The 288,358-nt window shown below is 43.3% G+C and overlaps 9 protein-coding genes, 1 long non-coding RNA gene and 1 pseudogene across 25 annotated transcripts; 7 read left to right on the plus strand and 4 right to left on the minus strand.

Annotated features, from left to right (window-relative positions):
- The first annotated feature begins 22,432 nt into the window (after nt 1-22,432).
- LOC123723902 (potassium voltage-gated channel subfamily H member 2) lies at nt 22,433-48,077 on the plus strand. Its single transcript, XM_045716028.1, has 6 exons — nt 22,433-22,436; nt 22,870-23,031; nt 23,179-23,400; nt 23,727-23,978; nt 24,360-24,580; nt 47,952-48,077. Exons 1-6 carry the CDS (start codon nt 22,433-22,435, stop codon nt 48,075-48,077), a joined length of 987 nt encoding a protein of 328 aa, XP_045571984.1.
- Nucleotides 47,503-74,436, plus strand: LOC106599276 (potassium voltage-gated channel subfamily H member 2). 3 transcript variants are annotated; one of them, XM_045714694.1, is made up of 12 exons: nt 57,150-57,472; nt 58,269-58,418; nt 66,719-67,141; nt 67,350-67,746; nt 68,893-69,092; nt 69,278-69,530; nt 69,982-70,175; nt 70,331-70,430; nt 71,188-71,469; nt 71,762-71,963; nt 72,301-72,502; nt 73,032-74,436. In XM_045714694.1, the coding sequence occupies exons 3-12, from the start codon at nt 66,911-66,913 to the stop codon at nt 73,380-73,382; spliced, it is 2,412 nt and encodes an 803-aa protein (XP_045570650.1). In that variant the 5' UTR covers nt 57,150-57,472; nt 58,269-58,418; nt 66,719-66,910; the 3' UTR covers nt 73,383-74,436. The 3 variants fall into 3 exon arrangements, 2 of the variants coding, with proteins under 2 accessions (XP_045570649.1, XP_045570650.1); XM_045714693.1 differs by lacking the exons at nt 57,150-57,472; nt 58,269-58,418 and adding an exon at nt 47,503-48,242; XR_001327398.2 differs by lacking the exons at nt 66,719-67,141; nt 67,350-67,746; nt 68,893-69,092; ... (5 more) ...; nt 72,301-72,502; nt 73,032-74,436 and adding an exon at nt 58,866-61,373 and having other exon boundaries at nt 57,174-57,472.
- A 3,845-nt stretch (nt 74,437-78,281) lies between these two features.
- Nucleotides 78,282-125,324, plus strand: LOC106599272 (microtubule-associated protein 4). 9 transcript variants are annotated; one of them, XM_014190418.2, is made up of 17 exons: nt 84,570-85,228; nt 85,377-85,642; nt 85,998-86,176; nt 93,904-94,023; nt 94,596-94,682; nt 98,193-99,461; nt 112,146-112,528; nt 112,836-113,045; nt 113,410-113,542; nt 113,719-113,781; nt 114,426-114,670; nt 115,657-115,701; nt 118,688-118,780; nt 119,756-119,837; nt 120,043-120,158; nt 121,283-121,448; nt 121,718-125,324. In XM_014190418.2, exons 3-17 carry the CDS (start codon nt 86,002-86,004, stop codon nt 121,720-121,722), a joined length of 3,192 nt encoding a protein of 1,063 aa, XP_014045893.2. In that variant the 5' UTR covers nt 84,570-85,228; nt 85,377-85,642; nt 85,998-86,001; the 3' UTR covers nt 121,723-125,324. The 9 variants fall into 9 exon arrangements, with proteins under 9 accessions (XP_014045892.2, XP_045570658.1, XP_045570656.1 ...); XM_045714699.1 differs by lacking the exon at nt 84,570-85,228 and having other exon boundaries at nt 85,418-85,433; nt 85,582-85,642; XM_014190417.2 differs by lacking the exons at nt 84,570-85,228; nt 85,377-85,642 and adding an exon at nt 78,282-78,578.
- A 24,742-nt stretch (nt 125,325-150,066) lies between these two features.
- On the minus strand, nt 150,067-153,884 carry myh7 (myosin, heavy chain 7, cardiac muscle, beta). The gene is given in 7 exon segments (NM_001141238.1): nt 150,067-150,323; nt 150,579-150,606; nt 150,735-150,891; nt 152,780-152,923; nt 153,181-153,393; nt 153,719-153,759; nt 153,861-153,884. Coding segments are annotated over 5 exon segments (612 nt in total). The 5' UTR covers nt 153,382-153,393; nt 153,719-153,759; nt 153,861-153,884; the 3' UTR covers nt 150,067-150,241.
- Nucleotides 153,885-175,423: 21,539 nt separating this feature from the next.
- On the minus strand, nt 175,424-178,945 carry LOC123741835 (myosin-7-like; annotated as a pseudogene).
- Nucleotides 178,946-182,004: 3,059 nt separating this feature from the next.
- LOC106599631 (uncharacterized) lies at nt 182,005-184,333 on the plus strand. Its single transcript, XR_001327520.2, has 3 exons — nt 182,005-182,618; nt 182,729-182,898; nt 183,175-184,333. It is a non-coding gene; the product is annotated as an uncharacterized lncRNA (long non-coding RNA).
- Nucleotides 184,334-185,806: 1,473 nt separating this feature from the next.
- Nucleotides 185,807-195,454, plus strand: fitm1l (fat storage inducing transmembrane protein 1, like). 2 transcript variants are annotated; one of them, XM_014190416.2, is made up of 2 exons: nt 185,807-185,889; nt 194,565-195,454. In XM_014190416.2, exons 1-2 carry the CDS (start codon nt 185,867-185,869, stop codon nt 195,214-195,216), a joined length of 675 nt encoding a protein of 224 aa, XP_014045891.1. In that variant the 5' UTR covers nt 185,807-185,866; the 3' UTR covers nt 195,217-195,454. The 2 variants fall into 2 exon arrangements, with proteins under 2 accessions (XP_014045891.1, XP_014045890.1); XM_014190415.2 differs by lacking the exon at nt 185,807-185,889 and adding an exon at nt 192,752-193,685.
- A 1,892-nt stretch (nt 195,455-197,346) lies between these two features.
- Nucleotides 197,347-201,906, minus strand: LOC106599269 (tRNA selenocysteine 1-associated protein 1-like). The gene is made up of 9 exons (XM_014190413.2): nt 201,620-201,906; nt 200,781-200,878; nt 200,297-200,396; nt 199,786-199,838; nt 199,452-199,583; nt 198,865-198,984; nt 198,458-198,704; nt 198,266-198,311; nt 197,347-198,088 (listed from the first exon to the last, which is right to left on the minus strand). Exons 1-9 carry the CDS (start codon nt 201,653-201,655, stop codon nt 197,946-197,948), a joined length of 975 nt encoding a protein of 324 aa, XP_014045888.1. The 5' UTR covers nt 201,656-201,906; the 3' UTR covers nt 197,347-197,945.
- A 45-nt stretch (nt 201,907-201,951) lies between these two features.
- On the plus strand, nt 201,952-207,238 carry cdc20 (cell division cycle 20 homolog). 3 transcript variants are annotated; one of them, XM_014190335.2, is made up of 11 exons: nt 201,952-202,204; nt 202,481-202,703; nt 202,864-203,012; nt 203,096-203,192; nt 203,277-203,402; nt 204,210-204,406; nt 204,552-204,646; nt 205,543-205,777; nt 205,953-206,078; nt 206,291-206,408; nt 206,954-207,238. In XM_014190335.2, exons 2-11 carry the CDS (start codon nt 202,505-202,507, stop codon nt 207,130-207,132), a joined length of 1,521 nt encoding a protein of 506 aa, XP_014045810.1. In that variant the 5' UTR covers nt 201,952-202,204; nt 202,481-202,504; the 3' UTR covers nt 207,133-207,238. The 3 variants fall into 3 exon arrangements, with proteins under 3 accessions (XP_014045810.1, XP_014045811.1, NP_001133251.1); XM_014190336.2 differs by having other exon boundaries at nt 202,077-202,268; NM_001139779.1 differs by lacking the exon at nt 201,952-202,204 and having other exon boundaries at nt 202,242-202,703.
- Nucleotides 207,239-212,281: 5,043 nt separating this feature from the next.
- LOC106599266 (elongation of very long chain fatty acids protein 1) lies at nt 212,282-229,081 on the minus strand. Of its 3 annotated transcripts, none has more exons than XM_014190411.2 (9): nt 228,981-229,081; nt 228,320-228,382; nt 214,963-215,066; nt 214,629-214,819; nt 214,450-214,530; nt 214,218-214,274; nt 213,952-214,057; nt 213,301-213,440; nt 212,282-213,143 (listed from the first exon to the last, which is right to left on the minus strand). In XM_014190411.2, the coding sequence occupies exons 3-9, from the start codon at nt 215,021-215,023 to the stop codon at nt 212,799-212,801; spliced, it is 981 nt and encodes a 326-aa protein (XP_014045886.1). In that variant the 5' UTR covers nt 215,024-215,066; nt 228,320-228,382; nt 228,981-229,081; the 3' UTR covers nt 212,282-212,798. The 3 variants fall into 3 exon arrangements, with proteins under 3 accessions (XP_014045886.1, XP_014045884.1, XP_014045883.1); XM_014190409.2 differs by lacking the exons at nt 228,320-228,382; nt 228,981-229,081 and adding exons at nt 216,180-216,257; nt 216,381-216,504; XM_014190408.2 differs by lacking the exons at nt 228,320-228,382; nt 228,981-229,081 and adding an exon at nt 216,180-216,505.
- Nucleotides 229,082-250,112: 21,031 nt separating this feature from the next.
- Nucleotides 250,113-255,573, plus strand: LOC106599265 (transmembrane protein 275). Its single transcript, XM_014190406.2, has 2 exons — nt 250,113-250,855; nt 251,932-255,573. The coding sequence occupies exon 2, from the start codon at nt 252,080-252,082 to the stop codon at nt 252,557-252,559; it is 480 nt and encodes a 159-aa protein (XP_014045881.2). The 5' UTR covers nt 250,113-250,855; nt 251,932-252,079; the 3' UTR covers nt 252,560-255,573.
- Nucleotides 255,574-288,358: the final 32,785 nt, after the last annotated feature.

A 288,358-nucleotide genomic window follows, 5' to 3' on the forward strand; every position in this document is an offset into this window, starting at 1 on the left:
TTTTAAGTGTTCAAGTTTCCTTCTAAATAAATGAAGGTGAGTATACACATTCCTGCTGCATTTTGGTCTAATCCATACGACGAACGTTACACTTGGCTGGCTATGAAGTCCCTGCTCTTGATATACTGGATCTAACGAGTGACTGTATCCAATCCGTAGGCCTAGGCTAAGCATGCTGTGAACCCTGCACTGTTCTTAAATCTACATCAGAGTACTTTGATATAGACTTATGCAAAATGTATTTATTAATCTCTCATACAAATTTACAACATATTTACGGTATCAGTCTCCAGCAAACAAAAAGTAAAATCTGCCTTTTACATGATTCTATACAATTTCATCTCCGTTCCCAGTCTGGTCTCATAGACTAGATGTAACATAGTAAATGTAAATCCAGGACAGTCAAATTAGTATGCTATGTTACGCTTGGTAATGTTAGCCGCCTAGCTAGAATTCGTAACATATCATACGTTTTGCCTTTTTGTAACATATTGTACGTTTTGCAAATTCATAACATATAATACAAATTGTAATTCGTAACATATCATAAGAAATGGGTGATGGCCATCCACAAATTAATACATACCATACGAAACATGACCTATCATACTAAATGGAGTGTCTCGGATTTACAATCTGAATAATACGAAAAGCACTGAGACCAAGTTGCAGCAATAGAATACTGCCCAGCTGGAATACCCTCATCGCTACGGATATAACAGTTGTGTCCACTGCATCCTCAGTTTAATCCTAGTTAACCCACTGAGTGTATGCTCCGTAAATGATAGATGTACAGTTTTGGTTTGTTTTAAATTAGGTCTTGGCGGTAGGCTCTGCAACTTCAGGGTAGCTCAGGGCCATAGCAAAGCTGAATCATTACCATAATAATAAGCTACAGGCAGTGAGTGTAAAGGACATCACGCTGCTTGCTTAGGGAGTACCACTTCCTCCTTCCGAACCCAGGACCCCGTGACTCCCCGCCCGAAGCGTCTAATCAGTTGCACCATGCAAAAAGCCACCTATTCACTGGCGCTAGTGGGGACACTTCAGACTGAGGAGTAAGTTTCACACATCCTCATGTGCTACATTCACCCCTCAAACTTACTTAACAGCAACCCGTGTTGAGCTGAGCGCAACTGTAGATCCAAGTCACTAGGTACCACTGTAAAGGACATCACGTTGCTTGCTTAGCAAGTATCGCATCCTCCTGATTCGGCTCACACCGAGTCTTGAACCCAGGACCTCTGCCTTGCTTGCACACGTGACTGCCTTCTTGAAGCATCTTACTAGTCTTGAACCATCTTACCACCACACAAAAAGCTAGCCATTCACTGGCGCAAGTGGGGACACTTCAGGCTGAGGAGTAAGTTTCAAACATCCCCATGTGTGGTACAGCTACTGTATACCAATCCCCCCAACTGAAACAAAGCAGAGCCCAAACAGGTGAAGGGTGGGTGGTGGGAAAGCGATCAGCTGATGAACTATATGTAGTTTACAGCAGCACATTGTTCTAAAATAGCTTGATAGATAGACTGCAGGTCATTCTATAGCATGAAGATTATCTATGAGTAGGATACGGCAGGCACACACCATACTGAGATAGCTTCTCAGAAACAATGGGCTTATTTCTCATGTAACCCACCATCCATTGTCATTGCTGAGGCAAGATGATCCTGCCATCTTGGTATACGAGAAATAATCCACCCATCTAACTGCACCGTAAATACACTGTACTGAGAGAGCTTCTCAGTAACAATGGTCTTTTTTCTCATGTGGCGTTCCCCCTGGTGCCATTGCTGAGGCAAGATGAACCTGCCATCTTGGTAGAATCTGAAATAATCCACCCATCTAACATGGCACCGTAAATCAGTATGAACCCAGCCAACCACCTGCTGATTTATATGGGTACCTCTACAGATGTGGTGTAAATTGCTGTCCCACCCCAATTTTTTAAATGGTATACTTCCCCAGAGTTAGATGAACTCGTGGATACAATTTGTATGTCTCTGTGTGCAGTTTTAAGGAAATTGCTAACTAGCACTAGCGCAATTGCACACTAGTGTCTGCTAGCAGATACCCATAGACTTCCAGTCATTGCGTAAACGCTAGTTAGCATTGGCTCACAAAACTACCTCTATCTTCCATCATACTGGACACTGAGACATAACAATGGTATCCACAAGTTTATCTGAATTAGATAAAGGGCTGTCCAAATGAAAGATAGCCAGACGTCCACCATGATTTTTGTAACTTTTACTGTTGAAAAGCGATATCCCAAGTATACATACAGTAAAGTACACACACTAAACAGTAAAAAAATATGTTTTGAGCAAAATAGTGTTTAGACACAACTGGAGGAGTAGGGCATTCAAGGAGTTGGTCTGATGGGAACCCCTGATGTCATCGGCCTCCTCCTTGCTTGGGAACTCCCCGAATTGTGCTATGTCATGACTTACCTGGACCACCTATTGGGATGTACCTTTTGTTAAGTAAATACGGTGTTAAATGAGGTGAAAAGGAGACAGGAGTGCCAGTTTAAGCCCAAAATAAGTATAAACTGTCCAAACTGAAACGGTCACAACCTAAACAATTGACACCATAGAGATATATAGAGGTCTCATCTTTGTATCTGTGTAATTATGGAGTCTGTGACAGCATGGTCAGCGCCATTGAGGCTACAGTGCATTCGGAAAGTATTCTGAGCCCTTGACTTTTCCCACATTTTCTTATGTTACAGCCTTATTCTAAAAAGTATGAAATATTTTTTCCCCCTCATTAATCTACACACAATACCCCATAATGACAAAGCAAAAACAGGTATTTTGATAATTTTGCAAATGTACATATTACATTTATATAAGTATTCAGACCCTTTACTCAGTACTTTGCTGAAGCACCTTAGGCAACGATTACAGCCTCAAGTCTTCTTGGGTATGATGCTACAAGCTTGGCACACCTGTATTTGGGGAGTTTCTCTCATTCTTCTCTGCAGATCCTCTCAAGCTCTGTAAGGTTGGATGGGGAGCGTCGCTGTACAGCTATTTTCAGGCCTCTCCAGAGATGTTTGATTTGGTTCAATTCCGTGATCTGGCTGGGTCACTCAAGTAAATTCAGAGACTTGTCCCGAAGCCTCTCCTGCGTTGTCTTGGCTATGTGGTTAGGGTAGTTGTCCTGTTGGAAGGTGAACCTTCGCCCCAGTCTGAGGTCCTGAGCACTCTGGAACAGGTTTTCATCAAAGATCTTTTTGTACTTTGCTCCGTTTATCTTTCCCTTGATCCTGACTAGTCTCCCACTCCCTGCCGCTGAAATACATCCCCACAGCATGATGCTGCCACCACCATGCTTCACCGTTGGGATGGTGCCAGGTTTCCTCCAGACGTGATGCTTGGCATTCAGGCCAAAGAGTTCAATCTTGGTTTCATCAGACCAGAGAATCTTGTTTCTCATGGTCTGAGAGTCCTTTAGGTGCCTTTTGGCAAAAACCAAGAGGGCTGTCATGTGCCTTTTACTGAGGAGTAGCTTCCGTCTGGCCACTCTACCATAAAGGCCTGATTGGTGGAGTGCTGCAGAGATGGTTGTCCTTCTGGAAGGTTCTCCCATCTCCACAGAGGAACTCTAGAGCTCTGTCAGAGTGACCATCGGGTTCTTAGTCACCTCCCTGACCAAGGCCCTTCTCCCCCGACTGCTCAGTTTAGTATCCATGCCAGGTTCTTCCATTTAACAATGATGGAGGCCACTGTGTTCTTAGGGATGTTCAATGCTGCATACGTTTTTTGGTACCCTTCCCCAGATCTGTGCCTCGACACAATCCTGTCTCGGAGCTCTATGCACAATTCCTTCGACTTCATGGCTTTGGTTTTTGCTCTGACATGCAATGTAAAATGTGGGACCTTATATAGACAGGTGTGTGCCTTTCCAAATCATGTCCAGTCAATTGAATTTACCACAGGTAGACACCAATCAAGTTGTAGAAACATCTCAAGGATGAACAATAGAAACAGGATGCACCTGAGCTCAATTGAGTCTTATAGGAAAGGGTCTGAAAACTTTACATAATACTTTACCTAACCTCAGTACTTTACATAAGTATTCAGACCCTTTCCTATAAGACTCAATTGAGCTCAGGTGCATCCTGTTTCTATTGATCATCCTTGAGATGTTTCTACAACTTGATTGGTGTCCACCTGTGGTAAATTCAATTGATTGGACTATTCTGTTTTTTTAAAATACATTTGCAAAATTGTCTAAAAACCTGTTTTCGCTTTGTCATTATGGTGTATTGTGTGTAGATTGCAGAGTTTAAAAAAAATGTTGTACATTTTGGAATAAGGCTGTAACGTAACAAAATGTGGAAAAGGTATAGTTTCTGAATACTTTCCGAATGCACTGTACATACAATACACTAACAAACTCCCGAAACAGCAACCAAACAGTAGCTACGTGTAACCACCTGTACTATCTAAATAGCCCAATGTCACAACTGGTACAGCTCAGCAGTAGTTGATGCATCTACAGTATGCACAATGAGAGTGAAAATTATAATCTAAAACCTAGGCATATACTGTAATATAGAGTCTACCTGAGCTCTAGGCTCAATGTCTAACCGTATATGCCAGTAAGCCATGAGGGAAGAATAGATGACCTGATAACTAGAAGAAATAGACCCTATAGATTACTAGAATAGGCCTGCAGATTAGAGAGTAGTCTGGAATAAACTGTCTCTAACAGAATGTTTCATTAAAGGTGATCGCCAACAGCTGATTGCCATATGGGTTTTAAACAAACCCTCAGCATGCTAGGTAATGCTAGTACAACAGCCAACCTACTGGGCACAGACGTCAATTCAACGTCTATTCCACAGCGGTTCAATGTCATTTAATTGAAATGGCATGCAAACGACGTTGATTCAACCAGTGTATTCCCAGTGGGAATCCAACACGGCTGGAAGCTATAGCGATCCTTGATTGGTCATTGCACCGCAATATAACGTCAGCAACCCCAGTAATCCAAGGTGATTACTTGAAATCTGAGGAAAAAAGGTTAGGGTTAGAAGTAGTAATTATTTAAACAATGTATTGTGAATATATGCTTAGTGATGGAAACGAACCAGTAACAATGTTTACCCGCTGACAGACTACTGACACCATCCACGTAGCACAAGAAATCACCCTGCTCGGTTGCTGAATAGCGCCGCTGAAGACTCCGGGCTGCAGGCCGCCGCTGAAGACTCCGGGCTGCGGACCGCCGCTGAAGACTCCGGGCTGCGGACCGCCGCTGAAGACTCCGGGCTGCGGACCGCCGCTGAAGACTCCGGGCTGGGGAGCGTCGCTGGAGGCTCCGGACTGGAGGGCGTCGCTGTAAGGTTCCGGACAGGGGACCGTCGCTGCAGGCTCCGTGCCATGGATCATCACTACAGGTTACGCGCCATGGATCATCACTGGAGGCTTTGTGCCATGGATTATCCCTACAGGCTCCGGGCCATGGATCATCACTGGAGGCTTCGTGCCATGGATCATCACTGGAGGCTTCGGACCATAGATCATCACTGGAGGCTTCCTACTTGGAGCTAGAACCAGTCTCACCGGACTGGGGAGACGCACAGGAGACTGGGTGCGCAGAGCAGGCACAGGGTATACTGGGCCGTGAAGGCGCACTGGAGGTCTGGAGCTTAGGGCTGGCACAACCCGTCTTTGCTGGATGCTCAACCCAGCTCGACAAAGCGAAAACAGGTTTTTAGACAATTTTGCAAATGTATTTAAAAAAAACAGAATAGTCCAATCAATATAATTTACCACAGGTAGACACCAATCAAGTTGTAGAAACATCTCAAGGATGAACAATAGAAACAGGATGCACCTGAGCTCAATTGAGTCTTATAGGAAAGGGTTAGTGATGGAAACGAACCAGTAACAATGTTTACCCGCTGACAGACTACTGACACCATCCACGTAGCACAAGAAATCACCCTGCTCGGTTGCTGAATAGCGCCGCTGAAGACTCCGGGCTGCAGGCCGCCGCTGAAGACTCCGGGCTGCGGACCGCCGCTGAAGACTCCGGGCTGCGGACCGCCGCTGAAGACTCCGGGCTGCGGACCGCCGCTGAAGACTCCGGGCTGGGGAGCGTCGCTGGAGGCTCCGGACTGGAGGGCGTCGCTGTAAGGTTCCGGACAGGGGACCGTCGCTGCAGGCTCCGTGCCATGGATCATCACTACAGGTTACGCGCCATGGATCATCACTGGAGGCTTTGTGCCATGGATTATCCCTACAGGCTCCGGGCCATGGATCATCACTGGAGGCTTCGTGCGATGGATCATCACTGGAGGCTTCGGACCATAGATCATCACTGGAGGCTTCCTACTTGGAGCTAGAACCAGTCTCACCGGACTGGGGAGACGCACAGGAGACTGGGTGCGCAGAGCAGGCACAGGGTATACTGGGCCGTGAAGGCGCACTGGAGGTCTGGAGCTTAGGGCTGGCACAACCCGTCTTTGCTGGATGCTCAACCCAGCTCGACAACTGCAGGGTGCGGGCACAGATCGCACCGGCCTGTGAGTGCGCACTGGCAACACAGTGCGCATCACCGCATAACACAGTGCTTGCCCGTCACTCGCACTCCACCCTGACTCTGCCAAACTCCCCGTGTGCCTCTTGTGCTTCCCTTGATGTTGGTTCTCCCCGGTCCAGCTCGTCTTCCCAGCAAGCGCACGCTGATTGGCTTTCTTGTGGTGGGATCTTCTGTCACGTAATTCCACATCCTTTATTTAGAAGTGAAACCTGAACAAAACAATAAACAGGATAAACAGAAAGAAACGTGATGTTCTGGGGCTGCTCAAAGGCAGCTGCACAAAAACAAGATCCCACAACTCAAGGAGGGAAAAAGGGCTGCCTAAGTATGGTTCCCAATCAGAGACAACGATAGACAGCTGCCTCTGATTGGAAACCATACCTGGCCAAAACATAGAAATAAAATACATAGAATGCCCACCCCATATCACACCCTGACCTAACTAAACAGAGAAAAACGTCTCTCTCAGGTCAGGGCGTGACAGTTATAGAGATACCTTGCATATGCACAATGTACAAGCGTGCATGATGGATTTACTGGTCTCTTAATAAATAGAACACACCTAGATATTGCCTAACCTCATTGGCTTCATGAGCATAACAACTTGAATGAATGGACATAACTAACCAATAGACTGACTACAAAGCATGTGCCCAGAGCATCCATGTTTTCGAGCCAGTGCATGATGCAGTAGTAATGAAACTATGATAATGCAGTGGAGAATGTAGCGCCACGACCACACTGTGTGCTCCCGCCTATGCAATATTAGTATCCATGGCATAACACAATACTATTGTGCAGATGATGCAAGGAAATGGCAGCTGACACTGTCACGTCCTGACCAGTAGAGGGTGTAGCAGAAGGGAGTGTGTGGCAGAAGGGAGTGTGTGTTTTTTATTGTTTTGTTGATTTTGGCCGTGTGACTTCCAATCAGGCACAGCTGTAGAGGGTTGTGGTTACGTTTCCTTTGTGTTTCATGGGTAATTGTTCTTGTCATTGTGGTTGCACCTGACAGGACTGTGTTGGCTGTCAGTTTTCTTGTTTTGTGTAGTTGTACAGTGTTCGTTTAATTAAATCATGTGGAACACTAACTCCGCCGCGTTTTGGTCCACTTCTTCCGAAGACAGCTGTTACAGAATTACCCACCAAACCAGGACCAAGAGGCGGAGGAGGAAGGAGCTGCAGGAGTACAGCGTGATGGACCAATGGACTTGGGAACAAATCCTGGACGGAGATGGACCGCAACGAGCGCGAGAGGCAGCCCCAAAAAGTTTTTTGGGGGGGGCACACGGGACAGTCGGCGGAGCCGAGGTCGGAACCAGAGCCAGTCGGGCTGACATGGGAGGTGAGCAAGGGGTACGAGGCAGAGACTGTGACAGAGTTAATGGGTAAATTAAAGGAGAGAGAGATGAGAGAGCTGCTAGTGTGGTGCATAAATTACGGCATTCGCCCTAATGAGCGTGTCGTGGGAATGATGTCACCTGAGGCAGCTCTCCATACTCGTCCTGAGGTGCGTGCTGGTTGTCTGGTAAAGACTGTGACTGCGCCCAGAAACAGGCCTCCTGCATGTCTTCCCAGCGCTGCACATCCTGTGCCTACGCCCAGAACCAGGCCCCCTGCATGTCTTCCCATCCTGGTCAAGCCCGTGCCTCCTCCACGGACCAGTCCTCCAGTGGGTCTCCCTATCCTGGTCAAGCCCGTGTCTCCTCCACGGACCAGTCCTCCAGTGGGTCTCCCTATCCTGGTCAAGCCCGTGCCTCCTCCACGGACCAGTCCTCCAGTGGGTCTCCCCATCCTGGTTAAACCCGTGCCTCCTCCACGGACCAGTCCTCCAGTGGGTCTCTCCACCCTGGTCTCTCCTGTGCCACCTCCTCAAACCAGGCCTCCAGCGGGTCTTCCCAGACTGGTGAGTCCAGGGCCTGCGCCCAGAGCCAGGCCTCCTTCATGTCTCCCCAGCCTGATGAATCCTGAGCCGGATCTGCCAGAGTGGCCCGTCGTGCCGGATCTGCCAGAGTGGCCCGTCGTGCCGGATCTGCCCGAGTGGCCCGTCGTGCCGGATCTGCCCGAGTGGCCCGTCGTGCCGGATCTGCCCGAGTGGCCCGTCGTGCCGGATCTGCCCGAGTGGCCCGTCGTGCCGGGTCTGCCCGAGTGGCCCGTCGTGCCGGATCTGCCCGAGTGGCCCGTCCTGCCGGGTCTGCCCGAGTGGCCCGTCGTGCCGGATCTGCCCGAGTGGCCCTTCGTGCCGGATCTGCCCGAGTGGCCCTTCGTGCCGGATCTGCCCGAGTGGCCTGTCGTGCCGGATCTGCCCGAATAGCCCGTCGTGCCGGATCTGCCCGAGTGGCCCGCCTGTCCTCCGGCCCAGCCCGAGTGGCCCGCCTGTCCTCCGGCCCAGCCCGAGTGGCCCGCCTGTCCTCCGGCCCAGCCCGAGTGGCCCGCCTGTCCTCCGGCCCAGCCCGAGTGGTCCGTCTGCCAGGGTCAGCCCGAGTGGCCCGTCTGCCCGGCGCAGCTATCGGCGCCACCAAAGTGGACGACGCCGAAGGTGGAGCGAGGTTTACGTCCCGCACCTGAGCCACCTCCAGGATAGGTGGGTTGGGGGAGGGAGGGTGTAGCACTGTGCCGTCGTTGACGGCAGCCACCCTCCCTTCCCTCCCATTTTGTTTAGGGGATTTTTTTTGTTTGTTGTCGTTTTTTTTTTTTTTCTTCTGTGTTTTATGTAGGTGCATTTCGGGTATGCACCTTTGAGGGGGGGGTACTGTCACGTCCTGACCAGTAGAGGGTGTAGTTGGGTCAGGACGTGGCAGAAGGGAGTGTGTATTTTTTATTGTTTCGTTGATTTTGGCCGTGTGACTTCCAATCAGGCACAGCTGTAGAGGGTTGTGGTTGATTGGGAGTCACACATAAGTTGCCTACGTTTCCTTTGTGTTTCGTGGGTATTTGTTCTTGTCATTGTGGTAGCACCTGACAGGACTGTGTTGGCTGTCAGTTTTCTTGTTTTGTGTAGTTGTACAGTGTTCGTTTAATTAAATCATGTGGAACTCTGCCGCGTTTTGGTCCACTTCTTCCGAAGACAGCTGTTACAGACACATTATATAGCATGAGCAGAGCATAAAACACATGCTGCCAATAAAATACCCAGTACTCCTACACTCCCATGTAAAATAGATGAATAATATACAAAATATAAAATATGTGTAAAGTAGTCTCAACAATAATGTGTCCCTGAACAAAGGGAGGGGGGGGGGGGGTCAAAATCAAAAGTAACAGTCAGTATCTGGTGTGGCCACCAGCTGCATTAAGTACTGCAGTGCATCTCCTCCTCATGGACTGCACCAGATTTGTCAGTTCTTGCTGTGAGATGTTACCCGACTTTTCCACCAAGGCACCTGCAAGTTCCCCGACATTTCTGGGGGGAAAGGCCCTAGCCCTCACCCTCCGATCCAACAGGTCCCAGACGTGCTCAATGGGATTGAGATCTGGGCACAGAACGAGTAGTTTGGCTGGCACAGAATGGGCAGTATGACTGGTGGCGTTGTCATGCTGGAGGGTCATGTCAGAATGAGCCTGCAGGAAGAGTACCACATGAGAGAGGAGGATGTCTTCCCTGTAACGCACAGCATTGTGATTGCCTGCAATGACAACAAGCTCAGTCCGACACACCGCCCCAGACCATGACGGACCCTCCACCTCCAAATCGATCCCGCTCCAGAGTACAGGCCTCGGTGTAACCCTCATTCCTTCGACGATAAACACAAATCCGACTATCACCCCTGGTGAGACAAAACCCGACTCGTCAATGAAGAGCACTTATTGCCAGTCCTGTCTGGTCCAGCGACAGTGGGTTTGTGCCCATAGGCGACGTTGTTGCCGGTGATGTCTGGTGAGGGCCTGCCTTACAACAGGCTTACAAGCCCTCAGTCCAGCCTCTCTCAGCCTATTGAGAACAGTTTGAGCACTGATGGAGGGATTGTGCGTTCCTGGTGTAACTCGGACAGTTGTTGTTGCTATCCTGTACCTGTTCCGCAGGTGTGATGTTCGGATGTACCGATCCTGTTGTTAGACGTGGTCTGCCACTGCGAGGACAATCAGCTGTCTGTCCTGTCTCCCTGTAGCGCTGTCTTAGGCGTCTCACAGTACGGACATTGCAATTGATTGCCCTGGACACATCTGCAGTCCTCATGCCTCCTTGCAGCATGTCTAAGGCACGTTCACACAGATGAGCAGAGACCCTGGGCATCTTTCTTTTGGTGTTTTTCAGAGTCAGTAGAAAGGCCTCTTTTGTGTCCTAAGTTTTCATAACTGTGACCTTAATTGCCTACTGTCTGTAAGCTGTTAGTGTCTTAACGACCGTTCCACTGGTGCATATTCATTAATTGTTTATTGTTCATTGAACAAGCGTGGGGAACAGTGTAAACCCTTTACAAGGAAGATCTGTGAAGTTATTTAGATTTTTACAAATTATCTTTGAAAGACATGGTCCTGAAAAAGGGACGTTTCTGTTTTTGATGAGTTTATGAATCAGTACATTGGACAAAATGATGACAAAAGCAGGTGCAGGCATGAATGCAATAATGTGGTTATGTAAATTGCCTTTATCATAAGCCAACATGTGGTGCTGTAGGCCTAGTTAGTATATTACCTCTGCCCTAGGACTGGACTGAGGATAGAGCAGCCAAGAGATCTCTGCCTGTTATAACGTATTGCCTTGCTTCCTCCATTGCATAACTAGTTCAAAATCATAGTGCAGTACACTTTTAAAGGCACTCAGATGATAACGAGTCATTGGCTCGCTTACAGTCAATTGACAAGCTATCTAACTAGCTGTTAAGCTTGCTACTACTAGCACGCACAAACACATTTTTTTAACCAGCTAGCAGGCATATTATCTTGATAAACTGCTGAATGAGTAGCAAGCTATGAGTTATGCCAAATAACAGACATTACCGTCACTGCATTGCAACATTTGAGATGGACACATTTTTTGGCACCATGCCCGCCCTCTCCCGTAAGATTTCATACCACACCCTCCCGCCCACAGGTTTTTTCCTGACATCCCACCGCTAGATCTCATCCAGTTTCTGCCCGCAGTCTCGCAATGTTAAGATTACACATATTTAAAACCACCATTCTATTGTGCAATGAATGTATGATTTAATAAGTAATTTGCTGTTTGGAATAAAGTCATTTTATTAAAACGAAGTCCAGTGTAAACAAACTCATTTGAAGCAGACTAGAAAAAGTCAGTGCAAGACAGAATAGAAAAATATTTGGAACGAGTTAATCTCAACGCGAACTGTCAATAAGAGAAAGGAAAGGCAACACTGGCTATTGATAGGCTGACTAGTGCTCAGTCATATTAGCCATTATTTCATTACCTTTTGAAAATGATTAACATACTTTCCAATGCGAACTGCAAGCTGTTAATTAAGCAATAAGGCCAGAGGAGGTGTGGTATATGTCCAATATATCACGGCTAAGGGCTGTTCTAACGTATGACGCAACATGGAGTGCCTGGCCACAGCCCTTAGCCGTGGTATATTGGCAATATACTACAAACCCTGAGGTGCCTTATTGCTAATATAAACTGGTAAGGTGTGTCGTCGTAATGAAACCAAGGTGCAGCGGAGGACGTGTGTTCATCTTGAAATTTAATTAGAAAAAAGAGAACACTACAAAAATGAACTAAAGACGACAGCAAAACAGTCCTGTTAGGAAATACTCTAAACAGAAACAATCACCCACAAAAACCCAAAGGAAAACCAGGCTACTTATGTGTGACTCCCAATCAGCAACAACGAACTACAGCTGTGCCTGATTGGGAGCCACACACGGCCCAAAACAAAGAAATACAAAAACATAGAAAAATTAACATCGAACGCCCACCCAATGTAACACCCTGGCCTAACCAAAATAAAGAACAAAAACCCCTCTCTATGGCCAGGGCGTTACAGTACCCCCCCAAAGGTGCGGACTCCGGCCGCAAAACCTGACTCTGAAGGGGAGGGTCCGGGTGGGCCTTCCTACGGCGGCGGCTCAGGTGCGGGACGTGGCCTCCGCTCCACCCTCGGCGTCGCCCACTTAGGCGGCGCCCCTGACCGCGCCGGAGGACTGGTGGACGACCCTGACTGCACCCGCCTGGTGGGCGATTCTGGCTGCGCCCGGCTGGCGGGCAACCCTGGCTGCGCCCGGCTGGCGGGCGACCCTGGCGGCTCTGGTGGCTCCGGGCTGGCGGGCGGCTCCGGTGGCTCCGGGCTGGCGTGCGGCCCTGGCGGCTCCGGGCTGGTGGATGGCCCTGGCGGCTCCGGGCTGGCGGGCGGCTCTGACGGCTCCGGGCTGGTGGGCGGCTCTGGCGGCTCTGGCCCAGGATTCACCAGGCTGGGGAGACATGAAGGAGGCCTGGCCCTGGACGCAGGCACAGGACTCACCAGGCTGGGGAGACATGAAGGAGGCCTTGCCCTGGGCGCAGGCACAGGACTCACCAGGCTGGCGGGCGGCTCTGGCTGCTCCGGACAGGCGGGCGGCTCCGGACAGGTGGGCGGCTCTGGCGGCTCTGGACAGGCGGGCGGCTCTGGCGGCTCCGGACAGGCGGGCGGCTCTGGCGGCTCCGGACTGGCGGGCGGCTCTGGCGGCTCTGGCCCTGGACTCACCAGGCTGGGGAGACCCACTGGAGGCCTGGTCCGTGGAGGAGGCACAGGACTGACCAGGATGGGGAGACCCACTGGAGGCCTGGTCTGTGGAGGAGGCACAGGCTTGACCAGGATAGGGAGACCCACTGGAGGCCTGGTCCGTGGAGGAGGCACAGGACTGACCAGGATGGGGAGACCCACTGGAGGCCTGGTCCGAGGAGGAGGCACAGGATAAACCGGGCTGTGGGGGAGCACTGGAGTTCTGGTACGTAGGCTCTTTACCCACACTCCAGGCTGAATGCCCACTTTGGCCCAGCACGGGCAGAGCGCAGCATTGGGCGAACTGGGCCCTCCCAGCGCCCTGGAGACACAGTGCGCAGAGCCGGTGCAGGATAACCTGGACCGAAAAGGCGCACTGGAGACCAGACGCGCTGAGCTGGCACAATCCGTCCTGGCTCGATGCCTGCACTCGCATGGCACTTGCGGGGGGCTGGCCTATAGCGCACCGGGCTATGAACGCGCACTGGAGACACCGTGCGCTTCACAGCATAACACGGTGCCTTACCAGTACCACGCTGCTTCCGGTAAGCACGGGGAGTTGGCTCAGGTCTACCGCCTGACTCCGCCAATCTCCCCGTGTGCCCCCCCCCAAGGGGCTGCCTCTCGTGTCTGTTGCGCTCCCTCACTTCATACCAGCGCCTTTCAGCTATCGCCGCCTCGATCTCCCACTGCGGGCGGCGATACTCCCCAGCTTGAGCCAATGGTCCTTTACCGTCCAGCAATTCCTCCCAATTCCACGACTCCCGATAGCTCCTCTCCTGGTTCTTCTCCTTGCGCTGCTCCTTCCTCCGCCTCTTGGTCTGTTTTTTGGTGGGTGATTCTGTAAGATGTGTCGTCGTAATGAAACCAAGGTGCAGCGGAGGACGTGTGTTCATCTTGAAATTTAATTAGAAAAAAGAGAACATTACAAAAATGAACTAAAGACGACAGCAAAACAGTCCTGTTAGGAAATACTCTAAACAGAAACAATCACCCACAAAAACCCAAAGGAAAACCAGGCTACTTATGTGTGACTCCCAATCAGTAACAACGAACTACAGCTGTGCCTGATTGGGAGCCACACACGGCCCAAAACAAAGAAATACAAAAACATAGAAAGATGAACATAGAACGCCCACCCAATGTAACACCCTGGCCTAACCAAAATAAAGAACAAAAACCCCTCTCTATGGTCAGGGCGTTACACCAATGTATTTAAAGCAGTAAAAATAAATGTTTTGTCATACCCGTGGTATAAAGTCTGATATACCACGTCTGTCAGCCAATCAGCATTCAGGGCTTGAACCACCCAGTTTATAATTGCTTTTATAATTCATCACAAGTGGCCACATAAACTCAGTCACATCTGAGAATTGTTTTTGCCACCACTGTTTGAAGCAGGCGCGCAAGACGGTTATGTAATGTGATATTGCAACATGCAGATTGCAAGTGGAGTGTTGAAAACTAACAAAACTCTTGTGGTGATTTTCTCTGAACTGATCAAGGACACCTATGTTAAATGTAGCTCTGCTACGCTAAATTCTAATAGTTGATACACAAGTAATACATCGTTTGGAAGCTTAGAATCTCCTCTTTTCAACAATATATAGATCTCAAATGTTTTGCAAGGGGCCAATGCGACTGATAAAGATGGAACAAGTCACATATATAGTGTGCACTAACATAAGACCAACCAAGCTAACTAGCTTCATACATAGGGTCGGAAATACTGTCAGATTACTGTCAGAGATAACACAATTCATTTCATTAGTTAAATGTACTAATTTGATCATAGAAGCTACTTGTTTAGTGAGGATGAGTTTATCCTTGATTGATTTGTGTGCTCAGATTAGTTCAGGGGTGCGCTTCCTGGACCTTGTCAGAGCAGCATGGGGAATTTAAGAAAAACAGTGTAGGCTACAAAACTCCCGAAACGAATTATATTTTAGCTAGGTCGTTTGCAGCCAGATAATTAGGCCTAGTGACTGACAAGGCAGTAAGCAACATGCAAGAAATTATCTTCACAATCAAATCCATCGATTTACAAACCCCCAACTGGTAGCCAACAGCAGAAGTAGCCATAAGCTGGTTAACATGGCTAATGCCCTGCAGTTCCTGAAGGCTGTGGGCAGAAAACAGACAGCAAAATGTTACAGCAATAGCATGTCACCAAGAAACACCAGCGCATAGCTTGCGCGCGTCAGCCATCAGAGGATGTGTGGGCAGAACTGGTCAACTAAAGATGGTGTTATGTGAATATGTGTAGAAACTGCTTGCAGGTGATGTCATGGCGATGTTGGTAAACTGGTGCATGAACACTTCAGCGGGTTTAACGGTCGTCTCACACCAAACTGAGAATGTGCATGCCGTCAAATCAAAGGCACTCCCATATATATAGTTGTTTTTGACGAAAATGAAAACGTGTCAGTTTGTCTCTTTCACGAGGTTGGAGTAATAACAAGTTCAGCTACTTAAGACATTGACTGAAATGTAGGTTTTGCCTTTAGATTTTGAGAAATTAACAACTAAAGAAGAATTGTTCACTTCTTATTGAAATCTCAACCCCCTGTCTGGGAGCCTAGACTAACCCTTCAGCTGAAGCACATTAGTTAATATGGTGGTAATCCCTATCTAGTCGTTCTCTGTGCAAGGCACCACATGAAGCACAAGGACACACTGGGGCATTACACTGTGGACTATCTCTCCTGGGGTTTGTGTGTAATTGGCTTTCAATTTGTGAGCAGCATGTTTTCATGGCCTGTCTTTTGGTTGCCTTCCATCCACAAGACAGAGATTTGTGACAGGAACTCCTGAAAGATTTAATCCTCTCATTATCAGCATTAGAGCAGAAGCCTTGGAAGACAGGAGGGATTTCTATTTGGATCATTATTATGGCACATTAATCTGGGTTAGGAGTGGAGGATGAATGCAAAATCCTGTTAAAGGGGGATAGAGCCAAGCCAAGTTGGTCATTACGTCAATGAGTCAATAAGCCATATATAAAAGGGAGCTTGCTCAGTAAGAAATGCTCGCGGCCATGACTGAAGCCAAACGAGAGTTGTCTTGGGTGTGTGGTTTGATATGGGTGGTTCTCGTGTGTGTCTTTACCAGGTTTTGAAACCAAAATTATTTGCCAATCCTTTCGTTCTGAACAGAACCATTTGTTTTTTCATTCCATTCCACTGTTCCAACCAGCAAAATAAAGTTCTGAACCGGTTTGAATGATTTATATCAATCCTTTCTGTTCATTTTTTACATTTAGCTCAACATTAAATTACTTCACCAATCAGTGTGGGTAGAGCAGCTTGCTATGGAGCGGGCAAGCTATTTACATGCATTGGACAGACGAGTGTAGGGCATGAAATGCGACAGAAATATTTCCCTTGGGCGCCAGGCTGACCTTCATTATGCACACCTATCACCATCATTACCGCAGCAACACTCATTGGACTCACCTGGACTACTTCCCTTTGTTGATTGCCCTGTCTATAACTCTCCTCCCCTATGTGTTCCCTGTGTCAGCATGAACGTTATGTATTCATGTCCAGACGCTCTCCTCTCTTGTTCCATGTCCATTGCCATTAAATGTTCACTCCCTGTACCTGCTTCTTGTCTCTACCAGCGTTGATCCTTACAGAATGCCGACACCACTAAAAGCAGCATCGGGGAGTTTTGGTTGGTGACGTCGGTTCCAGGTGCCTTCGCCAAGGGAACCGGGGGTGCCTCAGCTAGCTCGTCGGGCTTCCACGCCTTAGCTGGCTTGAGGGGTCGTCTTGCCTCGGTGGGCTTGGCAAGCGCCCACCCCATGTCATGCTTCAGCCGGCCCATCAGGCTCCCACGCCTCAGTGGGATCATCAGGCTCCCATGCCTCGGCGGGATTGCCGGGCTCCCACGCCTCAGCCGGTTCGTTGGGCTTCTACGCCCCAGCCGGCTTGTCCAGCGCCCATGCCTCGGCCGGCCCGTCAGCTCACCCAGGTGGGACGCCGGGTGGGGCCCCCGGGGGGGTTTACTGTCACACCTACCTGGTGCTTTCTCTTCATTACGCACACCTGTCACCATCATTACGCGCAGCAGCGCTCATTGAACTCACCTGGACTCCTTCCCTTTATTGATTGCCCCGTCTATATCTGTCTGCTTCCCCGTTTGTTCCCCGTGTCAGCATTAATGTCGTTATGTGTTCATGTCCAGATGCTGTCCTGTCCTGTTCCATGTCCGTTGCGATTAAACGTTCACTCACTCCCTGTACCTGCTTCTCATCTCTACCAGCGTCGATCCTTACAGCGTTGTGTAATTTGAATGCTGAGTGCAAGGTTTAGACTCTAGGCATGGCAGCGTAGATCAGCTCCAGGCCCCTCTCGTCACAGATACTGGTGATGAGGGAGCCTGACTTACAGATTCAACCCAGCTCCTATCACAGAGAGAGAGAGAGAGAGAGAGAGAGAGACTGTCATCATACAGTCATGGAAGCCAACAGTAACCACAAGCTTGAACATAGCCAATCAGAGATTATGATTCACAGCTAATTCACAAGGGACATGTGCCAGCACGGCACTGACTGGTTGGCATTACTCACCCTGGCCCAGGAGTAGTCCATTGCGGGACCGTGGATGGGGGCATGCACCTATTTACAATATGCAAGACACATACAAAGACACACAGCACTGATTACATTTTCAGTGGTGGTTATGATAGGTGAATTCCAGGACAAGTGGTAATATTTTGACATTTGACCAGATCAAATATGACCAACCAAAGATGATATATTATAGTGACAAGATGATCAACTGACCGCTCTAACAATGGAAATACATGTCCGCAAAAGTGAAAGGCAGGCGCGAGGAGGCAAGATGTGGGAACATTCTAGCCAATGGTCTTTTGTAGAAAACATATCAATACACTCATAACGACTTAAGCATTATGAAACTTCTATTCGATCAAATAAGCCTCACCTATTTTAGCTTCTCTACATTGGATATCAGTCACTTTTAGAATAAATAAAATTGTATGAATCAATTAATTAAGGCTAGGCTTGGTTTAGCCCCATCCTATATCTCAGTTATTTTATCTATCTATAGAGAGCAGCATACCACCCTGCATCCCACTGCTAGCTTGCTTCTGAAGCTAAGCAGAGTTGGTCCCAGGATGGGAGACCAGATGCTGCTGGAAGTGGTGTTGGAGGGCCAGTAGGAGGCACCCTTTCCTCTGGGTAATGATTGTGGACATTGCCCTGTGTAGGGTGCTGTCTTTCGGATGGGATGTTAAACAGCTGACTCTGTGGTCACTAAAGAGCTTGTGGCACTGACTGTAAGACTAGGGGTGTTAACCCTGGTGTCCTGGCTAAATTCCCAATCTGGCCCACCTACCATCATGGACCCTTAATCAACCCCAGCTTCCAAATGACTCATTCATCCCTCTCCTCCCCCCTGTAACTATTCCCCAGGTCGTTGCTGTAAATGAGAATGTGTTCTCAGTCAACCTACCTGGTTAAATAGAGTGAGAGACAGCACTGTCTATATATACATAATTTGAAATGTTTACTGTTAATTTTGTATTGTTTATTTAACTTTTGTTTATTATCTATTTCATTGCTTTGGCAATGTAAACATATGTTTCCAATGCCAATAAAGCCCTTAAATTGAAATTGAGAGTGAGCAAGACCTGAGACCCTTCTGTAATTTAGGTCTGATGATGATCTGATCAGTCCCCAGTCTAACCCCATGGGTCTCCATTATTGCCTCTCTCCCCTTTATGACTCTCTTTGGTTCACTTGACCATTTTGACATTCAGCTTTATAATAAACACACACAGAACGCTCAATGGTTATGCCTGAATTGATATTGTGTGTGTTGAGACATATGGTATACTGTATGCAGATCATGATAAGCATACAATAACATCAGAGATAATCACACACCTGCCACAGTAGGCTCAGTATGATGTTGGTTACATACTGTAGAAGAGGAGGCTCATGAGTGGCGCAGCGGTCTAAGGCACTGCATCTTAGTGCTTGAGGTGTCACTACAGACATCCTGGTTTGAATCCAGGCTGTATCACAACTGGCCGTGATTGGGAGTTCCATAGGGTGGCGCACAATTAGCCACAACGTCATCCGGGTTTGGCTGGTGAAGGCTGTCATTATAAATAAGAATTTGTTATTAACTGACTTGCCTAGTTAAATAAAGTTTCCATTAAAAAAAAAAAGTGTTAGACACACATCAAGCATATTAATATTCTATGGTTAAGGGCTGACTCCACTGTACATCTCACTGATCTATTATTGGCTGACTTCTAAGGTTATTATTAGTGATGATGACTTACAGGGCATTATGAATGGCTATTATGAGTGTACATTACTCATGTCTGACTTTTCATAGATGTGTTCACACGTATAGCTGACTTCCGATGGTGGGACTGTTTTTTTTGCTATAAAATAACTATACATTTCTGAATTAAGGATTGGTACAGTGGTCATTGCTGCTATATTTTTGTAAAAGGTATTCTCATAATCCAAACTGAATCATGCTATGTTTGACTATTGTTCAAGTGAAACAGTGATTCTGTGGGATTTTGTTGCTAGGCCAAAGGTGGATTAGCTTTCAAATCTGTTTTAGAGTTAATTGTATAGAGATTAGTTTTCCTTTCCTCTTATGTAATCAATAGGGGACCTCACACCAAGTAATTGTTGTTTTAGGTACTTCTCATTGCGTGGGACTTGTTATTTCCTTTCGGGCCACAGTCCTAGCCTCTCGGCTAATTCTTCTCTGTGAGAACAATGATGACTTCCACAGATCAATAAGGTGATTCTCCTCTGAGAGCAGAACCAGTCTTTTATTAACATTCATTGTTCAATTATCCCCAAGACTCATTTCCTCTCTAGTAGATACTACCCACTGGGCACAGACGTCAATTCAACATTTATTCCACAGTGGTTCAACATAATTTCATAGACATGACGTGAAAACAACGTTGATTCAACCAGTGTGTGCCCAGTGGGTAGGGCTACATCCCAAATGGCACCCCATTCCCTATATAGTGCACCACTTTTGGCCAGGACTCGTAAGGGGGTATATAATACCTCCCAAATACTAGCTCTGTTCTGCCAAACCCTTCAGGGTCATCTTCATAAACAGTATCCACACCTAGTATCAATCCTTAGCACTCACTCAATGATCTACTGCAGTATCTACACTTGTGATGAATTTAGATTTGTGAATATATACTGTATCAGACAGACTCAATCTCAACTCCTTATCTGCGTTGGGAAGTGCTGGAATGCGATCTGTCTGTCATTGACTTGTCATTCTTCCGCCATCACTTAATGATACGTATTCATGCAGGCTGGATGAGCAGTTTTATTGGCAGTGGTGTAAAGTACTTAAGCAAAAATACTTTAAAGTACTACTTAAGTAGTTTTTTAGGTACCTGTACTTTACTATTTATATTTTTGACTACTTTTACTTTTACTTCACTATATTCCTTAAGAAAATATTGTACTTTGTACTCCATACATTTTCATTGACACCCAAAAGTACTTGTTACATTTTGAATGCTTAGCAGGACAGGAAAATAGTCCAATTCACACCCATGTCAACCGAATATCTCTGGTCATCCCTACGGACTCCGATCTGGGGGACTCACTAAACACACATGCTTCATTTGTAAATGATGTCTGAATGTTGGAGTGTGCCTGTGGCTTTCCCTAAATTAAAAAAACTAGAAAATGGTGCCATCTGGTTTGCTTAAAAGGATTTTGAAAGCATGTATACTTTTACTTTTAATACTTAAGTATATTTTAAACCAAATACTTTCAGACTTTTACACAAGTAGAATTATACTGGGTGACTTTTACTTGAGTCATTTTCTAATAGGGTATCTTTACTTTTACTTAAGTATGACAGTTGGGTACTTTTTCCACAACTGATTACTGGATGAGTCTAACAGGTATGCCCATCATTCTGTCAGGCATCTCTGGTCCTGTTCCGATTTTAACAGTCTGAACAGCTCAACTGTCCCCTGGCTGTGTTATTGCAGACTGAGATAAGATAGTAGCGGCACAAACAGACCAATAGTTCAGCTCTCTCCTCAAGCTAATATGTAAATACTTTAAGAAGAGAAAGAGACATCTCCAATGAGTAATTCACCGTTTGTGATGATGAGGGAGGGAGGGTGGAAGGATGGAAGAGAAGGGGGGAGAGAATGACTGAGAAGGAGAGAAAGACAGAGGGAGAGAAAGACAGGGAGAGAGAGAGATGGTGGGGGGGTAATCTTTTCCGGGATATAATCCTATAATTTATTTTGGTTTATATGGTGCTTATGTTCTTCATGTAAACTATGATCTTGTTTCCTTATTGCCCCAGATTAAGAACCAAGGACAAGGCAGTTGTAATATCTCCTGCGGGAACAAAAAAATATGTTATACATTATACTAACGTATGTTTACATTTTTTGTACCGGTTTATTTGGGTCAGTTTTTCCACTTGGACTCTTATAATTCCAGCCAATGATTTCAGTCAAATCCTTTGTGTAGCTTCACTCAGTTTTTGATAGGGTCACCATGGTTATGATCTAGCAGTTAATGGTGTTCTCAGGTGTGCTCCACATGTCAAAGGTGATTTAGCCAATCCAATATGCCTGTAAATCTGTGTGGATTATAGATGTGGTGTGCCCAGAACAAAGGGTTCAGTAGCAGATGGTTTTGCAGTACGGTAGATGACTGTGTGATATCACTGAGATGAATTAAGGTAGAATAAGGGGCCATGTTAGAGCTCTAATCCAGGAGGGGTGATAATTCAGAATGTTCTTCCTGTCCTCAGTACTGTCCCTGTCAGGCCTGTCCTGTGTCCTTCATGCTACAGCGTTTTCTGACTACCTCCTCCCCATACCTCCACAGTCAGTCAGTGCCCTCCATGCCCCCCCCCTCTCTCTCTCCCTCTTGCTCTCCCTAATCCCCTCGCTCTCCCTACTACCCTCTCCCTCTCTCGCTCAATCTCTCTCCCCCTCTCTCTCCCTCTCTCTAATCCCCTCCATCTCCATAACCCCCTCGCTCTCCCTAACCCACTCTCTCTCTCTCTTTCACTTTATCTTGCTCTCCTATCCCTCCTCTCCCGTTCTCCCATGGGAAGCCAGATTCGTTTGGCTCCTGGTAAAGCTTTAGCTCTCTACAAGGTTGGTATCACTGTCACCCGACACAGTTGGACTGAGACGGGATGGGTAGGAGTTACTCACCTAGCTACATCACAAGACATGCTTACAATATTATGCAGTCTATAGTTCTATCCTGAATATTGAATGATAACAATAAATACTTTATTTCTTTCACTGCAACATTATTTTAATCTAAGATGTACTCTGTGACAACTCACTGATAAACAGCACTGACTGACATTCATTCACTCATAGAGATAGAGAAAGATTGAGAAGATACTCATATTCATAGGACGGACAATTTACAGGATTGATATATTTCCTTAATGTAAATATTGTATCCTTGAGGAAACCCACTCCATGGCAGATCAATGCAGCTCTCATCTGATGTTGTGTGTCTCCCTCTAGAGGAGAACTTTGGTATGCACGGTTAAAATACAATCATGCTTGCTAACTGGTGGTGATGTGTGTGTGTGTGTGTGTGTGTGTGTGTGTCCAGGTGTGTGTTTCTCCTGTAAAATCGATGTGGTGCCAGTGAAAAATGAGGATGGCTTGGTGATCATTTTCATCCTCAACTTCGAGCTTCCCACTGATCCACATATTCCCAGGTCCCCAACTAGAGAGCTCAACCACAAGTTGCCCATCCCCTGGCTGACCCTAAGTAAGCAAAGCACATCCTCTGTGTGTAAATGAGTAGGGTCCAAAGATTTTCCTGTAAAATCTTAGAGATGAAAGTATTTTAATGACATTGTTATGGTGTAGTGTATTCAGAAACTGTGCTCGCCCACCTTTCCCCTTTGACGTGCAGAACGTCGGAATAGGTTTCGCCTGCCCTCCATCTTGGTCCGCCCCCTCAGCAGGAGTAAACAGTCCCTGGAGAACGACAGCGAGCTGGGCCACCAGCGGGACCTCCTTGCTCTGGGTCATGAGTCTGTGGCGCTGAAAAAGCTGCTGTCCTTGCCAGAGCGCCAGCGTCTGGGTGGCACCGGGGTACTACTCCGGGATGAGGACCAGAGTGCCCTGCTGGGAGGTGAGTGGTCCTTTGTGGCTCAGTTGGTCAGAGCATGGTGGGAGCAACACCAGGGTGTGGGTTTGTTTCCCACTGTGGTCACATGTACTAAAACGTATGCATTCACTGTACTTTAAGTCACTTTAGATGAGAGTGTTTGCTAAATGGCCTTCAGTCTTGTGGCCTCCTACATCGCTGGAGGAGTGCAGTTAGTCCCTGACAATGCAGAGGCGATCATATGTTAATTTGATTTTGATTTATTTTACCCTTATTTTACCAGGTAAGTTGACTGAGAACACATTCTCATTTACTTATTTAATGCTTACTTATTTCATATGTGTTTATAGGTGAGTCCATCTTGCCCTCCACAGACACATCCGATGCTCCCCCAGCCCTGTCCCTGGGCTTCTCCCAGTCCTCCCCCAGGCTGCACTGCCTCCGGATGGATGAGGAATGTGGCTCCAACTGCATCGTGACGTCCAGCCACTCCTGTGAGAGCCTCTGCAGCCTGCGGCACGCCTCCTCCGTGGATGGCATCAAGACCCTGAGGGGACGGGCTAGCTGGCACGGGAAGCTCCAGACGCGGCCCAGCAGCACAGGTAGAGGAGGAGACAGAGACGACAACAGGGGATAGGGGTCATGGGCAGAGGACAGAGGACAGAGATAAGGATGGGGGGCAGGGGCACGGGCACGGGCAAGGGCAGGTGAAGGGACAGGACAGGTTGAAGACATGTATGGGACACATAAAAAAGGCGGGGCTGTCAGGAGCTGTATGGAGACATTTGAGGATGAAAGAGGAGCTCATAAATCATGTAATTGATTAATCCTTGTCTTACATTACTGTTCCATCTGTTCAACATCACTATGTATTGTATCATGCACAAATTGCCTTCAACTCTATGTCGCTGGCAATGAAATAAACAGGGAGTAAGCCTAGACTTCTAAGTCTAACATTATCATCAACATTTATTCCTTCTCAGGCGGAATGACCTGTATGAAGTCCAGCCTGCGTAATGTTACATCTGACACCACGTCTGACCCGAACCTTATCCGCTTCCGAACCTTTAGTCACGTGACACAGGTCAACCCACTTGAATACAGGCTGGACCCCCTGGTGGCCCTCCCGTCCGCAGAGATGGACATAATCACCCCGTGTAAACTGATGGACCGCACACACGGGGTCACTGAGAAATTCACTCAGGTGAGTCGCTGCTCTTCTCCTACCAGTGGATGTATATGGATAGGAAGACACTATTTCATGACGAACTGCACTATCTAGCGCAGGAGTCTCAAACTCCTGGAGAGTTACCCTCCTGTAGGTTTTCGCTCAAACCCCAGTTGTAATTGACCTGGTGCTTATCAACCAGCTAATTATTAAAATCAGGTGTGGTAGATTAGGGTTGGAGTGAAAACCTACAGGATGGTACATAGCTGCTCTCCAGGAACAGGGTTGGAGAACCCTGATCTAGAGGCTTTCACAGACACCTTGTCCCTTCTGTAGTCTGCCATTGCAGTATCTTTCCTGAGAGTGGCAGTACTATCCAGAGAGTTTTGCTCTAAATTCAGTCGCTGTTGGTAAACTTCAAATCAAATCAAATGTGATTGGTTGCATACACATATTTAAAGGGAAAGGGAGATACCTAGTCAGTTGTACAACTGAATAACCTTCAACTGATTAGCAGATGTTATTGCGGGTGTAGCAAAATGCTTGTTTTCCTAGCTCCATAGTGCAGTAATATCTAACAATACACACAAATCTAAAAAGTTCAAGAATCGAATTAAGAAATATAGAAAAATTAGGACGAGCAATGTCGGAGTCCGGAGTATAAATATATATATATATATATATATATATATATATTTGATGGAATATATAGACAATATGATAGAATATGTAGTATATCTGAAGAATAGTATCTGTACAAGTTAAATAGAATAGGCCTTGACTAGAATACAGTATTTACATATGAAGTGGGTATAACAGTATGTGAACATTATTAAAGTGACCAGTGTTCATTGATTATGTACATAGGTTAGCAGCCTCTAAGGTGCATGGTAGAGTAACCGGGTGGTAGCCCGGCTAGTGACTAAAGTTCAGGGCAGGGTACTGGGCGGAGGCCAGCTAGTGGTGACCAATGTTCCCTAAAAAAATTATTGACACATCAAATTTCAGGTCTGCTGAGCTCAAACTGGAACCTTGTGAAAGTTCCGTGAACACTGAGGCTGTACCTGCTTTAAGTTACAGTTATAACAGTGGCCAAGTAGGCTACTGTGGCTATTTGATCATAATGTAGGCCTACCAGACTGGCCTACCATCAAAAACAATGGAGAAAATGCATCCCATTTTTTAAATGGAAATAGCTGTTCTATCATTCAGCCTACAGTAGCAGTTCAATGTAAGCCTACGCTCCATGAGACTTTTGAAAGAAAAGATGCAGGGCTTGACATTAACCTGTTAATCCACTTGTCCTTCAGACAAGGTGACTGAACTTGTTGTTGTGATGTTTGATGCAAGAAACCACTTTACAAAATAAAATGCATTATTATTCCCATCCCATTATTACAGAGAATCAGACAAATTATGCTACACTCTGTCTATTGGCTACAGAATTTATTCAAGCCTGTCTCAAAATACAACACTGCTCCTTTAAGACAAAAAAAAGCTCTTTATATGACTTGCTTTTCAAATAGGTCTAGAAATTTACACGTTTTGTGCTCTTGCAGGAAGCAATCACTCCCCTATTGCTGACTACACATCATCTATAACTGGGCTAATAAGTTACTAACTAACAAAGGATATGAACAGAGTGTGCACAAGTGGCTACATGCAGCTCTTGCTTTTATCTCAAAACATGCTCATTGACTCACGTCCACAGCTGTAAACCTTTCAGTTCAAAGTAAATAGCACATATCCATATATGGCAATGGTCTATTTTCGTATGGGCCTACTGGTTATGCAGCACCAGTCTGTGTAGAGTACCGGCTGAGTCGTGCACAATAGAATCCTACTCTGATGTGTTGTGCCTACAACACAATCTCTTCTGTAGTTCGTTTTGTTTCAGGAATGTTGCATTGAAAGTGACTAATATTGCATTGATTCGATCACATTTGCCACAGTAAAGGAACATGTTGATAGTGTTAACTAAAAGGGAAAACTCTAGTAAATTGTGTGAAGTTCAATCTACTGCTTCTCTCCCTGGGCTGATATTTATTCTACGTTCTGCGGGGCAGTCTCAGGGTTACTGCGCACCCGTGCGCAGTTTAGAGGGAACATTGGTGGTGACTATGAAATAGCTTGATGGCCTTGAGATAAAATCTGTTTTTCAGCATTCCTGTCCAAGCTTTGATGCACCAATATTGACCTCGCCTTCTGGATGGTAGCAGGGTGAACAGGCCGTGGCTCGGGTGGCTGAGGTCCTTGATGATCTTCTTGGCCTTCCTGTGGCACCAGGTGCTGTAGATGTCCTGGGAGGCAGACAGTGTACCCCCTGCGATGCGTTGGGCAGACTGAGTCACCCTCTGGAGAACCCTGTGATTGTGGACGGTGCAGTTGCCGTACCAGGTGGTAATACAGCCCGACAGGATGCTCTCAATGATGCATCCGTAAAAGTTTTCTCATATGTATTTTCATAGACCAAAGTATCAGCTATCACACCATGTAAAGGACCAGCCTCTTAATTAAAAAATCATCATAATCATAAAATGAAACTTACTAGATTTATGTCAACTCCATAAGACACCATAAAGGCATTTCATTTTTACAATTATTATCCAACAAGTGTTCAAAGGCCTTGATTGTTTAATTGTAACATTAGAATATTCATATATGTAATACAAATCTCCAAACTTCTTTTTGTTTTGTTTTTAAATCACTATTAAATGAATCAGGGCAAATTTATTTTGCATGTTTTTCTAGATTTAGAACATAAAACATTTATAAAGCAAACATTATCCCTAGCACAGCAAATACAGTGCATTCGAAAAGTATTCAGACCCTTGGACATTTTCCACATTTTGTTACATTACAGCTTTATTCTAAAAGGGATTAAATTGTTTTTCACCCTCATCAATCGACACACAATACAACATAATGACAAAGCAAAAACGGGGTTTTCAAAATTTTTGCAAATGTATTAAAAATAAATAATGGAAATATCACATTTACATAAGTATTCAGACCCTTTACTCACTACTTTTTTGAAGCACCTTTAGCAGCGATTACAGACTCAAGTCTTGTTAAGTATGACTCTACAAGCTTGGCACCCCTGTATTAGGGGAGTTTCTCCCATTCTTCTCTGCAGATCCTCTTAAGCTTTGTAAGGTTGGATGGGGATCGTCGCTGCACAGATATTTTCAGGTCTCTTCAGAGATGTTAGATCGGGTTTAAGTCTGGGCTCTGTCTGGATCACTCAAGGACATTCAGAGACTTGTCCCGAAGCCAATCCTGCGTTGGCTGTGTGCTTAGGGCCGTTGTCCTGTTGGAGGATGAACCTTCGCCCCAGTCTGAGGTCCTGAGCGCTCTGGAGCAGGTTTTCGTCAAGGATCTCTCTGTACTTTGCCCCGTTCATCTTTCCCTTGATCCTGACTATTCTCCCAATCCTGCTGCTGAAAAACATCCCCACAGCATGATGCTGCTACCACCATGCTTCACCGTAGGGATGGTGCCAGGTTTCTTCCAGAAGTGACACTTGGCATTCAGGCCAAAGAGTTCAATCTTGGTTTCATCAGACCAGAGACTCCTGCTTCTCATGGTCTGATTCCAATAGGTGCTTTTTGGCAAACTCCAAGCGGGCTGTCATGTGCCTTTTACTGAGGAGTGGCTTCCTTCTGGCCACTCTACCATAAAAGCCTGATTGGTGGACTGCTGCAGAGATAGTTGTCCTTCTGGAAGGTTCTCAAAAGTAGAGAACTTTACAGACCATGAGTGGTCTTGCTACACTACATGTAATGAGGACATGAATAAGGGGTCCTTATGGTATAGCTGACCCTGCTCATTCCTGATGAATTCAGGATTTTAGACAAATCTGACGAAGTTGACCAAATCGCTGGATTCATCTTTTACGAATCACAGTTGAGAGAACTATTCTATAAAAGTCACAAAGTGTCACGTCCTGACCATAGTGAGTGTTATTTTCTATGGTAGAAATTTACATTTACATTTACATTTAAGTTATTTAGCAGACGCTCTTATCCAGAGCGACTTACAAATTGGTGCATTCACCTTATGATATCCAGTGGAACAACCACTTTACAATAGTGCATCTAAATCTTTTAAGGGGGGGGGGGGGGGTTAGAAGGATTACTTTATCCTATCCTAGGTATTCCTTAAAGAGGTGGGGTTTCAGGTGTCTCCGGAAGGTGGTGATTGAAATGGTCAGGGCGTGACAGGGGGTGTTTGTCTGTTTTTTTATGTCTATATTTTGGTTCTAGGTTTGCATTTCTATGTTGGTGGTGTTTGGCGTGACCTTCAATTTGAGGTAGCAGTTTGTCATTGTCTCTAATTGGAGGTCCTATTTAAGTTAGGTTTGTTCCACAGTGTTTGTGGGTGATTGTTCTTCGTGAGGTTATTGTTCCTCCAGCGTCACGGTTTGTTGTTTTGTATATACTTGTAGTGTTTAATGGTTGCATTCGGTTTCACTGATTTAATAAAACATGTGGAACTACGAAAACGCTGCATCTTGGTCCGCTCTTTCAAACAGCCGTGACACAAAGGGTTATTTCAATAAACTACATAATATATTTTTTCAGTTAATATCCATTATTGGCAGTTTTTAAACACTTTATTGGAGAGTTTGAAATTAAGATCCTCTGTTCCAGACAAGGGCATTTCCAGTCATAGAGCTGACATGAAAATTCCCAAAACATATATTTTCCTCATAAAATTCCACAAATTGTAAATCTTGAGCTTAAAAATCAAGTTTCTCTGGACAAGGATTTCCCCAATATTCTAGAATCCCTGAGCTAATTTCCTGCTCTTCTAAACATTTTGCCATGAGGCTGAGAGAAATGTTTTATTTTTTTAAGCAAATTTCTGTAACGATTGTCTGGAAGAGGGGACCAAGATGCAGCGTGGTAAGTGGTCATAATGATTTTTAATGAGACACTTCAAAAACAAACAGGGAAAACGAAAGCAAACAGTTCTGCCAGGTGAACACACACAAGACAGAAAACAACTACCCACAAAAACCCAAAGGAAAACAGGCTGCCTAAGTATGATTCCTAATCAGAGACAACGATAGACAGCTGCCTCTGATTAGGAACCCTACTCGGCCCAAAACAAAGAAATACAAAAACATAGAAAAAAGAACATAGAACGCCCACCCAATGTAACACCCTGGCCTAACCAAAATAAAGAACAAAAACCCCTCTCTATGGCCAGGGCGTTACAGTACCCCCGCCCCAAAGCTGCGGACTCCGGCCGCAAAACCTGACTCTGAAGGGGAGGACTGGTAGGCGACCCTGGCTGCGCCCGGCAGGCGGGCATCCCTGGCTGCGCCTGGCTGGCGGGCGTCCCTGGCTGCGCCCGGCTGGCGGGCGGCTCTGGCTGCGCCCTGCTGGTGGGCGGCTCTGGCGGCTCCGGACTGGCGGGCGGCTCTGGCGGCTCCGGACAGGCGGGCGGCTCTGGCGGCTCCGGACTGGCGGGCGGCTCTGGCGGCTCCGGACTGGCGGGCAGCTCTGGCGGCTCCGGACTGGCGGGCGGCTCTGACGGCTCCGGACTGGCGGGCGGCTCTGGCGGCTCCGGACTGGCGGGCGGCTCTGGCGGCTCCGGACTGGCGGGCGGCTCTGGCGGCTCTGGCCCAGGATTCACCAGGCTGGGGAGACATGAAGGAGGCCTGTCTCTGGGCGCAGGCACAGGACTCACCAGGCTGGGGAGACCCACAGGAGGCCTGGTCCTGGGAGGAGGCACAGGACAGACCAGGCTGGAGAGACTCACTGGAGGCCTGGTCCTGGGAGGAGGCACAGGATAGACCAGGCTGGAGAGACCCACTGGAGGCTCCGGGCTGAGGAGCGTCTCTGTTGGCTCCGGACTGTCGGCCGTCTCTGTCGGCTCTGGACTGTCGGCCGTCTCTGTCGGCTCCGGACTGTCGGCCGTCTCTGGCTGCTCCGGACAGGCGGGCGGCTCTGGGAGCTCTGGCCCAGGATTCACCAGGCTGGGGAGACATGAAGGAGGCCTGGCTCTGGGCGCAGGCACAGGACTCACCAGGCTGGCGGGTGGCTCTGGCGGTTCCGGACAGGCGGGCGGCACTGGCGGCTCCGGATAGGCGGGTGGCTCTGGCGGCTCCGGACAGGCGGGCGGCTCTGGCGGCTCCGGACTGGCGGGCGGCTCTGGCGGCTCCGGACTGGCGGGCGGCTCTGGCGGCTCCGGACTGGCGGGCGGCTCTGGCGGCTCCGGACTGGCGGGCGGCTCTGGCGGCTCCGGACTGGCGGGCGGCTCTGGCGGCTCTGGCCCAGGATTCACCAGGCTGGGGAGACATGAAGGAGGCCTGTCTCTGGGCGCAGGCACAGGACTCACCAGGCTGGGGAGACCCACAGGAGGCCTGGTCCTGGGAGGAGGCACAGGACAGACCAGGCTGGAGAGACTCAGTGGAGGCCTGGTCCTGGGAGGAGGCACAGGATAGACCAGGCTGGAGAGACCCACTGGAGGCTCCGGGCTGAGGAGCGTCTCTGTTGGCTCCGGACTGTCGGCCGTCTCTGTCGGCTCTGGACTGTCGGCCGTCTCTGTCGGCTCCGGACTGTCGGCCGTCTCTGTCGGCTCCGGACTGTAAACTGTCGCCAGAAGCTCAGGACGGGGAACTGTCGCCGGAAGCTCAGGATGGGGAACTGTCGCCAGAAGCTCAGGATGGGGAACTGTCGTCGGAAGCTCTGGACGGGGAATGCGCACTGTAGGCCTGATGCGTGGGACTGGCTTTGGAGACGCCAGACTAGTAACACACACCTTCAGGCTAGTGCGGGGAGCAGGAACAGGACGTACTGGAGAGAGAGTGCGAGAGGCAGGCACCTGAAAAGCATGGGTAGTTGACTCAGGCCTCACCCCTGGTCCAGCCGAACTACCCGTGTGCCCCCCCCAAAAATGTTTTGGGGCTGCCTCTCGTTCTTCCTGGGTAGGCTCCGATATCTTTCGATCACCTGGCCCCATGTCCAGTCTTTCCTCCCCAGCCACTCCTGACGAGACCAGGTGTCCATCTCCTCCCGAGCACGCTGCTTGATCCAGTTGTGGTGGGTAGTTCTGTAACGATCGTCTGGAAGAGGGGACCAAGATGCAGCGTGGTAAGTGGTCATAATGATTTTTAATGAGACACTTCAAAAACAAACAGGGAAAACGTAAGCCAACAGTTCTGCCAGGTGAACACACACAAGACAGAAAACAACTACCCACAAAACCCCAAAGGAAAACAGGCTGCCTAAGTATGATTCCTAATCAGAGACAACGACAGACAGCTGCCTCTGATTAGGAACCCTACTCGGCCCAAAACAAAGAAATACAAAAACATAGAAAAAGGAACATAGAACGCCCACCCAATGTAACACCCTGGCCTAACCAAAATAAAGAACAAAAAACCCTTCTCTATGGCCAGAGCGTTAAAATTTCCTGTAATATTTTTTTTTATTACTTATGACGTTTTTTTTCCTCACCTTAATTTAACCAGGTAGGCCAGTTGAGAACAAGTTCTCATTTACAACTGCGACCTGGCCAAGATAAAGCAAAGCAGTGCGACACAAACAACAACACAGAGTTACACATGGAATAAACAAATGTACAGTCAATAACACAATATAAACAGTCTATATACTGTACAGTACAGTGCGTGCAAATGGCGTGAGGAGGTAAGACGATAAATAGGCCATACTAGCGAAGTAATTACAATTTATCAAATTAACACTGGAGTGATAGATGTGCAGATGATGATGTGCAAGTAGAAATATTGGTGTGCAAAAGAGCAAAAAAGTAAATAAAAACAATATGGGGATGGGGTAGGTAGATTGGATGGGCTATTTACAGATGGGCTGTGTACATCTGCAGCGATCGGTAAGCTGCTCAAATAGCTGATGCTTAAAATTAGTGAAGGAGATATAAGTCTCCAACTTCAGCGATTTTTGCAATTCATTCCAGTCATTGGCAGCAGAGAACTGGAAGGAAAGGCGGCCAAAGGAGGTGTTGGCTTTGGGGATGACCAGTGAGATATACCCGCTGGAGCGCGTGCTACGGGTGGGTGTTGTTATGGTGACCAGTGAGCAGAGATAAGGCGGAGCTTACCTAGCAAAGACTTATAGATGACCTGGAGCCAGTGGGTCTGGCGACAAATATGTAGCGAGGGCCAGCCGACGAGAGCATACAGGTCGCAGTGGTGGGTGGTATATGGGGATTTGGTGACAAAACGGATGGCACTGTGATAGACTACATCCAGTTTGCTGAGTAGAGGGTTGGAGGTTATTTTGTAAATGACATCGCCGAAGTCGAGGATCGGTAGGATAGTCAGTTTTACGAGGGTATGTTTGGCAGCGTGAGTGAAGGAGGCTTTGTTGCGAAATAGGAAGCTGACTCTAGATTTGATTTTTGGATATGAGATGTTTAATATGAGTCTGGAAGGAGAATTTACAGTCTAGCCAGACACCTAGGTATTTGTAGTTGCCCACATATTCTAAGTCAGAACCGTCCAGAGTAGTTATACTAGTCAGGCGGGATGGGTGCGGGCGGGTTGAAAAGCATGCATTTAGTTTTACTAGCGTTTAAGAGCAGTTGGAGGCCATGGAAGGAGTGTTGTATGGCATTGAAGCTTGTTTGGAGGTTTGTTAACACAGTGTCCAAAGAAGGGCCAGATGTATACAGAATGGTGTCGTCTGCGTAGAGGTGGATCAGGGAATCACCCGCAGCAAGAGCGATATTGTTGATAAATACAGAGAAAAGAGTCGGCCCGAGAATTGAACCCTGTGGCACCCCCATAGAGACTGCCAGAGGTTCGGACAACAGACCCTCCGATTTGACACACTGAACTCTATCTGAGAAGTAGTTGGTGAACCAGGCGAGGCAGTCATTTGAGAAACCAAGGCTGTTGAGTCTGCCGATAAAAATACGGTGATTGACAGAGTCGAAAGCCTTGGCCAGGTCGATGAAGACGGCTGCACAGTACTGTCTTTTATCGATGGCGGTTATGATATCATTTACTAACTTGAGCATGGCTGAGGTGACCAGCTCGAAAACCGAATTGCACAGCGGAGAAGGTACGGTGGGATTCGAAATGGTCAGTGATCTGTTTGTTAACCTCAACAGCCAGTGGAATCCCGTGGCACGATATTCAAATACCTTAGAAATGCTATTACTTAAATTTCTCAAACATATGACTATTTTACACCATTTTAAAGACAAGACTCTCGTTAATCTAACCACATTGTCCGATTTCAAAAAGGCTTTACAATGAAAGCAAAACATTAGATTATGTCAGCAGAGTACCCAGCCAGAAATAATCAGACACCCATTTTTCAAGCTAGCATATAATGTCACAAAAACCAAAACCACAGCTAAATGCAGCACTAACCTTTGATGATCTTCATCAGATGACACTCCTAGGACATTATGTTATACAATACATGCATGTTTTGTTCAATCAAGTTCATATTTATATCAAAAACCAGCTTTTTACGTTAGCATGTGACTAGCATGTGACTAGCATTCCCACCGAACACTTCCGGTGAATTTACGAAATTACTCACGATAAACGTTCACAAAAAACATAACAATTGTTTTAAGAATTATAGATACAGAACTCCTTTATGCAATCGCGGTGTCCGATTTTAAAATAGCCACCAAGTGTGGTACTCACCAAACTCAGATTTACTATAAGAAAAATTGGATTACCTTTGCTGTTCTTCGTCAGAATGCACTCCCAGGACTTCTACTTCAATAACAAATGTTGGTTTGGTTCCAAATAATCCATAGTTATATCCAAATAGCGGCGTTTTGTTCGTGCGTTCAAGACACTATCCGAATGGTAAAGAAGAGTGACGCACCCGGCGCGTTTCGTGACAAAAAAATTCAAAATATTCCATTACCGTACTTCGAAGCATGTCCAACGCTGTTTAAAATAAATTTTTATGCGATTTTTCTCGTAAAAAAAGCGATAATATTCCGACCGGGAAACCCTGTTTTCGTTCAAAGACGAAAAAATAAAAACATGGAGTCGTCTCGTGCACGCGCCCCCAGTCTCATTGTTCTCAGATCGACCACTATCCAAATGCGCTACTGTTTTTCAGCCATGGCCTGCAAAGTCATCATTCAACGTTCTGGCGCCTTCTGAGAGCCTATGGGAGCGTTAGAAAATGTCACGTTATGCCAGAGATCCCCTGTTTTGGGTAGAGATGATCAAGAAGGCCAAGAAATAGTCTGAGAGAGCGCTTCCTGTTTGGAATCTTCTCAGGTTTTGGCCTGCCAAATGAGTTCTGTTATACTCACAGACACCATTCAAACAGTTTTAGAAACTTTAGGGTGTTTTCTATCCAAATCAAACAATTATATGCATATTCTAGTTACTGGGCAGGAGTAGTAACCAGATTAAATCGGGTACGTTTTTTATCCGGCCGTGCAAATACTGCCCCCTATCCCCAACAGGTTAACTTGGCTTTCGAAGACTAGAAAGGCAGGGCAGGATGGATATGCAGTAGGTCTATAACAGTTTGGGTCTAGAGTGTCACCCCCTTTGAAGAGGGGAATGACCGCGGCAGCTTTCCAATCTTTAGGGATCTCGGACGATACGAAAGAGAGGTTAAACAGACTGGTAAAAGGGGTTGCAACAATGGCGGCGGATAATTTTAGAAAGAGAGGGTCCAGATTGTCTAGCCCAGCTGATTTGTACGGGTCCAGGTTTTGCAGCTCTTTCAGAACATCTGCTATCTGGATTTGGGTGAAGGAGAAGCTGGGGAGGCTTGGGCAAGTAGCTGCGGGGGGTGCGGAGCTGTTGGCCGGGTTGGGGTAGCCAGGAGGAAGGCATGGCCAGCCGTAGAGAAATGCTTATTGAAATTCTTGATTATCATGGATTTATCGGTGGTGACAGTGTTTCCTAGCCTCAGATCAGTGGGCAGCTGGGAGGAGGTGCTCTTATTCTCCATGGACCTTACAGTGTCCCAAAACGTTTTGGCGTTAGAGCTACAGGATGCAAATTTTTGGTTGAAAAAGCAAGCCTTTGCTTTCCTAACTGACTGTGTGTATTGGTTCCTGACTTCCGTGAAAAGTTACATATCACGGGGACTATTCGATGCTAGTGCAGTCTGCATATCTGGGGGGCCCGACCTCCAGGGGGCTGTGGGGGTATGTGCTACACCAGTGACTTCTATGCCTGTGCACTTCTAAAAATGAAGTTTTCAGCACCACTTCACTCACAGTGCACACAGCGCCCCAGGCACTGGATATATGGGAAAAATAGGACTCTACATAATTATTTGTTTGATTATATAGCAGCTATGAAACAAAACAGGAGAAATACTTTGAAAATAGTTACGGCAGCATTTCTTTGTTGTTGCTTTAAAATCAGAACTCGCACATGTGCTCATACTTGATCTTTTCAGTTTGTACACATCTATTTTTAGGCGCAAATGTGAGTAAAATGGTTGTACTGTAGAGCCCTGAGACGTTAACCGGGATATGAGCTATTTTCCGGAATACTGTGTACATGTAAACGTGGTCAGTGTAGCAGCCCAGTAACACACTGCAGCAGTCTATTAGTCCACCACGCCCCCTGGGAGGAGTTTCAAAAATTCTGCCCAGGGGAGAACAGCTGCCCCTCTCATTGAAACCACAGAAGTTCAAGGCCGACCGTGGTACTGCAGGCATTGTTAGCCGAAAACAGGATCCCCATTATAGTGAATGGAAAAATTGCAATCTTCATGGTCAATCTGCATGAAAATAAAACATTTTTTAGAAGACAACCATGGTACCATTAACTGCTTCTAAAACACCAAATGTATGTCCTTGAACCAATATTTTTTTAATCGCACACAGAAGAAGTTATCAGGATAATTTAGCTGCTAATGGTACCCCAGTCGGCCTTCAACTTGATTTACTCAATGAGAGAGGACAGCACTGAGCTAGCCTGCAACATCACGTCCTTGAGGAGCTCAAACTGCGCATGTTGTGTCTCCATGAGATGCCATCTTAACCGACTTAATTTTATTTCAATGCCCACATGAAAAAATACTACAGTTACTATAGAATACTACAGTACTTACTATAGAATTCTGTAGTAAAATGTAGAATACTATACTAAACACTGTAGTATACCTCAATCATGTGTACTGTAGTACTTATTATAGAATGTTGTAGTATACTGTAGAATACTATAGTAAATACTACAGTATACTACAGACCACAAAAACACTACTGTAAATACTGCAGTAATGTATGCAAAAACACTACAGTCCGTAAAAACACTACAGTAATTACTATAGTATATACTGCCGTATTCAATTTACCTATACCCTGCCCATTCCCCTCCCTGATATCCCAATTTATGCCGGCCATAAGTGAGACACCTACATGCCAAGTATTGACCATATACAGTACAATGTCTTCAGAAAGTATTCATACCCCTTGACTTATTCCACATTTTGTTGTGTTACAGCTTGAATTCAAAATTCTACACACAATACCAGATAATGAAAAAGTGAAAACATGTTTGTAGAAAGTTTAGCAAATATATTAAAAATAAGTATTCACACCCCTGAGTCAATAGTTTGTAGAAGCACCTTTGGCAGCGATTAAAGCTACGAGTTTTTCTGGGTAAGTCTCTAAGAGCTTTCCACACCTGGATTTTGCGACATTTGCCCATAATTATTTTCAAAATTCTTCAAGCTCTGTCAAATTGGTTGTTGATTATTGCTAGACAACCATTTTCAGGTCTTACTATAGATTTTCAAGCAGATTTCAGTCAAAACTGTAACTCGGACGCTCAGGAACATTCACTGTCTTCTTGGTAAGCAACTTAAGTGTAGATGTGGCTTTGTGTTTTAGGTTATTGCCCTGCTGAAAGGTGAATTCCTCTCCCAGTGTATGGTGGAAAGCAGACTAAACCAGGTTTTCCTCTAGGATTTTGCCTGTGGTTAGCTCCATTCTGGGTTTTTTTCTACCCTGAAAAACTCCCCAGTCCTTAACGATTACTAACATACCTATAACATGACGCAGCCACCACTATGCTTGAAAATATGGAGGGTGGTACTCAGTAATATGTTGTACTGGATTTGCCCCAAACATAACACTTTTTATATTCAGGACAATAATGTGATTTCTTTGCCACATTTTTTGCAGTATTACTTTAGTGCCTTGCAGGATGCATGTTTTGGAATATTTTTTATTCTGGACAGGCTTTCTTCTTTTCACTCTGTCAATAAACTGTTTTAAAGTCACTATTTACTTCATGGTAAAATCCCTAAGCGGTTGGATTCCTTCCTCTCCAGCAACTGAGTTAGGAAGGATGCTTGTATCCTTGCAGTGACTGGGTGTATTGATGCACCATCCAAAGTGTAATTAATGACTTCACAATGCTCAAAGCACCTTTAGTCAAACTGCTTTCTCTGTGAGAGCTTCCCATGTCTGGAACACACTGCCATCAGACACACATAACTGTACCACCTATCACACCTTCACAAAAAAATATAAAGACATGGCTAAAGGACAATCAGACTTGTGAACATAATTCCTAGCGGTGTATTGTCACTTTCCATGTTATCTGTTGTCTGTAGCTTGTGAGGTGTGTAAACACTGTTTATGTGTTGTTTTGTTGCTGTTTGTGCTATTGCTCTTTCTGCATGCTACGTGTTGCTTGTGCTATGTTTCTCTGCATGTCCTCACTGCTCATTGTTTGTCTGTATTGATATTGTAATTGTTTTTAATAACCTGCCAAGGGACTGCGCTTGTATGTGCATAGCCCCTGTAAAAATTAAAATAATCTCAAAAGGGATATTCAATGTCTGTTTTCTTTGTATCTACCAATAGAATCCCTTTGCGAGGCATTGGAAAACCTCCCTGGTCTTTGTGGTTGAATCTGTGTTTGAAATTCACTGCTTGACTGAGGGAACTTACAGATAATTGTATGTGTGGGGTACAGAGATAAGGCAGCCATTCAAAAATCCTGTTTTTATTGCACAGAGTGAAGGCAATTTATTGTGTTCCCTACAGGTTATAAAAAATAGCAGAAGCTCTGAACTGTTCATTCAAACCTTAGTCCTACCTACCTACAGGTTATGGAAAATTTGCACTTTAAGTAATTTGTCTAGTAGTTTTCCTCAAGGACAAAGCCTTCACTGCTATGTCAAAGATATTAAAACAAAACACTATAGTATATACTACAGTAATGTCAGTAAAAACACTACAGTAAATACTACAGTCCGCAAAAACACTAAGTAATTACTATAGTATATACTACCATATATACCCAAAGGTATGCGTGTTCGAATCTCTTCACGGACAAATTTAGCATTTCAGCTAATTAGCAACTTTGTAGCTACTTACTACTTTTAGCTACTTTTCAACTACTTAGCAGGTTAGCTAACCCTTCCCATAAACCTAACCTTAACCATTTTAGCTAACCCTAACTCTAACCTTGACCTTTTAACCTATCTCCTAACCTTAACCCAAACCCCTAGCCTAGCTAATGTTAGCCAGCTAGCTAATGTTAGCCAGCTAGCTAATGTTAGCATTAGCCACCTAGCTAACATTAGCAACAACAAATTGAAATCCGTAACTTAACATACATTTAGCAAATTCGTAACATATTGTACGAATTGCAATTCATAACATATTGTATGAATTGCAATTCGTAACATATCATACAAATTGTAATTCGTAACATATAATACAAATTGTAATTTGTAACATATCATGCGAAATGTAATTTGTAACATATCATACGAAATGGATGATGGACATCCACAAATTAATACATACCATACGAAATGTAGCACATAATTTCCTAACATATTGTACGAATTGCAATTGGTAACATATCATACGATTGTAATTCGTAACCTATCATACAAAATGGATGATGGACATCCACAAATGAATACATACCATACCAAACGTAACATATCATACTAAATGGGGTGTCTCAGATTTATATACAGAATAATAAAAAATGCTCTGAGACCAGATTGCTAGGAATGCTCCACTCACTGCTTTCAGCCTACACTCTGCAACACAGCAATACAAATCTCCAACAACTAATAATCATACAGAGTAGAGGAAGATGAGGGTGTAGTGCACTGCACAGTTTGTGTATTATGCTGGCCGGTGAGGTTGTTGTTTATTACTGTACTGTTTTACACCTGTGCGCGTGACAAACAAACTTTGAAACTTGTTGTTTGTGAGGACAATAAAGATAATGCATGAGCATTGGGACGAACAGGGATTGACGACAGGTCCTGTTAGTAGGTCAGGAGAGGCGTACTGTATAGGCAGATTTGATAAATAAATGCCTGTTCTCATGTTTCGCCTCTGGCTGCTCTGACACCTGCCCCCTAACCCCCTATCTCTACTGTATAGCAGAGCGGCTGACGTATACTCAAAAGACCCCCCAGTTCAATCGGACATTACTGTATGTGGTCGCATACCCTCTCGAAGCCTTACAGCCTTTTCTGCCTTCCTCTATTCTGCTGATGGAAGCTCATTCATTCTGCTATCAAACAGATGGAGGGACATGGAGATGGCTCCTGTATAGAAGCCTGGGTTTCTCATGACAACCCATGTAGGAAGTTATTGTCCCTTTTCAAAATGGCCGACACATGGCACTGTGTTTGACTCACTGGGGTGCTGGAACAGGCACTTCATTCTGTACTCACGTGGCAGTAGGTACTTTAGTCGTTCTTATGAAGGATAAACACTGCACAAGGTTGTTTTGTCATTCTGTAGTAACTTTGGAGATTAGAGATGTTAAACAGAGGATCCCAATGGACAGCCTCTCCTGCTTCCAACTTACACCTCCCCCTCGCCTGACTCAAGTTGTCCCACTTTACAGCAGTGAAGAAAGCACAAACATGGAACCTGCAATACTAATAATGACTGATGTTGTTCGTTGTATTTTTTACTCTGTAGTTTTCCGTGGGGCTGGGGATACAGTGTATGTAGAAAGCACGACGCACAGAAATATATTGTATTCAATTCTGTAGGTCTTTACACAGCAAAATTAAGGGTGTACATGAACACTTTTGAAAGTATTAAAGATTTAACTCTGTTGCAGTGTTCCGCATTTAACTCTGAAAGTTTCAAATGAACACTATTTTCAGTGAACATATGAGTCGCACTGAACTTGTGTTAAAATAACACTTTTAAAAGTGTTAAAGATTGAACTATTTTGCAGTGTTCTCCATTCAACTCTTAACGTGTTCAAATGAACTTGATTGTGGTGTTTGCATAGCTCTACTGTAGAGTAATACCCAACACCTAAAGTGTAAAACATAACACTTGATTTAGATAAGCTGGACGCACTTTGCTTAGTGCTGATGCTGTTATAGTTTCTCAGTGGAAGAAATTAAGACCTGTAGTGTTACAGTAAATCATTTTGGGGTGTTGTTTTAACACTGTATGGTGTAAAGCCTAATTCGCATATTTCCCAGAGTGCCTTTTCTTTGAGTGAATCTTAGAGTTAAACACCCATGACTGTATTTGTTTGTGACATGGTTATTCAATTCTTTAATTTTAAAGGCCTGTGGCTTTCACTAAGTGAGTACTTTACAGGCCACATCACACCGCAAATAGGCCAGTGTTGATTTTTCAGTGTAACATTTCCAGTGTTGATTCAGGAAAGGGAAAGGGGGATACCTAGTCAGTTGTACAACTGAATGCCTTCAACTGAAATGTGTCTTCCACATTTAACCCAACCCCCTTTGAATCAGAGAGGTGCGAGTAGCTGCCTTAATCAACATCCATGTCTTCGGCGCCCCGGGAACAGTGCCCCTGCCTTGCTCAGGGGCAGAACAACAGATTTTTACCCTGTCAGCTCGGGGATTTGATCCAGCAACCTTTCAGTTACTGGCCCAATGCTCTAACCACTAGATTACCAGTTTAATTTACTCTGTAAGAGTGCAATTAACACTCAGTGGTGTATAAGAACCCCTAGTGTTGGTGTTAATAATCAGAGTTATTGTTTTACACTGTGGAGAGTAAAACAGTTCCATCAAAACCACGGCCATCACTTTCATATTTCCCAGCATGCTTTACTGCAGGTACATTTTTTAGGATAGTTTTTAATATCTGTGTTTTTGCATGTACATTGATTGAATAATCTTAAGCTACAAAAAGATACATAACATACATTTTTCGAAACTAATCCAACCAGTTAGTTAGCTTTATTGCACCTGCTACAAAAATGGTTGTTCCAGTTTGAATGGTTTAGGTAGTCTTCTTATCAACTTTCCTAACCCTGACAGTCATTCTGAATGCAGGCTGTAGGTGATTAAAAAGTCCAACTGCTGAATATCCTAACTCTGGCTGGATTCCAATAGGAATTACACTTTGCAAACCAACATAATGTGACTTGCAGGCATGCACAGCGCTCCATTCAGAGTTACTGTGAGTCACCTATCTGTCTGGTGTTCACTGATTGTTCTGCCAACTTCAGTAAGCCTTAAGTACAGAGCTCCTCTATGGTTGAAGAAACTTATACAAGGACTTAGTAAACTAAAATGGAAACCTCCAGGTTTTCAGAGATGTTGAGCAGGGCTTTAGCAGGAAAGTAGTTCACATTTACCTCACGCTCATTAATCATATGTTTTACTGTACAAGATATAAGACACAAATAGAATGACTGGAGTAGAATACACTTAGTCTCAAAATATAGTACATCTATTATAGCCAGTAAAACTATGCCGGTGACAGTGTTGCATAGACTCAAAAACACAAGGAATCCCTCCTTATGGCCTCAGTTTCACTTACTATAACAGTGCTTCCATCGACAGTGAGATAGATCTAGCTTACCTACCGTACTCAATGAATTGTTAGCATAATTTGCTAACCAAGCACTTCTCTCCCATATACATATATTCAGAGTGGGGCTTATTATCCCAGTGAGGCAGAACAGAACAGCCTGGCTGGAGTTACAAGTCAGTGAGACAGTCCAGTGTCATACAGATAAGTAATACTGTACTGCAGGAAGGGCCGGAGCAGAAAAATCAATCTGTGTGCTGAGGGCTTGTTTACTACTACAAAGCTTAAATAGGTCTAGGGACATCTGGTGTATGCACGCATAGTATTTATTTACAACCTGTACAGCGCACAGCAATTCTCTGGTGTGTTACTGTGGATGGGGATAGATTTACTGGTTAAGAGACACCATAACGATGAAAATATTAGCTTTGCTTGATGAAAACTCAATGCAATACTCAAATAATCAAAATAATATCAAAAAAGCCTTGTGACTTTTGCTGATTGGCTTGTTTGTGTGTGGGGGTACTATGTCATGTACAGTAACGGACAACCTTGCCTTCTCTTCCAGTGCCCCCCAAAGATGGAATATTTTACTCAGGGCAAATGGTCAGATGTATATGAATGCAGGTAGTGGATGGAGGGTACACATACTGTATATATGACATGTAGTTAATTCTCTTTTGGAGCATTTTAATAACATCATCGGTTTCCTGGGACGGGTCATTATACTATCAACAAATAATACATAGCATAGGTAGTACTGTACCAAACAACAACCCCTCAGATTATTTATATTACATGAATTCTCTTTTAATGCCACCTCAGTACTGTAGGTGTATTCTGAGAAAATCCAATATTGAATGTTATGTACAGTACAGTATCCTACACCATCGTATGTTATGTCCCTGACATATGTACAGTGTTGACAGGAAGATTGAGTCACAGATAATAATGATGTTGTTGTTATGGAAAATTCATCTGAAGTGATTGCCTCTGCTATTCTGGGGTTTAATTAAAGCTACAAATGGAAGCTCAATGCTTCACTGTCCTGGACTAAGTCCAAAAAGGTAATATACATGATGTACATAAAGACCTTTAATATAAAGTAGCATGTCATTATGCCACTTCCGCATAAGCCAGATAAAAATAAAACACTTTTATTGAGATTACCTTTGAACAGCCAGAAAACCACTGAATAGAATACCTCACATGCCTATTGGAAACAGCTGCCACTGTTATGACATCCTCTGTGATGCTGCCTAGCCTTAGCTTGGTCTGTCCCTAGAGCCTTGGCTTTCTCTGAAAAATAGAGAAGCTGTAACATGTGTTTACTATAACGTCATACATGCATGGCTTGTAAATATTGTATGTATTTATATATACACACAGGAATTTATGTAAAGCCTATCTGATTGAGGAAATCCTTGCAGAGAATCACAACGGCAACATAGATTCAGAACTCATCATAAAATTAACTATTTGGCCACCACCACCACTCACTCTGTCATGTGGACTGTTGTTCCCTTAGCTACAAGCCTGAGCACAAGATGAGAGATAGATAATGGCCCTTCTGGGAAAACCCTGTGTGCCTGTGAAGTTATAGAACAATGGGTCACCTTCACACCCAGTATGCCCACTGAGTTGGAGGGACTGAGTGTGTTTCAGTGACATTGTTAACTCTGCAGATATAGCTGATGCAGAAAAACCCTAGAACCTGAGATGAGATTGTAGATGGTTGTAACTCCAGGGTGTCCCTGATAAAGCATATCCTAGAGGAGAATTGCCATCAAGGAGAGGAATATACCCTGCTGAGATGCAAGTGAACTGTTATTTCTGTGCACTGAGCCATTGCATAGCAGCTGGATGCCTATTGCTGTTGAAAAAAGAATTGGAGGGAAATTTGTCATTCTTTCCATTGCAATAACTTTGGTTCTTTTTATGGACTGTGTCAAACATGCAGACTCTCACATACTTATGGGAAACTCCTTAATTTTTACAAGCTCTATCAAGCATCAAATGACACATCTGTCACGTCCTGACCAGTAAAAGTGGTCATTTGTCATTGTAGTATGGTCAGGGCGTGGCAGGGGGTGTTGTTTTTGTGTGTTTTGGGGTTGGTTTGTTTCATGGGGATTTGTTCTAGTTTTCATTTTCTATGTGTGGCCGAGTATGGTTTCCAATCAGAGGCAGGTGTCTTTCGTTGTCTCTGATTGGAAGCCATACTTAGGCAGCCTGTTTTTTTCCTGTGGGTTGTGGGTGGTTGTTTTTTCGTATAGTCTATGTTACCTTAGGGAACTGTCGTGTGTCGTTTTGTTATTTTTTTGTTTAAGTGTTCACGTTACTCTAATAAAAGAAGATGAGCACTCAACACGCTGCGCTTTGGTCTGTCCCTTTTGACGCATATGACAACATCAGTATAAGCCCTATACTCACCACCCACATACACAAAATCAGAATGTGTAGACAGTTATATCATCCATGCGACAACCCATAGGCTTTACAAACAAACCCTGCTAGAGGGAAAACACCCACCCAGACAGCCCACATAGCTAACGGCTTTCTTTTTTATGGAAAATATCTCCCCACACACATTTTATTTCTAAACCCAGGTCAATTTGATCATGTTAGATTATGTATCTACTCGAGTGAGTCACTCAGGTAATAGTTAGTTTTAGCAAGCAGAAGCAGAATTCAGAGTATTGTGTACTGCAGACTCACTGCTGAACATCTGATATTTTACTGTAACACATTTAGCATGTAGGATACAGCTTTTCTTATCTCCCAGTATTCTTTGTCTCTGTGAAAGTAAAGTTCTGATCTGGCAAACAGTTCAGCTATGTGATGTGTGTGTCTTTTGTGGGCTTTTATTGTGATACATAGACAATAGTCGGTTTAATCATCAGCATTTTGTTTCATTTCAATTTCCTGACAGTACTACTCAGCACAATAGTTGACCATTAGTTCAAAAGTCCAATACTTATGAGTAAAAGTTGGGTAATTTTTTTAAGACCCAGTGAATTTAGAGCTTACACCACTGTTGAAATACTGGCATAGTAGTTTAAACCATTCTCTCAAAAGCTTTGCCTTTGATTGAGAGGCTCAGCGCAAACCTTTCCATGTGTTTCATACCGTTCCATTCACTCCGTTCCAGCCATTATTATTCTCAGTCCTCCCCTCAGCTGCCTCTTGTGGCAGTGTCTAGTGAAAGTCTACCCACCCCTCGCACAGTCTTCACATTTTGCTGCCTTCAAATTTTATTTAAACATTTATTAAATTTGATTTTTTTCTTACCGATGTACACAACCTAATCCACATTATCAGAGTGAAAGAAAAGTTATAGAACATTTTCCAAATGAATTAATTGATTGTGTATGTATTCACACCCCAGAGTAAAAACTTGGTGGAAGCACCATAGGCAGCCATTACAGCTGGGTATCATTTTGAATAAGATTCTACCAACTTGGCCAACTCTTAGAGCGACATATACCCATTGTTTTTATCAAAATTGCTCGAGCTCAGCAAATTTGGTTGGGAGTCACTGATGGAAAGCAAAATTCAAACCTTGTCTCTGATTTTCATTTAGGATTGAGACTGGACCATTCAGGAACACTCAACACCTATTGGAAAACCATTCTGGTGTGTCTTTGGCATTAACATTTGTGTAATTGTCCAGCTGAAAAATAAACTCTATCCCAGAGTTAGGTATTCAGAACACTGAACCAGGGTTTCCTCTAACTTTTATTGGGGTTTGGTAATTTCATATTGATTTTGATCATGACAAACTCCCCAGTCACTGCCGGTAACATGATGCTGCCACCACAATATTTGAAAAATAAAGAGGGTTTCACTCACCTGGGCAAGGTCGCAAATAACAAAGCCCCCAGTCACACTATCTGGAAGACAGTAGAGGCTGGATTGACGGGTGGTGACGCTGATGCAAGGTGAGCCCCTGGTTTATGGAAGGTCACACATGGTATGGGAGTGTAATGAAGCATGGGCTCGCCCCACTGGATCTTCTGTCACTTTATCAACTGGATTGATTGTTTAATCCCAGCACTATACTTTCCAGCTAAGATTAAGCTTAAATAAATGCCCCACAGACTGATTGCCATCTCAATACTTTGGAAAGCTGCTGTTTTTAACACTAGTGAGTCAGAAAATCTATGTGAATTGGAGGGAAAAGATGTTGCAAAGTTATGTTGATTGATTATCTATTTGTTGATTATATATATATTCCTATTCATGGAATACCAGCTGGCTGGAGTGTTTACGGACATATTCAATCTCTCCCTATCCCAGTCTCTCAGCCCAAGAAGGAAGACTTAAGGCGTCAGCATGCTTCAGTTCAGCTGGCGCCTCGCCGAACTCGGCTAGCCGAACCAAACGAATGTGCTGCGTACTCCCTTAAAAGACCTTCTCTTGAACAGCCGAAAAAACCCTCACCGAAGTCCAAAACTCACAAAAAATTCACAAAATGTCATCATAACATATGCACGAACTCTACCAAACTGTTTCGGCTGGGAAGCATACGGACGCCTTTAGTGGTATGTAAAGGAGAGGTTCGGTTTTGTCAGCGTCAATAAAAGATTAGATTGGTAGAGTAACTATGTGTGCCCAAGGTCATGCCTAAGTTAGCCAAGATGTTGCAAATAATATTGGTTTAGATACTGTTGAGAAGGTGAATCAATCTCTACTCTACAGTCTCTGGCGTCTCTGAGGCAAAAATATATTATTTTATTTAACATACAACATCCTATGCAAATCAGCTTAGAGACTGTTAACCACATGTTAGCAGCTGGAGGGTTAATGGGCCAGTGCAGTGAAAGGCTAGCTACTAGGTATCAGATGCAGAAGTATCACCGCTGCTGTTTTGGGTTCAACCACAAGGCGATGCAAAATATCTTCAATTTTAAAACCTTAACACTGTTTCCATTCATTTCTTTTAAGCGCATTAACAAATGTAATTCAATATGTAGCTTGTGTGTGACTGAGGGGGAGAGGGAGGGAAAGAAGGTTTATGGAGGTCTGTTGGTGTTTATTTGGGGAAAGGGGAAATCAATCAAGTCCTGCAGCTGGCCTGGTGATGGACTGAAGAGGTGGAAATTAGGAGAGGGGAGGAGGAGGAGGAGACAGAGCCAGCTGCAATTACAGCTGATCCTGAGTGGTACAGCGCTTTTACAGAGGCGAGAAAAAGAGGAGGGGAAAGAGAGAGCGAGAGGGAGAGAGAGAGAGAAAAAGACAAGAGGCTGGGGAGAGAGATGGAGGGAAGGGCGAGTGGCACCTCAAAACTAAAAAGTAGAGCGAAGACTACTCCGAGAGTGAGAGAGAAAGAGAGAGCAAGGGAGAGCGAGGGAGAGAAAGAAAGAGGGAGAGCTCTCTGTCTCTGGACATGACATAATTGATACTCATACTGAACAAGGGAGAATAGGAGGCGGTAGAGTGAAAAAAGAATGGGAGAAGACCATGAAGATGAACTGACAACAATTCTCATTAGGTGGAACCGCACCGGAGCACCTCTTCTCCTGGGGACACGTCAGATCATTAAGACGAGGAACGTTAGCAGGAGAAAAAAAGGGGACTTTGGTTCAAGACCTAAAGTGAAGTTGATGACAGGACGAATAACACAGATGGAGCATTCATTTTGTTTAGCTCTCTTTGGACTCAGTTTGACGGAACCCTAAACAGCCCTGTGTGGATTCACAGCACAGAGAAGCACAAAGCCTGTGAGTGTGAGCTCACCCAGGGGCGGACACGGGGTTGTGAGATTGGGGAGATGAGTCTGGGAGGATAACAAGCAGCTGTGTGGAGGAAAGAGCGGGCAGAGGAGGGCAGATCCACCATGTCCCTCAGTGGAAGGGGCAGTATATCCCAGGACGGGGGGCCAGTGGCCAGCAACGAGCGCCGGAACACACGAGTGAAGAGGGCTGTCCGCATCTCCAGCATCGTTGCTCAGGAGGTGAGTAGTCGGACTCTGACCTGGCTGTGAGACTGCATGGGACCACGGGCACTATTGGGAGAGAACAAGGGCATTCAAATACATCCTAACTTTCAGGGGCTTTTCTATTTTAGCATTTGGTCTGTCAGGGATTAGTGTTCAGTTAAACAGAGGCACATTAATTGCTGTTGAAGGGGTATCACAACTATTATTTTGCTATGTGCATCAGCCTACTTTATCTTTGTATTACCTCAATAGTGTATACTGTAGAGCGTATTATGTTATTTGTAAGAATTGTTTTGGTAATTTGCTCTTTTACTCTACTGTACAGGGTGCTTGAACAGTTTATGTCAGAAAATGAATATGGTTCCAGACAGTGTACATCAGTATAAAGCCTATTCAGTGTGCTTCAGTCTGTGGAGGTTAGATTCAATCCAGACAGGTTGTGGCGTTCCTTGGTGTGTTTTACTGGAATTTAAAACATTTTGTGTTAGGGTCTCCCGAGTGGCACAGTGGTCGAAGAGTCCAGGCTCTGTCGTAGCCGGCCGTGACCGGGAGACCCATGGGGCGGCACACATTTGGCCCAGCGTCGTTCGGGTTAGGGGAGGGTTTGGCCGGTAGAAAAAACGTTTTGTGTTTATGTGATCCATGAGTATCTCTACTTGTGATAGGATTATTGGTCATAAGCTGTATTTACCTGTACAAATGCCAACAAACAGTTACCCAGGGCTATACTACAGTGTGTGTGTGTGTGTGTGTGTGTGTGTGTGTGTGTGTGTGTGTGTGTGTGTGTGTGTGTGTGTGTGTGTGTGTGTGTGTGTGTGTGTGTGTGTGTGTGTGTACGCATGCATTCATGTGTTTATGTGTTTGAGCAGGTGCATACGTACATTATTTGCTTGTTTGCATGCCTGTTTTATGTAATATTATATTGTAATGTCATCGGTACATTAATATAGTAAGCTACATGGTCTGTTATTCTAACCACAGTCTGTTATTCTAACCCCAGTCTGTTATTCTAACCCCAGTCTGTTATTCTAACTCCAGTCTGTTACGCTAACATCAGTTCGTGTTATGTTACATCCTGTTGTGACTACCATTCTCAACGGTTATTTTTGGATAAAAGCCACTCAACAAACAATGACAATCAACTTAAGGGGCTTGTTCTAAACGAGTAAGCATTTCAGTGTTAGTCTACACCAGTGGAGGCTGGTGAGAGGAGCTATAGGAGGACAGTCTCATTGTAAACAATAAAGGCCTTTAAAAAAGGCTGTTAAACAATTATTGAACAATTATTGTAAAAATGAAATGCATTTTATGGTGTCTGACGGAGTTGACATATAGTGCATTCAGAAAGTATTCAGACCCCTTGACTTTTTCTAAATGTTGTTACATTTCAGCCTTATTCGAAAACTGACTAAATTCGTTTTTTTCCCCTCAATCTACATAAAATACCCCATAATGACAGAGCAAAAACAGGTTTTTAGAAATTTTTTTCACATTTATAAAACAACATTAACTGAAATATCAGATTTACATAAGTATTCAGACCCTTTAACAGCAACTTGGCAGCGATTACAGCCTCGAGTCTTCTTGGGTATGACCCTACAAGCTTGGCACAACTGTATTTGGGTACTTTCTCCCATTCTTCTCTGCAGATCCTCTCAAGCTCTGTCAAGTTGGATGGGGAGTGTCCTTGCACAGCAGGTTTCTCCAGGGATCTTTGAACGGGTTCAAGTCCAGGCTCTGGCTTGACCACTCAAGGACATTCTTGTCCCGAAGCCACTCCTGCATTGTCTTGGCTGTGTGCTTAAGGTTGTTGTCCTGTTGGAGGGTGAACCTTCACCCCAGTCTGATGTCCTGAGCGCTCTGGAGCAGGTTTTCATCAAGGATCTCTCTGTACTTTGCTCTGACACGCACTGTCAACTGTGGGACCTTATTTAGTGTTGTGACTTTACTTTCATTAATCCATGCACAGCGCTACACCGGGGCTAGGGGGGGCTTTAGTCCCGTCACAAATCTGCGTAGCCCCAGTTAAGCCCCCTCAAGCATTTTAGTATTTTGAACATTTTTTAATAAAGAAATATGTAAAAGTTAATAACCAGCCATTCTGTTCCCAATCAGATCCCTGGCTGCGTGTGCATGTACTCTATGATGTGTGTGTGTGTGTGTGTGTGTGTGTGTGTGTGTGTGTGTGTGTGTGTGTGTGTGGGTGTGTGTGTGTGTGTGTGTGGGGGGGGGGGGTGTGTGCTCGGGCACATTAGGCTACCTTATGTGAGCTAACTTTTAGCTAGCTAGTCGCCATCTCACCCCGTTGCAATGGACCGTTTTCTGATCAAGAGAAGAGTGCGGATAGAAATGTAAAATCCAGACACTGTCTCCGAGGGGGCCAAAGAAGAAGAGGGAGATAAGAAAGATGAGTTGGAGAGAGAAACTTGTGAGCCATGACGTGAGGGAGCACCAGAGCAGTTCACCACTGCTAGCTGCTCCACAGCCACCGTTAGCTGCACTGTTAGCACAGCCACCACTCCCTCTGATTTAAGCCAGTCACCCGTTGAAGAACCAAGGCGCCCTCTTCTTCGGCATTATCCAGCCACAAAAGTTGGACAGCAGGATCGCTACTTCAATCGTAGATGGTATGAGGATTACAAATGGCTGGAATATTCTACTTCAAAGGCCCGTGATTTCTGCTTTGCATTCCGCCCCTTTCAATGTCCAGGAAACCATGGTGGAGAGACGGCGGCATTTACCCATGATGGCTACCAGAACTGGAAGAAAGCGACAAGTTCGTTCAAGACACAATGCTAGTGTGGAGCATAAATATGCAATGACAGCGTGGAATGAGTGGACTATTCAGAAAGAGTCTGGCTCAACAATATGCAATGCTCTAAGTGATGGACATTCGAAAATAGTCCTAGAGAACAGAGGGTATATGAGAGCAGTTGTGGAGTCATTGTGTTACACTGAATACCAGGGACTTTCACAGAGAGGAGACATTGTCACGGTTGTCATCGGTGAAGGAGGACCAAAACGCAGCAGGTATGTGTATGCTCATCTTGCTTTTTAATAAATACAAAATGAACACCAAAAAAACAAAGAACTAGAACGAACGAACAAACAAACAACAAACAGTCTGGCAAAGCATAAAGCTCAACACAGAACAATCACCCACAAATAACAAACACAAACACACCCTCATATATGGGACTCTCAATCAAAGGCAGATAGACAACACCTGCCTTCAACTGAGAGTCCCAACCCCAATTAACCAAACATAGAAACAGACATACTAGACAAATCATAGAATACCTGAAAACCAAACAGTGCCCAAAAACCCCGGAATACTTAAACCAAATGCCCCTTCAACAAAACACACCACCCCGAACCACATAAAACGAATACCCTCTGCCACATCCTGACCAAACTACAATACCAATTAACCTTATACTGGTCAGGACGTGACAGACATAGAAAACCACATGGCTGTCAACTAGGGAAACTTCCTTGAACTTTTACAGGTCATAGGAAAATTCGACAAAACAATTGCACAGAAAATCTCATATAATACTAGAGATGCTAAGTACACGCATCATGATATACAGAATGAAATACTGGGCAAGCACTCGACTCAGAAACCTTTCCTGCCTGTCCATACACGCAGAAAGAACCAAGGCCCTGGATGTCCAGAAGATTATAGACTCATTTGCACTGAACCACAACAGACGCATCGTCCTTCTATAAAACAACACTTGGTGAGTAACTGAAAGGTCTTTTATTTATTGACAGAGTGCGCCTGTCTGGTGGTGGGAACATGATTCAATCGCGCTCATCTGGATCTGGATGGAACAAGAAGACGCATGCATATTGTCAGCCAGTCGGCCTACAACTATTTTTGCAATAGGAATATAAATCGCTAAGATTGTGATGATAGCCTGCGCGTTTTACACCATTTGTGCACAGTGGACAGGCATAGGGTAAATGCACTTCTCTCTTAACAAAAACACTTCCATAATTTTTCATATACAACGCAGAGGATGGAAACTTCATTCATATACTTTTCAAGTTACAGTATTTCCTTTATAACAACCTAAATATATATTTCCTTTATAACAACCACAAAATAACAACCAAAATGACATTATTATTCTTTAGATCGCCTCTAACCATTCCCCAAGTTCTATGTTAGAAATATTGTTCCAGTATTCACTTTAGAATGTGTTAGAGTTTCGGCAGGAAAATGTCTGTGTAGACAAAGAACATTCCTGTGTGAACATTGGAGAGGGATGTTCTCTCCTTGATTTACAACAGGGAGTGAACCTCCCACCAGCTCCCCTCTCCCCCCTCTCTGGGTGAATTTTTTTTAAAATGTGGTTTGTCATTATGGAGTATTGTGTGAAGATTGATAAGAAAAACAAATATTTAATACATTTTAGAGTAAGGCTGTAACGTAATAAAATGTGGAAAAAGTCAAGGGGTCTGAATACTTTCTGAATGCACTGTAAATAGGAGGTTGTTCCTTTGCATGGTGTGATAGCTGATACTTTGGCCTATCAAAATATTGATTTTACATTTTGTTAATAAGACAAATATTTGTGGGAAAAAAGTTGAGATTGTCCCTTTTTCAAGAATCCCTGAGCTCTAAAACAGCAACAGCAACATCTCTCAGCCTTATGGCAAAATGTACAAAATAGCATGAGATTAGCTATAATACTGCATATGTGACTCGTTTCAGGAAACTTTTGAAATCAGTGTAATTAGAGTATGATAGCTAAGGAGATGGAGAAAACACCTGTCACCGGATTACATCTTCAAATTAAGGGCAATCATGGCATCCATGACAGAGAGGGAGAAGCGTCCATCCATGTATACGGGTAAGATAGTCTAGCTAGCTACATTTTCTGATATTACACTTTTCTAATTTTGTCAAAAAGTAGCTAGCTTGCTAACTTTAGCTGGCTGGCTCACTAGCTAATGTTACGTGTATAATATGTGTAGTAAAATTATTTGTATCTCAGAGCCATTTGCTTTGTTAGTTATAGCCTAATGTTAGCTAGCTAACATTGGAAATGGTTGGTTAGCTACCTGCAGATTCATGCAGGCTAGTAACATCATGAGTTGCGATTAAGGTTCATTGTTTAGCTAGCTAGCTACATGTCTTAACAAAAGACTCCACTATGCAAGTATTAATTTCGATAAAATGTTCATGATGTCACTGCGACAGCTGTTGATAGACGTAGTTCATAAATTCTCTCTGGCTATCTACTCCGATTTCAGAACACTCTCGTCTGAGTGTGCCATAGCGCAGAATAACTGACAAATTTACGAACGCTCAACACCCATTGAATATGGCCGATGTCAGTAAACGTTGGCAAAAAAAGTAATTGTTGCCATCAGCACAATTGCAGTCACCGACGCCCTAGATTACATAAAAACAGCCTAACCAGCTTTGCTATGGCGAGTAAAATGGTCAGAGTAAGCTATTCTCTCATTTGTGTCTGGAAGAAGCTAGCAAGCTAGCCAACGTTAGCCAGTTAGCTTCGGTGCTTGACTGCTGCTGTTAGGACAGAACGCTCGGATCAACCCTTAAAGAGATGGGTGGGGCTAAAGCTTAAGAGGGTGTGACCGATGCTGAATGGGTGTAGACAAAGAAGAGCTCTCCAATTGGTGTACCAAAACAATCAAAGGCCTTTTTCTTAAAAGTGAGGTTACAAGTTTATCAATTTTCAAAGCAGAATTACTTTCCCATTGTTCCTCAACTGTAGTGTATGATATACCATTTTCTAGCTCTGAGTCTCTACTTTTATCCAATGTAAAAAACACCATTTAAAATGTTGCTACATAAGACCGAATCAAACCGGTAGGTCACATATTGTTCTCTCTGCCCCATTAAAAAATAAAACAATTAAACAAGTAGTGGCCTTGGACCTTGCGGTGGGCCCCGCGAAACTGTGTGACCATCCGATGATTAGGGGAAAGTTGCCCCTATATGCTTTTCTAGGGTAATTATTGCCTTTTCCCACTAAATGGTTAAGGTTTGGATTGGGGGAGGGGAAGCTGATCCCAGATCTGTATCTAAGAGAAACTTCACCCTGGAGCGGCCATTAGACACGGGGAGGAATCTGATGTTGTAAACAGATAACTCCTAGCACTACATCATGCTGGAATTGAGTCATGAGTCGGCGAGAGACAGTGTTTAGTTTTGTCCTCGGCAAGTCATTAATCCATCCATAGTGTTAACAGAAACAAGACAAGCATTTCGCTGTAAAGCTTGGTGAATTGAAAATAAATCCAGTATTGGCTCACACAGGTGAATATGTACACCTACTGTCCAAAAAAAGAGAGAAATGGTTCTTATGAGACACAGATGAGTTATAGTGTGGATAACCAAAGACTGCTACATAACCAAGTATATGTAGCACAGAGTGCACAGTAGGGGACTTTCTCCGGTCAAGGAACCAACATACATCTTGGCAAAACAGTGCCCTTGAACACCATACTCAATCAGTAAAGCACAACGCACCTCATGTCCAGGCAGCCAGGCAAATGGAATCCCATGTCCCAGGGGCCCTTGTGCAGGAAGATTCATTGCATCCTGGATAAGTGGGCTTCCCCTGTGCTGTGCAGTGCAAAGCAGAGGTGCTCACTTGTTACTGTGACTAGAAGTTTCTACCACAAAAGGACATGTCCTACAATCTTAGAAAAAAGGTATGTTTCCAAAAGGGTTATTCGGCTGTACCCACAGGAGAACCCTTTTTGGTTCCAGGTATAACTATGTTGGGTTCAATGTAGAACCCTCTGTGGAAAGGGTTCTACATGCAACTCAAAAGGGTTCTTCAAAGAGTTATCCTATGAAGACAGCCGAAGAGCCCTTTTAGGTTCTAGATATCACCTTTTTATTTTAAGAGTGTATTTAAGAGAAATAGAGGTTTGGATGTTGGAAGTATTCTCTCATTTACAATACCCTGTTCATTGTCTACTGTATGTCAGTGATACACTGCAAAAATATGTCAATCCCCTGACACAGGAAATAATATAATTTTGTAATTATATTGTCTTACATACTGTAGGGGAGAACCGGGATGAAAGTAAAGTAACACTTCGTTTTTTTCCTAATTACTCAGAGATCAATAGAGCTGGAGACACCATATTTTTTTATATACAGTACCAGTCAAAAGTTTGGACACACCTACTCATTCAAGAGTTTTTTCTTTATTTTTACTATTTTCTACATTGTAGAATAATAGGGAAGACATCAAAACTATAGTAACCAAAAAATTGTTAAACAAATCAAAATATATTTTAGATTCTTCAAAGTAGCCACCCTTTCCCTTGATGACAGTTTTGCACACTCTTGGCATTCTCTCAACCAGCTTCACCTGGAATACTTTTCCAACAGTCATAGAGTTCCCACATATGCTGAGCACTTGTTGGCTGCTTTTCCTTCACTCTGCGGTCCAACTCATCACAAATCATCTCAATTGGGTTGATGTCGGGTGATTGTGGAGGCCAGGTCATCTGATGCAGCACTCCGTCACTCTCCTTATTGGTCAAACAGCCCTTACACAGCATGGAGGTGTGTTGGTTCATTGTCCTGATGAAAAACAAATTATAATTATAGTCCCACTAAGCGCAAACCATATGAGATGGCGAATTGATGCAGATTGCTGTGGTAGCCATGCTGGTTAAGTGTGCCTTGAACTCAGTGTCACCACACCATCACACCTCCCCCTCCATGCTTCATGGTAGGAACCACACATGCAGGGATCATCTGTTCACCAACACTCTCACAAAGACACAGCGGTTGGAACCAAAAATCTCAAATTTGGACTTCGACCAGTCTAATGTCCATTGTTTGTATTTCTTGGCCCAAGCAAATAGTGGTTTCTTTGCAGCAATCTGACCATGAAGGCCTGATTCACACAGTCTCCTCTGAACAGTTGATGTTGAAATGTGTCTGTTAGTTGAACTCTGTGAAGTATTTATTTGGGCTGCAATCTGAGGTGCAGTTAACTCTAATGAACGTATCCTCTGCAGCAGAGGTAACGCTCTGTCTTCCTTTCCTGTGGGGGTCCTCATGAGAGCCAGTTTCATCATAGCGCTTGATGGTTTTTGTGACGCACTTGAAGAAACTTTCAAAGTTCTTGAAATGTTCCGTATTGACTGACCTTTATGTCTTAAAGTAAGGATGGACTGTAATTTCTCTTTGCTTATTTGAGCTGTTCCTGCCATAATATGGACTTGGTCTTTTACCAAATAGGGCTATCTTCTGTGTACCACCCCTACCTTGTTACAGCACAACTGATTGGTTCAAACGCATTAAGAAGGAAAGAAATTCCACAAATTAACTTTTAACAAGGCACACCTGTTAATTGAAATGCATTCCAGGTGACTTCCTCCTGAAGCTGGTGGAGAGAATGCCAAGAGTGTGCAAAGCTGTCATCTTTGCCTACTTTGAAGAATCTCAAATATTAAGTATATATATGTATATTTATTTAACACGTCTTTGGTTACTACATGATTCCATATGTGTTATTTCATAGTTTTGATGTATTCACTATAATTCTACAATGTAGGTGTGTCCAAACTTTTGACTGGTACTGTATATATGTCCTTTACCATTTTATAGGGTAAATTAGTTGAAATTAAAGTGGAATTTCACCCTGGCTCTGCCACGGCATATAATTATTACTATATTAGCATTACTTTTTTGTCATAAACATAACAATTATCCAAACCGCAAGCTAGAATCGGGAAGTTTTCGACTTTCTGTGTATTCCTCTGCTCATAGTGAACCACAAAGTCCGACATTCATAGCGAATGCAGATACGGTCCGCTCAGGTAGATAGCACTGGTAGATGGCAACGTTGATGATGGCATTGTGTACTTTGAGCGAACAACACACAGCAATTTCAGAACTCCTGAAGGCAAGTATTTTTGTTGTTGTTCACAATGTGTGTTTTTCACGAAACTTTTGTCATCATGCCTGTGAGGTGTTCTGTGCCTGGCTGTGCTAATTACAAACAAGTGTGGAAATGTGTTATCTTTCACTATTCTGCCTACCAGAGATTTACCCTGATTCTGCCAGTGGCTTGCAGATATCAAGAATGATGCCCCTTACGATGACCAAAGATTATCATAGGGATTCTCAGGCTGAACTGATGTGATGGGGAATCCATTTCGACTACAGCTGAGAAGTGATGCGATACCATCCATTTTTTCCCCTTCACAACAAAACGGAAGATTCTCGATTATAGGTAACCTAACTGGATTTTATGATTTCTCATGGCTTTGAGTTCAATACAGGACTATAACATTAGCTAACTTACCTAGCTAGTCCAGCTAGACTAGCTAGCTAACGTTACAGTCCTGTATTGAACTCTGAAAGCCATCAGTTAAATCATATAGCTATATTTTTTGGTATACACACTGTCAATCAATTTCACTTATGCCATGGTAGTCACTGCTAGACTGGTAGCTAGCTACCTTCAGCAGCGGAGTAAACATGTTGGTTCATTATATCTTTGACTGACGTTAACACAAGCTAGCTAACGTTAGTAAATAAAAGTAACTCAATCTGGTAGGCATCTATTACACCCTTGCCTGGAAAACACTCCGTTACTAAAAAGGGAATTGTCGATATAGCTAACAAACTGTGTTTTTGTGTTGGTAGCAATGATGAATGTGTATAAATCACCTATGATTAGTTAGTTGGTTCTCAGTCAGTTTCAGCTGGCTAGAAATCTTCCTGCCAATTTGGTGAAGCTAGTTAGCTAAATGTTAGCTGACAATATTGAAATGTCTATGTTAGGTGTGCTATGCTAGCCAGTTTAATAGAGATCAATACAGTTAGTGGGGTGGTTAAATTGTGTATTTTGTTAGTACCAAGATGTCCTTCCAAGCTGACAGCTAATATTTACAGTAAGCATGGCATAAACATGAATTAGGTAGTGTTTATGGTTTGTGTTATGGTGTTAGAGGTAGCCACAGAGTACCTTCCTTCCAGACCATATAATCAATTTAGTCTACCCTTCTTCTCTTTGTAAAACTCAGGTTATCTGGAGTCATTCCAGTGACAGTGCCTTGCTGAAAAATACCCCAAAGCGGGTGCATTTTGGGTACACGAGCATGAGAGAGGGGAAGCCTTGTGGTTATGAAGCACAACAAGATTCTGGGACAGAAACCAGCAAGGGACACTGAAAGGTATACAATCAAGACTACAACAGTAATGACACAATCACCTCATTCCTCTCTCTGTAGATCCTCAAAACACAGTACAAAGACCTGTCTACAAAAAGTCCCCTGCAAAGGGCTACTATTGACAAGAATGATCTGTCAGTCAATGGGCTGGGGGAGGTTTACAGACAGTACTTTGAGATGAGGAAGGGGATTTTGGTAGTGCAGGGTTGTGCTTAGACAGTAAATGTATTGTTGTGTATGACAACAATTGAGAGATGCCATTTCTCCTCATTCTATCATACACGACAATTCATACTGTGTAAAAACTGCCCTCCTAACTTTATTGACTGATCTTTCCTCTCAAAATCAGCACCCATTGTCCCTAAACAATACGCTAGCCGGTCCCATTCGGTTGACACCTTTACCAACAAAGGCGTGTAAAATGCTAACACCACAACCATGTCTTTCCAGGAGATGTGCAGAACCAGCAAATCTTCTGCAAGAGGACCAAACAGTTGGTGGTTAAGAAGCCATGCACCACTTTCTGCAGAATCTTACCCAGCTGGCCGTTCAGACAGGAGAAGAAGCACAGAGTCTCAGCTTCCCCAGCCCACCATGCCAAACACCATTGCCAGTATACTGAAGCCGGATAAAGCCCAATTCTGATCTTTTTTTCACTAATTGGTCCTTTGACCAATCAGATCAGTTCTGAAAAGTTCTGATGTGATTAAGACCAATTAGTGCAATAAAGATCAGAATTGGTCTGCCTGTGTAAACGCAGCCAGTGTGGCTCAGCATAAGACCATGTTGCACAGGGGTCTCCAACCCTGTTCCTGTAGAGCTACCCTCCTGTATGTTTATTGTCTCTGTATTTTTCTGATGTTTCAGTTGGTTTCCAACATTGGTCCATATCAGAAACTTAGAGTGAAGATATTTAACTTTAATAGAACAGAATAGAATAACACCTCAGTCTGCCACATCTGTCACTCAAAAATCTGCCGACGCCAGAGTGGCTAAATATGACTTGTTATATTACTCACTTTGGTCATAACGATATGGCACATCATAAAGGAGAATGGGAGAAGATGTTTTCACAAGGGTAGGACAGTTCATGAGAACCCAAGTCAGGTGTTTGTTGAAATAGAATGTTGAAGTAGAATATCAGTGGTCATCTGTATTCGGGTGCATCCCAAATGTCAACCTACTCATTTAGGACACTAATGTGCACCCAGGGCCCATAAGGCTGTGGTCAAAAGCAGTGCACTATATAGGGAATAGGATTGCCATTTGGGACACAGCCTTTGGATGCACATTAGGTCATGCATTGTTACAGCTGGGTGGACAAATCTAGAGTGTTGATTAGGTTGGAGGCTGATGAAGGCCCCACCCCTCTTGCTCTTGGACGGCTTCTAAGGACTCTGACCTACTTCAAGGGGAGAGTCAGGGTTTGAGTCAGGAGATGCTGAAGGACTCAGGGTGGATTCAGAACAGAGAGTGGAGGTGTCAGGGATCCGATTGGCTGGTGGTTCCATTCTCGGAAGCATCAGTCCGAATGACAAATCTCTGTAGAGATACTGATTGAATCTCCCAAACCCCCCAAAGTACGCAAATCACTTAATTTCAATTTGGGCGAAATAAACAGAGCAAAAATACTTCATCCAAATCTAGAAAGAGCACTGGAGAGGTATAGCAAGATGCGGTCTGAACTGAAGAACTTCATTTTCAGTTTGCCATTGAGGAGAGGCCACCAGATACTGAAAACCTATCTACTTGTTACTCAGTTGTGAAGTGAGCAAACAAACATGAGAAGAGGAGACTCAAGTTTCAAGTTTTATTAGTCATAGAGTATGCATGGGATACACATGGTATACAGTACATTCAGAAAGTATTTTATTACATTACAGCCTTATTCTAAAATAGAATACCCCATAATGACAAAGCAAAAACAGGTTTTAAGATATGTTAGCAAAATTATTAAAAATTAAAAACAGAAATATTATATTTACATAAATATTCAGATCCTTTACTCAATACTTTGTTGAAGCACCTTTGGCTGCGATTACAGCCTCGAGTCTTCTTTGGTATAACGCTACAAGCCTGGCACACCTGTATTTGGGGAGTTTCTTCTATTCTTCTCTGCAGATCCTCTCAAGCTCTGTCAGGTTGGATGGGGAGTGTCGCTGCACAGCTATTTTCAGGTCTCCAGAGATGTTTGATCGGGTCTAGGCTCTGGCTGGGCCACTCAAGGACATTCAGAAACTTGTCCTGAAGCCACTCCTTCGTTGTCTTGGCTGTGTGCTTAAGGTCATTGTCCTGTTGGAAGGTGAACCTTCGCCCCAGTCTGATGTCCTGAGTGCTCTGGAACAGGTTTTCATCAAGGATCTCTCTTTACTTTGCTTCGTTCATCTTTCCCTCGATCCTGACTGGTCTCCCAGTCCCTGCCGCTGAAAAACATCTCCACAGCATGATGCTGCCAGCACCATGCTTCACCGCAGGGGTGGTATTGGCCAGGAGATGAGTGGTGCCTGGTTTCCTCCAGATGTGTCGCTAGGCATTCAGGCCAAAGAGTTCAATCTTGGTTTCATCAAATCAAATTTTATTAGTCACATCTGCCGAATACAACAGGTGTAGACCTTACAGTGCTTACTTACGAGCACCTAACCAACAATGCAGTTTTAAAAAATACAGATACTTTTATATCTTAATCTTAAGTAATTAGAGAGCAGCAGTGAAATAACAACAGCGAGACTATATACAGGGGGGTACCGATACAGAGTCAATGTGTGGGGGCACCGGTTATTTGAGGTAGTATGTACATGTAGGTAGAGACCAGAGAATTGTGTTTCTCATGGTCTGAGAGTCCTTTAGGTGCCTTTTGGAAACTCCAAGCGGGCTGTCATGTACCTTCTACTGAGGAGTGGCTACCGTCTGGCTACTCTACCATAAAGGCCTGATTGGTGGAGTGCTGCAGAGATAGTTGTCCTTCTGGAAGGTTCTCCCATCTCCACAGAGGAACTCTGGAGCTCTGTCAGAGTGACCACCTGGTTCTTTGTCATCTCCCTGACCAAGGCCCTTCTCCCCCGATTTCTCAGTTTGCCTGGGCTGCCAGCTCTAGGCAGAGTTGTGGTTCCAAACTTCTTCCATTTAAGAATGATGGAGGCCACTGTATTCTTGGGGACCTTCAATGCTGCAGAAATGTTTTGGTACCATTCCCCAGATCTGTGCCTCGACACCATTTTGTATTCGAGCTCTACGGACAATTCCTTCAACCTCATGGCTTGGTTTTCGCTCTGACATATTTATGTAAATAAGGTATTTCAGTTTTTATAAATGTGCAAACATTTCTAAAAAACTGTTTTTGCTCTGTGTGTAGATTGATGAGGAAAACATTTGATTTAAACCAATTTAGAATAAGGCTGTAATGTAACAATGTGGAAAAACTTGGCATCTTTTTAGATAGCGACCCCCGTGTGCTCTTTATTTCTCTCTCTTTCTCTCGGAGGCAGAAGCAGTCATAGCATTGCCGTTCTGCTTCAAACCACAACGTAACCTAAAGTTAGAAACACATATGTGCACTTACTTGACATCCTGTAGCCTAATAAGGAATCGATTGTCCCAGTTCCAATGCATTTAGCACATTTCCCAGTTGCAAAGTTCCCTGGAGGATCCCAGGAGCTTTTGTCCTCCTTAGAATACACTGTAGAATATATTTGAAAAGATGCAAGAGGAGAGAGAGCTGAGTTCACCTGTGATGGAGGTCGTGTGATGAGGGCGACAGGGATAGCCCTACGGACGAGGCTAGGGGGACACTGGAGTGAAAATATAACTGATCAAATAAGACGTGTTTTATGGAGAATCTGTGGTTGAAGCTTTTTCTCGCACTAAAAATTCACATTGATATGGAGATGTGTCAATAGATGTCAATGCGCATCATGTTGGTGACCTAGAAAGTTCAATATGTTCCAGTAATTCACAGTACCAGTCATGAAAGGATATGATTGAAGTGCCAGTTGTGTGAAGTTGTTTATGGTAATCATAGCATAGATACAGGAATAGAAACATAAATTAAACATGGTCTTACTTGTCAACTGGGACGTCGATAGCAAGACATTTAGTGCTGCGGTTATGTGTATTACGTAGGTGAGGAAAATTGTATGTTCTGTGTTCAGCCCAAAATGTAATTTTGTTTGCTAGCTACCAGTTTTGCTGCCTTTTCCGGATCTGCTGTCATTTCTCATTCTGACTGGTATGTAATGAGCAGGGTAAATATTCAAATATAACATAAGTTAATCATGTTTTCATGTTTCTGGCTTTTAGAGTCTTTATGTGTATGTACATTGTGTGAAGCAGTCTATAGGGCTACAGTGGATGTTAAAGCCCCCATGCAGTCTTTTTAATTGTATTTTTAAAATCATCACTGTATGCCTAATTCAGTAAATCACTCTGTGTTAATTTCATGAAAATAATACATTTATAATAATTTAATTCCCTGCGCCTCCTTTTCATTGGTATACTCTGTGTGTATACTGTATATATATACTACATGACCAAAAGTATGTGGACACCTGCTCTTCGAACATCTCATTCCAAAATCATGGGCATGAATAGAGTTGGTCCCCCCCCTTTGCTGCTATAATAGCCTCCACTCATCCCAAAGGTGTTCAATGGGGTTGAGGTCTGGGCTTTGTGCGGTCAAGTCAAGTTCTTACACACCGATCTTGACAAACCATTTCTGTATGGACCTGGCTTTGTGCACAGGGTAATTGTCATGTTGAAACAGGAAAGAGCCTTCCTCAAACTGTTGCCACAAAGTTGGAAGCAAATAATCGTCTAGAATGTCATTGTATGCTGTAGCATTAAGATTTCCCTTCACTGGAACTAAGGGGCCTAGCCCGACCTATGAAAAACAGCCCCAGACCATTATTCCTCCACCACCAAACTTTACAGTTGGCACAATGCATTGGGGCATGTAGCGTTCTCCTGGCATCCGAAACCCAGATTCGTCCGTCAGACTGTCAGTTGGTGAAGTGTGATTCAACACTCCAGACAACGCATTTCCACTGCTCCAGAGTCCAATGGCGGTGAGCTTTACCCCACTCCAGCCGACGCTTGGCATTGCACATGGTTACCTTAGGCTTGTGTGCGGCTGCTCGGCCATATAAACCCATTTCATGAAGTTCCCGACGAACAGTTCTTGTGCTGACGTTGCTTCCAGAGGCCTTTTGGAACTCTGTAGTGATGCTGAAATGTGTCTTCCGCATGTAACCCAACCCCTCTGAATCAGGACAGACGATTTGTATGCGCTACGCCCTTAAGCACTCGGCGGTCCTGTTCTGTGAGCTTGTGTGGCCTATCACTTCGCTGCTGAGCATTTGTTGCTCCTAGACATTTCCACTTCACAATAACAGCATCTATAATTGACTGGGGCAGCTTTAGCAGGGCAGAAATTTGACAACCTGGAAAGGTGGCATCCTACGATGGTGCCACATTTAAAGTCACAGAGCTCTTTAGTAAGGCCATTCTACTACCAATGTTTGTCTATGGAGATTTCATGGCTGTGTGCTCGATTTCATACACCTGTCAGCAACGGGTTTGACTGAAATAACCGAATCCACTCATTTGAAGGGATGTCCACATACAGTGCATTCGGGAAGTATTCAGACCCCTTCTCTTTTTTCACATTTTGTTACGTTACAGCCTTATTCTAAAATCAATCTACACACAATACCACATAATGACACAGCGAAAAGTTTATTTTTATTTTTGCAAATGTATATAATAAAACAAGCATAAATACCTTTACATAAGTATTCAGACCCTTTGCTATGAGACTCGAAATTGGCGAAGGTTCCCCTTCCAACAGGACAAGACCCTAAGCACACAGCCAAGACAACGCAGAAGTGGCTTCGGGACCAATCTCTGAATGTCCTTGAGTGGCCCAGCCAGAGCCAGGACTTGAACCCGATCAATCATCTCTGGAGAGACCTGAAAATAGCTGTGCAGCGACCCTCCCCATCCAACTTGACAGAGCTTGAGAGGATCTGCAGAGAAGAATGAGAGAAACTTCCCAAATACAGCTGTGCCAAGCTTGTAGCGTCATACCCAAGAAACTCGAGGCTATAATCGCAGCCAAAGTTGCTTCAACAAAGTACTGAGTAAAGGGTCTGAAAACTTATGTAAATGTGATATTTCCGTTTTTTATTTTTTTTTATTACATTTGCAAAAAAAAATATCTAAAAACAGGTTTTTGATTTGGCATTATAGGGTATTGTGTGTGGATTGATGAGGGGAAAAAAATATTTAATCCATTTTAGAATAAGTCTGTAACGTAACAAAATGTGGAAAAAGTCAAGGGTCTAAGTACTTTCTGAATGCACTGTATACTATTCTTTTCTGGAATTGGGCAATAATACACATTTATTTATTTACAATTCTGTCATTTACAGTGGAGGCATGAGCCTGACCAGCAGTTCCCCAGAGAGTGTCAGACAGCCCATACTCGAGTGAGTTCTGATTGGGTTTTGGTGAGTGATTGAGAGGCTGGGGAGAGTTTGGTCGGTGAGATAAACATTAGAACGGCTAGGGCTTGATTGGAAGTCCTCAGTACTCTGACTGTCACACTGTTTCAGTTTACCTTATGTACACTGTTTTGTTGTGTAGATGTTCTGTAACTGGCTTTGATATCATACAAAGAAACAATAACCACAGGGCTTAGGGCTAATGCCGGTCATGTGATTCAAGGTGCTTTAGTTGAAGATGCATGGTACACAGAAGGCTCATATCTTTGTAATTTATTTCCATTCGTATTTGGTCTTCACTTTGGAACTACAGTTTGCAAAGATGTTATGGGGACATTATAGGGATGTTATGGTGTCATCCAGGTGTCATGCACGAAGGGATGATATTTCTAAGAAGTTGTCAACATACCATCACATAAGTGTGTACAGTTCTTTAACTTCATCTGTCATATTTTCTTTGCAGAAGCCTGAAGGCTGGAGCCACCTGCTCCTCAACTCCAGTCTCTTGTTAAATCAAATCAAAATAATACACAATGAGTAACATTAACTTGGCAATATACACCGGGTACCAGTACTGAGTCGATGTGCAGGGGTACGAGGTAATTGAGGTAAATATGTACATATACTGTAGGTAGGGATAAAGTCACTACGGGATAGAAGGGATAGATAATAAACAGTAACAGCAGCATACAGTACGTGATAAGTCAAAAGAGATTAGTGCAAAAAGGGTCAATGCAGATATTCCAGGTAGCTATTAGTTAACTATTTAACTAACTATTTAGCAGTCTTTTGGCTTGGGGGTAGATGCTGTTCAGGGTCCTGTTGGTTCCAGACTTGGTACATCGGTACTGCTTGCCATACGGTAGCAGAGAGAACAGTCAATGAGTTGGGTGGCTGGAGTAATTTCCGGCCAAAGGTGGTCCATTTAAAAATCATTCCTTCCTCCCTCCCTCGCCCCTTGCCCTGCAAGTGTATACTCATCAGATGTCATGATACGTCATCAGAAGTGTCCACTTAATTTGAGGGCTGAGGGGATAGGGTGTGTCTTTTAAGTGTTTGGACCGCAATCACTGACTAGGGCCAACTCAGGGCTGACGCTGTCATCTTGATTTCAATATGTACAGATATAGGATCTTAATTTGATCACTCTTTGGTTGCTGAGAATTTTTCTGCACCACAGGAAATGCAGATGAGCTTCGTGATTTACATAAATTCACTGAACGCCCACACTAACACACGGTTATATTAACAGTATTTCACTTTTCATGTAGCCTACTTTTGGCCAGCTAAAAGCCTAAGCACTGATCAAGCAACATTATGGTCTCTAAGCGTTCAAATCCTGTTGTAGGATCTTCATTTGATCTATATTGTCACAGCAACATTTTAACATTTAGCCTGTAATGTTGCTTGATTTGTGGTTAGGCTATTAGCTGGCCAAAAGTTGGCTACATGAAAAGGGCAATACTGTTTCATTTGCTCCTTAGCTTTTTTTTTGCACTATAATAAATCAAGTAGTTGTGTTGAAGCCTAATGGCTACGCTCAATTACCCACTGTTTGTGTGCTCCCATCCTATTCATTGGTACAACTTGAATTTTAAGTGGCTTTTAAGTAGAAAAAAAGGTAAAATCCTCCAAAATGTAAATGATGACACCGGCCTACATTAAAAAGCATATTTCCAATCTGTTGGACCATATCGTTTTTAGAGGACAGGTTTCCTTCATGGTCATCAAATTCAACACCCATCCATCTTTTGATTTCAGTCTCATCAGCAAAGTCAGTCACATTTCCTTTCTCTCCTTCCCCAGGTCCTCTCACTAGGTGCAGATGTCCTACCAGAGTACAAGCTCCAGACCCCTCGCATCCATAAATGGACCATCCTGCACTACAGCCCCTTCAAAGCGGTGTGGGACTGGGTCATCCTTCTCCTGGTCATCTACACTGCCATCTTCACCCCCTACTCCGCGGCCTTTCTCCTTAGTGACCAGGAGGGGGCGGCCATGCAGACCTGTGGTTACTCCTGCTCTCCCCTCAACGTGGTGGACCTCATCGTGGACGTCATGTTCATTATTGATATCATCATCAACTTCAGGACGACGTACGTCAACAACAATGACGAGGTGGTCAGCCAGTCACAGCGGATCGCTGTGCACTACTTCAAAGGCTGGTTCCTCATAGACATGGTGGCAGCTATCCCCTTTGACCTGCTCATATACCGCTCTGGAGAAGAGGTGAGGAGATCAGGGTGGAGTGGTCTTATTGTACCTATCCGAATGCTGTTGTGAGCGTCTGTTATAAGAATCTGTGCAAATATTTATTTTTTCTTTCTTAAGTAAAGTGACACGGTGATAATAATTAAACAAGTTTGGTTTTATGGCTATGTGTTCTGCATGTGTGAATGACCTGTGTTTGACCTCTTTCTGACTCATACCGTTTTAGACAACAACCCTGATTGGTCTGTTGAAGACTGCTCGGCTGCTGCGATTGGTGCGCGTAGCTCGGAAGCTGGACCGATACTCTGAATACGGAGCGGCCGTCCTATTCCTCCTCATGTGTACCTTTGCCCTCATAGCTCATTGGCTGGCCTGCATCTGGTACGCCATTGGTAATGTGGAGCGTGCAGGAGCAGCCCGGATTGGCTGGCTGGACTCTCTGGGTGACCAGCTCGGAAAACCCTACAATCAGACTATACCAGGGTCAGGCCCTTCCATAAGGGACAAGTATGTGACAGCGCTCTACTTTACCTTCAGTAGCCTGACCAGCGTGGGCTTTGGAAATGTCTCACCCAACACCAACTCTGAGAAGATCTTCTCCATCTGCGTCATGCTCATCGGCTGTAAGTCACAATTATAAACCGTCAATACACAAATAAGTCTTGCTTAATACACACGCTATGTACACACGCTATGCCTCTATTAACCCATGATTTGAAATTTGACAACACATGAATGGACAATGTGTAATTATGGATTATGTTTGTGGGATCTGTTCAACCTATTGGACAGCCACATCTCGTGCCCACTGCCCAAGGCAATTCTCCCCCAGGGATGTTCATTTTACTGTATCGTATCTAATAATATAAACAGCTGTACATTTTGATTAAATCAAATCAAATGTTATTTGTCACATGCGCTGAATACAACAGGTGTAGACCTTACAGTGAAATGCTTACTAACAAGCCATAACCAACAATGCAGTTAAAAAATAAAATGTAAATAAAACCCTTAAAAAAAAACAAGAACAAGAAATAAAAGTAACAAATAATTCACGAGCAGTAGTAAAATAACAATAGCGAGGCTATATACAGGGAGTACCGGTATATACCTACATGTACAGTATGTACATGTAGGTAGAGTTATTAAAGTGACTATGCATAGATAATAACAGAGAGTAGAAGCAGTGTAAAATGAGGGGGGGGGTCAATGCAAATAGTTTGGGTAGCCATTTGATTAGATGTCCGGTACCGCTTGCCATGTGGTAGCAAAGAGAACAGTCTATGACTAGGGTGGCTGGAATCTTTGACAATTTTTAGGGCCTTCCTCTGACTCCACCTGGTGTAGAGGTCCTGGATGGCAGGAAGCTTGGCCCCAGTGATGTACTGGGCCGTACGCACTACCCTCTGTAGTGCCTTGCGGTCGGAGGCCGAGCAGTTGCCATACCAGGCAGTGATGCAACCAGTCAGGATGCTCTCGATGGTGCAGCTGTAGAACCTTTTGAGGATCTGTGGACCCATGCCAAATCTTTTCAGTCTCCTGAGGGGGAATAGGTTTTGTCGTGCCCTCTTCACGACTGTCTTGGTGTGCTTGGACCATGTTAGTTTGTTGGTGATGTGGACACCAAGGAACTTGAAGCTCTCAACTTGCTCCACTACAGCCCCGTACATGTACAAAATCATCATGTTTTCCTAGGATTGGAATGTTACATGTTTCTTTTTTGGAAATATGCCAAGACCTCTATCTCTGTTCTCTCTGTCTATCAACAGCTCTGATGTATGCTAGCATCTTTGGTAACGTGTCAGCCATCATCCAGCGGCTCTACTCCGGCACGGCTCGCTACCACACCCAGATGCTGCGGGTTCGGGAATTCATCCGGTTCCACCAGATCCCCAACCCACTGAGGCAGCGGCTGGAGGAGTACTTCCAACATGCCTGGTCCTACACTAACGGCATTGATATGAATGCTGTGAGTCATACACACACACACACACACACACACACACACACACACACACACACACACACACACTTGTTCTGGTCATTTAAGTGTGGCGAAATGGACACAAAGTAGTACTTGTAAAAAGGCAACACACAGTGGTCGACACAAAAGACAAACCAACTGATGTCTGTCCACTCCTCTATGTTGTCCAGGTGCTGAAGGGCTTCCCAGAGTGCTTGCAGGCTGATATCTGCCTGCACCTCAACCGCACCCTGCTGGAGAACTGTAAGGCCTTCAAGGGCTCCACTAAGGGCTGCCTGCGGGCCCTGGCCATGAGGTTTAAGACCACCCACGCACCGCCAAGCGACACCCTGGTTCACGCCGGTGACATCATCTCAGCCCTTTACTTCATCTCCCGTGGCTCCATAGAGATCCTGAGAGGGGATGTGGTGGTGGCCATCCTGGGTAGGATATCATCTAAACTGCATTTCCATATGGCACAATAAAGATTTACTTGATTTGAATTGACTTGACTTGGTAATATCAGCCCTATCCTAAAGCAGTGGCTTTTAACCTGTATATTGTTGCAGAGGCTTTCAACCCAGTCTCTCTCATCTCCTCCACTCCTTGATATGCCTCATAGCCTTCCACAATGTTTAGCGTAACATCCTCATCTAGTGGTTACTATGGGTTAGTCACAAGAATATGAGCCATCACATCCATTTGGAAACCTTGTAAATCACTATAAATGAATAGAAAGAAAAAGTGAATTACTTATTAACTAATAACACATTGTCTCTGAATATCCACAATATCTGAAGCATATCATATATCCATTTGGATCATATTTGAAATAGATATGGTATCATCTACTGTAGCTACATCCAGTAAACAATCTCTAATTTCCTTCCTGCAGGTAAGAATGACATCTTCGGTGAGCCCATTAACATGTATGCCCGTCCAGGGAAGTCCAATGCAGACGTGAGGGCTCTGACCTACTGTGACCTCCATAAGATCCACAGGGAGGACATGCTGGAGGTGCTGGACATGTATCCCGAGTTCTCTGACTACTTCTGGGGGAACCTGGAGATCACATTCAACCTCCGGGATGTGAGTGGGATTTTTTGTTAAAGAATTCGGTCACTAATTCCTTGCTAGAAAGTGAGATTCAGAGGAATATGCTGTCTCTTATCTTTATATTTGATTGTTGGAATTGAAATGTTTTGACTAAAGAAATCACTCTATTTCTTCTCACTGTTTTTCAGACTGCCACAGTTGCTGGCTCAATGAGCAGTAAGGACTCTGACCATGGTGGAGTCAACCATCGCATTCCCAGACATAAACTGTCTCTCAGCTTGGACAGAGGTGTGGTACCCTGTTAGTCAAGTACTCTGACTAGCACACAGCTAGATCAGATTGTTTTGTGTAATTCAGTTTGATTTGGTTAAACCCATTCAATTTGCATTAATCACACTTGCTTCAATTTAGACTGTTCTAAGTTTGTTCTATCCACACTGAGTACACAAACAATAAGAACACCTGCTCTTTACATGACATAGACTGACCAAGTGAAATCTATGATCCCTTATTGATGTCACTTGTTAAATCCACTTCAATCAGTGTAGATGAAGGGGTGGAGACAGGTTAAAGAAGGATTTTTAAGCCTTGAGACAATTGAGAGATGGATTGTGTAGGTGTGCCATTCAGAGGGTGAATGGGCAAGACAAAAGATTTAAGTGCCCTTGAACAGGGTATGGTAGTAGATGCCAGGTGCACCGGTTTGTGTCAAGAACTGCAATGCTGTTGGGTTTTTCACGCTCAACAGTTTCTTGTGTGTATCAAGAATGGAGTCAACATGGGCCAGTATCCCTTTGGAACGCTTTCGACACCTTGTGGAGTCCATGCCCCGACGAATTGAGGCTGTTCTGAGGGCAAAAGGGGGTGCAACTCAATATTAGGAAGGTGTTCCTAGTGTTTGGTATACTCAGTGATTAGTTGCCTCCCAAGATGCACGCTATTCCCTATGCACTACCCTATAGGCCCTAGTCAGAAGTAGTGCACTAAATGGGGAATAGGATACCATTTGGGACAAACTTTCTGCGTTCTCTGCCTTGCCTCACAGATGCAGGGGAGACCAATCCATCCCAGAGACCTGTCCGCAGGGCCAGAGGCCAGAGCTCCAGAGACCAGGGAGATGGGCAGAACACAGAGTTTGAGGGGCTGAGGAACTCAGTTTATTCTCCTTCCCACTCCAGCGGAGATGAGGAGTCAGTGTTAACCAGCCCTGTACAACCAACTTCACTAATGGGGATGCCCTATAGTGAAACCACCATCCTCAACATCAGCAGTGCATCAGAAGATGAGATGAACCAGAAAACTGGCAACACCTGCAACGCTATCTCAGGTAGACAATCAAATCAAATCAAATGTATTTATATAGCCCTTCGTACATCAGCTGATATCTCAAAGTGATGTACAGAAACCCAGCCTAAACATACAATCCATTCATGAGCACTACTTTTATACAGAACTTTTGCCTTTGTGTTATATCTCAGTGGTGTTATTTTTCTCCATTGATTCACCAATATAATAGCCACACATGCTGCTATTCATGTCAGTACAGTATACTGTATTCGTCTGATGTAGATATTGGATGAGCTGGACTAGCTGTCAGTCTAACCTCCACTCTCTATCAGGGGCTATCTCAGGTGTCTCCAACATCTTCAGTTTCTGGGGGGAGAGCCGCGAGCAGCAGCAGTATCAGGAGGTACCCTGCCACAGCCTGCCCTCCCCTCCCCCTCATCCTCCCACTCGCAACGTTGCCCTGAGCAGCAACAACCGACGGCAGCGCAGCGAGCTAGAGAACAGGCTGGACTTGCTGCAGAGACAGCTCTACAGGTCTGCTAATTCCATATTTAGTGCACTACTTTTGACCAGGGCCCAGGGTATAGGGTGCCATTTGGGACGCAGTCGATGACATACCAAACCTTTGCTGTTGGGAGGCTGTCTCCCTTTAACTGAGCGATAATAAGATGACACAAATACTGTTTACAATAACTATTTACAATAGTGACATTGGGTACTTTAAGGATGGAAGGCTTGAGGTTTAAATGTGGTTGTAGCTGTGGTTGTAGCTGTGGTTGTAGCTGTGGTTGTAGCTGTGGTTGTAGCTGTGGTTGTATCTGTGGTTGAAGATGTGGTTGTAGATTCTGACTACTCTACTGGGATCCCTCAGATTGGAGTCACGGATGTCAACAGACATCGGGGCCATCATGCAGCTGCTCCAGAGACAGATGGTGCTGGTGCCCCCGGCCTACAGCACAGTGTCCTCCTACCCTGAACCGTCTGTCACCCCCACCCTCACCCCTAGGCCTGCAGAAAGGCTGGTGCAGCCTGCCTCACCACTGGACTCAGAGACCCTAGCCTCCTTCTCGCAGGTACTGTATACCACAATTTGCAACTGAGCACAATGATGTGGGACCATCAAAGCATTTTGGCTGATGAAAGACATCTTCCAAGTGATTGTTTTTAGATTGAACCTGGTTATCAATTTAGTGCAGTTGATTTACTGACATACTGACATTCTTTGTCGATATTAAGGTCACGCAGTTGCGGTTGTGTCATCAGTGTGATAGCAGCACATTGGTTTGAGAGCGTTTGTTTTTGTGCAAAAACATTGGGTTAAAGACATCATTAACATTAGGATGTTGGGTGGAAATCCGCTAAGCCCACCAGGTGGTCTGGTCTAACCCCCTCTGGATGTAGGTCATCAGCTGGTTGGGACTATCATCACTAGTCTGGATCCATAGCAAACAACTGATCAGTCTGTCTTATCTAGCTTACTGTATATCAACCAATTATCCCACTTGTATGTTTCCATGTTCACTCTGAGAGGGTATTCTGTAGTTGTGTACTGTAGATCATCTTATGATTCTTCTCACCTCTCACTCTTGTTCTTTACCTCAGTTCTTGGTCGACACAGACTTTGACGACAGCCCTTCCAAGTCCTGTGAGTCTCTGCACAGTATGGAGCCAACCCCAGTCCTGAACACTCTCCCCCAGACTCAGCCTCTTCGCATTAGCATCCACCCAGAGCATCAACCCCTGGGCTTGACCAGCCATCCAGATACTGTGCCCTTAAGCCTGGTCAAACATGGGAGCTTCTCAGCGTCAGTGCCGGGGTCAGGGACAGGATTGGCCCAGTCAGAGCCCTCGGATGGCCGGCGGCGGCTCTCCCTGCCTGGGAAACACACAGCTCTGGACCTGGAGAGCCCCTGGACAACTGCACACAGATACAGCTCTGACCCTGGGAGTTAGGGGCCATCCATGGCACTGTATGTGTAACACTAACAGTCTCACTGTTTATGGACATGGAGTCAGAAGAGGATGTAGTCAAACAGAAACATATCCAAACTGCTTCCCTCTCTGCTCCTGAAATACAATATCCTGGGCTTCGGATAAGAAGAGTTTTTGGTTATTATGGTCCTCAAAGCATTACTTTTCACAGATGTATACTACCATTTGCAGTATTGTATATGGAAACATATTTGTTGTTGTTAGTCAATATCTGTCTCTATATGTCCTTGTTGTCTCAAGTCCTTGAATTTCTGAAAGATATTAGCCTGCAATATGCAAACTGTACAATTTTTCTGTTCTCTTATCATGGTGTAAATTATATGGTTTCTTCTCTCCTTTGTCCTTGAGTTAGCCTAGATGTTAAATGAGATGGCGGGCGCGCTGAATGATGACATAATATCCAATCCCAGGCCAGCAGAGGATTACAGAATGATGATATAGTCTACTGAATGAAGTATCTATCAGAACACATTAATATTCCATGATGCAGGCTGGCCAACTGGGACCATTCACCTCCCTTCTCTCTCTGACTGCAGAAGACAGACTACTCAGTTACTGTAACAAGCAAAGCCAAGTGTAATGCCACTGCTAAAATGCCACTGTTTACACATTTAAGGGCAGGACCTGCATGTGTTACAACCTAAACTAAAATATTCTGTCACTTCTTTTATAAAATATTTAGATTGAATGATTTATTGAAAATGCATTTGTATATATTTAAAGAATCTATCGTTATGGTTTATTGATTCATTGTCAGTCTAAGTAGTACCCTTACTTATCCTATTGTTATAGTTGTGTTACTGTCCAGTTCTGGGAAATAGATTACTGCAGGGAAAGTAGCTTGTAATGTAGGGATATAATGTAAATATCACATACAGTTATTGCTGGTTGCAGGTTTTGGCCAGGGTACAGTATTTATTGTATCAATTGAATAGAGTTACTGTGTAGTTTGATTTAACTTTGATAATGAACATTTGAATGCTACTCTTGAATAAAAAGATTAACAAGAAATGTATTGTTTTGTGTATGGGTCATACCTTGAAGCTATTCAAACAAATGGCCAATTAAACAGGCCAATGCACATGTTTTATCACATGTTTATTCATATGGGTTTTACTAAACATGAACAATATGACTTTCTGTGGAAAGATATTAAATACGAATTCATGACTATGTGTATACGCTTCAGACAAAAGCCCTACACTGATCTGGAAATAAGGCCTATGCAAATCTACAGTAACTCATAAAATGGCCGGTCACTATCACGTCCTGAGATACCCTTTTGAAATTACAGAGGTCATATATATATATATATATATATATATACAGCGCATTCGGAAAGTATTCAGACCCCTTTACTTTTTCCATATTTTGTTACGTTTCAGCCTTATTCTAAAATGGATTAAATATTTTTTTAAATCCTGATCAATCTACAAACAATACCCCATAATGACAAAGCAAAAACAGGTTTTTATACATTTTTGCAAATGTATTCAAAATAAAAACAGAAATACCTTATTTACATAAGTATTCAGACCCCTTTGAGGTCAAAGGAATTGTCCATAGAGCTCCGAGACAGGATTATGTCAAGGCACAAATCTGCGGAGCATTGAAGGTCCCCAAGAACACAGTTGCCTCCATCATTCTTAAGTGGAAGAAGTTTGGAACCACCAAGACCCTTCCTAGAGCTGGCCGCCCGGCCAAACTGAGCAATCGGGGGAGAATGGCCTTGGTCAGGGAGGTGACCAAGAACCTGATGGTCACTCTGATAGAGATCCAGAGTTTCTCTGTGGAGATGGGAGAACCTTCCAGAAGGACAACCATATCTTCAGTTCTCCACCAATCAGGCCTTTATGGTAGAGTTGCCAGACAGAAGCCACTCCTCAGTAAAGGGCACAGGACATCCAGCTTGGAGTTTTCCAAAATGCATCTAAAGGACTCTCAGAACATGAGAAACAAGATTCTCTGCTCTGATGAAACCAAGATTGAACTCTTGGGCCTGAATGCCATGCGTCACATCTGGAGGAAACCTGGCACCATCCCTACAGTGAAGCAGGGTGCTGGCAGCATCATGCTGTGGGGATGCTTTTCAGCGGCAGGGACTGGGAGACTAGTCAGGGTTGAGGGAAAGATGAACGGAGCAAAGTACAGAGAGATCCTTGATGAAAACCTGCTCCAGAGCGCTCAGGACATCAGACTGGGGCAAAGGTTCACCTTCCAACAGAACAAAGCAGTCAAGATAACGCAGGAGTGGCTTCGGGACAAGTCTCTGAATGTCATGTCTCTGACCCGATCGAACACCTCTGGAAAGACCTGAAAATAGCTGTGCAAGGACGCTCCACATCCAACCTGACAGAGCTTGAGAGGATCTGCAGAAAAGAATGGGAGAAACTCCCCAAATACAGGTGTGCCAAGCTTGTAGCGTCATACCAAAGAAGACTCGAGGCTGTAATCGCTGCCAAAGGTGCTTCAACAAAGTATTGAGTAAAGGGTCTGAATACTTATGTAAATGTAATATTTCTGTTTTTAATTTTTAATACATTTGCTAACATATCTTAAAACCTGTTTTTGCTTCGTCATTATGGGGTATTCTATTTTAGAATAAGGCTGTAATATAATAAAATGTGGAAAAAGTCAAGGGATCTGAATACTTTCTGAATGTACTGTATACCATGTGTATCCCATGCATACTGTATGACTAATAAAACTTGAAACTTGAGTCTCCTCTTCTCATATGTTTGTTTACTCACTTCACAACTGAGTAACAAGTAGATAGGTTTTCAGTATCTGGTGGCCTCTCCTCTATGGCAAACTGAAAATGAACTTCTTCAGTTCAGACTGCATCTTGCTATACGTCTCCAGCATCCTACCCCAGAACACTTGAGGCTGTAATCGCTGCCAAAGGTGCTTCAACAAAGTACTGAGTAAAGGTTCTGATCACTTATGTAAATGTGATATTTAAGTTTTTTATTTTTAATACATTTGTGAAAAATGTTAAAATCCTGGTTTTGCTTTGTCATAAAGATTGATGAGGGGAAAAAACTATTTAATCAATTTTAGAATAAGGCTGTAATGTAACAAGTCAAGGGGTCTGTTTGATACCGTTCCATTCATTCTGTTCAGCCATTACAATGATCCTTTTCTCCTATATCTATACTCACCAGCCTCCTCTGATGAAGCGATTTAAAGACATAGCAATATTACAGTGCATTTGGTCTTTCATGCTCAAGTGTCGCCACTCTACAATGACTTATTTTATTTAAGAATGATGGAGGCCACTGTGTTCTTGGGGACCTTTAATGCTGCAGAAATGTTTTGGTACCCTTCCCCAGATCTGTGCCTCGACACAATCCTGTCTCGGAGCTCTACAGACAATTCCTTCGACCTCATTGGTTTTTGCTCTGACATGCACTGTCAACTGTGGGACCTTATGTAGACACGTGTGTACTTTTCCAAAACATGTCCAATCAATTGAATTTACTGCAGGTGGACTCCAATCAGGTAACTGATGCAAGCAGTAGAATCAGATTTAAAAACAGGTAAAAATACACCTTATAGAACAACGGGGACTGTGAAGAGACACACACAAAGGTACAGACACATGCATGCGCACACATTGTGATATTGTTGTATGTTGATATTGAATATTTTGAGTTGTGGATATATGGTGGTGTAGGGATGTTATATGATGTACTATTTTATCTTTAGCTCATTCAGTGCAAACGTAGTTCACTGTTTTATATTTAGTTGTATATGTAATGTGGGTGCTTTGGTGTGTTTGGACCCCAGGAAGCGTAGCTGCTGCCTTGGCAGCAGCTAATGGGGATCCCTAATAAATACAAATAAAGACAAATACAATCAAGTCGTAGAAACATCTCAAGGATGATCAATGGAAACAGGATGCACCTGAGCTCACTTTCGAGTCTAATAGCGAAGGGTCAGAATAATTACTTATATAAGGTATTTAATTTTTTTTAAATAAATTTGCTAAAATTTCTAACAACCTGTTTTCACTTTTTCATTATATGGTATTGTGTGTAGATTGGTGAGGAATATTTTTTATTTAATCAATTTTACAATAAGGCTGTAACGTAACAAACTGTGGAAAAAGTCAAGGGGTCGGAATACTTTCTGAAGGAACTGTATATCATGCATAGTCCATGATGGATGGACAAGACCAAAGTCAGAGGGGAACAGGTGTAGGCCTATATATAAACAGCAACAGCATAACTATAGATGAAAGGCACTTTAGATTTGGCTGGTCCAACAATGGCCAGGGATTATATTCCAAATCAAATGAGACCAGTAACCTCTTATTCTTATAGGAAGCACTGCATTACAGCACAGCAAGTGAATCTGTTTGGATGGCAGCAGTGGGATGGGATCGGAGGTCTCTTCTTGGGTCATGGTCTTCAATGTTTTAAAGCCTGGCTGGTCTGACTTTGTTTACCTCATTAACCGAGAGAGACAGGTTTTTCTTTGTGTCACTGAGGTCAGGGCAACATGCCCAACGATAAAGCAACACAGCTGCAGACCATTAATCCGGGAGAGTAGGCTAATGTTACACATGAGCCTGTAACACTAATTAGATTTCATAATAATGAGCTGAGAGAGACAGGCTATGTTTCCATTGTGATGACAAACAGAGAGACTACGGAATGTTGGCTATCCTTGCATATATTTGAGTAAGACTAGCGGCAAAATACGCAACTGCCATTGAGAGCTGCCTCCATATTGCCATTCAGTAGGTTACGTATCGTGCCCATACAGTGTAAACATAACTGTTATGAACTGTTAACGATGATTGGTCAAATTTCGTCACTTGGGTGGAGGGATGGAGACGATTGTTCATTCTGCACAATCACAACAGCTGTCCTTCAACAGATGTGGGCGGCATCTATGCAGGACCGGTGCGCGGCGCCGAATCCTGAGCGTGGATGCAATCATGTGCACCGCTGACAATCTCTGCGTCAAACATAGAGAATCAAACGAAACACGGCAGCATTTCTCGACTGTGATAGGCTGAGTGGGGCGAAGGAGGTGGGCTGTTTTCCTGCGGTCAGTGAGTGAAGCGCACTGTATGAGAAGGTGGAACAGACTTCAACCAACGACATCCACGACAACCATTGAGAACTGATCAAAAAGAGACAACATAGGGTGAGTAAAATTATGAATAATGACAATTGACGGAAATACTACAGGTCTGGTGATTGTCTGGGTTGCAATATTTGCGTGTTTTGCTAGATTGTTCCATGCCCCAGAGATGTAGTAATTATTGATGAATGGTTACACGTTTATTACGTAGCAAGAAGCGTACAATATGCACAATATACACAGTTCCAGTTTGGTTGACTGATGCTAATGCGCCCTATTCATTGTTGATACAATATCACGTTATGTACACAAATGAATGTTTACCTGTCCACAGTGGGCGTCTTTGATTCACTCCCACCACGACCAATGCAGAACATTCTCTTTGTTGTGGTGCCGCAGTTGAGTTAAGGCCAAAGGATGCTGATTGTAGACAGGTGTCCAACGCATCGCATATAGGTCCACGCCAACAGAGCTGACATTGATCGTCGTTGCGTAAATGTGATATTATGCAGCTTCGACAATATAATTCATCAAGATAACAATAATAGATGCTTAAAGAGTGCACTGCCAGAAGGCTCATCCCTGCGGAAACGACGAATACCACACAATGTCTCCTCTCCATGCTGTATCTGTGCTGTGGATTAGGACACATTGTTCTCTGTCAATGTGTATTGTGTAGCGCCCCTCTCTCTTGACTGCAGCCGTACCATGCATGTAGGTAGGCCTGTTGTGTGTTGTGCAATCATGGTTCTGTATGCATGTGAACTATGCCCTCTGTACTGTCCTGCAGTCGTCTTAGACCATGCACTTTGCTTTGTTTAGATTTGTATTCTCAGGTGTATTGCTCCTTGTCACACAACACCGATTATGTAGTCAGACAGACAGACAAAGACACACTATAGATAAATGGACCGGGTAGACAGACAACAGACATGATCACCAATGACTGTTTATGGCACAGACAGACAAGTAGACAGGCATGCTTGGATTAGTAGAGATGGCCTAACGCATGCCATGAAATGTATCTCTCTCAGTCCTCTGGAATGATGGGATTAAAGTGCAATCCTCAACAGATTATGAGAGACAGAGCGAGATGGACTGGGACAGCACAGCACAGCAGCGTGTCTGTCCATCAAGGTTCACAAAGCAAAGCAGAGGCCGATCCCAAAGACTTGCCGGACAGTCATACCATACAGATTGCAATGGTACTATGAGTAGAGGTGTGTGGTACAGTGAAAAGCACTCCAGTGATGTATTGAAGTCTGCTTTGCTTTGCTTTGTACGAAATACCAATATAGAACCAAACTTTCAGTCTCAAATGTCTGCATGGGTCCAGTGATCTAACAGCCTCTGCAGGAGTATGAGATTCCATGATCTCATTGTGGAGTAGAGATGCCTGAACATGAAAGACAACATCTCTAAGGCTGTGTTTACACAGGCAGCCCAATTCTGATGTTTTTCACTGATTTTGACCAATCGCATCAGATCTTTTCACATCAGATATTTTTCAGAGCTGATCTGATTGGTCAAAATACAAATGAGTGAAAACATCAGAATTGGGCTGCCTGTGTAAACACAGCCTTAGAGACCTGTATATTATCATTATTATTTAATGACGCTGTCAGTCACAGAAGAGCAGTGAAATATTAAAGTTGTCATTCAGACTGTTTGAAGTGAAGAAAGCCATAACAGTTTGCTGGATATTATTAGTAATTCTACATATTAATATCTATTCCTGTTCCATCTAGTCCATCATTCCATTGCTCCTCCTCAGTCACCAAAGGATATTGAAACGAAAACCCCTCAGTGGGAAATGAAAACGGGCTTTTTTTACGTAAAAAACGATCCCCCACTTTGAGAGCAAAGTGAGGTAAATCCAAAGTGACAACATATGTTTGTTGAAGGGGGAAGCTCAGTATGCCTTGGTGTGCGGCTTCCTCGTCCGCTGTGTGGTCTTGGTGTCAGGTCAAGGTCTGCTGGTCTGTGGTGATGTCTAGCTTTCCTGTCATAAACCATCTTCATCATCTCCACCATGAGATGCTGTCCACTGACTGTGATCTATGAGGACACCAGCCCTCCTCTTTTTTTTCCACAGTAGCCTTGGCTTCCCATCACCAGAGAACTTAACAATAGAGGCAATGTGAAGGTGCTATATGAGGAGGGCAAGGAGCCAGGGCCTTTGAGAAGAATCCAAGGGAGTAGAAAAAGGGAGAGTGAATGATGTCATCCCCATTAGATGCCACTATGGCTCAGTTTGAAAATGGATTCTTTGGAGAAATATTTCCTAGATGACTAATGTCAAGGAGCCGTGTAGTTAGGTGGTTTCTACACTTGTTACTCATTGCTAGTGTCACAGTAAATAATAGAGGAGTTATTTACTGTGACAATCTCTTAGAGAATCATGTTGGATTCATGAACAAGAAGGTATCTGAAAACATTGCTATATATTTTGAGATACCTTCTTGTTCATGAATCCAACATGATTCTCTAAGAGATTGTACATTTGTAATTTGAAAGCTAGACTTTGTTAAGGAAGGATACGTGTGTGTATTTCCAAGAGGAGCAAAAATACGAGTTTAAATGAGAGAGTAGAACTGATTACAATGAGTGGAGGACCAGCAGGTCAGTAACTCCAGGGTCTGGAGCCATTGTAATGGACTGGACTGTGTCAGGTGCACATCCCATCTTCAGCTCAGCATACTTAAACAGGGATTTACAATTCCTGGCAGTTTACATAGCAACACAAATGCCAGAATCCCTGAAAGTTCAACTAAGAGCAAAGAGTCAATAGCCTACCACTTGTATCACTGTCTTCTGTGTTCGAACTGAGACCCTGTATTCCCATGCAGCCTTTATAGTTTACACACGCACATGAGCACGCACGCACATACACACACACACACACACACACACACACACACACACACACACACACACACACACACACACACACACACACACACACACACACACACACACACACACACACACACACACACACACACACACACACACACACACACACACACACACACACACACACACACACACACACACACACACACACACACACACACACACACACCTCACAGCTAGTCCTCAAGTCAGTTGATTTAGGTGAGTGTCCACACTGGGGGTAAATACCGATCACACAGCTGTGCTCTGACTAAGGCCTGACTGAATGACTGAGTGACTGACTGGTTGACTGTTTTCAGGGACTGTGTGTGTCTCCCCTGAGAGGATGAGACAGGGCGACAAAGCATTATGTCAGCAGTAACCAGAGATGGTGCCCATCATGCATGTGAGAGATATAAAAACGCTGACTCATGACAAACTCTAGGAGACCTGGCAACACATTAACACATTAAGGGATATCTGAGACCAGTACACACTCGTGTTGAAGAAAAGGTTGATCACTGTAACCATAAACAAACTACTATTTATTCCCTGACATTACAGTAAATTCCTGTTGGGTCGTGGAACCAGCCCCCTCACTTAACGTAATAACACCACATTACAGAGAGTATCTGCTTTACATAAATCACACGAATGAAATCAAGATAAAGACTTTAAAAGGAAACGGTCATTTCTGATTTGAGATCCAGAGTGGTGCCAGCTTCGCATCAAACATTTCTTTACCACAGACCAAGACCATCGAATAGATCTGATCCCTGCTGAATAAAATGAGAATTACTTCATGCACGCCACAGCCTATCTTTAGAAATAGCTCAAATGTTGCCGACTGATAATCTGATATACGATCAAATAAATAGATTGTATCAGCATTGGGCTCCCGAGTGGCACAGCGTTCTAAGGCACTGCATCTCAGTGCTATTCTTATTTATTTTTTAATTAAACCTTTATTAAACTAGGCAAGTCAGTTAAGAACAAATTCTTATTTACAATGATGGCCTACCCCGGCCAAACCCTCCCCTAACCCGGACGACACTGGGCCAATTGTGCGCCGCCCTATGGGTGATACAGCCTGCATTCAAACCAGGTACTGTAGTGACGCCTCTTGCTCTGAGATGCAGTGCCTTAGACCGCTGCACCACTCGGGAGCCCAGTGCTAGAGGCGTCACTACAGACACCCTGGTTCAAATCCAGGCTGTATCACAACGGGCCGTGATTGGGAGTCCCATAGGGCGGAGCAGAATTGGCCCATTGTCGTCTGGGTTTGGCCGGGGTAGGCCATCATTGTAAATAAGAGTTTGTTCTTAACTGACTTGTCTAGTTAAATAAAGGTTAAGTTAAAAAAAAGATTATAATAATTGTCACTTGTTGAATTATATTCTACGGAATTATATTATTTTGAGCTTTTTTGATGAAAGAGACTATAAAGAATGAGATATGTTGAATATTGTGCTTGAACTGCGAGTTTGCACCTGTTTTCCAAATGAAATAACCCACAAGCTAAAACAAAACGTGTAATAGTAGAAAAGGCCCTTTGACCTTTTGAGTTAGTGACTAGTTAACCTGTGCTTATCTTTCAAACTGTGCTCTGGCACTGATATTATCACTGTTATGGTCCACTGAGTCGAAGACCCATAATGCTCAGCTCTTGCAGCACTGCCTGCACTTTAACATATACAGATCTAGAGCTGAATGGCCAATAGTACTGTAATCTGGTGACTCATACTACTAATAACTCAGTTCTAATCAGTTGGACAAAACCTGTCATCAACCCTAGTGCAACAGATCAACAGTCTGTAGGTAGGTGTTGCTGTGTTAGTCAGTCACCTGGTGTTGGCAGTCAGAGGTTAGATACATATCTGCCAATAAAGTGGGGGAGTACACAGTACAGTATTTTGCTTGGTGACCATAACTATTGGATTACTAGGCCTTTTACAGTAAAACGGGGGAATTAACGTATGGGAATATGAGGGGCGAATGAGGCTTACTGAGAGCATTTTGTGTAAACAGAAACACCACCCCCCTTTGGATGGCAGGATAAAGCCAGAGATTCCCTGCCAAGCTGCTAGCCCAGGCCCACTCTCTCTGTTACTCTGTACTGTGTTAGGCTATGCTGTGTGTTACACTAGGCCTGCTGTGGTTTTTGGGGATGATTGCGTGACAGACGGAGGGAAGGATTGAGTGTAATATAACAGGTCCTGGCTGCATGTGGACGTGGGGACTAGGGTTGACTCTAGCTAGCACTAATCCCCATGCAGCAGTACCAGCTGGTCTCCCAGGCTTTTACACTCAATATGAGCATAAAGCAGAATTATGCTCCTTCGTTTTAAATGGGAAATGTCCGATGTTGCACTCAAAACTGGGGAGATGTTAGAGCAGATGTAGCGGTCAGACTGGGGGGATGCAGCCGTCTGAACAGCTGTCTGAACACCAGGGGGTGGGTGAATGGAGTTACAGTCAAAAAGAGGTTAGAGGTGGAGAGAATTAAGGCTTTGAATGAAAAAAAAACCTTTAAGAAAGAAGGGAAAGAAAGAGGGTCTGAAAATGATGACCTTAGAATTGGGATCAGAGAACATGAAGGATTGTGGAGAAGAAAGACAGGTAAGGTAAGCAGAACTTGTAGAAAAGGAATTGTAGAGGAGACAGGGGCTGTTGGAGGATTATTCATCTAATGTTTGCATGTCCTTGCATAATAATCACACAAACGTCTTTCCAACGTTTGGATGGATGCATAAAAGCTGAGCTGTGATCTAGCTATTTTTTACTCGCTCACTGCTGACACCCTGCTGTGGTCCTAGCCGGAATGCGTTATTTTTGACTGTGTGAATTCTGATGAGTTTTCTGTGTCACGCAGTATTCTCTCTCTCCTAGGGGCTGCTACAGTGTGTCAATGTAGTAATCTGACTAGTCCAACTGTACTCCTCAAAACAATGGTGCACAGTTTCAATCATGGCCAACAAACACTGTACGTACGCAAATCTGCATGCTGGTGCACAATGACAGCATGAAGATATTTTTGTGAGAGTGTGTGTGTGTGTGTGTGTGTGTGTGTGTGTGTGTGTGTGTGTGTGTGTGTGTGTGTGTGTGTGTGTGTGTGTGTGTGTGTGTGTGTGTGTGTGTGTGTCTGTGTCTGTGTGTGTGTTTGTTTGTGTGTGTTTGTGTAGAAATAGGACAATCATCGCTTGTTCGTGTCTGGAGGAGGAGAGAGTGGGTGAGTTGAAGGGACGGGACGGGAGGAAAAAAATAATGAAGTTGTGTGTTTGGGAGCTCTCAACATATGTATTAGCTTTGCTGTCTGTCTCACAAAGATACACTCATTATGAGGAGTAAATGGTGCACTGTGAAGAGAGGAGAATGGCCTCCCTCTTACTAAAGCTTGGATGCTTCTATCCCCTACTGTACTGTAGCAAGCAGGGCTGGATCGCTAAAGGCAGACAAAAACAGGCTGTCCTGCAACAAATTAACAATAACTACCGTCTTTCACCTTCATTTGAATTGATAATCCAGGGTAATTATTAACTTCCACAGTTTAGACCGTACACCCTCCAGGTTTCTTTGCAGACACTTTGATGTAGTGAGTACTCTCCATTCATTGGGTGCTGTACGTGTTTCAGACGGCACTCCCGAATGGCTTCTCTGCCTTTTAGGACACAGTGGCGGAGTTCCAGGATGTCTTTATTGCAGTTCCACTGATCCGGCTATCAGATCTAACAGCGACTGGAAATCACTTTCATATCATAGCCTGTCGCTGTCTTCTGAGATCTGCAGCGCAACTACAAAAACCACAGCATGTTATGGGGGTAATATACTGTTGGCCTGAATAGGCTTAGTTGATTATCTGTTTTGCGGGTGGTGGTGGTGGTGGTGGTGGTGGTGGTGGTGGATACTGGTGTAGTGTGAAGACAGCTAGCTGCAGTGGTGTACTGTTTGTGTCACTTGTGTCTTTAGGGGGAGAGAGGATGTGGGAGAGACAGAGGCTGCAGGGGGAGACTGAATGCGATGACGGTGACATAATTTCCATCCATTTTTTATTTTTCTGTCTTTGTTCAATTTTGCATGGGCCCTATGCTAGCTTCGGGCAGCCAGGCTTCGAACGAAATAACATTTGGAAGTGTGGCCCCTGGAGAATAACCCTGTGCTGGTCTCTTCCCAGAGCCACTGTGTCTAACAACACCACATAGACCCATGTGTTTTGGCTAGCAATATAAACCTCGGTAAGTTTTTTGCCAAACCCTGTTCTTATTATGGGCTGGGGGATGGTCTCTGTCAGCTGGGCTATATCCCCTCGGCTTCAACCCCCCTCACACACACACTAAGAGATGACCTTTTGGACTGAATCCCCCCCATGGTAGAGAGACAGTGGTTTGACTGCAGCTGGATTTAGTGGGGTGACATCCATTAGCCAAGATCAGCCATCATTATGAGCTCTGACTAGTGGGCCTCCATACCAGTATACGGCTATAGAGAAATGCAGTATGGGGTTAGTGCGAACCTTGCACTGATGAGGGTAATGATGTGAATGATGATGATGATACTCTCTGACCTCTAACCTCCTTTTTCCCTCCCCAGGACCATGGACCTGAGCTTGCATGACGCTCTCACGGATGGGGCGCCCCAGTTGGGCCCGGACAACCCGGTGAGGAGGGACTTCATGGCTTCCCTGGAGAAAGAGACCTTTGATGACAAAGTAGGCGAGACTGTGGGAAAGACTGACTACCGCCCTCTGCTGGATGGGAAGGATGGTAAAGGTAAACTGGGGTGCAGGATGGATGGAGGCTTTGTGGGAATGGGAAAACCCATAGAGAATTGGGGCAGCAGAGAGACAATCCAAGGAGAGGATTTAGCTGATTCTTCTGCTCAGTAAATGCATATTATTGTGACGTATACCTGAATGCCAGCTGCTTACAACTTTAGGATAGACAATCTGTGAGTTCCCTGCCTCCACTTTAACCCCTCTTTTATATCTATGCAGATTATCCTTATCTCATATGCATGCAATATCATGTACATATGCTATTGTGTGTACCGTATAGTATATGTATCATGTAGTGTGTGAGTACATGTGTTCAGGAACAGACGCACCCTCTCCAGCGCCTGTTATTTACTGTACTCTCTTCCTGCCACAGCGTGTGCGTGCGTCATGCGTGTGTGTGTGTGTGGGTGCCTGTGTGAACGTGTGCATCCGCACTCTCGTGGGTGTGTGTGGATGTGTTGTTTGTTTTGGTTTGTAGCTGCCATCCTACTGTGTTGAAATGCAATTGCACCACTTTGGAACCTCATTTTGATGATCTCCAGCACAATGCTTGTGTCTATATAGGTGAAAATGGAGCATATCTATGATTTGTAGAAAAAAGTACAAATGTCTACACGATGACATCGTCCCAAAAAAAGTTAAAGCATTTTAAAAACAGTGATTTTCAAACACTATGAGATTCGTGGTGACATGGGGAGAAAGAAAACACCATCCCCTTAGCTAGGAAGTTTTGCACGTTTTGAAAAGATAGTTTTTTGTATGTTTAATCCTACCCTGTGATGTCACAGAGAAGGATTATTTAGGAGCTTCGTTTCTTTTTAACACGTACAGTATTTAGACACTGGTTCGGTGCTGGAGACAATGAATATTAGGTTGAAAAGTGGTGGAATTGCCTTTTCAGTTTGTGTGTCAACCTGAACCAAAGAGCGGAGTCAAAGAGGGACAATTTATGTATTTAAAAAATATTATTTGTAACTCACTCCATTTCTTAGGCAGTCTTTGGGATCTCTGATTCAGTGGTATTGTGCACTGATGTTATTGTGAACAGATTTTTTCTGAACTTGAACTTCATCTTGGGTGGCAACTTCCCCCTGATTTTATCTGAGAGAAATTTCACCCCAAAATATTTTGGCTACTGGAAAACTTCTGTGTTTGTTTCCGTCTACCAAGAAAGAACTCTGTCATGAGCATTTGGGGAAATTCACTCCTTTGGGCCATTCCCGTCACTGTGGTTAACCCCCCATTGTAATTGTTTATTGTGTTGCAAGGGCACATTTTCACAGCTGAATCATCCTCTTTTGGCTATGTTGAATGGCAATTGGTATTTTAGCCCCAGAGTGCAATTCCTAATTTGCACAGGAATAACAACATAGAAAGTGAGAGAAAAAAAAACGATAAAACAAAAAGTTCAGAGAATGAAGATTATTTTTCCTAACTCTACCATTGGATGCTGCTCCTCAAAGTAACGTAGCCAGCTAATACATGTGATATGTAATATGATAAAGCTCAAATGTAGAGCGATAAGTCTCCTCCACTCCAGATATAATATCCTTCCAGACAGTCAGTTCTTTCAGATCCAACTCTCTAACCACAGACAGTCTCAGTATACCTCAGACAGACAGACTCCGAGCACTCAGAGCATTCCCTTTCTCTCCCTCTCTCTCTCTCCATCTATCACTCTCTCACCTCGATCTCCCCCTCTCCCTTTCTACTTCTCTCTCTTTTTCGCCCTCTCTCCATCTAGATGACTATCACTGTCTTTGTCCATCTCTCCCAAACTCCTTCTCTTTCTTTGTCTCCCCTCGTGTCATGTCACTTCCAGAAGTGTCAGCCTGAAGACAGCATTAGGGCAGCATTAGCATAGCCCTGACTGGAGCAATATAACAAACTCAGTCATGCACAAGTCAGGACACAGCAATGTCAATTAACACCCGGGCCATGAACATCCTCTCCTCTGGTGTCTTGGCAACATCGGTTGCATGTTAATTATCCTGCTCTGAAACTGTAAATATTCACATGCATATTCAGTCAAAACAATTGATTAGGATTAGGGGTGGATTAAAGGTGGTATTCTTTGACTTCTGAGGCTTTATGACCTCTATGTCAATCCGAACTGAACACATTGATTTCTTTAAAAGTGGAGTTGATTGACACATATGACGTCAGCTTTTCCACACAGCTGCTTAATTGAATTATGTCTAATTAAGATAAATCAACATCCTTAGCCTACGCTACAGTATGGGGTTTATTTCAGGAGGGCATACAGAACACAGTGTACAATGTAGCATGTTGGCTAGTGCCAGCAGTGTGCTGCATGATAGAGGCTCTGCGGTTAGCATGTGACTGCAGTATGCTGGAACATCAACAATAGCAGAAGGAGGAAACAGCTCTGGCTCATCAAAAAGACACAACACCAGTGTTGGCAGTGCAGATCTGTGTGTGTGTGTGTGCTGATTTCAGCATCTCCTCTGTACTGTATAATGATTGATGCTTTTAGAGCGAGGGCTCTGGTCAGCCGCTGTGTAGATCAAGACTTTCCCAAGGAAATATGAGAGCATTTGCTGCTTATCAGTCACGTACTGTACACTAATCCTCTTCTTTGATACTGTAAGTAAAAAAAAATACTGTACTTTTTCAAAACAATTCTCAGATTTAGCTTCTGTTGGATCTAGTCAATATTCTTAGCATGTCTGATTTGTAGTGACAATTCAACATGCGTTCTTCCCTGAACTGAAGCCACACTACCATGAAAGACAAGAAGGATAATGTATATTTGTGTGTAAAATGTCAGTGGAAAATACACACTATATTAAGTTATTGTATCAGTCTATCATCTTAGCATGAGTAAAGGGATTCAACTCATGTTGTTGTCATGCAGTGCTATCAAATTCATCTTGCACTGAACTTTTGCCCCCTCTCCTTGACCTACACAAAGTCATTGCTGTGTTCATCAATCATTAAAGGCTTTCCCAGAATCCTCCCCCTTCCTTCCCTCCTTCCCCAACATCCTTCAATCTCAATGTCATTGGTCGTTTACTTTGTCGATTGTCATATGTAGTTGTCATATAGAATTGGATACTTTGATTTGGCTTTTCCCTTCATCTGTTTGTAGTAAAGAATCAAAGATCAGGCCTACATATGCTTATGACAAACAGCAACACAAAATGAGAGAAAGCCATATGTATACAGGAGGGAATTCAAAACAGCTCCTCTCACTGTACAGCGGTAATCATTATCATGAGAATGATGCCGTTTTCTCTTTTTGCTACACCAATTATCCCATAACCGGTGAACAGATATGTATGCAGCTGAAACACGACTCTCATGGTGGAGGAGGCTGAAGCTGGGTGTGCCTGCCAAATGGTGGCGTAGCACTGGAGAGGTTTTGACAAGCCGAGTGCATATCAACCCCACAGGGACCGTCTGGAGCTGAGGCTGGGGCTGACTCCCTGTCAGGCGATAGAGGCGATAGAAGATGATGGACTTTATCAGTTCTCTGGCCTCCAAGAAATAGCCCTTGAACAATGTCTTAGAAATGAGAAATAGCCCCTGGAACATTATCTTATGTGTTATGTCCAGCGTTAGGCCTATGTGTCATTCACCTACAGCCTATTGGGACTATACCATAACAGCTGGTGTAAGCTAATTACTTGTGTATTCAGTGTGGGTGTAAACTCATTAGTCACAGAACACATACACCGTACTTTATAAGTGGTCCATTAGCAATCCATGGAGGGCGTTCCATCCCTCCTACATAAACAACACAACTCCCTCCTTCATCCTTGTGAACCGCAGGAATTTAACACGCTCATGAATGTCAGTCACGTACAGCGTATTTTACAATTCATTTCTCACAACCACAGCCTTATTTAGTTACCGTTTAAAAACAGAAATCAACAAACGTCTGCTTAACCTCCATTCTGCACCTTACGTAAGGGTGTCCTTACGTAAGTACCAGGCTAGCAGACATGCTTCTGTGCTGATGGAGTGAGGGAGAGCGAGGAAGGTCATTGTGACTCCTCCGGCAGAGTACAGAGGGAGCCATTGCACTCGGCATGACTTGGCAGTCTTTTGGTCTGGACACTAACTACCTCACGGCGCGTCTGCTTTTAAGAGTTTTATTCTCTTATTGTTATTATTGCTCCTGGACCCTTGTGTCATAACAGGATATTTGTATTTTATCTCCCTGCCTGCAGTTTGGGCTCCTAATTTCCCCTCTGAAAGGCTACTTGTCTTGAATATCCATATGGTGTTTAGCTCCCTCAGCGATCCCAGGACATCCCTTGTAGTTCACTTCTGAAACCAGAGAGTTCAAACTCCCCAAACACATAATTTAGGTGTCCCTTTCAATTTAACCGAGAATAGCCTGGACCGTATTTACTTTCTGAGGTATCATACAATACTGCACCAGACAAGAGACCTAAATAATACAGTGTAGCCTACAACACTTTCGAAGCGAAACTATTTATAGTTAACTGTGACTGTGAGAGCTCTGACTGCAGTCTACTGTATCTGTTGTCTGATCTGATGTTGTGCGTGTATTCTAAAACCAGTGTGATATTGTTAGCCCTGGTTCCATTGGTTCCGTGCCATCCTCTGGGGTATAGGAAACTCTGGGCTCCTATGCCAGGGAAGTCTTTGCCATGCTCTGCGTGCCAGGACTGATGTCAGGTCAGACACCGTGCCAGCCCGTCTAGGGTGTTGCTGGGGCGGTGGGGATGTGGTTTTTGGGCTATGTTGGCATAACTCCACTTAAGGGTTCTGAGGGGAGGCGGACGTGCTGCATTGAACGTACATAGGAGAGGACCAACACCTTGATGGTCCCCAGAGGCTGCTGTTGCTGAGCAACACAAAATACTGGGACTTACACCTTCCCTCACGTGACTCTTTCAGATATCTTTGTTTTATCATGAAAGCTGTGCTGGTATTTAACACTAGAAATTGGTGTGTGTGTGTGTATTTCTCCCCGTTTGGTATTTTGTACGTCTCGTTGCAGGACATATCACACAGTATCTGACTCTACACACTGATGGATGACTTTAGTTTTGTAATATCACCTAAGTTGCATCTAGTCAAGCAGAAGAGGTCAGATTGACATGCAATGATTTCTCTGGGGTTGTGTGTGTTTGAATGTATATGGGCCGAATGATCTGGTAAAGCTGCAGAGCCCTACAGGAATAAACACCAGATAGTACAGTGAGTTCCTCTAGGCTGGAATTTAAGCTTTAGCTGAGGTTTTTATGTCAATCAGTTATGACACAGACGGGAAAGGGTTTGCCGCCAGAACCTCAGATGCTCTCGTCTGGTTGGTCGGTTGCGTAACCATAGTAATGGCCCACGGTCCTGTACTGTCCCCTCTCGTCACTGTCACCCCTCTGCTGTGTTCCAGAGAGGGATGCTTTTAGGGACAGCACCCTGAGACACATTAGAGTAGCCTATTAGTCTAGGCCAGACATCTACTGACACTTTAGACCAGGTGGGCTGTATTCAATGTGCTTATCAGTTGTTGGAGGTGGAGTTCATATAACTAAACATTTATAGAGTTTATTTTTTATTTTTTTTTATTTCACCTTTATTTAACCAGGTAGGCAAGTTGAGAACAAGTTCTCATTTACAATTGCGACCTGGCCAAGATAAAGCAAAGCAGTTCGACACATACAACAACACAGAGTTACACATGGAGTAAAACAAACATACAGTCAATAATACAGTAGAAAAATAAGTCTATATACAATGTGAGCAAATGAGGTGAGATAAGGGAGGTAAAGGCAAAAAAGGCCATGGTGGCAAAGTAAATACAATATAGCAAGTAAAACACTGGAATGGTAGATTTGTAGTGGAAGAAAGTGCAAAGTAGAAATAGAAATAATTGGGTGCAAAGGAGCAAAATAAATAAATAAATACAGTAGGGGAAGAGGTAGTTGTTTGGGCTAAATTATAGATGGGCTATGTACATGTGCAGTGATCTGTGAGCTGCTCTGACAGTTGGTGCTTAAAGCTAGTGAGGGAGATAAGTGTTTCCAGTTTCAGAGATTTTTGTAGTTCGTTCCAGTCATTGGCAGCAGAGAACTGGAAGGAGAGACGGCCAAAGGAGGAATTGGCTTTGGGGGTGACCACAGAGATATACCTGCTGGAGCGCGTGCTACAGGTGGGTGCTGCTACGGTGACCAGTAGAGTAGCCTAGTATAGCAAAAATATATGGAACATTTTCCAAATACTTATGAAAGACACTGTAGCCTACATTGAAACCAGGAGGGCAAATCTGCTTGCAAGCTTTGTCAGTGGTACGGTTGCAAATCTACTGGTAATTTACCAAAGTTACCATATTTTTCAGTAGTTCAGAATTATAGTATACAATAAAAAAAATGTCTTAAAGCCCCCAAAGCAACATCACCTTTGGTCAATTTTGTCACTTTTAATATTAGACAGGGGCAACAGAGTTAGTTACTTTAGCTTAACATGGTCACATGCATGTTAGCTAAGCTGCAAGTGTGCACAGTTGTGCAGTACCCCCGGGACTGCCGTGCAGAAGAAATATCAGCAGAGAAGCAAGAGATTGAACTTCACTTAACTTTCTCGAGTTTTCGCCTTTAGTTAACACTATCAACGTCTCCCTTTACTGTGGGAATTGTGATCAAATCAACACAATATTAGCCACTTTCAATGCAACATACCGAAACAAACTAGGCAAGAGATGTTGTAGGCAGAACGCATCAGAGTAGGATTCCATTGCATTGACAAGCACGAATCAGTCTGTACTCTAAACAGACCAGTGCTGCATAACCAATCAGAGCTGCAGTAGGCTGATATGCAAATAGACCATTGCTATATATGGATCTGTGCCATTCACTTTGCACTGGACTGTGTTTACAGCATGATTGGTCGTGAGTAGGTGCGCTTGTTTTGAGATCAAAGCGAGAGCTGAATGTAGCCAAGTGTTCACATTTTTTCGTATCCTTTGCTAGTTAGTGAGTTATTAGCCAGTTATAAATAATTTGTAGTCAGCAATGGTGGAGTGATTCCTTCTTAAAAGAGCATAAAATGTGTACATTTCTAGACATTTTTGAAAAGTGAGTCAGGTAAAGAGCTTTTTTTTTTGTCTTTAAGGGACAGTGTTATATTTTGAGACAGGCTTGAATAAGCTAAGTAGCCAATAGGCAGAGGGTAGAATAATTTGTCTGATTCTCTGTAATAATGGTATGGAAATAATAATGAATGTATTCTGTAAAGTGGTTTCTTGCATTAAACGACAACATTTTCAGTCACCTGGTCTGAAGGACAAGTGGATAAGCCCTGCATGATTTTTTCCAAAAGTCTCATGGAGTGTAAGCCTACATTGAACACAACACATTGGCTGCTACTGTAGGCTGAATGATAGAACAGCTATTTCCATGTTAAAATGTTATGGGATGCATTTTCTCCATTGTTTTTGATGGTAGGCCACTCTGGTAGGCCTACGTTATGATCAAATAGGCACAGTAGCCCACTTGACCACTGTTATAACTGTAACTTAAAGCAGGTACAGCCTCAGTGTTCACAGTAAACGCTCGCTTGTTGCACCGAATTTTCACAATGTTCAAGTTTGCCCTCAGCAGACTTGAAATTTGCTCAGTACTGAACATTTTTTGACGGAACATTGGTCACACGACTTAGTCACTTGCTCCTATCTCTAACACTTCAGTCCTGATGTTGATGTTCTGTTTTTTTGCCTCGTCATTGCAGGTTCCAGTATGATGCCAGGAGGACAGATGGGGACTGGGATGCAGCGGCAGGAACCAATGGGAGAGAAGCGTCCCTGTCCAACTGGACAACAGTCTGCCTTCAATGCTGACTACCTTTCAGGTGAAGCTTCTTTCCCCCGGTTTGAATTCCTCTAGTGTTTTATGTATGCTCAAGTGATAAGGCATGCCCTGTGAAAAGGCATTTTGTGAAAGGACAGGTTTCCATGGTTTCTATATTTGATTCTATTTTACTGTAATTGTCTTTTTTTTTTTATCCCTATCATCAATTGCCTTAGATGCTAAAGATCCCTCTGTGGCATATTAAGCTGTCTAGTTACCTAGAGCTGCCTGTCAAGTATGCCTGGCACAGCCCGGGCACTCTTAGGAATGTAAATTGGGCAGTACAGTGTTGCAGGACACCTAGTTAAACGTGTGCCTGCATCTAACTAAGGCTGTTGTTGTTGTCTCCGTGTTGCTGTTTTCTCTAACCGTCTGGACATTCATATTTCATAGCTAACTATGAGTTGTGTGATTGTGAATGATATTGCTCTCTCCTTTGGGGGGGGGGGGTTTAGACTGGCTATTGATCTGTGTCTGTTGTGTACTAATCTGGTATTGGTAACTGACGTCTGATGTCTATCTCTCTCTCTCTCTCTCTCTCTCTCTCTCTCTCTCCCCCCATCTTATCTCTAGGCCCAGTGTCTAGTATGATGGGAATGCCTGGTGAGGGGAACCAGAACAAAGGAATGAAGGACAGCAACATGCCAGACTCTTTCATGGGTACTGCTTAATAATACTGTGAAGTGTTTATGTAACACCAGCATGTAGTTAGGGCTGTGACGGCCATGTAATTAGGAATGACGGTATTTGGCCAGAGCCAAATGACCGCGGTCACTGAAATAACCTTTCGAATAGAAAACAAAATACCTAGAAAATAAATTAATATATACATTTTTTTTTTTTACGCACATTGGAATTGGAATCGTATTTACGGTCATTGAGTACGTTGCGTATGCGTCATCGATGGGCCGTGGCGGTGCACTCCTTCAAGAAGTGAATGGGAGTCAATTGGGTGCTTGCTCAAAAACCCAACATTAGCATGAATCCCATGAACAAGAAGTACAACATTACAAATCTTTTCAGAGAAATTAGATAATCAACTTGTTCTCTGTAATATCGTATAGCTTTGGAATCGTGACATTACGTTGGCCTACTTTCAAGGAAAATAGGCATGTTTCTAGACTCATACCCTGACTTTAAGAAGGGATTGCGTGACGATTAGCTTAGCTACCGCATGACGCAGCATGACAACGTGGATGCGACTGGTTGACAGTCTGCTGTGTGTGGCATTATACGTTTCTCCATTCATTACCCAATGGGATTCCTATCTCCTCCTTTCTCTAATATCTCTGACTTAACTCAACTGGCATTACAAAAATACAATCCATTGCATGTGCCACATCAGTTAACATCATTTGAATGACCATTCTACATTACCATGGAAATGTTTGCATCACAATACCAGGCAGCTATTGCTAGTGTACCCATGAGTTTACCGGTCAAATTGCCAGAGTTTGCTTGTTTCAGCAAGGCGCAACAAAGTTTTATCACGTTAAGAGTCCATGTTATGGAAGAAACGGACTCAACCGCACGAATGCCCGACCGTCCCGTCTTTAGTCAGCTGTTCGTCCTCCCCCTCAGGGAACCAGTGGCAATATATCTAAAACGTTCCCTTTGGATGACTAAGTTATGTTAGGTTATGACGGTTCTTTCATTTTCCCGACGGTCTTCACCCATAGGCTAACCGTCGATTACACGGTTATACTGTAGTACGGTAATTGTGCCAGCCTTACATGTAGTGCTTATCACTGTGTAGTATAGCACAATATAGTAGTAATAACCTGTATAATAGAGTAGTTATAACACATAATAGAATAGTATTAACCTGTTTGTCTTAATTCCACTCCCAGGTTTCTCCCAGCCAGGGATGATGAGCATGAACATGAATATGACCATGAACATGAATATGACCATGAACATGAATATGACCATGAACATGAACATGAACATGAACATGAATATGAATATGAACATGAATATGAACATGAATATGAATATGAACATGAACATGAACATGAACATGAACATGAACATGAACATGAATATGAATATGAATATGAACATGAACATGAACATGAACATGAACATGAATATGAACATGAACATGAACATGAATATGAACATGAACATGAACATGAATATGAATATGAACATGAACATGAATATGAATATGAACATGAACATGAACATGGGTTCAGAAGGTGTGGAGGGCATGGCTCCATTCCAGTCAGGCATGCCTCTTATGGGCTACTCTCAGAAGGCCTCTCCTCTGTTTGCCTCAGCCCCCCAAGCAGTCCCAGGCCCCCTTTAAACCCAATGACCACTACCCCTCTGCCCCGGGCCACAGGTAAGAGGTTGTCTCACACAGATCAGTTCAACTGGGGGCCTGGGTGGGATGTCCAGAGGTCCAGTCACCAGTTACAGTAAAACACAGTATCAAATGTCAGGAAATCCAATAGGTTTTGATGATGATAGAGCTAAAATGTGACCATGAACAGGGTAAACTATAACCGTCACTTCTTCTAGAGGGTTCCTCAAAGTGCCAGCACCTTAGTAATCCAAAGGGAACGTTTTAGATATATTGCCACTGTTTTTGTTTTTACAAACTAATGCAGAACTTGTAGTTAATAGCCAGCTAGTGGTATTAGTTGTTACTTACATAACGGTTATTTTCGTGTAGCGGCCATCAGAGCAGAAATCCAGTGCTGCTCCGGCATAAATTATAAGGTTCAAATCACACAACTCTTTAGTTTATTACGCAATACGTCAGATCTTACTGTAACTTTATAACATTTGTTTGAGAAGCAATAATAATTATGTGAGGATTCCTAACCTTGTTTATTAGGAAAAAAGAAGAAAAAAATTCTTAGACAACCCTCCCCCCCGCATCAAAGTCCTCATTGAAGTGCTCCGTTATATTTGGATACATTTATAAAATATGGATACATATATAAAATAAGATACATATATAAAATATGTATCTTTAAATATTCATCTTGAATATTGCTTTCTGAGTGAGGAAGCCACATAGACTAGAAGTAATGTGCATTCTGTCATGAGGCCAAACTGAGGCTTTGGGTTCAGATGCTCGCTTCACTTTTTAAATGCCAATATTGCATGAAACGTAGATGATAATGATAATCGGATCTCCTGCACATGTTGTTTGACATAGACACGTAATCAAGGAAGGAAGGACATTAAGGAAAATAGCACATCAATCAATTAGAGAAGAGGGCAGCGATACACTATTTAGATGAAAAATACATTATCATTAACGATTGGGGTGAGAGAGGGGAGAGGAGCTTTTCATTATTTTTCATTTCTCTCTGCCCTGCCGTGTTAAGTATTGGAATGGTACTACCCATCAGTATTAATGGACGCAGAGAGGTTTTGGCCTTGTTATGTCTTTATCACAACATAAAAAAGGGCATGTGCAGTATGTTGTTTTTGTGTGTACCGTATCTTTCATATATTTATGATTTGATGTAAATATTGTCTACTTCTAATGTCCTCCTCAGTATTTGTTTGTACTGGGTACCACATGTCACATGACCCCTTCCTCTTGATTCATTGTTTGTCTGTGTTTGTCTATGTGACCTGCCTCTGTTGTTGTTATGCAGTCTGCCTGTTCCTTGTACATGGATTAATTTGCTCATCCGCTCATGCGATGTGCTGTCGAGTGTACAGTAAACATCACACTGCTCAGTCTCAGTACAATCTCCATTCTCCCCCTGCCCCGCCCCGGCAGAGAGAATCACACCCAATCAGCTGCAAGCTCGGAGCAGTGCACACAAAAAAATTGTCCCTCTTCAGACTAACATGTAATCCATAAGCCTAAAATGCACATCTATAAGCCTACTGGCCAGGCCGTAAATAAATTATAGTGGAGGTCGTGTCAATATGACTTAACTTAACTTAATCAGTTCAAAACTCAAGGCACAATTTTATTTCACACAATTGATTGAATCATTTTTATTTGTAGTTTAATAAGAAAAAATGTTACTCAGTGGTTGAGTTTCATACATTTTGGTCGGAATTTCTTAGAGCAGATAAGATATACCCTGATTTTACACATAGCAATGAATGGAGAGGATTGGCAATTGGTTATTGGTCTTTACTATGGTCTTTACTATGGGTAGTGACATTCCTTCCTCCTCTCTGCTCATCAAGAAGTTTGGACAAACCCAAAATCCTGGGCAGGTGGTGAATCCAGGCTGCAAGCCTCAGAGGGTCTCAGCCTCTCCTCCAGCAACTCAGTGGAGGAGAGCCCCTACTCCGACCCCCTCAGCCCCCACGGCTCCCAGGGCCAGGAGACCGGCTCTGGGGACGAGAGGGGGAGTGAAGGGGTCAACAGCAGCAGCAAGCAGCAGAAGAGGAAGAAGAAGAAAAGGAGGTCCAGGGAGGAGGTGTATGACTTCTTGGACAGGCAGGAGGCTCCCGATGCAAAGGAGGAGGAGGGCGAGACAGAGAGCGGAGCCTCAGACGGCCCTCTGAGCCCATCCTCCCCGAGCAAGGAGGAGAGCTGGGAGTGTGAGATCCGAGGGAGGGGTGGGGGTAGGGTCAGGGGCAGGAAGAATAAGAGCAGGATGAAGCTCCCAGAGGAGTGGGGGCCGACACCTCATGCCACACAAGCGTCAGTGGCCTTGGAGTCTGCAATGGCAAATGCCTCTGGTCCCTTAAGTTCAACCCTGGAGAACATCTCCTCCCTAGTAGCCGGACCCCAGACTAACCCCTTTAGCAGTTTTATAGAGGACACCAAACCCTCTCACACCCCCACTGCCCCACCCCTCACTGAGAACCCCAAACCCAGTCACATCCTCACCACAGACCCTGCCCTTACAGACACTTTAATTAGTAACCTTAACATGTTTGAGCAACCTTCCCCTGCCAAGGTAAACATGGACTGGGAGGCTGAGACCCCCGTTAAAAACACTGCCTCTGCCCTCCATTATGAACCCATGTGTATTGATGACTTTAAAATGCCCCCTCCCTTAGCCACTAAAGATGTTCTACCTCCCAAGAAGGATGAGGCGGCAAAGTCTTTCTCTGATCATGGTCGTCCTGAGGTCATGTCGTCTACTTCTGACCCGAAGCAGCTGGGCCCTCAGAGCTCCCCGGCTCTCAGCCCCCAGGTCTCGAAGACCTTCCTCTTCCTAGACTCTGCCCTGCAGACCCCCCAAGCCAGCACTCCTGCTTCACAGCCCCAGTCCCAGACCACCACACCCCAGGTCCCTCCTCCAAACACCACCACCTCCTCCTCTTTCCAGACCACTCCTCCTCCACTGTTTAGCCACTCATCCCAGCCTGGTCACGACACTCCCAGTCCCCGCCCTGCAGTGGGCTCAGGCCTCAACCCTGCAGCCCCGCCCTTTATCCCCACCACACTGCCACTCACAGAGCACCAGGAGCCACCGCTGCCAGAGCCCCCCCTCCTGGAAGGTTGGTGACACTGAAGAGGGGACATATCTATCAGTATGGGGGTGAATGATGACATTATAGTGCATGGTTCTCTCTGTGGACTGGGCCTGCTGTTGCTCGGCCATTATGTGTTTAATAGCACTGGTAATAACATGCTAACTAATTACACTGCTCTTTAACCTGACTGTGTCTGACTGGGCCTTGGGTCCCTCTTACCTAACTGACTGTCTGGCCTGTCTCTGTAGTACTGCACTGTTGATGATGATGATGATGATGATGATTATAATAGCATATTCATTGCTATGTGTCTGTCTACCTGCCTGATCATGTCAGCTGACCGGCCCAGCTCGTTTTATCGCCTATCTCTCTCCTTTCTAACACTGTAATCATATACTAATGACTCTACTGTCTCTGTAGATTACTCTCTGTGTGACTCTCGAGTGACTCCACTCTCCTTGGGATAGAAGTAACTAGCCTTCTCCCCCCTGATTGCCGCTATCCTAAATTGCAACGAGTAATTCTATACCCTAACTCTTTGACATTGAGTCAACCTTTCTTCACTAATCAAAGGGATGTTGGTTTGCAGTGTGATTTTCTCTCGTTCTCTCAAGAGGCTGCTTTCCCCTTGACTAAATGATGCTTTTGTTCCTCAAATTGCCTAAGCTGACTGAGGAGTCACTAACAGCTTTTCTTTCACATTCTCTTCCCACTTGTGTGTGTGAATTCACTTTCAGAACCATTTTGAGTGTCTCAAAGTGATCCCGGGCTAGAATCCTTAGATATGTAATTTGACCATTTAAAAAAATACACATTTTACTTTCATGCAATATTTGATTGGAGATATTAAAACAGATTTTCACTCAAATTGTGAATTGCTTGATGTGGACGTTATCATGTAAGTGAACTGAAATAACTGTGAGCTATGTTTTGTCTTTTCTCTCCCCCATGTGTACTGTATCTCCTGATGATGGCTCTGATGATGATGATGACGATGATGATGCTAAATAGGTGAGTTACATTTCCATTGTTGCCTTTGAGAATATTTAGATGTTTCTCATCAGTGGAATAATATGAAGGGAAACCCAGTGTTTATTTCTTTCCTATTTACGCCAAATGTCTGCCACAGGTTTTTGTTCTTTTCAACATTTCTTGTACTTTGCCTGTCTCACATTTGGTTAGATATATTCCATGTCAGGAAAAAGCTGGCACGTTTTCTAGTTTGCTCATTCGGTTGAGAGTAAGTTTGCCATAGTTCAGAGACTGTCCTGTGTTGGTCCTTCTCATTTTGTTGTCTTGGTTGGAGATTCCAAGGACTGCTAGGTTGTCACTTTCCTAAATTGCCAGACGGGCAGTGTGTAAGGTTGTTGTAGGTTCGCTGTTCCTCCTTCCTGGATGACACAGGTGTTTTTGGTTGACAAATGGTGGAAGTCAGTAGCATACTGCTTGTCTGTCTGCACCCCTCACATTCCCTTACTCAACCCATTCATCCCATTCAGCTGTTAATGGATAATTAACAGATGACCAGGTAGGCGGGTTGGTGTGTGGAGGGACAGTGAGGGACTGGCCTCTGCTGGCCTTTCTGTATTCTCACCCCACATCCTCCTCCCTCAATCACTGTCTTTGTTTTTCTCCCCCCCTCACTCTCTCCCCCTAGCAGCCTCTCTGTTTTGTTGCCTTTCTCTCTCCTCTCTCTTTCTCTCTCCTCTCTCTCTTTCTCTCTCATCTCTCTCTTTCTCTCTCCCCTCTCTCTCTTTCTCTCTCCTCTCTTTCTCTCTCCTCTCTCTCGTTCTCTCTCATCTCTCTCTCTTTCTCTCTCATCTCTCTTTGTCTCTCTTCTCTCTCTTTCTCTCTCCTCTCTTTCTCTTACTCTCCCTCTTTCTCTCTCCTCTCTCTCTTTGTCTTTCTTCTCTCTCTTTCTCTCTCCTCTCTCTCTTTCTCTCTCATTTTTCTCTCTCCTCTCTCTCTCTCTCTCTCTCTCTCTCATCTTTCTCTCCTCTCTCTCTTTCTCTTACTATTTCGCTCTCCTCTCTATCTCATTTCTCTCTCTCTCTCTCTCTCTTCATACCCCCTCTCCTACACCCTCCCCAACTCTCTCCCTCCCTCCCTCCCTCCCTCCCCTCCCTCCCTCCCTCCCTCCCTCCCTCCCTCCCTCCCTCCCTCCCTCCCTCTCCATCCTCCTCTCCCTAATGCAATATTGATGGCTGGGACTTTTTTTGCAGTTACGTAAAGCACACAACCTGTCTTTTTATAGCCAGTGATCAGGGTGTGTGCAGTAGGCAGAGGGAGGTAGACGCTCAGTGGCTGTGCGGCGCGGTACTGCAGTCAGGGTTATCACAGCACTCCACCAAAGGTCTGTGTACTGGTACTGCTTGGCCCTGCTGCATAGTCATTATTCTGGTCAGCGGAGCACAGACAATCCTGCCACCAGCTAAACAAAGAGACCATCCAAAAGAGCATGCCCAGCCTGGCAAAGCATATAGCTACCAAAGTCGCCACTATGGTACTGATTGAGACGGGCAGTGCTGTCTTTATGTTTTTACGTCGTAGGTACCTTTCAGTAAATACTTCATCATCATGCTGTCGGTTTTAAGTGCAATTCTGTGTTTCACAGTGAATATCATCACACTGGACCATATATGTTGAAGCCAAGTAAAAGGACAGGTGCTATTTTAGTGTTGTTTATAAGATTGAAAATCCACGCTATTTTTCATGATTTATTAAAGCTGCAATATGTAACTTTTTGGGCGACCCGTCCAACTTCACATAGAAATGTGAGATATAGATCTGTCATTCTCATTGAAAGCTAGTCTGAGAACAGATTGAGCTGTTCTATGTGCACTATTTCTATGCTTCCAGTTCTTAAGTTTAGTTTTTGCGTCTTTTACTTTCAGTTTTGTACACCAGCTTCAAACAACTGAAAATACAATGTTTTTGGTTATGGAAATATATTTCACAGCGGTTTAGATGGTAACATGATGCCACACACTATACTTGCTTGTTTTGTCACATAATCTGACATTTTAGGAACCAGGAAATGGGAGAGCGATTTCTGCATTATTCACCTTTAATTGACCAATGGGGCCGTCATCTGGTGGTTCAATAAATGACTGGTGGTTATATCAAAGTTCTATCTGTAGCTGTGAATGTGGTCTAGCTGGCTGAAGATACCTCATGAATATTACAGAATGATAAAGCGAGAACACACCTGTGAAGATTCTGCTTGCGGCAGCATCACTGGGAACCACAGTCCTACTTTTAGCCACTCGCTATCTAAAAGAGCACACTAATATGAAAACGAAAAAACTTTTCAGTATAATGAAAACTAGATAAGTTGTCATCATGATAACCCGAATAGAACGTTTAATTGATTTTAAGCTTCAAACCAGAGAATATCAATGTAATTACTTTCCTCTTGTGGAAACAAGTGCTTGGATCTTGGATTGAGAATAAGATTTCATGTTGTCAGTACAATAGGCCTGAAGCTGAACATAAATATTGAATGATAGCAGGATCAAAACGAGGACACTTGAAAAACAATAGCAGTCATCTCAAATGCTAAACATTGGTATGAGCTTTTGGTCTTAAAAAGGGTTCAGACATTTGACCAGGTCACTATGCCCATATGGGCAACATTATTGTTGTTGAAACTAGATCAATTATACTATGATAGCTAATAACTAAGGTTGATCATTATGATCAAAACATATCATACTGCAAATATATTCACAATTCTGATCATTTTGATTCGAAAAAACAGCTTCCAATAATAACATTTCTGGCGACGCTCATTGATTATTACAGGAATGAATTGAAAGACAGCTCACTGCATTTCCTCACGGTTATGTGTTCTGACTTCTCAGCCAGGCAAATGATGTCTACAAAGCCAATATTAAACTCCACTCAGCCAGTGTGGCCTTTTTCCATGTCTCAAGCTTTTCCTTTTTTTTACCCCGTTTTCGTTAAGGGGCATAATTTGGCAGAATGATTTGGATTTTGTTTAATTAGTGTATCCGGATCAGTCCGCTGGACCATCAGATGTGTGAATTCATGACTCTGATACTTCCTTCGATGTGACACTTCATTTGACTTCATCTGACCCAATTTTGTTGTCATTCCACAAGATGGATCGTAAGCTACCAAGGAAGACGTGGGAAGGGATGAGTGTAGTGAGATGAGTCTCCCTCCCTCCGTCTTTTCCTTTGTCCTTTCTCTCCATCATTTGGAGTCCTCTCTCTATATGTCCCTACCTCTACTTCTCCTCATCCCTTCTTTATTATTGTGTTCATTCGGAGTCCTCCTCCTCTCCATCTCTCCATCCTTCCTTTGCCTTTTCTCTCTCGTCCTTCCACGTCATAGCAGCCTCTCTTTGACTGGGTGCTTGTTGCCATGGATATGGGAGGCGGTTTCCGTGGAGATGGAACAACTTAGGACTGCTGAGATGAAAAAAATGGGGTGTGACAGTCTGGAGGTTGGATTCCAGAAATAGAATTCTCTGACATACTTCCTCTCTGCTCAAAGGCTGTTATGGTATGAGGTGATTGTGCTCAGTATAATTGGTTGTTATACTGGTATTCACTGGGCACAGACATATCACTAATAATATCACTCACACTGGACACAGACATATTACACAGAGAATGGTACACTGGAACATATGGAAAGTGGCTTCATAGTGGCATCGGGGGCTATTATAATTGGAGTGGAGAGGGGATCTATTTCCAAAAAAGAAAATGTTTGGTTCTCTGCAGTTAGATATTTAACATCATACTTGGCCTTGAACTGAAATGATTTGTGCAATGTTTGTTTGTACAGATCTCTGTATTTTTCATGACGATTATATGAGATTGTGTTTAATGGGTTAGGGTTTGGCTGGAGTAGGCCGTCATTGTAAATAAGAATTTGTTCTTAATAAATCCTCTTAAGGATCTCTACAGATCGGTGTCCCACCATTGGAACAGTTGAGATAATGTGCGCCAATGTGATTATCATGATGTTGTAAGTAACAAGAATATCTGATATTGGCAGAACGCTTATATTCTTGTTAATCTAACTGCACTGTCCAATTTACAGTAGCTATTACAGTGAAATAATACCACACTATTGTTTGAGGAGAGTGCACAGTTTTGAACTTGAAAAGTTATTAATAAACCAATTAGGTACATTTGGGCAGTCTTGATACAACATTTTGAACAGAAATGTAATGGTTCATTGGATCAGTCTAAAACTTTGCACATACACTGCAGCCATCTAGTGGACAAAATCTAAATTGCGCCTGGGCTGGAATAATACATTATGGCCTTTATCTTACATTTCAAAGATGATGTTACAAAAAAACACATGGTTTTTTTCTTGGTATTATCTTTTACCAGATCTAATGTGTTATATTCTCCAACATTAATTTCACATTTCCACAAACCTCAAAGTGTTTCCTTTCAAATGGTATCAAGAATAATTGAAAAAAGGGGTGGATCCTTAAGAGTTTCAGACTTGCCTAGTTAAATAATGGTTAAATAAATAAAAAATATTTAAAAAAAATAATGTGGATTATAAGTGTAGTTAAAGCTAGAGTAATCTTTCTGTAAGAGATGTAAACATAAACAGACAGAGGAATATGTTGGACATGGGTCTTGCATAACAATGTCCATTCATGAGAAACAGGACCGTTAGAATGATGTAATGAACAGAGACAAGGGCTCTGTTTTGGGAATGAGGCTGACTGTTGTCATAGACAGACGTGTTGCAGTGGGTTGTCTAACTTTTCCCTAATATTGTGTGTAGGGCTGTAGAAAACACTGCTATTTGGGAAATATGTTGACCAGTGAGGCTTCAGTATAGTGCATTCGTATACTTATCTGAGTGTTGCGTCAGTGCATTAGTATCTTATGTGATCAACTCGAACAATTGCCATTATGACTTTGCAGTGTGAATTCAAATGTGATATTATTGAAATCTAATATCGCTTGTGCTAGCAGCACATGATCTCAGACGTTGACAATGTCCTGTGTGATTCCAATATGTTCAGCATTTCCCTCATATCAACCCCACTGTACTGTACTCCTTGAACAATGCATTCCCTCTTTCACTATCCCCTGTTTTAGGGGGGATTAAGTCACCTTCAATCATTTATATTGAATTAGTTTTTCCTCATGCAGCTGGAGGTGGGATGGTGGCAGGGGGGTGGAAGGGGGGGATGTCATCAGAGATTGAATTATTTTTGCCTGCCTTTCACGACAATTGCGATGAGGGAGGGGTCTAGTACAGGACTGAACCAGTGATGGTAGAGTGAACGTTTGGACAGGGTGTTGGTGTGAAGAAGGTTGGCGGGTGTGAATTCAGTTCACACAGGTCTGGATGAGGTGTTTATAACTAGGAACACGGGGGGGTTTTAAGGCTATACTGCATGTCAATGTAGTGTTATCGCACACTCTTTTCGAAGCTAGTCGTTCAATACCGTCCTAACAGAGTAGCCCACAGCATGTGGCAACAGCAGACAGAAGGAACACAGTGTCCACAACCAAGTCCACAAACAACAAACACAATAAACAAAAGAGTCAAATGCTCCGGGCAGGGCTATGAGCCAGAGATACACACCCAGGGCCCCTAACGGGGGCAGGAAGGCAGGGTGGAGGAGAGGGGCAGTGGGTACAGTAGTGGGCATGGAACTAAGTGAAGAATTGGAGATGACAGAACAGTATTGAAAGCAAATTTATACCACCAGAACCAGGAAGAGATGTGTAGCGCTAATGGATGCTGTTACAGAGAGGACAAATTCATTCAAATAGAATGGCAGTGGAAACTGGCCTTGTATTCCCCAAAGCTGCTCTCTCTCTCTCTCTCTCTCTCTCTCTCTCTCTCTTTTCTGTATTTCTAATGTAATGCCACGCTGCCTGTCAATGAGGAGTCAGAGCTGCGGTTTATAGGACACCAAGGGAGGGTGTGTGTATTAGTTTGTGTGTGTGTCATTGACGTTCGTTTGTGTGTGTGTGTGTGTGTGTGTGTGTGTGTGTGTGTGTGTGTGTGTGTGTGTGTGTGTGTGTGTGTGTGTGTGTGTGTGTGTGTGTGTGTGTGTGTGTGTGTGTGTTTGTGTGTTTGTGTGTTTGTGACTTAGCTTACTGCTCGAAGGCATGAGTCGAGAATCTGCTCTAGCGAATGGGGATATGTTCCGTGGAGTCATGTGACTAAAGCTCTGTTAGGGCTGTGATGTCAGAGAGGGGGAGAAATGGAGAGAGAGAGAGAAGGAGAAAGAGAGAGAGAGAGAGAGAGAGAGAAGGAGAGGGAGCAGCATTCAGTTCAGCCTCACAGCTTCATCTGATCAGTTCAGAGCAGACACAGAGAGAAACACACAATTACTACACCAGCACACAATTAGGCTGTACTTCACAGAAACACCAAATACCACAGATAGAGTACATTACCAGCCTTCCTTACAGCCAAGGGAAGATTCCTTTATTTAGCTGTCTAGAAGAATCTAGAAGATTCTAGAAGAATCTAGAAGCAGCGGAGAGAAGAGAGAGAGAGGTGAGGATGTCTTCTCTCTCCAATCAGCAGCAGCAGAGTGGTGGAGGTGGACAGTGCTGTGAGTATACTGAGCTGGGCAAGGTGCCCTCTGTCTCTATGGCGTCTCCTCAGCAGGCCCTTCAGGGCTGGGACCAGCAGCAGGACCAGATGGGACCACAAGGTTTCGGGGGCAGCCCAGGGGCACCCAGGCTAACCGACGAGGACAAGCTGTCAAGTCTCTTTGATGGACCTTCATCTGGATCAGGGTTCAAGGTGGAGTCGTCTGACCTCAAGGTGCCAGGGAGGATGGGTGTTGGACTCGGGGCATCTTTGGGTCTGGGTAGTGCTTGGGAGAGCCCCACAAATTCCCTCTCCTCTTCGCCCTCTCCAGCCTCCCCTGGGAAACTCTTCTCTTCCCCGGGTCAAGAACACAGGGCCAATGGAGCTGCAGCCCTGCGGGTGTCACCTGCTGTGCAGCATGACGCCTCACCGTTCCCCAACACAAAAAAGGTGGACAACTGTGTATGGAATCCCTCCTTCTCTGGGCCACCCCACACAGGCCTTAAGCCTGCTGTTCAGACTTCTGCACCTGCAGACAACTACTGTGTCATTGGTGTTGTCAACGACAACTACTCTAAGGGTGGAAACTGCACTGTGTCAGGATTCTCTGAAGACAGTGATGAGGACATGGGGCCTACTTTACCTCGAGGAGGAGGGACCGAGCAGCAACACAAAACCGTGAGGCGCGCCATTTCTGACTGCTCCCACCTGTCTGTGCCGGGTAGCTTTGACTTCTCCCAGTACCCAGTGCAGCCTGGCGGACTAGTGGACCTGCCCTCACCTGGAAGTAACATTATGGGGTCCAAGTCTCCACACTCGGCTGTGCAACGCTCTCTGACAGTGGGGGAGGAGAGAAAGACTGTGTCGCCCACACTCTCGCCTCTGTCCCCACTGAGCCCTGTCAGGGCCCCCAACTCCCCTCCCCCCAGGAAAGGTACTGGTAATGGGATGCCACAGAGCCAGAGTGAGAGTGTCCTACTGCCGGTTCCCTTCACTGGAAAAACCTTCAACAGCATCAATACCAAAAGCTCCATTGAGGGTAGGTGACTGATATGATTTGAGGCCTATTCCTCTTGGTGTTTGGACTAGCTCTCATTACCACGTTATAACATGTTGCTCATATACACCTTCGACCTGGTTCCTCTATCTCTCATTGGTTATGTATGTAATGGTGTACACTGATTTAAGTACATAGATTTGGGAGTTTATTTGTGATGCCTGACCATGTAGATCAGTGGCCAGTGGTATTCGTCTGGGCTGGCTGTTTGTTTTAACTATGATGGAGTGCTGAAAGAGAAAATGGAAGGAGCCAAAAGAAGAATGGATGTAAAAAATAAAATTAAAATTAAAAAACCAACAACTAGAAGTTGTGGTTTTTGGTATATTTATACTTGGATGATGTGCTTCTAAAACAATCTCTATTGAAATGCTGAGGTTCATTTACCATCTCAAACTCCCATCTCTTCAGATAACTGTGTTGTTCAGCGATAGATCACATCAAGTGACACTCCAACAAGTGGCTAGCACTAAAGGAAGGGTGTGTGATGGATTTGAAATTGAGTCTGGGTAACCATTTAAACAGAAAGTAGTCATTTCTGGTGGCACCATGTGGGGACTGGGGACTCTTGGGATGCTTTCAAATTGCATGACTACTGTGTTTTTCATATATACACTTAGATTCAATAACACTAAACAAGCAAGCAGTCTGGAGCCTGAAGCCAGTTTGCTTGCACTATATACTGAGTGTACAAAACATTAAGAACACCTGCTCTTCCATGACATAGACTGACCAGGTGAATCCAGGTGAAAGCTATGATCCCTTATTGATGTCACCTGTTAAATCCACTTCAATCAGTGTAGATGAAGGGGAGGAGACAGGTTAAAGAACGATTTTTAAGCCTTGAGACAATTGAGACATGGATTGTGTTTGTGTGCCATTCAGAGGGTGAATGGGCAAGACAAAAGATTTAAGTGCCTTTGAACGGGGTAGGGTGGTAGGTGCCAGGCGCACTGGTTTGAGTGTTTTAAGGACTTCAACACTGCTGAGTTTTTCCTGCTCAACAGTTTCCAATGTGTATCAAGAATGGTCCACCCCCCAAAGGACATCCAGTCAACTTGACACAACTGTGGGAAGCATTGGAGTCAATATGGGCCAGCATCCCTGTGGAAACCTTTCGACACCTTGTAGAGTCCATAACCTGACAAATTGAGACTGTTCTGAGGACAAAAGCAACTCGATATTAGGAAGCTGTTCTTAATGTTTTGTACACTCAGTATTAGAGCTCTCTTTCACCTACAGCTAGCCTATCGCTATATATCTCACAAAGACACCATCATGACAATGATACATCTGCATCCTTCAACTAGCGACAGTAGGGAGCAAGCAGAAATAGCTGGCAGCATCCTCCTGCTGTAACAAGGGTAATTTCTACCTCATGGATGAAGGTCATGGGAAAATAATCCCTCTGCTTATGTGGCTGTGTGTTTCTATATAATGCAAGGTCATTTCAAAGACATCCTGTGCAATATGCACACATTTACTAATTCTAGCAAATGACCTATATGCATCATCACTTCATATACAGTAGTGTGTGTGTGTGTGTTTGTGGGTGGGGGTGGGTGGGTGCATGCATGTGTATGCGTGTATATATATGCGTGAGTCTGGGTGTGTGTGATGCTGGTCGCCTGCAGTAAAATATCATGAGCACCATCATGTCCCTGTGTGTTAGTCATGCTCTATGTGACAATGTGTTTACACCACTGGCCAGGCATACAGAACAGCTCTATATTATAGTCTATAGTGTATGTTTACACCACTGGCCAGGCATACATAACAGCTCTATATTAGTCTATAGTCTATGCTTACAGCACTGGCCAGGCATACAGAACAGCTCTATACTAGTCTATAGCACAGGTCGGCAACAAGCGGTGATTTCTTTTGGCCCCCTGAAGTTTGTAGTAAAAAATATATACACTGTATATGCAAAAGTATGTGGACACCTCTTAAAAATAGTGGATTTGGCTATTTCAGCCACACCCGTTGCTGACAGGTGTATAAAATTGAGCACACAGTCATGCAATCTCCATAGACAAACATTGTCTGTAGAATGGCCTTACTGAAGAGATCAGTCACTTTCAACGTGGCACCATCATAGAATGCCACCTTCCCAATAAGTCAGTTGGTCAAATTTCTTCCCTGCTAGAGCTGCCCCGGTCAACTGTAAGTGCTGTTATTGTGAAGTGGAAATGTCTAGGAGCAACAATGGCTCAGCCGCAAAGTGGTAGGCCACACAAGCTCACAGAATGGGACCGTCGAGTGCTGAAGCGTGTACAGTGTAAAATTGTTCTGTCCTCGTCTGCAACACTCACTACCGAGTTCCAAACTGCCTCTGGAAGCAGCGTCAGCGTCAGTCAAGACTAAGATCAATGCCAAGCGTTGGCTGGAGTGGTGCGAAGCTCACAGCCATTGGACTCTAGAGCAGTGGAAGCTTGTTCTCTGGAATGATGAATCACGCTTCATCATCTGGCAGTCCGACGGACGAATATGGGTTTGGCGGATGCCAGGAGAATGCTACCAGCCACAATGCATAGTGCCAACTGTAAAGTTTGGTGGAAGAGGAATAATGGTCTTGGCCAGTTTTTCATGGTTCGGGCTAGGCCACTTAGTGGCAACAGTTTGGGAGGCAAAGGGTGGCTACGTTGAAGAATCTCAAATATAAAATATATTTTGATTTGTTTAACACTTATTTGGTTACAACCTGATTCCATATGTGTTATTTCATATTTTGTAGAATATAGTAAAAATAAAGAAAAACCCTTGAATGAGTAGGTGTGTCCAACTTTTGACTAGTACTGTATAGTACTGTATATATATATGTAAAATCACCAGAAATCCTGCTAAAAATTAGTTTAATTCAGGAAATCTGTTTCAAGGTATTCCCACAAATAAAAAAAGAGATGTATGTAACCAAGGTATGAAATTACTGTTATTTTTAAATACAATATTTTTTGGGCTTAGTTGTAGTCAATCTGTTGTGTACAAGTTATTATAATTATGTTCCGGCACCTAGACCCTCTGCTCTGATGAAAATTGGCCTTAGTCTATAGTGTGTGACAGTTACTGGAACCAGGGCTCCTAAAGCCAACCATGGGCACAACAAGGCCAGTCCTGTATACTGTACACAATCATTTGATCGATTTTTCGATTGGCTCACGGTTTTGTACCATTGTGGCAAATCCATGATCTTGTCTGACACATTGAACTGGTATCTATCTACCGTAAACTTACAATCCATTTGCCCTCGCTGTCTTTTTCAATTTTGATGCTCTAGTCAACTAATTGGTCAGAATTTTCTTTGAAAAGCCGATTCAGTCATTACGTCAATGGGTCATCTTTTGACCCAACTTAATCTGTCCCACATTTCCTAATCCATTTGACAAGTTGGTTTTTCTCTCTCGGGTTGTATCGCAAATGCTACCCTGGGATACAGCCTGAGAATTACATAGGGAATAGGGTGCCGTTACAGACATACCCTCTCTCTCTCTGTAGAGGTCACTGAGGATGGGTTACATAAGGAGCCGATGCCAACAATGTGCTGTTCTGTCTGCCCTGCTCGGCCCTGGGCTCGGCCCTGACTTTCTGTGGCCCTGCCTAGACTACACACCACCATGACATGACTGGTCTCTGTCGTTAACTCACTCTTATTTCCACACCAATGAGTTGCTCTGGGGTGTAGTACAAAATATTATCACTGATAGATTATCATCATATGAGTAAAATATGACAGCAGTATTCGGAACGCTTGTATTTTGTGACGATCAATCAGAGGATTTTAGAGGATTGACATTTAGTTGCCTATTTGAACAGCCGCAACATGTACAATGTCCTGTCGTCCACATACGGTGGTGGTATTCTTAGGTGGCATTCTTAGGATGCATTGTTGTAGCTCGATTTTCGCTCTAAAGCCAGTATGAATCTGTGGTTAATAACACACTATAAGATACGATCGTTCTCATGGCTGAAAGCGAGTCTGGCAATATGAAATGTTTCTCTACCTGTATATGATCCTTAGAGTAATTCTGGTATTTTTATATGACATACAAATTTAGCAAACCTGCAATAGTGTATCTGTTTTTGTCTCTCTACAGTGAAAGCAGAGAATAAGGACAAACAAGAGAAGGCAGATTTCTTCCCGAAGACAGATAACTTGAACATATTTGAGAAGACGGAGAAGAAAGAGAAAGAAGATGAATCTAAGAAAGTCGACAATGCCGACAAGACCTCAAAATCTGAGAAGATTCTCAAAGATGAAGAGAAGTTCCGTAAGACGGAGAAGAATTATACAAATGAAAAAGTGGACAAGCCAGAGAAGACAAACAAAGATGAGAAGATGGAGAAGAAAGAAAATGGGGAGAAAACTGACAAGATGGTCAAAGCTGAAAATAACGAAAAGGCTGGGAAAGGTACTGCAAAGTCCCCAACAACCAACGGAAGCAAGCAGGACCTCACCAGCCCAGACAGCAAGGCCAAGGTAGGTCAAGGAAAGGCTGGGACAATGTTGCCATTCATTTCATCTCAGCAAGCTGCTTCCGCAACTGTCACTGCCATCTCTAGTGTGTGTGTGTGCGTGAGTGTGTGTATGCGTGTGTCTGTGTGTGTTTGTATGCACATGCTTATGTGCAATTCGTCACTGCCAATTTGCTCTGCTGATGCTCTTGGTTTGATTATGATTTGGTGTTAGTGAATGCTGCTTCTGCTGCTTTACTATCCTGCCTGTCCTCTGTTGTATGCTTTTGGTTTGCTTCTTTTCTCCTTTATCATGTGACGTTGTTGTACAGCCTGCTGTTGGGTCAACCAAACCAAACTCTGCCAAAACACGGCCCATCTCTTTGTCCACTGGGGACGCAGCTGGCCCCCCAAAACGTTCCTCCCCCACCTCAAGCTCTGCCAATAAAAAAAGCCCCGTTACCAAGGCAACCACCCCCACTGCTTGCACCAAGCAGCCAACGCCCGCTGCCAGTCAAACCCCTAAAGCCACCAAGTCCATGGTGAGTTCCCTCCCACTTTCCTCTGGTGTCTTCTCACTGGCCTCCCCTTTTGTGGTTGGCACCTTGTCCCCCTCCTGTTTGTTTGGTTCTGCCGTATAACTTGCCCACCTACTGACTCTCACTCATAGTTTGTGGACCACCAACTCCCTGCACTATGACCTCTGTCCATTCTCTTCACCATTTAGGGTAGTCCTACAAACTGAATCTTGTCTATCACCTCCCTGAAAACCCCAGCATACTGTACATTTCCAATATCTCATTTCTGTTTCCAATCTTTGCTCCCCTCATTTCCTAATCACTTTCTTCTTAGTCCAGCGCTCTCTTCCACACCAACCGTTCTCTGATTTCCTGTTTGCTTACTCAGACTCCGGAAAACAGTCCTCCTGTGCCAAAGGCCAACGGCACGGCAAATAAGAATGGTTCCTCTACAACCACCACTACTAAATCTGCTGGTCCACGCCCCTCTGCTAGTGCCCCCTCTCTGCGCCGCAACACCGGTGAGCACTAACTCTAACTGTACCGTGCAAACTTACATTCTTTAAGCTGCTTTATTCTTGATGATGGTGATATTCAAAAACCCAAAGTCAGAATTCATTGGTCATCCCCAGATCAATACATTGTTCACAAGTCTAAATCATGTAAGGTGAGCTTGGTTATGTCCTCTACCCTACAGTTCCCAAGACTGATATCAAGCCAGGTGATGTGAAGAAGCCTAGTACGCTGAAGACAACACCAAGTAACAACAACCAACCTACACAATCTAACCCAAGTATCTCAGTATACAACTAAAACACCCTGGCGTTTAATGTATTCTTTGAAATTGTTAGGACAGACATCTTGTTTTAATCTCTCCTGACAGTGTCATTATGACTACACAGAGAGACAAACACAGTGGGTATGTGTGAAACAGAAACTTAGGCTGCGTTTACTGATCTTTTTTTTCTTCAGTAATTGAATTGACCAATCACATCAGATCTTTTCACATCAGAACTTGTTCAGAGCTGACCTGATTAGCCAAAAGACCAATTAGTGAAAAAAAGATCAGAATTGGGCTGCCTGTGTCTCCACAATAGCTCCAGTTCCTGGAAACACTGACTGAACCCTCAATCCTGTCGTTTCCTCCTCTGAGATGTTCATTAGTCATCAAATCAGGGGCTGGTGACCCAGCCTTGTAAAACCAACTACCAGAGACCACAGTATCTTCTGTATGTATGTAGGTAGTAGTAGTGTGGTTCCTCATACTTCCCTGTGGACTTGTTTGCTTCCAGCCCATTGTTTCCTAGTAAATCATTGTTAGTGTTGTGTGCGATCAGCTCAGCTCCAGCCATTAGAGGGTACTGTTCTATGGTTCCTCATGTCCTTTTGCTCTCTCCGCCCCAGTCAAGCCCAGGGTGCCTCGCACCTCCGCCACTGCTCCAAGCACTCCTGCCACCAACGGGGAGCAGCCTCGCCGACGCATCACCAAACCCCCAGTGCCCAAGCAGACCGCTATGGAGAGGAAGCCACCTGTACCCAGAGCACCTAGGACTCCCAGACCTATCAACACACCCCTGCCGGACCTGAAGAATGTGCGCTCCAAGATCGGCTCCACAGACAACATGAAGTACCAGCCTACCAGCGGCAAGGTGCGCTAACCAGGGATAGAGATGTACTGTACATGGTAGCTTGTGGAGATGGGTCTATTTAAGAAGACCGACATGAGACAAGACATTTTTGTATTAGCATATTTAAAGTGCTTTGAATGCTGCCAACTAATGCCATTCATAGCAGGGGTTTTCTCACAAGCAAATGATCATACAAATTCCATATTATTAAAACCTCCTCACCTCTCCACTGCTACCATATAACAAGACCATATACCATCTCATTAGTCATTGCCATCTTTATTGGCCTCCTCAACTGAATAGTGGCACAATGCGTGCTAACCCTAGAGAAAATATGTCAAGCAAACTATCTGCCTAATTCTACTGTTATTTTTCTTTCTGTAGTTCTCTTTCTGTTCTCTCCCCTTTTCCTCTCTGTAACTTTTTATTTTCTCTGTTTTCTCTCTCTCGTCTCTCTACGTTACAACTGACAGCCGCCGTCACTCATTTGACCGACTGATACAAGGTGCTGTCACCTGTATTCATAAAGATCACTCTGAAAAGAGGAATCCTTTCATACAGATGATCATCTTGGAAAATAGCCGTCATGTCCAGTCTTTACCTATGGCATTGGTTGTGACAGTGTCCATCCACAAAAAGGTTGCCTGTCACAGTGATGTAAGCATAAGGGATACTCCCTTGAAAAACGATCTAAAAATACTAGTTTCAGTACCAACCCTGCACACACTTCCACTAATCTTGCCTGAGAACTGAAGAGTTGAATTGGCTCCCTGAGCCAATGTCTAGGCTTTGGTTTAGCGAGCCAAAGCACTCTTCTGGCATGCAGGAGACCTGGGTTTGAAACTCGTCAGTGACACAGACAGGTGGTGTAGCTGAAAAGCAGAACACTTCCCTCCATCCATACACTCACCACCACAATCTCCTGTGCCCTGACTGGTGGTACTGACCCAGGGCCCAGGGCAGCCTTGTCTCCTGGTATTGACCCAGGGGTGGTTGTCTCCCCTCAGGTCTCCTCGGCGGGGGCTTCCCAATCCAAAGACGGCCCGGGCAAAGTGAGTCCCTATCATCACACACCCCTCTTTCATTCTCACCCGTGTGCCTAACCACTCTCTCTCCTCTGATATCACACTGAAGGAAATGACATAAGTGGATATTTTTGTCCACTGACTATTTGAACCTACCTGTACACACAAAAACACATAAATAGAGACACGTCACACTCTAACACACTCACTCATGCGCATTCTCACCTTTTCTTCTTCTTCATGAAAACCTGTTGCTTTCCGGTATAAAATGTGGAATGGCTGTGGACAGTGTATGACAAGTCTCTGTATCCCCTGAAATGCACAGCTTAATTGACAGACAGACAGAAAAACAGACAGACAGGACCTTGCCATTATTCACCTGACCTCTACAACCACGGCACTACCCATCCCATTTGTTTGGCACAGAAACGTTCTCATCGTGAAATAACAGAACACCACAGGGACCGTTGTCCTTCGCTGGTCCTCCCATGCACCTGGTACATTTAGAAGAGCCCTGAGCTTGAGTATTTGAGAGGCCCTGGATGGTTTTTGAGTTCGTAGTGCAACCAATAGCACTGTTAATGTTCATCTGGGTTTACTTCGTAGTTTAGCCTAAACCTTTTTACAGTCCTATTAGTCTTGTATGATTCAGTTAACGATTTGAATCAGTGATGTAGTGGTAAAAAAAATTGGTGGGTAAACTGATCGCCGGTCGCGGGGAAAAAGTTATGCTTACTACAGTGGGGGAAAAAAGTATTTGATCCCCTGCTGATTTTGTACGTTTGCCCAGTTACAAAGAAATGATCAGTCTATAATTTTAATGGTAGGTTTATTTGAACAGTGAGAGACAGAATAACAACAAAAAAATACAGAAAAACGCATGTCAAAAATGTTATAAAATGATTTGCATTTTAATGAGGGAAATAAGTATTTGACCCCTCTGCAAAACATGACTTAGTACTTGGTGGCAAAACCCTTGTTGGCAATCACAGAGGTCAGATGTTTCTTGTAGTTAGCCACCAGGTTTGCACACATCTCAGGAGGGATTTTGTCCCACTCCTCTTTGCAGATCTTCTCCAAGTCATTAAGGTTTCGAGGCTGACGTTTGGCAACTCGAACCTTCAGCTCCCTCCACAGATTTTCTATGGGATTAAGGTCTGGAGACCTTAATGTGCTTCTACTTGAGCCACTCCTTTGTTGCCTTGGCTGTGTGTTTTGGGTCATTGTCATGCTGGAATACCCATCCACGACACATTTTCAATGAGCCTGGCTGAGGGAAGGATGTTCTAACCCGAGATTTGACAGTACATGGCCCCGTCCATCGTCCCTTTGATGCGGTGAAGTTGTCCTGTCCCCTTAGCAGAAAAACACCCCCAAAGCATAATGTTTCCACCTCCATGTTTGATGGTGGAGATGGTGTTCTTGGGGTCATAGGCAGCATTCCTCTTCCTCCAAACACGGCGAGTTGAGTTGATGCCAAATAGCTCCATTTTGGTCTCATCTGACCACAACACTTTCACCAGTTGTCCTCTGAATCATTCAGATGTTCATTGGCAAACTTCAGATGGGCATGTATATGTATTCTTGAGCAGGGGGACCTTGCAGGCGCTGCAGGATTTCAGTCCTTCACGGCGTAGTGTGTTACCAATTGTTTTCTTGGTGACTATGGTCCCAGCTGCCTTGAGATCATTGACAAGATCCTCTTGTGTAGTTCTGGGCTGATTCACGAGGTGAGATCTTGCATGGAGCCCCAGGCCGAGGGATATTGACAGTTCTTTTGTGTTTCTTCCATTTGCGAATAATCACACCAAATGTTGTCACCTTCTCACCAAGCTGCTTGGCGATGGTCTTGTAGCCCATTCCAGCCTTGTGTAGGTCTACAATCTTGTCCCTGACATCCTTGGAGAGCTCTTTGGTCTTGGCCATGGTGGAGAGTTTGGAATCTGATTGATTGATTGCTTCTGTGGACAGATGTCTTTTTTACAGTTAACAAGCTGCGGTTAGGAGCACTCCCTTTAACAGTGTGCTCCTAATCTCAGCTCGTTACCTGTATAAAAGACACCTGGGAGCCAGAAATCTTTCTGATTGAGAGGGGGTCAAATACTTATTTCCCTCATTAAAATGCAAATCAATTTATAACATTTTAGACATGCATTTTTCTGGATTTCTTTGTTGTTATTCTGTCTCTCACTGTTCAAATAAACCTACCATTAAAATTATAGACTGATCCTTTCTTTATCAGTGGGCAAACGTACAAAATCAGCAGGGGATCAAATACTTTTTCCCCCCACTGTATACTTTCAATGCAGGTGGGTAAACTGTAGGGCCCAAAAAAATTGCAAGATAAGCAATACAGAAACAAGCTTCAGCACACATAAGCCAAGTGATATAGCAGAGTAATGTAGCCATTGGTTGTCCAACACCTGTGAGTTGAGTTCAGTGATATATGAACTGGAGGCAGTGTGAACAGGCAGTGAGAACTAACAGACCTTGGCTGTGGCAGTGTGTTTTAGAGGGTGACTCAGCCTGCCTGTGCTGCTACCTGCGTCACAGAGCCGCAAACTCATCTAAACACCAGGCGTCTCAGAATACAAAGCAAAAAAGAAATGCAGAAAGCAGACTAGTGCTTTTCATTCAAGGTTTCTGAACAGAAGTTCCCTTGCTGTGTGACAATGTTTTGAAATCAATAATTTATATCAGGGAAAAGCTGGCTGGCTAGTATATCTGTTTTGGTGTGTGTATGTGAGAGAAATTAACACTGCAATAGTTCTCAGTCATATCTAGAATTGGATTTGAGCTCATTTGCATGTAAATACTGATGCCTGACCAGCCAGCATTTCTGACTGTTGTGTGACTTGACTTTACTTACAAGGAGCAAGTAAGTGTTAACAACATACTGTATGCTCTTCAAATTGCTTTCACTTTTATATCCTGGTTGATACTCCACCATCCTCCACTAATTCTACACTCATCATAGTGACCCATTCCCCTCTGCTACTGTGCTGTTTTGTAGGTTATGATAGTCCACAAAAAACTGGACTTCAGCCATATCACCTCTCGCTGTGGCTCCAAGGATAATATCAAGCATGTCCCTGGTGGAGGGAATGTAAGTACAACACATGGTGGTCCCATGTGGCTGCTGCCTCCATCCCCATATCCCACTGACATGCTCGATCGGACAGAGTAATGTCCTAACGTTCTAGTCATTCTAATTCTATGGTCAGCCCTATTGACCAGCCTAGATACACTGAGTATACCAAACATTAAGAACACCTTCCTGATATTGAGTTGGACATGGACTCTGCAAGATTTCGAAAGCGTTCCACAGGGATGCTGGCCCATGTTGACTCCAATGCTTCCCACAGTTGTGTCAAGTTTGCTGGATGTCCTTTGGGGGGTGGACCATTCTTGATAAACATGGGAAACTGTTGAGCGTGAAAAACCCAGCAGCGTTGCCGTTCTTGACACAAACTGGTGCGCCTGGCATCTACTACCATACCCTGTTCAAAGGCACTTCAATCTTTTGTCTTCCCCATTCACCTTCTGAATGGCACACATACACAATTCATGTCTCAATTGTCTCAAGGCTGAATTCTTTTTTTTTTTTACCTGTCTCCTCCTCTTCATCTACACTGATAGAATTGGATTTAACAAGTGACATCAATAAGGGATCATAGATTTCACCTGGATTCACCTGGTCAGTCTATGTCATAGAAAGTTCTTAATGTTTTTTATACTCAGTGAATAATGTTAGGTCTGAGTGCTGTGCTGTTTGTGTGAACTTTCTCCCCCCTCTAACTAGCCTACGAGATACTAGCTTTCTATCTGCCTCTCACTCTTTTACATTGCAACAAGCATTTTTCTTATTAGGTGACAAACAATATTTTTAAATGGATACTTCAAATTGCCTACTTCTCCAATTTACAGTACCTCAGTGTTTTATCCATCCAAATTTCATAATCAGTGTTACATTGGTGGGCGAGAGTGATTCAAGGCATTGTGTGTGAATTTCAGAGTGGGTGTTGTTTCATGTTTGCCATTCATACTTCAACATTTGTGTTGTTTGTTTGCGTGCATTCAGGTCCAGATTCAGCATAAGAAGGTGGACTTGAGCAAAGTGACCTCCAAGTGTGGCTCTAAGGATAACATCAAGCACAAGCCAGGTAAGACGACTAATGATTTAGGAAAATATATCTACATCCCAAATGGCACCCTATTCCCTACATAGTGCACTACTTTTGACCAGAGCCTCATGGGTCCTGGTCAAAAGTAGTGCACTACATAGGGAATTGGGTTCCATTGGGAAGCATCCTATACCAAATTAATTATCTTCTTATCCTACTTGTAACTAACGTGTTTCCACTACAGGGGGTGGAGACGTGAAGATTGAGGCTAAGGCCAATGGTAATGGAAATGGAAATGGAAAGCCCAAGGTGGGGTCAATGGACAATATTGTCCTTGAGGCAGGGGATGGACAAATCAAGGTAAGGTCACCATTCTGTTGTAGTCACATAATCAGTTACATTTTTATCTAACCAGGATTTGGTCATGAAAGTTTTATTCAAATCAAATCAAATGTATTTATAAAGCCCTTCTTACATCAGCTGATATCTCAAAGTGCTGTACAGAAACCCAGCCAAAAACCCCAAACAGCAAGCAATGCAGGTGTAGAAGCACGGTGGCTAGGAAAAACTCCCTAGAAAGGCCAAAGCCTAGGAAGAAACCTAGAGAGGAACCAGGCTATGAGGGGTGGCTAGTCCTCTTCTGGCTGTGCCGGGTGGAGATTATAACAGAACATGGCCAAGATGTTCAAATGTTCATAAATGACCAGCATGGTCAAATAATAATAATCACAGTGGATGTCGAGGGTGCAACAGGTCAGCACCTCAGGAATAAATGTCAGTTGGCTTTTCTTAGCCGATCATTCAGAGTATCTCTACCACTCCTGTTGTCTCTAGAGAGTTGAAAACAGCAGGTCTAGGACAGGTCACACGTCCGGTGAACAGGTCAGGATTCCATAGCCGCAGGCAGAACAGTTGAAACTGGAGCAGCAGCACAGTCAGGTGAACTGGGGACAGCAAGCAGTCATCAGGCCAGATAGTCCTGAGGCATGGTCCTAGGGCTCAGGTCCTCCGAGAGAGAGAGAGAAAAGAAAGAAAGTTAGAGAGAGCATACTTAAATTCACACAGGACACCGGATAAGACAGGAGAAATACTCCAGATATAACAAACTGGCCCTAGCCCCCCGACACATAAACTATTGCAGCATAAATACTGGAGGCTGAGACAGGAGTGGTCGGGAGACACTGTGGCCCCATCCGACGATACCCCCGGACAGGACCAAACAGGCCCTGTCCAGAAAGCTTGAAGTTATAAAGCAATTGTTTATTGCAAAACACAAAAACACAGCATCTTTGTGGTTGTGGTGGTGGAAAAGTTTCATTTGAACATGCTGGTTGCCCACATACAGAGAGTAATTTCATCCTGTTAAAACAAGCAACGTCATCATGCATTAAGGGAGTTTGTCCACTAGATGGCATTAATGATTACCCAGCCTCACTACCGCTTCATAGAATCACAACAGATAAAGAATGCTGGTGTGTTTCCAGGCTGGGGGGATGCCAGAGAAAGCTGCAGGGAAAACATCTCCCCCTGGTGGAGCTCCAGCTACAGGCGCAGGAAGCATGGCTAAGGAGAACGGGAATAAGGCCACGCCTCAACCTAACCCCTTTGGGGGTGACCCGATGGGCATGGACAAACGCATCCCTGAGACAAGTAGGTGCCCCTTGCTCCAACATGCACTCTCAGAGCTTTAACTTTGAGAAGACCTCCGTTGCCGAGTGCTCAGATGAGAGATAACTGATTGTTGTGAAGTAGGCTACTTTTTAGCTTTCTTGGTACAAATGACAAATACTGTACAAAAACATTTGTACGTTATTTTATGCCATAAGTCTAACCAGTTTACTCTCCCCTCTACTCTTTCTCGTCTTCATTTTCTCCCCTATCCCTCCGTCTTTCTCCATTGTGTCTGTATCTGCCTGCAGATTGAGTCTTACTAAGCTGAGCTTTCGCGAGAACGCACGGGCTCGCACCACCAACGGCGCCGACCTTATCTCTTGGCCCACCCCGATTGGCAGCCCCCCCTCACCCCCATCGCAGCACCTCTCTCTGTGTTTCTCTGGGGTCCGCCAGCTTCCTCCTCCACACCCTCCAGCTCCGACCCAGCCCCTCGTCACCCAGCCATGGGGAAGGGGGAAAAATACTGAATGCTAGCAGGACAAGGACTTCTTTAGCACATTCCAACTTACTCCTTTTACCTCACAATACAGTATCGCATCACTACTCTTTACCCTCGTTGAATATCTGTCTTAGTCTTCTGGTCTCAGAAGAGCCAGTTTTAAAGTATTAGAGACCAGAGTTCAGACAGATAGAGCAAGGTATTTCTGTACAGTGGGGTTTTGTCTCTTCTGGATTGACCTGGCTTAACTTGCTGTAATATAAGGGGAGTAGTATGACCTCAGAGTGAACCTTCTAGAATCTAGACCCTCAGTGTTCTGTTGTAGTTATGTCAGCGCCTGCTTCTTTTGTTCCAGCCTATAAGCACTGTTCTTATACGTACAGTAGTGCAGTCTTGATCAAAATCACAAACACCTACAGTGTCGCACTGTATATTAGTATGACTATCACAATGAGCCACTGCTATGTATGTGACAGGCCTAACCCTAGATGTAAAACCTTCCTTACCATATCTAACCCTCTGGATGAGCATACCCTCCCCTGTACTGTAGGGACCCCAGATTTCACTTATACAGTACATTATGATGATTAGTGAAACACCCCTTATTGTGAGCATGTGGGACTGTCATGTCATCCCAATGAACAGCGGCTAATATGCCACCCCCTCACTTAACCAATTCAGTATGTCTAGATAACCTTCTGTAAACCTGTGACCCCCCACACAACCCTCTCAACAATAAGAAACTAGTAGGCTGTTACAAACAGTAGGATATTTAACATCTCTTTTAAAAAAAAGTCTGTATTGTGTTTTCGTAAATTATTGTAACAATGAGCTGATGTGTTGTTATGTTGTTTAATCATCAATATACCCTTTTTCCTTTACTGTTACATCTCTCTGAAAGCAATACAGTGAGTGGTCTGTGCTGAGGATACAACTTCCTCTTACACACCCGTACTCGCACATGTAAACTACAGTACGGTACAGTCAGAGAGAGAGAGAGAGAAAAAACCCTCTCGGGGTCTGTGCACAGAGACTGGATGCCTGAGGCAGGACAGAATAGTAAGCAGGAGGCAGCAAACAAAGTGAGGAAAGGCCTATGATTGCACCAGGAGAGTGGAGATACTCCAATGACGATCAAGTCTGTAGTGCCGGCCAAATCATTGGGACAGGGAAGACGAATAGAGAGCCATGTTGAAGGAAAGCAAGATTTACATAGATTTAACAATATTATCGTAAAAATCCAAATCCAATTTTAAGTCAATATCAAGAGACGTTTGTGAAGGACAAAGATGGTCATTGATCTCCAATGTAACAATTGTACATTTTAATTATTCTCAACTAATCCACTGTTAAATATGAATTGATTTGAACGGCTGCTTATTCTACTGGTTCCACTGTGAATAGTGACATTATTGTGTAACAATAGGGCACAATTGCTTAACCAAGCAAATATATATAGCAATATATATATATATAAGCTAATTACTCCGTTTAACTTGCTATCGGTTTTGTAAAGAGGATGGCGGATGGAATTGTATAACATTACATGACTATGACTTAGGATCCGGTGTGTGTGTGTGTGTGTAGTAGTTGAACGATCTTTGGGATGGTCTCATTTTGGGATCAACATTTAGACGTCTGTGGAGTCTGTCGGATTTGTGGTACGTTGCCGGATCAAGATCAAGGGCACCCGGGTAAAATACTGCTAGTTTGGCTCTTAGAGTATGAAAATTGCCGTTCCTTTTGGAGATATCCATCACACTACTCCAACAAGAGGGATAATGGCCACAGATTTCAATGTGTAATTGTGCCTTGTAGATTCTCAAGGCTGAACTGTAACAGGTGTACAGTTCCCCCAAAAAGTATATTTGTGTCCCACCCTAAAACACTTTTACTTTGATGTATTTGTTGTTGTCGGGTGTAATCTGAATCTATTTGAGTGTGTGCACTGCAGTGGAGGAAATAGTAGTGATCGTCAATGGCAGAGATAATCAAAGAGCAAGTCATCAAATTACCGAGAAAGAAAAGCAAAAGCGCCTTATGATATTTATAAGGTATTCTTTCCCCCAACATTCCCACGGTTAGTTAAAAAATTGTAATGAAATGAATTCTTCCTGAAGACTAAGCCTTACACTGATGAAAGCAGATGAAAGCACTTTGAATGCACAGTGGCATGTACATTTCATGTTTGAGCTCTACAGTATGTTTGAGTGAACTGTTGCCATGATTGGATGAACAGATTTGTCTTTTAGTCTCCTTGGTGGTAACCTTGCTCACTGGTCACGTTAGTGGACTTTGGTGTCATGCTTTGGGTACAGTGGTCACTCACGCTCAGTCTGTTCTCTTTGTGCCTGTTTGGCATCACGTTTATGAACACTCACCTTTCCAACGCTTAAATGCTACTTGCACCACCACCCTTCCATCAGTCTTCACACATTCGTTTGTATATAGACATCCACATGTTTTCATCACCACAGGAGAACAAGGTATTGATGTTAGGGTCTTTATGGATGTTGAGAAATGTCTTTCACGTTCATGAACCCATTTCCGGAGAGTGTTTTCTTTCTGGAGTCTGCCTTTTTTCAGAAAGGGCTGAAGTACAAGAATGTTTTTACAATTTAATATATTAAAGATGCAAGATATGAATATAATATGTATGAACTTTTTGCTTTGTTGTAAAAATCACAATAAGACACTTATACTCAATATAAATTTGACTGACAGTAGGAAGTGTGTGTCGAGTCCAGCATGGGGACCGCAGCAGACTGTGAATAGCTTAAGCGTTCAGCGATGGTTAACTTCTCAATGGATGGTCTAGGTGTGCTTTTACCCACTCCAACTCTATAGTGGATAAACTGATATTTGCTTGAATAAATTAACACTTTTATCTGCCTCTTACACTTAGACTTACTATATGTCGGAAATCTACAAGAAACAAAGAATCATCCGATTTAATGCATATTCTTCCAAATGTTTTGTGTCACTGGTGAGCTTATCGAGTGCTCAACTGTAATCATGAACCAGGCATTGTGAGGATAGGTTGAAGGTCAAGCTCCCACATGCGGCACCTGACACACACAGCCCTTGAATGTCGTCCAGACCCACCCCCCCCCGTGAGACTAACAGTAACTGTCTTTTGGCATGTGTTATGTAGTGTGCTTCTGTAAAGCATCAAGGAGCCCATAGCTGTGCTTCTTCTTAGAGCACACCTGCAGTGTGTATTATTCTCCATAGTGCACACCATAAGAGCATGCAGAAGACAATGGATTGTAAACATCTGTCATAGATAAGAGGAGTTAATTGTTTCCCTTTCGATTTGAGTAATGTAATTTGGTATGAAAGAGATGTTCATTGTGATTCATTGTTAACTAGTGATGTGAATATTAATCATGAAATAAAAGACAAGCAAAACATTTATGACTTTATGTTTCCTATTCTTCTACTTAATTCTCTTTTGTGCATACTTTGTCATTTAGTTTCATAAATAACTATCTTAGGGACAGTTCGACATTTACTTTAGGGGGGTGTTTTTTTATTGGGCACATGGGAGTGTTGTGCGGTTTTTTTCCTGGTTTGCATTTGCTCTTTTGCAGGTTTACCTATGCATACCTGTGCATTCGGAAAGTATTCAGACCCCTTCCCTTTTTCCACATTTTGTTACGTTACAGCCTTATTCTAAAATTGATTAAATTAATTGCTTTCTTCATTAATCAACACACAATACCCCATAATGAAAAGAGAAAACAGGTTTTTAGAAATACCTTATTTACGTAAGTATTCAGACCCTTTGCTATGAGACTCAAAATTGATGTGCAATTGCATTATTGTTTTCAAGTGAGTACAAAAGCCCTGTGATTTGAATGTTTCATTCCATTTGTATCAGTTGTGGGTCTACTCTCTACAGTTTATAAGATCTAGAAAGGCATAGTAGCAGGCCAGTCTGGCTGTATTTTTACTTCTATTTTATTTAATATTTTACTGGGATGCGCTGTCTGTTGGGGATCATCATTCTCCGAAGTCGTCCTACAATAATATGGCCACGCGCTTCACCTCCTCTCCAATCCAAGCAGCTATTCCTCCCGCACCTAGAACCTAAAAGGCAACGCATGGTCAATCCGATGTCTGCATTGGCCGTGCAGCATTTACTGTGATACGGCCTCTGCAGAAGTCAGGGTATTCATACTTCTACATGATGATCGATGCTTGGCTGCCGTTTGACAAATCAATCAATCCAAACTGTGCAGTGGCCAATTGATGAATGGAAAGAGACATCTGTTACAAAACACCAAAATGACCATTTAATGACATTCGGAGATCGTCAAGCCAAGCCTTCGATACTGCGTAGGCCTACAAGGTAAAGAGGGATGTATTTTCTGTTTGTGGAGATTGACATAGTCTATTTATTGTGGCGTTGAAAATCCAAACCATGATATTGATGTGCCCAAAGTTGGTATGTTTTGTTTATTGGTTGTGTGGTGCATTGGCACAGAAATCTGTTGGTGGAAAATCCATTGCATATATTTTATATGATTATAAAAATCTAAATGTTGAAAATCTAATTTCAACCTGCAGTAGCTGATCATTGTCTGCAGCCGGTTCTGATCGTAGTGTAGGCCTAGTGAAACAGGCAGGGAAAGTGAGCTTGTCCATGGTGGTAAGCGAAACCTCAACCTTCTGGCCCATAGCCCTGCGTGGCATCGGCTGTGCCACAAAAGCATGCTGACGTGTCAAAGTCAATATCCGTGTTAATAAACACAGGGTTGCTCCAATTATTTGTTGTCGTAAACATTATTTTGAATTAATTGTATGAGGGGGGAGGGTGTGCAATTTTTTTTCACAGTACAATGGGAGGGTCGTGAAAATAGTTTTAATGTTGGGGAGGGGGGGACTTTTTTTAAGACAAGAACACAGAGTATAGTGCACATGAAGTATCAGCACGGTGCACAATTAAATGGTAGTGGCTAGCCAAGATAAGATAACGACACTTATGTAGAGATACAATGCATCTTGGCAGGCAGCCAGATGAAGGACACTCAAAGTCAACCTCTCCATTATAACCTATTGTGCCAGCCACTAGAGAGCTGTATAGCCTAATACCCTGTATTGCCAGGTCTTGGTGACATGGAATAGTTTCCGTCCTTTTATTCCTGAAGATAAAGATAAACCCGTGAAATTCCTCCTGGCTGCCTTTCACTGATTGAGCAGGCCAGCTTTAGATGCATAATAAAGTTCATTGTCAAGTGTCAACCAATAGTAACAGGTGACCCAATGAGAAATCATGTCTCCCCACAACGTCGACTGTAACTTAACCACCCTCTGTCTTTTCAAACAACATTATTAGAGTTCACACATCTCCCGTCTCTAGACTAAATATACACCTGCTGTCCGTCCCTCCGTGTCCCACTCTTTAATGTCATGTCCTTGAAAGTCCCCCAACCAAGCCATCAGGGATGTGTGATACCTGTCCTACTTGAGTGTGCAAACTGACACGGCTTGGGTTTCAGAGAGGACTATTGTTAGGGGTGTTTGTTCTTATGTGGTGGCAACGTGGCATAACGGTCACTTTTTAGAGAAGGACTGCCTACCTCCTTCCTCTTTCTCCTCCTGACTAACATTGGATCAGTCATTGGTGGCTCTGCTGGAAGGTCTCTTCAGTGGTCGTCTTCCTATCAGACTCCAGTAGGCTACAGATGGGCTCTCTCACCACTGATGATCCTCTGAACCTGACAGAGAGAAAACAGAGAGAAAACATAGCTTGCAGAAGAATTGAAGAGTGGAAAGTCTAAATGTTGTTTCATTTCACATTACATTGATGTTTTTGATCTGGTGGCTCTGTTTGTCTCTCACAGGATCAATTTGAGAATGCTCGAGATGCTTCCCACCAATAGTTTGTCACTCATTGGCCAGTATCTCTGAATGCCTCCACTGTCTCTATGGTCCAGCAGCCTAGGTAGGCACCAGCAGGTATGTAATCCAGCTTTGAATAATTGCTCATTAAAATCTTTGAAAGGGCATATACTACAGTTGTTTAATTTGTGAAAATACTTACAGTTGAGGTTGGAAGTTTACATACACCTTAGCCAAATACATTTAAACTCAGTTTTTCACCATTCCTGACATTTAATCCTAGTTATAATTCCCTGTCTTAGGTCAGTTAGGATCACCACTTTATTTTAAGAATGTGAAATGTCAGAATAATTGCAGAGAGAATGATTTATTTCAGCTTTTATTTCTTTCATCACATTCCCAGTGGGTCAGACGTTTGCATACACTCAATTAGTATTTGGTAACTTTGCCTTTAAATTGTTTAACTTGGGTCAAACGTTTTGGGTAGCCTTCCAGAAGCTTCCCACAATAAGTTGGGTGAATTTTGGCCCATTCCTCCTGACAGAGCTGGTGTAACTGAGTTAGGTTTGTAGGTCTCCTTGCTCACACATGCTTTTTCAGTTCTTCCCACAAATTTTCCATGGGATTGAGGTCAGGGCTTTGTGATGACTTTGTTGTCCTTAAGCCATTTTGCCTCAATTTTGGAAGTATGCGTGTCCATTTGGAAGACCCATTTGCGACCAAGCTTTAACTTCCTGACTGATGTCTTGAGATGTTGCTACAGACCTATATCCATCCTACCCTGCCTTTCTAAGGTCTTCGAAAGCCAAGTCAACAAACAGATTACCGACCAATTCGAATCCCACCGCACCCTCTCCGCTATGCAATCTGGTTTCAGAGCTGGTCATGGGTGCACCTCAGCCATGCTCAAGGTCCTAAACGACATCGTAACCGCCATCGATAAGAAACAATACTGTGCTGCCGTATTCATTGACCTGGCCAAAGCTTTTGACTCTGTTAATCACCACATCCTCATCGGCAGACTCAGTAGCCTTGGTTTCTCAAACGATTGCGTCGCCTGGTTCACCAACTACTTCTCTGATAGAGTTCAGTGTGTCAAATCGGAGGGCCTGCTGTCCGGACCTCTGGCAGTCTCTATGGGGGTACCACAGGGTTCAATTCTTGGGCCAACTCTTTTCTCTGTATACATCAATGATGTCGCTCTTGCTGCTGGTGAATCTCTGATCCACCTCTACGCAGACGACACCATTCTGTATACTTCTGGCCCTTCTTTGGACACTGTGTTAACCTGTTAGGGCTAGGGGGCAGTACTGACACGGCCGGATAAAAAACGTACCCGATTTAATCTGGTTACTACTCCTGCCCAGTAACTAGAATATGCATATAATTTGGCTTTGGATAGAAAACACCCTAAAGTTTCTAAAACTGTTTGAATGGTGTCTGTGAGTATAACAGAACTCATATGGCAGGCAAAAACCTGAGAAGATTCTGAACAGGAAGTGGCCTGTCTGACAAGTTGTTGCTCATCTTGGCTCTTTTTATTGAAGACTGAGGATCTTTGCTGTAACGTGACACTTCCTACGGCTCCCATAGGTTCTCAGAGCCCGGGAAAAAGCTGAATGATATCGAGGCAGCCTCTGGCTGAAACACATTATCGCGTTTGGCAAGTGGCCGATCAGAGGACAATGGGCTTAGGCGCGTGCACAAGTCGACCCCGTGCTTTATTTTCTTTCCTCTTTTTACCTAAACGCAGATTCCCGGTCGGAATATTATCGCTTTTTTACGAGAAAAATGGCATAAACATTTATTTTAAACAGCGGTTGACATGCTTCGAAGTACGGTAATGGAATATTTAGAATTTTTTTGTCACGAAATGCGCCATGCTCGTCACCCTTATTTACCCTTTCGGATAGTGTCTTGAACGCACGAACAAAACGCCGCTATTTGGATATAACAATGGATTATTTGGGACCAAACCAACATTTGTTATTGAAGTAGAAGTCCTGGGAGTGCGTTCTGACGAAGAACAGCAAAGGTAATAACATTTTTCTTATAGTAAATCTTATAGTAAATGAGTGCTAAACTTGCTGGGTGTCTAAATAGCTAGCCCTGTGATGCCGGGCTATCTAGTGAGAATATTGCAAAATGTGCTTTCACTGAAAAGCTATTTTAAAATCGGACATATTGAGTGCATAGAGGAGTTCTGTATCTATAATTCTTAAAATAATTGTTGTGTTTTTTGTGAACGTTTATCGTGAGTAATTTAGTAAATTCACCGGCAGTGTTCGGTGGGAATGCTAGTCACATGCTAGTCACATGCTAATGTAAAAAGCTGGTTTTTGATATAAATATGAACTTGATTGAACAAAACATGCATGTATTGTATAACATAATGTCCTAGGGTTGTCATCTGATGAAGATCATCAAAGGTTAGTGCTGCATTTAGCTGTGGTTTGGGTTTATATGACATTATATGCTAGCTTGAAAAATGGGTGTCTGATTATTTCTGGCTGGGTACTCTGCTGACATAATCTAATGTTTTGCTTTCGTTGTAAAGCCTTTTTGAAATCGGACAGTGGGGTTAGATTAACGAGAGTCTTGTCTTTAAAATGGTGTAAAATAGTCATATGTTTGAAAAATTGAAGTTTTTGCATTTTTGAGGTATTTGAATATCGCGCCACGGGATTACACTGGCTGTTGAGTAGGTGGGACGCAAGCATCCCACCTAGCCCATAGAGGTTAACAACCCTCCAGACGAGCTTCAATGCCATACAACTCTCCTTCCGTGGTCTCCAACTGCTCCTAAATACAAGTAAAACTAAATGCATGCTCTTCAACCGATCGCTGCCTGCACCTGCCCGCCTGTCCAGCATCACTTCTCTGGATGGTTCTGACTTAGAATTTGTGGATAACTACAAATACCTAGGTGTCTGGTTAGACTGTAAACTCTCCTTCCAGACTCACATCAATCATCTCCAATCCAAAGTTAAATCTAGAATTGGCTTCCTATTTTGCAACAAAGCATCCTTCACTCATGCTGCCAAACATACCCTCGTAAAACTGACCATCCTACCAATCCTCGACTTCGGCGATGTCATTCACAAAATAGCCTCCAATACCCTACTCAACAAGCTGGATGCAGTCTATCACAGTGCCATCCGTTTTGTCACCAAAGCCCCATATACTACCCACCACTGCAACCTGTACGCTCTCGTTGGCTGGCCTTCGCTTCATAATCGTCGCCAAACACATTGGCTCCAGGTCATCTACAAGACCCTGCTAGGTAAAGTCCCCCCTTATCTCCGCTCACTGGTCACCATAGCAGCACCCACCTGTAGCACGCGCTCTAGCAGGTATATCTCTCTGGTCACCTCTAAAGCCAACTCCTCCTTTGGTCGTCTCTCCTTCCAGTTCTCTGCTGCCAATGACTGGAACGAACTACAAAAATCTCTGAAACTGGAAACACTTATCTCCCTCACTAGCTTTAAGCACCAGCTATCAGAGCAGCTCCCAGATCACTGCACCTGTACATAGCCCATCTATAATTTAGCCCAAACTACTACCTCTTCCCCTACTGTATTTATTTATTTATTTTATTTATTATTTTGCTCCTTTGCACCATATTATTTATATTTGAACTTTGAACTTTCTTCAAATTATAATTATACCATTCCAGTGTTTTACTTGCTATACTTTATTTACTTTGCCACCATGGCCTTGTTTTGCCTTTACCTCCCTTATCTCACATCATTTGCTCACATTGTATATAGTCTTATTTTTGTCTACTGTATCATTGATTGTATGTTGTTTTACTCCATGTGTAACTCTGTGTTTTTGTATGTTGTCGAACTGCTTTGCTTTATCTTGGCCAGGTCGCAATTGTAAATGAGAACTTGTTCTCAACTTGCCTACCTGGTTAAATAAAGGTGAAATAAATAAATTAAAATTAAAATTAGCCTATCAGAAGCTTCTAAAGCCATGACATCATTTTCTGGAATTTTCCAAGTTGTTTAAAGGCACAGTCAACTTAGTGTATGTAATCTTCTGACCCACTAAATTGTGATTAAGTGAAATAATCTGTCTGTAAACAATTGTTGGAAAAATTACTTCTGTCATGCACAAAGTAGATGTCCTAACCGACTTGCCAAACTATAGTTTGTTAACAAGAAATGTGTGGAGTGGTTGAAAAACAAGTTTTAATGACTCCAACCTAAGTGTATGTAAACTTCCGACTTCAACTGTGTAATGTAGGCCTACACCATTTTTCAACTCTCAATTTATTTTGAAAAGTAAAAACCCTAAAAGTTAATTTGCTACCAGATTTCAGAGCGACAAAAGCAAATACCAATGAAAAATCCGAAAATGGTGTGGGAAGAATATATTTATAATTCAAGACAACGCATTCTAAAATGAATCACACACACTCCTCGCATGCTCACCTTTGGTGAGTTTAGGCCATAGCCAAGTTTGGGACATTAACAAGCAGGCTATCAAATCAGCCATGCGCCGCAGAATCCCTCCTAAAATCAGTGTAGTTACTAGGGTGTGCAGCGAGCCGTTGCTGTCTGATGATGTTCTGTCCTTTCTCCCAAGTAAGTACTAGCTGCAGCTAGGAAGCGAAGCAATGGCCTACATTCAGACCCGGGGTCACCAACTGGTCGATCGGGATCTACCAGTAGCTCGCCAAGGAATTCTGAAAGTACATGGAATTTTCATGTGTTCCACCACAAACATGTGATAAACAAATCTCACAAATATTAGACACTGAAAGCACCCAGCTACTATCGAATCAACGCTGCATTGACATTATCCCACCCCTGGTTAGCCACTATTGTCTTAAAAAGCAAACTTAAGACAACATCTGCCAATTCATTTCCAGCAATATTGCCCCTGTCTGTCAGTGTTGTGCATGTGTTTGTCTAGCACTGCGTGTGTTGATGTGATAACCATCTTGTGGGTTGGCAGAAATATTTTCTCTAAAACCTTCACAATGAAATGTTAACTGCAAAGTAAGCTTTCCTGGCAGAAGTATATAATAAATATCAAGTATTTGTTTATTTGCAAACTTGTTTATTTGCAGCAGTACAGAACTATCACTAAACCGGCACATTGTATTTGTATTTATTATGGATCCCCATTAGGTGCTGCCAAGGCAGCAACTGCTCTTCCTGGGGTCCGGCAAAAATTAAAGCAGTAATATACAGTACATTATAATAAAATGTGTAAACATTAAAATACATTTTAAAAACATCTATCACTATACATTAAGTGTGTGCCCTCCAACCACTACTCTACTACAGCACACTATCCAGGTGTACGTGTGTGTACAGTCGTGGCCAAAAGTTTTGAGAATGACACAAATATTAATTTCCATAAAGTTTGCTGCTTCAGTGTCTTTAGATATTTTTGTCAGATGTTACTATGGAATACTGAAGTATAATTATAAGCATTTTCTAAGTGTCAAAGGCTTTTATTGACAATTACATGAAGTTGATGCAAAGAGTCAATATTTGCAGTGTTGACCCTTCTTTTTCAAGACCTCTGCAATCCGCCCTGGCATGCTGTCAATTAACTTCTGGGCCACATCCTGACTGATGGCAGACCATACTTGCATAATCAATGCTTGGAGTTTGTGGGTTTTTGTTTGTCCACCCGCCTCTTGAGGATTGACCACAAGTTCTCAATGGGATAAAGGTCTGGGGAGTTTCCTGGCCATGGACCCAAAATATCAACGTTTTGTTCCCCGAGCCACTTAGTTATCACTTTTGCCTTATAGCAAGGTGCTCCATCATGCTGGAAAAGGCATTGTTCATCACCAAACTGTTCCTGGATGGTTGGGAGAAGTTGCTCTCTGAGGATGTGTTGGTACCATTCTTTATTCATGGCTGTGTTCTTAGGCAAAATTGTGAGTGAGCCCACTCCCTTGGCTGAGAAGCAACCCCACACATAAATGGTCTCAGGATGCTTTACTGTTGGCATGACACAGGACTGATGGTAGCGCTCACCTTGTCTTCTCCAGACAAGCTTTTTTCCAGATGCCCCAAACAATCGGAAAGGGGATTAATTAGAGAAAATGACTTTACCCCAGTCCTCAGCAGTCCAATCCCTGTACCTTTTGCAGAATATCAGTCTGTCCCTGATGTTTTTCCTGGAGAGAAGTCGCTTCTTTCCTGCCCTTCTTGACACCAGGCCATCCTCCAAAAGTCTTTGCCTCACTGTGCGTGCAGATGCACTCACACCTGCCTGCAGATGCACTCACACCTGCCTGCTGCCATTCCTGAGCAAGTTCTGTACTGGTGGTGCCCCGATCCCGCAGCTGAATCAACTTTAGGAGACGGTCCTGGCACTTGCTGGACTTTCTTGGGCGCCCTGAAGCCTTCTTCACAACAATTGAACTGCTCTCCTTGAAGTTCTTGATGATCCAATAAATGGCTGATTTAGGTGCAATCTTACTAGCAGCAATATCCTTGCCTGTGAAGCCCTTTTTGTGCAAAGCAATGATGACGGCACGTGTTTCCTTGCAGGTAACCATGATTGACAGAGGAAGAACAATGATTCCAAGCACCACCCTCCTTTTGAAGCTTCCAGTCTGTTATTCAAACTCAATCAGCATGATAGAGTGATCTCCAGCCTTGTCCTCGTCAACACTCACACCTGTGTTTACAAGAGAATCACTGACATGATGTCCTTTTGTGGCAGGGCTGAAATGCAGTGGAAATGTTTTTGGGGGATTCCGGTCATTTGCATGGCAAAGAGGGACTTTGCAATTAATTGCAATTCATCTGATCACTCTTCATAACATTCTGGAGTATATGCAAATTGCCATCATACAAACTGAGGCAGCAGACTTTGTGAAAATTCATATTTGTGTCATTCTCAAAACTTTTGGCCACGACTGTACAATCCTCGCTGTTCCATGAGGTGTATTTTTATCTGTTATTTAAATCTGATTTGACTGCTTGCGTGAGTTACTTGATTTGGAATAGAGTTCCATGTAGCCATGGCTCTAAGCATTACTGTGCACCTCCCATAGTCTATTCTGGACTTGGGGACTGTGAAGAGACCTCTGGTGGCATGTCTTGTGGGGTATGCATGGGTGTCTGAGCTGTGTACAAGTAGTTTAAACAGACAGCTCGGGGGATTCAACATGTCAATACTTCATACAAAAACAAGTAGTGATGAAGCCAGTCTCTCCTCCACTTTGAGCCAAGAGAGAATGACATGCATATTATTTATGTTAGTTCTACATGTATATTTAAAGGCCAGCCATGCTGCCCTGTTCTGGGCCAGTTGTAATTTTCCCAAGTCCCTCTTTGTGGCACCTGACCACACGACTGGGCTGATTCTACCTGGATTATGTTGGAGAGGCTACCATTAAAGAACACACTCTGTGTTCTGTTAGACAGGTAACTCTTTATCCACAATATAGCAAGGGGTGTGAAGCAATAACATATATGTTTTGTCCAGCAGCTGACTATGATCAATAATGTCAAAAGCCACACTGAAGTCTGGAAAACAGCTCCCCATAAATTATTATCAATTTATCTCAGCCAATGATCAGTCATTTGTGTAAGTGCCATGCATGTTGAATACCCTTCCCTATAAGCGTGCTGAAAGTCTGTTGTAAATTCATTTACTGTAAAATAGCAATGTATCTGGTCAAACACATTTTTTCCAAAGGTTTACTAAGGGTTGGTAACAGGCTGATTGGTTGGCTATTTGAGCCAATAAAGGGTGCTTTACTATTCTTGGGTAGCCATATTACTTTTGCTTTCTTCCAGGCCTGAGGGCACACACTTTTTCGTAAGCTTAGATTGAAGAGATGGCAAATATTAGAAGCATTATCGTCCGCTATCATCCTCAGTAATTTTCCATCCAGGTTGTCAGACCCAGGTGTCTTGTCATTGTTGATAGACAACAGACGCACAATTAAGGGGGAATTAGACTCAAAAATCAAAATGTGTACGTATATGTCCAGAACTTAAAAAAATGGTCTTCTGATGTGATTTAAGCATTAACATGGACTCAGAACATAAAATGTCATAGTTTATCTATGAACAATTGTAATTTGTGACCCCCATAATAATAATCTAAAACCAGGAAAAATAAAAACTGAGATCTCTGAGTCAGATTTACTAAAATATAAGTTAGTTAGCTACTTGAGCAAGTTTGCGTTTTAGTTCTCTTTGGGCGGAACAAGCTTAAAACATAATAGAACTGCTATAGTAGCTATTTATTGAGACTAGCTAGCTAGTCCAACTGGGTGAAGTAAAATTTAAAAAAGGACCATGTCATGTGTAAATTTGGGCTATTATTTTGGTCTTGAAATCCGCAGGGTTTTATAAAAACTTCATTTTATGTGATGTCGGGGGTCCTGTCCGCTGACACGAGTCGCCACTCAAGTCCATCTTAAATCGTGGAGTTGAGTTTCGTCAGCTAGTGAGACTGCAGTGTCTGGGTTATATATTTGATAGCTAGCTAGTTACTGGAAGAAATTTTGATCAGGGACCGCCTCTAGAGAACCTGCTTGTGATCATAAATGAAATTATTATCATAAAGCAATAACTATATTTTTGACCTGCAGGTTCAACTTTGCTACCGCATGATCCATCCTGAAACCTAAGAAACCAGATCCAGCTAGCTATGTAGTAAGTAATGAGCTGTATGTTTGTTTCAACAATGATTAGGCCATTCTTTGCTATTCTGTTTGTATTTGTGGCTGTGGCATTTTAGGGCACTTGTATTCAGTCACAGTGCAGCAAGTCATGTATGTTCAGGAACATATGAATGATAGGGGGCATCTTGTTCATAAAACAGGTGTTAGGTTTACTAGCAAGCTGTTTACTCTTTTTTTAATGAACTCGTTAACTCCTGTGACCCTATGTTATTCAAGTTATTCTACATTTAAACATTCAACCTTTGCACCAACAAAGGTCCTTCACTGAGCTCTGTTGAGGGGATGAACGTTCCATTCCTGGCTACTCAATGACACTTTAAGCCAACTCATTCCCAGTTGCTGCAACCCGACTCCATTGGCCTTGGGTTTAAAGACCCAAGACACAGAGGCGTCCTATTATTAGTTCATTGGCACTCTTGAACAATACCATAAATGACCATGCATTGTCTGTTTAGAGATTGTGTGGCATCAGGCAGAGTTCTGCTGTCGTAAATGTGACATGCAGAATATGCTTTACATTTATACTTGGAAAAATGCATCTGATCAACATTCCCTTACAAACATGAAGGCTATTCCATGCGAGAATCCCGGAGTCGCTTCTTCACTGTTGACGTTGAGACTGGTGTTTTGCAGGTACTATTTAATGAAGCTGCCAGTTGAGGACTTGTGAGGCGTCTGTTTCTCAAACTAGACACTCTAATGTACTTGTCCTCTTGCTCAGTTGTGCACCGGCCTCCCACTCCTCTTTCTATTCTGGTTAGAGCCAGTTTGCACTGTTCTGTGACGGGAGTAGTACACAGCGTTGTACGAGATCTTCAGTTTCTTAGCAATTTCTCCCATGGAATAGCCTTCATTTCTCATAACAAGAATAGACTGACTAGTTTCAGAAGAAAGTCCTTTGTTTCTGGCCATTTTGAGCCTGTAATCGAACTCACAAATGCTGATGCTCGACACTCAACTAGTCTAAAGAAGGCCAGTTTTATTGCTTCTTTAATCAGAACAACAGTTTTTAGCTGTGCTAACATAATTGCAAAAGGGTTTTCTAATGATCAATTAGCCTTTTAAAATGATAAACTTGGATTAGCTAACACAACGTGCCATTGGAACACAGGAGTGATGGTTGCTGATAATGGGCCTCTGTGCGCCTATGTAGATATTCCATAAACAATCTGCAGTTTCCAGCTACAGTAGTCATTCACAACATTAACAATGTCTACACCGTATTTCTGATCAATTTGATGTTATTTTAATGGACAAAAAAACGTGCTTTTCTTTCAAAAATAAGGACATTTCTAAGTGACCCCCAACTTTTGAATGGTAGTGTAGTTATTCTTAAGTTCTCTTTCTCTATATACTGCAGTGAGGTCATGTGGACAGTCTGAGAGCTCTGACATCTGACACCACAGGAGGGTGAGTTAGCCAGTGTAAGGTGAGAGAAACAGCTTCAGGACCGTGCTCCTGCAGACAATAGCAGGTAAGGTAACAGAAGAGTAGATACAGTGCATTCGGAAAGTATTCGGACCCCTTGACTTTTTTCCACATTTTGTTGTTACAGCCTTATTGTGAAATCGATTAAATAGGTGCATCCTGTTTCCATTGATCATCCTTGAGATGTTTCTACAACTTGATTGGAGTCCACCTGTGGTAAATTCAATTGATTGGACATGATTTGGAAGGGCACACACCTGTCTATATTAGGTCCCATAGTTGACAGTGCATGTCAGAGCAAAAACCAAGCCATGAGGTCAAAGGAATTGTCGGTAGAACTCCGAGACAGGATTGTGTCGAGGCACAGATCTGGGGAATGGTACAAAACATTTCTGCAGCATTGAAGGTCACCAAGAACACAGTGGCCTCCATCATTGTTAAATGGAAGAAGTTTGGAACCACCAAGACTCGTACTCGAGCTGGGCGCCCGGCCAAACTGAGCATTCGAGGGAGAAGGGCCTTGGTCAGGGAGATGACCAAGAACCCAATGGTCACTCTGACAAAGCTCCAGAGTTCCTCTGTGGAGATGGGAGAACCTTTCCAGAAGAACAACCATCTCTGCAGCATTCCACCAATCAGGCATTTATGGTAGAGTAGCCAGACGGTAGCCACTCCTCAGTAAAAGGCACATGACAGCCCACTTGGAGTTTGACAAAAGAAACATAAAGGACCCAGACCATGAGAAACAAGATTATCTGGTCTGATGAAACCAAGATTTGAACTCTTTGGCCTGAATGCCAAGCATCACATCTTGAGGAAACCTTGCACCATCCCTACATTGAAGCATGGTGGTGGCAGCATCATGCTGTGGGGTTATTTTTCAGCGGCAGCGACTGGGAGACTAGTCAGGATCGAGGGAAAGATGAATGGAGGGAAGTAAAGAGAGATCATTGATGAAAACCTGCTCCAGAGTGCTCAGGTCCTCAGACCGGGGCGAAGGTTCACCTTCCAGCAGGACAATGACCCTAAGCACACAGCCAAGACAAGACAACGCAAAAGTGACTTCGGGAAATCTCTGAATGTCCTTGAGTGGCCCAGCCAGAGCCCGATCGAACATCTCTGGAGAGATCTGAAAATAGCTGTGCTGCGACACTCCCCATCCAACCTGACAGAGCTTGAGAGGATCTGCAGAGAAGAATGGGAGTACCTCCCTAAATACAAGTGTGCCAAGCTTGTAGTGTCATAGCCAGGAAGACTTTAGGCTGTAATCGCTGCCAAAGGTGCTTCAACACAGTACTGAGTAAAGGGTCTGAGTACTTATGTAAATGTGATATTTACGTTTTTTATTTTTACTACATTTGCTAAAATGTCTGAATACTTTCCGAATGCTCTGACGAATGTATTGACAAGAGTTTTTCTTTGTAAACTGTTGATATTGGTAGTCTCCTTGTTAAAATGTTCTACATTTAACCAAGTGAAGATCAATATGATGACAGAGCAATATATGCCAATAATCAGATTGCCAAGCTTTGATGACCAATAATGACAACAACAATTATTTGAAAGGAGTGAGACTATCACTCACATACAATGAATAAAGACACAGTCAATAGATGTGAATCTGATTGTGATTTGACTTTATTATACAGAGTTACTTTAGGGCTTTGGAAAGACTTCACCACAGCAGAAGGTTTCAGAGGTCCATATGAGAGCTTCACTCTTCATCGTGCCCTTTCTGTGATGATAAAGAATTAGGGAATAGAGAGAGACAGATCAAAAGATATTGGTAAGCACTGGTCAAGCTTTATATAGATACAGTGGAAATCTAGACTGTATTCAATCAAACCTGCCATAGCAATATAATAGTGTCTTTGTTTTCAAACTACTGCCTATGAACAAACACTTCCACTTTCTGAAAACGAAAAGCATCTACATGTGAAGGGAGTCTACCTAGTAGATAGTAATAGTGGGTTTTTACAGTGCCCAACACTATTCTGTGTTTTCATTTCACAACCGTGATAAAACAATTGCAGGTTCAATGATGAAAATGTGTCCTAAATCAGACGTCCTGGATTATTTAATATAAGGCCCTAGATTTGTCACTTAATACATTTTAAAACACTGATAAATTACCCCGATTTTTATATTTTGTATATTCGCTTAAGTGTAACAGTTGATGAGCCTTCAGCTACATCCTCATTACCTCCTTAAGCCAATCACTAACCAATCACCTAGGCTGCATATTTATGGGGAAACCAAGCCCACGTGTCAAGGGACATAACTGGGACTTACTGTAACTGTTAGACTGGATGGCTACGTACTTTTAAAATGTTGTAGTAACATTTCACAAGGTAAGTAACACAATATAAAGGTGTAGACTTATCAAGACCTAAATATGGGAACCATCTCTCATAACAGAATACTGTAAACAGTGTAATTTGGAATCACTTTGACTAACCAACTGACCACCAATTCACCTTAAAAGTCTTATTACGAACAAGCGTTACAAATACAGAATACAAATACTATATGACAAATACAGGCTTTATCTTGACAAAGTCTGATGCACTATGATAATACTGTTATAATAAAATATATTTGAATGCAGGTTTGGTATGATTTTGTTTGTCCAATAAGACTTTTTCAGTATTAATGTTTACATCTGCTTACATAGTCACTTACAAAAAATATTTTTCCACTTTTGCTTATGATATTGATATACTACAATTAAAACAACACGTGTTTTTACATAATTATATTATGCACACCAAAAATTAAGATATTCAAGAATCAGAAAATGAACTTAGCCTCACTAACCTTGGAACCAACATCACGGCTCTTGGCACGCAGCTTGTTGACCTGAGACTCAGCGATGTCGGCCCTTTCCTCAGCCTCGTCCAGCTCATGCTGTATTTTGCGGAACTTGCCCAGATGGTTGTTGGCCTGCTCCTCCTGTGACACGGAAACACAACAAGCATCACAGCAAAAGCAGAGACCGATACTATCATACAAGCAGAAGATCCCCAATATTATAAGTCCACACTTACAGCTTCCTCGGCAGATCTCTTGTAGGCTTTCACTTTCAGTTGCAACTTATCCACAAGGTCTTGGAGGCGAGTCATATTCTTGCGGTCCTCATCAGTCTGTAAAGATAGAAGCCATAGCGAATAGCAGTCAGTAGATGTAAAGCACACATCTATGCATGCCTGTCATGGTAACAACAATATAAATAAAAGATCACCTGGTAGGTGAGTTCCTTGATCCGCCTCTCATATTTACGAATTCCTTTGATTGCATCAGCACCCTTCTTCTGCTCACCCTCGACCTCATTCTCCAGCTCCCTCACCTGTCAAAACATAAAAATAACATCTAGGCTATGTAACAGGGTCCATTATTGTTGTTTTGCATATGGCTCTAATGCACAGTATGTACATCTACTATAAAAAGCATACACTCACCCTGTTCTCCAGCTTCTGAACCTGCTTCTTGCCCCCCTTCATGGCGATTTGTTCAGCCTCATCCAGGCGGTGCTGCAGGTCCTTGATGGTCTGCTCCATGTTCTTCTTCATTCGCTCCAGGTGAGAACTGGTGTCCTGCTCCTTCTTCAACTCCTCTGCCATCATGGCAGCATCAGTAATGGCCTTCTTGGCCTTTTCTTCAGCATTTCTGCACTCCTGGACTGCCTCCTCCACCTCAGTCTGAAGCTGGTTTGTGTCGCTCTCCAGCTTCTTCTTTTGGTTCAGCAGGCTGGTGTTCTACAGATGGAAGATGTTTGCACTGTTAAACAGTGGGACAGTCCAGAGGAAATTTACAATACATCAGTAGCATACTATTAATAAGCACCCTAAATAATCATTTTCACACCTGTGAGTGCAGCAGCTGCACCCTCTCACTGATGTCCAGTAGCTCTTGCTCAGCTAGCTTGCGGCCTCTCTCAGTCTGTTCAAGACAGCTTCTTAGCTCCTCCAGCTCTGCCTGCATCAGATTGTTGCGTCTCTCTACAATGGCAATGTTTTCCTTTAGATCATCATTGGAACGAAGAGAGTCATCTAACTGGAGTTGGGCATCCTAGAAGAGAAGACATTTGTATAATGAATTAGTCAATTGCTCCTTAAATTAACATTTACATTTTAGTCATTTAGCCAACACTCCTATCCAGATATAGACCTAAAATAATTTACCTTCAGATGAGCATGAACACTCTTAAGTTGTTTCTGGGCCTCTGATGCCTGCCTGTTGGATTGGCTGAGCTGGATTTCCATCTCATTGAGGTCTCCCTCCATCTTCTTTTTCAGCCTGAGGGCCTCAGTCCTGCTCCGGCACTCTGCCTCAAGAGAACTCTGCAGGGTATCAATGGCCCTCTGCAGGTTCCTCTTGGACTGCTCCATCTCCTCATCCTTCTCAGTCAGCTTGCGCTCAATATCAGCCTTTACCTGATTAAACTCTAGCTGGGCTCTCAGAATCTTACCCTCCTCATGCTCCAGAGAAGCCTGTTAGATCATAATGGTTCAGGTTTATTATAAAGGCATACAGTATAAGTATGTACAATATATTATGACTTGATTCTGGACAGAGGGAACCTACCTCAGCTTCCTCCAGAGCAGATTGGATCTCACTTTTCTCCTGTTCCAGCTGTTTCCTTATTTTCTCCAGCTCGTGGATGCTCTTTCCTCCTTCACCAAGTTGCTCAGTAAGGTCGGAAATCTCCTCTGTGAGGTTAAGGCCATACAGTGGCATTTAGATTGCTTTGTTGACATTAATTAAATATATACATGCCTATACTGATAGCCTGACAGCTTACCTTGGAGGTTCTTGTTCTCCCTCTTCATTGTCTCGAGCTGATCCAAAGATTCCTCATAGGAGTTCTTCAGCTTGAAGAGTTCAGTGCTCAGAGACCTGGCCTCTTTCTGGGAGCTCTCTAGCTCACACTGAGACTCCTCATACTTCTGCTTCCACTCAGACAGAACCTGTTGGAAACAATCAAACAAAAATGTCATTTGAAAGAAAGGATCATGAACCTATAATTTAGCATATTTATCTATGGCTTAAAGAGTTTACTTTGTCAAAGTTTCTTTGTTTCTTGTCCAGAGCAGCAGCAGCAGCATTAGACCGTTCCACATCCACCATGAGATCTTCAATCTCATTCTGCAGTCTGTGTTTGGTCTTCTCCAGGGAGGAACACTTGGCGTTCACTGCCTCCACAGCTTCTTCAGCATCCTGCAGACGCTGAGCCAGTTTCTTCCTGGATTAAAGAATAATAAACAGGAGATATTTGGTGCCTGCAGTGACATTTGTTTTGCTTCATAGGAACCTTGGATGATACTTTACCTCCCTACTAATAGCTGCGTGGTCAGCTATCAGACAAACTTTTTGTTCGTCTTACATTTTTGAAGAAACATAATACAAACAGAAAGCCTATCTGCTAGAAGAGAAACAGTATCTTTCTTTGGAGAACATTTTAGTAAAAGAGTGAATAAATTACTGCCATGATTTCTTACTTGGCTTCCTCCAGCTCCTCAGTCCTCTGAATGGCATCAGTCTCGTACTTAGTTCTCCACTGAGCCACCTCAGAGTTAGCCTTGGACATGCCACGCTGCAGCTCAGCCTTGGCCTCCTGCTCCTCCTCATACTGCTCTCTGAGCAGGTCACCATCATGTCGAGCAGATTGCACTGCATGGGCTAGTGCATTCTTTGCCTGGAAGACAAATATTTTCACCCATTTTGTATCATTAGCTAAGGATGACGTGATAGATTACAGTATATTATATAGCTTTGGGTGAACATATTTATCTCTCACCTTTGTCTCCTCCTCCAGTTGTCTTTTGAGGTCCTCAATCTGCTGAGTGTAGGACAGCTTCCCTCTACTTAGCTGAGATACAAGGGAGTCCTTCTCCTCAAGCTGCCTGGAAAGCTCCCCTAGTGAAGTAAATTACGAAATTGTTAAGAACAATTTCACCGCCTTGATCCATGTGGAGGAAGGCATTGTTTTCTAATATTGATGATCATTTGTCATACGAGATAACAAACTTACCATTCTCTGTCTGCAGCCTAGCTTTACACATGCTGAAGTCATTGATACTGCGCATGCCCTCCTCATACTTTGCCCGATATTCACTCATCTGATCTTCCAAGGTCCTGCATGCCTTCTCTAAATTGGTCTGAAATAAAGTGCATGATATAAAGACAAATGTGAGTTTTTAAATAATCCATCATGCATCACATTTGATGAGAAACGTAAAGACCAGATAATGAAATGGGGCCATACCTTGGACTTCACAATATGTTCCATGTTGGAGACCACATCATCAAGTTCAAGCCTGAGCTCGCTCTTCTCCTTCTCCAGTTTCTGCTTCACTCTCTGCAAGTTGTCTATTTGTTCCCCAAGGTCAGCGACGCTGTCAGCTTGTTTTTTCCTGAGTGTGGCAGCTGTAGCCTCGTGCTGCAGAGTTGCCTCTTCAAGGTCTCTGCGGAGCTTCAGGAACTCATTCTCCCTCTTCTTGTTCATCTCAATCTGGACAGATGTGGCTCCACCAGCCTCCTCCAGCCTCTCACTGATGTCCTCCAGCTCTCTGGCCAAGTCTGCTCTTTGCTTCTCCACCTTGGCTCGGGCAGCTCTTTCTGCCTCAAGCTCTTCCTCCAGCTCCTCAATTCGAGCCTAGCGAGGGGAAATTGATTGAAAGATTCTTTTGAGGTGACTTAAGTGAAAATAATGTGTATTTTCATGGTTACACATTCATGGTTACACATTCAATTACACATGATTCATTACCTGAAGCTCCTTCAGTTTCTTCTGCAGCTGAATGTTAGCTGCTTGCTCATCTTCTATTTTACTGTTCAGCTGGCTGAACTCAAAGTCTTTCCTGTGGCCGAAAAGCATTTTTTGTTGTTGCAAATTAACAAATATAGGCATGAATGATATAAACTGGGATTTTTTTTTAACTTACTTCTTAAGACGCTCCTCTAGTTGCTGTTTATCATTCTCCAGGTCCATTAGACTTTCCTGGGTCAACTTCAAGTCTCCCTCGAGCTTCCTCTTGGCTCTTTCAAGATCCATACGGACCTTCTTCTCTTGCTCCAGAGAACCCTCAAGCTGGGGAACATCATCATAAAACTCACTACTGTTTTATTCATTCAACTTCTGATGGCTACACGAATGCTGTATTTCTATCCTTTATTGCTCGCAATACAACATCAAGTACTCACGTCATCAACTTGTTGCTCCAGCTTAGCCTTTGCCTTTGTTAGAGTGTTGACTTTGTCCTCCTCACTCTGCAGGTCGTCCAGCGTTTGCTGATGAGCCTCCTGGAGAGCTTTCTTCTCCTTGGTCAGCTTGGCAATGATTTCATCCAGAGCTGCCATTTCCTCAGTCAGGTTCTTCACCTGTGAATAGGAAGTGAAGGTTGAGCAAACAACAACATAAACACCATTTTTATTTGTTTTATAAATATGAAGGTGATAGTGACCTTGTTCTCAGTGGCGTGCTTCTCCTTCTCCACTTTAGCCAGAGTGAGCTCCAGGTCATCAATGTCCTTCTTTATCTCAGAGCACTCGTCCTCCAGTTTCCTCTTCTTAGCGGTCAGTTCTGCATTCATCTCCTCTTCATCCTCCAGTCTCTCAGTCAGCTCTTTGGATTTAGCTTCCAACTGAATCTTGTGTTTGATCAGTTGTTCACATCTTTCCTCGGCATCGCAAAGATTATCTTGCTCCTATTTTGAAAGGTTTCATTAGCTTAATGACAATTTTCAAGTATTATTGCAAGGATCACAATTCTGATGCAAATTACTTCATTTATGGGAATATATTTAACTCACCGCCTGAACTGAAAGCTGTAAGTCATTTTTCTCTTGGAGAAGAGAGACCATTTTCTCCTCTAGTTCCTTCCTGCGAGCCTCAGACTTTGCATAGGCCTCTTTTAGCTTCAAGAACTCCTCCTTCATGTTGGCCATCTCCTTCTCAGACTCAGCAGATTTCAGCAGAGGCTTGATCTTAAAGAATAGCTTCATCCAGGGCCAATTCTTGACCCCCATGAAGGCACGTACATTCCATTGGATCACAAGTAATGCATCTCTGTGAACAATTACAAATATAGTTTAGCAGATATTGCATGGAACTACAATGTGAATTCGATATAGATATCAAAGTAATTTGTGACTGTTTATGCTTACCTTCGTTCAACAATCTTTTGGAATTCAGCTCTAGCCAGCAGACCACGTGCTCTGGACTGGATTCCAGTGATAATGAGGGACAAACGGTCATCTCTCATCTCCTCCAGCTGACCAAGTAGACCAGCCTTGAAGAACACCTTAAAGGGATTTCAAGTAGAGCATATCAAAATCACCTCTATACAGAATCAACCCATATTGTTGAATGAATTAATGACATTTGGGCACTTTCACTTTAGGGAAATATTAAATTGGAAAATCTATGTATATTTGCCTCTTCATCAGAATATGTGTATATTGTGCATGATCATCCTCATAAAAGTTATACCTTAGTGTGTCCAAATCTGTATTGAGTGTGATCAATATCCAAAGACCCAAGTAATTTCTCAGCTCCTTTCTTGCTGTCAATAAACTGTCCTTCAGGGATGGCAGCAGGATTCAGGATACGGTATCTATTTGAAGTATTACATAGTCTTGAATATAATACATATTACAAAAGAGGACCTGTTTCCCAATTCAGTTGAACCTATGTATTGTATACCTCTGCTTGAAGTCTCCATAAAGGACCCTATTGGGAAAGCCTTTTCTGCAGATCCTGATGCCTTCCAGCACACCGTTACAGCGCAGCTGGTGCATGACCAGAGGATTCTCCATGGCCCCAGGAGTCTTGGTCTCATTGGGGATGATGCAGCGCACAAAGTGAGGGTGAGTGGACCTCAAGTTGGTCATCAGCTTGTTCAGGTTTTCCTGTAGAAGCAATAAAACCATGCATGTAACTGTAAATCTGAATAAATAGACACCACAGTTTGATTTGTTTTTCATACTCACCCTGTGCAAGGCAGACACAGTCTGAAAGGATGATCCCTTCTTCTTCTTTCCACTAGCCTTGCTATCATCAGCTGAGAAGTACAATGGATATAAAATAACGTCTTAAAAATGTACTTTATCTTATTAGGTTTATTTGACTGGGACAATGCCTATTGAAAAGGACTGATCTAGGTGCTTTCAGAACTGGTTTATATAAAAATTCATAATTTGCATACCAGCATCTGTTCCAGCATAATTCTGGAAGAGCACGGTCAATAATTTGAGGTTAGACTTTTGGAACAGTCCGACCACAGTCTCATTCAGTGGATCCTTGTTCTTCACCAGCCAGTTGAAAATATTGTAGTCCACAGTACCAGCATAGTGAATCAGGGAGAAATGAGCCTCTGGTTTCCCTTTCATAAGCCTGGGCTTCTGGAAGTTATTGGATTTTCCAAGATGGTTGTCGTAAAGCTTGGATTTAAAGGTAGCATCGCTGGCCTTGGGGAACATGCACTCCTCTTCAAGGATGGACATGATACCCATTGGCTGAGGGGAAGACAAATATGAGCAGTGTTACTGATGACCTGATAACATTTAGATGTGTGTAGGTGCACTTGTCTTATTGAAAAACATAACTATTCCTTACCTTTTCAATAAGGTCAATGCAAGCCTGCAAGTCCATGCCAAAGTCAATGAACTCCCATTCAATTCCCTCTTTCTTGTACTCCTCTTGCTCCAGCACAAACATGTGGTGGTTGAAAAACTGTTGCAGCTTTTCATTGGTGAAGTTGATGCAGAGCTGTTCAAAGGTGTTGTACTGCAGCAGAAAGGTGAACTTAGTTTTACAACTTGGAAGTATCACTAATAGATTGAGGTAAAAAGAAAAAAGGGGGATTTAAGTATCATATTGAATATCACTTCAGCTCACATCAAAGATCTCAAACCCAGCGATGTCCAATACACCAATGAAGTACTGGCGAGGCTGCTTGGTGTCCAAGGATTGGTTGATTCTCACCACCATCCAGAGGAACATCTTTTCATACACTGACTTTGACAGTGCACCAATGGAATAGTTCACCTTTAATGAAATAGAAAAAAACATTCTTGTTATGGTTATGAACCTTTCCTGATTAACATTGAGCTTTGAGTTCTTTGTTTTTTGCAGATCTTTGTTATAATTTATTTCTGGCTCACCTGTTGGACAGTTTGCCCCTTGGTGACCCACTCATTCCCTACTTTGACCCTTGGGTGACAGAGACCCTTGATGAGGTCAGCAGAGTTCAGGCCCATCAGATATGACACTTTGTCAGCATCTTAGGATAAATAAAATGAAATGATACATTAGAATATTTGTTAACGTACTGTCTTTAAGATGTATCATCAACATCGAGGTTTGTTTGCTTAATGAAGTCCCCCTCACCCTCAGTGCCATCAGCCTCTGCCTGCTCCTCGCGCTGTTTCAGCTTGAACTTCATATTGCCATAGTGCATGATAGCACCAGTCAGCTTGTAAATGCCATTCTTCTCCTCCTGAGTGAAGCCCAGGACATCAAAAGCTTCCTAAATTAGAAAAAGAGAGAGATAGTATGCTACCAGTGCACCAATAAATACATGAAGGTAATATAGTTAAAACAGATTTGGCACCAGATGAACCAACCATCGATATTTACTCACATCAGTGGCACACAACTCATCACCATCGTTGATGGAGGCTACAGTTGTCTCTCCTTGGGAGATGAATTGGTAGTCATAGGGGTTGTTGGTGATGAGCATCATCTCTGAAAAGCAAACAGAAATGTCAGATTCGGTAAAATCCAGTGAGGTCCGAGCAAGGATATGTTTTAGTTAGTACATGGATGACAGTATTCTTTATTTACCAAGCAACTCTGGTTTCCTTTGGGACAGAATCTGGTAGAAAATGTGATAGTCTCTCTCAGCCTTGAGCTGGAAAGTCACACGGGACTTCTCTAACAGATCTGTAAAAATGCAAGGCGGAAAAGTTTATTGAAGGAAGCAGTTTAACATTATTGTATATATGAGAATAGTTGATAGTTGATTTGAATATTCCTTACAGGTCTCAATGTCTGCGGAGGCTAGCTTTCCACTAGCAGCAAAATGAATTCGGATGAATTTGCCCTGAATAAAAGTTAGAGAGCCAATCATTCATTTTGGCATCAATTAACATAATAGTGAATATATTATGTGCCTTGTATCATATGTTGTATGTTTTCAATGGTAGTGTGATCACAATGGTCTGTGGACAGAAACTTACGAATCTTGAGGAATTGTCATTTCTAATGGTCTTGGCATTACCAAATGCCTCCAGAGCTGGGTTAGCCTGGATGATTTGATCCTCCAAAGTCCCCTGGAAGTATTCATAGCAGTGCTTTGATTACAGTAATGAAGGGTAAAGTGCCATTAGAGAACATGTTATCTGTTTATTCAACAAGTTAACCTTTTTCTCAGAGGCTGTGTCCTTCTTTCCTCCTACAGCTGCAATACTGGCGTAGTATTGAATGACTCTCTTGGTGTTGACAGTCTTCCCAGCACCAGATTCTCCGCTGAGGATATAAATACAGTATATAACAGTAAAATAGGCTCAAAACAAATGGAAAGTATCTCAAAATGAAAAATTCACACTCAAATGGCCAGGCTTTAGAACTGAACATAGATGCATCATGAAATAAATTAAACTAATAACTTGGTTCAAGGCTGCCTTCTGACTGATTAAAAAAGATTCCAGAGCAATCAGAATGCTGTACATTTTACATTTATATTTTAGTCATTCAGCAGACACTCTTATCCAGAGTGATTTACAGCAGTGAGTGCATACATTTTCATACTTTTTTCATTCTAGTCCCCTGTGGAAATCGAAGCCACAACCCAGGTGTTGCAAGCGCCATACTCTACCAGCTGAGCCATACTCTACCAGCTGAGCCATGCTCTACCATCTGAGCCATGCCCTACCAGCTGAGCCATGCTCTACCATCTGAGCCATGCCCTACCAGCTAAGCCATGCTCTACCCTAAAGTGCAACAATTCAGCTCACTATTCCCTCATCCCCTAAAAACCAGCCATACAAGAAAAAAATCTTGTATATTCTTCATTAGTCTACTTTCGATACAATCCCACAAATGTTGCATGTCAACATTCAAGTTTTCAAGATATAATATCACTTTTCTCCTGACGCCCAACATCAAACAAGAGCAAGAAGTCCAATGCAAACACAATGTTAGCTCTATGTGCTTTTATTTTAGCATGGATGCTCAATCTCATTGATCTCAGCCAAGTCCTTTTCAATTGGTGAGCTGTGTAAGACCGTACCAGCTTTTGTGAAAAGCCATGGCCCGTCATATCACCATTAGTATTGCCTCTATCCACCAATGCTGGCATGAACTGACTGTTCAACTTTAATATGCCCTCAGCCCCAAACCAGGCTTCAATGCGTTTTTATGTTCCTTCTTCTTATCAGGAATCACAGGATGCCTGTCACTAAATTCAAAGTGCATGTTTTATCCACTGTTAATCAGATGTATCAACACAACAGTCCAAATTGAGGTAGTTAAAATAACACAAATATTTACATGTCATTTGTCAATGCAATACTTTCCAATTAATCCATCCATTTATCACAGTATACAGCCACATTAAGCTTCTATACAGTAGCAACACTTTGATGTCACTGTCAGACAATGTAAGACCTAAAAATAGACAAATTCAGCTTGATGAAAAGGAGAGAAAACTCACGTGATAAGAATGGATTGGTTCTCCCTGTCTGAAATAGATATAAGGACAAGGTCACATATTTTTTTTAAAGAATACACTATTATTAGTACCGTAATGTTTGAATATCTTTTGGGTGAAAGTTGAATAAGATATTCTAAGTCATCTTAGTGAGTTTACCTGTCAGCATGTACTGATAGGCGTTATCGGAGATGGAGAAGATGTGAGGAGGAGCTTCACTCCTCTTCTTGCCTCTGTAGGCTGAGACCACCTCCTGGTTATATACTGGCAGCCACTTGTAGGGGTTGACAGTGACACAGAACAGCCCGGAGTAGGTCTGTAGAAACAGGAAGGAGTCAAAATAGAAAAACTGAAAGTACATATTTAATAGAGTATGATAAAATACAGAGTATGATATTAGGCCTACGTTTATTATTCTGAATACTTGGCCTAACCAGATTGTTGTGCAGTTGAATCTAAGATTGGTTGGGTATACAGTGCATTCGGAAAGTATTCAGACCCGTTGACTTTTTCCACATTTTGTTACGTTACAGCCTTATTCTAAAATGTATTGAATAATTTCCCCCCCCTCACCAATCTACACACAATACCCCATAATGAAAAAGCAAAAACAGGTTTTTCGAAATGTAAAAAATAATAATAATAATAATACGGAAATATAGCATTACATAGGAATTCATACCCTTTACTCAGTACTTTGTTGAAACATCTTTTGCTTACAGCCTCGAGTCTTCTTTGGTATGACGCTACAAGCTTGGCACACCTGTATTTGGGGAGTTTCTCCCATTCTTCTCTGCAGATCCTCTCAAGCTCTGTCAGGTTGGATGGGGAGCGTCGCTGTACAGCTATTTTCATGTCTCTCCAGAGATGTTAGATCGGGTTCATGTCCGGGCTCTGGCTGGGCCACTCAAGGACATTCAGAGACTTGTTCCCGAAGCCCCTCCTGCGTTGTCTTGGCTGTGTGCTTAGGGTCATTGTCCTGTTTTAAGGTGAACCTTCACCCCGGTCTGAGGCCCTGAGCACTCTGGAGCAGGTTCCTCAAGCATCTCTCGGTACTTTGCTCTGTTCATCTTTCCCTCGATCCTGACTAGTCTCCCACATCCCCACAGCATGATGCTGCCACCAACATGCTTCACCGTAGGGATGGTGCCAGGTTTCCTTCAGACGTGACGCTTGGTATTCAGGCCAAAGAGTTCAATCTTGGTTTCATCAAACCAGAGAATCGTGTTTTTCATTGTCTCAGAGTCTTTAGGTGCCTTTTGGCAAACTCCAAGTGGGCTGTCATGTGCGTTTTACTGAGGAGTGGCTTCCATCTGGGCACCCTACCATTAAGGCCTGATTGGTGGAGTACTGCAGAGATGGTTGTCCTTCTGGAAGGTTCTCCCATCTCCCCAGAGGAACTTTGGATCTCTGTCAGAGTTACCATCGGGTTCTTGGTCACCTCCCTGACCAAGGCCCTTCTCCCCCGATTGCTCATTTTGGCAGGGTGGCCAGCTTTAGGAAGAGTCATGGTGGTTCCATCAATGCTGCAGAAATGTTTGATACCCTTCCCCAGATCTGTGCCTCGACACAATCCTGTCTCGGAGCTCTACGGACAATTCCTTTGACCTCATGGCTTGGTTTTTGCTCTGACATGCACTGTCAACTGTGGGACCTGATATAGACTTTTTATTTATTTAACATTTATTTAACTTATTTAACCTATATAGACAGGTGTGTGCCTTTTCAAATCAAGTCCAATCAATTGAATTTACCACAGGTGGACTCCAATCAAGTTGTAGAAACACCTCAAGGATGATCAATGGAAACAGGATGCACCTGAACACAATTTCGAGTCTCATAGCAAAGGGTCTGAATACTTGTGTAAATAATGTTTTTTTATGGGGATATTGTGTGTAGATTGATGACAATTTTGTAACAATGTAATCCATTTTAGAATAAGGCTGTAACATAACAAAATGTGGAAAAAGGGAAGGGGTCTGAGTACTTTCCGAATACTCTGTATGAGTCTTAAGAATACCAAAAACGTGGCAAATATCAAAAACATGGTTTAAAAACAAAATGCTTGTTGGGTGTTTGGCTGGTAGACTATTCAATTGGATTTTGATTTATTAGAGATAGTAACTCTTCAGGTCAGAATATCTACTTTGTTTTATTCCACAGTGTTAAGAAATTAAGAATAAATCCAGCATGTGTGAACTCACGTAGATCATCCATGCTGCATAACGCTCTTTGAGGTTGAACAGCACAGCTGGCTCATGAAGGAAGGTAAACATCGCCATGTCTTCAATTTTATCAAACTTTGGCGGGTTCTGAGGGTGGACATCACAGTCCTTCACAGTCACAGTCTGTAAAAAGAAATGATCAGTGTCACAAAAGCAAGTACTGTTGAACTATTTGTCAGTCATTTTAAAACAGTTGTTCACCAACAGTACATCAAAAAAGAGTATTAGACAGTTAGATTTCACAATTATAATTTTTACAGTAATGTAACACACAAGTGTTTAGATCCAGTAGTTTCTGGCATAAATGTTGTCATATTACATATAAAGTCATATTTTGTTAAAATATAATCCTGGTTGAGCATCTCTCACAGCTTACTAACCTTCCCATTCGCAGTGTCAGCGGTGACTTTGTCACCATCTCTGCTGGTGATGGAAGCCTTCACAAATTCCACTTCGGTGTCAGGCACAAAGCATTCCTTCTTCATGTCGAAGGGACGGGTCTGGGCCTCCAGACGCTCCCTGTCTGACTTCCTCAAGTAAGGGGCTGCAGGCCCGAACTCCGCCATATGAGCGTCTCCCATGATTTACTGTGTCTAGAGAAAGAAGAGGAAATCAACTCCATTATTTATTTATTTTTATTTAAAGAAATTAAAGAGCTATTTGTTGCGGGTTTCCATTTATTCCATATTATATCAGTCATCACTGAAATAACAGAATAGAATTTAATAAAATGTTTTAGATTTTTTTTTATTCCTTTTGTTAATTTTGAATGACTTTATTTCATTTCTGATTTCCACGTATTCAATTGATTCTAAGGCATTATTTCTGAAACAGTATGACTTGATTTAAAATAAAACATTTTAACAAAGGTTAATGCAGAATCAATAACACCCTGATATGATGTTAAAATGCCCTTACCACACCAACCCCTTTATAGAAGACTGATGCAGGTAATGATCCTGTGGAAACAAAAACACACATTTTAAACCATATTCACCCTTTCTAGCACTCACCTTCTTCACACAAAAAGGAAGATTATAGCTCCAGCATCACGTCTTACCTTGCAGTAGTATGGTGGCCTATTGTGGTCCTGACCATGTGTCCTCTTTATAAATGAAACCTCTCTGCCAAATATGGATATGCATCTCAGGGGCCAGGAATGTTATTGTGTCTGTGTTTGGTTGGGGTACAAGAGTGGTGGGGGTTAATGAGTGTCGGAAAGCCATGTACTGTAGAAATCACCGGGTAGAGGTAGTCTTATCAGTGAGGGTGTCCCTGAAGGCTCCATATTAGGTGCTTCGTGGAGTGTTGTAGTTAATCATAAATATATTCAAGCAGTGAGAGGAAGTCAACTCCATCTTTAAATAGTCAAGGGATTTTGGCAGCAATCTCAAAATTCACTCATAAATAGCAGATTATGTAGTTTATTTCATGTTATACAATCTTGCAACAGAAAATCCCTTGTAGTCTAACTGGTTCACTTGCATTGTTGGAATCAATACCATCTCAACTGAAATTCAAAGCTTGAACTGAAAATAGAAAATGTACATGTCAGATAGCAGCTGGGTGGTCTACATTTTCCAACTGCTGAGCAGATCTTGCTTTAATGATGTTACTTAAATTACAATTATAATGTTCCTTTCTAAAGGAAGAAGAAAACAAATATATATATATTTTTATCAATATGTTAATCTGTTTTGAAAAGAAAAATATGAAGAAATAAGATGAACAGATGCTAGTAATTGTAGGGTAGACTGGGGGCAATTGTAACAGGGGGCAATTGTATCACCTTGAATTTCTCCAAACAGAAACCATCTATAGTGATGAAATGCACACTGTGCATGCCCATTTACGTTCTGTTCCTGCTTAACAAGTTACAGCCAAATACATCTCACTATTATTTTTATGGGCAAATGTTTGTTTTTTAGGGGTGAAAGTCGTTTTTTCCACCGGCTGTATTTTTCTTATACTGCCCTGCGCAATAATGTCCAATAATTCAAACGAGCATAATTTTCATCACTACACATTTTAATGAATGACATGTGTCACTACTGTTGTCTCTTGTTAGTCACATGAGGTTATGTCATGGCTGCTGGGTTGGGGGCAATTGTAACGCTTTGTTAAAATGTCCCTGAGCCAAGCAGCCAAATTATGAAAACAAGGGATTTTAACTTAAAGAATGTATGAATTATACATTAATTATTGAAATACTATCTTTAAATAGCCTTGGGGTCCTGTAGAGAGTCAAAGAAGTTGTAAACAGATATAATCTGGGCAATGTGAGATTATTCAGATGTTTTGAGAGGAATCGAATTGCCATGCACACACATGGGTTTTACTGTAATTATTATGTACAGTACATAGAAATATGCATATTTCTTGCAAAATCATTACATACTTCTATGATAATATGATAATTCATAAACATTAATGTTTTTGAAGTGAAGTTAATTTATTTGGTTTATTTTTCAGGTGTTCCATTTGACCCCAGTCTGGACATTTCGGATTAAAATCAATATTGTGATTTGACCATCTTATGTACAGACATATAAGTGGTATGAATGATTAGGAGACAGATGTAAATTTCCTATATCCAAAAAATGACTGGCCTAGTTCAAGTGGTCTCTGAGCAATAGAGTAAAATATAAAAACTGTTACAATTGCCCCCAGTCTCCCCTGCATTAAAGAACTAGAGCAAATATTTAATGTCTCAGATGTCTTACCGTGGCACAAAGATAATCATTTGACTACCGGTATTTTTTGGAAAACACAAAAGAAGATATTGGATTTCACAACGGGATATTTAAGAAAAAGATGTCATGACAGGGTTTTCAATTTCCCAGAGGGCTTAAGAGGAGTTCGTGTTCGACATTGGTAACATATTGTGTTTTGTTATCATAGCCATAGACTTTGTGGAAACATAAGCAGCAATATAAAATAGCCAATGGGCCGGTCTAAATAAAGAACATTTAGGCAGCGAGATTAACCAGGCGGCAAGTGTCAGGCAACACAGACAGAGGTCGGTCACAGGTGACAAGCTTTAGATTTAGCTGAAAGATAACAATAATGATACACAATGGAGACGGAGGCAGTAACTGCAGATCAATACGAGGCCAAGGTCATTGGCCTTGTTGATGTTTATGTTAATACTATCTTAACATTTTGATATACGTAAGTAAAAAAAAAAATTGGGATAAAAATCTAACATTTTAGATAGCATGAACAAAATGTTGACTGGAATGGGCTTCCATAGGTTCTCCATTATCACCTACCAACAGCCAGTTAAAACTCTTTCCCCTTAACGGCAGTCTTGTTGACATGGCATTGTGTCTGAGGACAAAGATAACCATGTCAAATTCCTGCAGAGTGCCTCTCACTGATTGAGGAGGACAGCTTGTGAGTCATGGTGGGTTTTAAGCTTTCAGTGTCCAGCCATTACCTACGTGTAGGATCAACTGTAGCAGATGACCATACCCAACAAAGGTTTCTTTCACATAAATAGAGAGTGACAGTGACAACACATCAATATGCTATGTTACATTTATGGTGTGGAGTTAATGCTGAGCTGTGTACGGTCAGGGTTATGGCTGGTTTTATCTGAGTCAAAATATTTACATCCCGGGAATTCTGTCCATCACATTTGATGACGTGTCAAAGAAATCAAAAGAATAAAGTACTCCCAAAGTGAGGAAAAGCAATGAAATGTAACTACTAAAAGTAAAATAGAATGTTAGTAACTTCCACTAATCGTCACAGCCTTTCAAAAGGTCAAGAGGTTAAAGATGAGTCAAGTGCTGGTAACAAGTTTTAAGATTATTTATGTTCTGATAGCTTCCCCAGGCCTGCAAATGACAGCTGGCGTTAGGGTGGCAAATTGAAGTGAGAAATGCCATGCCACTGCTAAAGACCCTGTGAAGATAAAATTGACCTTCCTATCACTCTGCCCAAAGTCAAACCAGCACAGATTAAAGGAAACATGAGAAAATACAAGACAGCTAGATGCAAATGGGGCATTTTAGTTAGTTGAATTAATTAAAATGAGTCACCATACCTACCTCCTACACACATATATTTACGTTCATACACTCAAAGGTTTTTAATATTCCACTTGTCCAACCCCTTAATTGTGCCTATCACTTGTAACATTCTGTTCCTGAGTGCTCTTTGAGGCCTATTCACAGCAGTCCAGACACCTCTTGACATTTTAACCTTATATGAAATATTGGCAGGTTAACAACACCATGTATTTTATTAGCCTGACGGCTCTGCATTGTCATTGAGTCATGGATAACTGCATACATGGAGTGTGTCTGAGAGTGGGCGCGTCAACAGAAGTGGGAGGATAAACAGAAGTGGGTGTATAGAAAGCGAATCTGCTAATTGGGAAGATTTGTTGCCACTCAAGACAGTTTTGCGTAGCTGATTGGGCTACACAACGAGTCGAATGTTGACAACTGCAACTAGCATTTTAGCTAAGACTAACCCTAACCCTTTTCCTAACCTTAACCTCATTCTCCTAACCTGCCATGTTAATTATCCTAACCTGCTATGTTAATTCTCCTAACCTGCTACGTTAATTCTCCTAACCTACTATGTAAACATTAAGTTGACCCGCGGTGCACCTGACTATGGCCGGTGATGTTATACCCATCGCTGTTGATCCACCCACTGATGTTACACACATCGCTGTTGATCCACCCACTGATGTTACACACATCGCTGTTGATCCACCCACTGATGTACTGTGTTCCGGAACTCCAATTTGAGCAGCAGCAGCTGAAAAATGAGCTCCTACAAATATTGAAATTTACATGGTTTTTAGAGTGAAGTACATCGGAAAAAAGCAAAAGAAAACTGCAAGACTGAATAGGAGAAAAAACAAGCAACAAACAAAGAAGATAGGCTTTTGAAAACTACAATTTTATGAAAAATAGTTATTTATCTTAGCTAGCTGAATTGTTTACCAGTTGCTAAGCAGTTGCTAGGGACTCTTTTGGAAGAAGCTAGCTAGCTAACGAAGAACAACAAAGAATATCTAGTTAACAGAAGAAAAGAAAGAGAAAATCAGGACAGAAGAAAAAGGATATCAAAGTGAAACAGTTCTCTAAAGACACAGGAGACAATAATACAAGAAACAACACTTCTGTAGCTTGTCAACTATGTGTCTGTCTATCCCTGTTCTCTCCTCTCTGCACAGGCCAGACAAACGCTTCACACCGCGTGGCCGCTGCCACTCCAACCTGGTGGTCCCAGCGCGCACGACCCACGTGGAGTTCCAGGTCTCCGGCAGCCTCTGGAACTGCCGGTCTGCAGCCAACAAGGCTGAGTTCATCTCAGCCTATGCTACCCTCCAGTCCCTAGACTTCCTGGCGCTGACGGAAACATGGATTACCACAGATAACACTGCTACTCCTACTGCTCTCTCTTCGTCTGCCCACGTGTTCTCGCATACCCCTAGAGCATCGAGCCAGCGGGGTGGTGGCACTGGAATCCTCATCTCTCCCAAGTGGACATTCTCTCTTTCTCCCCTGACCCATCTGTCTATCTCCTCATTTGAATTCCATGCTGTCACAGTTACCAGCCCTTTCAAGCTTAACATCCTTATCATTTATCGCCCTCCAGGTTCCCTTGGAGAGTTCATCAATGAGCTTGACGCCTTGATAAGTTCCTTTCCTGAGGATGGCTCACCTCTCACAGTTCTGGGTGACTTTAACCTCCCCACGTCTACCTTTGACTCATTCCTCTCTGCCTCCTTCTTTCCACTCCTCTCCTCTTTTGACCTCACCCTCTCACCTTCCCCCCCTACTCACAAGGCAGGCAATACGCTTGACCTCATCTTTACTAGATGCTGTTCTTCCACTAATCTCATTGCAACTCCCCTCCAAATCTCCGACCACTACCTTGTATCCTTTTCCCTCTTGCTCTCATCCAACACTTCTCACTCTGCCCCTACTCGGATGGTATTGCGCCGTCCCAACCTTCGCTCTCTCTCTCCCGCTACTCTCTCCTCTTCCATCCTATCATCTCTTCCCTCTGCTCAAACCTTCTCCAACCTATCTCCTGATTCTGCCTCCTCAACCCTCCTCTCCTCCCTTTCTGCATCCTTTGATTTTCTCTGTCCCCTATCCTCCAGGCCGGCTCGGTCCTCCCCTCCTGCTCCGTGGCTCGACGACTCACTACGAGCTCACAGAACAGGGCTCCGGGCAGCCGAGCGGAAATGGAGGAAAACTCGCCTCCCCTGCGGACCTGGCATCCTTTCACTCACTCCTCTCTACATTCTCCTCTTCTGTCTCTGCTGCTAAAGCCACTTTCTACCACTCTAAATTCCAAGCATCTGCCTCTAACCCTAGGAAGCTCTTTGCTACCTTCTCCTCCCTCCTGAATCCTCCTCCCCCTCCCCCCCTCCTCCCTCTCTGCGGATGACTTTGTCAACCATTTTGAAAAGAAGGTTGACGATATCCGATCCTCGTTTGCTAAGTCAAACGACACCGCTGGTCCTGCTCACACTGCCCTACCCTGTGCTTTGACCTCTCTCCCCTCTCTCTCCAGATGAAATCTCGCGTCTTGTGACGGCCGGCCGCCCAACAACCTGCCCACTTGACCCTATCCCCTCCTCTCTTCTCCAGACCATTTCCGGAGACCTTCTCCCCTTCCTCACCTCGCTCATCAACTCATCCTTGACCGCTGGCTACGTCCCTTCCGTCTTCAAGAGAGCGAGAGTTGCACCCCTTCTGAAAAAACCTACACTCGATCCCTCCGATGTCAACAACTACAGACCAGTATCCCTTCTTTCTTTTCTCTCCAAAACTCTTGAACGTGCCGTCCTTGGCCAGCTCTCCTGCTATCTCTCTCAGAATGACCTTCTTGATCCTAATCAGTCAGGTTTCAAGACTGGGCATTCAACTGAGACTGCCCTTCTCTGTGTCACGGAGGCTCTCCGCACTGCTAAAGCTAACTCTCTCTCCTCTGCTCTCATACTTCTAGACCTATCTGCTGCCTTTGATACTGTGAACCATCAGATCCTCCTCTCCACCCTCTCCGAGTTGGGCATCTCCGGCGCGGCCCACGCTTGGATTGCGTCCTACCTGACAGGTCGCTCCTACTAGGTGGCGTGGCGAGAATCTGTCTCCGCACCATGCGCTCTCACCACTGGTGTCCCCCAGGGCTCTGTTCTAGGCCCTCTCCTATTCTCGCTATACACCAAGTCACTTGGCTCTGTCATATCCTCACATGGTCTCTCCTATCATTGCTATGCAGACGACACACAATTAATCTTCTCCTTTCCCCCTTCTGATAACCAGGCGGCGAATCGCATCTCTGCATGTCTGTCAGACATATCAGTGTGGATGACGGATCACCAGCTCAAGCTGAACCTCGGCAAGACGGAGCTGCTCTTCCTCCCGGGGAAGGACTGCCCGTTCCATGATCTCGCTATCACGGTTGACAACTCCCTTGTGTCCTCCTCCCAGAGTGCTAAGAACCTTGGCGTGATCCTGGACAACACCCTGTCGTTCTCCACTAACATCAAGGCGGTGACCCGATCCTGTAGGTTCATGCTCTACAACATTCGCAGAGTACGACCCTGCCTCACACAGGAAGCGGCGCAGGTCCTAATCCAGGCACTTGTCATCTCCCGTCTGGATTACTGCAACTCGCTGTTGGCTGGGCTCCCTGCCTGTGCCATTAAACCCCTACAACTCATCCAGAACGCCGCAGCCCGTCTGGTGTTCAACCTTCCCAAGTTCTCTCACGTCACCCCGCTCCTCCGCTCTCTCCACTGGCTTCCAGTTGAAGCTCGCATCCGCTACAAGACCATGGTGATTGCCTACGGAGCTGTGAAGGGAACGGCACCTCCATACCTTCAGGCTCTGATCAGGCCCTACACCCAAACAAGGGCACTGCGTTCATCCACCACTGGCCTGCTGGCCCCCCTACCCCTGAGGAAGCACAGTTCCCGCTCAGCCCAGTCAAAACTGTTCGCTGCTCTGGCACCCCAATGGTGGAACAAGCTCCCTCACGACGCCAGGACAGCGGAGTCAATCACCACCTTCCGGAGACACCTGAAACCCCACCTCTTTAAGGAATACCTAGGATAGGATAAAGTAATCCTTCTAAACCCCCCCCTTAAAATATTTAGATGCACTATTGTAAAGTGGTTGTTCCACTGGATATCATAAGGTGAATGCACCATTTTGTAAGTCGCTCTGGATAAGAGCGTCTGCTAAATGACTTAAATGTAATGTAAATGTAATGTTACACACATCGCTGTTGATCCACCCACTACTTTTGCAACGCCCACTTTCAGACCCACTCCAGGTATGAAGTTACCCATACTTGCTGTCATTCTCTACATACTTCAGTCTGAGACTGCCATCATTGAAGTTGTTTGTGGTGACGATAGGCACAAGGGGCATTGTACAAAACAAAGTAATCAGCGATTGGATCGTCTGTAACCAATCAAAGCCAATGACACATTTTCAAACCCACGTGTTCTAGCTCTGGCTAAACCCATCGGTTTCTGAACCAATCAGACAGCCCCGAATGTGTTCACATTGGGAGACGGGTCGGGGAGGTACTCAGATCCAAAGTCATTGCAGAGAAGAAACTAACGTCCGTGGGCGTGGCGTAGTGTTTGGCCAGAGCAAGGAGTGTGGGTAGCCAGGCAAGTATTTTATAGGACTGCCTTGTAAATACCCTCAAACTCAAAGAATGAATGCAGTGCAATGAATCTGTAAAACACTTCCTAAGGGCAAATAGTTATCATATATTTTAATAGCAGGGAGCTACAAGTCACCACAGATAGGTGTGAAAATGCACCATTATCAAGCATGTTATTTAAGAATAGCAACAATAGCGACCATAGTGGGAAAAAAACATGTTAGATTGTTTAGTCGTTTAAATGTCAATCAATGTGTCATCATGTCATGCCACATTTATTTTTCCTAATCACTTATCAAATACATCTCTGTACACTAATCCTCAACAGATATTTTCTCCCCACAGCTACTGTACCAGGTGTCAGCATGTTCACTGCTGATGGATTCCTGTTTCTCCAATGGGAGTTTCTGATGGCCACAACACTGTGTTGACAGAAGTGACAGAACCTTGGCGAGGGACAGCAAACAGCACCAGGACAGAGCCTCTGCAGACGCCAACAGGCACTGACTACTTAGTATTTTCACTATGGTATTTTATGAGAGACTATGATGTACAAATCAATATGCACAAAATGAAATGACATAAAATTAATATTATTTTTATTGTATACTCCTATTAGAGGATGCCAACCTTGCTATCAGCATGAGGATATCTGCGGGTGCAGAGGGAGATAATATATCTAGCTGTTCTATTATCATGATCCAGACACTGTATGTTTGTTAACAGCTATACTATTTCTTAAATATTAAACTGTAAGAGTGTGGACTAGATGATCAGATCTTTAATGAACAAAAATATAAACGAAACATGCAACAATTTCTAAGATTTTACTGGAGGCGGCTTATGGTTGGAGGCGGCTTATGGTAGAAGCTCTGCTGGACATTCCTGCAGCCAGCATGCCAATTGCACTCTCCCTCAAAACTTGAGACATCTGTGGCATTGTGTTGTGTGACAAAACTACACATTTTAGAGTGGCCTTTTATTGTCCCCAGCACAAGGTGCACCTGTGTAATGATCATGCTGTTTAATCAGCTTCTTAATATGCCACACCTGTCAGGTGGATGGATTATCTTGGCAAAGGAGAAATGCTCACTAACAAGGATGTAAACAAATTTGTGCACAGAATTTGAGAGAAATAAGCTTTTTGTGTGAATGGAAAATGTCTGGGACATTTTATTTCAGCTCATGAAACATGGAACCAACACTTTAAATTTTGCTTTTATATTTTTGTTCAGTGTATATTATTTCCAATTTATATAAAGTTTGCCAAATTATTTTTTTATCATAAAAACTCAAACATTGTTTTAATGGCACTTTTCCAAAAACATTGTATCAAACACAGCCACAATCGAGAAGTATTGTTGTTGTGGAGTGGCATAGGGATTTATTGTGACAGACCAGCTGCTAGTGTAATTATGCTGCATGGCATTGTGAGATGCCTAACTATCTGAGGTGGTTTATTGCATGAATTTGACACCCTGACTCTTGAGCTTTCCTTAATGCTCTATTTTGAGAACAAGAGAGTTGTTTTATCTCTCTCTCTCTATTTTAGCTATCATCACCTCACATTTCAAACACTTAAGCCCACTCACCCAACCCTCCTGCCCATCCCACACCCCATGGCTTTTCTGTCTGTCCACCCCTGCTTGGCCTCTCTCGGGTTCCCTGCTAACTCAAACCTTATTCCAATGCCAATGTCAAAAAGGGTGCTTGACCTCAGGATCTCAGATAGCCTCATCACCCTCCAACTCTCTGAGATAGTCAAGGATATAGATAACTGACTATGGTAAGAGTTGGCTAATTAACTAGGTAATGTCCTACCTTTATCAGAAATCAAGGTAAGACCCAGATGCAGACACGTCAAATTGACAATGGTTTAATATTCCAACATGGGCAGGCAATAGACAGATCAAGGCAGGCAGGGGTCAGTAAACCAGAGGTGGGGCAATGCTACCGGACGGCAGGCAGGCTCAGGGTCAGGGTGGCAGAGGTCAAACAATCCAGAGTTGGGGCAAAGATACAAGTTGGCAGGCTGGCTCAGGGTCAGGACAGGCAAGGGTCAAAACCAGGAGGGCAAGAAAAAGAGAAACTGGGAAAAGCAGGAGCTGAGAACAAAAACGCTGGTTGACTTGACAAACAAGACAAACTGGCAACGAACAAACAGAGAACACAGGTATAAATACACAGGGGATAATGGGGAAGATGGGCAACACCTGGAGGGGGGTGGAGACAATCACAAGGACAGGTGAAACAGATCAGGGTGTGACAACCTTATACACTTTTGTTTATTTATGTGAAAATAGGAAAATATTATAAATGGTAAAATTATGATTATTATTATTAACATCTTAAAAATGTCAGCAAGCATTCAACACGTGGGTGCGTATGGAAACAGTAGACAAAGGGCTGTGAGACATAGGTTTGACTCTGGACACATGAAAGGTGGGGTGGATACGGAGGGTACGGGGCAACAGAAGACGAACAGCAGAGGGGATAATAATCTTGGAGATGGGAAATGGGCCGATAAACCGGGGGGAAAGTTTGCGGGAATCCACCCGAAGGGGCAGATTTTGGGTGGATAGCCATACCTTCTGCCCAAGACGATACCGCTTGTCATCGATACCTGGAGGTGGTCTTGAGGAGGGCCGACTGGGCTCTCCTCCAGGTACGACGACAGTGGCAGATGAACATCTGGGCAGAAGGTATGCCGACCTCTTCTTCCTGTTCGGGAAGAGCGGGGGCTGATACCCCAGGGCACACTCAAATTGAGATAGGCCTGTGGCAGAGCAGGGAAGGGTGTTGCAGGCATACTCAAGTCATATTATGAGCATAGACCGTGCAGGGGGAGACAAACGCGGTGACATCCGGGAACCATCGTAGGCCACCAAAAGCATTGTCACACGAAGGCCAGGGTCCGATGGGAGCCCGGGTGGCTGGCAAGCCTGGAGGAATGGGCCCACTCCAGGACCGCAGAGCGGACAGCGTCAGGCACAAACCTCCGATTATCAGGGTTCGGCTGGGACCGCTGCGCATCCTGGACCTGATTCCCTATACCTCAGTTGAGTACCGTCACCAGGCACGAGGTGGAAAGGATGATCCCGGGCTCTGGGGTGGTAACCGCGGGGCTATAGCGGCGGGACAGTTTATCCGGCTTGATATTCTTGGATCCTGGCCGGTACGAGAGGGAGAAGTTGAACTGTGTGAACAGCAGGGCCCATCTGGCTTGCCTGGAGTTGAAGCTCTTGGTGGTGCGGAGATACTCCAGGTTCTTGTGGTCGGTCCACATGATGAATGGGTGTTCCGCCCCCTCCAGCCACCGTCTCCATTCCTCCAACGCCATCTTCACCATGAAAAGCTCACAATTCCCCACATCGTAGTTCTTTTCTGTGGCATTGAGGCGGTGGGAGAAGAAGGCGCAGGGATGTAGCTTGAGATCCAGGGCAGAACGCTGGGACAGGACCGCCCCCACTCCGACATCAGAAGCATCGGCCTCCACCACGAACTGACGGGTGAACCAAGATGGGTGTGGTGAAGAGATGTCTAACTATATATATTTTTTACAATGTTCAGCTATAGCTAAAGTAGAAACTCCATAGTCAGTAGTTCTACTTTACCAAAGTGTGCAGCAGCTGCACCCTCCATTGACATCCAGTAGCTCTTGCTCAGCCAGCTCAGCTCAGTTCAAGACAGCTTCTTAGCTCCTCAAGCACTGCCTGGATTAGATTGTTACATCTCTCTACAATGGCAATGTTCTCTTTCAGATCATCATTGGAATGGAGAGAGTCATTCAACTGGATTTGGGCATCCTAAAGATATTAATACCCCACCCAAATCCAGAAGCCTTTGAAGCCCACTCCCGCTGTTCAGAGACCATCCCCTGGGCATTTTCTACAAGGAATCTGCCTACAGAACAAAAAGCTTCTACCAAGTGGGTGTGACACCTACTCCCATTGCCTGCTGCACTGCTGCTTGGATTCCACCTGGCGATCTGTTCACCGTCTGCCCTGGCCTGTCTCCCCCTGTCTGGTACAGGTACCCCCACCACACTCCCCCCTCTCTCCCGAGCTTTCGCTCGCCTCCAGGACACATGCACTGTTGGGGCGAGTGACTCTGAACTTACAATGGCTAGCCCCAAGTCGTTATATTGTTTTCTTGTGCTTTATGCTATTTGCCTCAAGACTCCTGCATGCTTTTTGACTATGAACTTGCTTGTTTACCCAACCGTGGGACATACTATGTTTGTTCCCACACTTGGGACTCTGACACTCTATTGGTAGCATGGACTCTTGGCCTCCCATGCTATTCTAACCACCTCTCGCCGGGTTTGTATTCATGTTACCTGATGAAATTGTGTACAATATGATCTTGTTGCCTTCTAATGAACATTCAAATGTCATAAATCAACACTGCAGAGCTCTCCCTGTTCTCTGCCGTGCCCTGATTGTACAGTGGGGCAAAAAAGTATTTAGTCAGCCACCAATTGTGCAAGTTCTCCCACTTAAAAAGATGAGAGAGGCCTGTAATTTTCATCATAGGTACACGCCAACTATGACAGACAAAATGAGGAAAGAAAATCCAGAAAATCACATTGTATGATTTTTAATGAATTTATTTGCAAATTATGGTGGAAAATAAGTATTTGGTCACCTACAAACAAGCAAGATTTCTGGCTCTCACAGACCTGTAACTTCTTCTTTAAGAGGCTCCTCTGTCCTTCACTCGTTACCTGTATTAATGGCACCTGTTTGAACTTGTTATCAGTATAAAGGATACCTGTCCACAACCTCAAACAGTCACACTCCAAACTCCACTATGGCCAAGACCAAAGAGCTGTCAAAGGACACCAGAAACAGAATTGTAGACCTGCACCAGGCTGGGAAGACTGAATCTGCAATAGGTAAGCAGCTTGGTTTGAAGAAATCAACTGTGGGAGCAATTATTAGGAAATGGAAGACAAACAAGACCACTGATAATCTCCCTCGATCTGGGGCTCCACGCAAGATCTCACCCCGTGGGGTCAAAATGATCACAAGAACGGTGAGCAAAATTCCCAGAACCACACGGTGGGACCTAGTGAATGACCTGCAGAGAGCTGGGACCAAAGTAACAAAGCTTACCATCAGTAACACACTACGCCGCCAGGGATTCAATCCTGCAGTGCCAGACGTGTCCCCCTGCTTAAGCCAGTACATGTCCAAGCCCGTCTGAAGTTTTCTAGAGAGCATTTGGATGATCGAGAAGAGGATTGGGAGAATGTCATATGGTCAGATGAAACCAAAATAGAACTTTTTGGTAAAAACTCAACTCATCATGTTTGGAGGACAAAGAATGCTGAGTTGCATCCAAAGAACACCATACCTACTGTGAAGCATGGGGGTGGAAACATCATGCTTTGGGGATGTTTTTCTGCAAAGGGGACCAGGACGACTGATCCGTGTAAAGGAAAGAATGAATGGGGCCATGTATCGTGAGATTTTGAGTGAAAACCTCCTTCCATCAGCAAGGGCATTGAAGATGAAACGTGGCTGGGTCTTTCAGCATGACAATGATCCCAAACACACCGCCCGGGCAACGAAGGAGTGGCTTCGTAAGAAGCATTTCAAGGTCCTGGAGTGGCCTAGCCAGTCTCCAGATCTCAACCCCATAGAAAATCTTTGGAGGGAGTTGAAAGTCCGTGTTGCCCAGCGACAGCCCCAAAACATCACTGCTCTAGAGGAGATCTGCATGGAGGAATGGGCCAAAATACCAGCAACAGTGTGTGAAAACCTTGTGAAGACTTATAGAAAACGTTTGACCTGTGCCATTGCCAACAAAGGGTATATAACAAAGTATTGAGATAAACTTTTGTTATTGACCAAATACTTATTTTCCACCATAATTTGCAAATAAATTCATAAAAAAATCCTACAATGTGATTTTCTGGAAAGAAAAAATCTTAATTTGTCTGTCATAGTTGAAGTGTACTTATGATGAAAATTACAGGCCTCTCTCATCTTTTTAAGTGGGAGAACTTGCACAATTGGTGGCTGACTAAATACTTTTTTGCCCCACTGTATTACTGCTGATGAAATCTGGAAATGTGCATGTACACCCTGGCCCATCTACTGTTGCTATCCCCATTTCTGACTTGTGCTCTGATATCTGCTTCACTGATTTCTACTCTCGTAAAAGCCTGGGGTTTCTGAAGCTCTAATCCAGATGTGTTGGTCATTACTGAGAAGTGGTTAAGGAAGAGTGTTTTGAACACTGTTAACCTTTCTGGTTATAACCGGCCTGTACCCTACCCGCCTTAAGCTCTCTCCTGGCCCCTTACACTAAGTCTGAATTTGTCCTGCTAGGTGACCTAAACTAGGACATATTTAAACCACCTGACCAAGTCCTAAAGCAATGGGACACCCTAAATCTTTCTCAGATTATTACCAATCCCACAAGGTATGACTCCAAACACCGAGAAAAGGCTACTCTCCTTGATGTTATCCTCACAAATAATCCTGATAGGTATCAGTCTGGTGTTTTCTGTAATGACCACTGTTTTACAGCCTGTGTTCGTAATGGCTGCTCAGTGAAACGACCTGTCCTGATTTGTCATAGGCGCTTGCTAAAAAACATTAATGAGCAAGCCTTCATTCATGACCTGGCCTCTGTAAATTTGTATAGAATCAGCTCTGTCGAAGATGCTTGGACCTTATTTTTTTTATATTTTCAGTGGTATTGTTCACAAACACGCCCCATAAAGAAAATTTGAATTAGAAACTGGTTCAGCCCCTGGTTCAACCGTGATCTTGCAGAGTTACTCCGCCTCAAGAATTCCATTTGGCGAAAGGCTCGGCACACGCATACCCAGGCTGACTAGCTCTAGTTCAGGCAAATGAGAAATAAGTGCACTCAGACTATCCGGAAGGCCAAAGTTAGTTACTTTAAGGAGCAGTTCTCTCTCTGTGGGTCTAACCCCAAGAAGTTCTGGAAATCGGTTAAAGACCAGGAGAATAAACCCTCCTCCTCACAGCTGCCCATGTTCCTTAATGTTGATGATGTAGTTGTTACTGACAAGGAGCACATGGCTGAGCTGTTTAATCACCACTTCATTAAGTCAGGATTCCTATTTGACCCAGCCATTCCTCATTGCCCGTCCAACATTTCCTCATCTCCCACCCCTTCTAATGCGACCAGCCCCGATGCTCCTCCCTCTTTTTCCTCTGCCCCGCTACAAAGGCAGGCAATCACTGAATCTGAGGTGCTAAAGGAGTTCCTTAAACTTGACCCCAAAAAAACATCTGGGTCAGATGGTTTAGACCCTTTCTTCTTTAAGGTTGATGCCCCTATCATTGCCTATCTCTGACCTTTTAAATCTGTCTCTCCTCTCTGGGGAGGTTCCCATTGCTTGGAAGGCAGCCATGGTGCATCCTTTATTTAAAGGGGGGGGGGATCAAGCTGATCCTAACTGTTATAGGCCAATTTCTATTTTCTCCTGTTTATCAAAAGTGTTGGAAAAACTTGTCAATAATCAACTGACTGGCTTTCTTGATGTCTATATATAGTATTCTCTCTGGTATGCAGTCTGGTTTCCACTCAGGTTATGGATATGTCACTGCAACCTTAAAGGTCCTCAATGATGTCACCATTGCCCTTGATTCTAAGTAATGTTGTGCTGCTATTTTTGTTGACTTGATCAAAGCTTTTGATACGGTAGACCATTCCATTCTTGTGGGCCGGCTAAGGAGTATTGGTGTCTCTGTGGGGTCTTTGGCCTGGTTTGCTAACTACCTCTCTCAAAGAGCGCAGTGTATATGTCACGACTTCCTCCGAAGTCGGCTCCTCTCCTTGTTCGTTCGGCGACCGACGTCACTGGCTTTCTAGCCATTGCCGCTCCATTTTTCACATATCCATTTGTCTTGTCTTGTTTCCATACACACCTGGTTTTCATTTCCCCAATTAAGCTACTTGTATTTAACCCTCTGGTTCCCATCATGTTTTGTATGTAATTGTTTCATGTTGCTGTGGTGTCTTTTTACGCGCTTTACTTTTGTTATGTTCTATGTTTTTGAGCACATTTGATTTATGTTGTGCTCTCGTCTTGGAACTTTAATAAAGTGCGCCTGTTTACATCACGCTACTCTCCTGCACCTGACTTCGCCTCTTTTACACACGCTGACAGTATAAAGCAGAGGTGGGACCAAGTCATTGTTTTACAAGTTACAAGTAAGTCTCAAGTCTTAGCACTCAAGTCCCACGTCAAGTCCCAAGTCAAGACAGGCAAGTCAGAGTCAAGTCCCAAGTCAAGACTGTCAAGTATCAAGTCAAATTTCGAGTCCTAAACAAGTCATAATGTGCCTTCACCAAATGTAATACCATTTCATATTTTTAACAAGAGTAATAGTATGTTACATTTACGCAAAATCATAAATGCTTTTAAAAATATCTATATATTTATTACTTTCCAAATAAACATTATATTTCCATGGAAATACATGGGTAGCCATGAGAAAGACCCCCCCCCCAATAGTGATAGACTATCGAGGATCGCTATGGGGCGCAATCGGCGATGTAGGCTGGTACACAATCGCCCAACCTTAACACACACACACACACACACACACACACACACACACACACACACACACACACTCTCTGTGTGGTTACAGTAGGCTAACGTATGTCAATGGTTTTAGGAACAGCAATAACATCAGGCAGGATTAAGGCTACCAACTGCCTAGCCAGTTGTAGCTCAATCTTGGGTGCAATGATCACATTCTCGCACTGACTGACTGTGTGGAGGCTCATTGACTTAATGTTATGTTAGCTTACATGATACACCAGTAAAGTAATAAAATATATAGCTGTCCTCTATATTAGCCACTACTTACCGTTCTTCGTGCAGCTTCAAATGTCGAACAAAGTTGGAAATTGTTGCGCCTCTGTCTGTAATTTTCTTCCTGCATGTTTTGCAAGTTGCAACCTGTTTTTTGTTGATAAGGCGTCATCTTTATATCCGAAAATAATAATTTTGGGTATCATCTTTCCAAGGGCTCCATCTGAATTCACCCGGCAACGTTCCTCTGCACTGGCACGCACAACTTTTTCTCAGCTGGCACAATTTCATTGGCTGCTGTCCGATTCAAACTGTAATCCGTTAAATGAAGAGTTGATGTGCTGCACACTCTATTTAATAGCATCATTTTTAATATTTGGGCTTGGGGAGGGTATCAAGTCAGGTCAAGTCATAAGGCTCAAGTCCAAGTCAAGTCACGAGTCATTGGTGTTAAAGTCAAAGTCGAGTTGCAAGTCATCATATTTGTGACTCAAGTCTGACTCGAGTCCAAGTCATGTGACTCGAGTCCACACCTCTGGTATAAAGTCAGAACATCTGCTTCTCAGCCACTGCCTGTCACCAAGGGAGTACCCCAAGGCTCGATCCTAGGCCCCACGCTCTTCTCAATTTACATCAACATCATAGCTCAGGCAGAAGGAAGCTCTCTCATCCATTTTTAAGTAGATTATACAGTCTTATACTCAGCTGGCCCCTCCCTGGATTTTGTGTTAAACGCTCTACAACAAAGTTTTTTTTAGTGTCCAACAAGCTTTCTCTGCCCTTAACCTTAACCATTAACCATTAAAACAAAGGTCATGTGATTTGGTAAGAAGAATGCCCCTCTCCCCACAGGTGTGATTACTACTTCTGAGGGTTTAGAGCTTGAGGTAGTCACCTCATACAAGTACTTGGGAGTATGGCTAGATGGTACACTGTCCTTCTCTTAGCACATATCAAAGCTGCAGGCTAAGGTTAAATCTAAACTTGGTTTCCTCTATCATAATCGCTCCTCTTTTACCCCAGCTGCCAAACTAACCCTGATTCAGATGACCATTTTATCTATGCTAGATTACGGAGACATCATTTATAGATCGGCAGGTAAGGGTGCTCTCGACCGGCTAGATGTTCTTTACCATTCGGCCATCAGATTTGCCACCAATGCTCCTTATAGGACACATCACTACACTCTATACTCCTCTGTAAACTGGTCATCTCGCAAGAACCACTGGTTGATGCTCATTTATAAAACCCTCTTAGGCCTCACTCCCCCCTATCTGAGGTACCTACTGCAGCCCTCATCCTCCACATACGACACCCGTTCTGCCAGTCACATTCTGTTAAAGGTCCCCAAAGCACACACATTCCTTTTCAGTTCGCTGCAGCTAGCGACTGGAACGAGCTGCAACAAACACTCAATCTCTTCATTCAAAGACTCAGTCATGGACACTCTTACTGACAGTTGTGGCTGCTTCGCGTGTTGTAATGTTGTCTCTATCTTCTTGCCCTTTGTGTTGTTGTCTGTGCCCAATAATGTTTGTACCATGTTTTGTGCTGCTACCATGTTGGGCTGCTGTCATGTTGTGTTGCTACTATGTTGTTGTCATCTTGTGTTGTCACCGTGCTGTGTTATCATGTGTTGATGCTTTGCTATGTTGATGTCTTAGGTCTCTCTTTATGTAGTGTTGTGGTGTCTCCCTTGTTGTGATGTGTGTTTTGTCCTAGATTTTTATTAAATGTTTAAAAAAATTATTCCATCCCCTGTCCCCGCAGGAGGCCTTTTTGCCTTTTGGAGGTCTACGTCACCAGCCTCTAGGAGTCACTGAATTGTCTCATTACGAACACCTGATTCCAATTCCCCTGATTAGTAATTGTATATACAGTATGTGCCCTCTGTTCGCAATTGTCTTGTCAGTTATTGTTCCCATGTCCGTTGGTCTGTGAGTACCTGTGCTTTGTTATTTTGGCTTTCGTGCTGCGTGTATTGTGCACTTGTTATTATGGGTCTCGTCCCGTGTATTGTTGTGCATTTGTTATTACGGGTCTCGCCCTCTGTAGTGTATTATGGGTCTCGTCCCGTGTATTTATTACAGGTTTTACCTCGCTCTTTTGTTTGGGTTACATTCCTGTGTTTTTGTATACGTGTTTGTTTTGGGCTTCGTCCCCGTGCCTTTTCATGGCATGTCGTATATTTTAGGTGGAGTATTAAACCCCCCTATTATGAATTCCTGCACCTGTCTCCAATCATTTATACATTTATACAGGGTTCTCCTATGGGGACAGTATACTGTTGTATTTACTGTAGTGTTTTGTGAACTGTAGTATGGTATACTGTAGTATTTACTGTAAAGACCAATGCTGGAGTAGAGAAGCAGGTACGGGGAGTCAATATTTAATAAGGAACAGACATGGACCAAGACAGGAACAGTGTCAGCACAAGGGTAACACAACGACATACGACAATTAATCCTGAAGCGGGGAACACAGCTTGGGAACAGACAGATATAGGAGAGGTAATGACACAGGTGACTGAGTCCAGGTGAGTCCAATAATTGCTGATGTGCGTGACGGGGGAAGGCAGGTGTGAGTAATGCTGGGGAGCCTGGCGTCTTCGAGCGCCAGAGAGGGGGAGCGGGAGCAGGCGTGAAAATGTACTGTTGGGTTTTTCTGGACTGTAATATACTGTATTATTTACTGTAGTGTTTTTGGGGACATTACTGTAATATTTACTTAAAGTGTTTTTGTTTTATTGTCTTTTACATAAGTGTGTGGCTTTCTCCTTCAGGAAACAATAACAACAACAAACAATAATATTCTATAGTTTGCTACATAATTCTTTAGTAAGTATTGTAGTATTCTATAGTAAACTGTAGTATTTTAGATAGCACCATTGTAGCAGTATCTACTAGGCACAGCATGGCAATCTGTTTTTAATTGACCTTCAGATGAGCATGAATGCTCTTCAGCTATTTCTGGCCGTCAGCTGCCTGCCTGTTGGCTTGACTGAGCTGGATCTCCATCTCATTGAGGTATCACTAAATGTTCTTTTTCAGCCTGAGGGCCTCAGTACTGCTCCGGCACTCTGCCTCAAGAGAACTCTGCAGGGTATCAATGGCCCTCTGCAGGTTCCTCTTGGACTGCTCCATCTCCTCATCCTTCTCAGCCAGCTTGCGATCAATGTCAGCCTTGACCTGATTTAACTCAAGCTGAATTCTGAGAATCTTTTCCTCCTCATACTGCTCTCTAAGCAGGTCACAGTCATGGTGAACAGACTGCATGCGTGGGCTAGTGCATTCTTTGCCTGAGATGAGCAAGGACAGAGGGCATTCATATTATGATGAGGGTATCTTCATTCACAAATAAAGAAAATGTATTGTCTAAATTACCTTGACTTCCTCCTCCAGCTGTCTCTTTAGATCTTCAAGCTGTTGACTGTACAAATTATTTCCTCTGGTTAGCTGAGACAAGATATTCATTTTCTTCCAACTGTCTACCAAATTCATCTAAAAAGTAACAGGTTGAGGAATAAACCTTAGCTTGTCACCTTGTAATGGGAATTTTAATGTTTGTGCTTTTCTTATAACTCATTTCTGGGTTCCATTCATGTGCTATTCTATAAACCAATTTTCATGTTCATGCAAGTGGCTGACTGAACCAATCCTCACTATCAGTAACTGCAATTTGGCAGTACGCCCAGACCTTGTTTTGAGGACGAAAGATATCTCAGTTTCAAGGTCTCAGCTTAGAGAGAAGAAGCCTTGTGAGGTATTGGTCTGTCACATGTTATGAACCAATATTTTTCGGTCACTTGAATTAAACAAAACGGTAATGATTAATTAATTATGCTGAATCATGCAAACATAACTTGTCTGTGTATAGTCGTGTATATAAGACAACTGCTGGGACTGCCCAAGGAGAGCTCCTGATTGACATGTTGTCACGCCCTGACCTGAGAGAGCCTTTTTATGTCTCTATTTAGGTTTGGTCAGGGTGTGATTTGGGTGGGCATTCTATGTCTGTATTTCTATGTTGGGGATTGCTTTGTTTCTGCCGGGTATGGCTCCCAATCAGGAACAGCTGTACATCGTTGTTGCTGATTGGGAGTCATACTTAGGCAGCATGTTTTTCCTTTGGGTTTTGTGGGTAGATATTTTCTGTTTAGTGTTTTGCACCTGACAGAACTGTTTTGGCTGTCGGTTTCTTGTTTTTTGTGTTTATAGTGTTCTATCTTCAATAAATTCATGATGAGCGCTAACCACGCTGCACCTTGGTTCACTCTCTCCAAAGACAGCCATTATACATGTGTACTACGGCGCATTGAGTTGGTTGGAACCTCTCCAGCGTGCTGACAATAAACAAAAATGTATATTAAGATTGACTTCGAGTGTCCCTGTGTAAGAATTTCCACAACAACCTCATTCAGCTTTTCTATTGCAATATCCAGAGACAGCAGTTATTCTACCTGTCGTTACCAGATTGAAGGTTTTCTGAGTTGTAATGTCATTGAGGAATCTTTGGGTTTCCTCATACTTGGTCCTGTATTAATTGGCTTGGTCTTCTAGAGTTCTGCTCAACTTCTCCAATTTAATCTTCAGGAGGTAAATTCAAGAGGTAAACAGTGACCAAATGGAAAAAGCTTTGTTACTTTTTACCTTCTCCAGTTTCTGCTTCACTCTCTGCAGGGTTGTTTACCTGCTCCCCTAGGTTGGCCACACTGTCAGCTTGTTTCTTCCTGTGGCAGTTGTAGCCTAGTGCTGCAGAGTGGCCTCTTCAAGGTCTTTGCAAAGTTTCTGGATCTCTATCTACTTCCAGCCTCTCACTAATCTCCTCCAGCTCTCTGGCTAAATCTGCTCTTTGCTTCTCCACCTTGGCTCGAGCAGTACTTTTTCAAGAGCCTCTTCCGTATGTATGGTTGAAGAGTTAAAAAGGACATTGTACTTCATTACCTGAAGCTCCTTCAACCTATTTTGACGGTGGATTATTATGGCCTGTTCATTGTTAATCCTACAGATCAGATTACCGATTTCAAAGTCCTTCTTGTGTAATCAGTGGAATCCTTCATTTGTAGATCGATAAGACAAATTGCTTATTAATGTTTATGCATTTGTTTGCAGTAGTAATATAGTAATATTTTGTTATGGCTTAAATCTTACTTCTTGAGGCACTCCTCTAGCTGCTGTTTGTCATTCTCCAGGTCCATTACGCTCTCCTGGGACAACTTCAAGTCTCCCTCCATTTCCTCTTGGCTCTTTCAAGATCCATTCGCACCTTATTCTCTTGCTCAAGGGACCCTTCAAGCTGCAGAGGACAATAAGCAAACAAAAATTGCTAGTTAGTGGTTTGTTAGAATGGAAAAATGCTATCTAATCTCTATATAGGATCTCACATCATCAACTTGTTGCTCTCCCCTGTGTGAAATATCCCATCACTCACCTCTTGGACAGTTTGCCCTTTGACCCACTCGTTCCCTACTTTTACCTTTGGGTGACAGAGACCCTTTATGAGGTCAGCAGAGTTCAGGCCCATAAGATATGACACTTTGTCAGCACCTGGGAAAGAAAATCAGTGAGTTGTAATGCTCTACCTATGGATTCACAGAACTATCCAATGCTATGCTTTTGGCTTTTAGCCTGCTCTCATATTCCGTTCCATCAGCCTCTGCCTGCTCCTCGCACTGTTTCTGCTTGAACCTCATATTGCCATAGTGCATGATGGCACCAGTCAGCTTATACACTGAGTTTTTCTTCTCCACGGTAAAGCCCAGCAAATCAAAAGCACTCTGTGGAGGATGAGAAAAGCACATCAATTTAGAAGTAAGAATTGGTCCTGAAAAAAACAACACCGATATTTCATGATGCAATGATGCTCTGCTATCGTGGATATTATTATTTCAAACCAAGAACAGGGTAGGCTACAATGTTTATTTGACATATGCAACATAAATCCATCTTTTGGATTGACAACATGACAAGCTGGCTTGAAATTCAACAAGACAACACTTTGTTTTCCCAAACCAAAGAATTTACGACTGTAATACCTAAATTCAGGGGCCAGAGTGATGGTAAAGTAACACATCTGTTCCCAACATCAGCGTCATCAATAGACAACACTTGTCTCCCCCTGGGAGATGAAGGTGTAGTCATATGGATTAGCTGTCACCAGCAGCGTTTCCGTATTCCCATGAGAGCGGGAAGAGAGACATAGAAAGACAAATGTAGACATGCTATTACATCATTATTACACAACCCAAATGAATGTAGTCAATGCACCACTGTTATCTAATTGTGGTAGTGACCCAGTAATTCAGGTTTCTTGTTTGACAAGATCTGATAGAAGATGTGGTAGTCTCTCTCAGCCTTCAGCTCAAACGTGTCAAGACTTTCCAGAAGGTCTGGAAAGAAGGAGATTTAGAACAGTAGAAAATTACATTTCTTTTAGCCACTTTCTTTGGACATGTCTCAATTTAGCAGAAGCCAGTTTTCCTAAAGTGTCAAAATTAATCCTGATAAATGTACCTAAAACATAAAATGTTTGTTAGTTTATTTTCAGGTGATTAATGCTGTATTAAATAAATCATATCTATCAGAAACTCAAATCTTGAGGAGTTGTTATTTCTGATGGTCTTGGCATTACCATAAACCTCCAGAGCTGGGTTAGCCTGGATGATTTGGTCCTTAGTTTCCTTAGAATGTTACAGAAACACATATTAGCGTCACGCCCTGATGTGTTTCACCTGTCCTTGTGATTGTCTCCACCCCCTCCAGGTGTCACTTATTTTCCCCAGTGTATTTATCCCTGTGTTTCCTGTCGCTCTGTGCCAGTTCATCTTGTATGTTTCCAAGTCAACCAGCGTTTTTCCCGTTCTCCTGCCTTTTCATTCGCCTTTTTCTAGTCCTCCTGGTTTTGACCCTTGCCTGTTTCTGGACTTTGTACCCGCCTGCCTGACCATTCTGCCTGCCTTGACCACGAGCCTGTCTGCCACTCTGTACCTCCTGGACTCTGATCTGGTTTTGACCTTTTTGCCTGTACACGACCATTCTCTTGCTTACCCCTTTGGATTAATAAACATTGTAAGACTCCAACCATCTGCCTCCTGTGTCTGCATTTGGGTCTCACCTTGTGCCTTGATAATTAGATACTTGGCTACAGAACCACTCAATCGTCAAAATATGCAGGCAAAACCTGTAACAGATTGAACACCTTGTTTTGGACGGCTGTATCTTTCTTCCCACCACTAGCTGCAATGCTTGCAAACTGGATGAATCTCTTGGTGTTCACCGTCTTTCCAGCACCTGATTCTCCACTGGAAACACAGTGATCTCGGCAAACTTGCGAGGATTCTTTTGTGTACTCTGAGAGCCTTTGAAACAGTCTGTGAGAAATTAGATGGTGTAGACAGTTATTAACCTCACCAAATAACTGATTAAAACACACTATTTTGAAAAGAAGGTCTACAGTAGCCTCAACAGCACTCTGTAGGGTAGCACCATGGTGTAGCCGGAGGACAGCTAGCTTCCGTCCTCTGGGTACATTGACTTCAATACAAAACCTAGGAGGCTCATGGTTCTCACCCCCTTCCATTGACTTACACAGTAATTATGACAACTTCAGGCTAGAGGACGTCCTCCGATCAGAGCTCTTGCAGCATGAAATGACATGTTGTCCACCCAATGAAAGGATCACTGAAAGCATAAGCTACAGCTAGATAGCACTGCAGTGTATAAAATGTGGTGAGTAGTAGACTCAAAGAGAGAAAATAGTTGAACAGTTTTGAACAAATTCATTTCTTCCAAAATGAAGAAGAAGCAAGAGTCTTTTTTTTTCTCACTTTTACTTACTTAGCTAGCAAATGCAGCGACCTAGTTTAGCGTACTGAAACATCCTGCTCAAACAGAGGGATGCTATGTTAGCTAGCTGGCTATGACCTTCCAAAACAACACTGGAACTCTTCCAAGTCAAGGTAAGCTTTTGGTATTAGAAATGTATTGCCACCAGGGCCCGCCGGTGTAACTATTTACTGACTGTACACTAACTTTACTGCATGATTGTAGCAGGTTTACTAACAGGTTAGTTCTATTAGCTATGCTGACTATGATGTTACTTTAACTAATATGGTGACAACGATGTAGGCTGTGTGTGGTGGTTTGGCTTGGAAAGGTTTTTTCGCCTCGTCACATACAACTGTTGTGTTGTGCACTGAAGTCTACAAGGGACGAGAAGGAATACAACGTGGCTGCTATGAGAGTGAACTCTGTTTACGTGTGATTCATTTTCCAATTCTGTTGAAAAACGTTTCTTAAACGGGGATAAACCTACCTGAATTTGTCCAATAAACTCTCCTTTGCAACTGTTGGACTAATGATTACACCTCAAATTTGTCTCTCAACCTGTGTGCATTCTACATTGTAAACTTTCATTCATAGGCTAGGTTGTAGCAACCTCGTGATGGGTATAGGAACATTTGAGTATCATGTAGTAGCCTAAACCCATCGCTGTTACATTGAGCTGGGTGAATGAAATATAAATGAGTCATCCAATATGCTGTAATTGAAATAAGGCCATGCTCATGACGAAAAAATTGTCCTCTCTCATCTTAAATGGCACTGACTGCCACTGGTCTGCACAGTGACCGAGTCGCCTTCGTGGCTGGTGACGGACGCCTGGACAAACTTCTTCGGCATTTCCACCATACATTCCCGTGTCTCATTACATCACTAATCCTTTGTCAAAAGCATAGCAATAAATCATACAATTAGATTCCGATGTATGTAACAATAATCACACAATAAAAGTGTATGGAGTGTTAATTTACCTTGAACACTGCTAAGAGGTGGATAAGGATGGATGCTTCAGAACTGTATTCCTGCAATAGCGGAGATCAAATATATAACCTCTGTAGGCCCTGCCCTCAAAGGCCAAGGACACTGTAACCCATGACCCCCCCTACGCACAAAACAAACACACGCACAAACCTCACAATCACCCACTGAGACACAAACTACTCCTGACTCCAGAGGGACATGCCACTCTTGCCCAGAGGAGTGCATTGTTGTCTGTCTACCTCCCTTGGCCAGCATTCCACAGCTCCATTGTGATTGTATGAGATAATATCCAGGGAAATGCAGATGTCTATGCTGTGAGTCACACATATACAAGCACTCATTACCATCCCCAACACTTCATCTGTCACTGTCAGTATTGCTCTTTTCATCTTCTTTGTTATCTAGGGTTTAATATAAGTCTCATTTTGGCCCATCCACCTTTCTATATCTCCATCTGTCTCAACCCAAGGGGAACGGCAGGGATGGCCGCGTTCACAGCTGAATGTGCATGTGACAGTGCTGGTGTAAATCCTCATTATCACTCATCCAACTATTTGTTTTGAAAAGGTCACATTGACTGATTGAATCACCTAGCTGATCCAACATATACACTTGCGTTAAAGTGTTGCTATGATCTTGTTATTATGACTCTACATTATTTATAGCAATGTGATTTGGAACATTCCCATTCCTCTCTGAAATGCTACATAGGAAATACAATCTTGACTCTCACTCGTCCAATGATAGCAGAGCTAAGGGAGCAATAACTTTAAATTAACACTTGCCTCAGTGTTATCTGCCTCCAGGGTCCTTTCCCATCTAGGACTTCCTCCCAGGTCCATTTATCCTGACCACGCTTCTTGGTCCTTTGGTGGTGGGTAGTTCTGTAATGCTTGTCGTTTGTAGTTGAAGGAGAAGTGGACCAAAACGCAGCGTGGTAAGTGTCCATGACATTTATTTTCAAGAAACACTCAAACAAAATAACAAAAGGGAAAAACGAAAACGCACAGTTCCGTCAGGCACATAAGCTAAACAGAAAATAACTACCCACAAAACACAGGTGGGAAAAGGCTGCCTAAGTATGATTCCCAATCAGAGACAACGATAGACAGCTGCCTCTGATTGGGAACCCTACTCGGTCACAACAAAGAAATATACAACATAGAATGCCCACCCCACATCACACCCTGACCTGACCAAATAGAGGAATAAAACGTCTCTCTAAGGTCAGGGCTTGACAGGTTGCCTCACCTAGCTACCTTAATGGATGCACTAGCTGTAAATTGTTCTGGATAAGAGCGTTTGCTAAATGACTAAAATATAAATATGAGTCGGTTTGTTGATCGCTCTCATAGAATTTGGTTGGGTCGGATCCACCATGGTCCACCAGAACCAATACATTTACATTACATTTAAATAATTTAGCAGACACTGTTATCCAGACAAACCCCTCAAGCCAAAGCACCATTATCTCTGCCATTACCACACTTATTGTCAGGTTCGGCCACTAATTTCACTCTGGACTTTGAAGTTCGAAAGTATGCATACTTACTTCAAGCAGTGTGAACGGAAATTGCACAACTTTAAGAATATATGTGGGACTCTAGCAGAGATTCACCAACTGTTCCAAGTCTATTTAAGTGCTGGCAGTTTATTCCAGGTAGAAAACTGAACTGACTTTTATGCCAGTGATTACAACAAGAAGATTGAAGATTCAGTCGCTGTATTTCACTTCAAATCTGACAACACAGCCGTTTCAAATGATATCACTGTCAAAGGCACAAAGTACAGAAAGAGAATGTATGTTGTGATGGGGAAAGATGAGGATGGATTGCAAATGGTTGAGATGAAGGTGATCCAGGTCCATTGCTACTCTTCTGTTCATTCTGTTTTAGAGAGGCAGCAGGCTGTGCAGCTAGTTGATTTAGGTATTCACTGCCTAACAGGAGTAGCCCAGGACTCAAACTTGATCTGCATGAAGACCTTCTTGATTATTACTCCTTAGTAGAGTACAAGGTATGTGGCAAATCAATGACGATCCTTCATCATTCTTTCCTTTTGTTGTAGAGCCATGACAGCGCTAGTAGAGGAGATAGGAGAGGCAGTATTGTCAGTACTACCAGATTTGCCTGAGGAGACCACGTTCAACCCTCCAGGACAAGGGAAAGGGGGATACCAAGTCAGTTGTCCAACTGAATGTATTCAACCGAAATGTGTCTTCCACATTTAACCCAATCCTCTGAATCAGAGGTGGTTGTAGAGGGAAAGCCAGACCTGCAACTTCTTAAAGAAGAAGACCTACTATACAGGAGCACATCAGACCAATACAATGCCGGAAGCTGCTTAATGCATGGAGATTTGAAGGTATTATATTTTGCTAAAAGATTTACAAGTACTGTACAGTTGAGAGGAAATGTTTGAAATTGTATTACTTTAAATTGTATTACTTTAGTTGAGCAACTATTTTACTTCCAAGGAGTGACACAGCTGGTGCCATCAAGGATATATCAACATTTGAGCCATTAAGCCCTTCCCCTTCACAGTCATCCTCCACATCCAGCACAACCCGGTCAACAATGAATACGACCAGTACTGTAGACCTGGACATCTGGCCGGAGAACTTCACTGTCCCTTGGGGCAAAATGTGCATCAGCCATCGCCAGAGGCACACTGCCAACCCCTGGAGAACGAAGAGAGATGGTGAGAATTACAGTAGGTGCAATGAGAGTTATTGAACCTAATCCAACCAGAGCAGATTGCCGTACAATAGCTAAGAGGATGGTACAACAGTACCCGAAAAGCTTTGCTGATACAATGAAAGATGGGTCTACAATTGGGAGTGGCTATAGATCACTGTTAAACCAGATGAAAACACGCGTTGAGCATAAGAATCGTGATAATCCTCTGGTACGACTAAAAAAGAGAAACACTCTCAGGCTCATTGACTGTAGCCAGTGCAAGAGGGCCAAATGACAAATACGGCTGTGTAAGATGGCAACCTGACTTTCCCACAGAAGAAACGGAAGACACTTTGGATGCAAAGCATAAGGAAATGAAGCAGCTTTATTCCAAAGAAGGGCCTACAGGAGGTGACAGAGGACAACTCTCGCAGCTCATGCAAGCAACATTTTACTTACAGCGCTGTGCCATCAACGCTAGCCCAGCACCTAAGATAGCCGAGCTGAGGAATAAGTGGCCATACCTTTTCACACAGAAGGAACTCTACAACCACTTCAAGTTACTGAAAGATGTCTCAATCCTGGAAAAGAATTATGCAACGATGGCAGAAAAAGGAAAGATTATCATACAATACTTCCTGTACAAACCAACAAATGAAGAAGTTCGGCACATCCTGTCAAGTTTTGAAAAGGGTGGAGCGACTGCATTTAGCCATTGTGTTGTCCTCCTGCTGATGGCCCATTTCAAAGAAAGGACAGATGCACTCCTTCTACTGGCCGATGTTTTACATTCATCTGCATCTTATGCATAAGATAATAATTTTCTATGTATTTTAGAAGACTGATTGTTCAAGGTAATGTATCCAATAAGACTTTCTGTGTGAGTAATTGTTTTTAGACAGGGCCTTACAATCGCAAAGTTTCACAGAAGTAATTGTGAAACATGTAAGTGATCTGATTTCAGGGGACATAATGACTGGATGATGATGAAATGGATGATGAGCACTGAGATAGAGGTGGTAATGTCGGTCCACTCAAACTTTGTGGAAGCGCTGGCAGCTTTTTTTGCCTCATTTACACCTACAATCTGCAATACCAAGAGGAGGCTTCACGCACCCTAAAGTTCATCCAAAGGTAAACAAAAATATGCTTCTTCCTTGGGAGAATTCCTTTCGGGTCGGGGGCTTTAAACTGAGGAATTTTGTGTCACAGCTTGGTTTGGCAGGTTAATTGAATCAATATATGTTGATAAGTTTGAAAGGCTCCTTTGTCAGAGTGTAAACACATAGCGAAGTCATTATTTGAGCTGGGGACAATGTACAGATGTAATGCAACACACTTCAGACACTATTGAAGATATCAGGGGACCTAATCATCTTTTAAAAATGTGTGTGCTCTTTGTTTTCACAGATGTTTTGCTGGAATCAATGCATCCACTGGCTTGAAGACCGCCACAGCAGAGGTCATCAGCAAGAAAAGCGGAAAGATATTGGAGAAGAGCCACACAATGAATGTACGTGTCTGTACTCTGCTCAGGAAGATAATGGACTTAGAAAAGCTATAGGCTAGTTCCTATTGGCCATACATTTAATTTATTTTTGTCAATTGTGACCTGCTCAAGTAAGTTTGGTTTGTCACTGGGGTTGGCTCTTCTTTTGTGTTTAACACAAAACACAAAAGTGTTTTCAAGTGTTTGAAAATTATCCAGTATGCCCTGAAATTGACACATTGTTGAGGAAGTAATGCTATTTTGGATTTTTGGAAATGTCTGGCATTTACTCAACTTGAGTAGGCAACCTTTATTAAAGCTTGAGCATGTAGTTTTGGGAAGGGCATAATTAGAAATCTGGGAATAGGACAAAATATCCATTGATCTTTTCTGACCTTAATCTCACAATTATAAAGTCTAATTACCCTTCCCAAAATGACATACTCTGTGTTTAACCTGGGAGTGAAGGTAATGACAAACCTAAGATAAGGCCAGGCAGAGAGCAGGCCTACTACCCCTCTTAGCAGGAAACAAGATAAAAAAAATATTTAGCTCAAAGCGAGGAAATGTGATTTTTGAGTTACCTGTGTGTGAAAAGTCATTTTTATTTCAAAAGCTAAGATATGTACAGTATACCAGTGCTTTTCTTATCTGTAATTGTCACTTTCTATGCTGGAACAGTTATAAACATGCACCTTATTCAGGACGTTGATATATTTTGAAAATTGATACACTTGAAACCTTTTTGTTGAAAAAAAAATGGCTTTGCATCTGAATGCAGAATAGCCTTGTGACAAACTATCAGTATTTGTTTATGTCACATACAAGCTACAATATCATACCAATACTGTTAAGATTAACAATTGTATTTTGTCCTAATGAATCATTTAAAAATGTACACTTTTTGATAGGTGCTTGGGGAAAGGTGTAGGTTTGTCATTGAGGCATTTATGATGCAGCCCATTTGGCTCTAGTTTATTGGCATTTCCCACCTAGTAATGGTGAAGTTGAACTATGGGAGCTTATTGAAAGTGTTTGAAACTTTTTTGATTTGTTTACATTAAACCATGCTTACGAACATATTATTTGTATTGTGTTTACTTGTTTTGGTAATGCAAATGTTTACAGTACTATTGGCATATTTTATCTGTAAATGTCATGTTACTGTAAAATCGCATACAACAGAACTGGTTTTACAGCAAAAATACTGGAAAATAAATTTTTATTTTATTTTATTTTATTTCACCTTTATTTAACCAGGTAGGCAAGTTGAGAACAAGTTCTCATTTACAATTGCGACCTGGCCAAGATAAAGCAAAGCAGTTCGACAACATACAAAAACACAGAGTTACACATGGAGTAAAACAACATACAATCAATGATGCAGTAGAAAAAAAAAAATAAGACTATATACAATGTGAGCAAATGATGTGAGATAAGGGAGGTAAAGGCAAAAAAATGCCATGGTGGTAATAATGGTAATTTAACGGCAATTCGAGTTGCCAAGTAAATCCTGTGAATGTCATAGATACAAGTACTGTAAAATAGAAAGCACAATAATATATTGCAATTATAAAGGTGTACAGGTACTGTAAAAATACAGAAAATTGCTGTTAATTATAAACGGTAAGTTTTTGTAGTTCATCTACAGCAACATGTTGTTAATCACTGTTTTACAGGAAACATTTTTTGCTCTTAATTTAATGTAATTTCTACAGTCAATTTTTTACAGTGTACTCATTACTCCACGTGCTTAATCTAAGTCACTATTGTTTTGAGCTGACTTACAGAACGGGGCTTTACAGAACAGGGCACCCGGCTAATGCCCGGCGGCAGACCGGTTCCAAAATTTATGCAATCACTTTTCACCTGGTGCAAAACTAGGCCTATCCTGGCGCCCAGGCCAGCTTAATCGAATCCAAACAATGACAATTTCACCCTAGATAGTTGTTATTGAGATAAGAATGGGCATGTCGAGCGGTAAGCCTAATGAAGCCGACTGTAGACGAAAGTCGGTGAGTGAAGTTGGGGTAGGTGCATCTGCGACAGCCGAAAGTCAGACACTGTAGTGGTTTTCCAAAAGCAAGGCCCAGATCAACATGGCAGTGTCAACATAGCTGCTGGTTTTTATAAAATAAATTCTGTAAAAACATTGAAATAAACATTTCTATACCCGCATATCACACACTCAAGAACTGAAAACGAACGTTTCAACAATATTGGTTAGAGAGAGGTCTCAAATGTAGCTTTCATTTGTATACTCTGAAGCTTTAGAATTACGGCAAAGTTGTCTCCTGTTTCAGTCACGTCTTTAGCCACATTTGTTTGTGTGGGCCAAACAAAAACACCCTAATGATAGGTTGACAAATAGTGCCTCCCCACAATGCAGGCCATGGCTGCATGATGAAGTTGTTGAAGTACAACTGCAGAAACTTGCAGTCAAAACTTCATGAACTTTGATTACATGTTTTTTGCCAAGTGCATGCAGTCGAAATGTAGGTGCAAGTTAGATTTTTTTCTCCCATAATGCAACACACTTTGAACAGCACCGACTTGACAAAAGTGATCCGCTCGAACATGCCCAGACTTCAGTTTTAGAATAGCCATAGGATAATGCATGTCCCCCTGCAAGTCAAGTAGGTACTTGATTTTGAAAATAATTTTGAAATATGATTTTCTTTTAACAACTTGTCAGTCATTATTTATGTAAATAGCCGTTAAAGGTATGTTCAGTGCACTTTGGCATGTCCTCTTCAAAGTTGCGTGTGAGCTCAACTACCAGAAGCGTCTGCATGCGTCCTGACTTCTGTGGGAATGACATGCCACATGTCTGCCTTATCATCTCCTCTCGTTGCCTTCTGTGTCCTCATCTGAGAGGACTTAGGGGAGTTGAAAAGGACTGACCGCATTCAGCAGTGCAGCTGTTTGTATTTTCGGTCAGAGCCTAACCAGGGGATCAGAGGTAGATTTCAGTCCCTCTGCTGAATGTTCTATTCTCAGAGGCACAGAGAGACAAATACATGAATTGTTTTTGGTCATCACCAAGGACAGGATAGTTGTTGGATAAGAAAAGTTATTTATTTGGAGAATTATACTGGTCATATTTACGCTTATATTTTTACAGTGATGTGTTCCTCAAGGTACTGTATGTTTGTGGCCCAATTTATGGATACAAAGTTGAAATTTAACATCGCGAATACACCATATTTTTGATTAGATGTTTGTTTTTTTGGTTTTTTTTATCTCTCTCTCTGTTGTCTCAATTCCCTTATAGACCTTTTGGGCATTCATTCTTTCTGTGAACATAGAACAATTTAGTAAGTGTCAGATGAAAACAAAGAGGCAGGAAAAAGTCACAGGCTTAGTAATAGAACAGCTTGGGATAACGACAGTGAGACATCCATTAATACCAAAGGAGACATAAGGCTGGAGCCCAGGGTAAATATTTTGGATGCAGGAGCCATTAAGAAACAAGTGGCATTCTACATATTCTAGATTGCTGACACAATGACAAGAATACTGCATCCAGAAATTCACGAGCTCTGCTTTCAAAACATACCCACATGCAATTTAATGATCATGTGTAATGCAGATTTTGACCACATAGTGGCAGTGATGCCACATCAATATAGGCCTATTTAAGTGGCCTAGTTATTCTAGCATGGTGATTGAAAAATTGTAAGGACATCAAGCCGCTCAACTCTGTTAAGTAGTGAAGGAGAAAGGGTGCATGGGTCATATTCCGAAAATAGTGGCTTTTTGAACAGCCAATTAAAAATATATATATTTTTAAACCAAAACATAGATCATCATTTTTTTTTAACTTGTGGAAATGGAAATCATCATAAATTACAACTTAATGTATTTTGATATTTTACTACATAAAATGTTTGCTAAATGCTTGTGTTGCCTTTCTGTCAATGGGGTTACCTATATTTTAATGATCATTCAGGCTTTACAGAATGTAATTTAAAAAACAGAAATACCTTATTTACATAAGTATTGAGACCCTTTGCTATGAGACTCAAAATTGAGCTCCTGTGCTTCCTTTTCCATTGATCATCCTTGAGATGTTTCTACAACATGATTGGAGTCCACCTGTGGTAAATTCAATTGATTGGACATGATTTGGGAAGGCACACACCTGTCTATATAAAGGTCCCACGTAAGGTCCCACATGACAGAGCAAAAACCAAACCATGAGATCGAAGGAATTGTTCGTAGAGCCCCAAGACAGGATTGTGTCGAGGCACAGATCTGGGGAATGGTACCAAAAAATGCCTGCAGCATTGAAGGTCCTCAAGAACACAGTGGCCTCCATCATTCTTAAATGGAAGAAGTCTGGAACTACCAAGACTCTTCCTAGAGTTGGCCAAACTGAACAATCGGGGGAGAAGGGCCTTGGTCAGGGAGGTGACCAAAAACCTGATGGTCACTCTGACAGAGCTCTAGAGTTCCTCTGTGGAGATAGGAGAACCTTCCAGAAGGACAACCATCTCTGCAGCACTCCACCAATCAGGACTTTATGGTAGAGTGACCAGACAGAAGTCACTCCTCAGTAAAAGACACATGACAGCCCGCTTGGAGTTTGACAAAAGGCACCTAAAGAGACTAAGACTATGAGAAACAGGATTCTCTGGTCTGATGAAACTAAGATTGAACTCACGTCTGGAGGAAATCTCGCACCATCCCTACGGTGAAGCATGGTGGTGGCAGCATCATGCTTTGGGGATGTTTGTCAGCGGCAGGAACTGGGAGACAAGTCAGGATCAAGGCAAAGATGAACGGAGCAAAGTACAGAGAGATCCTTGATGAAAACCTGCTCCAGAGCACTCAGGACTTCAGACTGGGGAGAAGGTTCACCTTCCAAAGGGACAACGACCCTAAGCACACAGCCAGGACAACACAGGAGGGGCTTTGGGACAAGTCTCTGAATGTCCTTGAGTGGCTCAGCCAGAGCCGGGACTTAAACCCGATCGAACATCTTTGGAGAGACCTGAAAAAAGCTGTGCAGCAACGCTCTCCATTCAACCTGACAGAGCTTGAGAGGATCTGCAGAGAAAAATGGGAGAAACTCCCCAAATACAGGTGTGCCAAGCTTGTAGCGTCATACACAAGAAGACTCGAGGCTGTAATCACAGCCAAAGGTGCTTCAACAAGTACTGAGTAAAGGGTCTGAATACTTATGTAAATGTGATTTTTTTAAATTGTATTTTATAAATTAGCAAACATTTGTAAAAACCTGTCATAATCGGGTATTGTGTGTAGACTGATGAGAAAAAAACACAATTTAAGGAATTTTTTAATAAGGCTGTAACCTAATAAAATGTGGAAAAAGTCAAGGGGTCTGAATACTTTTCGAAGGCACCGTATATACAAAAGTATGTAGAAATCCCTTCAAATTAGTGGATTGAGCTATTTCAGCCACACCCGTTGCTGACAGGGGTATGAAATAGAGCACACAGCCATGCAGTCTCCATAGACAAACATTGGCAGTAGAATGGCCTTACTGCCGTCATAGGATGCCACCTTTCCAACAAGTCAGTTCGTAAAATGTCTGCCCTGTTAGAGCTTCCCCGGTCAACTGTAAATGCTGTTATTGTGAAATGGAAACTTCTAGGATTAACAATGGCTCAGTTGTGAAGTGGTAGGCCACACAAGTTCACAGAATGGGATAGTTGAGTGTTGAAGCACGTAGTGCGTAAAAATGGTCTAAAAATTGTCTGTTCCAAACTGCCTCTGGAAGTAACGTCAGCACAGTCAGCACAATAACTGTTCATCAGGAGCTTTATGCAATGGGTTTCTATGGCTGAATAGCCGCACACAAGCCTAAGATCACCATGCGCAATGCCAAGCCTCGGCTGGAGTGATGTAAAACTCGCTGCCATTGGAGCAGTGGAAACGTGCTCTTTGAAGTAATGAATCATGCTTCGCCATCTGGCAGTCCGACGGACGAATCTAGGTTTGGCAGATGCCAGGAGAACGCTACCTGGCCAAATGTATAGTGCCAAATGAAAAGTTTGGTGGAGGAGGAATAATGGTCAGAAAAAAACTATGACTTAGAATTAAATTATAATGAAACGAAAAATGTCTTACTGGCTATAAAGTCATTCAACAATGCCTATTCTATGTGCGCTATTTCTATGCATCCCGTGATTAAATTTCGTTTTGGACACCAGCTTCAAACAACTGAAATTATAATATTTTCGGTTATGGAAAATATATTTCACCGCGTTTTAGATGGTACAATGATTCTCTATTTCTTGTTTTGACATATAAACAGAAATGAGGCGAAGTATTCTAATTTGAGCAATATCGGTGGATTGTTTGTGTTCATTGTTTATTTTATTTATTAAAACACTCACTCCCTGAACTTGCTTCCAGACCCTCAGCGCACTCGTTACATGACGTGAGATATGACTAGAGCGATGCACCGACTACACTACAGCTTAGCCCCACAAGGTAGTCATCTGCTACTACCATTCTTCACAATCTTTATGGAAATTGTTGTTACTTTAATAAACTATTTACTGATAAATCATACAGTACCAGTCAAAAGTTTGGACACGTACTCATTCAATGGTTTTTCTTTATTTTTACTATTTTCTACAATGTAGAATAATAGTGAAGACATCAAAACTATGAATAATACATATGGAATCATGTAGTAACCAAAAAAAGTGTTAAACAAATATATATATTTTTTATATATTTTAGATTTTACATTCTTCAAAGTATCCACCCTTTGCCTTGATGACAGCTTTGAACACTCTTCGCATTCTCTCAACCAGCTTTATGAGGAATGCTTTTCCAACAGTCTTGAAGGAGTTCCTAGATATGCTTAGTACTTGTTGGTAGCTTTTCCTTCACTCTGCGGTCCAACTCATCCAAAACCATCCCAATTGGGTTGAGCTGGTCATGGGTGCACCTCAGCCACGCTCAAGGTCCGAAACGATATCATAACCGCCATCGATAAAAAACAATACCGTGCAGCCGTCTTCATCGACCTGGCCAAGGCTTTCGACTCTGTCAATCATCGCATTCTCATCGGCAGACTCATCAGCCTTGGTTTCTCAAATGACTGCCTCGCCTGGTTCACCAACTGCTTCTCAGATAGAGTTCAGTGTGTCAAATCGGAGGGCCTGTTGTCCGGACCTCTGGCAGTCTCTATGGGGGTGCCACAGGGTTCAATTCTCAGGCTGACTCTTTTCTCTGTATACATCAATGATGTCGGTCTTGCTGCTGGTGATTCTCTGATCCACCTCTACGCAGACGACACCATTCTGTATACTTCTGTCCATTCTTTGGACACAGTGTTAACAAACCTCCAGACGAGCTTCAATGCCATACAACACTCCTTCCATGGCCTCCAACTGCTCTTAAATGCAAGTAAAACTAAATGCATGCTATTCAACCGATCGCTGCCCGCACCTGCCAGCCCGTCTAGGATCACTACTCTGGACGGTTCTGACTTAGAATATGTGGACAACTACAAATATCTAGGTGTCTGGTTAGATTGTAAACTCTCCTTCCAGACTCACATTAAGCATCTCCAATCCAAAATTGCATCTAGAATAGGCTTCCTATCTCCCAACAAAGCATCCTTCACTCATGCTGCCAAACATACCCTCGTAAAACTGACTATCCTACCGATCCTTGACTTCGGCGATGTCAAATACAAAATAGCCTCCAACACTCTACTCAGCAAATTAGATGTAGTCTATCACAGTGCCATCCATTTTGTCACCAAAGCCCCATATACTACCCACCTTTCAAAGTTCTTGAGATTTTCCGTTGACTGATGTCTTAAAGTAATGATGGACTGTCATTTCTCTTTACTTATTTGAGCTGTTCTTGCCATAATATGGACTTGATCTTTTACCAAATAGAGCTATCTTCTGTATACCACTCCTACCTTACTTTGTCACAACAAAACTGATTAGCTCAAACGCATTAAGAAGGAAGAAATTCCACAAATAAACTTTTAACAAGGCACACCTGTTAATTTAAACGCATTCCAGGTGATTACCTCATGAAGCTGGTTGAGAGAATGCCAAGAGTGTGCAAAGCTGTCATCAAAGCAAAGGGCGGCTACTTTGAAGAATCCAAAATCTAAAATATATTTTGATTTGACAAGAATACATGATGCAGCCACCACCATGCTTGAATATATGAAGAGTGGTACTCAGTGATGTGTTGTGTTGCATTTGCCCCAAACATAACACTTTGTATTCAGGACATAAAGTTAATTTCATTGCCACATTTTTTGCAGTTTTACTTTAGTACCTTATTGCAAACAGAAGCATGTTTTGAAATGTTGTTATTCTGTACAGGCTTCCTTCTTTTCACTCTGTCATTTAAGTTGGTATTGTGGAGTGACTACAATGTTGTTGATCCTTCACAGCCATTAATCTCTAACTGTTTCAAACGTCACTATTGGCCTCATGGTGAAATCTCTGAACTGTTTCCTTCCTCTCCGGCAACTGAGTTAGGAAGGACGCCTGTATCTTTGTAGTGACTGGGTGTATTGATACACCATTGTAAGTGTAATTAATAACTTCACCATGCTCAACTTATGTGATTTGTTTTTTATTCCTGAACTTATTTAGGCTTGCCATAACAAATACTTATTGACTCAAGACATTTCAGCTTTTCATTTTTAATGAATTTGCTAAAATTTCTAAAAACATAATTCCACTATGACATTATACAGTATTGTGAGTAGGCCAGTGACACAAAATCTCAATTTAGTCAATTTTAAATCCAGGTTGTAACACAACAACATGTGGAAAAGGGGTGTGAATATTCTGACGGCACTGTACATGCTAGATATAGACTTTCTCTGTATATAGGCAGACAGAGAAAATAGACAGCAGTGAGGGATGTCAGTCAGGAATACTTGAGCTAGAAATGTCAGCGTTGGGGAGTAATATGAGAGAGAGAGAGACAGAGAGAGAGAGAGAGAGTGAGAGAGAGAGAGAGATAGATAGAGAGGGTGGACAGCTCCAACTCACTGATTGACAGAGACAGGCTTCTAGGCCTACACCAACAGCTGAGTCTAAGAATGGTGGATGGGCGGGTGTGGATACAGAACACAGGTTATAGATATAAATAGAAGACACATGGAGGAGACCTAGTTATTTAGAATGTTACTGACATTTACAGTAGAGAGTTAAAGAAAACAAAATTAAATCGTAGAACTGTGGGCCAACCAATTCAACTGGGACAGTATTTGGGAGCTCTAGCACTTACTTTAATCAAATATCGTTGCACAACTTCACACTGCTCATAATGAGTTGAAAGATGTTATAAACAAAGTGCGTACTCAGCATGAATGTAGTCTTTTTTGGAATGCACTCAAATACCACAATAATCACATTAACACACAATCACATTAACAGTAGGGTACTTGCTGACTCATTCAATACATTCTGTAACCCCTAAAAATGTTGTAAAGGTAATGTGACACCTGCAACGGAGGGATATACCAAAGGCGAGAACATATGTCCCACTCTGTCGGTGTCGATGAAAAGGTGAAGGGGTGGAGTGAGACGGGAGCTGAGGGGATGTGGGACAGAGGAATCTCTAACTTCAACTCTAACAGTTGGACTTTACGATTTACTGTATGAGCACAAGGACAAGGAACACGCCATTGTGGATGAGCACATTTTTTAATGTTGCATGAGTAAGAGGTGGGCAGTTACCTCAGCAACAACAGGAAGAACAGTGGCAACACGTGGAAGTAAATCCAAAGTGGAAACCTAGTCAAGGTCAGACAAGGCAGGATTAAAATATTCTTCAACTGTGGAAAACTGTAAGATATTGAATAACAAATTAAGTGCAACATTTGTGGAAATGGGATGTACCAACTGTGTTGGATACGGGAGGTGAACAACTGGATTTGTGCACATTGAAATAAGGGAGCTTCTGAAAGTCAGAACACCTGCCACTTTATTTAAGACATTTACACATGAAGAGTTGAATGTCATAAACTTGCAGAAGACTGCATCTCGATTGAATTACCAAACCTTTGGATTGATTCAAAGAAAAGTGATTTACATCAACAGAAAGTAATGGTTTTGGATTATAACATGCAAGATTGGTCAGTCACACGGGCATAGTAAGCAATACAGAAACAACAACCTACAGGATCATTGGATACACACATGAACTATACGGTGTAGTTTTAAAGCCAGAGGAAGAGATAAAAGCTTCATTATTGTTTCAGTTGAGACTAGATTTAGTCAGTTGAGATGTTTCTCAATACCATTCTGGTGGTCTTGACTGACCTGGCAGCCAGACTCATGGGAAGTGCCAATTTCCGCCGCCATTTTCACCTGTTGTTGTCATGCCTGATCATGTTTGGACCTGCCCTGAGCATGTGGGTCTCCCAACACAGCATCTTTGCCAAAAGGACAAATTTTCTTTACAGGTGAGAACTAAGATGGGCCCAAATAATAATGCATGATTGCCTTATTGTTGGTTTCAAGGTCTTTTTCTAATGTACAGCGCCTTCAGAAAGTTTTCACACCGCCTGACTTTTTACATATTTTGTTGTGTTAAAGTCAGAATTTTGAGATTTTGTAACACTGGCCTACACACAATACCCCATCATTTCAAAGTAGAATTATGTTTTTAGAAATGTTTACAAATTAATTAAAAATTAAAAGCTGTAATGTCTTGAGTCAATAAGTATTCAACCACTTTGTTATGGTAAGCCTAAATAAGTTCTGGAGTAAAAATGTGCTTAACAAGTCACATAATAAGTTGTATGGACTCTGTGTGCAATAATAGTGTTTAACATGATTTTTGAATGACTACGTCATCTCTGGACCCCACACATAGAATTATTTGTAAAGGTCCCTTAGTCGAGCAGTGAATTTCAAACACAGATTCAACCACAAAGACCAAGGTGGTTTTCAAATGCCTCATGAAGAAGGGCATCTATTGGTAGATGGTGAAAAAAAAGCAGACATTGAATATCCCTTTGAGCATTGTGAAGTTATTAATTACACATTGGATGGTGTATCAATACATCCCAGTCACTACAAAGATACAGGTGCCTTCCTAACTCAGTTGCAGGGGAGGAAGGAAACTGTGCAGGGATTTCACCATGAATAGTTAGTTAGTTTAATGGCTGTGAAAGGTGAAAACTGTGGATGGATCAAAAACATTGTAATTACTCCACAATACTAACCTAAATAACAGAGTGAAAAGAAGGAAGCCTGTACATAATAGCAATATTCCAAAACATGCCTGCCAGGGAATTAAAACTATGTTCCAACCATCTTGTCATTTCTTTACCATTCAGAGCATTCCTGCGCTCAGGCTGGGGATGGACCTGCATCTTCGTTGGCTCCTTTGTCTTCCTCCTTTCCTTCTCAGTGCGCAGATCCCTCGTTCTCTCACTGCGACACCTGTCCAGGCTGGTGGTGGCAGGCGTGCTGTGGGTGGGGTTCCGAAAGCTTCTGGATGTCCTTGAGAACGCCACAGGGAGCTGCTATGAGCCCCTCAGCGCTGTAGATGGCCAGCCCACGGTGGACGGCCAGCCCTTCCTACTACTTCGGGAGGGGGCGAGCAAGCAGTTGTGTGTAGGAAACGGCATGCTGTGGCGTGGCTATGAGGTCTCTGAGGACATCTTCTTGCTGTGTCTGTGCTGCCTGCTGGTGGCAGAGGAGACGGCCGTGTTCGGGCCCTACCTGACTCTGGGTGGGCCTTCGGGGGCCCCACTGCGCCTGCTCTTCCTGTTCTGTGTCACCCTGCTAGGCCTCTGGATGTTCTTGCTTCTCTGCCTGCTGGCTTACTTCCCCGCATTTCCCACACAGATCTTAGGAGGGGCTCTGGGGTGTCTTAGTTGGAGGGGCCTGTATCAGGGCTGGTACCGCCTGGGCCCCAGCTGGTACTGTCCTGGACGACCAGGGGTGGGACTCTTCACCAAGAAGGAAGGGGGGAAGCCTGAGTGAAAGAATGAGAGGAATGGTTTTAGGCAGAAACACATCTCATTAAACTTAGACACGGAGCTAATGAATGTGCTGTCTTTTTCAGGAAAGAATGAGGGGCTAATTAAACCCTCTACAGAATTCTAAGTCATTTTTAACTGCTGTCAACTATCATCCAGTTATTGTACTTGATAAGAAATATTTGTTTGTGAACTTGTCTACAAGCAGTTTTATGATAAATAAACTTCTTCATACAATTGGATGGCTGCCTTTCAGACCTCAAGTGCCATCATTTTGCAAATGTACATGCATATCAATATGGTATTAATTAGGGCTCAAACACATTGTTACAGTGCATCTGACATAATGCTGTATCGTTTTGATTATGCATCTTTGACAGTGCAGGACATGTACAGTTGAAGTTGGAAGTTTATATACATTTAGGTTGGAGTCATTAAAACTCGTTTTTTAACCACTCCACAAATTTTTGTTAACAAACTATAGTTTTGGCAAGTCGGTTAGGACATCTACTTTGTGCATGACACAATTAACTTTTCCAATAATTGTTTACAGATTATTTCACTGTATCACAATTCCAGTGGGTCAGAAGTTTACATACACCAAGTTGACTGTGCCTTAAAACAGCTTGGAAAATTCCAGAAAATGATGTCATGGCTTTAAAAGCTTCTGATATGCCAATTGACATAATTTGAGTCAATTGGAGGTGTACCTGTGGATGTATTTCAAGGCCTACCTTCCAACTCAGTGCCTCTTCGCCTTACATCATGGGAAAATCTAAAGAAAATTGTTCATTCTTGGGAGCAATGTCCAAACGCCTGAAGGTACCACATTCACCCGAACAAACAATAGTACGCAAGTATAAACACCATGGGACCAGGCAGCCGTCATACCGTTCAGGAAGGAGACACGTTCTGTCTCCTAGAGATGAACGTACTTTGGTGCGAAAGTGTAAATCAATACCAGAACAACAGCAAAGGACCTTGTGAAGATGCTGGAGGAAACAGGTACAAAAGTATCTATATCCACAGTCAAACGAGTCCTATATCAACATAACCTGAAATGCCGCTCAGCAAGGAAGATGCCACTGCTCCAAAACCGGCATAAATAAGCCAGACTACGGTTTGCAACAGCACAAGGGGACAAAAATTGTACTTTTTGGAGAAATGTCCTCGTCTGATGAAACAAAAATAGAACTGTTTGGCCATAATGACCATCATTATGCTTGGAGGAAAAAGGGGGAGGCATGCAAGCTGAAGAACACCATCCCAACCGTGAAGCACGGGGGTGGTAGCATCATGTTGTGGGGGTGCTTGGCTGCAGGGGGGACTGACTGGTGCACTTCACAAAATAGATGGCATCATGAGGGAGGAAATTTACATGGATATATTGAAGCAACATCTCAAGACATCAATCAGGAAGTTAAAGCTTGGTCGCAAATGGGTCTTCCAAATGGACAATGACCCCAAGCATACCTCCAAAGTTGTGGCAAAATGGCTTAAGGACAACAAAGTCAAGGTATTGGAGTGGCCATCACAAAGCCCTGATCTCAATCCTGTAGAAAATGTGTGGGCAGAACTGGAAAAGTGTGTGCGAGCAAGGAGGCATACAAACCTGACTCCTTTACACCAGCTCTGTCAGGAGGAATGGGCCAAAATTCACCCAACTTATTTTGGGAAGCTTGTGGAAGACTACCTGAAACTTTTGACCCAAGTTAAACAATTTAAAGGCAATGCCACCAAATACTAATTGAGTGTATGTAAACTTCTGACCCACTGGGAATGTGATGAAAGAAATAAAAGCTGAAATAAATCATTCTCTCTACAATTATTCTGACATTTCACATTCTTAGAATTAAAGTGGTGATCCTAGCTGACCTAAGATAGGGAATTTTTACAAGGATTAAATTTTAGGAATTGTGAAAAACTGAATTGTAATGTATTTGGCTAAGGTGTATGTAAACTTCCAACTTCAACTGTGGGTTAGAAGGAAAATAAACAAATTGTGATTTTATTCAAATCAGACCAAATGTGTTGAATGAAAATGTTAAACTTTGCGTAAACACCACTTTTCCGTGTCAAATTATAATTGGATGATACATAGTCTACTACTGTACTTAAACATAACTTCAACATCTTGTTTTTCTCCCCTCCAAGTCAGCTTTAATAATACAATTATTCCAAAAGATACAGGCACAAAAAAAAGCTGACATGAATTACAAGTCTAAGACAAATAGACAAGTTGTATAACATGAAAATGACAGGTAAATGCGTTTTTTTTTTAAGAAACCCACAGATTAAGCGCAAGTAAAGGTGTGATGCAAGCTTTTGAAATACAAGCTTAAATGTAAGTTTCTCATTTTTGAAAAATAGAGTTACACCAACATTTCTTTACATTTTCTTTCTGAAGACAAGATGGTACCGAAAACAGTGTGAAATACAAACAAAGTGTCTGGGAGATGACGAACATTGATTACTTGATATAATAAAATTAAAATGGAAGAAATCAAGTTTCAGCTAAAAAGAAAATCTAATAATAATCTAGAGATAGAAAAAAAATAAGCAAAAAACAAAAGACAGAAGGACATGGACAATATATACAAATGGCCAATAATGTAGCTCAGAAACATAATGTGTCTACTGATGATTTTTTTTTAAAACAACGCTGACATTCTGTGTGACTGCTCTTTTGGAGAAAATACACTTCATACTAAATTCACAGGACAAGTTGAAAGATCAGGAAGTGGAAAAAGGAGGGATTTTTGAAGTGATGGTATCCAGTGGCTGCCAGTGACAGTTCATTAGTGAATCATAGAGCTCCTCACTCCTCTCCATGTATTCTTTGTTCAGTGCATCCACATCCAGGTGAGGATTGGGTTCTGGCAGGGAAGAGAGGGGAATGAAGAAGAGTAAATAAGTCAGGAAACCAAGGGATTTGAATGCAACTGAGTCAGGCAATGGTAACAATACATTTAAAAGGAAGAACAAGAAGGACCTTATATCTGCAGCACATTGCATTTTCCTTTAGTGCATGTGAAAGTATAGTGAAGAGTTACCTTCTGCTGCCTCTTCTTCAGGCTCATCTGTGGACTCCTGTGTTTGCTAATGTGAAAAACAAGACAACATAAATTAATCATTGTGAACACCTGTTAGCATGAAAACCATTTTTAGACAGATTTCATTAGATTAAGGGACAGGTTATGGGAAATTATGAGGAAAGATCCCAGGAGCTTGTAAGGAAGCCTTACCTCTGAGGAAGTCTGCATGTCTGTGGGCATGGGGGGCATGCCGATGGGAGGTGGGGGTCCCATCATCCCATGGGGGCCTGGAGGGGGGTACCCCCCGTAGGGACCGTACCCACCATAGTTGTAGCTGTTGTACTGGTCATAGCCCCACTGAGGGTAGTAATTCTGGTTGGGTTGTTGATAGTATGGCTGTTGGTAATTGTTGTGGTAGGAGTTGTGGTTCTGGCTGTTATAGCTGTTCATTTTATGGCTAAAAAGCAAGGAAACAGGAAAAATGTATGTTAGGTGCAGTGGATGTCAAGTTAGGAGGACAATCACACATAGTATAATCAAATTTTCAACCAGCACGACACTAATCGACCCTAATACAGTGTAATTCATACACTTATTTCAGAAGATTAGAACTATACCTCTTGTTCACAGCTATGCTGATCCTGATTGGTTTCGTCCCCAGGCCTGAAGCATTCTGACACTCATCGATGGCTTTCTTCTGTTCGTTCTCATCTTCAAACTTGATGAAGCCATAACCTCTGCGGGAGCAAGCAAAACGCTAAAACCCTGAGCACACATTCTGTCCGAACTCGCCGTATCATGCTAATCAAATACGGAATTAATTCGAAAAACAAAAATGGTATGGTAGAACTGAAACTTGTTGTTTTACTTTTAATATGAAGTAGCATCACTTCAATTGTGAGTTGCTCTTGCTTACCCTACATGGGGAAAACAATAGTTTTAGCATAAATGTCAGAAACAAACTTTTCCAGTATTTTGGGGGAAATATACCAGTGGTAAACAGTGGTGAAGATACCCAACACACTAGTATATATACACACACAATCCAATGTAACAAGAATCTATTGTTAAAACGTCATGAGACTTTACAAGGAATTTAAATGTAATGAAATGTCAGATTAATTCAAATTGTGTTCAAAAGCAGGTGGTGAATAACTAGCCTCACCAAATAACATGAATGTATAAGTCTGTTCAGCACACATACCTGGAGTTACCATACTGATCAGAGACCACTTTGCCTCCTTTGCAGGAAGGGTACTTCTTCAAGAAGAACTGATGAAGCTGGTAGTCGTCCACCTCTGAAGACAGATCTCCCACAAAAACGGAAAATTCCGGCCTGAGGTTGCATAAAAGACGGACACAGAGAGAGAGAGATTACGAAGGTGAACCAACACCATACCATCTAGCGGTTTCTTTCGCACAATCTTTTTTCTGGCGATAGAAAATATCACACAGAACAGTGTACATGATAAACAAGTTACTGCGGGTTCCAACAACAGAATCATGCATCAAATGAGGAAGAAAGTAAAATAGCTTACCCAGCCTCTGGCCGTTTCCCGTAAGTTGCATAGTTTAACTTAAACTTTCTGGGCTATACAGGAAGAAAGAACAAGCAGTCAAGCACCTTCAAAGACAAACGCGTGTAGTAAGGACATATATTGCTGAAAAATAAAGAGTATATTATTAGAGAATAACATTTTATTTGGTTTACATACCTCCACCACCCAGAACAGGCTTTATTCCATTCGTCAGTTAGTTCCTAACAGAGTTTATTCACCAGCTTTAAACAAAGTCAACTTACAAACAGCCTCAACCACCTTCATCAGGAAGAAAACGGAGCTCAGTAACTTTGCAGTAATGTAAATCTGAGATACTGTATTCCGTTCCATCAACCTCAAATTAAGGTGGGGGCCAATGCTAGCGAAGCTCCGCTATCAACAACACATTTGAAACTAAAACTAGAGGGTGGTTGTCCGCTAACACATCATCAGTAAGTTGTTCAAATGAACTATGAATTTTAGAAATGTCAAGCTTATGATGAGTGCTCACCGGATTTGATCCAGGAACTAGCTTGCCATTCAGTTGGTGAACGCATCGGTCAACGCTGGTTTCGTCTGCCATTTCCACAAAGCAATAGCCCGCTGAACCACTGTAGAACAAGAGATTGTATTAGTGCCAACAGTGTGATACAACAACATTTTACAAACGGGACAGAAACCCCCAATGTGGGGTAATAAATATTGCATTTTGGAATTACAGTATCAATTCACAGCTCTGTGGTAAGTAAACCAAGTACTTCCCTAAAATGACAAAAGGAGGTTCTAGAACAACTGACATTTAAGGTTAGGGTAGCCTGACATTGTAGCTGATAGGGTTCAATGACTCACTATGTATTTTCATTACTGACTGACTCTAATTTGGGAAAGTAGTTGCTTGATATATATCCTACATAAAATAGTGTGGACTATTTTCAAACAAGGAAACACATGGCATTAATACTTGACTACATTACACAGAGGTGTGATGAACATACCCTGTTACTCTGTGGGTAATGATCTTAACACCATACGCCGTCTCGCCCATAGTGCTGAAGGCTTGTTTGATGAAATTCTCATCCATGTATGGGTCCAGCTATGAAAAAGATTGTGTAGAGTTATCTGTCTGTAAGATATAAACTTGCAAATATCCCATTCATATCCATGAAATATAAAGCTGGCTACAGTACAAGTCAGGAAATAGAGAATAGTGAGAGAAGGCCTAGTTAGGTCAGGCATAATGTTAGCAGTGTGGTTAAAGTTAGGTTTAAAATGTTGCTATAATTATGACTTTGTGGCTGTGGTAACTAGTGACGACCAAACATGTGTTGAACATAATTCAATTCGTCAGACACCTTCACCATGGAGTGGAGTTTAGTCAGCTATGATAACTAGTGATAACCCAAATGTTTACCCAAATGTCTGCCTGGGCTCAGGAGTAGTTGTAAACACGTTAGATTATTACCAAAGACAGGTTTAGAAACTCTGATATTATTAGGCGCTCTACTACTAGGCCCAAACAGGGCAGCGAGCTAGCTAAACTGTCGGGATTCGGGAACATTACTTTTGAGAAGTTAACACATTTTAATTCGGTAGTTAATACATCACTGGCTGTATCTCTTAACCTGTATTTAAATGAACGTCCACATAAGCATACAGATTATACACTTCACAACAATTGGGGAATTTAGCTAGCTGACGTTAGCAAGCTAGATAACGTTACTGCTGTAGCTACCTAACGTTACTAGCTAGCTAGTCTCCTGTAGCTAAAGTAGCTGGCTAAAACGTTTGCCTTCAGTCAGTTAGTAACAAGAGGATTAAAACAGAGCGAACGTACATCACCCATCCAAAGGCTTGTCATCCTGTTGAACATGTTGATGGTTTATTTTCGGGGGTATACTACAAACACGAATATGTAGCTACTAGTTAAGTTTTATAAATTGATAGCGCTTCCTCCCGAAACTGGTGCTACTGAAATCAAAGATGGTGAAAGACCACGCCTCCGGAAATTCGGTAAGTTAAATAAATGGACTTGCAAGAATGGACACATCTTGAATTAATTTCCGCATTTGATTATGTAGGCGACTTCAAAATGATTGACTATAGATCAGTGTTAACAAAAACATAAAACTCAGTGCCAGTGGTTTGGACATTATTTTCGCTAGGGGGCGATGTGGATTCTATCCGTCCTTCGAAAAAGTGTGACGATATTTTCTTTCGGCTTTGATTATTCAGGAGGGCAACGGCGACATTTTTCACCAATCATAGTAACGGATGCTATTCCGCTTCCATGGTAACCTCCCAAATCTTTTGAACAAACCAATCACGACAGCGCATTTAGTAATTTAAAGAAAGTTCGTCATCGGACGTTGAAATTTTAAACCTGAGCTGCGGCAGAAAGGAACACGTTTCAGTGAAGTTTGTGAGTTGATTTTTCCCTTCCAGTAGTTGTAAAAGTACATTTTTACGTGTGGAATTAATTTGGAGTAAGTAGCTCACGTTTGTTAACACCTACTTTTAGGTTGTGTTGCATGAAATGTAAATAATAAATGACGGAGAAAGCCAGCAAGTTCAATTATAGCGTCAGGGAATTCGTTTTCTAAGGTTAGCTAACGTGCACGTTTAGTTAACAAAATAAACGCTTTTATAGTGTAATTTATAAACTAATTGGTCCAATTCTTGCAACGTTACCCTGTAGGGAGTCCGAAAAGCAGATTCAGACATGGCTCAATTTGGATTCGACAACGACATTCACAGCATTCTGAAGCTGGATATGCCTATCACAAACGCGCCCATGGCGAGGTGGCAGAGAAAAGCCAGTTCGTCGATGTCGACCAGCTGTGCCAACACCAGCGCTCTGTCACCTGGCAAATCCGGAAACCGGTCTCTTAGTCTGTCCAAGACGCCCAGTAAAACACCAGGTGACTAGTTATTATTTTTGTTTTTCATGTTGAATCTTGCTCTACAGTACTTGCTTCTGTGTACGTGGGTAGTCTTTTTTCAACTGTCTATGGGTGTGGCACTGTTACAATCTTTTTCACCAAGGGTTTTATTACTAATCTGCCCTTCTCTCTTGTTCAGGTAAAAATGGAAAGACACAGTGCACACCTTCCAAGGCAGGTGGTGACCGTTTCATTCCCACTAGAAACAACAAACAGATGGATGTGGCAAGCTTCCTGCTCTCAAAGGAAAATGAGCCCATGGACACAAACCCCTCAGCAGCAACATCAGTGAGTCTTTTCTCTAACATTTTCCAATCACATTTGTTGGTATGTTGTATTGTAGCTAAACACAGGCAAATTTGTAATTGTAGGAGAACCAGAAAGCATGGTCTGTTACACTCAATGGATATGACATTGAGGAGGCAAAGATCTTGCATCTGGGAGGAAAACCCTTGAACGCTCCAGAAGGTAGGCCTACTGTTGGGAATGATTGTGACTTGATGTCAGTTGCTTGCTGTCAGAATCTAGTGTCCAATTCTCTTTTCTTTGCAGGTTACCAGAACAACCTAAAAGTTCTCTACAGTCAGATTCCTACCCCAGTCTCCACCAAAAAGAACCGGTACATACCGTCAGTGCCTGACAGAATCTTAGACGCTCCTGAACTCCGAAATGATTTCTGTGAGTCCTGCCAATACAGTACTACAAATGTCTAATAACCTGTCTGAGGAGCAGGTACTGATTGACTTAACCTAGGGGTGTGTGTCATAGATGCTCCTGAATTTCAAAATGGAGACTGAGTCTCCTAACAGAGTAAATGTCCAGTAACCTACCTGTGAAGTAATCCTAGCTGTGGGTGTATCATGTGCCTGCCGTGATGCATAAATCACACTGTTTTACATTTTAGTCATTTAGCAGCTGCTCTTATCTGGGGGGGAGGTGTGGGATTACTTCAGATACTCTTTGAAGAGGTAGGGTTTTGGTTGTTTTTGGAAGATGGACAGGGAAGCTGCTCTCCTAGCTTGAGGTGGAAGCTGCGCCGCTTCTGGTGAGATAGGGTCGTACTCTACGATGTAGAGCAGGAGCGAGTCACTGCTTTGATGTTGGCAGAGAATGGGTGTTGTCCAGGGTCCGGCCAAGGTTTTTTGCGCTCTGGGGACACCGTGGAGGTGTCAACTGGGATGGTGAGGTAGGCCTTTCCCTGGAGGAAGAGCAGCTCTGTCCTGTCGAGATTAAGCTTGTGGTTGGCTGACAGCCAAGCTGAGATATCTGCCAGGCTGATATGACGGAGCTGAGTGACTTGGTGTATAGAGGAGACGAGGTCCTAGATTTCAATGGGAGATTTGCACTAAGTGACTAACGGGGCACATCAAGTTGATCTTGTCCTTTTGTCTTCAGACTCATCTTAATTCACTCAGGGTGGAGATGATCATTCTTTGACAATTTACTTTGTTAAAAAGCTCCATTTACATCTGTCTGTTCACACAGATCTGAACCTACTAGACTGGAGCAGTCGGAACCTTCTAGCAGTTGCCCTTCACAACAGTGTTTATCTGTGGGACGCCACCCAGGGTGACATCGTCCTACTGATGAAGATGGAGCGGGAGGAGGACTACATCTGCTCTGTGTCATGGATCAAGGAGGGCAACTTCCTTGCCATTGGTACCAGTGACTGCAAAGTTCAGGTTAACTGTCTGCTGTGAACCTACCCAGCGCTCATCTAACTGAATTTGGCTTCCAATGCAATTTTGTGGTGTTAAAGAATGATTTTATGCTTCTTTTTTTAAGTAATTTTTTATACATATCACCTGAATTTGTCTTTGTCCCTAGTTGTGGGATGTGGAGAACCAGAAGCGTCTACGCAGCATGGCCAGCCACACTGCCAGAGTTGGCAGCCTGAGTTGGAACAATCACATTCTTTCCAGGTAAAGATTCATGTCTGGGGGGGGGAACGACTGTATGAATAGTCAGTCCCACTTAATGCTTTTGCTGCGATTTTTGCTGTCCTAGACAATGTCCACGTTGTGGGCAAGTTCTTAGGTCGTAAATGATTGTGGTACGTCTTGGCTCGTTCAGTGCGACATGGGTCTGTTTTGAGTACCGCTACATGCGGTCGTAGACCCTTCGACATTCTAGCCGTGTCCAATTTTTGGGGGGCTTTATCGTGCAGTGTGGCTGGTATTACGAGCTGATCCCAGCGACTGACGACTACGGACACTGCCGGTACAGAGTATGCACACAATATGATTATTGTGAATAGTCAGATTAATGTAATAGTTCTATTTAAATGTTTAGCCTACATGCTGTGCAAGAACAATTTCCCTAATAGTCTTATTTACGTGACACATCTGAAATCAGCCTACCTGATGGTGATTGTGCACTTATTATAATCCCAATCAAAATAATGTTCTACCACAACGACCATGCTATTGAGGAAGCCTATTTGATTTAGTTTATTTGAAAACTTTCTACAATGCATACTTTCAGTTTTTCTGAATTCAATATACTTGTGCATAAACATAGTGAGCACTGCTGGTGCTGGCACATGCTCAGATCAAATACACCACTGTAGTTGATGAAGCCTCTCATGCCAATCAGACTGTGACGCCAGAACTGAAGCAAATTGTACATCTGGACAGGTTGATAAAGATTTTAATTTGTTAACATCAGTGTGATGTGACAAAATGTAAAAGATGGAATCTCATGTACAGGCTGCCAAGGCCTTAAGTCAGTCCCTCCAGGTTTTTTTTTTGTTATACTTGTGTCCAGAATGTTTTAATTTGGTGTTTTTATTAACCATCTTGTGGTTTACTTTTTCCAGTGGCTCCAGATCTGGTCACATCCACCACCATGATGTAAGGGTAGCAGACCACCACATCTTCACCCTGTCCGGACACTCTCAGGAGGTGTGTGGGCTGGAGTGGTCCCCTGATGGAAGATACCTGGCCAGCGGCGGCAACGACAACCTTGTGTACGTGTGGCCAGGTGTGCAGGAGGGCAGCGGCCAAGGCAGCAATGCTGTCCACGGCTTCAATGAGCACCAAGGTGCAGTCAAGGTAAGCAAAAATGTTTGAACTAAATGTAATTCTTGGTGGGACGTGCTAAACTACCATGTTTTATTGAAGGATGGAGTTGGGATTGACTAAAGGCCACAATTTGATGCACATTAAAGTGCACTCAATGTAAAGAGATGCCCAACCGTCATGATTGTTTCTTACTGAAATTCCTTAGGCTTTGGCCTGGTGCCCATGGCAACCTAACATTCTTGCGTCTGGAGGGGGCACCAGTGACCGTCACATCCGCATCTGGAACGTCACCAGTGGCTCTTGCATCAGTGCCCTAGACACTCAGTCTCAGGTAACTGCACCCATCTCGATCCCTAGTGGGATTGTCTGAGTTCTGAAGTCTCATTCAATTTTGTGCTGGATGATATTACACCTCCAAGGCCCTGCTGCTCAGTCATAGCAGCATGAATATTTGCATACCGGTCACTTTTTAAGTAAGTTTACTTTCCATAACTGCAATGCCGTACGATCAGACATTGACTGGTGATCAAATCTGCCTTACAGGTGTCCTCTCTGAAGTTTGCGCCAAACTACAAGGAATTGGTCTCTGGCCACGGATATGCCCACGACAACGTAGTCATCTGGAAGTATCCCTCCTTGACTAAAGTGGCAGAGCTCAATGGTGAGTGACTGGCCTGAAATTATTATGAATCTTGTAATAACTTTACAGAGCTGTTAAGTTTGTCATTGATGGATCAGTTGACAAGGACCATTTTGTTGCCTGAAGCTGTAAAAGCATCAAAGAGCTTGACGGATAATGTCCCTCACCCCAGCTTCCTTAACTGGGTAAACATAATCCTAATTTAAACTAAACTGTAGAATTAATTTGCTTAATGTCAATGCTGAAGCATTTTGGGCATGTACACATCTCAATAATGATGCATGTTTAAAGGTGTGCTATGCTGAAATCGCTCTGCCTTTTCTTGGTTCCTAAAATTCTATTTAGTTTGCTTAATTTCAGTTTGACAAAACAAGCAGGTATAGTGTAAAGAATCATCTAAACTGCTGTGAAATCTCTTCCGTAACTAAAAAGTATATATTTTTTCAGCTTTATTAAGCTGGTGTACAAAATTGAAAGTAAAATGGCACATGTTTCCAATGAGCCATTCTGGGGTCAAAGTTCAAAACTGAAATCTTAAACTTTTTCATTCCCCCCCCCCCCAAAAGGTCATGAGGGCAGGGTCTTGAACATTACCATGAGTCCAGACTGCTCGACTATCGCCACTGTAGCCGGTGATGAAACTGTCCGCCTCTGGAAGAGCTTTGAGCTGGATCCAGTCAAGAAGAAGGCCAAAGAGAGGATGGTCAAGTCCACCAGCAGCAGCATCCACCAATCTATCCGATAATTAGCCTTTTGTATTGTTTGTTCAAGTTAGTTATTGATCAACTCTTAATTCTTTACTAATGTACAAAATGTTTATTCACTGTAAAATAAAGATTGCCACTTTTAAATTTTCTTTGTGTTTGAATATTTTGCAGCCATGCCACTTGATTACAAATCTGATTTTCCAGTTAAGGAAATCTTCAAATATTATAACCTGGGTAGAATGTAGTGAAATACTGTTCAGGCCCTCATTCAATGTGAAACTGAGGTTTCTTTCTTTGCTGAAACATACTAGTTTCTGCTTTGATTCATTTTTCTGTGGTTAACATTATTTTGAAGTACAGTACTCCTGGGAGTTTATTGGTGACGCGCTAGTTGAATGTGGTCTTATTCATAAATGGCTCATTAACCAAGAATGGTGTTTTCTGAAGCGCTTGACTATTGATTTGTCCAGCCAGATGGGATGGGATCTACGTCATGTACAGATATCACAATGCCTGGAAGTGTTAACAGCTCAGGAACAACAATCTTCTGAAACTAGCAGTGTGACCACAGTAAAGACTACCTGGAAAACCAATGGGTACTTCCCGGTAAGACATTTTGCAGAGTACAAGATTGTTGATCGGTAGGTTTCTGAGAAGCACTTCTGCAGGAATTAAGATTCTAAAATTGTGTCCCAGCTAACCTTTGGCCAGGTTTAGAACAGTTAGCAAGAGACAGAGGCCAGGGTGGTGTTCTACAATAGTAAACTTGTTGGATGAGTGCCTAAAATGAGGCATGTATGACTAACGTTCAGAACGCTTTGGTTTGATCTGCTCCTTTATGAAAGCCGAAAATGCAACACCCTTGACCCTGATGGTGAGGAAAAGATGACAATGGCTGGGATGTGCAGACTACCATCAGAACACTCAAAAGATGCATGGAGAACAATAGAAAGAGTGGCCTGACCTGGGGGAGCCTTACCAAGAATGCTGTTGCAGACCAGATACAGGTCTCTAGCTCCACATGGCGAGGGTGCAGGCTGTTAGCCAGCCTGCCAACTTAGTGGAGTCTGCCACTAGCACAGTCAGTGTAGTCAGCTCAGCTATCCCAATTGAGACTGTCTGCCTTGATCTAGGTTGGTCAAAACTAAACATGGCTCTGTTAGCTCTAGCAATCTCACTGGAATAAAGACTTCCATTCCTGTCATTATTGAGATTGTGACATCTCAAAATGGTGCCACTTAATGTTAGATCCCTCAGTTTCAAGACAGTTATAGTCAATTAACTAATCACTGATCATAATCTTGATGTGATTGGCCTGACTGAAACATGGCTTAAGCCTGATGAATTTACTGTGTTAAATGAGGCCTCTCCTGGTTACACTAGTGACCATATCCCACGCGTGTAACAGTATAGCTTCCGTCCCTACCTGGGCTCGAACCAGGGACCCTCTGCACACAGACAAGTCACCCTCGAAGTATTGTTACCCATCACTCCACAAAAGCCGTGGCTCTTGCAGAGCAAGGGGAACAACTACTTCAAGGTCTCAGAGCGAGTGATGTCACCGATTGAAACGCTATTAGTGCGCACCACTGCTAACTAGCTAGCCATTTCACATCGGTTACACGCGCATCCAGCAAAGGCTGAAGTGTTGCTAACATTTACGATAGAAAATTTCAATTTACAAAAAAAAGACTGCATTTTCATCTTTTGAGCTTCTAGTCATGAAATCTATGCAGCCTACTCAATCACTTTTTATAGCTACTGTTTACAGGCCTCCTGGGCCATATACAACGTTTCTCACTGAAATCCTATTGGATCTAGTAGTCATGGCAGATAATATTCCAATTTTTGGTGACTTTAATATCACATGGAAAAGTCCACAAACCCACTCCAAAAGGCTTTCAGAGCCATCATCGACTCAGTGGGTTTTGTCCAACATGTCTCCGGACCTACTCACTGCCACAGTCATACCCTGGACCTAGTTTTGTCCCGTGGAATAAATATTGTGGATCTTAATGTTTTTTCTCATAATCCTGGACTATCCGACCACCATTTTATTACGTTTGCAATCGCAACAAATAGTCTGCTCAGACCCCAACCAAGGATCATCAAAAGCCGTGCTATAAATTCTCGGACAACCCAAAGATTCCTAGATGCCCTTCCAGACTCCCTCCACCTACCCAAGGACGTCAGAGTACAAAAATCAGTTAACCACCTAACTGAGGAACTAAATTTAACCTTGCGTAATACCCTAGATGCAGTCACACCCCTAAAAACAAAAAACATTTGTCATGAGAAACTAGCTCCCTGGTATACAGAAAATACCAGAGCCCTGAAGCAAGCTTCCAGAAATATGGAACAGAAATGGCGCTACACCACTGCTCGATCATCCTATTCTTCCAAATTAATTGAGGAGAATAAGAACAATCCAACATTTATTTTTGATACTGTCGCAAAGCTAAATAAAAAGCAGCATTCCCCAAGAGAGGATGGCTTTCACTTCAGCAGTGATAAATTCATAAACTTCTTTGACGAAAAGATCATGATCATTAGAAAGCAAATTACAGACTCTTCTTTAGATCTGCGTATTTCTCTAAAGCTCAGTTGTCCTGAGTCTGCACAACACTGCCAGTACCTAGGGTCAAGGGAAACGCTCAAGTTTTTTAATACTATATCTCTTGACACATTGATGAAAATAGTCACGGCCTCTAAACCTTCAAGCTGCATACTGGACCCTATTCCAACTAAACTACTGAAGGAGCTGCTTCCTGTGCTTGGCCCTCCTATGTTGAACATAATAACAGCTCCCAATCCACCGGATGTGTACCAAACTCACTAAAAGTGGCAGTAATAACACCTCTCTTGAAAAAGCCAAACCTTGACCCAGAAAATATAAAAAACTATCGGCCTATATCGAATCTCCCATTCATCTCAACATTTTTTGAATAAGCTGTTGCACAGCAACTCACTGCTTTCCTGAAGACAATGTATACGAAATGTTTCAGTCTGGTTTTAGACCCCATCATAACACTGAGACTGCACTCGTGAAGGTGGTAAATTACCTTTTAACGGCATCAGACCAAGGCTCTGCATCTGTCCTCGTGCTCCTAGACCTTAGTGCTGATTTTGATACCATCGATCACCACATTCTTTTGGAGAGATTGGAAACCCAAATTGGTCTACATGGACAAGTTCTGGCCTGGTTTAGACCTTATCTGTCGGAAAGATATCAGTTTGTCTCTGTGGATGGTTTGTCCTCAACTGTAAATTTCGGTGTTCCTCATGGCTCCGTTTTAGGACCACTATTGTTTTCACTATATATTTTACCTCTTGGTGATATGGTTCGGAACCATAGTGTTAACTTTCATTGCTATGCGGATGATACACAGCTGTACATTTCGATGAAACATGATGAAGCTCCAAATTTGCCCTCCCTGGAAGCCTGTGTTTCAGACATAAGAAGTGGATGGTGGCAATTGTTTTACTTTTAAACTCAGACAAAACAGAGATGCTAGTTCTAGGTCCCAAAAAACAAAGAGATCTTCTGTTGGATCTGACAATTAATCTTGATGGTTGTATAGTCGTCTCAAATAAAGCTGCGAAGGCCCTTGGCGTTACAGCTTTTTTCCATCTACGTAACATTGCAAAAATCAGAAACCATGCTTTTGTCACTTCTAGATTAGACTACTGCAATTCTCTACTTTCCGGCTACCCGAATAAAGCACTAAATAAACTTCAGTTAGTGCTAAACACGGCTGCTAGAATCTTGACTAGAAGCCAAAAATTTGATCATATTACTCCACACTGGCTTCCTGTTAAGGCTAGGGCTGATTTCAAGGTTTCACTGCTAACCTACAAAGCATTACATGGGCTTGCTCCTTCCTATCTTTTCGATTTGGTCCTGCTGTACATACCTACACATACGCTACTGTCACAAGACACAGGTCTCCTTACTGACCCTAGAATTTCTAAGCAAACAGCTGGATGCAAGGCTTTCTCCTATAGAGTTCCATTTCTATGCAATGGTCTGCCTATCCATGTGAGAGATGCAGACTCGGTCTCGACCTTTCTTAAGTCTTTATTGAAGACTCATCTCTTCAGTAGGTCCTATGATTGAGTGTAGTCTGGCCCAGGGGTGTGAAGGTGAACGGAAAGGCACTGGAGCGACGAACCACCCTTGCTGTCTCTGCCTGGCTGGTTCCGCTCTCTCCACTGGGATTCTCTGCCTCTAATCCTATTACGGGGGCTGAGTCACTGGCTTACTGGTGCTCTTCCATACCGCCCCTAGGAGGGGTGCGTCACTTGAGTGGGTTGAGTTACTGACGGGATCTTCCTGTCTGGGTTGGCGCCCCCCTCGGGTTCGTGCCGTGGGGGAGATCTTCATGGGCTATACTCAGCCTTGTCTCAGGCTAGTAAGTTGGTGGTTTGAAGATTTCGCTCTAGTGGTGTGGGGGCTGTGCTTTGTCATACTGGGTGGCGTTATATCCTGCCTGGTTGGCCCTGTCCGGGGATATCGTCGGATGGGGCCACAGTGTGTCAGCCTCCAGTCTTATCCAGTGTCCTGTGTGAATTTAAGTATGCCCCCTCTTTTCTCTCAGAGGACCTGAGCCCTAGGACCATGCCTCAGGACTACCTGGCCTGATGACTTCTTGCTGTCCCCAGTCCACCTGCTGCTGCTCCAGTTTCAACTGTTCTGCCTGTGGCTATGGAACCCTGACCTGTTCACCAGATGTGCTACCTTGTCCCGGACCTGCTGTATTCGACTCTCTCTCTCTACCGCACCTGCTGTCTCGAACTCTGAATGATCGGCTATGAAAAGCCAACTGACATTTACTCCTGAGGTGCTGACCTGTTGCCCCCTCTACAACCACTGTGATTATTATTATTTGACCATGCTGGTCATCTATGAACATTTCAACATCTTGGCCATGTACTGTTATAATCTCCACCCGGCACAGCCAGAAGAGGACTGGCCACCCCTCAGAGCCTGGTTCCTCTCTAGGTTTCTTCCTAGGTTCCTGGCTTTCTAGGGAGTTTTTACTAGCCACCGTGCTTCTACATCGGCATTGCTTGCTGTTTGGGGTTTTAGGCTGAGTTTCTGTATAGCACTTTGTGACATCGGCTGATGTATTTGATTGTGGCTAGTGCCTTATGTGCCTCAAGGTAAGTATGTTTAATGACTCAGCCTTACTTAAAATGTGTTTTATTTCAAAAAAGTTAAATATAAACAGCACCAAAAAACAAAACCATGATGGACATCAATACAAATCCCATCTCTTTGAAAGAGAACTGGGTAAGCCATTTACAAGCATGTTCCAGTCCTTTCAGTGGAAAGTACAATATTTTCAAGCAACACAGGAGTCATGCCAGCCAAACAAGTAGTAAAAGTCCAAGGGTGGGCTTTCATTGGTCATTTCAAAACTGGGTTTATGAATAATAGTGACGATGAATACCTCTTCATACAGTGTGATCGACAGTTAGTAGTTCCCTCAACAACTCAAAATTGAACAGTGTGTCAAGTAGGGCCCAACTGGTAAATCCATTACGCCATTCACATCCCAAAAGCAGTGTAAATAAATATAAAAATATACATTTGAGGAAAGTGATCAGTAGCTAACATGTGAAAGAGTAGCATTGTTTTGGAATCTTTGGCATTTTGGAGGCTCCTTCAGACAGTTATGTTTCCCCGTCCAAAATAGCAAAGCTAGACTTCCTTCACTTTGCCTAGTTGGTTATGGCCGTTGACACGGTGCGCTGTTGTCCCATTGCCATTCTCCACTTGTTTGCCGTTGGGCACCACGGAAATGTTGCCAATGGTAATGCCGTTGGTATGACCATTAGTAACGCCATTCTGCTTGAGCTTCGCCTCCTTGGTTGCTGTAGGCAGCCGTTTACCCTTTATGTAGGCCTGAATCCAGAAGTTGGAGAAGAGTATGAAGAAGAAGGTTCCGTACATCCAGATGAGGTGAATGAACATGGGCACCTGAAAGTCACACTTCTCCATGAAGTAGTATTGAGAGATGTGAAGTGAGATCAGCACAAACTGGATCTGAAGAAATATAAGGGAGAACATATTAATGATGTGTCGTCTGTAGATGGCGCGCGAGTCACCAATTCACAACAGTAACACTGGCAGCTATACACAAATCAATGCTTCTGTTTAACAGTTTTTTTCCAATTGTACATCATTAAGAAAGAACACCCACCAGCTGGATTGCGGTCATGTACTTCTTCCACCAGAGGTATTTCTGGAAGCGAGGTCCTGCAGCAGACAGTCCGTAGTAGGTGTACATGATGACGTGGACACATGCGTTGACCATGGCATGCAACGAGCTCATTCCCCCTGCTGGAGATTCACAATGACAGGCACATTATTTTATTTTTTTAATTGACCCTTTATTTAACTAGGCAAGTCAGTTAAGAACAAATTCTTATTTACAATGGCGGCCTACACTGGCCAAACCCGGACGACGCTGGGCCAATTGTGCGCCGCCCTACGGGACTCCCGATCACGGCCAGTTGTGATACAGCCTGGATTCAAACCAGGGTGTCTGTAGTGACGCCTCTAAGCACTGAGATGCAGTGCATTAGACCACTGCGCCACTCGAGAGCCCCATTCAGAGATTCTGAATAGTCACAGGGGCATAACAAAATTCATGTTGTTCCTAAATCATTTTGTTAAGCTTCTTATTCCCTGGTAACATTGTAGAACGTTCCTTTTGTGATTAAAAGGTTTATTGAACAACAACACTCCCTCCTCACCCCCACAGTTAACTACTCTAAAGTTAAACAGGTTATATGAGCGACTGTAAGCACACTGCATGGGGACGATGATGTCATTATGAGGTCAAGATTACCAGGAGCGATGGTCATGCCCCACCACCACGTGAAGGGCATGAAGGAGTGATGGAAGACATGAAGAAATGTAATCTGGCTGTGTTTCTTACGCAGCACAAAGAATAACTGCGAAGCAGACAAGAGTTTAAGTTACTCTAAGCAAACAAATTCTAAAATCTCCATTTGTGTCAGAAAGATGAAGTCAGAATTATGCTAATATCAAAGGACAGTTCATGCCAATTTTTTTTATTCACAAACATGTTTTAATAGAAAAAAACATTCTTACTGTGTCCAGAAGCTCGATGAATTTAGAGAAGTAAAACCACCAAGCCACTCGAACCATCTGACAGAAAGGAGAGAAAAGTACACAGAATAAATAGATGGCATCAAATAATATCATGACCTATTAAAATAGCTATGCATGTTTAAAATGTATAATATAAAACATTTTCATTGTATGAAAACATGGATGGCATCTCATGAGATGCAAAGCAGATTCTCTCATAAATAAAGCTTACCCTTAAAGCCTGTGGGCTGCTTGAGTAGTCACAAAGGTCACATCTCCAGGTAAAGGTGGTGCCCCATCCTGACATCAGGAACTGCAATGGCAAAGCACAGAACTGGCTGTCATATCATACATTCATAAAAGCTGTTAAAATAAATTAAATTGTGCTGAACAACTAACTGCGTTGCTCACCTCATAGACAAGGACGGCGTTCAGGAACACCATGCTGAAGTTATAGATGATCATGGCCGTTTTGAGGTGATAGGGCTTGCGGTGTAACATCAGGCGAGGCCCTGCATACAGCGAGAAGAATACATAGCCCAACAGGATGCTGGTCATCTGGAAGGGGGTCCGCATCAACGGGTAGGGCAACAACCGGTGGTCTGAGGATAAGCAATTCATCAACGACAACAATACAGGTTACACACATAGCATGGTACATGTTCATCATCTACAAACCATCAAATGTATTTAATTCATTTAAAAATTGTAATAAAAAATTATCAATTTTAGAGAAAGCACTCACCCGTTCTCTGCAATAAATACTCATACAACGACATAATACTGGATCCCAGTTCTAGCAGCATTTTGATGGCCTCTTTCCTTCTTTATTCAGTTGATCAAAAAACCCTGAAAAAAAAAGACAAAAATACAATTTGGTTGAAAAGACAGTGGGTGGTGATAATGGCAGGTAATGCTTTTATGCCTACATGGAATGCCTTGGTGTGTCCTTAGGCTTACAGTACACCGAGACATAAGGTAATGAACATAGCAGCCTAGTGTCACACTGCCTCCCCTACTAAACAAACAGAGACAGCTGCACAGGCCCATCATATATCTGAACCGGAGGCTCTGCTTCGATGACTGACTATCTATCTGATAGACAAACAAAACAAAAATAATTCACAACCGTAAAAAACGCCACAAAGGGCATTGTAGTCGGTCTGACCATGTACTGTATGTCAGTCAATGTCCAATAGATCCTACTGGGATTTTTCACAGGTAAGTAATATTATATGAACTTTTCTATAGTAGCTAAGTATTTTATTCTAGCAAGAAACAGGGGATAGGTTACATTTGCATGCAGTTGTATACCATAGCTGAATCTGGCATACCAGGCAGTTGCAGCCCCACCAGCTTTAACCTACACATAAGGGAATATACTATATAGGCTTTAGCATTGAGTCAACCTAAAAACAAAACGCGCCACTATACTAATAAAATCATCTCACACACCGAGACCCAAGATGGCGGTAGTTTTACAAAGGGCTTGTTCAGCAGCATTTAACATTCCCTTAGCGACTCCTTTGAGACAATGTGTTCCCTCAGTGACTAACAGATCCAGTCAAACAGGTGAGGTGAACACATTTGAACAGACAGTATGTGGTATGAGCTCACTAGATAGGAATGGATGAGGGATTGAGAAAATTGACAGAGATGGAGTGGCTTGGAGGTGAGCCGGCAAACCAAACTAAGAGCGAAGGACAAAGAGAGAATGTTGGACATTTTATTTTTTATGTCATTTCCATACAACGGCAATAAAACCCACTCCACATATAAAAAAGATGGGACAGTGTTATCATATCCACCAAGTAATACCGTTCTAACTACAAGAAAAACCTGTGCTGACAGTTTGTTATAAAAGTAAAAAACTTGAAATAGACACTGCAGTGTTAGATGGAGTATAGCACTGAGCATTACTGAGAATATACAGTCAGACATTTTTGTTAACACAAGACTCACCTACTAAGTTGTCCTCAGTACTGTCCCCAAACCCTCAGGCCTTTAGGCACACAGTCAAGAGGGCAACAACCAATGATCCTACAATGGGCCAGGCCCAGCAAAACAGAAGAGTCAAAAAGAGAGATTCTCTGAAAAAGTGTAATGATAGTCCCAGAATTTCTTGTTTCTCCCTTGAAGTCCTCAAATGTTGAATCAAATTACCTTCTAGCCACAGAAAGCTCGGGCAGACTAAGTCAGAGAGAGAGATGTGTACAGCTATGAGGGAAGACACCTGTGTTGGGACTCATTCAAGCCAGATTTAAACCAAAGGCTGAGCACACTACTAAGTGACAACACCCAGCTAGTTTCAGGAACACACCCTGTTTCAACATCTAGACCCACCCTCCCCTAACCACTATGCCTCTCTCTGATTGGTTCATCAGAAAAAGTGGGATTGGCCATTGGTCATCAGAGCAGGGTTGGGTTGCTTAAGGTAGTAAGCGAGGGAGAATCCAGTAGCAACCTCTACCCTAGTTTTTCAAAATGTATCTGGATTTCACCTATCGGATGGGATTGAATGCATAGAAATATCATGAATAGAACTTCACTTTAATGGGGACTCCTGTTCTATTCATTCCATTTGGCAAAATCTGGATGATAGATAACTTTTGAAAAACTGGGCCCTGGAGAGTTTGAATGGCCTCTGTTAAATAATGGGGGCCCATCACATAGTACATCTATATGTAACAAAAACGAACACATCCCTTATAATAATAATAAGGGGGGATATGAGAGTAAATCATGGAGATGTAATGTGTCCATGTGGCCCTAACTGGCAACAGGCATGGGGGCTAGGCTTAAATTCACGTCAGTCCCACCTACAGTCACAATATAAATTTTAGTCATTTAGCAGACACTCTTATCCAGAGCGACTTACAGTAGTGAATGCATACATTTCATACGTTATTTTTTTTCTTCCCGTACTGGTCCCCCGTGGGAGTCGAACCCACAACCCTGGCGTTGCAAACACCATGCTCTACCAACTGAGCCACACAGGTTCCATTAACTTCCAGTAGCTCTGGTTCTACCTGTTCCTCAGGCACCGACAACAGGAAATGGGCGTTGTGGTGAAAGAGGGGGCCTTAAAATGTTATCACTCATTCTTACATTGGCATGAATGGCTGACTGGAATTAGAAGAATCTGGGCATGAGCAGAATGTACAGGCCATATACCCTCACCATTACCTGGCTGTTTAGACAAGATGACATATAGGAATTAGTCCATATTTCTCTTACTGAGTTATCAAGTTCAAATGTAGGCCTACAGGCAGTGTGTATTTAAGACAGAGGAGAGAATGATGAAGTAGGATGGGGCAAGTAGAGGCGGAAGACACCACCACATCTAAGTGAAAATATGATAGGATTAGACCGAGAAACAAATCACACCAGACAGGGTTAACCACACATCACAGATTCTTTCAAGATCAAATACACTTCTTCCCTATGGGCTGAGGTTTTGGGCAAATCGCCAACATTCAGAGGGCAATCACTCTCTCATCCCTCTTTTCAGCATCCCTCTAGATGGGGGATTGACTGGACCTGTAGTCCCATACTGGGTGTAGTTGTCAGCCACAATAGGCCATCAAGAACCGGTACTTCCCACTCATTAAAAAAAGGTTAAATGTTTTTTTGTTGTTTTTTTAATCGTTCAAATAGCTCTAAAATTGACATAAGTGGCAAGGATAAGAGAAAAAAATGCTTTGAAAATTACATGATGACTTCAGACCCGAGGGTTGCCTATTCCACTGCTGCTGGAATTATAGTGGTCTGGTACGATTTGGCGGGAATATTGGCCCTGTGTGCTCTCACGTAAGAGACGTGGCCCCTTGCCTCTCCCAGGACATAAGACCCAGACAGTCCAGAGATATTTAGAGAAATGGTGGAGACAGGAATCCCAGTTGCCAATGAATGGAGAAACGTATAAAGCCCCATCCAGCAGACTGTCGACAAATCTTGTTCACGTTGCGTCACGCAATCCCTTCTAAAAGTCAGTGTATGAGTCGAGAAACCTGCCTATTTTCCTCGAAAGTACGTAATGTCACGATTTCAAAGCTATACAATAATACAGGGAACAAGTTCATCATCTCACATTCCAAAATATATTTCTAATATAGTACTTCTTGTTCACGTAATTCCGGCTAATAGTGGGTTAAGGTAGCGCCCAATTGACTCCCATTAACTCTTTGAATAAGGTTACTCCTTGTCCCAGAATTGGCCAGAATGCACTGTGCGGCCCATTGATGACGCATGGACAATGCGCACAGTGGGCGTTAATACTTTCCCAATGGAGTTTCCCCATCCCCTCAAAAGTATCTCTGGACAGTAACAACAAACATGGACAACATTATTTACAGGCACGGACGGAAGGAAAGTTTCCAAGGACTATGCTGTCAACAGCAGACAGACAGCAAACTATCTGCTAAAAAACTAAGTTTAGCCAGCCAAAAAGGGAGTTGGACCGCATTGTTAGTGCACTCAAACATGGTTACTCAATTCATAGATGCCAACTACCTTTAGTGCATATTGACAATAGTACCTTATGGCCAGGGATCTTTTGTTAAGAGCCCAAACGCTGAAATTTAACGCGGTAAGGTTTTGCAAACATAAGAAACGGATCTTTCATATCAGCAAAACAAATTGCTTTCCCACAGCCATATTTCCATGTTACAGTGCTCATTTACAGGAAACAGACAGATGACAGAGTTGACTACCTGTGCTAGTTAGCTATCTGTGTCTCCAAACACCTGTGTGTAAACAGAAGACGGGCGCCACAAATGTGTCGTCACTGAAAAATACTGTCGATTGCAATTGTGTAAAAACAGTGTCCAATAAGTGGATATTTTGCATTTGTGAAATGATTGATGTCATATGAAGGTAGAGGGCTTTACGTTTCCAGAACCGTACAACAAATGAGAATCAATTAACTTTTAAATTAAGTATTTGGCTGATTTGGCTGCCAGAGCCAATTTGCTTTTTAAAACAGAACATGTCCTTGGACTAAGAAGTCATGTTAGGCTCCTTTAGTCCATTATTGGGCTGAAACCTGGTAAGCTAAAACTTAAAACTAATGTTAGCGTAGCAACATTTACTAGATATTCCTCTCTGCTATTCATACCTATCTAGCCAGTCATCTAATGTTAACCGTACTATGTTCCAGCAAAGCTCTACATATTTTTTTACTCGTTCTAGAAAGCTAGCCAAGGTAGCCTAACGTTACTTTTGCTGAGCACCACATGAATTTGCTATTCAGAGTCTGTGGGGATTTGTTTACAAATCATATCTTCATTTCGGCCCATGCAATTTATTTAGCTAGCTTCAGCATTTAGATTTAACCACAGCCATAGAATAGTGGTGCCCGAAATTTGATTGGTGTCCGGTCTTTCTGAATGGGGGAATAGAACATAGTCGGCATCAGTTTTAAAAAGAACATTCAAAACAATATTGGTGATGAAACGTGCAACCCATGAATTGCAAGTGTTGATGTATGAAGAGGCGATCTCTTTGGTAATGTAGAGGGGATTCAATTTTGAATCAGTTTTTCCAGAATCACATCCCCATGTTGGCTATGCAAGTATCTACACTGAACACAAATAAACACAACATGTAAAGTGTTGGTCCCATGTTTCATGAGCTGAAATAAAAGATCCCAGAAATGTTCCATACAGAAATAGCTTATTTCTCTCAAATTTGGTGCACAAATGTCTTTAAATCCCTGTTGACACACCGACTCATTCAAGGGTTTGTCTTTATTTAAATCCTTATTCTAAAATTGATTAAATCATTTTTTCCCCCATCAATCTACACACAACACCCTAAAATGACAAAGCAAAAACAGGTTTTTAGAAATGTTTGCCAATTTATTACAAATAAAAAAACTGAAATATCAGATGTATATTAGTAAATTGCTATGAGCCTCGAAATTGAGCTCAGGTGCATCCTATTTCCATTGATCATCCTTGGAGTCCACCTGTGGTAAATTCAATTGATTGGACATGATTTGGAAAGGCACACACCTGTCTATAAAAAGGTCCCACAGTTGATAGTGCATGTCAGAGAAAAAAAACAAGCCATGAGATCGAAGGAATTGTCCGTACTGCCCCGAGACAGGATTGTGTCGAGGGACAGATCTGGGGAAGGGTACCAAAACATTTCTGCAGCATTGAAGGTCACCAAGAACCAAGAACACAGTGGCCTCCATTCTTAAATGGAAGATGTTTTCGGGTCTCTGGAGAGACCTGAAAATTGCTGTGCTGCTCCCCATCCAACCTGACAGAGCTTGAGAGGATCTGCAGAGAAAAATGGGAGAAACTCCCCAAATACAGGTGTGACAAGCTTGTAGCGTCATACGCAAGAAGACTCGAGGCTGTAATCGCTGCCAAAGGTGCTTCAACAAAGTACTGAGTAAAGGGTCTGAATACTAATGTAAATGTAATATCAGTTTTTCATTTATAAATTTGCAAACATTTCTAAAAACATGTTTCCTTATGGGGTATTGTGTGTAAATTGAGGGAGAGGAACTATTTAATCCATTTTAGAATCAGGCTGTAAAGTAACAAAATGTGGAACAAGTCAAGGGGTCTGAATACTTTCTGAATGTACTGTTTATACACTGATACTACAAATATTCTTATAGAACAGTAAATTAGATCACAAAATGAAAATAATGAGTGGTTTGCTGGGTGAAAAGCTTGAGTCTTGTAAGAGCTGAACTCTCCAACCTCTGCCCTGCCTTAGCCTACAAAATAGTTTGAGTAATTACTTCTGAGAAGTAAATCCCATTATTCGAGTCTGAACATTCCACGAGGGGAATGACAAATTGTAAAATGGTTGTCAGTGTAACAGAGAAGCAAAATACAAAAGCTCTCCCATCAGATTGGCCAGTAAGTCACCCATTTCTCATTGTTGTGAAATTAGGCAACAAGACTGACTGTCTGGACCTTGTGACTAGGCAGAAAAATGGTTAGCTCCTCAGTCACTGGTTTATACCCACACAACAGAAGTATGTGAAGGAGACAAAGACGTATAGAGCCATATTAAATGTTATTCCCATGAATATGTTTTTTGTATCTACGGGTTATTGTCCAGCTTCATTGCTAACGAATGGACAATGTCCACTGGCTGGGTTGGTCCTACAAAACCAAAGCCCCCCGATGGGAGAGCATAATATACAAGGAAATTCTCAAAGCTGCTAATGTGAACCTTGACGATCTTGTACCTAGCCGGTGGGGATTCCGGTGGGGTGCCCCCACCCAGGCAGTGGCAGTGCTGGCAACACTAGCTGCAGTAACCCATGGGGAAGGGGGTCACACTCGGACATTCAGAGAGGGGGCATACTATTGTGGCCCTGGTGGCACAAAATCATCAAAAGTCTGACTGCACAGAGATGCTTGGGATAGATGGTCAAATCGCGGGACCGCATGTGGGTGTTTCAGGGGAAAGGGGTGTATCTGATATCCATCACCTAGGCAAAAATGGGGAGATTTGATTAACCATTGTCCCCATTTTTGTCAATTTTGCATGCCTTCTCATACAGCTGCAACTTTATATGCATTTGTAAATCAAGGTCTTTGAGTTCTGAGGCTCTGAGATGGAACAACAGTTGAGCATCTGAGTGTATGGTTGTTTGTTGGGGAAAGGGGTTGAGTGTGTATGCATCCCACAACTGTTGCTTGGGACTAAAGATGTTGGGGACAATATAGGATGAATCAAAATAATTGTTTGCTGAAATAATGTTATTTTTGTAATGGCAATACTGGTAAGAGGTAATAATCCTTTGCATAAACTACCTACATTACAAATATTAATTGTTAATTATAGAAATTAAGAAGCAGGATTTTTTAAAATATATATTTTTTTAATAGCTGTATATAATACACATTGAGGTGAGGGCGATGGAAATAGTTTTGGCGGCTGACCTGCTTCTGTTCTGTGGGTGGCACTGTGTGCTCTTGTCGAAGGATGGGTCCCCGTTCTCTCAGGGGCCATGGGATCAAGGGGGTGGATTATGGTAGGAGATTATAATATGGTTTTAAATACGTCTACGGACCGTAAAGGAAATCACACTACAAACTATCACCCTCATGCACTTAAGGAAAACATGAATGTCATGGACATATTGGAATAAGTGGATATATGGAGGCTTAAATACCCTGACCTAGTGAGATATACACCGTGGAGGCTAAATCAAGCTAGTCGTCTTGACAAAGTCATCATTCTCTCTGGCACCAATAGTTTTCAAAAAAGTTTTACTGGGGACAGAATACAGTCAGACCATCACATAATTGGCATACAGTGCCTTGCAAAAGTATTCATCCCCCTTGGCATTTTTCCTATTTTGTTGCATTACAACCTGTAATTTAAATGGATTTCTATTTGGATTTCATGTAATGGAAATACACAAAATAGTCCAAATTGGTGAAGTGAAACAAAAAAAATTACTTGTTTAAAAAAATGAATCTGGTGCAACCAATTACCTTCAGAAGTCACATAATTAGTTAAATAAAGTCCACCTGTGTGCAATCTAAGTGTCACATGATCTCAGTATATATACACACCTGTTCTGAAAGGCCCCAGAGTTTGCAACACCACTGAGCAAGGGGCAGCACCAATCAAGTGGCACCATGAAGACCAAGGACCTCGCCAAACAGGTCAGGGACAAAGTCGTAGAGAAGTACAGATCAGGGTTGGGTGATAAAAAAAAAAATAGCCGAAACTTTGAACATCCCACAGAGCACCATTAAATCCATTATTTAAAAAATTGAAAGAATATGGCACCACAATAAATCTGCCAAGAGAGGACCGCCCACCAAAACTCCCAGACCAGGCAAGGAGAGCATTAATCAGAGAGGCAACAAAGAGACCAAAGATAACCCTGAAGGAGCTGCAAAGCTCCACAGTGGATATTGGAGTATCTGTCCATAGGACCACTAAGCTGTACACTCCACAGAGCTGGGCTTTAAAGAAGAGTGGCCAAAAAAAAACATTGCTTAAAGATAAAAAATAATTAAAACACATTTGGTGTTCACCAAAAGGAATGTGAGAGACTCCCCAAACATATGGAAGAAGGTACTCAGGTCAGATGAGACAAAAAAAAAAAACACTATGTCTGGCACAAACCCAACACCTCTCATCACCCCGAGAACACCATTCCCACAGTGAAGCGTGGTGGCAGCATCATGCTGTGGGGATGTTTTTCATCAGCAGGGACTGGGAAACTGGTCAGAATTGAAGGATGGCGCTAAATACAGGGAAATTCTTCAGGGAAACCGGTTTCAGTCTTACAGAGATTTGAGACTGGGACGGAAGTTCACCTTCCATCAGGACAATGACCCTAAGCATACTGCTAAAGCAACACACGAGTGGTTTAAGGGGAAACATTTAAAATGTCTTAGAATGGCCTAGTCAAAGCCCAGACCTCAAACCATTTGAATATCTGTGGTATGACTTAAAGATTGCTGTACACCAGCAGAACCCATTCAACTTGAAGGAGCTGGAGGAGTTTTCCCTTGAATGGGCAAAAATCCCAGTGGCTAGATGTGCCAAGCTCATAGAAACATACTGCAAGCCACTGTATTATAATCTCAGCAAAAAAAGAAACGTCCCTTTTTCAGGACCCTGCAGGCAGTTTACTTTGGGCACGCTTTTCATCCAGACGTCAAAATACCGCCCCCTATCCCAAAGAAGTTAAGACACTAACAGCTTACAGACGGTAGGCAATTAAGGTCACAGTTATGAAAATTTAGGACACTAAAGAGGCCTTTCTACTGACTTTGAAAAACACCAAAAGAAAGATGCCCAGAGTTGCTGCTCATCTGCGTGAACGTGCCTTAGGCATGCTGCACGGAGGCATGAGGACTCCAGATGTGGCCAGGGCAATAAATTGCAATGTCCGTACTATGAGACGCCGCTACAGGGAGACAGGACGGACAGCTGATCGTCCTCGTAGCGGCAGACCATGTGTAACAACACCTACACAGGAACGGTACATCCGAACATCACACCTGCGGGACAGGTACAGGATGGCAACAACAACTGCCCGAGTTACACCAGGAACGCACAATCCCTCCATCAGTGCTCAGACTGTCCGTAATAGGCTGAGAGAGGCTGGGCTGAGGGCTTGTAGGCCTGTTGTAAGGCAGGTCCTCACCAGACATCACCATCGCCTATGGGCACAAACCCACCGTCGCTGGACCAGACAGGACTGGTAAAAAGTGCTCTTCACTGACAAGTTGCGGTTTTGTCTCACCAGGGGTGATGGTCGGAATAGCGTTTATCGTCGAAGGAATGAGCGTTACACCGAGGCCTGTATTCTGGAGCGGAATCGATTTTGGAGGTGGAGGGTCCGTCATGGTCTGGTGTGGTGTGTAACAGCATCATCGGACTGAGCTTGTTGTCATTGCAGGCAATCTCAATGCTGTGCGTTACAGGGAAGACATCCTCCTCCCTCATGTGGTACCCTTCCTGCATGCTCAGCCTGACATGATCCTCCAGCATGACAATGCCACCAGCCATACTGCTCGTTCTGTGCATGATGTGCAGTCATATTCAGGTGCTGATTGGTCAACAAGCTTATATGCGTTAACTATTTAACTGTACTAGAATGCTTAAAAGGCCGCTAAAATGTTAAATATCTGTATAATTGTTTTGGGGCATCGGATATCGGTATCGGTCAAAAATGTAAAATTGGTGCATCACTAGTTTATACCCACACAACAGAAGTGTGTAAAGGAGACAAAGACGTATAGAGCCATATAAATGTTATTCCCCATGGGTATGTTTTTTGTTGTTGGTATCTACGGGTTATCTTCCAGCTTCATTGCTAAAGAATGGACCATGTCCACTCGACTAGCCATATGCTCTCAATCATGTCTGTTAGAAAACGTATTCCAATGTCTCAGTGGTTAGAGCAGGGTACTGGCTACAACAGGAGCTGTGGTTTTGATTCCTCCATGGGCCACATACTGAATATGTCACTCCCTGTTAATGTAGACAGTTCTGTAAGTTGATTTAGATGTAAGCGTCTGCTAAATGATCATGTCGACAGGACAGACCATCTGAATACTCAGGGCTTCTGGGGTAAAGGTTACATATTTAGGTGCGGGTTAAAGTAACTGTCCCGTGTTTCCAGCTTTCTATGAAATATCATTAATTACAATAAGAGTGAAATACTTAATTAAACAAATTTGGAAGGAAAAGTATGTTAAAACAACTTTTATGTGTTGGTATGGTGTTGGAGTACCAACAACAGAATGCTGTGGGCGTATACTGGTCATTACGCATATTCATGCAAGTAGACTGCAGATTGGCCAGCTCAGCCAATGAGCCAACATGACATTTGGAAATAGCAAGCATTTTTTAAACGGTCTGTTTGAGATACAAGTCTGAGGCAGAGTTTTTCATGTTTTGGCCACAAATACAAGTATAGGACGAGTCAACAACATTATTTGGGTATGAGTTAACGGAATATGAACTTTTAAAAAGTGAGATTTTCACTGGACACTAATGGAGAGAGCAGAATTAAGTTACCCAACAACTCAAGTCTCCTCATCCCCAAACTTCCCTTTCCACTGACACTAACCACGTTTCCATCCACAGTTTATATGCAAGTAAAGTCATACTTTTTTTTTTAACTAATCACGACAGCTATAATGGAAAAAGGTAGTGTCGGTACAATTTTATAAATGCCGACAGAATTTGTTCATTCGACATGGTGGAAAACCACACAGTTTATTAGTTTACAAATTAAATAAATTATGAACTTCACAGGGTGGTGAAAGTGCATGGTGATCTTGATGCTCCTTTCCAATAATTATTGAGTGTCTTATTCTAGTGACATGATGATTGATGCTCGACTGCCATTGGACAAACAAAAATGTAAAACACCACTGGTGGGAAAATCTGCATATTTGCTTTATGCAGATTTGATAATATTCGCATGAAAATCTATCGGCAATTGGATGGAAATCTAGCTAGCGACATAATTGGAATCCTTGGATTGTGTTTCATGTCTTGTTGCCTACATGTCAGGTTGGATTTGATTTGTGAGGGATAGAACATAGTTTGTCTTGTAAAAACGGCTACACTATCTCGGTTGGTTGTAGTTTCATTTCTCCGAGAGTCAATATAACATTGAATTTAGGCCTAGATAAGTGTGAAATTTCTACTTGGTAATGTGTTCATGTCATGCGTGTGCAGAATTGCATTAGTTGCATAGGGGGAATTCCATGATGATAGAATTACGATGACTCAGATTTTTCACATTGAACTGTATGCTAAACAAAACCCATTGATTTCTAAATTTAACAAACCATACAATTATGCACAAGGACTACTTTTTAACAATTTACACAGAACATCTTACAAAGACATTTAATTGAAGAACGGTGCAGAGGCAGAGTCGGTACTTTGTATTGCACCATTCTTCAATTATTTGGGGGGTAAAATGTTCTGTGGAAATTGTTAAAAGTAGTTATTGTGAATATAGTTGTATGGTTTGTTAAACTTTGAAATCAATGGATTTTGTATGGCATCAGGGGCGGAAATCCCGGGGGGGGACACGACCCCCCCATCCTGTGAAAAATATGATTTGTCCCCCCCAATATATCACTGAAACATAACTATGTAATTTAAATAATATGAATAATACGCAATGAAAGCAATTGTGCTGATTATAGACACTTAATAGCACGTTTTTAAGTTTCAAAAGATTGGGACCCCCCCCACCCTTTGCCTCACAATGGTTTGATCCACTGCCAGTTCCTTAGCTTGCTAGGTAACGTAGAGGTCGTATCTACTGTCTGAAAGGCACTCAATGCAAGTAACTGACGTGAGGTTAATCCAGTCAATCGCGCACACACACTAGCTGAATATGCAGAGCTAGCGCACAAATATTAACTATTAAGCTAGCTAGTACCTATTCCATTTATGTGGCGTCGTCAAAGATGGAATCTTTGCTATCGTCAATTTATTCCAAGATCAGCATGCATGTAAGTTAGTGCTTCAAAGTCCCTGTGATAAGGTTAGCGATAAACTGAACAGAACTACACTCTCTTCTACCATTGTTTTAAATATATTTAATGGTCTCGTTGCAAAAGCTAAATTGTCGCAAGGGAACTTTTATTTATATATTTTATTTCACCTTTATTTAACCCGGGTAGCAAAGATTATAGCAAACACCACTGAATTGGTGCTCGCTAGCTTTGCAAATTCAGCTATTGTTAGAAGCCGGCCAATATGAAACAAACGATTAAAATTACAAAAGGTTGCAGCATATGTTGTGTAAATGGTGAACTCATACAGCTGTCAACTCTTGTCACTGCAATCCGTTTCACATTTGCTAGCTACCTTTTAGATCGAAGCCCATATAGAATGATAGAAGATAAGATGATAGAAGCCCATCTCCTACTGTAAATAACCTACATACTGTGTGTGTGTAGCCAACCAGGTAGAAAAATGGCAGAAAAAAGACAGACATCAGAGTATTTTTCAGTACACCAAAACGCAAAGTAAGAACCCTAGTAGCCTAATATCTCAAAGACTAGTTGATAAAATGTTCATAAGAAAGAAATGAAATTCTAATGGAAATGTTTCACAATGATGTCATTAGGCAGAGCAGGCAACAGATGGCACACAGACAGCAGAGTTGGGGACAGATATGCAGGGACAGACTGGCAGAGACAGGGAGTCTCAGGTAAGTTTGTTGAGTCTTTGTTTGGAAACATTATGAAAGGTTCCCAATTTTTTTACTTGTAAAATAGGAACATAATTGGAAAATGCCATGGATACCCCCACTCTCAACTTAAACTGGTGACTGAACTAAGATTTGTTAAAGGCAATGGTATTGCTGTTGTGATTAGTTGTGTAGTTTTGGGTACCGGTAGTTAGGAGTACGGCAAACACCTTATTTCTTTGGTTCCTCAATATACATTTACCATATTACAACGTAGGCTATGTGTTACAGCACTACTTTTGGTGTCCCCCTCAGGAATTGCTCTTGAGAAAATGTTATGTAATTGTCCCCTCCAAAGTTGATATCAGATTTTCGCCCCTGTATGGCATACAGTTTCATGTGAAAAATCTGAATCTCTGCGTAATTCCGTTACCCTGAAGTTGTCCGTAGGCTACTGCTCTGTATTGTGTACCAGCGCCACAACGTATTCAGGGACCTAAAAGAAAAAGACAAGATTTAAGACAAAAATTGTAGGTCTCTCTACGATACAAGTCAATAGAATAGCATTTTTGTTTGACAAATCTGCTTTGATAAACTTGATCTGGTGGTCATGTTTTACTTATTTTAGACAAATGGCATAGGCATTTCCTTATCTTTGCTGATTGTCATGCATGGAAGAAGAAATACAAATTGAGGGACTAGGAATATTCTAGTCTACATGATTGAGGACAACCTGCGATAGGCCTAGATTTACTAAAACCTCTTATTGTAGTTTTTCCACACTGGGATTTGACTTTACAAAGTCACACATTTATCTTTTGTGGTGGGGAAAAAACCGCTTTCTGCATTTCACTGCCTGGGCGACATTGCAATTCTTAATGATGAACATACGATAATGACGTTGGCAAACCATTACAATAGCTAACGTTACTGGGGAAGGCGTAGCTTTAGCACATCCAACCTTAATATTAACCTTATTTATAAAGATAAACACCTTAGACCAAATACCTTGAAGTAGTTAAAGTTCGTTTCAAACGATACATGTGTGTTCAAGGTACACCACAGCTTTTTCCCGCATGCATGCATGCACTCACCTGTGGTTTTGTAGGCTGTGTATGTGAACTCGCTCCAGGATTGCGGTGCAGAAGCCCAGGCCAAGCCCTATTAATTTGCCAGCAGTGAACGTTTCTAATTATTTCTTGGTAATTGTATAACTTTTTTTCGCCGCTGTTACCGCGCGCTTAGGTCAAACTAAAGGGTGTATAGCCAAACACAGCACAATCCCTCCTCTGACCAGAAGGTTATGCTGTTTACCACGTGTTGCTCCCTTCATATGCTTTCCATTTTTTAGCAAAAGTGTGCCAGGTTAGAGGATTATATAAGGTTATTATGGAATTGTAATAGAAGTAACATTTAAATCATCAAGATTCAATGTTTGATATAGGTGTTAAATACTATACGTTTGGTTAATGATGCTTGTACAAATGTCCCAGAATGTAGTTTTGTTCTCCACCTCAAATATCTTAAAAGGATCCTAATCAGTTATTAAATGGTTTGTTTACCTATACAGTTAGTGGTCATTGTGTATTGCCCCCCACATTGCTCCTCAGCCAATTTATAGCCAATCACCAGGTAGATCAGAGGAAAATGTCAAAGGTTTTTGCATGTCATCAGTGTTGGGTTGATCTGCTTTCAGGTTGAGGGAACTGATTATTGACAGTGACTTGGCCTAATCATTTTAAACCCACGCCAGTCATCTTTGTTGTCCATCCCCTGCTACAGAGACAGGCCTAGATGACCATTCAGTGAGACAACATTTCCACAACGTTAATTTGATGTAGCTCCTTATCCTCCCACTGCACATCTTTAATGAACCTCTAAATTGTTGCTCTGACTATGTTGATGTATTTTATTCCCCACCCTATATATATATTCAGATATGTTTCACTTGTGCCATCATTTATTTTACACAATCCTAATGCCTTTGTATTATACAAGGGAACACAGATTTTTCCACAATAGTGTGAAACTGTTATTTCTCTCTCACTCTCTCACTCACTCACTCACTCACTCACTCACTCACTCACTCACTCACTCACTCACTCACTCACTCCACTCACTCACACGCATGCACACAGTTGTTTCTTAAAATGTTTAATGACCCCGTCACATTGTTACAAAGTAATATACTGTCTGGAAAGCACCAGGATATTACCACAAGGCATTAATATTAGATGTTACGATTAAAGGGAAAAAAGGAAAAGTATGCAGCTTGAACAGGAAATGTGTCACTGTTATTTCCCTCCCGATAACTTAATTTGTTACCCAACTCGCCAGTGTTAATTCCGTTCACCCTCAGCTCCCTCTGTTGCCATGGATATGCTATTCCTATGGCAACTACGGGTCTTTGTGGATGGCCTCGGGCCTCGACCACAGAGGACTCTCAGAACCTTTCAGTACATTCCCTTCTAGCTCACAGACACTAGCAGTGGCAGTGTTCTCTTATCCTCTTATCTCTTTCTTTCTTTCTCTTTCTCTCTCTCTCTTCCCTTTCCCTCTCTCTCCTCTCACTCTCTCTCTTTCTCTCTATCCTGCTTGTCTTTTGCGTAATCACAAGCATTCTGTTACCTTAATAATCTCAGTGCACATTCCACATGTCAGCCAGGGCCTCGAGAGCTGTAGGCAATGTGACTGTGCTTTTATGCTTCATGACACCCAGCCTTTACTACAGAAGCCTCCCATTGTACCAAAGGGAGGGGACCTACAGAGGCTCTGTGACCACTCTCAGTTTAGTCCTAATTACCATCTCTGACTGAGCCATCAGTGGTCTAAGTATTTCTGTGGGGGAGGGGGAGGTAGGGGCACCTGTGATCAGATTTGTAGAGTAGTTTGTATACCCCTGTCTTGAGGGTGAATGAATGAATGAAACAGGCTTTTTTAATTTTCGGTGGCAAAGGGAAACCAGAGCCATGTCTTTAATGATGCATGAGGAGTATTGAAGCAGGCCAGAGCAGAGACACTGCCTGGCTGCCAGAGAAAGTGGTCCTGTGTCAGTGAGAGTAAAAGTGGCGGTGAGTACTTGCATCCAGTGTTGCTACTGACACAGGTGCTACAGCTGGGTCAGAATCTGAAGGCTAGGTTAGGTCCAGTCTTTGACAGTCCTAGTCCCTCTGTGTGCCTGGGGCCTTAGGCTGCTGGTGGTGACCAGGTGGGGGGTCTCCTGCCGGATGAACAGGGTCAGCATTGGGGAGTACCATGGTCTGCGGGTGGTCTGCTTGGCCCTGCTCAGCATCGGGGTGTCAAGGGAGTGTGATGCAGATGCCGTAGGAGGAATCTTCATGGGTGCAGGGGGGTTGGGTAAGTACATCCAGGACTACACCTATTCTTTGGTTTTGCTTAGTGCAATGCAATGTGCTATGCAAAACGTGCTATACAAAAAGTGCTATGCAACATTTCATTGGTACTTGCAAGGCATAACATTGCAAGAGGCATGCAAACATTATTTATAGCTAAAATATATGCCTACAGATATTTACTGGTAGCTTATTCAGTTCAGAAACTAGTTCATCTTTGATGGTGAAACCACCAGTAGGCTTTTCCTTCAATATATTAACACTTCATGCAAATGTGATGTACTCTCTTTTAATCTCTGTGGTCTATCTTTACAATATTTACACTGTAAACTGTAAATGAGGGATTTTATACTGCATTGTTGGAACGTCAGACATTTTTATCTCTATCCTAAGGTGTCATATGGGCCTAAGAGGTCAAACTTTCTCAGATGTACAAGGCGTGGTACAATGTCTAATATTTGCCAAGACCTGTACAAGACTGTGAATGATCATTGGGCCATGCCATTTTCCATCCACTTCCATCGAAAACACACCCGGGGATCGTTTGATCCGCTGGTGTAATCTAAGACAGATGATAGCAGCATGGGGAGCAGGGTATTCCACTCAACCCAGGAGACTATGTGAAGTGCAGTGTCCAGGAGAAGAAAACAAGTGGCCGGCTTTTGATCTACACTGACTGCAGAGTATTTCATTCAAAGTCAACTTTGAATTCTGCATTTTGTTGTTGTTATGATCATCCCAAACTGTAGGGTATTTTCCTTGTAATAAAAGAACAACGTATTGCCTTTAAACAAAACAATATGGTAGTAATGAATTCCTCAAATAGTTGTAGACATTTTGTATGGAGAAATAAAGCACACAGACAACTTCTTATGTCCCATGATGGGACTTTCCCCATTGACTGCAGAATCTAAATGTCCTGAGGTGCAGGTGTCCGCATATTATTTGCTCCGAAGAGTACAATTGCAATCCAAGTAGGCTATGTCTGTGGCTCTAAACTGAATGAACCCAACTGTTCTTGCGAAGATCTTTTCGCTCCTGTTGCAGCCTGGCGACTGGCGAGATGTTCTGGCAGCATAGACATGCGTGCGTCACACACAGCCACCCTCAGGACCAGCCACTGTTTAATGGCAGCTCTCTCTGTGGCTCAGAACGGAAATCAATAAGTGTGTTCAGCCTGCCTGCCTCAGGGTAGCTGGAGCTGTTTAGATGCATTCACAACTCCTAGTGGACTCCTGAGACTGAAAGAGCGTCTGGGCTAATAAAGTTAGTAAAGGAAAATCCACTTATCAAAAAAGAGTCTGTGAATACATTCAATTAGAATACATTAAAACAAAAATAAATGAAAAAACATTCTTTTTCAGAACATCATGAGAATTGGGGAAAGAACATAATTGTGTAGAACATTAATAAGCTGTGTGCATTTTTATGAGAGTGAAAACTTAGATGTTTCTACCAGTAGGCTAACCATCCTGTGGTAGCTCATTTGTAGTTGAATAGCACAAGACAGGAATCTGTCCCATTTTATTTTACACTGAGCACACTGCTCATAAACATCCATACAGTGAGGGAAAAAAGTATTGGATCCCCTGCTGATTTTGTACGTTTGCCCACTAACAAAGAAATGATCAGTCTATAATTTTAATGGTAGATTTATTTGAACAGTGAGAATCAGAATAACAACAAAGAAATCCAGAAAAACGCATGTCAAAAATGTTATAAATTGATTTGCATTTTAATGAGGGAAATAAGTATTTGACCCCCTCTCAATCAGAAAGATTTCTGGCTCCCAGGTGTCTTTTATACAGGTAATGAGTTGAGATTAGGAGTACACTCTTAAAGGGAGTGCTCCTAATCTCAGCTTGTTACCTGTATAAAAGGCACCTGTCCACAGAAGCAATCAATCAATCAGATTCCAAACTCTCCACCATGGCCAAGACCAAAGAGCTCTCCAAGGATGTCAGGGACAAGATTGTAGACCTACACAAGGCTGGAATGGGCTACAAGACCATCGCCAAGCAGCTTGGTGAGAAGGTGACAACAGTTGGTGCGATTATTCGCAAATGGAAGAAACACAAAAGAACTGTCAATCTCCCTCGGCCTGGGGCTCCATGCAAGATCTCACCTCGTGGAGTTGCAATGATGAGGAATCAGCTCAGAACTACACGGGAGGATCTTGTCAATGATCTCAAGGCAGCTGGGACCATAGTTGCCAAGAAAATAATTGGTAACACACTACGCCGTGAAGGACTGAAATCCTGCAGCGCCCGCAAGGTCCCCCTGCTCAAGAAAGCACATATACATGCCCGTCTGAAGTTTGCCAATGAACATCTGAATGATTCAGAGGACAACTGGGTGAAAGTGTTGTGGTCAGATGAGACCAAAATGGAGCTCTTTGGCATCAACTCAACTCGCCGTGTTTGGTGGAGGAGGAATGCTGCCTATGACCCCAAGAACACCATCCCCACCGTCAAACATGGAGGTGGAAACATTATGCTTTGGGGGTGTTTTTCTGCTAAGGGGACAGGACAACTTCACCGCATCAAATGGACGATGGACGGGGCCATGTACCGTCAAATCTTGGGCGAGAACCTCCTTCCCTCAGCCAGGGCATTGAAAATGGGTCGTGGATGGCTATTCCAGCATGACAATGACCCAAAACACACGGCCAAGGCAACAAAGGAGTGGCTCAAGAAGAAGCACATTAAGGTCCTGGAGTGGCCTAGCCAGTCTCCAGACCTTAATCCCACAGAAAATCTGTGGAGGGAGCTGAAGGTTCGAGTTGCCAAACGTCAGCCTCGAAACCTTAATGACTTGGAGAAGATCTGCAAAGAGGAGTGGGACAGAATCCCTCCTGAGATGTGTGCAAACCTGGTGGCCAACTACAAGAAACGTCTGACCTCTGTGATTGCCAACAAGGGTTTTGCCACCAAGTACTAAGTCATGTTTTGCAGAGGGGTCAAATGCTTATTTCCCTCATTAAAAATGCAAATCATTTTATAACATTTTTGACATGTGTTTTTCTGGATTTTTTTGTTGTTATTCTGTTTCTCATTGTTCAAATAAACCTACCATTAAAATTATAGACTGATCATTTCTTTGTCAGTGGGCAAACATACAAAATCAGCAGGGGATCAAATACTTTTTTCCCTCACTGTATCAGTCAAAATGTTTATTAAAAACACTTAAAATTAAGTTAGTAGCTTATACCTGTCTTCTTTTCCAAGCCTCCTCATCTCTGTCTTCCCATTCATAAGAGCCTGGCTCAACATGAACAACATTCTCCCCACCTTGTGTAAGTTATCAATGTCTCCCATTTTTTTGACATCAAGTTAATCCATTTGCAATGAGTTTATTTACTTTTCTTGAGAACATAATTTCCCCTTCCCTGAAACTTCAGAGTGCATCCTATGCCTGCCAACCCTCCTGGCCCTGAGCAACTTGCAGAGACATTGAAACTGTCATGTCCTGACCATAGAAAGCTTTTATTTTCTATGGTAGAGTAGGTCAGGGCGTGACTGGGGGGTTAGTCTAGTTTATTATTTCTATGTGGTGTTCTAGGTTTGTTTTTCTATGTTGGTGATTGTGTATGATTCCCAATTAGAGGCAGCTGGTAATCGTTGTCTCTAATTGGGGATCATACTTAAGTAGCATGTTTTCCACCTGTGGGTTATGGGATATTGTATTTTGAGTAAGTGTATGTAACACCTCTGTAGTCACGGTTCGGTGTTCGTTTATTGTTTTTGTTAAGTTTCACTATTAATAAATTATGTGGACCACTATTCACGCTGCGCCTTGGTCCGATCATTCCAACGAACGTGACAGAATATCCCATCAACAAAGGACCAAGCAGCGTGTTCACCAGGTGAAGGAGTCCTGGACTTGGGAGGAGATCCGGGCCGGAAAGGATTGCCTTCCATGGGAGCAGACGGAAGCAGCGAGGGAACAACAACGACGACACCGGGGTTCGCAACCACGAGGGAAGCCCGAGAGGCAGCCCCAAATATTTTTTTCGGGGGGGGGTCACACGGGGTGGTTGGCGGAGCCAGGGTTTGAACCAGAGCCAACTCCCCGTACTCACCGTGGGAAGCGTGTGACCGGTCAGGCACCTTGTTTTGCGGTGATACGCACGGTGTCTCCAGTGCGCATCCACAGCCCGGTGCGTCCTGTGCTAGCTCCCTGCACCTGCCGTGCGAAAATGGGCATCTGTCCAGGACAGGTGGTGCCGGCTCAGCGCGCCTGGTCTCCAGTGCGCCTCCTCGGTCCAGGATATCCTGCGCCGGCTCTATGCACTGTGTCCCCAGTGCGCCTTCACAGCCCAGTGCGTCCTGTGCCAGCTCCCCGCACTTGCCGTGTGAAGGTGGTCATCTGTCCAGGACGCATTGTGCCAGCTCTACGCTCGAGGCCTCCAGTGATGATCCATGGCCTGAAGCCTCCAGTGATGAGCCATGGCCCGGAGCCTCCAGAGACGATCCAAGGTACGGAGTCTCCAGCGACGGTCTGCAGTCCAGAGCCTCCAGTGACGGTCTGCAGTCCAGAGCTTCCGGCGACAGTTCCCACTCCAGAGCCTCCAGCAACGGTCGGCAGTCCAGAGCTTCCGGCGACAGTTCCCACTCCGGAGCTTCCGGCGACAGTTCCCACTCCGGAGCTTCCGGCGACAGTTCCCGGTCCGGAGCTTCCGGCGACAGTTCCCGGTCCGGAGCTTCCGGCGACAGTTCCCGGTCCGGAGCTTCCGGCGACAGTTCCCGGTCCGGAGCTTCCGGCGACAGTTCCCGCTGGTAGTCATTGTCTCTAATTGGGGATCATACTTAAGTAGCATGTTTTCCACCTGTGGGTTATGGGATATTGTATTTTGAGTAAGTGTATGTAGCACCTCTGTAGTCACGGTTCGTTGTTCATTTATTGTTTTGTTAAGTTTCACTATTAATAAATTATGTGGACCGCTATTCACGCTGCGCCTAGGTCCAATCATTCCAACGAACGTGACAGAAACGAGAAGGTAAATGTCAGATGGCCATGTTTGTAGTTTTTAGTCAATTGCTGTAGTCACCAGTATTGTGGTCAGTTATAGTTTGAAGTCATACAATTCATTGGATAGAATAAAAACTAAAGGGCTATTTCTAAGTAAAAGGCCTTATAACTCTGCAGGCTGGGCCAGATAGGACATGATAATGAACTCTGCCAGGAGAGTGTGTGATGAAAGAGCATGCCCATTACATTAGACAATACTCATCACACTCACTCCTTTATACACTTTGATGAGATGGAGATTACTTTGAACAGCAGCAATTGGGCTGGAGAGAGCTATGTCTGAAGGATGCTGCACAGGCACCACAGTCACTTACCATAGCAGTTAGTCTATTCTATAATAGAATGATGTGGAGAGATGGCTAGACTAAGTTGTATAAGCTACAGACAGCTAAGGCCAACCAAACCACTGCATAGCCAGTAGTGTTTATTAGGTTACAATGACCTTTACAAGTGGTAATTTCTCAGACAGACATGAACTGATAATGCATATTCTATTCACATTGTATTAATATGCACACATATTTCACTTCAGGTAGTGGTTTTATAACAGTATGCTTCATAGATACTCTCATTGTTCAATGTGACCCAGAGGTTGTTGTGTTCCGTTCTCTGAAAGTGACTCAGAGCCAGCTGAATCTAGAGGGCTCTAAGAGCCGAGGAGGGACATTTGTTGATGCGGGACCAATCGCTGAGGCCTCCGCAGATGAGGGGTGAGATATGACAGACAGATGGACACACACACACATATACACACTCAAACTTTATCATACACTGCTCAAAAAAATCAAGGGAACACTTAAACAACACATCCTAGATCTGAATGAAATAATTAATCTTATTAAATACTTTTTTTCTTTACATAGTTGAATGTGCTGACAACAAAATCACACAAAAATAATCAATGGAAATCCAATTTATCAACCCATGGAAGTCTGGATTTGGAGTCACACTCAAAATTAAAGTGGAAAACCACACTACAGGCTGATCCAACTTTGATGTAATGTCCTTAAAACAAGTCAAAATGAGGCTCAGTAGTGTGTGTGGCCTCCACGTGCCTGTATGACCTCCCTACAACGCCTGGGCATGCTCCTGATGAGGTGGCGGATGGTCTCCTGAGGGATCTCCTCCCAGACCTGGACTAAAGCATCCGCCAACTCCTGGACAGTCTGTGGTGCAACGTGGCGTTGGTGGATGGAGCGAGACATGATGTCCCAGATGTGCTCAATTGGATTCAGGTCTGGGGAACGGGCGGGCCAGTCCATAGCATCAATGCCTTCCTCTTGCAGGAACTGCTGACACACTCCAGCCACATGAGGTCTAGCATTGTCTTGCATTAGGAGGAACCCAGGGCCAACCGCACCAGCATATGGTCTCACAAGGGGTCTGAGGATCTCATCTCGGTACCTAATGGCAGTCAGGCTACCTCTGGCGAGCACATGGAGGGCTGTGCAGCCCCCCAAAGAAATGCCACCCCACACCATGACTGACCCACCGCCAAACCGGTCATGCTGGAGGATGTTGCAGGCAGAAGAACGTTCTCCACGGCGTCTCCAGACTCTGTCACGTCTGTCACGTGCTCAGTGTGAACCTGCTTTCATCTGTGAAGAGCACAGGGCGCAAGTGGCGAATTTGCCAATCTTTGTGTTCTCTGGCAAATGCCAAACGTCCTGCACGGTGTTGGGCTGTAAGCACAACCCCCACCTGTGGACGTCGGGCCCTCATACCACCCTCATGGAGTCTGTTTCTGACCGTTTGAGCAGACACATGCACATTTGTGGCCTGCTGGAGGTCATTTTGCAGGGCTCTGGCAGTGCTCCTCCTGCTCCTCCTTTCACAAAGGCGGAGGTAGCGGTCCTGCTGCTGGGTTGTTTCCCTCCTACGGCCTCCTCCACGTCTCCTGATGTACTGTCCTGTCTCCTGGTAGCGCCTCCATGCTCTGGACACTATGCTGACAGACACAGCAAACCTTCTTGCCACAGCTCGCATTGATGTGCCATCCTGGATGAGCTGCACTACCTGAGCCACTTGTGTGGGTTGTAGACTCCGTCTCATGCTATCACTAGAGTGAAAGCACCGCCAGCATTCAAAAGTAACCAAAACATCATCCAGGAAGAATGGAACTGAGAAGTGGTCTGTGGTCTCCACCTGCAGAACCACTCCTTTTATTGGGAGTGTCTTGCTTATTGCCTATAATTTCCACCTGTTGTCTATTCCATTTGCACAACAGCATGTGAAATGTATTGTCAATCAGTGTTGCTTCCTAAGTGGACAGTTTGATTTCACAGAAGTGTGATTGACTTGGAGTTACATTGTGTTGTTTAAGTGTTCCCTTTATTTTTTTGAGCAGTATATTTGAAATATACATGTACATTTTAGTTTCACAGTGTGGGAATCCCTTGGGTTGTGAATATAATCAGTGTTTTTATTTCATACATGAACTGATGCCTAGCTAACAGCCAGCCACTCAGTGGCACTCCAGAGTAATGGAATGATTTGGATTGCAGCCTGCTTGAAAGTATGATGCTATGCGCCTGCCTGCTTCTCTCACACTCAGTTCATAGAGTTTTTGATAGTCTCTACTGGGACCAGATTAATGTAATGGCATCATATAGACTCTAGAGTAATGTGTTTGTGAGATTGGTCTGTGAGATGAGTCAGGGGCACTGGCAGACTCACCTTGCTTTGTGTTGCCACTACCATGACCTTCTCATGATAACATTTTGCTATAACGAACAGTGAGGATAATAGCAGAGGACACACAGTATTACATCTAAATTATAAGGCAACAGTAAGAATATAGAGCATACTGTTGATGGAGAAAATGAAACAAGTTAAGCATTGAAGCACATAAAACATTTGGGTTGTTCCATGAATAGAGTACATTTTTGCGTCCTTTTTTTAATATGAATAAAGACTTTTCTTTGTCCCTTTCGACTTTTAGGAAGATTTTAACCCACTTAATCCCAAAATGTTTTCCCCATCATTGTTAAGCCCAAGATATGTTTCTGCTTTGACAAAGTCTTTTCTAGTGATTAATTTACTTCTCTCCCTCAAGGTCAACCCTGTTACTTGAACTGAACTGTTGTTTTATTATGGTGAAACAATTCTTTTTTTAAAAGAAACATTAAACATATAATAGTTAAAAGCAAGTGAGCCGTTTCTACACTTTTTGGCCATTGTTTGGTGTTTTGTGGTGGAAAACTGAGTGCTTCGAGCATAACCTGTCAACCCTGTTACCCATAGATAGGCAGGCTAGAAACACATAGATAGAAAGGCTAGAAGTATTTCAACAATAAATAAAAATGTGTGAAGCTTGCATTGAATTGCCCCGTCACAAGGGGATTCATGGCTGATTCAGGGTGTGTTTGTAAATTCAATCTGGAGTGCCACTCAGAGTGTGCACTGGGTGTTCGTAAAGTCAGAGTGTTGTCAGAGCGTTCAGAGAGCACACTGGATGCTCTGGCTGAGGAGTAGGGTTGATCAGAGTGTTCTGACCTCACAACGTTAGTCAAGCGCCCAAGCCAGGTGGCTAACGTTGGCTAGATTTCTAGCTACTCCCAGACACAAATGAGAACACCTCACTCTGACCATTTTACTCGCCCTAGCAGAGCTGGTTAGGCTGTTTTCATGTTATAGAGCTTTGGGGACTGTAACTGTGCTGCTGGCAACAATTGAATTACATTTTTTTTGCCGACCTTTACTGACACCGGGCCATATTCAACCAGTGCTGAGCTTTTGTAAATTAATCAGTTATTCTCTGCTCTGGCACACAAGAGTGCTCTGAAATTGGAGTAGATAGCCACAGTGAATTTACAAATGTACCCTAAAGATTAAAACCCAAACCCTGTTACGGTCAACACTGTTTCTTTAATGGCACTTTATTTGCACTTACTATAGTATATCTTTTTTTCGCTCGAGATGAGAAAATGTTTTTAATTAGGTTGAGCATGTGCTCTTTTTGACCAAGTTACACTAGCCAAAATGTACTCTATTCGTGGAATGACCCATTAGCATTGCTATCTAACAGATGTATACTTTCATAGATTATGTGTATTTGATGTGCATTCTTTCTATAAAAAAAATAACAAGAAAGTATCAGATCATTCAGTACAAAGAACTAATATGCGTGTTCTGTCTCCTTAGCCAGAGCCCCACCTGTTTTGAGCCCCACATTTTAGCTTGCCTGTTTTGCATGTTATTTTTGCATTAATACGTGTCACATATCAGTTTGCAAACAATGTAAAAAAAAAATATTTTTTTTTAATAAAACCGCATACAAACATGGTCTCTTTTTTGGTTTTCTTGAGAAAGGTGTTTCAGCCTAGCTCAATGCTTTCTGTGGTGGTGGGGCAAGCCAGCAGAAAATACGGAACGTTGCGCTGTGATTAGCTCTATGTTATGTTACTCATGGGGACAATAAGTCTGTAACGTCTGCTTCCAACTCACACTCTCAAACTCGTAAATCCCCTGAACGCAGCTCACTTTCCAGCCCACACTCTCAAGACACATAGATCCTTTGCACCCCATCATTGTGAGGTATTGTTTGTTTTGTGATGCACGTCTATTTGGAGCGAGGGGTTTACCGTAATTTAATCCTCCAGCGTATGATAGTTTTGGCCAGCCTCACGAACGACACCGTTTGCCTATTCCCTGCCTGTGCTTTAGCCTATTGGATTTCCTGTTATCAACCAATTGCCTGATCTCCTGGACAACGTTACTAGCCTTTTCCCTGCCTGTTTGGACCCCCTGTGTATGACCTTCTATCTGCCCTTGGACCCAGCTACCTGCCTCCTCCTGTGGTCCTTTACAAATAAATACCTGCTGCACCCTGCGCTTGAAACCAGCTCTCTGTCTCCCATCGTGTTCATTACAACGGTAGAGATAGAAAATTCTAGCCCCATGGGTGCTGCCATAGAGTTACATTAGAAGTGCCCATCCAAGAAGGCTCAAGGTCATTGGCCACAGATAAAATTACGTTAGATCACGTTATATGTACAGTAGCTTTGATTGGACTGATCATGCCAATATCATACTTTCAATATCTTAGCTAGCAGTGTGTCACGACTTCCGCCGAAGTCGGTCCCTCTCCTTGTTCGGGCGGCGTTCGGCGGTCGACGTCACTGGTCTTCTAGCCATCGCTGATCCACCTTTAATTTTCCATTTGTTTTGTTTTGTCTTTGTTTTCCCATACACCTGGTTTCATTCCCCAATTACATGATCATGTATTTAACCCTCTGTTTCCCCCATGTTTTTGTGAGTGATTGTTTCTATGTTCATTCGGTACGTTATGGCTGGTTTTCGACGGGTGCTGTTTCCACCCATGCGTAATTGATTACCGTTTATTGTTGGTCAAGTGTATTGTTACCATGTGCCTTTATTTTGAGTAAAGTACGTTTCTCACTCATTCTGCTCTCCTGCGCCTGACTTCATGCACCAGCTACACCCACCTTCTGACACAGTGATCATCATGAATCAAGTTGACAATCTACTGGCAAATCCTTTTTAATCCTTGTCATATTTGTTTAATCCAGTGTCTTCTGATCCCTCCTGTCTCAGCCTCCAGTATTTATGCTGCAGTAGTTTATGTGCCGGGGGGCTAGGGTCAGTCTGTTACATCTGGAGTATTTCTCTTGTCTTATCCGGTGTCCTGTGTGAATTTTAATATGCTCTCTCTAATTCTCTCTTTCTGTCTTTCTCTCGGAGGACCTCAGCCCTAGGACCATGCCTCAGGACTACCTGGTATGATGACTCCTTGCTGTCCCCAGTCCACCTGGCCTTGCTGCTGCTCCAGTTTCAACTGTTCTGCCTGCGGCTATGGAACCCTGACCTGTTCACCGGACGTGCTTGTTGCACCCTCGACAACTACTATGATTATTATTATTTGACCATGCTGGTCATTTATGAACATTTTAACATCTTGACCATGTTCTGTTATAATATCCACCCTGCACAGCCAGAAGAGGACTGGCCACCCCTCATAGCCTAGGTGTTTGGCCTTTCTAGGGAGTTTTCCCTAGGGAGTTTTTCCTAGCCACCGTGCTTCTTTCACATGCATTGCTTGCTGTTTGGGGTTTTAGGCTGGGTTTCTGTACAGCACTTTGAGATATCAGCTGATGTACGAAGGGCTATATAAATAAATTTGATTTGATATGAAGAGAAGTAATGAAGAGAAATTATAGATAAAACATATCGGTGCTCGTCGGCCATTGGACATAAACATTACACAACAAGTTGGATATCGCAAATTCAAGAATGAGTGGTTTGGAAGGAATCAATGACAGTGGCTAACTGCAAGCATTGCAAAGCAATCACTAGCGTGCTACTCAGTGGAGTGACTGTGTGGTCCCAAATCTGGGATTAAAGGGCTATTTTCCAAGTTTAAAATGATAAACATTCAACATTGGCCATGCAGTCAATGAAACATGATTTGTGCCGTACTCAAAACAACTGTTAACTCGGAACTGCGAGAACTTGACTTCAGTGAGTTGAAAACAACTGGGAAGTCAGGAATAAATGAGCTCAGACTGGGAAAATACGTTTTGAATGGTCATCCAACTCGTAATTGTAAATCGAGCCTCTTTCTAGCCTGAAGCTCAATGATGTCATCATGATTCGACCTTGTTTTATTCTGAATTCCCAGTTGTTTTGAAAGCACCATAAATCCATAGAATGACAGACTTTGATGTCAAAATTTGCCCATGAAGGACCGCCGCGCTTAGGTGTTCAAGTGAGCACAGCACAAGTTGTGAATAGTTATAGTGACTACGTCTGTCCTAGCTCACTCATGAATATCTTCATCGAAATTAATGATTGCCTCTTATCCGCTTGTCGTCCCCTTATGCCGTAGTTTGTACATCTCAACTGTCATTAGAAGCCACATTTGTTTAAGCAAGTCAGCCATATCAGCTATGTTTTTTAAAAGCAGTAAATGAGTCTGAATGAACTGTTTCGCTGCCAGACAAGGCTCCGCTGTTAGCCAGGTTTAGCAGTGGTAAGATGTTGGGACAGGTAGGCCGTTTGTGGGCACCGCTTGTCACCGTTATAGTGCAATTAATGTATTGTTTAGTGTTGTGTTGTGGCTTTGCTGGCATGCATCCCACGTTTTTTTCTTTGCCCCACATGCTAAAATTGCCACTCATTCCTTGTCATAACCAAGCAATCAAGTTGCACCCAGATGCTGTTGCCATGGTAACCAAGACCCCAGATTCCATTCATCATCTGACTCTGTCATTCACCAACCTTGCAGGGCATGCATGTCCGCACGCACACACCCCCACACACAGACACATGGGCATGCATGCACATTTTCACACATTATAATTTACCATGAGCTAGGCAATCTTTCCTAAAACCCACATTATTCTGTTGCAGGACATCCTCAGACATGCCAGACATCTTGTCCAGGCAGAAGCTAAAGCAGACCCTCCCTGATCCAGATCTCCCATAAATTGTTTTTATAGCAGACAGCACAAATCCAGTATCTCCCGCTCACCTACTCACACATGGACTTCACAAGCTGGTAAATCGGATGTTCATTTAATTCCACAGTAAAGTTTAGAAGCTACACAGTGTGCCTTCTCTTAACTATCCAGAGGAATAAACAGTATTTTCTTCTAAAATCTCTTGTTTTATTAGCAATATTATTATTAGGCTATACCTACAGTTGAAGTCGGAAGTTTTCATACACGTTAGCCAAATAAATTTAAACTCAGTTTTTCACAATTCCTGACATTTAATCCTAGTAAAAATTCCCTGTCTTAGGTCAGTTAGGATCACCACTTTATTTTAAGAATTTGAAATGTCAGAATAAAAGTAGAGAATGATTTATTTCAGCTTTTATATCTTTCATCACATTCCCAGTGGGTCAGAAGTTTACATACACTCAATTAGTATTTGGTAGCATTGCCTTTAAATTGTTTAACTTGGGTCAAACGTTTCAGGTAGTCTTCCACAAGCTTCCCAAAATAAGTTGGGTGAATTTTGGCCCATTCCTCCTGACAGAGCTGGTGTAACTGAGTCAGGTTTGTAGGCCTCCTTGCTCGCAAATGCTTTTTCAGTTCTGCCCACACATTTTCTATAGGATTGAGGTCAGGGCTTTGTGATGGCCACTCCAATACCTTGACTTTGTTGTCCTTAAGCCATTTTGCCACAACTTTGGAAGTATGCTTGGGGTCATTGTCCATTTGGAAGACCCATTTGTGACCAAGCTTTAACTTCCTGACTGATGTCTTGAGATGTTGCTTCAATATATCCACCTAATTTTTCTCCCTTATGATGCCATCTATTTTGTGAAGTGCACCAGTCCCTCCTGCAGCCAAGCACCCCCACCACATGATGCGCCACCCCCGGGCTGGGATGGTGTTCTTCGGCTTGCAAGCCTCCCCCTTTTTCCTCCAAACATACCAATGGTCATTATGACCAAACAGTTCTATTTTTGTTTCATCAGAACAGAGGATATTTCTTCAAGAAGTACAATCTTTGTCCCCATGTGCAGTTGCAAACTGTAGTCTGGCTTTTGTATGGCGGTTTTGGAGCAGTGGCTTCTTCCTTGCTGAGCGGCTTTTCAGGTTATGTCGATATAGGACTCGTTTGACTGTGGATATAGATACTTTTGTACCGGTGTCCTCCAACATCTTCACAAGGTCCTTTGCTGTTGTTCTGGGATTGATTTGCACTTTTCGCACCAAAGTACCTTCATCTCTAGGAGACAGAACGCGTCTCCTTCTTGAGCGGTATGACAGCTGTGTGGTCCCATGGTGTTTATACTATTGTTTGTACAGATGAATGTGGTACCTTCAGGCATTTGGACATTGCTCCAAAGGATGAACCAGACTTGTGGAGGTCTACAATTTGTTTCTGAGGTCTTGGCGGATTTCTTTTGATTTTCCCATGTTGTCAAGCAAAGAGGCACTGAGTTTGAAGGTAGGCCTTGAAATACATCCACAGGTACACCTCCAATTGACTCGAATGGTGTCAATTAGCCTATCAGAAGCTTCTAAAGCCATGACATCATTTTCTGGAATTTTCCAAGATGTTTAAAGGCACAGTCAACTTAGTGTATGTAAACTTCTGACCCACTGGAATTGTGATACAGTGAATTATAAATGAAATAATCTGTCTGTAAACAATTGTTGGAAAAATGACTTGTGTCAGGCACAAAGTAGATGTCCTAACCGACTTGCCAAAACTATATTTTGTTAACAAGAAATTTGTGGAGTGGTTGAAAAACAAGTTTTTAATGACTCCAACCTAAGTGTATGTAAACTTCCAACTTCAACTGTATATACTAGTCAGATATATAAGCAAAGAGGTTTCTTGTTCCTCCCTGAAGTGATTTCCCTCACGTTTATATTTGGGATCAACCAAGGAAAATCAACTCCTGGATAGTAACTCAGCTCATCACACAAGATAGTGAAATAATCAAGTGGTGATTCTGACTATTAGAACCTGACGAGTGAGCCCTTGCATATAAATATCTCTCAGACTCTGTAAGGAGAAGCATGATTACAACTTATATTATCCTCGCTCACATATTCTGACTAAAAATGAATCACTGACATGCTCACCCCCCCGCCCACACACACACACACTGTAAAGTACTTAAGTAAAAATACTTTAAATTGTACTTTGTTATTTTTTGGGGGTATCTGTACTTTACTTTACTATTTATATTTTTGACAACTTTTACTTTTACATTCCTAAAGAAAATGATGTACTTTTTACTGCATAGATTTTCCTTGACACCCAAAAGTACTTGTTACATTTTAATTCTTAGCAAGACAGGAAAAGGGTCCAATTCACTCACTTATCAAGAGAACATCCCTGGTCATCCCTACTGCCTCTGATCTGGCAGACTCACTAAACACACATGCTTTGTTTGTAAATTATGTCTAAGTGTTGGAGTGTGCCCTGGCTTTCCGTTAAAAAATGTAAATAAAAAAATGTCACCATCTGGTTTGCTTAATATAAGGAATTTGAAATGATTTGTACTTTTACTTTTGATACTTAAGTATATTTTAGCAATTACATTTACTTTTGATACTTAAGTATATTTAAAACCAAATCATTTTTGACTTTTACTCAAGTAGTATTTTACTGGGTGACTTTTACTTAAGTAATTTTCTATTAAGGTATCTTTACTTTTACTCAAGTATGACAATTGGGTACTTTTCCACCACTGCACACACATGCATGCACTCAAGCACAGCACACACACACCAAAATGCACCCCTGCATTGAAACACCATGCATTTATATTCAGGAGAGCTCAGCCAGACAGTGACTGCTACATGGGTGGTAGCATTGGGAAAACGCGGTGCTCAGATGTACAGCATGATGTGTGCTCTGAGCCTGGAATTGAATAATGAATGCAGTATTGTGTTGGCTTCTTGTCTCGCTGTGAGGATCTTTAAGTCCCCAACTTTTTTGTAAATTAGGGGTTTACAATTACATCATGTAAGCTCTATTCTACCTCAATACGTAATTTCATAGCCAACCCTCCAATGAATGTACAAAGTTTCAGTAAGTCTAACTTACACCGTATAGAAAACAAGTGAATTTAAATGCAGGGCCTTTGCTTTACAGTGCCCTTTTCACTGAATAACAATGCAAATACTTGGAAATGACTTTATTTCCATTGTTGTTCAATGCTCACGAAATTGTATCATGTATGATTGAAAGATAGTCAAATAAAATACAATTTCAAGGTGTGAACAGTGATGGAGTAAATGCTATTGGTCTTTTGAGGTTACATGAGGACACTTTCAGTCTAGGGAGCGTGTTTTTTCAGACGAAGCTAGTTTCGAATTTCAAATGTTTGAAAGAAGAAGGGATTTATTCCCATTTGTTCATAGCCTGAATGCCACATGCCAACTCCTTGTCACTCATTGTCATGCCAAACAATTAGCAATGGTGTTTGGCATAGCGGTGTGTGGGTAAAATCACTGGGGAAGCCAAGCCAGGAATAAAATGCCATATTACAACCTATGTGTTGTGATAATTGTATTGTTTTCTCTATACATCCTGTTACTTCTTAACTCTTGACACTGTGATATACAGGCCTAAAGTCAAGACAATTAAGAAGACACAGTGGCAAAATAAATTCAACCACACCCTAGTTTCATCACAAAACCGGAGAGCAACCTCTGTCCGGTGAAGTCCACAGAACATATTGCATATAACAAACAGTTACATGACCTTCAGAGCATGGTGAAGCAAGTTAATGTTTCCGACATTTTCGGACAATCAAACAGCTATTGATTTAGAACCACAGAGAGTTACCGCAAGTTGCAAAGGAAACAGGCGCTGCCTCCACTATTCCAGCACCATTTCAGCATCATCTAATCACCTATGCTTAGTCTAATATAGTGACAACTAAAAGATACCAAAAACTATTTTGTCCAATCTACATAAGCTAAATATGATGGTGCATGGGTGCAAGGAGAAAAAACATGGTGATTCACCCTACTTGTAGAGAAACACCAATGCCATCCTCTTTTATGTTGCCTAAACAGCCTATGACTCTGCAATACAAGCATTTAGTTTTTGTTGTCCTAGGTTACCTGGCTAAAATGATTGCTTACTAGCCTAACTTCCTTACATGGGCAACGATGCGCCAGGCCAGCTAGTTAACATTAGCCTAACGTTACTAGATCTAGCTATATGTTGAACTTCCATCCTCTCAGGCCAGGGGCACAATGTATGCATTTATGGTTGGATCAGAATCACCATAATCATTGGTCAGTACAGAGAATTAAGTAAAACCACAAGTCCAAATCCCGATCTCCATCCATTGCTAATTTAGGAAAGGGATGATTTTAGGTACAGTGGTTCCTCCTTTAAAAGTTGTGGCACACCCTGCAGCATTCTATGGCACTTCATTTAATTGTCAGCTATTTCTTCTGTTACTGCAAGTGTAACAGTATAGCTTCCATCCCTCTCGTCACCCCTATGTGGGCTTGAACCAGGGACCCTCTGCACACATCAACAACTGACACCCACAAAGCATCGTTACCCTTCGCGCCACAATAGCCACGGCCCTTGCAGAGCAAGGGGAACAACTACTTCAAGGTCTCAGAGCAAGTGACGTCGCCGATTGAAACGCTATTAGCGCGCACCACCGCTAACTAGCTAGCCATTTCACATCAGTTACACTAGTTATGACCACCAGAGGGCATCTTTGAGAAGCATTTGATAGTATTCCGTATTGGCATTAGCAGAGAATTTAAAACCTTTTTTGTAATAACATAGTATATGGGATTGATTTTAGGAAATTTGGCTTAATTAATTAGATTAATATTACGGTGTTTCCATTCAGAGAAAAATGGTCAGTTTGTAAATTCAGACCGTTTCGCTCTCGGAGCGCACACTGGATGTTCGGGCCGAGGAGTAGGGTTGATTTGAGCATTCTGGCCTTACAACGGCAGTCAAGCACCCAAGCTAACATTGGCTAGCTACTTCCAGACACAAATGAGACCTCTCTGACCGTTTTACTCGCCATAGCAGATCTGGTAAGGCAGTTTTAGTGTTAACCAGAGCGTTGGTGACTGTAACTGTGCTGCTGGAAACAATTTAATGACGCTTTTTTCCGACGTTCACTGACACTGGCCATATTCAACCGGTGATGAGCATTTGTAAAGTAATTATCCAGAACGCACGTAAAGTAATTATTCTGCGCTCTGGTACACTCAGACGAGAGTGCTCTGAAATCCGTGTACATAGTAGGCTTTTGTGGAGCGATGGGTAACGATGCTTCAAGGGTGGCTGTTGTCTGTGTGCAGAGAGTCCCTGGTTCAAGCCCAGGTAGGGGTGAGGAGCGGGACGGAAACAAAACTGTTACATGGTCACCATTTTAATCAGGAGAATTTCCTCTTTGTAATTATCTAAGTCTGGCAGCGAGCTCGTTTGTCATCGATTGCAAGACTAGAAATAGAAGTTTTAATTTTTTCCCAACTTTTTCATTACGCAGACATAAGCACAGTTGACACCATCGAGGTGCGGATGTTTACTTTCTACACAAGTTGTTTTTTTCCAGTTTTGTCTGGTAAAATAAAAAGAGATACATGATATTATAACAACTTACATCTGGTTCCACCGTAATGATTTGTCAGCCATCTTTGTTGAAGAACGACACAAGGCAAGGGTGGCTCCTGTCAAAATTCGTAATTGTAACCACTCGATATGATTGGTCATATAAAAACCTTGGGACATAAATGCATAATGAGTGCTCTAGCTCCCCCTTGTGGTGGCCTGGAGCAATGAAGCCGTGACGCTGGGTAACTCTAAGTCTCGCGGTGAAAGCTCGCAACTTTTAAAGGAGGGACCACTGTAGCTAGCTTGCTAGCCACAGGAGGACAACTACACAACGAAATGCAACAATTCAAGTTTTCTGTCAGTGACGTTTGGCTTCTAATGTGATGTGATTGGTGTGAAGCCAAATCCAAACTGGCTTCACTTTACACTTTTTTTGGTGTACCAGAACCATTCATAGCTGAGCTCTCTCAGTTTAGCTGAATGCTGATTGCCTATTATTTTATACCTTTTTTATTGAGGGACGCCAAATGCTTGCTGGGCTTCCTTTGCATTGAATGCTAAGGACGGCAACAATGTCATACTCTTTTTGACCAGACAGCATAGATGGGCTACCCATACAAAGCATTCGCTTGGATGCTCTATTGCTTATTGAAGGACGTTTATGAAACACAGAAAGAAGAAGGATACATTATTTTGTATGTTTTTTTCTTTTTTTCTTTGTATTTTTTGGGGATAGCTTAGAATCCCTTGGCATCCAGGAATATATGCCACTGATCTAAGACCAGGTTTATTTGTTCATGCATGATCAACAAATGACGACTAGCCTACTTGCAATATGTTCAATAATATAATAGCTTTGCGTAGCTTGTTCCAGCTCCGGGAGCTGTCCACAGAGTCCGCTAGCCTCCCCCCAATGCTCTTTCATCAGACACTCACTTCTCCTCCTCCTGTACACCACGTGGAGCGGTGTATATCATAGTGGTGTTGTATGGACGCAAGATTCTCATTATCACACATACATATTGTGGTACCCAGTGAGGAGAGGGGGACGTCTCGATGCACTGTGCAAACAACCTACTTGCTATATACCCATCAAAAGCATGTGTTGTCAATCACAAGACTGGCGGGATTATGGAAACGCACTCATTGTTATTTTCTCTGAAGAGAAGCTCTTGAGTAAAGAAGATTATGACAATATTTGGACAGGTCTTATGTAAGAAAGGTTTATGTATCCTAGAATTGTATAGGCTTCATGTATCCGACTGCACAGTCACGTGGACACAACAAGCGTCCATATGTCAAGAAGAGCAACGCCTTCACCTGAATGAGCCTCTCTCACAGATGCCCTAACTACGTCGACCGGCCATGGTTGTAATATTTACTATTGATTGGCACACTATGAGGTGCTCTATCTGAAAATCAACTCATCGGCATATAGACGTAGTTCTAACCTGACCATCCGTATGCGAATGGGATTTGGTATGAAAATGCGTATTGGAGATGTAGGCTAATTCTAAAGGAACCTTCAACTATTCTGAACATCAGCACAGAAGGTAAGATGAATCTCTGAAATCAATGAATTTGAACGTTAACGTTATATGCAACAGTTCAGTACAAGGATGAATTTGATGCCTGCGCGCATTCTACAAAAATGCTCAATGCCCAAGCTCCGGAAAGGCTATACCAAACATGCCATTTCATTTGCCTGCAGCAATAGGCTAGATAACTAAAATAACCATTATGCGGGTTATAACTGCTTCTTTCTTTTTAGGGGGTGTATGTATGATGATGAATGAAAAGGGTGTCGTTTCTGGTTGCTACTCAGCAATTAAAACCTTATTCACCCACCAGCCTTGAATGAATGCATTCACTGTTTAGTACATTTACACACAATATTGTATATTTTATACAATATCTATTTAAAATACTTCAAAAGACAAGTAATAATGTAATCATTCAGTATGATCATCATTTTAAGAGGTAATATTGGTATGTACACTAGGCTGTCCTTTCCCAAGTTCACTGACAATTTAGTCACTGGTCAATCAATACCTTGCCACCTCTTCTGCACCCATGCACACTGCATAACCTTTCATTTCAATGTTTATTATTTCCCTCAACACACATATTATAATTTTAGATATTCATGAACAATAAATATTCATGCATGCGTACTTGGCTCCAGCAAATGATGGTTTACCATTAGCGTATAGGTTTGTCACACGTTATCTATGTTGTTGAAATAGGGCCATAGGCCATACTAGTGTAATGTGCAGTGAAGCAGGCCCAAAAATGAAATGTGTGAACTGGAGGAGTTGCGGGGGAGTATTTAGTGTTATATGAGCCGAAGCCTTGGTCAAGTAAAGCACGACATGAGCTTTCTCACCAAGGCCTCTTGATGGGCCTCTTGATAGCATTCTAATTGTGTTTTAGTGCTCAGACCAAGGCTACAATTATCATCATAATGTCATACATAAACTACAATCATCATTGAATCACTATGGTGCATGAATTACAACCATCATTGAACATGAGTTCTGCATGTCCTTGTCTGTTATTTCCACCTTAGAAACTTGTATAACTGAAAACACATTCAGCTTAAACATTTATATTTCCTACTCTGATTCAGGAGCTTTTACACTGTGAACAATCAACCAGCACAGCCATGGCCTCCCTCGGTGGTCTGTTGCCAAGGGGAACAGTCCTGGCTGAACGATAGATATATAGAGAGAAGGAAAGACGGAGAGACAAAGCAGCCTTGAGGTGCAGAAGAAGAGATGGTCGTCACTGACAGGAGTTCGAGCACTCCTGTGCCCAAGAAGCAGGAACCAAAGAAGAAGAAGAGGAAGTCCCGCCCCCATGGCCTGCCCTCCCCGGCGTTGTGCTGCGCATGCGGCCTGTGCATCATGCTGGCAGGCATCAACATCACCCTGGTGGGGGCATTCGCCTTCAGCACCTTGGTGCCCTCTGCCAACCCTCCTATCATCATAGGGCCCATCCTGCTCCTGGTGGCCTTCTCTTTCTTCGGAGCGTGCTGTGTCTGCAGCCGCCTGCCCCCCGCTCAGGGCTCCCGGAGGTCGAAGGTGGGCGGGAGGAGCATGGGGATGACGGGGCGCGGAGGTTTAGCCGGGGGAGCAACGTTTGAGATCGAAACGAGTGAGCACACGTTGCAGGACACCACGGCAGTACAGCTCAGCCCCTCGGCCTCACCGGGCGTCATCACGGGCGTCCAGCCCCGAACGGGATGCTCCTCCTGACCCCGCCCCCCCAGGGACCTGCAAGCTCTTCACCATGGAGACCAATGGCCCCACCTCCGCCACGGCCTACTACTCCGCCTCCTCGGCCGGGGGAGGGGCTGTGAGGCTCAACCTGCCACGTGATGATATGGCCACCTAGCACAGCCCTGACTAACGCACTGTAGCAAGAGCCTCCTGCCCCAGGGGACTGATGCAAAACTATGTAAATATGAACTAGGATTGATGATATTCAGACAGTGTTTCAGTGTGTCTAGCCATTTTGTGAAGTGCCATTTTACATGTTTATGACAAGCTATCAGAGTTGTATTGCATTTGTTTTTTCCAGCAGCCAACCAGTAATTAGCATGCAATTCAACGTTGAAGGAACGTGGGTGACAGTTTCGTTGGAATTGATGTTACTACCTCCTCAGAACTGTTCTCTTTAGAATCCTCTCTTAACATGCATGGGGCATTATGAGCAGTTTCTAATCGGAAAGCAGAATGAGAGAATTGAAGCGTTTTCTCTGTGGCATTTCTGAGTGGTAAAACAAAGGGATGTGTCCCTTTTCTTAGACCGTCTGGACCTCAGTGATTGACATTTCAGCCGATTACTCTGAAGCAACTTTGTGGTTGTTGCCAGAACTGAAAGGTTTGACACAAAATGGAAATGAGTTTAATGCTATCATTTAAATACTTAGTGATGTTTGACATTACAGTATGTGCTGCTTTGGTCTTAAATTAGATGCAAAGATTCGCAAGATTTCTTTGCAATACAATCTCAACTGAAAGGATCAGCAACAGAGGACATTTTTCCTCAATTGTTTCTACAGACAAAACATTATGGATGACATCAGTGGTTGGCAACAAGTGGCCTGCGGGCCAAAACTGGGTCGCAAGTGATTTGTTTTTTGGAATCAGAATTTTTACTACAAACATAGAAATGCGCCATTTTCACATACAGTGGCAAGAAAATGTATGTGAACCCTTTGGAATTACCTGGATTTCTGCATAAATTGGTCATAAAAGTGACAACAATAAACAAACAGTCTGCTTAAACTGATAACACAAACAATTATACGTTCATGTCTTTATTGAATACACCGTGTAAACATTCACAGTGTAGGGTGTAAAAAGTATGTGAACCCTTGGATTTAATAACTGGTTGACCCTCCTTTGGCAGCAATCAACTCAACCAACGTTTTCTGTAGTTGCGTATCAGACTTGCACAACGGTCAGGAGGAATTTTGGACCATTCCTCTTTACAAAACTGTTTCAGTTCAGCAATATTCTTGGGATGTCTGGTGTGAACCGCTCGAGGTCATGCCTCCACATTTTAAATCAGCTTGAGGTCAGGACTCTGACACTCAAGGTATAATTTCTTCTGTTGAAACCATTCTGTTGTTGATTTACTTCTGTCTTTTGGGTTGTTGTCCTGTTGCATCACCCAACTTCGGTTGAGCTTCAATTGGCGGACACAGCCTTACATTCTCCTGCCAAATGTCTTGATAAACTTGGTATTTCATTTTTTCCGTCTGATAGCAAGCTGTCCAGGCCCTGAGGCAGCAAAGCAGCGCCAAACCATGATGCTCCACCATACTTTACAGTTGGGATGAGGTTTTGATGTTGGTGTGCTGTGCCTATTTTTTCTCCACAATTGTGTGTTCCTTCTAAACAACTCAACTGTAGTTTAATCTGTCCACAGAATATTTTGCCAGTAGCGCTGTGGAACATCCAGGTGTTCTTTTGCGAACTTCAGACGTGCAGCAATTATTTTTTTGGACAGCAGTGGCTTCTTCCGTGGTGTCCTCCCATGAACACTATTCTTGTTTAGTGTTTTACGTTTCGTAGACTTGTCAACAGAGATAGCATGTTCCAGAGAATTCTGTAAGTCTTTAGCTGACACTCTAGGATTCTTCTTAACCTCATTGAGCATTCTGCACTGTGCTTTTGCAGTCATCGTTGCAGGGCGGCCACTCCTAGGGAGAGTAGCAACAGTGCAGAACTTTCTCCATTTACAGACAATTTGTCTTACCGTGGACTGATGGACATCAAGGATTTTAGAGATACTTTTGTAATCCTTTCCAGCTTTTTGCAAGTCAACAATTCTTAATCTTAGGTCTTCTGAGCTCTCTTTTGTTTGAGGCATGGTTCACGTCAGGCAATGCTTCTTGTGAATAGCAAACTCAAATTTTGTGAGTGTTTTTTTATAGGGCAGGGCAGCTCTAACCAACATCTCCAATCTCGTCTCTTTGGTTAGCTGACTCCTGACTCCAATTAGCTTTTGGAAATGTCATTAGCCTAGGGGTTCACATACTTTTCCCAACCTACACTGTGAATGGTTAAATTATATATTCAATATAATTTGTGTGTTATTAGTTTAAGCACTCTGTGTTTGTCTATGAAAATCAGATCACATTTTATGACATTTATGCTGAAATCCAGGTAATTCCAAAAGGTTCACATACTTTTTCTTGCCACTATGTTGATGTTGGGGTAGTGCTGGACATGATTGATATGAAGTCGAAAATGTTTGACATGTTCCGTTAGGTATAGCCCTATGTCTATCATGGACATCACACCAAGATCCAAACTGCTTTAATATTGATTCAAAAGATTGAACATGCTTTGATTTTCTATACAGAATAAACAACTTCTTTCTTGAACTGCATTGTTGGTTAAGGGCTTGTAAGTAGCATTTCACGGTAAGGTCTACACCTGTTGTATTTGGCGCATGTGACAAAAAGTTTGATTTGAACTAGGGTTTACCATGTCCCAGCCAAGTATTTTGACATAGACTAATATTTGTATTTCATGTGAGGAAAGTCAACTCCCCCTCCAGGGAGTGGGCTTGTTGTAAATGTGTGTAGTGTCAAGATGTATGTAAACTATCTATGTTGGCCATGTATTTCAAAATGTACTCTGTTTTGATAATATCTTTAACAATGTATTGTTTTTTTGAAAATTAAATTTACTTAATTTGATAACAATACATGTGATAGTACTAAAATATCAATAAAATACATGCTCATATAAAATGGATCACAAAGAGAGTTTGTTGCAGTAAACTGCATGAAAAAACATTTCTCAAAAGATGTGCAAAAAAAAATCCTCTGATGGATGCACAGGTGGTGGCTGTTTGCACGTCACCGGTGACTGCAGCTGCGTCTGTTCTTGCTTCTGCTGGGATGACTGGTTGTCTGTGAAACGGTGGCTCTTTTCAGACTGTCTTTGGGGTTCCTTGAGGTGAAGACATCTCCATGTCCCTTCTGGTTTACATCCTTGTCAGACTATACATGGTCCAGTCATTTGCTGCGTCTTGGTCTGTGACTGTGTCTTTGTTCAAGCTATGTGTCCAGGTCCAGCCTCTTCCTTAGTGTCTTGGTCCTCTGTCTGGTTAAGGTACAGCACAGAGATGGGGCCACTGTAGATGCTAGGGCACCTCTGACCACCTCTGATGTCTGTGCGCCTTTGCAGTACTTGGGAACTGGTCATTTGGGAGAGGCAACCACATGCCCTTTCTTCTCTTCCCCCTGCTGATGAACTTTAAGAACTGTCTCCAGAGCTTCCTCAGCTGTTTGATTAGACTGAAACAGACTGACCACCAAAGGGGCCACACCAAACACCAGGATCACTCCTATCATGTAGATCCCTCAAACTCAACTCTGGACCTCAAAGCCAGATCCACTGCATTGTTTCATTGTTCCCCTCTAATCAGGGACTGATTTAGACCTGGGACATCAGGTGTGTGCAATGAATTATCAGGTAGAACAAAAAACAGCAGGCTCCAGACCTCATAGGGGTCTGGAGGTTGGCAAAGGTTGGCAAATAGCATCAACCTTCAGAGCTTGAAAGAGTGACTAAGCATTTAAAAGAGCATAGAACATTTCCATCAAGAATGGTGAGCAAAATACTTGTGTTATCAGCCTGGAAACATTTCTTTAGAATGTCAACTGAAACCAGTATTCTACGATTTCAACTGTAAACATGAAGTATTGTCCATAGTGACATTTTGACATCCTCATATATTTCAGTAAGATTCCATTGAGAAAGAACTATCTCTATGCAAGATTCTGCCCGGGTGACATGCTAGTATCACTGACATTTTGAACCAGAGTCATGGGTAGACACAGGCTCGATAGCTTGAGACCAATATGGCTTCTCCTCATTCTGTCTCTGTCTGCATGTATACTGACTACCACCAGAGGATGGTAGTGCTTCCAAATTGGTCCTTTGTTCTCACGTTATGTAACAGTGTAATGTCCAATAGAGCCAGTAGATGTCAGCAGAGCATAAGGTGTGTGTGTGTGTGTGTGTGTGTGACTATGCAGACTAAGTGAAAGTGGGTCTGACCATGCACAAACTTTCTAGAACATAAATGTATGCCATGATGCACTTGCACAGGATCTCTGACCACAGTGATAATGATCATGGTTGATGTTGCATATGTTAGCAACGTGTCTCTTTTTGCACTAAAGCACAGGGGGTCTAATATCCCCATCATTCACAGCATGTTTTCATCAGTAACCACTGCTTAAACAACATAGTAGTTGCTTATCTCAATAGATTTCACAAATCACACCAAGATTGCATTAACATCTTGCTATATCAATTGTTCATAAGGAGATCTTGTTGTAAATACATTTTGAACGAAGCCCTTTAGGATGCTGCATGGGTTTTTGAGTGGCCTACTTTCCGAATAAACTATAGCCACTGCACTGATAAGTGGATTGGGCTGATTTGGCCCTATCAGAACCACTTCAAAGAACAGTTAGTCTTCCCCACTTTCAACACTTCACTCTGTGATAATGAGCCTTATTTGTAGACACCCCTAGGCTTTCTATCAACTGTGGCTTTTGATATGATAAACCAGGGTCCTCCAACTGGCGGCTTTTGATATGATAAACCAGGGTTCTCCAACTGGCGGTTTTGATATGATAAACCAGGGTTCTCCAACTGGCGGTTTTGATATGATAAACCAGGGTTCTCCAACTGGAGGTTTTGATATGATAAACCAGGGTTCTCCAACTGGAGGTTTTGATATGATAAACCAGGGTTCTCCAACTGGAGGTTTTGATATGATAAACCAGGGTTCTCCAACTGGTGGTTTTGATATGATAAACCAGGGTTCTCCAACTGGCGGTTTTGATATGATAAACCAGGGTTCTCCAACTGGAGGTTTTGATATGATAAACCAGGGTTCTCCAACTGGAGGTTTTGATATGATAAACCAGGGTTCTCCAACTGGAGGTTTTGATATAATAAACCAGGGTTCTCCAACTGGCGGTTTTGATATGATAAACCAGGGTTCTCCAACTGGCGGTTTTGATATGATAAACCAGGGTTCCCCAACTGACGGCTTTATTATTTTTATTGTTGGACATAAAATACTGTAAAAACACCAGCAAATAAGCTACAAGTGAGTTTAATTTTGGAAATCCGTTCCAAAGTATTCCCACACATAATAGAGAGATGTGATCGTATACAAATGGGCGACAGGTAGCCTAGCAGTTAGGAGCGTTGGGCCAGTTATCGAAAAGGTCGCTGGTTCGAGATCCCTGAGCCAACTAGGTGAAAAATCAGTCAATGTGCCCTTGAGCAAGGCACTTAACCCTAATTGCTCCAGGGTTGCCGTCAATAATGGCTGATCCCTGGTTCTGACCCCACTCTCAGGGGGAGAGGGATATGCAAAAAACGTGTCCAAATCACACATGTACATGTGTGAAATAGGACAATTGTAAGCACCCAACAAATTATATTATCTAAATGTAAGCAAGATTTTAAATTATTTTGTTTTAGTCAAATATTATACCTGTTTGGGCTTCTTGCGGTCAATTTGCAGACTGCAAACCATCCGCTCATGTCATGAAAAATCGTCCTGAAGACAGTACCAAAATGTTGAACGAGCAATGATTGGCCGAAGGAAGAGCTTGCAAGATTGAACATTGGACATTGCTATAAACTTCCTCCTTAAATTCAACCTATCCACTATGATTCCACTGGTATCATCTCCAATGTGTGCATTGGCCGACGTCTCAAAAGTCATACCAGAAACCAATAATACAGCATGTGTCACCTATGGGGTTTGGCCTACTTATGGAAACACCTTCAGATAATCTCAAGTGAACTCCGTCACCTCAAATATCAACCCCACTCTCGCAGAGTCTTCTACTTTACTGCCCATGACCAAAAACATGGCACAGTACTGTGTTCCAAATGACACCCTATTCCCTACATAGTGCACTACTCTTGACCAAGGGTCCATGTTGCAGTGCTTGGCTCGAATTGGGATGCAGACTGGTGAAAGCTGTGATTTGTATCCTAGAATTAGATGCACTGCAACACTAGCTATCTGTAAAGCATCTCCTTGAGGTGATGAGGTGATGACTGACTGAAGGGGAATTAGACTGTTGATGTTATCTGAGGAAATCCCTTCTGATCCATTACTGGAGAGTCGACCTAAGGTGACACAACTTAGCAATCAACATATGTTCTAACACTCGTTAGTGCATAGCTGTATTTTGTTCTCTATAACTCCAGGATGAGACAAGTTGATGGAGAATGTTATGACATATACATGTTGTGAATTACTGTTGCATAACAGCAACAATGAATATGAATATCATTATTTTGACCCAGTCTCCTCTTTGGTGCTTACGCTTGGGCTCCTCCGTTAAGTTCAAGCACCCAGTGTAAAAAGTGGTATTCTATCCATACTCAATAACTGCAGTAATACTTGCAGCATCAAGTGTTATTGCCTCACCTTTCCCTGCAATTTTACTTCAGCAAAACTATGAACTGTTTTACAACAAAGGACATTGACATTATAATTCCACAGAATCTGTGTTCTGATCGTACAAAGTCTGTGATTAGCTCCTATCAAGAGCTATCAACAAACCTGTATATACAGTAGTAGAGATAGATGATGCCTGTTGAGACAGACTAGATGGCGTGCAATGAGTAGAGACACTGGCCTGATCGATGAACTCTGAAAGCTGGTTAGCATTAAGAGCAAAAGAACAGCTGTGCCTAAAGGCAAACATTTCATCTGTACCAGGGACCAAAATGGAACGACAAGAATGACTATGATAGATTCGGCCAAACCCAGAAACAGCCATCAAATGTCTTCTCAAGTCACGTAGAGCAACTGATGAGAAATGGCTGCACAAGCACACACACAATAACACACTATAGTCACACAAGCAGCAATCCCACTTCATACCCACTCACACTGGCATGGACCCACACAATTACCCCCCCCCCTCGCACACACACACCCATCCTGAGGATGGAGAGAACCTAGTGCTTTCAATCCGCTCTGAACCATCTGGATTCTGCTGGTGTATGTGTGCGTGTGCGTGTGTGTGCGTGTGTGCGCGTGTGTGCGTGTGTGTGTGTGCGTGTGTGTGCGTGTGTGTGCGTGTACTGTATGTGTTGCTTGGCTGTATGTGAGAGCCACAGCAGTTTGAATGAGTCAGGGAGGGGAGGGGAGATGTGAGAGAGTAATCAGGCAGAAGGGATTAGGGGAAGACGAGCTGCTATGCTGAGGAGAGGATCTATGAAAGCAGACAGTGGTTACGTAACCCATATAACCTAGTTTACTCCTATCTGCTCTGGCAGGAAGACTCCAGAGGAGTAGTGAAGACGTGAGGATTGACTCTTTGTCCTAAAAAAATATAATAAATATGAAAACTTTAGGTTTTTCCATACATTCTATGGCATATTCTTGATGTTTTTTATTCAGTTTGGTTGTATTGACACAGGGATGTAGATTTTCAACTGCTTTGCCAACACATTGTCTGTCTCTCTAAGGGTCCTTGATAGATTCATTTGATAGATCATTTTTCAGTGTGAATGAAAGAATACAAGGGGATATTAACACTTTATGACCGAAAAGTTTTTTATTCTATTTGTGACTCATATCATCTCTGATCACCAAAGCAACAAGTAATCACTTGTGTGTGGGTTCTGTAAAATTAGGAAAGACATGATTTATTCCCAGAGTCAAAATCAAAAGTAACAGTCAGTATCTGGTGTGGCCACCAGCTGCATTAAGTACTGCAGTGCGTCTCCTCCTCATGGACTGAACCAGATTTGCCAGTTCTTGCTGTGAGATGTTACCCCACTCTTCCACCAAGGCACCTGCAAGTTCCCGGGCATTTCTGTGGGGAATGGCCTTAGCCTTCACCCTCCGATCCAACAGGTCCCAGATGTGCTCAATGGGATTGAGATCCGGGCTCTTTGCTGGCCATGGCAGAACTGTGACATTACTGTCTTGCAGGAAATCACCCACAGAACGAGCAGTATGGCTGGTGGCATTGTCATGCTGGAGGGTCATGTCAGGATGAGCCTGCAGGAAGGGTACCACATGAGGGAGGAGGATGTCTTCCCTGTAACGCACAGCATTGAGATTGCCTGCAATGACAACATGCTCAGTCCGATGATGCTGTGACACACCGCCCCAGACCATGACGGACCCTCCACCTCCAAATCGATCCCGCTCCAGAGTACAGGCCTCGGTGTAACGCTCATTCCTTCGACGATAAACGTGAATCCGACCATCACCCCTGGTGAGACAAAACCACGACTCATCAGTGAAGAGCACTTTTTGCCAGTCCTGTCTGGTCCAGCAACGGTGGGTTTGTGCCCATAGGCGACGTTGTTGCCGGTGATGTCTGGTGAGGATCTGCCTTACAACAGGCTTACAAGCCCTCAGTCCAGCCTCTCTGAGCCTATTATGGACAGTCTGAGCACTGATGGAGGGATTGTGCGTTCCTGGTGTATCTCGGACAGTTGTTGTTGCCATCCTGTACCTGTCCCGCAGGTGTGATGTTCGGATGTACCGATCTTGTGCAGGTGTTGTTACACATGGTCTGTCACTGCGAGGAAGATCACCTGTCCGTCCTGTCTCCCTGTAGCGCTGTCTTAGGCGTCTCACAGTACGGACATTGCAATTTATTGCCCTGGCCACATCTGCAGTCCTCATGCCTCCGTGCAGCATGCCTAAGGCACGTTCATGCAGATGAGCAGGGACCCTGGGCATCTTTCTTTTGGTGTTTTTCAGAGTCAGTAGAAAGGCCTCTTTAGTGTCCTAAGTTTTCATAACTGTGACCTTAATTGCCTACCGTCTGTAAGCTGTTAGTGTCTTAACGACCGTTCCACAGGTGCATGTTCATTAGTTGTTTATGGTTCATTGAACAAGCATGGGAAACAGTGTTTAAACCTTTTACAATGAAGATCTGTGAACTTATATGGATTTTTATGAATTATCTTTGAAAGACAGGGTCCTGAAAAAGGGACGTTCCTTTTTTTGCTGAGTTTACATTGGTTCAACGTCATTTCACTTAAAGGATGTGGAAACAATGTTGATTCAACCAATGTTTTCCCAATGGGAAGGCACAAAACACAGAAATCCATCCAACCCCAGTAGCCTTGAATGAGATTAGACGTCTGTTTATTTAAACTCTAAATTGCTTTGATTACAATGTGTTGCTGTGCAAAGCAGTAAAGACAGGGAACTTCCTGACTGAGTCGTTGTGATGTTGTTTTGGTCTACCACAGTATGTCCGGGGATTGTTGGACCTCTGCTATTGGTCTCCATCCCAGGAGCTGTTGGGGGGCAACACGGAGAAGAAAGACCCCTGCAGATCTGGGAGCAGATTTTGATATAAGCAGCAACAGAGTCTTAATACCAATGCAGTACTGCTGTGAATTCTAATGGTCTCCTATAATGCCTTTCAGAGGCCTCTCCATTCACTCCCATAAAACACCAGTTACTCAAGTGGTCAATGCTGTTGCATAACCTCCTTTTTACCAGTCACTCTATATATGAGAGACTCTATATGTTAGAGCACTGGGAGAGCACTGGAAACCAACCTGGACGTAACATAGTAAACGTAAATCTGTGACACTCAAAATGGTATGATATATTACATTTTGTATGGTATATATTAATTTGTGTATGTCCATAATCCATTTTGTGTGATATGTTACGAATTTGCAATTTGTACAATGTGTTAAGAATTCCAATTTGTTGTGGCTAATGTTAGCTAGGTGGCGAATGTTAAGCTAAGTTAGGGTTAAAGTTAGGGTTAGCTAACATGCTAAGTAGTTGCAAACTAGCTAAAAAGTAGTAAGTAGTTGCTAATTAGCAAAAATGTATCTGTGATGTGATTTGAACACTCAACCATTGGGTTGTTAGACGTTCACGTTATATGCCCATCTGTCCGCCCTGACCAACCTCCCCACTGGGCACAGACATCAATTCAACGTCTAATCCACGTTAGTTCAACGTAGGTCCCTTCTTTAGTTTTTGACTTAATGATGCACTATGCAGAAATCTCTCCACCATTTCCTGGTTGCAAAAAGTCTAATAGTTCACCTAATTTCTGTTTATGTGACAAAACAAGCAAGTATAGTGTAGAGAATCATTGATCCATCTATACCGCTCTGAAATATATTATCCATAACCAAAAATATTGTATTTTCAGCTGTTTGAAGCTGGTGTACAAAACCCAAAAGTTTTTGGAAGCATAGAAATAGTACACATAGAACAGATCTACCGCTTCTTAGACTTGCTTTCAGGGAGAATTACAGATCTATAACTCACATTTCTATGTGAATTTGGTCGCGTCGCCGAAAAAGTTACATATAACAGCTTTAAGTAACCTTCTGTCTTATGTAACATAACATATCATACTAACATACAGATTTACATGAACTATGCTACGTCTACTCTTTGAGGCCAGGCTGTTGTGTAAACAGCATTGATGCTCTGGTACACAAATCAATGAGCCTTTCCTATATTCTACCATTAGCAAAGCCGATCAATCACATTCAGTTTTTTCTCCAGTAAGAGACAGTGGCTCCCATATGCTGACGTATATGAGGTAATGGTTATTTTAGTTCCTTTTTTAGCTCAACTAGGGGTCTTTGACATGGAGCTCCTCTCTAAATGTTATCCTCCACCGGTGGTGTGCTGCCTATTCAAACAGATACATATTTTAGCCAAACCAAAAATGGTGTAGTGTTGCACTAATATCTAGGTGTTGTCAGTGGTGAAATAGACTGTATAGGAGTCCAACAACATGCTGCTGCAGTGGAGAGAGTCAGTGAGACAGATCATCTATCTTTTGTGACTCTGGTTGTCTGTGTTTTAACATGAAGGGTATACTATATGGTCTGATAGTTTTTTCAGTCCTGGGTTTAGAAAGGGGTCAGCTAAGCATGTGTGAACAAAATGTACCATTTCCATATCATGTTTGGTACTCCTGCAACAGTGGAGGCTGCTGAGGGGAGGGCGGCTCATAATAATAGCTGGAATGGAGTAAATGGAATGGTATCAAACGTGGTTTCCATGTGATTGATATCATTCTATTTACTCCATTCCAGCCATTGCTATGAGCCGTCCTCCCCTCAGCAGCTTCCACTGTTGCAGGAGTACCAAATATGATACGGAAATTGTACATTTTGTTCAGGCAATTTGGGGTGCAGTGGGGAACTGGTAAACAACATGCAGTAATAGTCTTCACCAGCAGGGGCCTCTATAGTTCATAGAACTGATGCAACAATTTAAAAACATACTTGATGCGTCTACAGCAGACTGCTTCAGACCAGTTTTTGCTTTGTGTGTCAAATAAGAATTGGCTTAACATGTCTTCACATGGCAAGTTTATAATGCTGCGTTTACTGATTAACTAATGTTACAATAAAGCCATAGACTATATATTGTCACATTAGCTGAGGTTAGATAATCCAATCAAGTGAAAAGTCGTGGAACTTAATAGAGTGAGCAAAGTAAACCATTTCTAAAATGCAAGCAGGGGCACGTACGCTATTAAATCGTCAATTTCCTTATGTATTTCCTCATTGTATTTACACAGCAATGACACTCGTTTACCCCCACAGTCACTACACTTGTATGTAAACAACTATAAAGGTGTATCGGCTTTTCTGAAGTCTCAAGTAGCCTATATCAACAGCTATATTGTTCTGGTTCAGTTGCTATGTTATATCATGGTATATGGTCTGCTATCAGAACATTGGAGTGATTACTTCAGCCCTTCCCACAGAATATACCTGCTTCCTTATTCGCAACCATTGACTATGTATAATATGGTCGTCACGAGGCTGGCGAGGGGACAACAGCTCATAATAATGGAACCATGTGTTTGATACCATTCTATTGACTTCATTCCAGCCCGCCCTCCCCAATTAAGTTGCCAGCAGCCACCTGTGAGGGTCATGGTACAGTAGGAGTAACATGCGACTCATTCGGTTCGGTCTGTGATTAAATGATGGCCTCATCTCAGGGTGGTTCCCAGCCAGTCACCTAGTGTCGTGCTGGGCCTTTTTAAGTAAATTGTGATTCAGTGATCTTTGGTGTAATAAAATATCAACCTCACACATCACTACTAACCACCTCCTTCCACACAACCAGCCAACACACTCCTCATCGTCTGAAGGTCCTTTCCTGCAGTAAGAATAGCCTAATTTACTGCATTGCTGGTGGATGGTGGCCACCTGTAGAGAAGCGGAAGTGTCTCAAAGTGTCCGACAGGCTGGTTCTTAACAGAGGCGAGCCGTTCATTTTCCAGTTTGCCATGGTAGCGGGCAAAGTAGCGCAGGGCGGTGTGGGGGCGGCCAATCGGTGTCAGCCCTCATTACCGTCGAGGAGCTCATCGGATCCCTCTCCCAAGAGTCCCTTAGAAATAAATAAAAGGGAAATGCTTAACACTTTAATGACTTTCCCAAAGGGGCTCTCTCCAAAACAACAGCTCCCTCCTAAATTGCTGTGCCTTGGCCGAGTCCGAAGGGGGGAGAGGGAGAGGCTAGTTTTCAGTCAACTAGTGCTGGATCGGCTGGGCCAGCCAACAGGGGGAAGAATCGGGTCTTTATGTGGCATCTATGGGGCCTACAAGGGACAGCCACTGCATTGTCCCCCACCACTCCCTTTCCCTCGTCTTCGCCTGATTTATTTATTTTTTCTCCCCCACAGCCAACATTGGGTCACGTTGTGTCACCCCCTCCAACCTAGAATTGGTGTGTCGCCGTCCCCCATCCAAGAAAAAACACATAGATTGTCCCTCCAGGTCATTCAGATAATGAACTGAGGACTAAGGGGGTGAATACTTGCGGACAAAACAAACCAGGTCTTCTATTGTCCAGCATGCCCTTGTTCAAGGCACCGAGGGGAAGGGGTTTTGAACAAGGCGTCACAAGGTTTACAAGTCAACTCTTCCTGGACCAGTTTTAAACAGCTAAAAGCAAGGGGGTGCTTTCAGAGCTGTGATTTACATGGTTGCCTAGAACCCCAGGGTTACCCCTTCCTACTCAGTAGCATATACAACTGACTGTACAAAACACCTTCTCTTTCCATCACATAGACTGACCAGGTGAATCCAGGGACAGTGCACATTAATCAACGTTTCAGTAAAAGTGACGGTTTTAGCCAGCAGGCTAATTTACAACCGCAGTCCCTGGCCCGGTTATTAAAACAATTACAACATAGACAATCATTGAGCAGTGAGCACACGCAGAGCAACATAGGACAAGCAAGACATAGCATACAGACAGAGCAACATAGGACAAGCAAGATGTAGCATACAGACAGAGCAACATGCAACAAGACAAAATCAATAAAAGCAACAAGTGTTTCCACACCTCACAAGCTACAGACAACAGACAACATGGGAAGCGGCAATACACCGCTAGGGATTATGTTCACAAATCTGATTGACCTTTAGCCATGTCTTCATGCATTTTGTGAAAGTGTGATATGTGGTGCAGTTGTGTGTTTCTGATGGCAGTGTATTCCAGACATGGGAAGCTCTCACAGAGAAAGCAGATTTACTAAAGGTGCTTTTCCTTAAGGGAACTATACAGTCACCTCTCGTGGCAGACCTTGTGGATGTGCTGCCATATGTTTGGGTTTTCTGTTTAACAGAAATACTGAGTGGAGGGGGAGCCAGGCCATTTAGGACCTTGAATACAAGACATGCGTCGGTGTATTGCACAAGATTTTCCCAACTCAGGAGCTCATGCTTTCTGAGGATGTAACAGTGATGATGGCTATTGGGCTTCCTATCAAACACTTTGAGAGCCTGTTTGTAGACAGACTGAATAGGTTTTAATGTTGTACAACAAGCTTGGGCCCAACTAGTCAAGCAGTATGTTAAGTGGGGGAGTATCATAGATTTGAAGTACAGTTTTGCTCCCTCTGTAGTCAAACAATTTCGTATAAATCGGAAATTAGCTAGGTTGAATTTGGTTATTTGAATTACCTTTTTCACATGCTTTTTAAAAGAGAGGTTGGAATCAAGTATGATGCCAAGGTACTTAAAATCAGATACCACCTGGAGCTTCTCCCCTGACACATAGACATCTGAAAAGCTATGATCCCTTATTGATGTAATTTGTTAAATCCACTTCAATCAGTGTAGATGAAGGCGAGGAGATGTGTTAAAGAAGGATTTTTAAGCCTTGAAACAATTGAGACATGGATTGTGTGTGTGCCATTCAGAGGGTGAATGGGCAAGACAAAATATTTTTGTGCCTTTGAACAAGGTATTGTAGTAGGTGCCAGGTGCACCGGTTTGTGTCAAGCAATTCTGCAGGGTTTTTCATGCTCAACAGTTAACCTGTGTGTATCAGGAATGGTGCACCATCCAAAGGACATCCAACCAACTTGACACAACTGTGGGAAGCATTGGAGTCAACATGGGCCAGTATCCCTGTCGACACCTTGTGGAGTCCATTCCCCGACGAATTGAGGCTGTTCTGAGGGCAAAAGGGGGGGTGCAACTCAATATTAGGAAGGAGTTCCTAATGTTTGGTATACTCAGTGTAGGTTGCAGGGTGTTGAAACGGAAGCCAACTAGTTTGTGCCATCACTAAACTATCAACCGTTAAGCAGTGTGTTGCAGGTTTTAGTTTTGCTGTAAAATAAATTGTCAAATGTCATTAGAATTGCAGAGGAAACTTTCCATTATAAATGTAACTACTGTTGTAACATCTATTTACGGGTTGGCTGACAACGTCACAAAAGTTATGCGTGTGCGTCGATGTGTCTGCAAGGTGTGGGTTATTATGATTCTGGTCTGATATCGAGCAACAATGACCAGAAGCTGCCTTGTGGGGAATCGTAAATGGCTCATTTCAGCTTGTTGTATCGTGTTATTGATACCATGTCTTGTTTTGAGCTTTTTTCACGTCTATGCTAATATGGCAAACATTTGCTAGCTAGCTAACCAACAGCTGGTAAAACATACAAACATATTTATGTTTTTCAAGAAACATTTGAAGACAAAATATAGTTTACATGTTGTCAACAGTCTAAGACAACCCCATAGTTGCGCACTTGTCAGTGTGTTGCTAAACTACCAAGCTTTCGATACATGTCTGTAGGGTATTACCAGGGACTTGTCCCATCCTCATGGGAGAGGACTGATGTTAGAACACACTAAAGTAGTAAGAACAAGGCCGGATCTTCACTCCTGCTCCATTCCGCGTCTCCAGGGCTTTCTTCAAAAGGATAACAAAATAATGTATTTGATATCAAATGTTTTATCTCTCAAAAGTCCCTTCACATCCTCTCAACAGTTTGTGTTGTTTTACTCTGTCATCTACAGGTCAGTGATTGAGGTCAGGCTAGTAACAGACATCTAAGAAACCCAGTGTCCTGTCGCTGAACATATATGTCCTGAAATTGTGCAACAAATTGCCATTTATGTGGACACATAAGACCATTCGAACCCATCAAGTGTTAGGACATAAAACATTGCTATTACTTTGAACATAAAGCTGTTTGAATTACTCAACATTTCAACACCTTTTCTGCTAATACTTAGATAGCAGGAAGTTTTATCGCATGCACCTTCAGCACCAGGATTTTATTTGAATAATTTAGCACATGCTCTTAGCCAGAGAAACGTAGAGTAGTGAGTGCATAAATGTTTGTACTTTTATTAAAATAAATGATGTACTGGTCCCCGTGGGAATCAAACCCACAACCCTCACATTGCAAGCACCATGCTGTACTAGCTGAGCCACAAATCATGTTCTGTAATAATGATTGTATCTACACCTTTGCAATCTACCCCACAGTATGCTACATCTACAAAAGTTTCTATTGATAGACATTATCAGGATCTACGACTCCTAGCTGTGTTGTGATCTAATGACATATAGGCATTAGATCACAGCAAATATGCTGATTTAATATTTATTTCCATTGCTAATTATTGCTCATCATTGAGCATAGCATAGGCTGATGTAGCAAGCAAGAAAAAGCCACTTAACTCTGCACAGTTGCTAGGCAACACATCTCACCACGAGTTAACACTTGGCAATGAAGGTTTTCAGTGCAATTCATTTACTCTCACTTGAAATAAACTAAGCTTTCCATCAATTGATAATATTTGAATGTAGGCCAGGAGGAGAATAAGAAACCACATAGTAGCCAATTAAAGATAAAGCGAATCAGTATAATAATCTAACACAACTATGAGGTGTTTACCTATGGCCTGCCTTTGCAAACTTCCTTGTTATTGTGTCCTGGTGTTACGTCACAAGATCCTTACCCGATTATGTTGCATCATCTTACTGTAAAATCTACATTCATCTTACAAAAAATGTATGTCATTCGATGGCTTGCTACTATACACTCAAATGTAGCATTCCACATGAACTTGACTCTCTCTTTTTTTCAGAGATCACTGTAACGTTGGATTATGTTTTCCTGAACTGCAGTGTGAAAACAAAGAGCTGTTAATAGTTAAACAACTTTACACAATTTCTACACACAATATGTTTTATATGCTGGTTCCAATTGTAGAGTCTAAACTCACACCTTGACCTCTGCGTGAACAGGTGTTGATACAATGGTGGTATTACCTCCATTCTACTTGATGGTCCTGCACCTTGTTTTCTGTCATCATCTGGTTTCAGGTTTCCTGAGTACTTTTCTCTCGCTCTCCTGCTTTTGGAACAAAAGAGGGAGTGAATGTAATCAGATCGTAGACAGAAATGGAGGGATGATTGTCACCTGGCTGCTGTAAAAGGTACAAGTGAGATGGACAACACAGCAGCACCGTGTTGTATGAAAGAGCCTCCCCATGAGGACTCAGTGAAAACCCAGGATGTAATAGAGACCACACAGCCAAAGGAGCAGTTTTGTCATAGGTCTGGTCAGAGACAGTTTAATTCTGTAGCATGAACCTGTCAGCTCTCAGAGAGCACAACTTTATTAGAATTAGATTATATTAGAAAACGTTATAGACAGATAAGGTACTGGACAGAGCTGTAACTCCTTTATGTGACACAGCAACCCACACCGGAACATTGTGTCAATGTCCGGTAATAGGAAGGTGATTGACCAAGCCTCTTATTGTATCTGGAACTACACACAACATGTTTTGCTGTTATTTACACTCCTAGGCAGTTGGCACTCCAGGACTGGTTTTGCCATAGCATGACGTAGTGTATGAACCTGTTTAGTTATAATTAGGTGCCAGTGTTCCATCCTGTTCCATTGATATGTGTGTCACCATATTTGTTTAGGGTGTCTGACACACACACGGACGCACACACGTATGCACGCACACATATACACACACACACACACACTCTACACGTTGGTCTGTCTGCGTTTCCCAATACCCAATACCTCTGGGGATTATCAGTGTTGTTAACCGGTGTTGTACTGCATACACCCTCTCCTGTTCTAATCCACTTGAAATACTTTGGTCAATGTGCACATGTACATTATACATCAAAAAGTTATATCTAATGATCTCTTATAGTAAAATGTTTGAATCTCCTAATTCCTGCCCCCTGTTTTGTCTGCATCTGGGTTTAATCCTGAGTCCTGATAGTACGAACTGGTCATGACGGACCTAGCAGACTTAGACCAGCTCCGCGACACTGTCTCCTCCCACGGAGCCACCATTGGAAGACACAAGGAGTTCCTTCACAACCTTATGGGAGGATTCCAGACCTTGGAGGAACACCATGACCGTACTTTCCAGACATTGCTGGAGCAAGTCTGCGGATTGTCTATTAGACAATCTCAGTAACCCCGTTGTCAGCAGTGTGTCCCCCCAGCCCACCCCGGCTTCCCGGGAACCCTGCTTACCACTTCCGGAACGCTTCGCTGGAGATTCAGGGACCTGTCAGGCGTTTCATTCCCAGTGCTCCCTAATCTTTGAGCTACAGCCCTCTTCTTTTCCCTCGGACCGCTTGAAGGTATTGCACCTTATAACACTGGTGTCCGGGAGTGCTCTTACCTTGGCTACGGCGGTGTGGGAGCAACAAGCCACCGTGTGTTTCAGTCTAGAGGAGTTCATGGCGGAGGTGAAGAAAGTGTTTGATTCTCCGTTGTCCGTGAGAGAGGCTACTCGGAAGCTACTCTGTCTACACCAAGACTACCGTATTGTGGCAGACTATGCAGTTGATTTCCACAAGTTGGCCGCCAAGAGTGCCTGGAACCCAGAAGCACTGTTTGACACATTCCTTCACGGGTTATTGGAGGAGATGAAAGACGAGCTCGCAGCCCAGGAGCTGCCCATCGAGCTCAATTCTCTCAACACCTTGACCATCCGGATGGATGGGCGACTACGGGAATGTAGGAGGGAGCGGAGGTCTGTTCCCACTCCCCCTCGCTCATCCATGGAACCCACCTCACCTCCGAGGAATCCTGGAAAGTCCTCGGCGTCAACACTACCGAGAAAATCAGAGGTTACCTGAGTTTCCCCGGGAATCACAGAGGTCTGCCAACTTGCCTCCTCTGGAGCCTATGCAACTTGGCAGAGCTGGATTGTCTCCTGCCGAATCATTCCACAGACTGAACACCAAGAGCTGTCTGAATTGTGGGACTACAGGTCATTACATTTCTACCTGTCCTTTTTCAAAGACCCGGCTCATCAGGAGGTATGAGTACACTGGTGGGCATTATGGAGTATGTCCAGTCTCCTCTTACTCGTACCCCTCTCCATCCTGCTGTGGGGTGACCGGTCCAAATCTGTCCGGGTACTCATTGACTCTGGGCCGACAAGAGTTTTATGGACGCTACCCTGTTGTCTGAGCTGGGAATCCCCACTCAACCCCTCTCCATTCCCATGTATGTCAGAGTGCTGGATAGGTGTTCGATTGGCAGAGTCAGCCACAACCTGCGATAGTCAGGCAACCACAGCGAGTCGATCCAGTTTCTACTTATCGAATCCCCTCAGATACCCGTTGTGTTGGGGTTTTCATGGCTCCAGAGACACAATCCCCTTGTTGACGGGACTGTGGGTTCGATCAAGGGTTGGAACCCATTCTGCCACGCTCATTGCCTGAAGTCGGCGCAGCCTGCCCTGGGACGTCTTCTTGCGGGCTTGGGAAAAGCCCTGAACATCTCCACCATTCCTGCGGAATACCAGGACCTCCGGGAGGTTTTCAGCAAGGCCCGTGCCACCTCACTTCCTCCCTATCCGCCCTATGAATGCACCATCGACATTCTCCCGGGCACTACACCGCCTCGGGGACCGCTTTATTCCCTGTTGGGTCAAGAGACCAAGGCGATGAAGACGTACATTGAGGACTCCCTGGCTGCAGGGGGTACCCATCCTGCCTCCCCTGCTGGCGCAGGGTTCTTCTTTGTGGAGAAGAAGGACAAAACCCTGCACCCATGTATCTTTTACCGGGGCCTGAATGACATCACGGTTAAAAAACGTTACCCGCTTCCACTCATCCCCTTGGCTTTTGAGCCTCTCTAGGGGGCTACCATCTTCTCCAAGTTGGACCTCCGGAACGCCTACCATCTGGTACGGATACGGCAAGGGGATGAGTGGAAGACCGCCTTTAACATGGCTAGCGGGCACTACAAATACCTGGTGATGCCATTCGGACTGACCAACGCTCCTGCAGTGTTCCAGGCCCTGGACGACGTTCTCTGTGACATGTTGAACTGGTTCGTGTTCGTCTACCTCAGGGTTTCCCCAAACGTGGTCCTTGGCCCCCCTCTGGGTGCACATTTTGTTTTTTGCCCTAGCACTACACATTTGATTCAAATAACCAACTCATCATAAAGCTTTGGTAATTTGAATCAGCTGTGTAGTGCTGGGACAAAAAAACAAAACTTGCTCCCAGGGGAGAACCAGGACCAAGTTTGGGAAAACCTGGTCTACCTCTATGACATCCTAGTTTTTACGCTTGGCTCAAGAACACATCCGACAAGTCTCCCAGCGTCTTCTGGAGAACCAGCTGTTCATCAAAGCGGAGAAAAGCAAATTCCATCGCTGCACCATCTCCTTCCTTGGAGACATCATAGCTGCAGGCAACATACAGATGGATCCTGGAAAGGTGAGAGCGGTGGTGGATTGGCCGCAACCCTCATTCAGAGTGCATCTGCAACGCTTCCTGGGGTTTTCCAATATCTACCGCCAGTTCATCTGGGGTTACAGCACCCTGGCTTCCCCCCTTTCAGCACTCAGCTCTCCCAAGGTCCCGTTCACGTGGTCTCCAACTGCAGACTGGGCGTTCTTGGACCTCAAGCACCAATTCACTATCGCCCCCATTCGAAACCATCCAGATCCGTCCCGGCAATTCATGGTGGAGGTCGACGCCTCAGACGATGGAGTGGGGTCTGTCTTGTCCCAGTGTTCAACCCAAGACCAAAAGCTGAATCCCTGCGCTTTTCTCTCCCATCATCTCAACACCACAGAAAATAATTATGACGTGGGTAACCGAGAACTACTCACAGTGAAGATGGTGTTGGAGGTAGTGGTTAGAGGGGGCGGAACACCCATTCATAGTATAGACAGATCACAAGAACCTGGAATATCTCTGCACAGCCAAGCGCCTCAACTTCAGGCAAGCTCGATGGGCCATGCTATTCACTCGATTCAACTTCACCATCTCCTATCACCCGTGTTCCAAGAATGTGAAGCCGGGTACACTTTCATGGCTTTATAGCCCCGCTGCCACACCATCGAACCCCGAGACCATCCTCCCTACCTTTTGTCTCATGGCTGCACTCATCTGGGTTATAGAGAACCAGGTCCATGAGGCGCAGCGTACCCAGCCAGACTCCGGGGGGGGCTAAACGGATGTTTGTCCTGGACTCTGCCCATTCCCGGTTCTGGAATGGGCTCATTCATCTCGACTGGCCTGCCATCCTGGCTCCCGTCGGACCCTGGCCTTTGTACAACAACGTTTTTGGTGGCCCACCTTGGTTCCTGATGTCTCCATGTTCACTCTGCAGCAAGCTCCGGCTGGCCTCCTTCAACCTCTTCCCATTCCTCAGCGACCCTGGTCCCATATATCCCTGGACTTTGTCACGAATCTCCCTCCATCAGATGGCAACACCACTATCCTCACGGTGGTGGATAGGTTTTCCAAAACTGCCCATTTCATTACCCTTCCCAAGTTACCCTCAGCCAAGGAGACAGCCCAGCTCATGGTGCAGCACGTCTTCCGGATCCATGGACTTCCGGGGACATGGTCTCCGACCGCGGTCCTCAGTTCTTGTCCCCGGTTGTGGAAGACTTTCTGCACCCTCATTGTGGCATCGGCCAGCCTGTCCTCCGGTTTTCACCCCCAATCTAACAACCAGTCGGAGTGAGCCAATCAGGACCTAGAGATGACTCTTCGTTGCCTTGTCACCGCTAACCCCATCACCTGGAGCCAATAACTCATCTGGGTGGAATATGCCTGCAACACCCTTCCCAGCTCGGCCACTGGTCTCTCGTCGTTCGAGTGTTCCATGGGTTATCACTCTTCCCTGAGCAGGAGGAAGAGGTCAGCATACCCTCGGCCCAGATGTTCGTCCGCAGCAGTCGCCGTGTCTGGAAGAGGGCCCGGAAAAGGGCCCCGCCGTGTCTAGAAGGCGGACCGCCACCAGACCCCTGTTCCCCACTATCGTCATGGGCAGAGGGTATGGCTGTCCACTTGGGATCTGCTCCTCCAGGTGTAGTCCCACAAACTTTCTCCCTGTTCGTCCATATGTATATAGTCACAATTCATTCCTACTTAGATTTGTGTGTATTGGGTAAATGTTGTGTAATTTGTTAAATATTACTGCACTGTCGGAGCTAGAAGCACAAGCATTTTGCTACACCCGCAATAATATCTGCTAATCACGTGAATGTGACCAATACAATTTTTATCATGAGGCAAGGCGAGACCCAGATGCAGACACAGGAGGCAGATGGTTGGAGTCTTACAGTATTTATTAATCCAATAGGGGAAGGCCGTAAATAGGCCTTCCCTTATGGAATTTGCTTTTCTCCGCTTTGATGAACAGCTGGTTCTCCAGAAGACACTCGGGGACTTGTTGGACGTGTTCTTGATAATCGAGAATGGTCGTGGAGAGGCAAAAGGGTCAAAACCAGTTCAGAGTCCAAAAGGTACTGAAGGGCAGGCAGAATCAAGGTCAGGCCAGGCAGGATGATCAGGCAGGCTGGAAAGTAGTCCAGAGTCAGGCAGGGTTCAAAACCAGGAAGACTAGCAAAAAGAGAATAGCAAAAGGAGTACGGGAAAAACACGCTGGTTGGCTTGACTAACATACAAGACGAACTGGTACAGAGAGACAGGAAACACAGCGATAAATATAATGGGGAAAACAACCAACACCTGGAGGGGGTGGAGACAATAACGAGGACAGGTGAAACTGATCAGGATGTGACAATTGTATTTTATTTGACCCAGCCCTCATCGCTGAGTTCCGTCGCCAGCACCCCGGTCAACCAGGTACAGTGGCTTGCGAAAGTATTCACCCCCCTTGGCTTTTTTTCTATTTTGTTGCCTTACAACCTGGAATGAAAATATATTTTGGGGGGTTTGTATCATTGATTAACATGCCTACCACTTTGAAGATGCAACATATTTTTTATTGTGAAACAAACAAGAAATAAGACAAAAAAACAGAACTTAAGCGTGGATAACTATTCACCCCGCCAAAGTCAATACTTTGTAGAGCCACCTTTTGCAGCAATTACAGCTGCAAGTCTCTTAGGATATGTCTCTATAAGCTTGGCACATCCAGCCACTGGGATTTTGTCCCATTCTTCAAGGCAAAACTGCTCCAGCTCCTTCAAGTTGGATGGGTTCCGCTGGTGTACAGCAATCTTTAAGTCATACCACAGATTATCAATTGGATTGAGGTCTGGGCTTTGACTAGGCCATTCTAAGACATTTAAAATGTTTCCCGACTAGGTGAAAAGTGTCTGTGCCCTTGAGCAAGGCACTTAACCCTAATGGCTAATGTAAATCAATTTCATCGTCGGTGACAGTTAACACTGTAAAGAGTTAAATTAACACTCAGTGGTCAAAATAACTCCATTGTTGGACTAAAACCATGCCCATCATATTTCTTGGTTCTGTAGATGCCCAGGCACCCTTGTAGCAACATAAGCAGAGAGCTTCTGTAAATATGTGCATATTTATTTGTTAAAAAAAAAAATCTGCAGTTTTTTTTTATAACATTGAGTTTCATTGCATTTATGGCATGGCTAGCTAGCCAGCTGGCTAATTGTTTTTGTTCGATGATGCATCTGGACACTGTACCAGCTTTTTTGTTTCACCTGGCTGCTGGTTCCTGGGCCCGGTTGCATAAAACAGTTTAAGTGTTCCCCTTACCTAAGGGAATTAAGGGTGTTGCCTAGAACCCTCAAACATTTCCTCAGGTAAGGGCATAATTTAAGCCCAACAACCTGCCCACTTGACCCTATCCCCTCCTCTCTTCTCCAGACCATTTCCGGAGACCTTCTCCCCTACCTCACCTCGCTCATCAACTCATCCTTGACCGCTGGCTACGTCCCTTCCGTCTTCAAGAGAGCGAGAGTTGCACCCCTTCTGAAAAAACCTACACTCGATCCCTCCGATGTCAACAACTACAGACCAGTATCCCTTCTTTCTTTTCTCTCCAAAACTCTTGAACGTGCCGTCCTTGGCCAGCTCTCCTGCTATCTCTCTCAGAATGACCTTCTTGATCCTAATCAGTCAGGTTTCAAGACTGGGCATTCAACTGAGACTGCTCTTCTCTGTGTCACGGAGGCTCTCCGCACTGCTAAAGCTAACTCTCTCTCCTCTGCTCTCATCCTTCTAGACCTATCTGCTGCCTTTGATACTGTGAACCATCAGATCCTCCTCTCCACCCTCTCCGAGTTGGGCATCTCCGGCGCGGCCCACGCTTGGATTGCGTCCTACCTGACAGGTCGCTCCTACCAGGTGGCGTGGCGAGAATCTGTCTCCGCACCATGCGCTCTCACCACTGGTGTCCCCCAGGGCTCTGTTCTAGGCCCTCTCCTATTCTCGCTATACACCAAGTCACTTGGCTCTGTCATATCCTCACATGGTCTCTCCTATCATTGCTATGCAGACGACACACAATTAATCTTCTCCTTTCCCCCTTCTGATAACCAGGCGGCGAATCGCATCTCTGCATGTCTGTCAGACATATCAGTGTGGATGACGGATCACCACCTCAAGCTGAACCTCGGCAAGACGGAGCTGCTCTTCCTCCCGGGGAAGGACTGCCCGTTCCATGATCTCGCCATCACGGTTGACAACTCCCTTGTGTCCTCCTCCCAGAGTGCTAAGAACCTTGGCGTGATCCTGGACAACACCCTGTCGTTCTCCACTAACATCAAGGCGGTGACCCGATCCTGTAGGTTCATGCTCTACAACATTCGCAGAGTACGACACTGCCTCACACAGGAAGCGGCGCAGGTCCTAATCCAGGCACTTGTCATCTCCCGTCTGGATTACTGCAACTCGCTGTTGGCTGGGCTCCCTGCCTGTGCCATTAAACCCCTACAACTCATCCAGAACGCCGCAGCCCATCTGGTGTTCAACCTTCCCAAGTTCTCTCACGTCACCCCGCTCCTCCGCTCTCTCCACTGGCTTCCAGTTGAAGCTCGCATCCGCTACAAGACCATGGTGATTGCCTACGGAGCTGTGAAGGGAACGGCACCTCCATACCTTCAGGCTCTGATCAGGCCCTACACCCAAACAAGGGCACTGCGTTCATCCACCTCTGGCCTGCTGGCCCCCCTACCTCTGAGGAAGCACAGTTCCCGCTCAGCCCAGTCAAAACTGTTCGCTGCTCTGGCACCCCAATGGTGGAACAAGCTCCCTCACGACGCCAGGACAGCGGAGTCAATCACCACCTTCCGGAGACACCTGAAACCCCACCTCTTTAAGGAATACCTAGGATAGGATAAAGTAATCCTTCTAACCCCCCCCCCCCCTTAAAAGATTTAGATGCACTATTGTAAAGTGGTTGTTCCACTGGATATCATAAGGTGAATGCACCAATTTGTAAGTCGCTCTGGATAAGAGCGTCTGCTAAATGACTTAAATGTAAATGTAAGGTTTTTACAGTAGTTTGATGGCAGAAAGAGTTTCTGGTTACCATGGAGATTACCTGATTCACTGACTGAACAACTTGTGAAAGAGATCACATTTATTTTGGAAGATCGCAAAATAGACCTTCTACATTTAAGACAGGAGAAACAAATTGATTCAGAAGATAATAAAACAGATTTATTTTAGTTACTTGTTTCTCAACTTGTTTCTATTACTTTCTAGCATTTCAAGCTAATTTACAGAGTAGGTAGGTAGGTAGCTAGCTAGCTAGCTTTGTAGCCATGGATTGTGAATGTGCACCTTCCCTTATTTAGCGAAGTAGCTAGCAAGCTATCTAGTTGTTGAATGTTTTCCTTTTGAAACCATGGCAGAGGAAAGCAACATTCACCTCCACAAATGCTGTTGACATTAAAATCCATACTGAATGAAGAACTTAAGGGACCTCATGGGCACTTTTAACTTTTTCCACTTCATTTAAGGGGGAATTGCACCTTACTTAAAGTTAAGGAAACTTTAAGGGGGAAAATTAACTTGAGATGTTTTATGCAACCGGGCCCTGATCTTTTGAAAACATCCATTGAAAAGTAATCTGAAGCTTGAGAGGAATGGGAGATGTAGTAGAGGAATGCAGTGCTAAGGCAGAGGGCTCGTAGTGAAGACAACTGGCTACTACTCTGAACTGTGTGTGGTGAGCTTTGTGGTTCCCAGAGCTGCTGAGGCATCACTCAAGTGGGTGCCATACATTGTGAAGGAGGAGAAGTCCTGTAGCTACACAACGCAGGCTGGTTCCCAGAGTACCCCTCTACATGATCGTCACCAGACTATTCATCAACCATCTCCCTGACCACCTTGCTCTGATCAAGCCATGAACTGTCCCTCTCCATCTTTGGAGGATGCATGCACTCATTTTGGTGTAGTGTGGGCAGGGATGAGTGGTGGTTGTGGTTGGTGGTTAGGCCTTCCTGGTGTTGAGTCTCTCCTTGCGTAGCTGCCACTTGGCCTCTGCGGCACAGTGGAGATCTTTTATGGGTAGTGCAGCTCCCTCTTGAATGTGTTTTCTCCAGTTGTGTCTGTTTTAGTGCAGTGTCCCCCAGTTGTTGGAGGGGATTTTTTTTAAAGGCTTGTTTTAATGTTGTATTTGTAGCGTTTCTTTTTCCCGTTAGTGGTTGGCTGACCTTCCTTCAACTGGGAGTACATTATCTGTTTCGGGAGACGTGACTTGGGCTCAGATGTCAATTCAACATCTATTCCATGTTGATTCAACATAATTTCCTGATTCAGCCAGTGTGTGCCAGGTGGGTGGGCTGTCTATCTGATTTGGTATTGTATTATAGTAGTGGTGATGCTGTTTATGTTGGGCTCCTCCAGCTTGCTGGTTTTGGTGTGCCTGTCCTTCCAACTGAAACTCAAAAGTTTTCGTAAGGATCTTTGGTGGTGTTATTCCAGTGCTTTCAGGTGCCTACTGTAGGTGGTCCATGTTTCGGCTCCATATAGCAGTGTGGGGAAACTATTTTTCCTCAGTCTTGTGTTAGCTCCACTGACACAAGTAACAGTGGTTTATCAGTGGTTTATCTCTGAGTCAATGTCTCTTTGGAAGAGAGAAGGCTACCGAGGTATGGAAAGTGATCCACATTTTCAAGGGTGTTATTGTCAACTTGTATTATGGAAGGAGTAGAGGGCTTGTTGGGTGGTGGTTGGTAAAGGACTTGAGTCTTGAGGTGGAAGATGGCAGCGATGAACTCGGCAAACAGGGCGGACGCGATGATGCAGCCCTCTTTGACCCCTGTCTCCACACTGAAGGGTTCTGAGTCGGAGCCTCTGTTGCTGAGCACTGTGGTAGACATGCCACCATGCACCAGCCTCAGTATTCTCATGAACTTGTCAGGGCAGCCGTATTTCTAGAGTATGCGCCAGAGTGCGTGGCGGTCAAATGTGTCAAAGACTAAATAAACTCCGTTATCTAACTGAGCTCTGCGTGAGAGGAGGGGGTTGCAGAACGGCTGGTAATAAAGAGGAATACAGTTTCAGTCTGGACTAGATTCGACCAGTTTGGATACAAGCACTCTCATTCCCCGTGTGAGCGTGTTTCTTTGCGTAAAATAGGTAGTAGACATATTCACATTATATATGATATGGTCCTCTCTTGTGCATGTCTTCAGTTTACCATGTTATGCATGTGGTCGATTTATCATGCAGTGTAAACAGTTCATCCTCCATAAAATAATTTGTAGTCTGAATATTTCAGTATAACTACCTTATTTAAATACTCACAAGTTATGTTATTTGAGTGGCAGGTCTTTTACTTTGAGTAGCACTTTGTGCCTAGACAGTTTTACATAACCTCCTGTCAGTGTGCCTCTCAGTGTTCTTCTCCTCTGTAGAGATCAAAGGGCTGATAGATAGATAGAATGATGCATTGCAGGAAGGTCATGCCCAGTGTCAATCTCACTCAACCCTGTGATTGACATACGGCTAGCCTTGTGACACTACCAGCGTGATAGTGATGTCAGCATAATCCAGATGCCATAAAGAGAGACTTCCATTGACACAACTATAGACAAAGGATTGCTAGTTCTTATTTTTTAAGATATGAGGATCTTTTCATGGTCAACTAAGCTAAAAGCTCCAAAGGTCATGAAGTACTTAACCCTTACATGACATTACATCATATGTTTTCTTAAAGAGAGACAGATGATTATTGGCCTATAGTGTATTCCTTTTCTGTCAAGCCATCAAAATTGATAGAATTTACCTTGATCATCACAATTCCACTGTTTTGGTTTGGCATTAAGTTCTACATCCTCAGATGTGTAGTAGACCTGAATATGGTGCAACTCATTAAAGGTACAACCTCAGAGCTGGCCACTCTGTTAATCCTGCTGTGGCTTTCATCTACATCTATAGAGGGAAGGAACTGACTTCGCTGAACCAAATTGCCTGACTTTGAACCTGACCGGTGGTGTGGCACTGTTCTTTATAACTGTTATGAAGAGACCACTCTCTCTGGGTACCATTCTCTATCTAGGAGTTCATTTGGTCGTCATAACACAGTTATAACCCCTTCAAAGACTATGGCCTCTTTCAATACAAAATCAAACTTAAACAAATACTCATTCAAATACTTCTCCTGCATTGTCCTGGGAATGGGATTTGAACCAACAACCTTCCAGTCACACAATATTCTGTTCCTCCAGCCCCTGAACCTCTGCCTCGGTCCATAGCTGTTGCTGTACCTGGTGCATTCAGTGTCTGGTGCACCATTCCACCCCACAGGAAACAGCTCTTTGTTACGCTCGTTGATTGAAGGATCGGACCAAGGTGCAGCGTGGTAAGCGTACATCATTCTTTATTAGATGAACACCGAAACAAATCCAAATAAATACAAAATAGAAAACGTAACGTTCAGTAGGGCATACAGCACAGTACCAAAAACAAGATCCCACAAACTAAGGTGGGATAAAGGCTGCCTAAGTATGATCCCCAATCAGAGACAACAATAGACAGCTGCCTCTGATTGGGAAGCATACCCAGCCAACAAAGAAATAGAAAAACTAGAAAGCCCAGCCAAATCACACCCTGACCTAACCAAATAGAGAAATGAGAAGGCTCTCTAAGGTCAGGTCAGCACATCCCAGAAACAAAGCCCCAGCTGTGTGCCCCTCCTCTCCTTTGTGGTGCTGTGGCAATTACTAGCTAGCTAACACCTGAGTGAGCTTGTGTGCAGAACATACCGGATACCTTGGGATCTGTGAACAGGAACACTGAACAGGTAAATGGAACAGTTATGAGTGAGTCCTGAGCCGTGCCCATGTTACATCAGTGTCCTGTGGTGTTATAGGGTACGTGTGAGTAACTCTGCATGGCTGAAGCCGTTATGAATAAAGCCCCAGGAACACAGCTGATCTAAGGTGTTTTCCAAAATGCACATAAAAAATGTGCAGATTGCTGCCTGCGACAGCCCACACGTACAGCATATAAATATGCACACTCACACTAACACACGAGCACACAACACATATATTCTGAAATTGTATCATATACTCCAGCAGAAAAATGCATTAAAGCACGTACAGTCAGTGTAATTTAATTTCAGGCCACCAGGCCAGTGTTAGTGTGCCTGACCAGGCGAGGGAGGGAAGACTTCTTATGTTTGAAGTTTGAAAGAGGCTTTAACCGGGCCCCAATAATGAAGCCATTGAAATCCAAAGGGGGATTTCGCACAAACTGAAAACACTATGAATAAACAAGACCCTCTTATATAACAGATTCACAGCACACATGGATGGAAATCCTCATTATCAAAGTGGCCACACAATGGGCTTCCGAGTGGCATTTCATGGTGTCTCATTCGGTTTGAGACCTTCGCCCGTGATGGCATTGGCCATTTAGTGGCGCCCCCCTCTCTCGATGCCTCACTCTCCATGCGGCAGATCACAGACATGGTATTACGGTTAACATGCACAGAGCATCTCTCTGTTTGAATGTATGTTAATCCACTCCAGGTTCTCCATGTGAGATTACCATGAGAGTTTATACAGCACAGTGAGGGTTGAAGGGACTTGATGGGGATGGAAGTCTGGTGTTGTGCTCGGTGCTGAACTTCATAGAAAAGACCCTGCACCAAATCTAAATGAGTTTAATCAGTTTACTGTACTATTTCCACAACTACTACTTATTGTTTCTTGTTAGCAGGTGAACCCAAGAGCAGACTCAGACGAGGAGATTGGGATGAGGTATACAAGGTATTTATTGAAAAGCAGGGGAAAGATGGGGTGCAGGCCAGGGGAAGCTTGGGCGGGTTGCAGGAAGTCAGGTTATGAGGCTGAGGCTGGAGCGAGGGGAGTTGGGGCTGGGTAAGCAGGTCCGGAGCGGAATCCAAGGAAGAAGTGGAGTGGGGGTTCTGGGCAGGGTGGCAGGACTGACGAGACGTGGGACTGGAGACAGGGACCAGAGTCAGAGCAGACGGAACTGTAGCGGAGAGAAAGCAGCGTCAGGCAAGGAAAAACGGGCACAACATGAAAACAGGATCTATACGTGAGCCAATGGCTAAAACGCAGACTGACTGAGGAGAGGCTACAATCTGGCAGTGTGGAAGTGGCAGGGCTGAGTATTTGTAGAGGTCTTGATAATGGAACAGGTTGCAGCTGGTGGGGATCTGCTCTGACTCCAGCACACCTGTCTCCTCCCACACACACACACACACACACACACACACACACACACACACACACACACACACACACACACACAGTGAGGGAGAGAGCGAGCACTGGGGGAGTGGCAGCAGGTCAAGGAGACACAGGATGAGCAGTAGAGGGCGTGGTAGGAGCAGATGTAAAACTTTCTTCTGCTGTTAGAACTAATACATTGTCATTTCTACAACAACCATTACTACTAATACTACTACTACCAGCACTATAACTACTTGTGCTCTATCCATCTGACAATATTTCTTTGTTTTCCTCTCAGGGTATAGTCCTAATCCATTCCCCTAGAGGTATTAACTGGGTTTCCCATACCCTTATCACTACTTTACCAGACCTTTTAAACAAGTTAACCCTAGCCTCTCCTTGACCCAGTGCAAAACAACCTGGTTGTACACAACTGCTCTACTAAACGGCAGTTGCAGCATAGCTACATTCTTTCATATCAATTTTACACCACACCATTTTTAACCAGACCGGTCCTGTGAGGACCACTGCATGGTCAGGCACTGACAGGCAGGTTTGAGTCATGAAGACTGAGATCAATATCAAACAGGGGTGGGATTCTGGAAAGCTTCATAATACTCAGATTGTGTACTACACTACATTGTAGGTATTGGAAGAAATATGAACTTAGTGCTACGAAGCCCTGATCTGCAGTATTTTGTCCCTCATGTCTTTCAATTAAATTAATAACTGTTGAGTGGAACAGAACAGGTTTAGGGTGAGCATGTGGAGTCCACCTGTATTTATAAGCCATAGTAGTTAAAGATTTACAGTAGGTCTCTGGGATGGCCTGACCTTGCCAAAATACAACATCTGTTTGTGACTCAACTGTCACCAAGGCTCACCAGGATTAAAAGGTGCAGGTTCAAAGTCATCTTTCATCCAGTTAAAAAGTTCTGAGTGTTGCCAATTGAAGTGTGTGATCAAGGAGACTTTGACTTTTAAAAGACTGACTTTTAAAAGCAATATGCAAGGAGAGGACAAACAGAACCGGATGATGGGAAGGTTAATCTGATCCACCAGTAGGCAGAAGTCACCAGGGCCAGACTCACTGTACTGCACTGCACTGCCAGTCGTGGGTCACCACCATGGCTCACGTTCAAGTGTTGTCCACTCAAAGCTCCGGGTACATAAAGCGCCTGTTGTTGTCATTGTATTAGAGTTTAATTAAGATGTTTTTACCATTGTGCGCCTGGAGCTGGGTATCCTGAATAATGGTGTTTTTGAGGCATCTATCCTCTCAGGGACTTGGAGGCTCCCAGTCCGGCTCAGTTCGGGTGACCTGGGTGAAGTTACACGGAAAAGGCTACTGCGTGCCAACTGTCTGAATTGGGTCTGCTAGGATGGACAATTCATGGTTTATACTGAAGTCCCTTCTTGCAGCTCCTTTAACACAATGTAGCTACTTTTGACCAATGCAGTTCCCACGGTGTAGTGGGCAACCTGGGACTCTGTACGTGTGTGAGTGCAGGAGATGAGTGTGTGTCTGCTTGAGAGTACCTGTGAGTCTTTACCTTAGTCAGTTGCTCTTTATTTCTCTTTAGCAAGGGATGTGATTGCACAAAAGAGACTGGAACATTGAGAATAGGGAACTAAAGGAGAAAAAAAGTAATTTCAAGGGAACAGTGAAGGAAAACTGATCAAGGTCATTTTGAGGCTTTGTTCGAGGAGAAAGAACCTGTGAGTGTGTTTGGGTGTGTTTTTGTCGCTGGTCTTGGGAAGGTACAGGGACAAAGGAGAAAATTGCAACAGAGGACGTTAGTGTACTATAGACCATAACAGAAAGCGGGACATTGTATTGTGTGTTATGAGGTCAGTTTTGCTTTTCTCCTGAAACATCAGAGGAGCATATGGTTCTTATAAAGAGAGCTCTCTTGGTTCTTGCACACAAGGAATTTGACATTGCTCATTGAAAGTCATTGAAAGTTCATAGCCCCCAAAGCAACAACCCAAAACAAAACAACATGATCCTCCACTCAACCAAACATGACCAGTTTTCAATCTGATACTTCAGCGCTGCCCCACAAAAAACTAGATGACTCAATGAGCATGTGTATGTTAAATTAGATTCCCTCTTTGCCAGCTTTAGAATGACTCTGATGGATAATTGGAGAGTTGGACAAAAACAAAATGAGAACACGTTGGGCCTTTTCAATACAAACTCACTGTGCATTCAGCCATCCAGTCAGAGGGTAAGATAATTGTTTTGTATGGTGCAAGTAGCAGTCGCAATAATGGCAACAAGATCAAGTATTTTGGAAACAAGTCGCCATCCTCAGCCTGGCCAAGTACCTCACTCAACTCCTCCATGGAGTTGACCGCAGACTAGAGTTTTTGAAATTAACATTTGACTCCTTAAACCCTTACCATGTACCTATGTTTGTCCTCTGTTGTTCCGTGCCTCTCTTTGTTTGCTGAAATGTATCATTTTTTATAAAACAATCATACTTTTTAATCAAATATAACCATCGACTGTTTCCTTATTGCTGTTGCTCTAAGATGGCAACTCAGCGAAAATGTGCATGTGCCAACTGAATCTCAACAAGGAAACAGTCAGTCGTTGTATAAAAATATAGAGTTGAGGTAGTTGGTTAAGGGAATGCCCAAAGCCCATCTATTTCTGTCTGAGAAGAGCATTTGTGAAGGCTGAATAACCAACTTGGGCTCAAATATTGTAGGTTCTCTACCACTATAGTTTCCTCTACCGCTTTACTACAGTGTTGTAGTTGTGCGGCCCTTTCTGTGTAATGATGACAATGATGTACAGCACCAGGCCATTTAAAAAATATATATATTTTTATTTTATTTAACTAGGCAAGTCAGTTAAGAACACATAGTTATTTACATTGACAGCCTACCCCGGCCAAACCCTAACCAGGACAACGCTGGGCCAATTGTGCGCCGCCCATGGGATTCCCGATCAGGGCCGGTTGTGATACAGCCCGGGATCGAACCAGGGTCTGTAGTGATGTCTCTAGCACTGAGATGCAGTGCCTAAGACCCCTTACAACACTCGGGAGCCATGCCACACTGAGCCACCTGTTAGGCACTGTAGTACCATCCTGCTCCATGTTGACCCAAATATGTCTCCTATTTCCATAATTCCTATCAACAGTGGCCACTGGAGGGCAATCCCTGGCCTACAGTACTGTGTGTAGAACAAGCCTGCCTTAGGTAGAGATCCCTACTCAAGACTGAAAAATAACACACGGCCAGTACAAAGTCAATAGCATTTGCCATCTGAGATGAATATACACAAATTAGGAAATAGGGAGGGCATGGTCAAATGGATTGTAAAACCATAAACTCACTCACTGACTTTGGTCCATTGTAAATGTTTTTAAGGTGATGTTAATACTCCCTGTTCTTGCTCCTTGAATGAGTCACTCAAATGACCATCCTGCATACTGCATTATTGTTGGTCTATTAATTATGCCAGCTAGTCTTTGAGCCAATTGTACACATCAGTAGACCATGTAGGTCCACAGATCATCCAAGAAAATCATGTACCCATTGGGCACACCCGTAATTTCACCGTGGAAATATGAGTCATTGTTTGTTAAGACATTGATCAATGAAATTTCAACCTTTATTCACCCACTCAAAAGACAACCGGGAAGTTTCCCAATGTGTTATCACTATGCTTGCAAACATCTAAACGCACAACCAAATTCCAAACGAAAAACTGTCCGATTTTTGGTTTAGTTGTCATCTAAATGTGTTACATTTTTACGTTTGAGTCATTTAGCAGACGCTCTTATCCAGAGCGACTTACAGTAGTAGTGAGTGCATACATTATCATACTTTTTTCCCATATGACTTATTGAGTATGGTTATGCATCACGGGGGCACACTGCCTCACAGGAAGGCCAAGAAGATGATCAAGGACCTCAGCCACCTGAGCCACGGCCTGTTCACCCCGCTATCATCTAGAAGGGGGAGCCAGTACAGGTGCATCAAAGCTGAGACGGAGAGACTGAAAATCAGCTTCTATCTCCAGGCCATCACTGTTAAATAACCACCACTAGCCGGCCCTGAACCTTAGTCACTGTTATTTGCATACTACCACCCAGTACTCTACCGTGTACCTTGGAGACAGCTGACATACGGTCGGAGGTTTACATACACCTTAGCCAAATACATTTAAACTCAGTTTTTCACAATTCCTGACATTTAATCCTAGTAAAAATTCCCTGTTTTAGGTCAGTTAGGATCACCACTTTATTTTAAGAATGTGAAATGTCAGAATAATAGCAGAGAGAAGGATTTATTTAAGCTTTTTAGCCTTCCACAAGCTTCCCACAATAAGTTGGGTGAATTTTGGCTCAATCCTCCTGACAGAGCTGGTGTAACTGAGTCAGGTTTCTAGGCCTCCTTGCTCGCACATGCTTTTTCAATTCTGCCCACAAATCTTCTATAGGGTTGAGGTCAGGGCTTTGTGATGGCCACTCAAATACCTTGACTTTGTTGTCCTTAAGCCATTTGGCCACAAGTATGCTTGGGGTCATTGTCCATTTCGAAGACCCATTTGCGACCAAGCTTTAACTTCCTGACTGATGTCTTGAGATGTTGCTTCAATATATCCACCTAATTTTCCTCCCTCATGATGCCATCAATTTTGTGAAGTGCACCAGTCCCTCCTGCAGCAAAGCACCCCCACAACATGATGCTGCCACCCCTGTGCTTCACGATTGGGATGGTGTTTTTCAGCTTGCAAGCCTCCCCTTTTCCTCCAAACATAACGATGGTCATTATGGTGAGGAGTTATCATCCAAACAACCTGGCGATAGCAGCTTCCGTGTGGCTCAGCTGGTACAGCATTGTGTGTTTGATTCACATGGGGGACCAGTACGAAGATGTATGCCCTCACTACTGTAAGATGCTCTGGATAAGAATGACTGAAATGTAAATGCTTGTCCATATTTGTCCTTAACGTCTTCACCTTTCCCATAAATTTCAGGATTTTTTTTTTTGTGACTTTGTTATTTAACCTTTAATTAACTAGGCAAGTCAGTTAAGAACAAACCCGGAAGGCGCTGAGCCAATTGTGCGCCGCCCTAAAGGACTCCTAATCACGCCCGGTTGTAATACAGCCTGGATTCGAACCAGGGTGTCTGTAGTGACGCCTCAAGCACTGAGATGCAGTGCCTTAGACCGCTGCTCCACTCGGGAGCAAACTTACTTGAATTGAACTGAATGAAATGTAATTGTAACAATTATGCACAGGTGCACTATAACTGCTGGGCAAAGCATGGCAGGCGGAGAA

This window comes from Salmo salar, chromosome ssa03, assembly GCF_905237065.1.
Source record: "Salmo salar chromosome ssa03, Ssal_v3.1, whole genome shotgun sequence".
Taxonomy (NCBI): domain Eukaryota; kingdom Metazoa; phylum Chordata; class Actinopteri; order Salmoniformes; family Salmonidae; genus Salmo; species Salmo salar.

Bases quoted from the DNA above. Each gene is read 5' to 3' on its own strand.
- LOC106599265 (XM_014190406.2), top strand. From the start codon at position 252,080: ATGGTCGTCACTGACAGGAGTTCGAGCACTCCTGTGCCCAAGAAGCAG.
- LOC106599266 (XM_014190411.2), bottom strand. From the start codon at position 215,023: ATGCTGCTAGAACTGGGATCCAGTATTATGTCGTTGTATGAGTATTTA. The intron at 214,820-214,962 runs GTGAGTGCTTTC...GCTTATCCTCAG, and splicing joins GTATTTATTGCAGAGAACGG to ACCACCGGTTGTTGCCCTAC. The intron at 214,531-214,628 runs GTGAGCAACGCA...TTGCCATTGCAG, and splicing joins ACGCCGTCCTTGTCTATGAG to TTCCTGATGTCAGGATGGGG.
- LOC106599276 (XM_045714693.1), top strand. From the start codon at position 48,126: ATGTCCCTCAGTGGAAGGGGCAGTATATCCCAGGACGGGGGGCCAGTG. The intron at 48,243-66,718 runs GTGAGTAGTCGG...CTCCTTCCCCAG, and splicing joins CCAGCATCGTTGCTCAGGAG to GTCCTCTCACTAGGTGCAGA. The intron at 70,176-70,330 runs GTGAGTGGGATT...ACTGTTTTTCAG, and splicing joins TCACATTCAACCTCCGGGAT to ACTGCCACAGTTGCTGGCTC.
- LOC123723902 (XM_045716028.1), top strand. The intron at 23,979-24,359 runs GTAGAGGAGGAG...ATTCCTTCTCAG, and splicing joins GACGCGGCCCAGCAGCACAG to GCGGAATGACCTGTATGAAG. The intron at 24,581-47,951 runs GTGAGTCGCTGC...CTTTGGACTCAG, and splicing joins TCACTGAGAAATTCACTCAG to TTTGACGGAACCCTAAACAG.
- fitm1l (XM_014190415.2), top strand. From the start codon at position 193,507: ATGTTTCTCAATACCATTCTGGTGGTCTTGACTGACCTGGCAGCCAGA. The intron at 193,686-194,564 runs GTGAGAACTAAG...TTTACCATTCAG, and splicing joins AGGACAAATTTTCTTTACAG to AGCATTCCTGCGCTCAGGCT.
- cdc20 (XM_014190335.2), top strand. From the start codon at position 202,505: ATGGCTCAATTTGGATTCGACAACGACATTCACAGCATTCTGAAGCTG. The intron at 202,704-202,863 runs GTGACTAGTTAT...TCTCTTGTTCAG, and splicing joins GACGCCCAGTAAAACACCAG to GTAAAAATGGAAAGACACAG. The intron at 203,193-203,276 runs GTAGGCCTACTG...TTTTCTTTGCAG, and splicing joins ACCCTTGAACGCTCCAGAAG to GTTACCAGAACAACCTAAAA.
- LOC106599269 (XM_014190413.2), bottom strand. From the start codon at position 201,655: ATGTTCAACAGGATGACAAGCCTTTGGATGGGTGAT. The intron at 200,879-201,619 runs GTACGTTCGCTC...TCTTTTTCATAG, and splicing joins CAAGCCTTTGGATGGGTGAT to CTGGACCCATACATGGATGA. The intron at 200,397-200,780 runs GTATGTTCATCA...CTTGTTCTACAG, and splicing joins ATTACCCACAGAGTAACAGG to TGGTTCAGCGGGCTATTGCT.
- LOC106599272 (XM_045714697.1), top strand. The intron at 112,529-112,835 runs GTAGGTCAAGGA...GTTGTTGTACAG, and splicing joins GCCCAGACAGCAAGGCCAAG to CCTGCTGTTGGGTCAACCAA. The intron at 120,159-121,282 runs GTAAGGTCACCA...GTGTGTTTCCAG, and splicing joins CAGGGGATGGACAAATCAAG to GCTGGGGGGATGCCAGAGAA.